Raw genomic sequence first — 225126 nt, forward strand, 5'->3', positions numbered from 1 at the left:
CAGGGAAGGGACAGGGGTTTTCAAGAACTGAACCCCTGCACACTTTTGAAATGGAGCAGGACCTTATGGTCCTTGCCCCCCATGTCCTCTGCCTGTCCTTTGTCTGTTTGAAAACTTTAGCCAAAGAATAAGTTTAATCAGAGAAGTGAGAAACAGAAACAAAGTTAAACAGTCAAAGGAGACCAATTATAATATAGTTATTAAGCATAGTTAAGGACCTTTTAATTTCTTCTCAAGGGCTATAGATAATACTCTGAGCCATATCCTGTGAGCTGTCTTATAGGTACTGAAAACCCCACCAAGTAAAAGAACTCCATAATGACTGGACTGTAGCCATGATGTCAGCTGCACAATTCTGAGAACTGACCTTAAGAAATGGGAACAAACCAACACTGGAACTGAAGATTCAATTCAGTTCAGTTCAGTCACTCAGTTGTGTCCGACTCTTTTCAACCCCATGTATCACAGCACGCCAGGCCTCCCTGTCCATCACCAACTCCCAGAGTTCACTCAAACTCATGTCCATCGAGTCAGTGATGCCATCCAGCCATCTCATCCTCTGTCGTCCCCTTCTCCTCCTGCCCCCAATCCCTCCCAGCATCAGAGTCTTTCCCAATGAGTCAACTCTTCACACGAGGTGGCCAAAGTATCGGAGTTTCAGCTTTAGCATCAGTCTTTCCAAAGAACACCCAGGACTGATCTCCTTTAGAATAGACTGGTTGCATCTCCTTGTAGACAAATTCAGACTTAAATTGAACAAAGTGGAGAAAACCACTAGACCATTCAGTTATGACTTAAATCAAGTCCCTTATGATTATACAGTGGAAGTGAGAAATAGATTTAAGGGATTAGATCTGATAGAGTGCCTGATGAACTATGGATGGAGGTTCATGACATTGTACCCGAGACAGAGATCAAGACCATTCCCATGGAACTGAAGATTAATTCTACCTAAAACAATCAAGATGACACTGGTCAGACCACCAATGACTAATTTCAAGATGACTGTGAGCGCTGACTGTACTGTTTCTACACATAGCCCTCTCTGTCTATAAAAGCTCTTGTCCACTGATTGTCAAGGGAGGGGGAGTCAGCCTTTGGACAGGCACCTACCCTCCCCCAACATACACCCTGGAATCCAAAATAAAGCAAATGTTCCTTCCCACCAACCTGGCCTCTTTATTGGCTTTTGAGTGGTGAGCAGATGGAACCCCACCCCCCGCACTTTTTGGCCGTCTATGGTCAGCCTTGGAACTATCACAGCAGCTGTCATGGTGAGAGGGGAGTGAATTTTAGTGTTACAATGAAGGCGTAGTGAGTTAGAAGTCAGAGACCAGATCATACTCAAAACCATCTCTATTTTAGCTGGTTCAAGCCAGTTTTTGTGGGATCCTGTTTATCTCAATATCTGTGCCCCACTTCCTTCCTTCCTGCCTCACAAGCATAGTACACTGTTTCCATACTAACAAGGCTGTCTTAGCCTGTCATCTGGGAGTCCAGACCTGGTTCTCTGTACGTCCTGATGCCTAGGCCCTTCCTTTTCCCATTTAATCAATTCTCGGTTGTCTTCTTTGAATGAAGGGCACCAAGGACTCCAACCTATTTCAGAGCACCATCATGCCCCAGTCAAGAACAAGTTACCTCATGGGCAAAAAGCAACAAAATAAAATTGATTATATCAATACCTTCCTTTTTTGGATTATTAGGCATAGGGGAGAAATTGGTCTCTTTCTCTTCAAGATTATCTCCATAGGTAACATAGGAAACAGTTATTAAAGGTAAGGTGGGGCCCTTAATATTCTGTGAGACTCAGTTCAGTTCAGTTGCTCAGTCGAGTCCAACTCTTTGCAACCCCATGAATTGCAGCATGCCAGGCCTCCCTGTGCGTCACCACCTCCCGGAGTTCACTCAAACTCCGGAGACTGGGCTGTGATGAAACAGTCACCGACAAAGCCTGTCAGCAATTCCCTGGAAGTACAAGTAGAATTCCGTAATAAAGTATTACCTTTTGTCTCTCCCTTTGTGCTGAGTCAAGTTTCACTTGCTCACAGGGCGCCTCATACAGAAGCCTTGCACCCACCCTACCCTTCAGATGAGACTCCCTGGTGTGAAATGGCTGTGCTGACACCTCAGCTCTGAGGGCCGTGTGCAGAGTCTCTGTGCCCAGCACTGTGATTCAAGATGGCGGCCAGGGGGCCCGTGTGCAGAGATGCTGACCCAGCATTATGACCTGGAGCCACGAGCAGCACAGCTGAGCCTGTCCTGCGAGAACCCACCCATCCCCCAGCTGACAGAAATCACACACAGCAGTCCCAGCAGTGCCTTTAGGGGAAAGCATGTCCTCTAGAGCACATTCTATTGGGATAAGCCACACCTGGTAGAGGGGCTTCCCAGGTGGCTCAGCAATAAAGAACCTGCCTGCCAATGCAGGAGACTCACGTTGATCCCTGGATCAGGCAGATCCCCTGGAGCTGAAAATGGCAACCTGCTCCACTATTCTTGTCTGGGAAATCCCATTACAGAGGGGCCTAGAGGGCTGCAGTCCACGAGGCTGAAAAGAGTCAGACAAGACTGAGTGACTGAGCACACACCTGGCAGAAGGAACCACCTGGCCTTTGGGGTCTGACTGGGGAGGGTCAGTAACAAAATAGGAAGAAATGAAACCATCTTTGGTTTTCCTGGTGGCTCAGATGGTAACAAATCTGCCTGCAATGATGCAGACCGAGGTTTGATCCCTGGGTTGGGAATATTCTCTGGAGAAGGGAATGGCTACCCACTACAGTATTCTTCCCTGGAGAATTCCATGGAATTCTGGTGGGCTGTATAGTTCGTGGAGTCACGAAGAGTCAGACACAACTGAGCGACTTGCACGTGTTCACACTTTCTAACAATGAAAGTACTGCCATTTGGGAAGAAATGAGATCTTTTGCCCCCAACAGTGGTTCTCACTTGGCTGCAGGGTGGAATCACCTGCAGGTTTTTAAAATGTGTTGACTCCTGCCTCCCCTCCCCCGAGATTCTGATTTAACTGAGATGAGCTTCAGCACTGCGCTTTTACAGAGCTTCCCTGAAGCCAAGTTTACAAACCACTGGCCTTTGCCATCGGAGAAGGCAATGGCACTCCACTCCAGTACTCTTGCCTGGAAAATCTCATGGGCAGAGGAGCCTGGTGGGCTATAGTCCATGGGGTCGCTAAGAGTCAGACATGACTGAGTGACTTCCCTTTCACTTTTCACTTTCATGCATTGGAGAAGGAAATGGCAACCCACTCCAGTGTTCTTGCCTGGAGAATCCCAGGGACTGGGGAGCCTGGTGGGCTCCCGTCTATGGGATCGCACAGAGTCAGACACAACTGAAGCGACTTAGCAGCAGCAGCAGCAGGCCTTCGCCATACTGAGGATATAAAGAACTGTACCTGGATGATGAAGCAGAGTAAACAGAGTGATTCTGCAGCAGCAGGAGTGTGCATTTCTGTGTCTAGGGTGTAGATGACGTAGGTGAAGTGAAGGCCTGTGGCCCCTCTTGCCCCCTGTGAGGCCTTCCTGGCCCCCTCTTTCCATGGCCTTTCCACGCTGCTCATCTGGACACCTGGATTCTGCTGCCGCCTGGCGGTGATTTTCAGTATGGCACAGTTGTCCCTGGTGGTTACACGCAAGCGCCATCTTAAATTCAGCACAACCCTCTGAGCAAAACTCCCCCACCTCATCTACACCCTGTACAGAGAAAGGCACACTCCAGCTCCTACAGAATCACTCTATCTCTTTGCTTCCTCATCCAGGTACAGTTCTTTATATCCTCAGTATGTGCTTAGGTCAGCACAACCCTTGAGCTTGCTGGGAGGGAAATCCTGGCAACTGTACAGGATGAGCAGCTCGGCAGTAACTTCAGGAGCTGCTCCTGCACAGGGAAGCTCAGGGAGCTCCAGGCCACTGGCCAAGCACAGGTCTGGCACATGCCTGTGACTGGAGCCTTCCTGTGCCTGGAGTCTGAGGTGTGTGTGTGTGCTCAGTTATGAGGACTTTTTGGAACCCCATGGACAGAGGATGGGATTTCCCAGGCAGGAATACTGGAGTGGGTTGCCATTTCCTCCTCCAGGGGCTCTTCCCATACCTGCATCTCTTAGGTGTTTTGCATTGGCAGGCAGATGGTTTACCACTAGCGCCCCCTGGGGGTTTGAGGAAATTGGTCTTATCTTTCAGTGACAGGTGCTGCCAATGCAGGAGATGTGGGTTCAATCCCTGGGTCTAGAAGACCCCCTGGAGGAGGAAATGGCAACCCACTCCAGTATTCTTGCCTAGGGAATCCCATGGACAGAGGAGCCTGGCGGGCTACAGTCACAAGGTCCCAAAGAGTTGCACATGACTGAGCACAGCCAGTGACAAATGCCTATGATATCAAGCATCCAGAAGTGCAGAGATGTAAGGTAATGAGCATCTTAATAAACAGCAGCCGCTCCTTATTCTGCTCTGTGTGGCAGTGTGTGTTTTTACTTAACTATCACGTTTAATTTTAATGCAAGCTCGGAAGGTATTAGGATTCCCATCTTACAGACAAGGAAAAAACCCGCAGAGCTTAAGGACGTTGATAAATATCATTCTACTCCCGACTGACAGATGCAGCCCCTGTCCCAGCTCCTCCCATGTCCCAGCAGGACCAGGAGGTCTCCCTGCGCAAAGATCTGCTCAGCAGCTTCAGCCTGACTTCTGGGGTGGGTCTGTGAGGTCCCTCCAGGTCTCTCAGCCCTTTTGCTCCTACTGGTCTCTGACTCGGGTCTTTCATTCTGCAGGGCAGCCCCCTAGAGCCCCACAGTTAGCAGAAGGACAACTTTGCCCTCTTCTGGCAGCTTCTCCCTGCAGCCAGCTCCTGGGAGTGGGGTCAGGCCAGGTTGCGAGGAGAATCATGAAAGAAGCAGGAAGGTGTGAGCTTGTGGTCAGCACCTTCCTCTAACCTGGGACCTCCTTCTTTTCTGATGCTTCCCACCACTCGGGTCATACACTCACCATGCCCCCCACCCCCATTACAAGTACTTCTGTAGCTCTGCTGTGGATTAGAGTCACCAGGGGAGGGGTAAGAATGCAGATTCCTAGGCTCCAGCCCTGAAGATTCTGATCCAGTGGGTCACACAAGTGGGGCATGGGAATTTGAATTTTGATCAAACAGCCCAGTGAGATGCAGGAGGTTCTCTGAACACACTTTGAGAAGCATTTAACAGACCTGCCACTCACATCTGTAAGTCCCAGACCAAGAATGAAGCCCATCTGATAGGTTTAAATATTTAAAAGTTATAAATCAAGCTAACACATTGTCAAATACACTTTTGTAACCACCTGGTAGGCTGGGATTCCTGGACCCTGGAGTTTGGAGCCAGAAGGTAGGACAGCAGAGGGAGGGGCTGACCCAGCTCCCAGCCCTCCCCCAGCTCTTCCCATCTCTGGCTCTGACCCTCTTTGTGCCCTGAGGAATCTACTGCTCAAGCAAGAGCACCTCCAGCCTTCAAGTCCAAGCTCAGGCCACACTCTTCACACTTATAAACAGCTGTATCTTGACCACCTGTTGGGCTGCAGGAGGGACCCCAGGAGAGAGGCCTGCACTGGTGCTGGGAGCAGGGGTTCTGGGGTCCAGGTGCTCAGAGCACTGCCTGGAGTGGGAGGGGCTCCCCCTGGTCCTCTCTGGCTGCCTGCACCTGGGGAGGGTGCAACCACAGGATGACCTGAGCAGGACCTCTAAACCAGCGCTTCTCTAACTGTAGCATGAACAGAACTCACCTAGGATCTGGAGATTCTGAGGCAGTTGGTTTGGGATAGACAAAATTCCATGTTCTAACAGCCACCCAGGTGAGCAGATGCTGCTGGTCCACAGGCCTTGCTTAGAAGAGCAGAGCCCCCGGGCAAGGTGAGCAGAGTTTTCCTGTGCTGCTGCTGCTGCTAAGTCGCTTCAGTCGTGTCCGACTCTGTGCGACCCCATAGACGGCAGCCCACTAGGCTCCCCTGTCCCTGGGATTCTCCAGGCAAGAACACTGGAGTGGGTTGCCATTTCCTTCTCCAATGCATGAAAGTGAAAAGTGAAAGTAAGTTGCTCAGTTGTGCCCGACTCTTAGCGACCCCATGGACTGCAGCCTACCAGGCTCCTCCGTCCATGGGATTTTCCAGGCAAGAGTACTGGAGTGGGTTGCCTTTGACTTCTCCGGAGTTTTCCTGTAAAGGGCCAGAAAGTGTATTTTCAGGCTTTGTGGGCCTTATGGTCTCTGCTCAGAAAAACATCTAAAGCCTTTGTGTGAATCACAACAAACTGGAAAACTTAAGGAGATGGGAGTACCAGACACTTTACTTGTCTCCGGAGAAACCTGTATGCAGGTAAATAAGCAACAGTTAGAACTGGACAAGGAACAGCTCCCTGGGTCAAAATTGGGGAAGGAGTATGACAAGTCTGTATATTGTCACCCTGCTGATTTAATTTATATGAAAAATAATTTTGAGTCCATGAACATGCTATGTCTCCCTCAACCTCCAAACATTCACTGTATATTCAGCCAATTATGAAATTTGTCTGAATTATTTAGGACAATGATGGCTGCCATGTGGTACTTTTCTGTCAATTTGTCTACATTCATGAGTTGGCATTCTACTGCCAAAAAAAAAAAAAAAAAAAAAAAACTTTCCCTTCCTCCTATCTATTTTCTGTATTATTAGAATCAATATAAACACATGGATTTTTAAAAATGTTTATTGTTGTGAAAAGTAGGATTTAAAACCCTCAATCCTCTGTTTATCATTACTCATGACATTTCTAATGTGATATAAACTACATCTAAGAGACTCATTCTTTGTCTAAGTAGTCTGCAAAATGTAATCTTAAAAACGTTTTTCACATAATGTTTTCGAGAATTAAATATGATTAGATTTTGGATCAAACATAGGTTTGGAATACCCCAAGCTTCCCTCTATTGGGATGGATACTTGTGAGCATGGTTGCTGAGTGAAAGAGTGAATTTAGTCAGAATTTTGTGTAAAACATTCTTGCTGTTGCTGCTGCTGCTGCTAAGTCGCTTGGGTTGCCATTTCCTTCTCCAATGCACAGAAGTGAAAAGTGAAAGTGAAGCTGCTCAGTCGTGTCCGACTCTTAGCGACCCCAGGGACTGCAGCCCACCAGGCTCCTCCGTCCATGGGATTTTCCAGGCAAGAGTACTGGAGTGGAGTGCCATTGTCTTCTCCGAAAACATTCTTAGTGTGTCTTAACCTTGGTTCTTCTTAAAACACACACACACACACACACACACACACACACAATCCCAGTTTGACTCCTAAGTCAAGTCAGATAGAGGTTTCATACAGATGGAGGTCTGATAGTAATGTGCATGTTATTCCTTCCTGTACTGTTGTTTTTTTAGGTCTCAGTTCAGTCATTCAGTAGTGTCCTACTCTTTGCGACCTCATGAATTGCAGCATGCCAGGCCTCCCTGTCCATCACAAACTCCCGGACTTCACACAGACTCATGTCCATCGAGTCAGTGATGCATCCAGCTAACTCATCCTCTGTCATCCTCTTTTCCTCCTGCCCCCAAACCCTCCCAGCATCAGAGTCTTTTCAATTGAGTCAAATCTTTGCATGAGGTGGCCAAAGTACTGGAGTTTCAGCTTCAACATCATTCCCTCCAAAGAAATCCCAGGGCTGATCTCCTTCAAAATGGACTGGTTGGAACTCCTTGCAGTCCAAGGGACTCTCAAGAGTCTTCTCCAACACCACAGTCCAAAAGCATCAATTTTTCGGCACTCAGCCTTCTTCACAGTCCAACTCTCACATCCATACATGACCACTTGAAAAACTATAGCCTTGACTAGATGGACCTTTGTTGGCAAAGTAATATCTCTGCTTTTCAATATGCTATCTAGGTTGCTCATAACTTTCCTTCCAAGGACTAAACGTCTTTTAATTTCATGGCTGCAGTCACCATCTGCAGTGATTTGGAGCCCCCAAAAATAAAGTCTGACACTGTTTCCACTGTTTTCCCATCTATTTCCCATGAAGTGATAGGACCAAATGCCATGATCTTCGTTTTCTGAATGTTGAGCTTTAAGCCAGCTTTTTCCCTCTCCACTTTCACTTTCATCAAGAGGCTTTTTAGTTCCTCTTCACTTTCTGCCATAAGGGTGGTGTCATCTGCATATCTGAGGTTCTTGATATTTCTCCCGGCAATCTTGATTCCAGCTTGTGTTTCTTCCAGTCCAGTGTTTCTCATGGTATACTCTGCATATTAGTTAAATAAGAAGGGTGACAATATACAGCCTTAACATACTCCTTTTCCTATTTGGAACCAGTCTGTTGTTCCATGTCCAGTTCTAACTGTTGCTTCCTGACCTGCATACAAATTTCTCAAGAGGTAGGTCCGGTGATCTGGTATTCCCATCTCTTTCAGAATTTTCCACAGTTTATTGTGGTCCACATAGTCAAAGGCTTTGGCATACTCAATAGAGCAGAAATAGATGTTTTTCTGGAACTCGCTTGCTTTTTCGATGATCCAGCGGATGTTGGCAATTTGATCTCTGGTTCCTCTGCTTTTTCTAAAACCAGCTTGAACATCAGGAAGTTCACAGTTCACGTATTGCTGAAGCCTGGCTTGGAGAATTCTGAGCATTACTTTGCTAGTGTTTGAGATGAGTGCAACTGTGCAGTAGTTTGAGCATTCTTTGGCATTGTCTTTCTTTGGGATTGAAATGAAAACTGACCTTTTCCAGTCCTGTGGCCACTGCTGAGTTTTCCAAACTTGCTGGCATATTGAGTGCAGCACTTTCATGGCATCATCTTTCAGGATTTGGAATAGCTCTACTGGAATTCCATCACCTCCACTAGCTTTGTTCATAGTGATGTTTTCTAAGGCCCACTTGACTTCACATTCCAGGATGTCTGGCTCTAGATCAGTGATCACACCATCATGATTATCTGTGTTGTGAAGATCTTTTTTGTACAGTTCTTTTGTGTATTCTTGCCACCTCTTCTTAATATCTTCTGTGTCTGTTAGGTCCATACCATTTATGTCCTTTATCAATTCAAATAAATATAAATTTATCCCAGTTTTCAATGCACATTGCTGTATTAGTAAAAAAAAAAAAAATTCCTTAGAACATTGGGTTTAAAAAACAAAAGCTCAGTTAATCCCTATTCTTTCTGTTTTTTAAGGAAAATTAATAGCTCACACATAAATTCTTGTGTTTAGAAAAATACTCTGAAAGGTTTTAAAGTAGCCTGTTGAGTTTCCAGTTACCTTCCTCAACTTTAGGACCATGTTACTGATTCAGGAATAGCATCAGTATAAATACATGCACAGTATTGGCTTTAGACTTGGGAGGGGGGGACTCTAAACTTAAACAGAAATTTAATTATTTATAACATTTTAATGCTATTAAAAATATTGATAATGAATAGTAGGGCCTTTTGAAAGACCATATGGTCTCATTTTAAGAATAACATGATGGTAATTTTTGCTTTATTGACTATGCCAAAGCCTTTGACTCTGTGGATCACAATAAACTGTGGAACATTCTGAAAGAGATGGGAATGGCAGACCATCAGACCTGGCTCTTGAGAAAGCTGTATGCAGGTCAGGAAGCAACAGTTAGAACTGGATATGGAATAACAGACTGGTTCCAAATAGGAAAAAGGTATGTCAAGGCTGTATATCTTAACCCTGCTTATTTAACTTATATGCAGAATATATCATGAGAAATGCTGGGCTGGAAGAAGCACAAGCTGGAATCAAGATTGCTAGGAGAAATATCAATAACCTCTGATAATACAGATGACACCACCCTTATGACAGAAAGTGAAGAAGAACTAAAGAGCCTCTTGATGAAAGCAAAAGAGGAGAGTGAAAATGTTGGCTTAAAGCTCAACATTCAGAAAACTAAGATCATGACATCCAGTCCCATCACTTCATGGCAAATAGATGGGGAAACAGTAGAAACAGTGGCTGATTTTATTTTTGGGGGCTCCAAAATCACTGCAGATGGTGATTGCAGCCATGAAATTAAAAGACGCTTACTCCTTGGAAGGAAAGTTATGACCAACCTAGACAGCTTTTAAAAAGCGGAGACATTACTTTGGCAACAAAGGTCCTTCTAGTCAAGGCTATGGTTTTCCCAGTGGTCATGTATGGATGTGAGAGTTGGACTATAAAGAAAGCTGAGTGCCAAAGAATTGATGCTTTTGAACTGTGGTGTTGGAGAAGACTCTTGAGAGTCCCTTGGACTGCAAGGAGATCCAACCAGTCTATACTAAAGGAGATCAGTCCTGGGTGTTCATTGGAAGGACTGATGTTGAAGTTGAAACTCAAATACTTTGGCCACCTGGTGCAAAGAGCTGACTCATTTGAAAAGATTCTGATGCTGAGAAAGATTGAGGGCAGGAGGAGAAGGGGACAACAGAGGATGAGATGGCTGGTTGGCATCACTGACTCAATGGACACGAGTTTGGGTAGGCTCTGGGAATTGATGATGGACAGGGAGGCCTGGCGTGCTACATTTAATCGGGTCCCAAAGAGTTAGACATGACTAAGCAACTGAACAATTAATAAAGAGGGTAGTGCTGAAGATGGTAGTACTGATTGACAGCTAAACACATATCCAGCATTGTTCAAGGTAGTGTTTCTCACCTGTCTGGGATTAAATATGTTTTATTTAATTTTACATTTTCAGTCCATTATAACCCAGTCACTGACCCACTGTGCACGGCTAGTGTGCAGCTCAGCCCTGTGCCTCTCCCCCTGCAAGTACAACACTCACACTGGTCTCTGGGATATTCAGGATCCCACCCATCCTGAGTGTGGATATCACAGCAATAGCTGATGGCTCTGAGTTTCTAGCTTTCTTGAGTTTCCTGTATGCACTACTAACCTGGTTACAAACAGTTTACTTACTGGCACTAGTGCACAGATCACATTGGGAGTGTCTCTGTCATTATTAATCTTTGCAACAGCCCTCTGAGAATCATACTATCCCCACCTCAACATTCAGACAAAGACACTGAAGCACAGTGGGCTTCCCAACCTTAAAAAAAGCCCAGGATTAGCAGGCAGCTGAACTCATATCTAAACCCAGTTAGTGTCCAGAGCAGCCAGGATTTGTCCCTGGAAGGCTGACTCCAGAGCTTGCGCTCCTCCCCATGTGCTTGTGTCACTTTAAATACATGTGAAGGAGGAACAGTCTGGTTTAGCCCATCAGATGAGGACCTCCTCAAATACACCTTCTAAAGTCCACAAACCTCCTTCATCCATGCCCATCTTGCTCTTCATTCTTGTGATTAAGAATCACCAAGGTCAGTGATTTCACCCTGTGTCTTTGGATGCTCCTGGTCCATCCATCATGCCAACCAAAGCAATGGTTCAAGAGCAGGATCTATATTCATTTTCTAGACAAAGAAGCTGAGATTCAGAGGTTAAGATACTCTCCCAAGCATGAAACTAAGTCTACATGGCTGTAGGGTGTCCAGGGCCCATTTTATCAAGGATGGTGCCAGTTTATTTCCCTGGAATCTTGGCTGGTTATCGGTTTCCTGTCACTCTCAAGTGTCCCACTATGGACAGTACATTCTTTGGACAGCAAGTGTCTGCCTACATTGTGGTAGACTCGGGTTCAATGCCTGGGTCGGGAAGATCTGGAGAAGGAAATGGCAACCCACTCCAGTATTCTTGCTTGGAAAATCCCCTACAGTCCATGGGGTCGCAAAGAGTCAGACACGACTGAGCGACTTCACACACTGCTGGTGAGTAGCAGAAAGCAGAGAAAGACCTGACAGGTAGACCAGTGTAGCTGACTCCAAAACTAGGGTTTTCTGTTATCCCAGGCTACCTCTTAGAATTTCAAAATTATAAAGTTGTAAAGGAAGGTTTGTTCTTTATCATCCTTTATTCATTCAACAAACACTTACTGAGCAGCCCCCCACATGATGGGCACTGTGCTGGAAGATGTAATTAAAAACTGGATAGGGCATAATTCCAAGTCTTATTCTCACTTGATTTAATGAGAAAACAGACCATGTGTGAACACTCACAGTAGGGGCAGGCTACATCATAAAGAAGCAGTGCACAATGGAAAGAACAGACCCCTTGTTTACAAATGAAGTATCTCAGGATGGAGACAACAGGACACTAACCAAGTATGGCTCAGTTTAACAAACGAGAGGCGCTCAGGGTCCTACAGAAATACGAGTTACCTAGGATGATGACTTCCTAGAAGAGGTGACAACTGGGCTGACCCTGGAGAATGAGGATAGCTCCCCCACATGGACCTTCTCCTCTGTTTTTTTAGACCAGAGGGTATTGAGGAGAATCACTAAATCACCGTTTTGACTTACATATCAGTCATCAAGAGTTTCCCCCACAGTACATCCTCATCACCTACCTCTGCAGCTGTGATCATGCTGTGGGGGGAACATGGAGACGTGCGGTCCTGACCTCCCTTCAAGGACTCGGTGTCCAGCTGCTGGAAGTGCTGCCAGTGGGCAGGTTTAAACCAACAGCCCCTCCAGGAGCAGCCTATGTGCACTGCCCATCCAGGGGGAGGTATGGCAGCCTGGCCAGTGGACAAGTCAAGACAACCCTGGAGAGCCATCATCACTCCAGACCCCCGTGTGGTCAGCTAAGGTTATCTGGCTAGTGTTCCTCTGCCCCATCCCATTTTGTCCTTCCTGATTCCACAGTGTTGACCCCAAGGGTGCCCCTGATACATATCCCAGCACTAAACTCCATCCGAGTCTGCATCCTAGAGAACCAGCCTGCGACATATATCAGAAAACATTCCAGTATTCAGGGAGGATTTTTAATTTGAAAATTACTGGTTACATACATGTTTATAACATTATAAAACCCCCAAATAAAATACAAAATGGTAGAAACAAGGACTCTTTGTGTGAATGTGGTTACCTTTGGTTTAAAATCCACAATCTAATGTTGTCTGAACAAAGTGAAATTAAGTTATATATTAATAACAAAAGAAAATGATTGTTTAATATGAAAGTGCCATTTTATAGCCTATAAAAAGATTGCATGTTAGCAGTTCCACATGGTTCAGTCTAATAGAAAAAATCCATTCACATTTGAAATTTCGAAAACATTATACTTATGAATAACCCATAGATAAAAGATATAGTTAATGAATTAAATTAGTAATTAGAAAACACATAATACTTTGACTATTGATTGGTAGTATCAAAACTTGTAGGTTGCAGCTAAAGTGGATCTCAGAAAAAAATGTTAGTTTCATATACTTATATTAGAATAATAATGACATTATTAATGTTTCCAATTTAAGAATTCAGAGAAAAAAATCTCAAAGGAAAAATTGAAGGAAAGAAAAAAACATGTGAATTATTAGAGAAAACAAAAGAGAGCCTCAATAAAACAAAAAGTTGATTCTTTGAAAGTGGGAAAGATTATGCAAGATTATTAATAAAAAAGCAAAAGCTTAAAAAAATTAAAAAGCCAAAAGAACACAGAGATGCTGCAGAGATTAAGCATATAAGATACTATGAATACATTTATGCCAGTCAAGCTCAAAATTCACAGGAAACAGATCCACTTCTAGAAAAATGAAAAGTACCAGAATGATTCTGCAGAAATAACACACTTTACCAAAAGGTAAAATGATTGCACAACCTTGTAAACATAATTAGTGCCACTCAATTGTATGATTAAAAATGGTTATATGGCAAATTTTATGTTATATATGTTTTGCCACATTTTTTTAATATAAAAAAATTTAAATCCTATATCTAGAAGACAGTCTAGCACACGTTTGTCCTTCATGAGCAAATCCCAGGAAGGTTTCCTACTTTGAGAAAGCATATTTTCTCTATTTTTTCTTTTAGAGGGCTTCCCCAGTGGCTCAGTGGTAAAGAATCTGCCTGCAATGCAGGGGACACAGGAGATGAATATAAAATATTGTCCTATATTTTAACCACATTTTTTTTTTGGAGGGCAACACCTCTCTTTCCTATAATGTCACTTAAACTACATGTATTGTATGTTTTTCCTATTAGTTATCCCTAGTACTTTTTTAATTTAAGTTTATTTAATTAGAGGCTAATTACTTTACAATATTGTATTGGTTTTGCCATATATCAACATGAATCCGCCAAGGGTGTACACGTGATCCAAATCCCAAATTCCCCTCTCCCCTCCCTCCCCACACCGTAGTATTTTAACCAGAGATCTTTGAGTGGGAAAATGGATCATAATGTTAAAGGAAATAGTGACACAAAACAGCAACTTCACACTGTCTTCAAGTAAACAGAAGCCCTGACATAATTGAAAAGTAATATGTAATTCTGGAAATAGTAAAAAAAAAAAAAAAAAAAGTGTGGCAACTTTGTCTCAAATCTTAGAAAATGAGTTTGGCTCTGGAGTCTCTCAAGACACAAAACCTGGGAGACAGGTTTATTGGTGGCCTGCACTCTGATTTGGATAAGAAAGAAAATACTGTAATATATAAATAAAGATAATAAATCCTTTTGCAAAAGCTTGAAATCACTGAGTGAAGGTGGAGGAAAAAAATTATAGAAAAAAATAAACATCTTGTGGTATGTAAATATTGGTTGCTAATGCAAAAAAAGTACCATATAATTTATGCAGTGCAAAAATCTATTGAAAAAATGCCTTTGGAATAGACATGAACTCATGGTAGAATCACAGAGTTGACTCAAAAATTGTTAAGGTTGAGGGCTGTCCACTGGACATTCATTACATTGATAAAACCAAACGATCACTGTGAGTGATATCTGGCTATTTCCTTCAAAATGCAACTAGAGGTGGGAAAAGACAAAAACAAAATGTTTAAGAGTTATAAAGTCCTTCTCCTAAGGCAACACATTTCTAGGTCCACTTTTTCATTTGACTTTTTCATTTGACAAAACCTGGGAGACAGGTTTATTGGTGGCCTGCACTCTGATTTGGATAAGAAAGAAAATACTGTAATATATAAATAAAGATAATAAATCCTTTTGCAAAAGCTTGAAATCACTGAGTGAAGGTGGAGGAAAAAAATTATAGAAAAAAATAAACATCTTGTGATATGTAAATATTGGTTGCTAATGCAAAAAAGTACCATATAATTTATGCAGTGCAAAAATATGATATGAATGATGAATGATATGAAATTTCATTTCATATCACTACTGGAGACACAATTTTAAAAAATGGGTATGTTTATTCTATGGAGGAAGTAGCCCCATTAGACCCCTCAGTGGGGCTGAACTTAATGCCAAACAACCTGTAGATCCACTAGAGTTCTGATCATTCTGATTACGTTTTACTAATTCAAAGCCTGGAGATAAATACAGGGTGACAAAGAGGCTGGGAAATCTATTAATACTGTCTGCCCAAAGGTTTCTCATTTGTACACATAATATAAGCACAACAAACTTGGATGTTAATATCAGGTTGTAATCCCCATGTTTTAAAAACTGTGCTTAACAAGTATTGAAAATAAGGAGTAGGAAACGGAGAAAGTGTAACACTATGTAGCCATTAAACGGAATGAGACAACTATATGAATTGATATAATCTGAGATATAATATTAGCTGAAAAAAAGGAAAGAATAGCTATCATCTATTATTAAAACCAGGAAGACCACATGTTCACAAGTTATTCCTGATGCACAGAATTGTCAACAATACAGTCAACAGTGGTGCTGGAGCTCCACCTGGGGAGGAGCTGTGTGATGATAGGAGTGAAGGGTGATTTACTTTCTGTTCATAAATTCTTAAAAAGTATTTTTAAAAGATTTTAAATTTTGTAACAGTATATGTATCCTTTGTTTCAAAGCTTATTATTAAAAATACCTTATAATCATTTGCAGCAGCAGTCCCCAACCTTTTTGGCACTGAGGACCCAGTTATGAACTTGTCTTCCATGAGGAAGACAAGTTGTCAACAGACAACTTGTTTCAAAACTTATTATTAAAAATACCTTATAATCATTTGCAGCAGCAGTCCCCAACCTTTTTGGCACTGAGGACCCAGTTATGAACTTGTCTTCCATGAGGAAGACAAGTTGTCAACAGACAGGACAGGGGTGGGAGGGGAGGAAGTTCAGGTGTAATGTGAGTGATGGGGGGAGCAGCAGATGAAGCTTTGTTCACCAGCCCACCAGCAGATGAAGCTTTGTTCACCAGCCCACCACTCACCTCCTGTTGTGTGGCTCAGTTCCTAACAGCCCATGGAGTGGTACAAGTCTGTGGTCCACTGGTTGGGATCCATGATTTAGAGTCTCTGAAACTACTTAAATAACTATGGGGATATTTGTTTTATTGTTGGGAGGGAAGGCTTCTGACTACAGCCTTTAAAAAAAATCACCCTTTTAATTTTATTTTTTTTTTTAATTGAAGGATAATTGCTTTACAGAATAGTGTTGGTTTCTGCCAAACATCAACATGAATGAGCCTTAGGGATACATATGTTCCCTCCTTCTTGAACCTCCCTCCCACCTCCCTTATCATCCCACACCTCTAGATTGTTACAGAGCCCAGGTTTGAGTTCCCAGAATCATACAGCAAACTCCCACTGTCTATCTATTTTACAATCAGTAATGTAAGTTTCCATGTTACTCTCTCCATACATCCCACCCTCTCCTTCCTCCCCCCATCCCACCAGGTCCATAGGTCTGTTCTCTATGTCTATGTCTCCATTGCTGCCTTGCAAATAATTCCATTAGTACCATCTTTCTAGATTCCATATATACACATTGGTATATGATACTTTTCTCTTTCTGACTTACTTCACTCTGTATAATAGTCTCTAGGTTCATTAGAACTGACTCAAATGTGTTCATTTTTATGGCTGAGTGATATTCCACTGTGTATACATACCACCGCTCCTTTATCCATTCATCTGTCGATGGACATCTAGGTTGCTTCCATGTTCTAGCTATTGCAAATAGTGCTGCTACAACATTAGGGTACATATGTCTTTTTCAATTTTTGTTTCCTCAGAATATATGCCTAGTAGTGGGATTTCTAGGTCATATGGTTGTTTCATTCATAATTTTTAAGTGAATCCCCATACTGTCTTCCATAGTGGCTGCATCAACTTACATTCCCACCAATAGTAAAAGAGGGTTCCCTTTTCTCAATACCCTCTCCAGCATTTAGTGTTTATAGACTTTTTATGATGGCCATTCTGATGAGTGTGAAGTGACATCTCACTGTGGTTTGATTTGCATTTCTCTAAGAATGAGTGATGAAAGGCAATGCCAAAGAATGCTCAAACTACTGCACAGTTGCACTCATCTCACATGCTAGTAAAGTAATGCTCAAAATTCTCCAAGCCAGGCTTCAGCAATACGTGAACCATGACCTTCCAGATGTTCAAGCTGGTTTTAGAAAAAGCAGAGGAACCAGAGATCAAATTTCCAACATCCCTTGAATCGTCAAAAAAGCAAGAGAGTTTCAGAAAAATATCTATTTCTGCTTTATTAACTATGCCAAAGCCTTTGACTGTGTGGATCACAATAAACTGTGGAAAATTCTGAAAGAGAAGGGAATACCAGACCACCTGACCTGCCTCTTGAGAAACCTATATGTAGGTCAGAAAGCAACAGTTAGAACTGGATATGGATCAACAGACTGGTTCCAAATAGGAAAAGGAGTACATCAAGACTGTATACTGTCACCCTGCTTATTTAACTTATATGCAGAGTACATCATGAGAAATGCTGGGCTGGAAGAAGCACAAGCTGGGATCAAGATTGCCGGGAGAAATATCAATAACCTCAGATATGCAGATCAGACCACCCTTATGGCAGAAAGTGAAGAGGAACTAAAAAGCCTCTTGAGGAAAGTGAAAGAGGAGAGTGAAAAAGTTGACTTAAAGCTCAACATTCAGAAAACAAAGATCATGGCATCTGGTCCTATCACTTCATTGGAAATAGATGGGGAAACAGTGGAAGCAGTGTCAGACTTTATTTTTGGGGGCTCCAAAATCACTGCAGATGGTGATTGCAGCCATGAAATTAAAAGACGCTTACTCCTTGGAAGAAAAGTTATGACCAACCTAAATAGCATATTCAAAAGCAGAGATATTACTTTGCCAACAAAGGTCCATCTAGTCAAGGCTATGGTTTTTCCTGTGGTCATGTATGGATGTGAGAATTGGACTGTGAAGAAAGCTGAGCGCCAAAGAATTGATGCTTTTGAACTGTGGTGTTGGAGAAGACTCTTGAGAGTCCCTTGGACTACAAAGAGATCCAACCAGTCCATTCTAAAGGAGATCAGTCCTGGGTGTTCATTGGAAAGACTGATGCTAAAGCTGAAACTCCAATACTTTGGCCACCTCATGCGAAGAGTTGACTCATTGGAAAAGTCTCTGATGCTGGGAGGGATTGGGGACAGGAGGAAAAGGGGATGACAGAGGATGAGATGGCTGGATGGCATCACCAATTTGATGGGCGTGGGTTTGATTGAACTCCGGGAGATGGTGATGGACAGGGAGGCCTGGTGTGCTGCGATTCATGGGGTTTCAAAGAGTTGGACATGACTGAGCGACTGAACTGAACTGAACAATGAGTGATGTTGAGCATCTTTTCCTGTGTTTGTTAACCATCTGTATGTCTTATTTGGATAAATATATGCTTATGTCTTTTCCCCACTTTTTGATTGGGTTGTTTGTTTTTCTGGAACTGATGTGCATGGAAATGTGGTAGTGTTAGCATCTCAGTTGTGTCTGACTCTTTGCAACCCCATGGACTGTAGCCCACTAGGCTCCTCTGTCCAAGGGAGTCTCCAGGCAAGAATACTGAAGTGGGTTGCCATTTCCTACTACAGAAGATCTTCCTGACCCAGAGACTGAACCTGGGTCTTGCACATTGCAGGGTTCTCCCTCATTGCAGGCATATTCTTCACTGATTGAGTCACTAGGGAAACCTTGCATGGGAAGCTTGTATATTTTGGAAATTAATCCTTTGTCAGTTGTTTCATTTGCTATTATTTTTTCCCATTCTTCAGGTTGGAAAAATGATCCCACTTTTATACTGTAAAACACTCTATAGTCCCAAATCATTTAAGCATCTTCTCTCTCATCTGATCCCTGTAATGAGTGTGAAGAAACTGGCAGAGCTGTAATCCCTGCTCTACACACAGGTGAGGACCTGAGGCTCAAAGGCCTCAGGGGACACAAGGCCACATGGATGCTAAATGCCTCCTTCATCGATTTGAACTGGCCCAGGCACCTAGAACTAGGATATTAGGATATTGTAGCTTCTGGGCTGTATTAAATGATTTCATGAATAGACTAAATAACACCTTTGTTACACACCAGGAGCAAAGAAACTTCAAAAAACTTCAACCGGGTCTGCTTCATCACAGAACAGAATGAATGATAGGCATTTATTCTTTGTTTGAGTTGAATTGTGTCCCCTTAAACCTGCCAGTACCTCAGAATGTGACTGCATTTGGAGACAGGCTCTTTAAAGAGGCAAAACATTTCAAATGAAGTCAAACAGGTGGGTCCTGATCTAATAGACTGGAGTTCTTACAAGAAGAGAAGATCAGGACATAGGTACAAACAGAGGGAAGGCCCTGTGATGACACAGAGGGAAGATGGCATCTCCAAGCCAAGGAGAGAGACCTCAGAGGAAACCAATCCTACTGACACCTTGTCCTCAGACGTCCATCCTCCAGGGCTGTGAGAAAATAAATTTCTGTTGTTTAAGTCGTCTACTCTGTGGTACTTTGTATGACAGTCCTAGCAAACTAATGCCCCTTCAGCTTTGTGTTTCTGAAAGGTAATTTCTCTACTATTTCATGGATCATCTAAAGGGTCAATTAGACAGTGATTCAGCTCCCCTGAACTACATATTTTTTAAAAATGTGACTTGGAAGCACCTTTTATCAGCTGTTGAGTTTTCTTTTCAGATGAATGAATTCTGTTCTATCAGAGTGAAAATTTTGTTGACTTAGGCTAATGCTCCTGCTGTTATAGCTCTGAACAAATGCATGGGTATCTGATGTTTGCACATCCAAAAACCTGATAATCTGACAGCTTACCTAAGAGTATGCAGAGTACGCAGAAATAATGTCACGAAGATGTTCAACTGGGATGAGGATCAAGAAATGCATTTTTTTTCCTGTAGAGGTGACCTGACCCAGTGGCAGGACTGCAACTCAAGAGTGAGGTCCTGCCACTCTGTGAACTTGGATGATGGCCCCATCTTGGCTACCACGTGAAAGAAGCAGTGTTCTCAGAATTGACACAGAACACAGTACCTAGGGTGACCCTCAGCCTCCCACAGAAATTACCCCTCTGTGCTCCCTGGACCAGCTTTGTGACCTTAGGTGAGCCCTGGACCCACTGTCCCCATCCATGATATGGATAAAAATGGACCATCATGAGATTACGTGAAATCATACATGTGAGAACAATGTAAAATAAATTGAGAACTACACAAATGTAACTTACCCTGAATATTGTTAGAGTAGCTGCAGGATTACTAGACCAGGAAGCACAAGATTTCTAATTCTATGACCCATGTCTGTTTTTATATGTACGTTACACTTGATTTAAAACATTTACTGAAAGAAAATATTTCTAATTCTGTATCTGCTGCAAACTAACTTAACACCAATTATATACATAGGGCCACCTTCCTTCTAACGGGCCTGTTTCATCACCTGTAAAATGAGGTTGTTGAAACCTATTATCTTATGTTATCTGGGCCTATCAGAAGTTCTGTGATCTACTTCTCATTACTCAATGTCTTGATAATACATAATGATAACACAGTGTTTAAATGAAGACTTTGACATAGGTGGATACATCTCTTTCTGATGTGAAATGCCTAAGGTGGAAAGACCAAAAGATTTTGGCAGATCCCTGGTTGTTTTGTGATTTTGTCACACAGAAAATGACAAATGCTTCTCAAGTCTTCAATGACTGGCAGACACTCAAATTAATGAAAGTGCTCTGTGAATTTCAGGCATTAAAAAAATATATAGGGTGATATATGGCTCAGATGGTAAAGAATTTGTCCTCAGTGTGGGAGACTGGAGTTCGATCCCTGGGTTGGGAAGATTCCCCAGAGAAGGGAATGGCAACCCCCTCCAATGTTCTTGCTTGGAAAATTCCACGGACAGAGGAGACTGGCAAGCTACAGACAATGGTGTTGCAGAGTCAAACATGACTTGACGACTAACACACACACTTTACGCTGCTGCTGCTAAGTTGCTTCAGTCGTGTCCGACTCTGTGCGACCCCATAGACGGCAGCCCACCAAGCTCCACCATCCGTGAGATTCTCCAGGCAAGAATACTGGAGTGGGTTGCCATTTCCTTCTCCAATGCATGAAAGTGAAAAGTGAAAGTGAAATCGCTCAGTCGAGCCCGACTCTTAGCAAAGCCATGGATTGCAGCCTACCAGGCTCCTCCATCCATGGGATTTTCCAGGCAAGAGTTCTTGAGTGGGTTGCCATTGCCTTGTCCGCACACACTCTATACTTGCATACAATATAAGTACTTTGGAAATATTCAGAACACAGACTTCCTTGTCTCTAAACTTAAGTATGAACTCTAACTCTGCCATCTCTTCAGCCAGCTCTGCAACCCAGGAAGTCTCCTACACTATGAGCAGTGGATGGTACTGCTCTGCATTTCCTCATTTCTAAGAAGGGCTGAGACGAGACAGTGATGAACTAAGGCCACATTTTAGATAAATCTTTCATATACTAGTACTTAAGATACTGGGGCATGTTTTCTTTTTTTTTATTTTTTAATTTTATTTTATTTTTAAACTTTACATAATTGTATTAGTTTTGCCAAATATCAAAATGAATCCGCCACAGGTATACATGTGTTCCCCATCCTGAACCCTCCTCCCTCCTCCCTCCCCATACCATCCCTCTGGGTCGTCCCAGTGCACTAGCCCCAAGCATCCAGTATCATGCATTGAACCTGTTTTCTTTAAGACATTTAAAATATTACACTAGTAATCTTATTCTACTTACAAGAGAAAATCTGGGAAATGCACAAAAGTATGAAGAATAGAAAATATACCCATAATTTAATACTCAGAGATAAATTTTCTATGGGGAAGCCTCACCATAGGCAGCTGGAAGCTTCATCCCACCCTAAAGCACACATGTCAAAGGTTAAGAACACCTGGCCTTCCTTCCGTTCATCTTCCCATCAACCCTATTCCCACTCCCACCTTCCAGAAAAACTTACAGATGGCTGAATGACAATGGCTAAGTCTCCTAAACTAGACCTCAGTTACCATCTCACTTTTGTTTGGAAGATGTCACGTGACCTGAATGTTACCCATCGAGCCCCTTCCTCACACCATGCACAGAGCTTAGTGCTTCACACACCTCATCTCTGAGAAAGTGCTCTGTAAACCTTCAAGCACAATTTAGACTACAGTGTGATAGTATTGTGAGTTCTTGATTTTTCCTGATGACAATTTCATTTTCTAGAAGGTAGAGATATCCTGGGGGTGGTGAGTGGCAAATACACCTAAGTCCAAACAACAAAGAATTAGGGAGAAGCTGACAGTTTCATGTAGAAGTTTTCTTCACAGATTAGAAAACAGAAGAGACCTACACCTTTCCCTGGAAGATCTTCCTAGAATCAAAATATTTCAAAAATTATCCCCTGAACTCTCAAATTTCCTGGATACTCCTTGGCAGAACTTGCCTCACAAATATGCTGAGCACCAATCAGAATGAATGTAAAGGGTCTGAAAAATGAGAGTGTTCTGTGCTCTATAAGAATCTGAACCCAGAGTCCCGAAGTGTGGAAGTCCGATCTGAAATCTCTATCACAGGCACATGTGTGTACACACAGAAGGGTGCACATATGGTGGACCCACCCCCACCACTGCTGCAGATTCTCAGCAGACCTGCCCTTAACCCGCCATGTTTTGTTAAGACCTAGTCATGAAGCTTAGTCTCTGGAGGCTTTTTAGGCCACAGAGTGCTTGTTATCAGATCCCATATAGAGATCTTGTGAGAGAACCCAGAGCCAGATTTTAATAACAACTCCCTGTCCTGTTTTTCTCTTTCAGGGAGGACAGCTACTTCGTCCTTGCCCAGTTGTTGCATCATTTTGTAACATAGACTGTTTCTGTTCTGCAGCAAGTCATTTGGCTGACCAGTTTCTTTCAATCTCCCTGAATCCAAAACCTGTAAACAGCAAAAAGAAACCCATTAGTACATAATGTCTCCGAGTAACATATTATAACTCAGACAATATTTCAAAAAGTGGCAGGATAGAGAAACAGAGAGAATCTATTTGGGTGGTAGGGCTGGCTGATGTTTTAATAGTTCGATTAATTTGTTTTACTAGGCAGACAAAGGCCTAATCTGACCTTCTAATATTATAATGTTATAGGAAAGAAAGAAAATATCAGCTTTAGACTATGAATACTAGTACTCAGTCCATTCCATAGGAGATCAGTCCTGGGTGTTCTTTGGAAGGATTGATGCTAAAGCTGAAACTCCACTATTTTGGCCACCTCATGCGAAGAGTTGACTCATTGGAAAAGACTCTGATGCTGGAGGGATTGGGGGCAGGAGGAGAAGGGGACAACAGAGAATGAAATGGATGGATGGCATCACTGACTCTATGGACATGACTTTGAGTGAACTCCAGAAGTTGGTGATGGACAGGGAGGCCTGGCGTGCTGTGATTCATGGGGTCACAAAGAGTCGGACCATTCAGGTATGACCGAAATCAAATCCCTTATGATTATACAGTGGAAGTGAGAAATAGATTTAAAGGCCTAGATCTGATAGAGTGCCTGATGAACTATGGAATGAAGTTCATGACACTGTACAGGAGACAGGGATCAAGACCATTCCCATGGAAAAGAAATGCAAAAAAGCAAAATGGTTGTCTGGGGAGGCCTTACAAATAGCTGTGAAAAGAAGAGAAGCAAAAAGCAAAGGAGAAAAGGAAAGATATACCCATCTGAATGCAGAGTTCCAAAGAATAGCAAGAAGAGATAATAAAGCCTTCTTCAGTGATCAATGCAAAGAAATAGAGGAAAACAACAGAATGGGAAAGATTAGGGATCTCTTCAAGAAAATCAGAGATATCAAGGGAACATTTCATGCAAAGATGGGCTCGATAAAGGACAGAAATGGTATGGACCTAACAGAAGCAGAAGATATTAAGAAGAGGTGGCCAGAATACACAGAAGAACTGTACAAAAAAGATCTTCACAACCCAGATAATCACAATGGTGTCATCACTGACCTAGAGCCAGACATCCTGGAATGTGAAGTCAAGTGGGCCTTAGAAAGCATCACTACGAACAGAGCTAGTGGAGGTGATGGAATTCCAGTACAGCTATTCCAAATCCTGAAAGATGATGCCATGAAAGTGCTACACTCAATATGCCAGCAAATTTGGAAAACTCAGCAGTGGCCACAGGACTGGAAAAGGTCAGTTTTCATTCCAATCCCAAAGAAAGGCAATGCCAAAGAATGCTCAAACTACCGCACAATTGCACTCATCTCACACGCTAGTAAAGTAATGCTCAAAATTCTCCAAGCCAGGCTTCAGCAATATGTGAACCATGAACTTCCTGATGCTCAAGCTGGTTTTAGAAAAAGCAGAGGAACCAGAGATCAAATTGCCAACATCTGCTGGATCATGGAAATAGCAAGAGAGTTCCAGAAAAGCATCTATTTCTGCTTTATTGACTATGCCAAAGCCTTTGACTGTGTGGATCACAATAAACTGTGGAAAATTCTGAAAGAGATGGGAATATCAGACCACCTGATCTGCCTCTTGAGACATTTGTATGCAGGTCAGGAAGCAACAGTTAGAACTGGACATGGAAGAACAGACTGGTTCCAAGTAGGAAAAAGTGTTCGTCAAGGCTGTATATTATCACCCTTCTTATTTAACTTATATGCACAGTACATCATGAGAAAAGCTGGGCTGGAAGAAACACAAGCTGGAATCAAGTTTGCTGGGAGAAATATCAAGAACCGCACATATGCAGATGACACCACCCTTATGGCAGAAAGTGAAGAGGAACTAAAAAGCCTCTTGATGAAAGTGAAAGTGGAGAGGAAAAAAGTTGGCTTAAAGCTCAACATTCAGAAAATGAAGATCATGGCATCCAGTCCCATCACTTCATGGGAAATAGACGGGGAAACAGTGGAAACAGTGTCAAACTTTATTTTTCTGGGTTTCAAATCACTACAGATGGTGACTGCAGCCATGAAATTAAAAGACGTTTAGTCCTTGGAAGGAAAGTTATGACCAACCTAGATAGCATATTCAAAAGCAGAGACATTACTTTGCCAACAAAGGTTCGTCTAGTCAAGGCTATGGTTTTTCAAGTGGTCATGTATGGATGTGAGAGTTGGACTGTGAAGAAGGCTGAGCGCCAAAGAATTGACGCTTTTGAACTGTGGTGTCGGAGAAGACTCTTGAGAGTCCCTTGGACTGCAAGGAGATCCAACCAGTGCATTCTGAAGGAGATCAGCCCTGGGATTTCTTTGGAAGGAATGATGCTAAACCTGAAACTCCAGTATTTTGGCCACCTCACGTGAAGGGTTGACTCATTGGAAAAGACTCTGATGCTGGGAGGCATTGGGGGCAAGAGGAGAAGGGGATGACAGAGGATCAGACGGCTGCTTGGCATCACTGACTCGATGGACGTGAGTCTGAGTGAACTCCAGGGGTTGGTGATGGACAGGGAGGCCTGGCGTGCTGTGATTCATGGGGTCGCAAAGCGTTGGACACGACTGAGTGACTGATCTGATCTGATCTGATCTGAAAGAGTCGGACATGACTGAGCAACTGAACTGAACTAGTACTCTATAGCATCTTATTTTATGTTCAGGGCATTCGGGGTTGTTATCATTAGCACTTTTAGCACTCAGACTTTGAGCTTTGAGGCAATTTATATAGATACACATAGTTGGCAAATATCTTCATTCAAGAAAATTAAACTCCATTTACCTAAAAAGTAGGTTGGTGTCATACAAACCAAAGAGCAGTGCCCTGACAACAAATTAATGTTGGATTTGAGAATCTGAGCAGTATTTGGGGAAAAAAGCAAAGGCTTCCCAGGATTTCTTAAGGATCCTGGATTATGCCAGCTTCTAAGAGGAACAGAATCCTTGTCCAAGGGACTGAGATGCTTCTTGAAGCTGGATGTGGTTGTGGTTTATTCTTCTAAGAGTGAAAAGCTGGCAAAAGGAGCTGGTACATAAGTAGCTTTGGGAAAACTGCTCTGCACAGAAGGAATCTCTAGAAATCCACTTCTCTCTTTGGATAAGACTAAAGAAGCAAGTAAGAAATTGAGCTCCAAATTCCAGTGATCATGGCCTACAGAGCACATGTGGCCAGCCCAACCTGAACTGCCTAGGACCGGAATCTGTTTCTACAAGTTATCTTTCTTTCCTTGTTTCTCTCTCTCTTTTTTTTTTTTTTTTCAGCTGCTTTCCTTTCACCCCTTTTATTGCTAATTAATAAGTCTGCTAAATGCAAACTGAAAGGGAGAGGAAGGGGTCCTTCACTCTGCCTTTCTACTTATTAGTGACTTTGGTTAATGGTTCTGGATGGGGGAAAAGTGTCTGAAACAATTGGCCCAAGTGATACAATTATAAAAACAGTTCTGATGTTCAGTAGTATTTAATTCTTCATTTAGATCATATTAGAAATGAATGCATATTAAGAGAATATGCTGGATGGGCTTCCCTGGTGGCTCAGTGATAAAAGAATCTGCCTACTAATGCAGGAGTCTTGTGTTCCATCCCTGGTCCAGAAACCTAGCACATGTCACAGAGCAACTAAGCCCATGTGCCCGTAATTATAGCACGTGTAATCTACAGCCCAGGAGCCTCAGCTATTGAACCTACATACCTAGAGCCCATGCTTCACAACAAGAGAGCCCATGCAATGAGAAGTCTGCACATGGCAATGAAGAGTAGCCCCTACTCGCTGCAACTAGAGAAAAGTCTGTGTAGCAAAGAAGACCCAGCACAGCCTAAAATAAATAAATAAATAAATGCAACCTAGATGTCCACTGACAGATGAATGGATAAAGAAGTTGTAGTACATAAAATTACTCTGCCATAAAAAGGAATGCATTTGAGTCAGTTCTAATCAGGTGGATGAACCTAGAACCTATTATACAGAGTGAAATGAGTCAGAAAGAGAAAGATAAACACCATATTCTAACACATATATATATGGAATCTAGAAAAATGGTACTGAAGAATTTATTTACAGGGCAACAATGGAGAAACAGACATAGATAATAGACTTATGGACATGGGGAGAGGGGAACAGAGGGTGAAATGTATGGAAAGGGTAACATGGAAACATATTACCACATGTTAAATAAATAGCCAACGGGAATTTGCTGTATGACTCAGGAAACTCAACAGGGACTCTGTACCAACCTAGTGGAGTGGATGGGCAGGGAGTTGGGAGGGAGGTTCAAAAGGAGGGAATATATGTATACCTGTGGCTGATTCATGTTGAGGTTTGACAGAAAACAGCAAAAGTCTGTAAAGCAATTATCCTTCAATAAAAACTAATTTAAAGAAAAAGTTTTTTTTTTGTTTGTTTTTGTTGTTGTGTGTGTGTTTTTTTTTTTTTTTTTTTAAGAACAGAATATGCAGGAACTCTAAGCAACACACAGGTTGTTTTTCAACATATAGGTACTACAGTAAATCTAATCCTTTGCATTTAATTGGAAACATTTATTAGTCTCATAAATGCCATTTTCTTGTTAATCATTTGTTTACTACTGTGAATCACTGCTAAGGGCAGCTTTCTCAAAAGAATCCAAGAATAATCGAATCTGTTTCATCCACTTAATGGGCTTCCAAGGTAACTCAGTGGGTAAAGAATCTGCCTGCAATGAAGGAGACATAAGAGACACAGGCTCTATCCTTGGGTTGGGAGGAACCCCTGGAGAAGGACATGACAATCCATTCTAGTATTCTTGCCTGGAAAATCATATGGACAGTGGAGTCTGGTGGACTACAGTCCATGGGATCTTAAAGAGTCAGATATGACTGAGCAACTTTCACTTTCACATCTGCATAATAATTTAAATATTTGGTGAAAGTTGCTCAGTCATGTCTGACTCTTTATGACCCCATGGGACTATAGTCCACCAGCTCCTCTGTCCATGGAATTCTCCAGGTAAGAATACTGGAGTGGGTAGCCATCTCCTTCTCCAGGGGATCTTCCTGACCCAGGGATTAAACTCAGGTCTCCTGCATTGCAGGTGGAATCTTTACCATCTGAGCCATCAGGGAAGCCCTGTAACTTGGCATGTCAATTTAGATGTCTCAAATGTGCAATTCTACTTAAGCATAGCATAACAGAACGTAACATAACCACTACTTCAACATCACCACGTTGAAGAAGAAAAACTGCAGTTTTAAAACACTGGTGTCCACACATCTATGTCAATTAATCTATGAAACAGTACACAAGAACTGGAGAAAAGACAGTTTCTATGGTAAATAGTACTGGGAAAGCTGAACACCTGAAAATATATGAAATTAGACACTCCCTCACATCATGCACAAAAGTAAAATCAAAATGGCTTCAAGATCTAAAATAAGGCTGGGAACTACAAAACTAAATGAAAATACAGGCAAAAGACTCTTTGACATAAATCACAGCTATATATATATATGTATATATATTAGTCTCCCAAAGCAAAAGAAATAAAAGCAAAAACAAATGGAACCTAATCAAACTTAAAAGCCAAGGCTCACATAGGGGCTACAAGAGCTGAGATGGGACACAGACTGAAGAAAGGCCAGAAATAGAATTTTACCAACTTAGCCTTTACATTTACTGGTTTGGTCAAAGACTTTAGATACTTCAGAACAAATAAACATAAAGCAAATACAAATTCTCATTGTGTACAGGAAAATAGGTATAATTTTGGATTTTTAACATCCCTTATAAGAAAAAGCTCCTACAATCTCCCGTTAGGTCCCCAACTCTTCTCGTAACCCAAGATAAACTATTAACTAAACCATATATTCAAGTTGGTATGATAACAATCCCCAAACCCTAGGATCTTTCCAGGAACCCCAACCCTGAACAGCTTATCAAGCTCTAGTAGGTTAAGTAAAAATACATTATGTCGGATGAGTAAGTCAGTTACATAAGCTCAATGAAGATGTGTTTATGAAGCCTGTTTATGTGCAGATATTCCAGACATTATGTCCTAGACATATTCCATATTATGGAATTCCATAATATGGACATTCCATATTATGTCCTAGACATAAAAATGAAATGGACCCACTGCAAGATAATTTGATCCATTTTCACTGGCAGGATGTCATCAACGATAAAAAAGAATGCAGGGAGAGGTGGGTGAGTGCACCAAGAGGTGGTGGTGCCCAGGAGAGGATGGAGGAGAAGCCTGATAAGAAAGATGCTGGGAAATGATGAAAACAGAGAGAGATCCCATTGCACAACATGTAGAGAGGGGAGGGGAAGGTATGAGTTTCAGATCTGTCTCTGGTTGCCAGGTGATGTCCAACAGCTGTCCAACCCTGGTAAAATGGGTGCCTGTGATTTTCAGTGACTGGACAATGTGGCGAGTATTAACTCAAAATCCTGTCTTAGGTCTTGAAACAATAAATCATTCTTCTCACTGGGGAAGGATAAAGGCTGGATCAGGGAGACCTCTGCAGCTACTCTCCCAAAGCCGCTGCCTTTGCACACAAGTGCCACATCCCCATAAAGTATTTATTCTCCCCAGCTGTACTTTCTACCTCAGTGTTAGTAATATTTCCTCTGAAAACTTGAATGAAATCTCTCAGTGTGTTTTAGAAGGAGCTTTTCTCTTTTCAAATGTTCTAATTAGGAGAAGGCAATGGCACCCCACTCCAGTACTCTTGCCTGGAAAATCCCATGGTCGGAGGAGCCTGGTGGGCTGCAGTCCATGGGGTCGCAAAGAGTCAGACATGACTGAGCGATTTCACTTTCACTTTTCACTTTCATGCCTTGGAGAAGGAAATGGCAACCCACTCCAGTGTGCTTTCCTGGAGAATCCCAGGGACGGGGGAGCCTGGTGGGCTGCCGTCTATGGGGTCACACAGAGTCAGACACTACTGAAGTGACTTAGCAGTAGCAGGTTTATAAAAGAAAAGTTCCACGAAGGTGAAAAGTAGAATCTAAGTAAAACTCTAGTTAGGTATGAGCTGTCTTATGCTTTTCAGGTGGGGATGTTACAACCATTTCTGGTTTTCACTTCTGTGGGAAAAATTCTAAGAAGAAGTTTGAGATGATGAAGAAATAAAAAATATAAAACCGTAAGATGGCCTATAAACAGAAGAGGTGGGATATGAGTTTCTCAGCTCTGCTTTTGTTTCTTCATCATTCATTCCCAGAGAATTTTCTGAGGACAGTGAAAGTGTTGACCACAGACAACAACATTGTTAGAGGAACTGCAGATTATCACATGCTTCCTTTGTTCACACCAACAGGAGGATCCGGGTGATATGAAGGCGGCAGTGTGCAGGGACTGGAGGCAAGAGCTGGGCTGTTGGCTGCAGAGAAAGCAAGTCACAAGCACCCAGCTACTCTAAAAAACTACAGGAAGAACTCTGTACTGTAGAGACAGTGGTGAGTCTTAGGATAAAGAACATTTCTAATTTGTCTGTCTTGCTCCACTGTTTTGTGGCAACAGAGAAAGTAAGGAAGATTATATTAACTGTCATTATGACTCCATAATGTTTAATAAACTTAATATTGAAAGAACTTCTTTGTGAAATAAAATTCTAAGCCTGACATATGAATGGTGCTTAATGAACCAAAGCGGGGTAAATCCCTTTGGAGAGACAACACATAAACAAAGCTATTAATTAGGTTACAATTGTTTCCCAACAAGCCCTTTCTCTTATTTACTTACAGTGAACAAAACCATATCCATCTAATCATTTCAAGATTTTTGATAAAAGTGACAATTTGGAAAATATATAGATGTCTAAGTTTGAGATTAATTATCCTCTATCCCTATGATGAAATTTTAGGCAGCTTTAAGAACTGAGCTGTGGAAAATTAATAAATGACATGGGGAATTTTAAGAATACATAAAAATTTTGGTAATGAAATATTCTGTTTTGCAGAATAAAATAAATTATTAAACTGGCTCTAATGTTATCCAAATGATTTTATAGCACTAAATAACTGCTACTTTCTGGTAGTGGGCATTTTGTAATCTTCCCTTTATGAGATTTTCTTTTATTTTCATATTTTTACCTTGCACATTTATTGCCATTTTATAACAAAAATATATTTTTATGGATTAGATTCAATTAAAAATATAATTAAAAAAACACACTTCTTTGTGCAAAAGTATTCATGTGCAACAAAATGTAATTATTACACTTAATCACTTGCAATGTTAGGACTTTATGGTGACAACACCACTGGTTATGCTCTTCGTCAGCATTTGTCACTTCCCCAGCTACTCCTTGAGGCCAGTCACCTGCCCTCTGGAGCATTAGGCTTTGAAGCAGATTGATTCATCTTTATGTTCACCTTAAAGCTTTCAGAATAGACAGTCACCTGTTTTCCAGAAAGGAAAGAGGTACAGTCATCCCTCAGTGTGGGTGCAGTTCCAGAACACCAGAATGAAGTGAACACGGCAGTAAAGTGAGTCATATGAACGTTCTGATTTCCCAGAACATGCAGAATTTATGTTTACATGACACTGGCCTATCAAGTGTGCAATAGCACTAGGTCTGAGAAAACAATGTACAGACCTTAACCTAAAAACAATGCAATGGTTTAAAAAAAACAACACTAACCAACAGAGAAGACTTCAGCAAGTCATAACAGTAACATTGATGTTACAGATCACCAGAGCAACTATAACGATTGTGAAAAACTTTGACATGTAGTGAGAATTACCAAAACGTGAGACAGAGACATGGAATGATCAAATACTGTTTGAAAAATGGTTCCTATAGACTTGTTCAATGCAGAATTATGATAAGTTCTCAATTTATAAAAATGCAGTATCAGGGAAGTGCAATAAAACACGGTATGTCTATTTCTAAAGCAAGAAATATAAGTTTCAAATTGGGTAAGGAGTACGTCAAGGCTGTATATTGTCACTCTGCTTATTTAACGTATATGCAGAGTACGTCATGCGAAATGTCAGGCTGGATGAAGCTCAATCTGGAATCAAGATTGCCAGTAGAAATATCAATAACGTCAGATGCAGATGACACCACCCTCATGGAAGAAAGCAAAGAGGAACTAAAGAGCCTCTTGAAGGTGAAAGAGGAGAGTGAAAAAGACTGGCTTAAAACTTAACATTCAAAAGATGAAGATCATGACACCTGGTCCCATCACTTCATGACAAACAGATGGGGAAACAATGGAAACAGTGACAGACTTTTGTTTCTTGGTTTCCAAAATCACTGTCGACAGTGACTGCAGCCATGAATTAAAAAGATGCTTGCTCCTTGGAAGAAAAGCTATGACAAACCAAGACAGCATATTAAAAAGCTGAGACATTACTTTGCCGACAAAGGTCAGTCTAGTCAAAGCTATGTGGTTTTTCCAGTAGTCATGTATGGATGTGACAGTTGAACCATAAAGAAGGCTGAATGCCAAAGAATTGATGCTTTCAAACTGTGGTGCTGGAGAAGACTCTTGAGAATCCCTTGGGCTGAAAGAATATCAAACTAGTCAATCATAAAGGAAATCAACCCTGAATATCCACTGGAAGGACTGATGCTAAAGCTGAAGCTTCATTATTTTGGCCACCTGATGTGAAGAGATGACTCACTGGAAAAGATTCTGATGTTGGGAAAGATTGAAGGCAAGAGGATAAGGGAATGACAGGGGATGAGATGGTTGGATGGCATCAGGTACTCAACAGACATGAGTTTGAACAAACTGGGACATAGTTAAGGACAGAGAGGCCTGGTATGCTGAACTCTATGGGGTTGCATATAGTCAGACATGACTGACCAACTAAACAACAAAAATTTTCAGGAAAGAGAGGAGAAACTAAGAGAGAATTACATTACTGGAGGTTCCTATCAAGTTTTACAAGGAAGGATCCGTTGAAAAACTGAACATAAATGAAAACGACTAAAATGGTGAGGGTCTTACCGTTATCCTTTGACAGTTAATGACACTGCTCAAACTGTGTGTGATGGTTAGCACAGTGCAGTGAGCAAATTTCTCACGAATTTTTGTTTGTATTAACTCATCAGTCCTAGAATCAAAGAAATTAGTCATGATATTTTTGAAATGTTTTTAAAAATCAATACCTTAACATATAATCTTGTGCCTAAAAAACTAAGTATAAAAAGTTTATTTAGAAATTTACCATTTTTCATAAAATGATAGAAAACAGTCTTCCCTCAAAATAGATTGAAACTATGAGCTGGATTTAGGAATCTAGCTCTCTTAGTATGCCTTACAACAACATCAACCCCATATAACATGTCATGTTTTTTCCTTTGTTTTCTGGGATTAATATTATCAAGAAATATCCATAAGGCCAAGAGAACACTTAGAAACATTTCTAAGCATCACTAAATGTTTTCCATTTACCACATTTAGATGTCAGATTCAAGGTTTCCTGGGTCTCAGCTCCATACCTTGGATCCACGTTTGATGTGGCTTTGTCCATAATCAATATCTGATTTTTCTTGAGAATAGCCCTGGCAAGGCACACCAGTTGTCTCTGTCCAACACTCAAGTTCAATCCAGATTCTGCTAATTCAGTATTCATTTTACCAGGAAGATTTTTGATGGTGTCTTTAAGTTGTACCTGTGGATACAGAAAGAATGACATTTTCCTAAGCAAACTGTTACTGAAGTAGACAAGCCTCTTACTCATTAGAACTTTGACATCCTCAGGACTTCTTATGTCTGTTACATGTACATCCAGGTGATGGGGAAAGCTCTTTCCAAAGAGTGTTCACTGAGAAAGATAATGGAGTCAAGTCAGGACAGAAAGATCTCAATGTCCCCCATCCCTGCCTCAAGGCATCCTCCAGAAATCCCACATAGGAGTTAGTTAAAGAAGTTTCTCAGAAACTGAAGCTATTTCTCCCAATGTGGTTTAAGCAGAAAAGTAAAAACAATATTCATGGTTGACTCAAGTTTCCCAAAGTTCATTTTGCATAGGAGTTGGTACAATAAAGAAAAACTTCAAAAATTTGTACAGTAAAGTCTTTTTCTCTGAAGATATAATCTTACCAGCATTTTACCATTTGGTGAAGTTTAAAATACACAAATTCAAACAATGCCAAACAGCACCTATACATTAGTAATCCTGGCACCTGCTCTGGTGATGGTTCTTTCCCAAATTTAATTCTACAAATAGTGGACCAATCAAGTGCATTTTCTTCAGTGTCATAAATGTCTTGCAGTGAATGAAAACTTATGAAAAATAAGACGCAACATCTTATTTCCCCCAGAATATGGATATAGGTGATGTTTATATTAATCTATCTTCATAAAGGTGTATGTTGCAGCTGTGAGGAGCTACCCTACGTTCAAGGTAAGGAACAGATGCTGCACTTTGTTGGAGAAGCCGTGAAGAGATAACCACATCCAAGGTAAGAGAAATCTAAGTAAGAAAATAGGTACTGAGAGAAGGCATCAGAGCGCAGACAGATAGAAACCACAATCATAGACAACTAGGCAATCTGATGACATGGACCACAGCCTGTCTAACTCAATGAAACTAAGCTATGCTGTGTGGGGCCACCCAAGATGGACGGATCATGCTGGAGAGGTATGACAGAATGTGGTTCACTGGAGAAGGGAATGGCAAACCACTTCAGTATTCTTGCCTTGAGAACCCCATGAACAGCATGAAAAGGCAAAAAGATAGGACACTGAAAGATGAACTCCCCAGGTCGGTAGGTGCCCAATATGCTAAGGGAGATCACTGGAGAAATAACTAGAGAGAGAATGAAGGGATGCAGCCAAAGCAAAAAAAAAAAAAAAAAAAAAACACCCAGTTGTGGATGGGACTGGTAATAGAAGCAAGATTCGATGTTGTAAAGAGCAATATTGCATAGGAACCTGGAATGTCAGGTCCATGAATCAAGGCAAATTGGAAGTGGTCAAACAGGAGATGGCAAGAGTGAACATTGACATTCTAGTAATCAGCAAACTAAGATGGACGGGAATGGCTGAATTTAACTCAGATGACCATTGTATCTACTACTGTGGGCAGGAATCTCTTAGAAGAAATGGAGTAGCCATCATGGTCAACAAAAGAGTCCAAAATGCAGTACTTGGATGCAATCTCAAAAATGACAGAATGATCTCTGTTCATTTCCAAGGCAAACCATTCAATATCATGGTAATCCACATCTATGCCCCAACCAATAATGCTGAAGAAGCTGAAGTTGAACGGTTCTATGAAGACCTACAAGACCTTCTAGAACTAACACCCCCAAAAGATCTCCTTTTCATTATAGGGGACTGGAATGCAAAAGTAGGAAGTTAAGAAACACCTGGAGTAACAGGCAAATCTGGCCTTGGAGTACAAATGAAGCAGGGCAAAGGCTAATAGAGTTCTGCCAAGAGAATGCAGTGGAAATAGCAAACACCCTCTTCCAATAACACAAGAGAAGACTCTACACATGGACATCACCAGATGATCAACATGGAAATCGGATTGATTATATTCTTTGCAAAAGATGGAGAAGCTCTATACAGTCAGCAAAAACAAGACCGGGGGCTGACTGTGGCTCAGATCGTGAACTCCTTATTGACAAATTCAGACTTAAATTGAAGAAAGTAGAAAAAACCACTAGACCATTGAGGTATGACCTAAATCAAATCCCTTATGACTATACAGTGGAAGTGAGAAATAGATTTAAGGGACTAGATCTGACAGACAGAGTGTCTGAGGAACTATGGACTGAGGTTCATAACATTGTACAGGAGAAAGGAATCAAGACCATCCCCAAGCAAAAAAAATTCAAAAAAGCAAAATGGCTGTCTGGGGAGGCCTTACAAATAGTTGTGAAAAGAAGGGAAGCAAAAAGCAAAGGAGAAAAGGAAAGATATATTCATTTGAATGCAGAGTTCCAAAGAATAGCAAGGAGAGATATGAAAGCCTTCCTCAGTGATCAACGCAAAGACATAGAGGAAAACTATAGAATGGGAAAGACTAGAGATCTCTTAAAGAAAATTAGAGATACCAAGGCAACATTTCATGCAAAGATGGGCTCAATAAAGGACAGAAATGGTAGGGACCTAACAGAAGCAGAAGATGTTAAGAAGAAGTGGCAAGAATACACAGAAGAACTCTACAAAAAGATCTTCATGATCCAGATAATCACAATGGTATGATCACTCACCTAGAGCCAGACATCCTTGAATGTGAAGTCAAGTGGCCCTTAGGAAGAATCACTATAAACAAAGCTAGTGGAGGTGATGGAATCCCAATTGAGCTATTTCAAAACCTAAAAGATGATGCTGTGGAAGTGCTGCACTCAATATACCAGCAAATTTGGAAAACTCAGCAGTGGCCACAAGACTGGAAAAGGTCAGTTTTCATTCTAATCCCAAAGAAAGGCAATGCTAAAAAATGCTCAAACTACTGCACATTTGCACTCATTTCACATGCTAGTAAAGTAATGCTCTAAATTCTCAAAGCCAGGTTTCAGCATTACGTGAACAATGAATTCCAGATGTTCAAGCTGGTTTTAGAAAAGGCACAGGAACCAGAGATAAAATTGCCAACATCTGCTGGATCACAGAAAAAGCAAGAGAGTTCCAGAAAAACATCTATTTCTGCTTTATTGACTATGCCAAAGCCTTTGACTGTGTGGATCACAATAAACTGTGGACAATTCTGAAAGAGATGGAAATACCAGACCATGTGACCTGCCTCTTGAGAAACCTGTATGCAGGTCAGAAATCAACAGTTAGAACTGGATATGGAACAACAGACTGGTTCCAAATAGGAAAAGGAGTACTCAAGGCTGTATACTGTCACCCTGCTTACTTAACTTATATGCAGAGTACATCATGAGAAATGCTGGGCTGGAAGAAGCACAAGCTGGAATCAAGATTGCTGGGAGAAATATCAATAACCTCAGATATGCAGATGACACAACCTTTATGGCAGAAAGTGAAGAGGAACTAAAAAGCCTCTTGATGAAGGTGAAAGAGGAGAGTGAAAAAGTTGGCTTAAAGCTCAACATTCAGAAAACTAAGATCATGGCATCCGGTCCCATCAGTTCATGGCAAATAGATGGGGAAACAGTGGAAACAGTGTCAGATTTTATTTTTCTGGGCTCCAAAATCACTGCAGATGGTGACTGCAGCCATTAAATTAAAAGATACTTACTCCTTGGAAGGAAAGTTATGACCATCCTAGACAGCATATTAAAAAGCTGAAACATTACTTTGTCAACAAAAGTCCATCTAGTCAAGGCTATAGTTTTTCCAGTGGTCATGTATGGATGTGAGAGTTGGTCTATATAGAAATTTGATTGCTGAAGAATTGATGCTTTTGAACTGTGGTGTTGGAGAAGACTCTTGAGAGTTCCTTGGACTGCAAGGAGGTCCAACCAGTGCATGCTAAAGAAGATCAGTCCTGGGTGTTCACTAAAGGACTGATATTGAAGCTGAAACTCCAATACTTTGGCCACCTGTTGTGAAGAGCTGACTCATTTGAAAAGACCCTAATGCTGGAAAAGATTGAGGGTGGGAGGAAAGGCCAAGGATGGGGTGGTTGGACGGCATCATCAACTCAATGTACATGGGTTTGGGCGGACTCTAGGATTTGGTGATGGACAGGGAAGCCTGGCATGCTGCTGTTCATGCTGTTCATGAACATGCTTTTGCATGTTCGCAAAGCATCGGACACAACTGAATGAACTGAACTGAAACTTCAACAAATTGTACTCATAAGATTAGAAAAAAAAATGTTGAATTGCCAAAGATAATCTGAAAGTACATTTGGTGGTTGGGGTCAGTTCAATAAATATTTATTTTGGAAAAATATTATAGAGCAAGAACCAAACTCAGTCTATACCTGAAGAAAAAAGAAGAAATACACTTCAAATTAAGAGACCAACAGATTGATGAGTGATGGCTGATAAGTTATCTGACACATTACAATGTCAGATAACAACACACCAAGGGTGAGTGAGCAGTGTTTTAATTTTTCAGGTATACTAAATGCTGGAGCAAGTCTATAAATGTGAACCTGAATTGTGTTCCTGATGGAGTCCTATCCCATGAAAGGGAAATCCTGAGTTAGGATTAAATATGGAAATTTGGTATTGGTAGGTAATGTTAGCATGAAAAGTACACAGAATATAAAGGGTAAGATTCAGGCTGTGGTGCAAGTGGTTGAACTTGCTTAAAACTGACATCCTTACTCACACTTGCCTCTGACTTGGATTACATTTCATCGCTAATTTGATTTTACACTTTCATTCGAGTTTGTCCATATCTACTTCATGAGGCAAAAAGGAAATGCTTTTCAGAAAATTCTGTTTTCTGAGACTCTGTCTTCCTTTATAAATCAGGTATGGTTATAAGAATATATGAATATGAAGACTTTCTGTAGTATAATTATAAAATAAAATTATAATTAAGTATTAAAATGGGAAAAAAGGAAAATAGAAGCAGTAGAAAATAATAACTAGGAGTTACAACTAGAGAATCTGAAAACATACTAGGTAATAGTATAATATTACATTGAGCTTATTAATTGAGATAACTGTGTTAGGACATATAAGAGAATGTCCTTGTTCTTACAAGATGTACATTTATGTATTTAAAGGTGAAATCCAACTTTTAATAAACATTTCTACAACTTCTAGATGTTAAGATGGGTACCTCTTAACATTGATAAGAGTATAAAATGAATCAGTACGTGTAGAATTTATGACAGATCAATAGATACTGTCCATTATTAATAATGTTGCCAGCTGGTCCACTTCATGTTCTACTTCATTTTCCTCCTTTGCATGTATCAGCACTGAGACCTTGTTGCATATGCATTGGCTTATTTTCCATCTTCTCCAAGAGAATTTAAGCTCCAAAAGGGTAGAGACTTTGTCTTTAAATGACTGTGATAGCCCCAGAGTCTGCAATAATGCCTGTCTAACAAGCTCTCAGTAGACATTTCTTGGCTGTATGAATGAAGGCATAAGTGAATGCCATTGTGTGACATATCTGTTCCTATAAATTAGAAAATAAATCCACATAGATAAATAATTTTTATAAAACAATATTTTCTTATTAAGTGTAAGTATAAAAGGAATATATTCTCTTTTTAATCTCTTATTTTTATTTATTTACTTTAATTGGAGGTTAATTACTTTACAGTATTGTATTGGTTTTGCCATACATCAACATGAATCCACCACAGGAATACACGTGTTCCCCATCCTGAACCCCCTTCCCTTCTCCCTCCCCATACCATCCCTCTGGGTCGTCTCAGTGTACCAGCCCCAAGCATCCAGTATCATGCATACACACCAAGGAAACCAGAACTGAAAGAGACACGTGTACCCCAATGTTCATCACAGCACTGTTAATAATAGCCAGGACATGGAAGCAACCTAGATGTCCAGCAGATGAATGGATAAGAAAGCTGTGGTACATATACACACTGGAGTATTACTCAGTAATTAAAAAGGAATATATTCTTATAACAATTAACTGGCTCCAAGATATCACAGGGCTTCCCTCATAGCTCAGTCAGTAAAGAATCTTCCTGCAATGCAGGAGACCTGGGTTCCTTTCCTGAGTTGGGAAGATCCCCTGGAGAAGGAAATGGCAACCCATACCAGTATTCATGCCTGGAGGATCCCATGGACAGAGGAGCCTGGCAGGCTACAGTCCATGGGGTCGCAAGTCAGACAGGACTTAGCGACTAAACTATACTACTAACATATCACAACATCACACTTTAAAGAGTGGAAAGCACTGAAAAAGTTATGACTTAATATGACTATAATATGAATAATACTATTCAAAATTATACATCTCAGTACAGAATTCTTCAAATTGTTTTTGAGCTTGGGAAAATAATAGAATATAGCAAAATTGAAAAACAATACACTGAAATTGAAGGCACCCTATTTCTATCACCATAAACATTTTCACTGTAACCTACTACATGTACTGTATCTAGCAATCAGGCACCAACACCCCTCATAGGAGGTTAACACAGATGTCATATGGTTTATATATTTTGTGGAGCCTTCTTACTTTTCAAGAAGAAAGGCTGGTATGGGCTGAAAAGAGACGGGAAATGCAATCAACAGATGGGGAAGAGCTTTTACTATAGCAGGACTGGCAGTAAAGGAAGTAAAGGGTGTGTGGGGGGGTGGTGTTCACCTAATACAGGCCTGGAAATGGACATGTGACCTGTCTCCACTGCAAGGACTGAACCATATAGTTCCTGATGCACAGGCTGCTGATGCCCAGGTTTCTGTATCTTAGTTTCCTGTGTGATGAGACACACTTCTGTCCAAACAGAGACACTATCAATATTGAGCATTTGACTGCATGGTTTCTTCCCCATTTTTGACAGGACAGACCATATGCTTAACTTCATAGTCCAGAATCTAAGCTGTTTTATTTTTATTTTTTAACAGAAGCTACACATTGGTGACTCATGTTGAGAGTTTTATCTACTGTGATCTTTCAACCTTTGAGTGATAAAGTGCTTCAGCTTCAGGTACATTCATATTATATGTGTGGCATTGCCTTTGCTTCTTAGTGTCCCAATCAGCACTAATTAACTCATGAACTTTTGTCAATTTATAGTAAGGTGGCTAGTTTTCAGTATATGAAAAATGTATTTTCAGCGTATTTTAAAAATAACCAAGATGAGATGGGCAGCATCCATGGGACTGCCTCCCTTCTGAATGTCCATCTCTCCCAAGGAAGAAGGAGGAAAAAGAACTAGAGGACTTTAAAAGAGGGAAACAGAGAGGTTCTCTCCTACTGACTCTCAGGCCAGGTCTGTGAGTTTGGGTTCACATGTCCAGTTTGACACCGTTTACAAACTAATAACTAGGGTTTTGAGTTCACTTAAAAAGTGACCTCACTGATTCAGTTATACTTGTAAGAGTGGCGGGCTTTCTAGGTGGTACAGTGGTTATGAATCCTCCTGCCAATGCAGGAGATGCAAGAGACATGGGTTCAATTCCTAGTTTGGGAAAATCCCCTGGAGTAGGAAACCGCATGGAGAAGACAACGGCACCCCACTCCAGTACTCCTGCCTGGAAAATCCCATGGATGGAGGAGCCTGGTAGGCTGCAGTCCATGGGGTTGTGAAGAGTCGGACACAACTGAGCAACTTTACCTTCACTTTTCTCTTTTATGCATTGGAGAAGGAAATGGCAACCCACCCCAGTGTTCTTGCCTGGAGAATCCCAGGGATGGGGGAGCCTGGTGGGCTGCCTTCTATGGGGTTGCACAGAGTCGGACACGACTGAAGTTACTTAGCAGCAGCAGGAAACAGCAACCCACTCCAGTATTTCTTGCCTGGAAAACTCCATGAACAGACAAGTCTAGTGGGCTACAGTCCCACAGAAGGACACAAAAAGTCAGACACGACCGAGCATGCACACGCACACACTTAGAGTGATAAATCACCCCATTATTCTATTTCTTTAGGAATTTTTCTTTATCATATCTGTATGTTTTCAATGAAAGATTTTGTAGGTTTTCTTTAAAACAGTCCTAAAGAAGCAGTTCCTAGAGAAACACAATGATGGGATGATTTCTCTAAGTGATATCACCAACGTTAACAGGATCAATTACAGAAGCAACACATGGAAACCACATACTGCACTTCTGAAATAGACTCACGTATATTTCTTTTTATAGAAAGCTCCAAATGTAGTGTAAATAAAGGTAGATCTTAGTATTATCAACCCCTTCTACCATTTCATCATTTTTAGAATTTAGATTAATGTTGCCCCTCTGTCTGTGGCACAAGGCGTTCTAAAATTCTAGAGTAATTTTTCTACCTGAGAATCGGTGAAAAAATATATCAGCTGGGAAACAAATAGAAAAATAATTTACCAGTACCTCCAGTTTTTTTTTTTTTTAAGATGTCATAATTTCACCATTAAATCTGTCCTGTGAATTCAAGATCAGCAGATCACCCTATCTTTTATAACATTTGATGGTTAACTGCTCTCCCCTCTTCTCTTCTAGAGTTTCACTATAGACTCACAAACTTCCATGAAATCAGAGGTGCACTTCTTTTTGGGCAGGAGAAGGTAAAGCAATTGGCCCAATTTAGGAAAACAAATTTCCCACGTTGCTGGAAAGCCGGGTGGGTGTGTAAAGACTGTGTGTTGACATCTTTCAGAAACCAGAATTACTGGCTGGTATTGTAAGACCTCCAAATCTGCTTGTTCACAGTCAAGGCTCATCTACATATTACAGATTTCAGAGCTTCCCTGGAAAGGTAACACTAAATCACAAACACATCAATTCAAAACAACATGAAAAATCACTCAGATTTGCGTAACAAAAAAAAAAATGTAAAGAACTATGCCACACTTCTCTGAAATGAAGAGAGCAATCAAAAAGTTAATAGTTATTTATGTCAAAGAGTGTTTTTCCTGTTTCCTTTATGAGCTTTATGGTGTCTGGTCTTACATTTAGATCTTTAATCCATTTTATTTTTGTATATGGTATTAGGGAGTGTTCTAATTTCATTCTTTTACATGTAGCCGTCCAATTTTCTCAGCACCACTTATTGGAGATGTCTTTTCTACATTCTATATTCTTGCCTCCTTTGTCATAGACTAGGTGACCACAGGTGTGTGAGTTCATCTCTGGCCTTTCTATCCTGTTCCATTGATCTATATTTCTGTTTTTTTTGTGCCAGTACCATACCATCTTGATTACTGTAGCATTGTATTGAATTTGTCAAAAAGTTCATTTGGGTTTTCTGTGACATCTTACATAATAAACTTTTTGGCAAACTTAATAATGTAGTCTGAAATCAAGGAACCTAATCCCCAGCTTCATATTTTCTTTCTTAAGATTGCTTTGGCTATTCGGGATCTTTTGTGTTTCCATACAAATTGTAACATTTTTAGCCCTAATTCTTTGAAAAACACCATTGGTAATTTGACAGGGATTGTATGGAATCTGTAGATTCTTTGGGTAGTATAGTCATTTTCACAATATTGATTCTTCAAATCCAAGAACATGATATATCCTTCAATTTGTTTGTGTCATCTTTGGCTTCCTTTGTCAGTCAGAATCTTATGGTTTTCTGGATACTGGTCATTTGCCTCCTTAGGTAGGTTTATTCTTAGGTATTTTTTGTTGTTGTTGTTGCAGTGGTAATGAAATTGACTCCTAATTTCTCTTTCTGATCTTTCATTGTTAGCGTATAGGAATGCACGTGCTTGCTTTTTAAAAACAAAAAAAACAATTGGCATCGAAACATGTAAAATATCATGTAAGAAACGAGTTGCCCATCCAGGTTCAATGCATGATACTGTATGCTTGGGGCTAGTGCACCAGGATGACCCAGAGGGATGGTATGGGGAGGGAGGAGGGAGGAGGGTTCAGGATGGGGAACACATGTATACCTGTGGAAGATTCATTTTGATATTTGACAAAACTAATACAATTATGTAAAGTTTAAAAATAAAATTAAATTAAATTAAAAAAAAAACAAAAAAAAAAAAAACAAAAAAAAAAAAACAAAAACTAAGCTAGGTCCTATGAGAAATTAGAAGACAGTCTAAGGTTTAGAAGTCTAGAGTTCCTAGACTACTAGTACCCTCAGTAGAATTGATTTGTAAAATGAGGGCAAATACACAAAATAATTTTGCATTAAATATTCAAATCAACAGCAAGTTAATAGTCAAAAATATTTCATGCTAGGGTGAGGGAATTCAAAGAAGTGGGGCAAGAGGAAACATGACACAAATGACAGAAAATTCTCTAGAAATGAACCTCTCCACACAAAAGCTCAGCAAATTCTCCAGGGTTCTGTTACCTGCATTCATGCTGCAGCATTACAATTACATGATCACCAATAAATAATAATTCTCACATTCCACGGCTTCCCTGGTGGCTCACACAATAAGAATTTGCCTGCAATGTGGGAGACTCAAGTTTGATCCCTGGGTTGGGAAGATCCTCTAAACAATGGAATGGCAACCCACTCCAGTATTCTTGCCTGGAGAGTTCCATGGATAGAGGAGCCTGGCAGGCTACAGTCTGTGGATTGCAGAGTCAGACATGACTGCGTGAAGCTCTGTCTTCTGTCTTCTTCTCACATTCCAGCTATATAATATACTTTTATAAACACTTTACTATAAAACTTCCTAATTTTACTGGTTTGATCTCATTCACATCTTTCATTTAATAATGTTGTCTCCACTTAGTAAATGTTCCCTAAGACCAGAGGAATAAAATGAACACTGGAGGGTAATTGGGGTAATTACATCACTAGATCACAGTAGAATTTGATCCCACAGCTTTAACGTCTAACTTAGTGGTCTGCTAAGGACACGATAATATATCTAGTCACTCAGGGTTTTAAGGAAAAAGCTAAAATGGAAACATGACATTATATTGTTGGTTTTCATCATCAATTAACAACATTTTAAGTGTGCACATGTCATCAGTGTTCTTCTAGGAGGTAAACAAAGTCAGTTAAACTGTTAAGTTCCTCTTAATTGCCTGCAATGCTCTAAATGTATACACATGGATACTGATGCTAACAAGTTAATTATATTTCGTATTAATAAATTACCTCTTCTAATGCATTCCACAGTTCCTCATTTGTATGTTCATTTAAAGGATCCAGATTGTTCCTCATTTTTCCAGTGAATAAAACAGGTTCCTAAATACCCCAAAATAAGGAATGTTATTACCTTAACATCTTTTCATTATACCCCAATGTCTACAATACATAATTAAAATATAAAATATCAAAAGTTACTGTAATTATTAATAATAATGTTGAAAATATATGCTTATAAAACATTATCTATAAAATAATTTTCCATGTACAAAGTGTGCTACTAAATATCCTCCAGACTACTGAACATTAATGGAAGAATAAAGTGTTGAAGGTTTTTATCTTAAGAAAAAAACTGAAGAAGAGAAAGGAGGATTTGATTTTTTTTAAATGCCTTCCTGTGAATATCAGCTAAAGCACACACATGCAAACTGATGATAAAATTACTTGAGAGACTTTACATCAAGATCTATATAAATTAGTTGTCAATCCTAGTGTGACTGAGAAATATCAATAGCATGATTACTTGAGAGACTTGAAGCTTGTGCCTCAGGGCAAAACCATTAAATATTTACACACTGGCACTGAAGAACAAACTAGGATCTTTTCTCCACTGGTCAAACAGTCTTCTAGGATATGGAATCTCTCCATTTGTGTGAAAGGAACATCCCCACACGTGCAAAGAGATGTCAGCTCCTGGGGTCTGCAGCACCTCTGTCCATGGAGAGATCTCCTCGGATTCTGCATCAACCTGATCCCCACATTCTCTCCCCTGTGTGTCAGGATGACCTGCCTCACAAAACCTCGTTACCAACTGCAAGGTCAAGATGACTTGAAAACTATTATGATCTGGGTCATAATAAAATTATTAAAATAACTTTTTCCTGTTCTACTTTTGGAGGAGCCACAAGTAAATTAACCTAGAAATATATGTCCTTCCAAGTTTCAAGAGATAATCTTGTACAAAAGCTCATGTAGACAATTTACATTTCTTCTGGAAGGCTCTAGTAAGCCAGGTCACATAATATGAGCAGAGAAGAGTCCAATAGGCTCCTTTTAGTGAAGGGGGCAGAGGCACACATGTGGGAATAAGAGGAGACTTGACTCTTCCACAAGTGCTCAGAACCAGCCTCAAAATCCTGCCTGGCCTTGGAGCTAAAATTTCCTCCTCACTTTACAAAAGCCTGAGAAGAACGATGAAGAAAACAGACATTTCTTTTCCCTAGTCATGAAGAAGAATGAAACTCAGATAGCCTCCTGTACATTCTTTCAAATATTGTTTCTGTTTTAAGTCTGGTGAGAGACAGATGAATGCAGAAGATTCAGGGAGTGCCACCAAAAAATGTGTATCCCTAAACAAAATCCAAAATTAAAAAGACATTATAAAAGAAGCTTTATTTGCACAAAGTTGATTAAGTGGTCAATAGGCCTCCAAAGCACTGAAATCACTGGTCATAGATTTCAAAATGATTACTGAATTAAACTGAAAAATCCTGAGATCCAAATTTAAAGTCTCCTTTAAAACTCTTTTTTTTTTTTTTAATTCAATAACTTTATTTTTTTTAATTTTATTTTATTTTTAAACTTTACATAACTGTATTAGTTTTGCCAAATATCAAAATGAATCCGCCACAGGTATACATGTGTTCCCCATCCTGAACCCTCCTCCCTCCTCCCTCCCCATTCCATCCCTCTGGGTCGTCCCAGTGCACCAGGCCCAAGCATCCAGTATCGTGCATCGAACCTGGACTGGCATCTCGTTTCATACATGATATTTTACATGTTTCAATGCCATTCTCCCAAATCTTCCCACCCTCTCTCTTGAATTTAGGAACAAAGACTAAACAATTTGCAATGGTAAGAGTTCCTTGTTAGAGGAATAACCATCATTCTACTTTAGATTTTCATAAAGCTTTTTTACTCTGTAATTATCAACCCTATGATTCCAACATGCAGGCAATTTCTCAGCCTTCAGTTGTTTCCACGAGGTTAAAACAGATGACATGGCCAGGCAAGGGGAGGCTGCTCCCCAATATTCCTCTTTTCCCCATCTTCACTTCATTTTCCGGATCCTTTCAGATAAGCAGCTGCTCCTGAATATAATCTCAGTCACTGTTCTTTCTGAGAAACATACTTAACTACTTCAGATCCTCAGCACAAAGGATGAACATACATCAGCTCCCTGTTCTGTTCAAGGAAATTACTTAGGAAGAGGTTTCATTTTTGCTTATTCCTGAAATTTTGAATACAAATGGAGGAGTACCATCTTAGAAACAGAGTATTTGTCTTTGAAAGTTCCCCCCAGGACTGACGGTCTACACCCCGACTCCCCTGTCTCTGGTTCCTACCTAGATCCTTGGTGTTATCCCATCTCCCACAATTCTGATCTGTTCATGCAGGGTCAGCAGGACGGTGGTATGAGCCTGGGAGAGACAGAGAGAGGACCCCAGAAGCTCGCTGCTCCCTGTATACACACACACACACACACACACACACACACACACACACACACACATATAAAATTTTATATATAAAAGTGTATATAACTGAACCTCTTTGTTATACAATTGAAACAGTGTGAATCAACTATGCTTCAATTTAAAAAAAAATAATAAACAGACACACAGAAATTGAATCCTGACTCTCTTACTTGATAAGTGGGATAAACACCCCATGCCTCAGGTTTTAAATATGTTAGGTAAGGATAACAAAAGAATTGTGAGGATTAAGCAGGAAATGGTAAGACAAGTGGCTAAGACATATTAGTTATTCCATAAACGTTAGGAATTATCAATACTCGTGTTAACTTGCCAGGGATTTTAACAGACACTAGAGTGACAGACATGAGAAATATAAGCTCTATCCTCAAGGAAAGGAATGAGTGTGGGGCAGACTGAGAAGGCCAGAGGTCTTAGTATATAAGTAAGTAAGAAAGTACCAGTGTGTACAAGATGGGAGCCAGGAAAGAAGCTGGCTGGAGGGGAGCCAGAAATCAAAGTACAAAAAAAATGCTAGTCTGTTTTCTTGCTTTTGGTGGAAAATGTTAGATCCATTTCTCTGTTACACTTTTCCCCAAAACTTCTATTGTGTCTTTTGTTTTTATTTTTGTTTCTTTGCTTTACTATTTATATTTATAAAACAACTTAGTTTATATTGTAACTATAATTATAAAGAAAATCACCAAGGACTGTGAACAAATAAGCAGAAATTAAAGAGTAAAGTCACTCTAGAAGGTGTTACTCTTTTTACTTAAGCAGTAATAATACCCAAAAGCCTGTGCCCTGATCCTTAAGAATAAAAATAGTTCTTATTGGGGGCAGTCCTAAGATGGTGGAAGAATAGGACAGGGAGACCACTTTCTCCCCCAAATTCATAGAAATAACATTTGAACACTTAGCAAATTCCACAAAACAACTTCTGAATGCTGGCAGAGGAGATCATGCGCCTAGAAAGGCAGTTCATTGTCTTTGAAAGGAGGTAGGACAAAATATAAAAGATAAAAAGAGAGACAAAAGAGGTAGGGACGGAGATATGTCCTGGGAAGGGAGTCTTAAAAAAGAGAGAAGTTTTCAAACACAAGGAAACACTCTCACCAGCGGGTCTGTGATGAGCCTTGGAATCTCAAAGGGCAACATAACTGGGAGGAAAAATAAATAAATAATGAAAACCCACAGATTACGTGCCTAACGGCAACTCCCAGTGGAACAGCAGCCAAGACACATCCACCACTAGCAAGCGGGAGCTGGATAGGGAGGCGGGGGCTGCATTGCTTAGGGTAAGGACCAGGCCTGAATGCCCCGAGGGCAATCTGAGGAAACTAACTTGAGATAGCAACCCAGACTGTGGGATAGCTATTCCCTGAAAAGCCCTAGCCTAAGACACGGCCAGGCCCACTCACAGAACAAAGTACTGAGCAGAGCTAGCCGGCTGTGGACTGGCCCATCCCCCACCGTAGACAGGCAGGGGAGGGCAGCCAGAGCCAGAAGAGGGCAATCATGGCCCCAGAGAGGCATCCTCCACCAAACTGCAAGCAGGCTTCATTGCTAACCAAGACGTCTTGGGATTCTGGATGATCAACATCCACTGGGAGGGTCACAGCCAGAGATCTGTTCCCCAAAAGAGACACACAGCACACCTGAGAAGGCGTGCCCGTTGTACACCCAGAAAATTGAGTGGCTGGGACGGGGGAGGTGATAAGACACAGCCTTCAACTGGGGACAACTGTCCTCACCAAGCACCTGGTCACCTGAGGTGCTTGGACCTGGGAAGGGCACAAAACGCAGGCCCAACCAAGTCTGCGCCTTTGTGGAGTACCTGAGAACCTGAACCTCAGTGGCTTAGACCTGGGAAGTGCATGCAACCCAGGGCCCACCTCAGACAGTTCCCGGCAGAGCAACCTAGAGCCTGAGCAGTGTAGACTGAGAAAGCACACATGCTGTAAGTAGGGGCAAACCCAGTGCAGCTGAAACACGGCGAGCACTCCCCACACATGCCAGTGATATTTGTTTGCAGTGTTCCTCCCTCCCCACAGCACGACTGAACAAGTGAGCCTAAAAAAAGTGACCACCACCACTCCCCTTGTGTCAGGGCAGAAATTAGACACTGAAGAGATCAGCAAACAGAAGAAGTTAAAATAAACAGAGGGAACTGCCTTGGAAGTGACAGGTGCAATAGATTAAAACCCTGTAGTTAGCACTGACTACCTAGGAAGGGGCCTATAGACCTTGAGAAGTATAAGCCAAATCAAGGAACTATCTGAAAATGAACAGACCCCATACTGTCCACAACAGCTTCATAGAAAGTCCTAGATATATTTTTAATACTACCATTTTTTAAATTAAAAAATATTTTAAGTCCTCTATTACTCCTTTAATTTTCATAACCTACTATTACCTTGCAAGAAAAAAGGGACCCCGTTTTTAAAGCAAACTTCATATATATATATATATATATATATATATATATAATAATTTTTGTGACTTTTTTTTAATATTGTATTTTTGAGACTCTAACCTCTACTCTAGATTTTTAATCTTTGCTTTTTGGTATTTGCTATCAATTTTATACCTTTAAGAACCCAATCTATACTACTCATTTTTACTTGGGAGAGAGATCACTGGCTTGATTGTTCTCTCCCCCTTTTGACTCTCCTTTTTCTCCACGAGGTCTCCTCTATCTCCTGCCTCCCCCTTCTCTTCTCTACCCAAATCTGGGAATCTCTTTGTGTGTTCTGGGCTGTGGAGAACACTTAGGGAACTGATTACTGGCTGGATCTCTCTCTCCTTTTGATTCCCCCTTTTATCCTCCTGGCCACCTCTGTCTCCTTCCTCCCTCTTCTCTTCTCTGTGTAACTCTGTAAACATCTCTGAGGGATCCAGACTGTGGAGAGCACAAAGAGAAGTGATTACTGGATAGCTTGCTCTCTCACCTTTTGACTCCCCTCTTCTCCTCCTGGTCACCTCTATCTCCCTCCTCCCTCTTCTCTTCTCCATGTAACTCTGTGTACCTCTCTGGGTGTCCCTCACTATAGAGAAAATTTTCTTCATTAACCTATATGTTTTATCATCGGTGCTGTACAGATAGAGAAGTCTTGAGGCTACTGTAAGAATAAGACTGAAAACCAGACGCAGGAGGCTTAAGTCCAAATCCTGAGAACACCAGAGAACTCCTGCCTCTAGGGAACATCAATCGATAGGAGCTCATCAAAAGCTTCCATATCTACACTGAAACCAAGCTCCATCCAAGGGCCAACAAGTTCCAAAGCAAGACACATGATGCAAATTCTCCAGCAACACAGGAACATAGCCCTCAGCTTCAACATACAGGCTGTCCAAAGTCACACCAAACCCACTGACATCTCAAAACTCACCACTGGACACTTTGTTGCACTCCAGAGAGAAGAAATCCAGCTCCACCCACCAGAACACAGACACAAGCTTCCCTAACCAGGAAACCTTGACAAGCCACTCATTCAACCCCATCCAAAGCAAGGAGCCCCCACAATAAAGAGGAACCACAAATTGCCAGAATACAGAAAGGTCACCCCAAACACAGCAATATAAACAAGATGAAAAGGCAGAGAACTACTCAGCAGGTAAAGAAACAGGATAAATGCCCATCAAACCAAACAAAAGAGGAAGAGATAGGGAATCTACCTGATAAAGAATTCCAAATAATGATAGTGAAAATGATCCAAAATCCTGAAGACAAAATGGAGTTACAGATAAATAGCCTGGAGACAAGGATTGAGAAGATGCAAGAAATGTTTAACAAGGACCTAGAAGAAATAAAAGTCAATATATAATGAATAATGCAATAAATGAGATAAAAAACACTCTGGAGGGAACCAATTTTAGAATAACGGGGGCAGAAGATAGGATTAGTGAGGTAGAAGATAGACTGGTAGAAATAAATGAAACAGAGAGGAAAAAATAATTAAAAGAAATGAAGACAAATTCAGAGACTTCTGGGACAATGTTAAATGCCCCAACAGTCAAATCATAGGAGTCCCAGAAGAAGAAGACAAAAAGAAAGACCATGAGAACATACTTGGGGAGATAATAGTTGAAAACTTCCCTAAAATGGGGAAGGAAATAATCACCCAAGTCCAAGAAACCCAGAGAGTCCCAAACAGGATAAACCCAAGGTGAAACATCCCAAGACACATATTAATCAAATTAACAAAGATCAAACACAAAGAACAAATATTAAAAGCAACAAGGGAAAACAACAAATAACACACAGGGGATTCCCATAAGGATAATAGCTTACCTTTCAATAGAAACTCTTCAGGCTAGAAGGGAATGGCAAGACATACTTAAAGTGATGATAGGAAAAAACCCTACAACCCAGATTACTGCACCCAGTAAGCATCTCATTCAAATATGAAGGATAAATCAAAAGCTTTACAGATAGCAAAGGCTGAGAGAATTCAGCACCACCAAACCAGCTCTCCAACAAATGATAAAGGATCTTCTCTAGACAGGAAACACAGAAAGGGTGTATAAACTCGAACCCAAAACAACAAAGTAAATGGCAACAGGATCATACTTATCAATTACCTTAAATGTAATTGGGTTGAATGCCCCAACCAAAAGACAAGGACTGGCTGAATGGATACAAAAACAAGACCTCTACATATGTTGTCTACAAGAGACCCATCTCAAAACAAGGGACACATACAGACTGAAAGTGAAGGGCTGGAAAAAGATATTCCATGCAAATAGAGACCAAAAGAAAGCAGGAGTAGCAATACTCATATCAGATAAAATAGACTTTAAAACAAAGGCTGTGAAAAGAGACAAAGAAGGTCACTACATAATGATCAAAGGATCAATCCAAGAAGATATAACAATTATAAATATATATGCACCCAACATAGGAGCACCACAATATGTAAGACAAATGCTAACAAGTATGAAAGGGGAAATTAACAATAACATGATAATAGTGGGAGACTTTAATACCCCACTCACACCTATGGATAGATCAACTAAACAAAAAATTAATAAGGAAACACAAACTTTAAATGATACAATAGACCAGTTAGACCTAATTGATATCTATAGGACGTTTCATCCCAAAACAATGAATTTCACCTTTTTCTCAAGCACACATGGAACCTTATCCAGGATAGATCACATCCTGGGCCATAAATCTAGCTTTGGTAAACTCAAAAAAATTGAAATCATTCCAAGCATCTTTTCTGACCACAATGCAGTAAGATTAGATCTCAATTACAGGAGAAAAACTATTAAAAATTCCAACACATGGAGGCTGAACAATACGCTGCTGAATAACCAACAAATCACAGAAGAAATCAAAAGATGCATAGAAATTAATGAAAATGAAACAGGAGAACCCCAAACCTGTGGGACACTTTAAAAGCAGTGCTCAGGGGAAGGTTCATAGCAATACAGGCATACCTCAAGAAATAAGAAAAAAGTCAAATAAATAACCTAACTCTACACTGAAAGAAACTAGAAAAGGAAAAAATGAAGAACCCCAGGGTTAGTGGAAGGAAAGAAATCTTAAAAATTAGGGCAGAAAATAATGCAAAAGAAACTGAAGAGACCATAGCAAAAATTAACAAAGCCAAAAGCTGGTTCTTTGAGAAGATAAATAAAATTGACAAACCATTAGCCAGACTCATCAAGAAAGAAATGGAGAAGAATCAAATAAATAAAATTAGAAATGAAAATGGAGAGATCACAACAGACAACACACAAATGCAAAGGATCATAAGAGACTACTATCAGCAACTATATGCCAATAAAATGGACAACTTGGAAGAAATGGACAAATTCCTATAAAAGTACAACTTTCCAAAACTGAACCAGGAAGAAATAGAAAATCTTAATAGACCCATCACAGGCACAGAAATTGAAACTGTGATCAGAAATCTTCCAGCAAACAAAAGCCCAGGACCAGACAGCTTCACAGCTGAATTCTACCAAAAATTCATAGAAGAGCTAAAACTTATCCTACTCAAACTCTTCTAGAAAATTGCAGAGGAAGGTAAACTTCCAAACTCATTCTATGAGGCCACCATCACCCTAATACCAAAACCAGAAAAATATATCACAAAAAAAGAAAACTACAGGCCAATATCACTGATGAACATAGATGCAAAAATCCTTAACAAAATTCTAGTAAACAGAATCCAATAACATATTAAAAAGATCATACATCATGACCAAGAGGGCTTTATCCCAGGCATGCAAGGATTCTTCAATATCTGCAAAACAGTCAATGTAATACACCACATTAACAAATTGAAAGATAAAAACCATATGATTATCTCAATAGATGCAGAGAAAACCTTTTAAAAAATGCGACATCCATTTATGATAAAAGCCCTCCAGGGAGCAGGAATAGAAGGAACATGCCTCAACATAATAAAAGTTATATATGGCAAACCCACAGCAAACATTATCCCCGTAGGTGAAGAATTGAAAGCATTTCCCCTAAAGTCAGGAACAAGACAAGGGTGCCCACTCTCACCACTACTATTCAACATAGTCTTGGAAGTTTTGGCCACAGCAATCAGATCAGAAAAAGAAATAAAAGGAATCCAGATTGGAAAAGAAGAAGTAAAACTCTCACTGTTTGCAGATGACATGATCCTCTACATAGAAAACCCTAAAGACTCCACCAGAAAATTAATAGAGCTAATCAATGAATATAGTAAAGTTGCAGGATATAAAATCAACACACAGAAATCCCTTGCATTCCTACACACTAACAATGAGAAAACAGAAAGAGAAATTAAGGAAACAATTCCAATTCACCATTGAAACAACAATTCCATTCACCCTTGCAACAAAAAGTATAAAATACTTGGAGATATATCTACCTAAAAAAAAAATACTTATATATAGAAAACTATAAAGCACTGGTGAAAGAAATCAAAGAGGACACTAATAGATGGAGACATATACAATGCTCATGGACTGGAAGAATCAATATAGTGAAAATGAGTATACTACAGAAAGTAATCTATAGATTCAATGCAATCCCTATCAAGCTACCAACAGTATTTTTCACAGAACTAGAACAAATAATTTCACAATTTGTATGGAAATACATAAAACCTCGAATAGCCAAAGCAATCTTGAGAAAGAAGAATGGAACTGGAGGAATCAACCTGCCTGACTTCAGGCTCTACTACAAAGCCACAGTCATCAAGACAGTACGGTATTGACACAAAGACAGAAATATAGGTCAACAGAACAAAATAGAAAGCCCAGAGATAAATCCACACACATGTGGACACCTTATCTTAGACAAAGGAGGCAAGAATATACAATGGAGAAAAGAAAATCTCTTTAACAAGTGGTGCTGGGAAAACTGGTCAACCACTTGTAAAAGAATGCAACTAGAACACTTTCTAATGCCATACACAAAAATAAACTCAAAATGGAATAAAGATCTAAATGTAATACCAGAAACTATAAAACTCCTAGAGGAGAACATAGGCAAAATACTCTCCGACATAAATCACAGCAGGATCCTCTATGACCCACCTCCCAGAATATTGGAAATAAAAGCAAAAATAAACAAATGGGACCTAATTAACCTTAAAAGCTTCTGCACAACAAAGGAAACTCTAATCAAGGTGAAAAGACAGCCTTCAGAATGGGAGAAAATAATAGCAAATGAAGCAACTGACAAACAACTAATCTCAAAAATATACAAGCAACTCCTGTAGCTCAGCTCCAGAAAAATAAATGACCCAATCAAAAAATGGTCCAAAGAACTAAACAGACATTTCTCCAAAGAAGATATACAGATGGCTAACAAACACATGAAAAGATGCTCAACATCACTCATTATCAGGGAAATTCAAATCAAAACCACAATGAGGTACCATTTCATGCCAGTCAGAATGGCTGCTATCCAAAAGTCTACAAGCAATAAATGCTGGAGAGGGTGTGGAGAAAAGGGAACCCTCTTCCACTGTTGGTGGGAATGCAAACTAGTACAGCCACTATGGAGAACAGTGTGGAGATTCCTTTAAAAACTGGAAATAGAACTGCCATATGACCCAGAAATCCAACTACTGGGAATACACACCAAGGAAACCAGAATTGAAAGAGACACGTGTAGTCCAATGTTCATTGCAGCACTGTTTATAATAGCCAGAACATGGAAGCAACCTAGATATCCATCAGCAGATGAATGGATAAGAAAACAGTGGTACATATACACAATGGAGTATTACTCAGCCATTAAAAAGAATACATTTGAATCAGTTCTAATGAGGTGAATGAAACTGAAGCCTATTATACAGAGTGAAGTAAGCCAGAAAGAAAAACACCAATATAGTATACTAATGCATATATTTGGAACTTAGAAAGATGGTAACGATAACCCTGTATGTGAGCCAGCAAAAGAGACACAGATGTAAATAACAGTCTTTTGGACTCTGTGGGAGAGGGCGAGGATGGGATGATTTGGGAGAATGGCATTAAAACATGTATATTATCATATGTAAAACAAATCGCTAGTCCAGGTTTGATGCATGAGACAGGGTGCTTGGGGCTGGTGCACTTTGATGACCCAGAGGGATGGGATGGGGAGGGTGGTGGGAGGAGTTTCAGGATGGGGAGCACATGAACAATCGTGGCAGATTCATGTTAATGTTTGGCAAAACCACTGAATATTGTCAAGTAATTAGCCTCCAAGTAAAATAAATAATTAAAAAAATAAAAATAGTTTTTATTGACTGAGCTTTCCTAAGAACCAGACGTAGCACAAACATTTTCTCACACAGTTACATCTTCACAGCAAATCTTTGTGACAATGATTACCAGACCCAGTTTAAAGACAAGGACACTAAAGTTTGGAAGCCAAGTGAAGTCCTTAAGGCCCCACAGTTGTATGAGGCAGAGCAGGAATAAAACTACTGGTCATGTTGACACTTGGTCTACACACTTAAACATTCTACCCTTGTCTGCCTCCTGAATGGTTTCCTGGGACCCTTTACACATTGCAAGTTCTCTCCAGATTCTCTCTCTTTGATCAACCAACATTGCATCTTGGAGACAAAGGCATATAAAGTGGAATCTACATGGATACAAAGCTTAGTACTATTTTGTAAGTATGCTGTCTGGAATGTGTACAAAGAGCATACTCAAAGGAAGGGTGGAAACCAACAGGACAGAACCAAAAAATGTGATGCAAAGGTTTGCTTGGTCTTTGTTCAGATGTGCTTCCAAACATTATTGGCAGAGCCAAGAATAATCTAATGTTATTTATTTAGAGAGTTATTTTATGTACACAAGGATACAAATTTTTCTTATTGAGAAGCATTAAAAATAATGTAGGGCATATTTCTAAAGCCTTGCATCCAAGGACTTTACAGACATGCCCTTTATTTCTGTTAACTAATCTCACTTGGCCATTTCAGAGATGAGTACCATCAAAACAGAAAACTTGGGAATCTAAGCTCATTTATTTTCTACCATAACCACAAGGCATGAATCTAATAGCCAGAAGAAAATTTTAAATATGGGGACTGAATGCGCTAAAAATTTCTTCCCATTTTTCCTTGAATGGGACACCTTCAAATAAAAATTGTTTTAATTGTAGTATAATACACATAAAATTTACTAGCTTAACCACCTTTAAGTGTACAGTTCAGTTTAGTTGCTCAGTCATTTCCAACTCCCTGCGACCCCATGAACTGCAGCATGCCAGGCCTCCCTTACCATCAACAACTCCCGGAGTCCACCCAAACCCATGTCCATCGAGTCAGTGATGTCATCCAACCATCTCATCCTCTGTCGTCCCCTTCTCCTCCTGCCTTCAATCTTTCCCAGCATCAGGGTCTTTTCAAATGAGTGTATAGTTCAGCAGTATTAAATACCTTCACACTGTTTTACAACCATCACCACCTTCCAGCCACAGATCTCCTTTCATTTTGCAGAACTGAAACTCTGTACCCATTAAACAACTCTTGCCTCCCAGCAACTCCTAGCACCCACTAATCTAAATCCTGTATCCATGAATTTAGTACTCTAAGTACCTCCTATTAGTAGAATCATACAGTATTTGTCCTTTGTGACTGGTTTATTCCACTTAATTTAATTTCATCAAAGTTCATCTGTGTTGTAGCATGTATTGGAATTTTCTTCTTTTTAAGGCCAAATAATATTCCACTATATGTATATGCACCACACTTGATTGATTCATCTGTCAATGGACTCTTGGTTGCCTCCACCTTTTTGCTGTTGAGAATAATGGTGTTATAACATGCATGTAAAGGTATCTCTTCAAGACCTTTCTTCCAATTCTTTTGGGCTTATATTCTAAAGTAGAATTGCTAGGTCATATGATAATTCTATCTTTAAATTTTCTGAGCAAACACCAACTTGATTTTCATAGTGGCTGCACTATTTTACATTCCTATAAGCAATGAAAAAGGTTTCTAATTTCTCAACATCTTTGCCAACACTTGTCATTCTCTTTCTCTCTCTCTTCCCTTTGATAGTAGACATCTTAAGGGTTGTTAGGTGGCATTTCACTATAGTCTGAAAATACTATCTTGATTTTTAAAAGTACTTAGAGTAATTCCAGGTATTTTAGAGGCCACAGGTAGGTAGTAACAGCTGTACCTAAGCCCAAGTTCTCCTTCCCTTTGTGTGCCATGTTCTATATACTTCCTAATAAACAAGCATTTCAGGGCACATTACACCCACATTTCAGGAAGCAGAACTACCTGGCTCATTTTGTCTCATCTCCTCTCTGTTTTTCATCTCAAGACAGTATTTTTCTGAGCTTTCATTGATGGGCAAATGATTATTGAGTATATTAAAAAAAATCAAATTATTTTTTTAAAAATCAGTTAAGTCTGTCAAACCAGAGGGCAGGATGGAAGATGAAGACACAGGATCTAGGTTGCCTTTTGCTATATGCCTGGAGGATAGTAATGTCTCAGTAAATATTCCCAGAATTATGTTGAGTGAATGAACCACAAGGAATGACAGGAGTGTCTACTGTGCATATAGTCCAGTCTCCAAAACACTCCCTGAAAATTATACTTCTTTAAGATGCAGAAGAAAAGAAAACAGAATCAGAGTCCAGGAAAAGACTGGCCAATGGCCAACTCAATGGTCTACCATCACAGCAGTCACATCTGGGTCTACATGAAGCATTTCACACTTAGTGACCTATTATGTTTTTTGTGTTTTTTTTTAATTTTATTTTATTTTTAAACTTTACATAATTGTATTATATTTTCACAACAGCTCAAGGGGTTGGTACTGTCAGTTACCTTATAAGACAGAGAAAACTGAGGTACATAGAGACATAATTCTGAGTCCCCTGCTCTACCTCACTATTCTGTACTCCCTCCCTGGTGAAAATTATTCACTAATGGATGAATTGTCAAAGTCTCCCCAAAGTATCTATATACCCTGTAATTCTCAAAGCTCCAGTTTCACAGAAAGTTTCACAGCAAAATTCCATCTGTAAGACACTTAAAAGTCATGTTTCCCTATAGGAACCTCTCCAGCACTAAACAAACCATTTATCCTTTTTTTTTCTCAGAATTATGTGGTTATCAGTGGATAAAATTGTGGCAACTGAGGAAGACCGAGTCCAGAAATCTATCTCAGTAAGTTATTAAATCACATGAACACAAAACTAACAAATGAACAAAGAAAGAAAACATAGTATCCAATGAAAATGTCTGCTGAAAATACCTGATGCCAAAACCGTGCTCTATAGGGAAAAAAATGATCAATCCTTTCATGTAAGTTGAAAAGAAAATCAAATTAAAAGCAATTAAACTCAGATACTTTATAAAAAGAACATGTGAGAATGCTCTGATATGCATACCTGAGGTGCAACTGACATTTTCTTCCTTAAATCATGAAGTCCAATGTTGCTTGTCCTGATCCCATCAATCTTAATGTCACCTTCGGGTTCTGACAATCTAAAAAGGGCAGCGATGAGGGAACTTTTTCCAGCTCCTGTTCTTCCCACAATGCCACGCTATAAAGAGACCCAGGGCAATTAAGAATTAACAGGAGGCAACAAACCTAGGAAAACCCTGATTGTTGAAGATGAATTTTCAAAGATCTATTAAATATAAAGAGTAGCCTATAGCTTCTCAAGCATGGTCTTGGTGACATTTTGGGCCGGATTATTCATTGTCGGGGAGTCAGGAGATTGTCATGTGTATTGTAAGATGTTTAACAGTAGCCATGAACTCTACCCACGAGATACCAGTTGCAACTCCCAAATTGTGGCAACCAAAAATGGCAGATATTCACAAATGTCCCTGATTAAGGCTACAATCAAACCAAGCATATGTAATATAGAGTGATTTTTATGTCTTCTTAAAATGTCATGCAGTTTTATTCAGATTTCCCTGAAGGGATGCTTAATATGCTGAAAATTGTTTTCTGTGATTATCACATAGTATCCATTATGTGGTATGTTAAAAGGGGAGACATGTAAGTGTGTGTGGTGTGTGTATACATGTGTATATATGTGTGTAACTAACATTAGTAAATAAAGCAAGATGATTTAAAAAAAATCTGCTGGCAGTGAAAACCCAGCAGTCTCCTAAATTGTGCATAAGAAGTCAACTTTTAAATTAGCTTTGTTTCTGCTGCCTAGGTAATTTGACCTTGTGAATCACATGGGTAACTTTACAGAGATGTCAATAAGTCAGAAGTGTTATACACAAACAAGTACTCACTTTCTCAGGGATCTGTTATTTAAGAGGAATTATTCTTTGGTAGAAAAATGAAATCACTTCCTGATATCAAATATCTTAATTATATTCTATCTTGAAACATTTTAAAATATAAAAGGCAGAATCTTAAAAGACAGAAGCCAATAGAAAAAAATGCACATAATGAGACCAACAACAACACAAACAAAATTTGCTATTTACATGGGACCTTTTATTGAAGAGTACAAAAGGCATTTTATTAACAAATTAATATTTAAATTTGAACCTTGGGAAAATACATGTCAAGTGTCAGTCTATTAAAACCAAAGCAGAGAGAAATTAAGTGACTAATAATAAGATTAAAGAATTAATACAACACAAGTTAAATGCTGGTAAGAAATAAAACTGCATTCACATATGTATGTATGCAGAAACTGGCCTTTTTTACCAATGAGTTTGAAAGTGAAAAAATATATATATATTAATCATTCAGTCTACTCCGACTCTTTGAGACCCCTTGGAATGTAGCCTGAAAGGCTTCTCTGACAATGGAATTCTCAAGGCAAGAATAGTACAGTGGGTGGCCATTTCCTATTCCAGGGGATCTTCCCGACCCAGGGGTGGAGCCCAGGTCTCCTGCCTTCCAGGCAGATTCTTTACCATCTGAGCCACCAGGGATGCCCAACCACAAATTCCCTGAAGGAAGCTTCAGAAGAGATGATTTCATCTCTATTTAGAATCTGGAATTGATGAGGGTGTAAGACATGCTTTTGATCATTTGTAAATCAGTAAAATTTTAAAACTCATAGCTTTGAAGAGAACAATAAATATTTATATGCAATATAATCAGAATTCTTGGAACTTTTCATTTTTCTGATTTGATTACCTCCATTGGAAGAACTGATGTTGAAGCTGAAACTCTAATACTTTTGCCACCTGATGTGAAGAGCTGACTCATTTGAAAGGACCCTGTTGCTGGGAAAGACTGAAGGTGGAGGAGAAGGGGATGACAGAGGATGAAGTGGTTTGATGGCATCACTGACTCAATGGACATGAATTCGAGTAACCTCCGGGATTTGGTGATGGACAGGAAAGCCTGGCGTGCTGCACTCCATGGGGTCGCAAAGAGTGGGACATGACTGAGCAACTGAACTGAACTAAAAGTTTCACAACTTAGTCAAATCAGTCATGGCATTTCAAAAAAGAATTTATATTTATAGAGATTAAACGTAAGAAAAGTGGGTTTAGCTACTTTTATTATCTTACAAAGACAATACAATGTCTACAGGACATTTTGTTGTTGTTTAGTTGCTCAGTCATGTCCAGCTCTTTGTAACCCCATGGAATATAGCACACCAGGCTACCCTGTCCTTCACCATCTTCTGGAGCTTGCTCAAACTCTTGTCCATTGAGTCAGTGATGCCATCCAACCATCTCTTCCTCTGTTGACCGCTTCTCTTCCTGCCTTCAATCTTTCCCAGCATCAGGGTCTTTCCCAGTGAATTAGGTCTTCCCATGAGGTAACCAAAGTATTGGAGCTTCAGCTTCAGCAAAAGTTTTTTCAATGAATATTCAGAGTTGATTTCCTATTGGACTGACTGGTTTGATCTCCTTTCTGTCAAAGGAACTCTCAAGAGTCTTCCCCAGCACCACAGTTCTAAAGCATCAATTCTTTGGCACTCAGCCTTCTTTATGGTTCAACTCTCACATCCATACATGACTACTGGAAAAACCAGAGCTTTGATTCTGTGGACTTTTGTTGGCAAATTAATGGCTCTGCTTTTTAATATGCTGTCTAGGTTTGTCATAGTTTTTCTTCTAAAGAGCAAGCATCTTTTAGCTGCAGTCACTGACCGGTCTGTTGTTCCATGTTCAGTTCTAACTGTTGCTTCTTGATCTGCATACAGGTTTCTCAGGACATTTTGCACCTTATTTTAAACCCTAATTCATATAATACAGATGGACCATTCTCTGCACACAGGCAGGTTGTAATGTATACTTATGTGACTCATGCGTTCTATGTACAGGCAGTCCTCAAAGATATTTTGGATTTGGTTCCAGACAATCTCTATAATATGACTATCACAAAATAAAGCAAGTTATATGATTTTTTTGTTTCTCTGTTCAAATATTTATGTTTAGTCTATATTGTAGTCTACTAAGTGTACAATAACATTATATATTTAAAAAGATGTACAGACCTTAATTTTCAATACTTTATTGCTGAAAGAATGCTAGCCATTATCTGAGCCTTTCAACATTAAAAAAACACTGATCACAGATCCCCGAATAACAAACATAATGATAATGAAATGGTTTGAAATATTGTGAGAATTACCAAAATGTGACACAGGGACTTGAAGTTAGCAAATGCTGTAGGAAAAATGGTACCAATGTACTTGCTTGACATAGCATTACCATAAATGTACAATTGGTTAAAAAAAAAAAAAAAAAGCATTATCTGTGAAGCACAGTAAAAACAGGTATGCCTGTATTTCTGGGTGTTCTCATACATAAATCAACCCATATCAGGACACAAGTGAGTACTCTATCTGTGAGGATGTATGGATATCCCCATGTTATCAACTCTACTGAAACTGAGAGCATCTTTACAAATGGGAGCATTTGCAGACTTTGAGCAAATGGACTGAGATATATAGGGGCACCAAGGGCTGTTCATGATCTTAGGACTATAAACTTCAAACTCCAGCGAGGAGAATTTAAAAAAGAAAAATGGGGGACTTCCCTGGCAATCTAGTGGTTAAGATTCTGTGCTTCCACTACAGGGAGTGTGGGTTCAATCCCCGGTTGGAGAACTATGATCTCACATGCTTCAAGGCCAAAGGCATCTCAAAAGAAAAAGGTAACTCAAAGAAAACCTGGCTCTGGCTATTCCTACAGTTCAGTCATCAAAACTATAGTCTGAATGACTTTAAGGGTAACCAAATGGTTTTGCCAGTTGCCCAAGGAAAATGTCACCAGTATCAGTAAGCTTACATCCTTCAATTTAAAGACACTTGGGAGGCTTCCCTCGTGGATCAACGGTAAAGAATCTGCCTCTCAGTACAGGAGACACGGGTTCAATCCCTGGTCCAGGAGAATCCCACATGCCACAAAGCAACCAAGCTCATGTGCCACAACTACTGAGCCTGTGCTCTAGAACCTGGGAACCAAAACTACTGAGCCACATGCCACAACTACTGAAGCCCTCACACCCTATAGACTGTGCTCTATAACAAGAGAAGACACCACAATAAGCCCAGGCACCACAACTAGAGTAGTCCCTGTTCACCACAACTAGAGCAAAGGCTGAGCAGCACCAAAGTTCTAGCACAGCCAAAAATAAATAAATTAAAAACAAATTATAAAGACACTTTGAGAAAATCTTATTTTATTTGCTTTGAAATGGCCCCTTTCTGTTTTTCCAACCATGTTTGTCTCTGATGATGACACCAACTTGTTAGACACTTGCACCTGGATTTCTCTGCACACAACAAATCAACACCCAATGCCCCACACAAAACAACCCCTTCCTCCATCTTCCCCACTTTACTCTCACGACTTCTTTCCCAGGCTCAGGGGCTGAACTGTCCACCTTACTTCCCTGAGTCCAGCATGGTGCAAAGCCCTGAAGACTGTACTCTTGCAGTGTTTTATGACTCAGTTCCTCATTTTAAGATCCACAGTCAGCACCAGAGTGCTAGGCTGCATTACCTTTAAAAAAACAAGTTAAAACAACTTTGCTTTATGATTTATTTAAAAAACTATGTTTTATGATTATGATCCTTAATCATAATCAGTGCAACTGAATCTGAAAAATAAATAAATACTAGCTATACTCAGCACTCTGTAAAAAACATTCTCAAGATGATATTTTTACTTTCTAGACTTCTGTATGTGTTCTTAAAGACACAAGTTCACATATATAAACAAAATGGGATTAATATGAACATACAGTTATCTGTTTTCATTTAGTATTTCATAAGGATATTTATTTTAATGGCTACAAAATATTACAGTATATGTGATCAGTTAACAAGCCCCCTACTGCTGGATATTTAAGCAGTTTCCAATAATTTGCTATTACAAATAACTCTGTTAAATATCCTTGAAACTAAAACTTTTTTTTTTCAAACATTCTCAATCATTTCTCAAATATGGAACTGCTGAGAATCAAGTATGAACATTTTCAGAGGAAGCTGTTAGGCTGTTAACCTACTCTCCAAAAATATGATACCATTTTCTATTCCCACTCACTTTCCTGCACATTCACAAACCTGAGTGTTAGAGCTTTGTTTTAATCAACATCAGTTTGATTCCAAAAAGTGCAATCACTTTCCAGGGACATTTTGCTGGAGACACAACAGCTCCAGGCTCCCTACATCCCGCATCTGCCCATTCTGGTCCTCATGCTCTCACTTCTCAGATTAAACTCCCAAAGGCCGGCTCTGTGCCTGGGACATCCCAGGACATCTCTTCTACAAAACTGTTCCCACTGACCTCAGTCATGTTCCCACATGACCTTCTTCATGTCCGCAAGTCACCTTCCTTGGGGTCACGTGAGAGTTGTCAGGGTTGAACATGAAAATGTCTGCTGCACACCTGGTAGCTGACTTTCCTGAATGCTCTGCAGGTGCCTAGTTTTTCATTTATTGGATCAGGGCATCATGCTTTTGTTTATGTTGACTCCACTTCCTAAAGAACTTTCACATGCATTTCTGCTGAATGCATCTCTACCAGCTGAAACCCTAACCATACATCACTAAGTCTGTCTCACATGCCTAAATCCTTGCAAATGCTCTCCCTGTCCCCTCATGTGGGCTTGTCCCAAACCTAACTGATGCTATGTCATTTTTTTGTAAAAACCTCTATAAAAATTATGACCTCTTTCTAGCTTACAAAGCTAATATAGCCATTTTCTTATTTTTTCAGATGAACTCTACATGTTGACAGCAGAATCTGTATTGGATTTGACTGTCTTACTTGTCTTACCTGTGGTGTCCTGAGAAAAAGAAGCTTCCATTGGGAACTGAGATTTTTAACTCAGGCCAGAGAAATTTATGGACAATCTATTACCATATTTATTTAAGTATATGATAAACCAGACAGAGAAAGACACAACAGATGGATCCTACAGCTATAGACACAACTTCAAATGGCAAACACCTCTTTTCTCATAGGACGGACAACTTTTGTGGTATAAGTGATTATGCTCATTTTACACCTGATGAAAATGATGGCCATCTTTATCCAAGCAATTACTCTGATCCCCATGCTGGGTGCTTTACATGTCTTATCTTGTTTAAGCTGTACATCAACCCTACAAGCTATATCCTATTGCTTCTATTTTGCAAAAGAAAAGATTGAGGCTTAGTTAGAAGAATTAGTCTGCCTGAAATATCAGAGCCCATAAATCACAGGATGGGACTCAATCTGTATCCTCGGGCTCTTCTCCATCTGTTGATGGCTTCCTTATCACCTGGATGGCCTGACACCTTATCATGTCCCTCTGTGTAGCTAGAACAGAGAAAGTGGGGAGAAGTGTAGGTGTAGTTAAAGGCACAAGCCTAACATGGCCAGAGAGTTAAAGCATGATGTGGATACAGGCATGTTTGTGTTGAGTGGGAGCAAAGAGTGTGCCTGAGGTCAGGTGGGCTGGCTGTCAGCAGGAAGAACCAGCATCCACAGCTGGGCTGAGAGAAACCTGCAGTTGAGTGGGGCACATGGTACCTGGGGAAGAGGCCAAATAGACCTTGTGCCATGCTTGGGGCATCAAGATTCACATTTGATCTCATCAGGTGGTGAAAGAGCTGCACATGCATTGCTACACTTGGCTCTTTCTGATTCCAAGTCCAGGCAGGGCTGAGCCTGTGGGGAAATCCCTCCAGTCCCCACAGAAGGCTGGTATGAGGAAGTTGGGAGCAGGATGAAAACTGCCCGTGATGAAGACAGACTCCACTGAAAAGATGCAAATAAATGCAGTAAAATCAAACGGAATTAGATTATACTGTAAAGGCCTGATTTACAGAATATAAATGTAAGTTAATGGTAACTTATAAACTTATTATATAAATATATATTATATATAATAATATATATATAATATTAACTTATTATAAAGTTAATAGAAATATAGGTTAAGTGACACAGAGCTTTCTAGAGCCTCCTTCTCAGTCACAACAGGAGTTTGGGTGATTCATGAACTCAGTTTCAAACTGTCAAAGGATATTTAATGGAAAGCACAGACTATCAGTCATCAAAACCTGCCCATGGGAGAGAAAGGACTTTACTAGGAGGTCCTATTTAAACACAATGCCAAGAAAGTGAGCTGAATGGGCCTGAGACTCTGCATTTCTAAGAAGCTCCAGGAGATGCATTTGCTACTGACCCTGGCACTACAGTCTAAATCACAAGGAATTAGGAAGCTGGCAGGGGAAGGGGGACAAGCTGAGAATGAAGGGAGGGGTTTCTAGGAAAATATTATGTTAAAAAGGAGAAAAAGTAGGAAACTAGAATTTTTGCACATTATAGTAAGATCTAGTAAGCATCTGTAAAAATGTATTATCCAAGTAATAGCTGTGAGCAAAAACAAACAAAATCAATCTACCTCAAGAGCTGGAAAATGCTTTAATATGATGCAGGACTCTTTAAAATGATAAAATCAACCACAAAATCATTTAAATGTAAAATGCAGTCCATGTTCAGAATCTAAATATCTCATGATGATTTTTTTTTTAATTTTTTGGCTGTGCTGGGTCATGATTGCTTTATGCAGGCAGTCTCCATTTGTGATGAGTGGAAGCTACTCCTTGTTGCAGTGCACAGGCTTTTCATTGAGGTGTCTTCTTTTGTTGCTGAGCACAAGCTTTAGTAGCTGTGGCACATGGACTCAGCAGTTGTGGCACACAGGCTCAGCTGCTCTGCAGCATGTAGAATCTTTTTGGTTCAGACCAAGGATTGAACCAGTGTCCTCTGCATTGGTAGGCAAATTCCTATCCACTGCACCACCAGGGAAGTCCTGGTTCTTTATTTCCACTTGTTATTTCTTCCATGGATTAAAATCCTGCATAGTACCTACTATACTTTCCTATCGTCTGTAACTTCCAGGAATCGTGACAGCACATGAAATGGGGGAAAGAGAATAAAGCCCCACTTCTGCTGGGCTGGCTCACTCACATGTCCCCTCCCCCACCCACAATAGACTCTCTGAATTAAATCCAATACCAAAGGGTTTTCCTGGAGTGACAGAGCAATAACAGGTGCGCAGGAGAGGAAAACTGTGATGTACACAAGTAGACTGAAATGGATTCATGAACATGCTGCCCAGGTATCATCTCCCCGCACATAAATGAAGCTAATGGAGATACTGTGTCAAATTGCTGGAGTTATTAAAGCAGTCTCCAAATTTAATTTGCCCTGAAACATTCAGAATCTCAATAATCCTATGATTTGCAGGGTTTAAGAAGGGAGAATAAGAGTCAGTTTGTTATGTTCCCAAGTTGTATCAAAAAGTTTCTTGTATAATTAATATTTTATGACTTTGGGGAAAATTTAAGACTAGTGTAGGTTAACAGAATTACATTTACAATGGAAAAGCTGACAGACATATTGTCTAAGAGTAAAGAAACATCACCTTCAGAGCTCTCAGGAACAAAATTGTATCAAGAGCTGTGGTGAATATTTTCCTGACATGGCAGTTCACCTTCTTTCTGACCTACACTGGAACTGGAAATCACTAGGAGCCAGGTTTTGCCCTGTGACTAACTGAAGCTGCTCCCTGGGTAGCATTTGGGGATTAAGTTGAATATTTGTTTTTTCATTTTCAGGTTACAAGGGTATCATTCATTAAATTACAGCTATGTGAAAAGAAGGGAAGCAAAAAGCAAAGGAGAAAAGGAAAGATATACCCAGTTGAATGCATAGTTCCAAAGAATAGCAAGAAGAGATAAGAAAGCCTTCGTCAGCTATCAGTACAAAGAAATAGAGGAAAACAATAGAATGGGAAAGACTAGATATTTTTTCAAGAAAATTAGAGATACCAAAGGAACATTTCATGCAAATATAGGCTCAATAAAGGACAACAATGGTAGGGACCTAAAAGAAGCAGAAGATGTTAAGAAGAGGTAGCAAGAATACACAGAAGAACTGTACAAAAAAGAGCTTCACCACCCAGATCATGATGGTGTGATCACTCACCTAGAGCCAAACATCCTGGAATGTGAAGTTAAGTGGCCCTTAGAAAGCATCACTACGAACAAAGCTAGTGGAGGTGATGGAATTCCAGTTGAGCTATTTCAAATCCTGAAAGATGATGCTGTGAAAGTGCTGCACTCGATATGCCAGCAAGTTTGGAAAACTCAGCAGTGGCCACAGGACTGGAAAAGATCAGTTTTCATTCCAATCCCAAAGAAAGGCAATGCCAAAAGATGCTCACACTACTGCACAATTTCACTCATCTCTAACTCTAGTAAAGTGATGCTTAAAATTCTCCAAGCCAGGCTTCAGCAATACGTGAAATGTGAAATTCCAAATGTTCAAAGTGGTTTTAGAAAAGGCAGAGGAACCAGAGATAAAATTGCCAACATCTGCTGGATCACAGGAAAAGCAAGAGAGTTCCAGAAAAACATCTATTTCTGCTTTATTGACTATGCCAAAGCCTTTGACTGTGTGGATCACAATAAGCTGTGGACAATTCTGAAAGAGATGGGAATACCAGACCACCTGACCTGCCTCTTGAGACATTTGTATGCAGGTCAGGAAGCAACAGTTAGAACTGGACATGGAACAACAGACTGGTTCCAAGTAGGAAAAGGAGCACATCAAGCCTGTATATTGTCACCCTGCTTATTTAACTTTAACATCATGAGAAACACTGGGTTGGAAGAAGCACAAGCTGGAATCAAAATTGCCAGGAGAAATATCAATAACCTCAGATATGCAGATGACACCACCCTTATGGCAGAAAGTGAAGAGGAACTAAAAAGCCTCTTGATGAAAGTGAAAGTGGAGAGTGAAAAAGTTGGCTTAAAGCTCAACATTCAGAAAATGAAGATCATGGCATCCAGTCCCATCACTTCATGGGAAATAGATGGGGAAACATTGGCTGACTTTATTTTTCTAAAATCAAAATCACTCCAAAATCACTGCAGAAGGTGATTGCAGCCATGAAATTAAAAGACTTTACTCCTTGGAAGGAAAGTTATGACCAACCTAGACAGCATATTAAAAAGCAGAGACATTACTTTGTCAACAAAGGTCTGTCTAGTCAAGGCTATGGTTTTTCCAGTGGTCATGTATGGATGTGAGAGTTGGACTGTGAAGAAAGCTGAGTGCAGAAGAATTGATGCTTTTGAACTGTGGTGTTGGAGAAGACTCTTGAGAGTCCCTTGGACTGCAAGGAGGTCCAACCAGTACATGCTAAAGGAGATCAGTCCTGGGTGTTCATTGGAAGGACTGATGTTGAAGCTGAAACTCCAATACTTTGGCCATCTGATGCGAAGAGTTGACTCATTTGAAAAGACCCTGATGCTGGGAAAGATTGAGGGCAAGAGGAGAAGGGGAGGAGAGGATGAGATGGTTGGATGGCATCACTGACTCAATGGACATAGGTTTGGGTAGACTCTGGGAGCTGGTGATGGACAGGGAGGCTGGCATGCTGTGGTTCACGAGGTCCCAAAGAGTCAGACACGACTGAGTGACTGAACTGAACTGAACTGATAGTCTACTAGATGGGTCTGTGGTGGTGAGTTTTAAAGAGCAGTTCTTTCGGTTATTTACAGAGTTGTCTTCTTTGTGTGTGTGTGTTGGTTCCTGGTTGCTCACACCTGTATATTACTCACTCACCGTGTCATCCAGCAATCCCTCAGTACCCTCTCTGTGCCCTGCAAAATGCAACTTTCTGGGGAACAAAGATGAAAATAAGATGCTTCCTGATTTTAAAAAGCTTCAAGGTACTGTGAAATACAGACTCCAAATTACAAAGCATGCCACAGGTGCTATATTTTATTTTAATTATGATAAAATTCACATAACATAAAATTTAACTACTTAGCCATTCTAAGTGGACAGTTTGTTGTTCAGTACATTTACATTATTGTGCAACCAAGATCGAGAATTTATTTTTTTTTCCTCATAAAACTGATATTCTACACCCGTTAGAAAAACAACTCCCCATCTCCTTCCCCCAGTGTCTAGAGACCACCATCCTACTTCCTGTGTTCTTGAATTTGACTGTTCTAGGAAACTCACATAAGTGGAATCAGAGTTTTTATTTCTTTTGTGTCTGGTTTATTTCATTTAGCAAGATATCCTCAAGGTTTATCCAAAGGTCAGATTTTTCTTCCTTTTCAAGACTGAATAATATTTCATTGTAAGGATTTAGTTCCTTCCAACTTTTGCCTGCTATGAACATGGGTGTACTGTAAATGCTATGTTGAAAGAAAATATAAGACACTGAGGAAGAATTGAGAGTCTCAAAGATGCATTAGAATCACCTCAGGAAATGAGGAGACTTTCACCATCCAGATGATGGAGGGGACAGGTCTCTCAGGTTGAGGGACAGAGTTCACACTGGAAGCTGGGAAGACATAGTGCTTTGGGAGCACCTACACACAACCTGAGTGCAGGGGTGTGTGTAAATCAGGAGACATCCTGGCCACAGAGGGAGATGGGGCAAGGGCTTCCCACCACTTTGTCTGTTCTAGTTTAGTCTCTTCTTCAAGAGTCTGACCTGGTCCCAGTTGAGGGTCCCAATCTGAGCAGGAAAGGAACATCACCAGCAGACACGGACACCTGCAGGTCCAGGTTATTAGCCTCTCTGCCATTTCCAATGTGAATCTTCCCTGCTCCCTTCAATTTGCTTTTGACTCTGAGTAAGTCTCTGGGCCCTGTCTCCATCTGGGGCTCTGGTGCCTCACCCGTGACTGAGTCGTGTTTCTGGCTCCTCTCTAGTAGCTACGAGCTCACCCCACAGCCCTTACTGGAGTGGGCTTAGAGCTGCGCTTTGGTTCTAGTAGCAGCTCACCCAGGCCAGTAAAAGTCAGATCTGTGCTTCAGAAAGCAGCAGCCTGCAGAGTGGGGCAGGGCGATGGCAGTTCCGTGTCAGTGAATGGAAGACAAGTCTATGGGAAGGGCCAATGGAGAGAGGAGGTGGCGGCAACCAGAGGGCACCATGGGAGGAGGAGGGGATCTCAGAAATACAAAGAAGAAAAGATGGAAAGGAGGAAGGCGGGGGATATTGGACAGTTAGTGACGGGGAGCCATGGCTGACTTCCCAGACTTAGTATGAAACATCATGTGTCATGTATAGTGTCCTGGGTCAGGTTAAGATTGAGCACTGGAGCCCAGGACCCATTAACCACCATGAGGGAGCTCACTCCACAGGGAAAAAATTGCTGGTGTCCCCATTCCATGGTCAGTTTCGAAGAAAGTTTCACCTATAAAATTCATTAATCTAATCTGCATCCATTAGGTACAAAGAGTCCCCTTGACACACTGACAAGGAAGCCAACAGCAGATGTGGTGCTAAATCTTTAGCTGGATTTTGGTGGCTCAGATGGTAAAGCATCTGTCTACAATGTGAGAGACCTGGGTTCGATCCCTGGGTTGGGAAGATTCCCTGGAGAAGGAAATGGTAACCCACTCCAGTACTCTTGCCTTGAAAATCCCATGGACGGAGGAGCTTGGTGCAGGCTACTATCCATGTGGTCGCAAAGAGTCGGGCACGACTAAGAGACTTCACTTCACTTAACTTTAAAGAGGCAAATGGCTTAAACTAACCTTTTCTGTTGAGCCAATGAATATGTCCAGGTCCTTCAATACCAGAGGCCCATCCAAGCTGTACCTGAAGTTAAGATTACCAATGTAAATCCTTCCACCACAGGGCCAGGATGGTGGTGGACGATGCTCATATTCCCAGGGTGCTTCTTTCTCAAGGTCTGTATATTCAATCCCTCTTTCTACTGAAATCATCTGAAACACACATGACATCACATGAGTTAGTTTCAGAGGGTCTTATTTATGCATGTTTAGAGATTGTAAGTGAAACCTTCTGCTTTTATATCTTCACATTTGCTTTTATATGGTATAGAATATCAGGTCTTAGCACCTGCAAAGGACAGAAGCAATCCCACTCCAGGGCATACACACTGAGGAAACCAGAATTGAAAGAGACACGTGCACCCCAATGTTCATTGTAGCACTGTTTATAATAGCCAGGACATGGAAGAAACCTAGATGTCCATCAGCAGATGAATGGATAAGAAAGCTGTGGTACATATGCACAATGGAGTATTACTCAGCCATTAAAAAGAATACATTTGAATCAGTTCTAATGAGGTGGATGAAACTGAAGCCTATTATACAGAGTGAAGTAAGCCAGAAAGAAAAACACCAATACAGTATATTAACGCATATATATGGGATTTAGAAAGATGGTAACAATGACCCTGTATACGAGACAGCAAAAGAGACTCTGATGTGTAGAATGGTTTTTTGCACTCTGTGGGAGAGGGAGAGGGTGGGATGATTTGGGAGAATGGCATTGAAACATGTATAATATCATATATGAAACAAGTCGCCAGTCCAGGTTTGATGCACGATACTGGATGCTTGGGGCTGGTGCACTGGGATGACCCAGAGGGATGGTATGGGGAGGGAGGAGGGAGGGGGGTTCAGGATGGGGAACACATGTAAACCTGTGGCGGATTCATTTTGATATTTGGCAAATCTAATACAGTTATGTAAAGTTTAAAAATAAAATAAAATTAAAAAAAAAATAAAATAAAATAAAAAGGGGGAAAAAAAGGACAGAAGTAGGAGTCTTATGAGGTCTTGGGTGATTTGCAGATTTGTTCATCATCTCCAACACTTTTAGTTACAACTACTTCCTTCAACTTTATATTAAAGCTAAAAGAATTAGAGAAATGAATGTTTAAGATTTTATTGATCAACCTTTCACATCTGAATTATTTTTTAAAAAAGAATTTTTTCAAAGAAAAGAACACTTATGGACACCAATTAGTAATGTGTGGTTACAGAAGGGCCACGTGTTACAGATGAGCCATCAAACCTCATTTTAATAATTAGTCACGTACTACTCTGTTAGAAGACCAAAATGAAGACTTTGCTTTATTGTTTTTCTTCCTAGAAGGTGCAAATATCAAAAAAAAAAATGTATAATGCACATATTTACTAAGGCCTCTTAAACAACTCCAAGTCCACATCTTTGAGAGCACATTTTGAGAGAAAGCTTATCCTTCCAGAAAGAAGGGCTTCAAGCAATTTCAGGTGTTTAACACATACAAGAATAAATTATAAAATGGGGAGTGGACAAAGGCAGAGGAAACTATTAATTAAATAAACAAACCTCAAAGTACTGCATTCTTTTTTTTAACCAAAAATGAGGAATTATACATTAAGAAACAAAGATAAACAAGCTGCTAAGAAATCAGCTCATATTCTCTCCAGGATTTCATAACCTCCCTTCTGCAGAGATATCTATTATACTTGAGGACAGTTTGTGATGAATTTAAAACCAGCTAACAAGGAATATATAAAACTGAGAAAAAGATGTATATATTTTATTTAACATTAACTTTAATAAGATGGAGGAGAATTAAAAAAAAAAAAAAGAAACCCCTCTGTTAACGATGATGCAAAAAGGATACTTTTACTTTTTTACATTAGAATTGCTTTTATTACATTTAACAGCAAGGAAACTTGAAAAGACTAAGAATGGAAAGATAAACATCACCATATTCTCAGCTTCGGCACTTTGCCTGACACACCACTGAAACATCCCCGTAAGTGTGATGGTTAGAGACAGGACCAGGCCAACGTCCTCAGGATTTAAAGCTAAATGAGAAAGAAGAGGAACAGTTAGTCTCTTTCTCAAACTCATTACCCAGTTTCTTCTGTCATTTTATGAAGAAGACTCCTTTATTTTTATAATTTTTAATGGAGTATAGTTGATTTACAAAGTTGTGTTAATTTCAGGTATACAGTACAGTGATAGCTATCAGATCAGATCAGTCGCTCAGTCGTGTCCGACTCTTTGCGACCCCAAGAATCCCAGCACGCCAGGCCTCCCTGTCCCTCACCAACTCCAGGAGTTCACTGAGACTCATGACCATCGAGTCAGTGATGCCATCCAGCCATCTCATCCTTTGTTGTCCCCTTCTCCTCCTGCCCCCAATCCCTCCCAGCATCAGAGTCTTTTCCAATGAGTCAATTCTTCTCATGAGGTGGCCAAAGTACTAGAGTTTCAGCTTAAGCATCATTCCTTCCAAAGAAATTCCAGGGCTGATCTCCTTCAGAATGGACTGGTTGGATCTCCTTGCAGTCCAAGGGACTCTCAAAAGTGTTCTCCAACACCACAGTTCAAAAGCATCAATTCTTCGGTGCTCAGCCTTCTTCACAGTCCAACTCTCACATCCATACATGACCACTGGAAAAACCATAGCCTTGACTAGACCAACCTTTGTTGGCAAAGTAATGTCTCTGCTTTTCAATATGCTATCTAGGTTGGTCATAACTTTCCTTCCAAGGAGTAAGCGTCTTTTAATTTCATGGCTGCAGTCACCATCCGCAGTGATTTTGGAGCCCAAAAAAAATAAAGTCTGACACTGTTTCCACTGTTTCCCCATCTATTTCCCATGAAGTGGTGGGACTGGATTCCATGATCTTAGTTTTCTGAATGTTGAGCTTTAAGCCAACTTTTTCACTCTCCACTTTCACTTTCATCAAGAGGCTTTTTAGTTCCTCTTCACTTTCTGCCATAAGGGTGGTGTCATCTGCATATATGACGTTATTGATATTTCTCCCGGCAATCTTGATTCCAGCTTGTGTTTCTTCCAGCCCAGCGTTTCTCATGATGTACTCTGCATATAAGTTAAATAAACAGGGTGACAATATACAGCCTTGACGAACTCCTTTTCCTATTTGGAAACAGTCTGTTGTTCCATGTCCAGTTCTAACTGTTGCTTCCTGACATGAATACAAATTTCTCAAGAGGCAGATCAGGTGGTCTGATATTCCCATCTCTTTCAAAATTTTCCACAGTTTATTGTGATCCACACAGTCAAAGCCTTTGGCATAGTCAATAAAGCAGAAATAGATGTTTTTCTGGAACTCTCTTGCTTTTTCTATGATCCAGCAGATGTTGGCAATCTGATCTCTGGTTCCTCTGCCTTTTCTAAAACCAGTTTGACACAGGAAGTTCAAGGTTCATGTATTGCTGTAGCCTGGCTTGGAGAATTTTGAGCATTACTTTACTAGTGTGTGAGATGAGTGCAATTGTGCGGTAGTTTGAGCACTCTTTGGCATTGCCTTTCTTTGGGATTGGAATGAAATCTGATCTTTTCCAGTCCTGTGGCCATTGCTGAGTTTTCCAAATTTGCTGGCATATTGAGTGCAGCACTTTCACAGCATCATCTTTCAGGATTTGAAATAGATCAACTGGAATCCCATCACCTCCACTAGCTTTCTTTATAGTGATGCTTCCTAAGGCCCACTTGACTTCACATTCCAGGATGTCTGGCTCTAGGTCAGTGATCACCCCATCATGATTATCTGGGTTTTGAAGATCTTCCTTGTACAGTTCTTCTGTGTATTCTTGCCATCTTTTCTTAATATCTTCTGCTTCTGTTAGGTCCATACCATTTCTGCCCTTCTTTGCATGGAATGTCCATCTTTGCATGGAATATTCCCTTGGTATCTCTAATTTTCTTGAAGAGATCTCTAGTCTTTCCCATTCTGTTGTTTTCTTTTATTTCTTTGCATTGATAGCTATGGAAGGCTTTCTTATCTCTTCTTACTATTCTTTGGAACTCTGCATTCAGATGCTTATATCTTTCCTTTTCTCCTTTGCTTTTCACTTCTCTTCTTTTTACAGCTATTTGTAAGGCCTCCCCAGACAACCATTTTGCTTTTTTTCCATTTCTTTTCCATGGGGATGGTCTTGATCCCTACCTCCTATGCAATGTTATGAACCTCAGTCCATAGTTCATCAGGCACTCTATCTCTCAGATCTAGTTCCTTAAATCTATTTCTCACTTCCACTGTATAATCATAAGGGATTTGATTTAGGTCATACCTGAATGGTCTAGTGGTTTTCCCTACTTTCTTCAGTTTCAGTCTGAATTTGGCAATAAGGAGTTCATGGTCTGAGCCACAGTCAGCTCCTGGTCTTGTTTTTGCTGACTGTATAGAGCTTCTCCATCTTTTGCAAAGAATATAATCAATCTGATTTCGGTGTTGACCATCTGGTGATGTCCATGTATAGAGTCTTCTCTTGTGTTGTTGGAAGAGGGTGTTTGTTATGACCAGTGCATTTTATTGGCAAAACTCTATTAGTCTTTGCCCCACTTCATTCCATATTCCAAGGCCAAATTTGCCTGTTACTCCAGGTGTTTCTTGACTTCCTACTTTTGCATTCCAGTCCCCTATAATGAAAAGGACATCTTTTTGGGGTGTTAGTTCTAAAAGGTCTTGTAGGCCTTCATAGAACCGTTCGATTTCAGCTTCTTCAGCATTACTGGTTGGAGTATAGACTTGGATTACTGTGATATTGAATGCTTTGCCTTGGAAACGAACAGAGATCATTCTGTCATTTTTGAGATTGCATCCAAGCACTGCATTTTGAACACTTTTGCTGACCATGATGTCTACTCCGTTTTCTGAGGGATTCCTGCCTGCAGTATTAGATATAATGGTCATTTGAGTTAAATTCACCCATTTCAGTCCATTTTAGTTCGCTGATCCTTAGAATGTCGACATTCACTCTTGTCATCTCTTGTTTGACCACTTCCAATTTGCCTTGATTCATGGACCTGACATTCCTGGTTCCTATGAAATATTAGAACTAGGGGTTACTCTCCAATATATCCAAACAGCCCATGCTGTTCAATATCAAAACAAATAACCCAATCAAAAATTGGGCAGAAGATCAAAAATGACATTCTCCAAAGAATGCACACAAATTGCCAAAAAAGCACATGAAAAGATGCTCAACATTTCTAATTATTAGAGAAATGCAAATCAAATCTACAATGAGGTATCGCCTCACACCAGTCAAAATGACCATCATCAAAAAGCCTACAAACCATAAAGACTGGAGAGGATGTGGAGAAAAGGAACCCTCCTACACTGTTAGTGGGAACATTAACTGGTATAACCACTATGGAGGACAATAGGGAGGTTCCCTTAAAAAATAGAAAATAGAGCTACCATATGACCTAGAAATCCCATTTCTGGGCATATATACAGAGAAAAACCATAATTCCTACCAATGTTCATTGCAGCACTATTTAAAATAGCCAGAACATGAAAGTGAAAGTCACTCAGTCAAGTCCAACTCTTTGCGACCCCATGGACTATACGGTCCATGGAATTCTCTAAGCCAGAATACTAGAGTGGGTAGCCTTTCCCTTCTCCAGGGGATCTTCCCAACCCAGGGATCGAACTCAGGTCTCCTGCAGAGAAGCAACCTAAATGTCCACCAACAGAGGAATGGATAAAGACGAGGTAATACATATATACAACGGACTATTACTCAGACATAAAAAGGAAGAAATAATGCCATTTGCAGCAACATGGATGGACCATATTGAGTGAAATAAGTCAGATTCAGAGAAAGACAAATAGCATATGATACTGCCTATATGTAGAATCCAACAAAAGGCTACAAATAAACTTATCTACAAAACAGGAATAGAGTTACAGATGCAGAAAATACTAGGGGTAAGGGATGGGAAGGATAATTTGGAAGATTGATACATACACACTACTATATATATAAAATTGATAACTAATAAGGACCTACTATAAAGTACAGCTGCTGCTGCTAAGTCGCTTCAGTCGTGTCCAACTCTGTGTGACCCCATAGACGGCAGCCCACCAGGCTCCCCCGTCCCTGGGATTCTCCAGGCAAGAACACTGGAGTGGGTTGCCATTTCCTTCTCCAATGCATGAAAGTGAAAAGTGAAAGTGAAGTCGCTCAGTCATATCCGACTTTTAGCGACCCCATGGACTGCAGCCTACCAGGCTCCTCCATCCATGGGATTTTCCAGGCAAGAGTACTCAAGTTGAGTGCCATTGCCTTCTCCATAAAGGACAGGGAACTCTGTAATGACTTATACAGGAAAAGAATCTAAAAAAGATATATGTATAGCAGATTCACTTTTCTGTACACATGAAGTGCTCTACACTAAGACAACAGTGCAAATCAACTATACCCCTAAAAATTTTTAAAAGCAAAAATCAAAGAATGGACCAAGTAAGTCAAAGCAGGCACCGCAGGTCAGCTGGAGCAGACACGTTCATATTTGTTCTTTGTTCCTGAAGATTCCTAAAGCCAAAAAGAAAAATTCTTTCCAATAGGGAAATTTATTTGAAGTATTAATTAAAATGCCAATTACTAAAAAAATGCATGCAGCCCAATGTTCATGAGGTACAAAAAAAGAATCCAAAAAATGGGGATATATGTATAACAGATTTGGGCTTCCCAGGTGGCTGAGTGGTAATGAATCTGCCTGCTAATGCAGAAGACACAGGGTTGATCTCTGGGTCGTGCAGATACCTTGAAGAAGGAAATGGCAACCCACTCCAGCATTCTTGTACAGAAAATCCCGTGGACAGAGGAGCCTAGCAGGCTACAGTCCATGGGGTTTCAAAGAGCTGATATGGCTTAGAGACTGAGCACACAATAACAGATTCACTTGGCTGCACATCTGAAACTAATACAACATGGTAAATCAAATAAACGCCAATGATTTTTTTTAAGAAGGTCTCAACAAGGATCTACTGTAAATAAATAAATGGAAAAAAAGATAAAATTGCTCATCAAGATGCAAATGACTTCACATGGACCACACTGTGGAGTCATATGCTACCAACACTTTAATACAATTCATTAGAACCAAAGAATATATATTCAAGAAGATGGCTCAAAAAAAATTTAATTAATTAAAAAAATAAACTTGACCTCTCCATTGAAAAAATAAATAAATAAACAAGATGGCAAGAGTTTAAATTAATAACTGGAAATGAAGCTATAAACTGTAAGCATGCCATAAATATTCAGATTTTTACTTACCATCTGTCAGAATCAGGGCTCCAAAGGCAACAACCGTGACAAAGATGGCACAGATGACATCTAGATAAACTGCAAGCCATCGGGACGTCATCAAAAGCAGAAACCAAGCCTCTGGATTTATGAACCATAATAAGTATAATGAATAAATATAAAAATCATGTTAGCTTCTTCTAATGCAAGACAGCATTTTGCTTAGTTAAGCATTTACACAGGGTAGGACAGCAAAGTTACACATTCAAGGAAACTGAAGATTCCAGAAACCTAGGTTCTGACAAAGACAACATATAGCACATAAGAATCAGTCCAGTGGCTTTGTGAGAAGCATGCACTGAAAACTTCAACTTGCTGGTTATTAACAGAAGTATATATCACAAGGAAAAAGAGGGAAAAAAGTGTAATCTGCACATTTCCTGCAGTGCTGGACCTCAACGTGAAGATCATACTCGCACACGTTGACTGTTCCCAGCTCTCCCATAGCAGACAGAACAGCTCACACTGTTTTCAGCATCTTCTGCACATATTACATGGTCCTGTATGTGTCTACTTTTAGGAGCCAGTATCTAAAGGATCATCAGTTAACAAGATCAGCATGCAGCTTTTTAAATGCAGTTATTATCTTCAAAACAAATAAAGATTGGAGAGACAGGTCAAAATTTAACAGACTTCATGGAAATTCTGAGATTTCTTCCTAGAAAAAACTTCATTGATACAAAGTATTATCAAGTGGGTGGCAAATCAGGAAATTATTTTCCTCAGTCATGTCTGCCACCCTGCATACTCTGAAAGGAGAATCAATAAACTATAAAGCCTGTGGGTCAAGAACAGCCACCACCTGGTTCTGTAAAGTTTTATTGGAACACAGCCCTGGACATTTGCTGACATATTATCTTTGCCTGTCTTTGTACTACAACAGCAAAGGTGAGTAGCTGCAACAGAGACAGTGTAGTACAAAAAGCCTACAAAATTTTCTATCTGGATCTTTAAAAAAAAAAAAAAAGTCTGTTAATTCTTGCCCTAAAGAGAGAGAAAACCACAGGGCACAGTGATGGAAGGACAACACAAACAAGGCCGGGGAGAAAAGCAGGGGGTGATGGGGAAGAGGGGTGCACAGAGGGATGCCTAGAGGAAGGGGTGGGGGAGGCAGGTGTGCAGAGGGGGATGAGGGGCGGCACAGAGAGACGTGGGAGCAACCAGGCCACCAGAGAAGAAGGTCAGGCCTCAGAAGGCAGCAGATCTCATCCGCTGAAATCATCTCCAGAAACTGACAGACCTGAGTGCAAATCCTGGTGTGCGTCAAACAGTTTCTGAAACTTGTGTTCGGCTTTGTATGCCCGGATGGTCTCAAGTCCCCGGAGAGAAGATGCTAAGTGAGAAAACACCGGGCTCTGTGCTGGGGAAGCAGAGACAGACACACGACAGAGAAAGTCAGGGAGGCTGGACGCAAGGAAACCACTGCCTCCCGGGCTCTGTTCTCACATGTCCCACCAAAGGGCACACCCAGGGCTTCCTGGAGGGCTGCCTGGGGAAGGAAGCTGCCGCTTTTGGAAAGGATCCTCCATGTGACCCTCAAACTCCTATTCATGCCAACCTTCACCTTAACAACCTGGAAATTAAAGATTCTTTTTGAATCCTTCTTTGACTAAATTCAAATTGAAGCTAGATTTAGGTAAACTAACTCATTATTAACTAATTCTTCTCAAATATACCTCCCTCCAAATTCTTCTGGCATCTATCCAGGTGGAAATTGTTCACAATTTTTAAAAAAATATATTGAAGGACAGTTGATTTACAACAATGTGTTAGTTTCAGGTATATAGTACAGTGAGTCACTTATTTTCTTTCTGATTATATTCTATTACAGCTTTTTACAACATACTGAATAAAATCCCCTGTGCTTTACAGTCAATCCTTGTTACTTACCTATTTTAGATAGTAGTATTTATCTGTTAATCCCATATCCCTAATTAGTTCCTCCCTCCTAGTCCCCTTTGGTAACCATAAGTTTGTTTTCTATGTCTCTGAGTCTATTTGTGTTTTGTATATAGTCTTTTATTTTTTAGATTCCAAGTATAAGTGATGATGTATCATATTTGTTTTCCTCTGAATTACTTTACTAAGAATAATATTCTTTCCATCCATGTTGCTGCAATGGCAGTATTTCATTCTGTTTCATCACTGGGTAATTATTCACTAATTTATGAGTCAGTGGCATTCCAAAATTTAATTCATTACAGTCCTCACCACACTGAATTTTGATGAACTCTCTGTGCCATCTCCACCTCAGATAAGTGGCCTAAAGGCTGGGATAGAGTCAGTACATCCCCCACCCTGGACCAGAGCCAGACGTGGGACAGGGAGAGACGAGTAAGGGAGTGATCTGCCGTCACCCCGTCCTGGGCCTCTCCCTGCATCTGTGCCAGGAGCCTCTGTGAGGGTCATGGAGCACCCGGCACAGCACCGCCCTTGTGCCCTCAGGACCCGGCAGACGAGGAACCTTTGAATGGTCTTGACTTCTGCCCCAGGAACCTGATGGGTGTTTTTATAACTGCCATTCTGGATACCTGTCCTGGTGTTTGGAGGTCACTGTGGCATGTGACACTCACATCACCTTTTTAGAATCTGACAGTGGCCTTAGTGTCCATTCTCTTTTGAGTGGCTTCATGTGAGTTTTGGGTCTGGTGTCACATGACTGGTCATTCATTTCCTGCCATCTTCTCTAAGAGCACACTGACCATGAGCACCAGCGTCAAGCTCCTGCCCATCAGGGAACAGGTGGGCTGCAGGGCAGGGAGGACCCCTTATGGTTTTCATTCCCCACCGTGAACAAGGCTGTAACTTGCTGTTGTCAGGGGCAGATTATGAGACTGTGACCTCTGTCTGGGATGAATGATAACTTGTGTTGTATCAGAAGGAAATACTGATATCACCATGTTACCTGTGCATCACCTGAGAAAAGCTGTTAGTAAAACCTGGATGTTTAGAGGAAGTTAAGATCACTTATCTTTCAGGAGGCTATGGAGATTTTATAAAATGATAGGGAAAAAAGTCAAGGGGGAGAAGTCCAAATTATTTTCAGGGCCTGACTCCTTAGCCTAACATCTGAATGTCTTTCTGGATCACAGTGTAGTCAGCAGCAACATGCACATGGGCACTGTGGGGTAGGGGGGCACTGGGATACAAGGGGGCAAAGACACAGAACCTCCTCTTAAGCTTAGTGTCCTCGATTCTACCAGCAAGGAAGGAGCAGGCTTCCTCCTGTGAGACACTGGAACTCAGAGAGGGTGGGAAGCCCTGGCTGGGGGAGGACAGCTTGGGCTGGAGGCCAGTTGACCATCCACTGGACCCTGGGGCTCTCTCTACCTGGGGGTGTCTGACCAGGAGCCATAACTATTAGGGCCCCACCTGTGACACTGACTTAAAGGAAAAACCTTCTCTGAACCCCAACATGATCTAACACTTCCCCTTTGTACTTTGTTCAGGCAAAGAGCTGAAAGTGAGTCCGTGGTGCTTTTGATTATCCAGTCGTGTGCCTGTGTTCTCATTTCAGCATCCACATGGCTCTCTGTCTTCATTAAGTTGAATAACTTTTTATTTTAGCTTCCTATAACTTTGCCCTTATAAGAGCAATACAAACACAGACTGAGCTCAAGCTCCAAATAAGAGGCTGGGAGCCCTGTTCAGGCCTTTTCTGCACCCCGGCAGGTATCCCAGATAAGTGGGATACCACCCCCAGAACTCAGTCTGGACACCAGGTGCTCACAGGGATGACATAGGTGAATTCTGGGGCCATCATCCTATCAGGAGGATGCCAAGGCTCCAGCTCCAGAGAGCACATAAAACTCACTAGAACCAGGCTCCCATTTCCACAGCAAATGTTGTGATGTCAACACTATTTATCACAGACAAGGCTTCTGAGCAGGAAGCAGACGTGGCTGTTTCCCCAGGGAGAGTCCTGGAATGAAGTCTTCAGTGTGGCCTCCCTCACCTGCTTCCCTGTCAGGAGATCAAAGTGCAGCTGATTCTCCCTGAAGGGATGGAGGGCGGGGTCAACTTTAGAAACTAGGTGCCATCTCAGCCTTGAACACCAGGGAACCAAACATCCCAACACCTACCTCACCTCATGCCCAAGAGTTACAGTGGGCCAGACGGAATGCACACCTATGAAAAGCCATCCTGTTTCTTTTAAACCCCACTTAGGGCTGAGGGATGGAGAAGGCAATGATACCCCACTCCAGTACTCTTGCCTGGAAAATCCCATGGATGGAGGAGCCTGGTGGGCTGCAGTCCATGGGGTCGCTAAGAGTCAGACACGACTGAGCGACTTCACTTTCACTTTTCACTTTCATGCACTGGAGAAGGAAATGGCAACCCACTCCAGTGTTCTTGCCTGGAGAATCCCAGGAATGGGGGAGCCTGGTGGGCTGCTGTCTATGGGGTCGCACAGAGTCGGACACGACTGAAGCGACTTAGCAGCAGCAGCAGCAGCATACTTGCTGCTTGTGCTTGTGCATACTTGTGACTACAGGCATTTTTCTCCAGACTTCGTTATTTATGTTCAGAAAACTCCCAGATATAACTCAGCTAATATCCAACAGCCTTTGCCATTACTGTACATCTTATTAAGCACCAGAGATTGAACAAAGTTCCTGGGAATCTGGTATGAAAACCCCTTAAAACAGCAGACTTGAGGATCCATGGTCTCAATACACCTGACAAATATGCTAACTCACCGTTAGCAATGCCTGTGGCAGGTATTGCCAGTTGATCACAGCAGACTTTCAGACAGAATTTGCATATGACTTCATCATTCAGATACTGCTAAATGCAAAAAGTGGCCAAGACCACCAAAAAGAATGAAAAGCAACATGGATTGACCTAGAGAGTGGCATATGAATGAAGTCAGACAAAGAAGGAGAAATATCATATGAAATCCCTTATATGTGGAATCTAATAAGAAATGATACAAGTGAACTTACAAAACAGAAACAGTCTCACACACTTAGAGAATGAACATACGGTCGCTGGATGAAGGATGAGAAGAATAGATAGTTAGAGAGTTTCGGATGGACGTATACACAGTGCTCTATTTAAAATGGATAACCAGTGGTGCTGGGAAAACTGGTCAACCACTTGTAAAAGAATGAAACTAGAGCACACAAAAATAAACTCAAAAAGGATTAAAGATCTAAATGTAATACCAGAAACTATAAAACTCCTAGAGGAGAACATAGGCAAAACACTCTCTGACATACATCACAGCAGGATCCTCTATGACCCACCTCCCAGAATATTGGAAATAAAAGCAAAAATACAGTTATGTAAAGTTTAAAAATAAAATAAAATTAAAAAAAAAAGAAAAAAAAAACAAATGGGACCTAATTAAACTTAAAAGCTTCTGCACATCAAAGGAAACTATAAGCAAGGTGAAAAGACAGCCTTCAGAATGGGAGAAAATAATAGCAAATGAAGCTACTGACAAACAACTAATCTCTAAAATATACAAGCAACTCCTACAGCTCAACTCCAGAAAAATAAATGACCCAATCAAAAAATGGGCCAAAGAATTAAATAGACATTTCTTCAAAGAAGACATAGAGATGGCTAACAAACACATGAAAAGATGCTCAACATCACTCATTATCAGAGAAATGCAAATCAAAACCACTATGAGGTACCATTTCACACCAGTCAGAATGTCTGCGATCCAAAAGTCTACAAGCAATAAATGCTGGAGAAGGTGTGGAGAAAAGGGAACCCTCTTACACTGTTGGTGGGAATGCAAACTAGTACAGCCACTATGGAGAACAGTGTGGAGATTCCTTAAAAAACTGGAAATAGAACTGCCTTATGACCCAGCAATCCCACTGCTGGGCATACACACTGAGGAAACCAGAAGGGAAAGAGACACGTGTACCCCAATGTTCATCGCAGCACTGTTTATAATAGCCAGGACATGGAAGCAACCTAGATGTCCATCAGCAGATGAATGGATAAGAAAGCAGTGGTACATATACACAATGGAGTATTATTCAGCCATTAAAAAGGATACATTTGAATCAGTTCTAATGACGTAGATGAAACTGGAGCCTATTATACAGAGTGAAGTAAGCCAGAAAGAAAAACACCAATACAGTATATTAATGCATATATATGGAATTTAGAAAGACGGTAACAATAACCCTGTATACGAGATAGCAAAAGAGACACTGATGTATAGAACAGTCTTTTGGACTCTGTGGGAGAGGGAAAGGGTGGGATGATTTGGGAGAATGGCATTGAAATACGTATAATATCATATATGGAATGAGTCGCCAGTCCAGGTTCGATGCATGATACTGGATGCTTGGGGCTGGTGCACTGGGATGACCCATAGGGATGGTATGGGGAGAGAGGAGGGAGGAGGGTTCAGGATGGGGAACACATGTATACCTGTGGCGGATTCATTTCGATATTTGGCAAAACCAATACAATAGTGTAAAGTTTAAAAACAAAATAAAAGTGGTTAAGTTGGTATTAATTTGCAATAATTATTCATGATTGAGGTATCTGGTACAAATATCTTCCTTGCTTATCTTTTGGGTACAGTTCTTATAACTTTTTAAAAAAATATATAACAATTCTACTTTTATTTTTTGTTTTAATATTGATGGAATATCTACATTAATAATGAGATAAATTCAATTATTTCATCATCTGTGATTACCTGTAGAATAGAAGGATTAATCATAAAATGTGTCCCCCATTATTCTGTTTTTATTTTTTATTTTTTATTTTTTGGCTGTGCTGTGTGGGATCTTATTACCCAACCAGGGATTGAAGCTGTGACCCCTGCAGTAGAAGCACAGAGTCTTATCCACAGGACCACCAGGGAAGTCCCTGTCCCTCATTATTCTAAAATTGATTGGAGTAATAGATCAAATACCTACTGAACAGATTCTCCACCCTGTGTCCTCCTAGGGGAATATTTTTAACATTATTTATATTAGAAGTTTTGAGAAAGGAGGGATCACAAACAGTGTGGTATCACTCCAAATACTGGTGATGATAAAGAGCAAGCTGAAAATAACAGGATTTATCTTTTCAATACATTCAGATTGGCAGATGCAACTTACTTGGATATGTAAATGAATGCATTTTTTCAAATATGTCACTTCTGACATACATTTCCTTAATGTCTCCTTTTCCTTTCCTAATCTTTTACTATCTTTGTCATTTCTGGTAACTCCAGGAGAAGAATAACTCCTATTTTCCTTCTACATTAGTTCAACATGATGAAATATTTTATTTTTAAGGAAAGTATTTATAGAGTGGATACTCAGTGTTAGGCAGTATGTCATAAACAAGACAGGAATGGTTCCTGTCCTCATGGTGCTCACATTTGTCCTCTTTATGCTAAAAATGCAAAGCTGCAGTTGACCTGCTCCCAGCTCCATTTGCCTTAAGGACCACATCAACTCAACCGTGGCCATCACATTCAATTATATAATGTCAACTTAATGAGAAGTTCCAAAAGATAGACTCTCTGGAATTTCAGGGGTCTGGTTAATTACAGCATAAACGGAAGCCAGCCTGCATTGCCATCCCAACCTGAGAGCCCTGGTACTCACTTGTAGATTCCAGGCGTTTCACATCCAGTGAGGTCCTTAAGAAATACCACCGGAGAACAAAGAAAATGATTCCAAGGGGAATCACAAGTATAGCAATCCAAGGAATCGAAGCCACCATCACACCTACCACGCCAATCACAAGTAGAAACATCTGAAATAGTGAAAATAGATACAGAGGGCTCCTTATGAAGGACACTTTTCAAAGACAAACTTTAATGAGCTCTTTTGTTAGGATGCTGCAATTCATGGGGTCGCAAAGAGTTGGACACGACTGAGCAACTGAACTGAACTGAACTGAACTGAAACTCCTTTCCTTGAAAGACTTGTTAAAACAGGAAGGAATGCTTTCCCATGCTAAGAAATAAAACTATAGGTGGTCCTCATGATGTTTATTGTATGAGCCAAACACTATAATAAGGACTTTCTCAGTATTGTTGTTCAGTCACTAAGTTGAGCCTGAATCTTTGTGACCCCATGGACTGCAGCTCACCAGGCTTCCCTGTCCTTCACCACCTCTCAGAGTTTGCTCAAACTCATGTCCATTGAGTCAGTGATGACATTCAACCATCTCATCCTCTGTCATCCCCTTCTCTTCCTGCCCTCAATCTTTCCCAGCATCAGGGTCTTTTCCAATAAGTTGGCTTTTCACATCAGGTGGCCAAAGTATTAGAGCTTCAGTTTCAGCATCAGCCCTTCCAATGAATATTCAGGGTTGATTTCCTTTAGGATTGACTGATTTGATCTCCTTGCTGTCCAAGGGATTCTCAAGAGTCTTCTCCAAACCACAGTTCAAAAGCTTCAGTTCTTTGGCACTCAGCTTTCTTTATGGTCCAACAGTCATATCCATAAATGACTACTGGAAAAACTATAGCTTTGACTAGATGGACCTCTGTCAGCAAAGTTATGTCTCTGCTTTTTAATTCACTGTCTACGTTTGTCATTGCTTTTCTTCCAAGGAGCAAGCATTTTTTAATTTTATGGCTGCAGTCACCATCTGCAGTGATTTTGGAGCCCAAGAAAATAAAGTCTGTCACTTTTTCCATTGTTTTCCCATCTATTTGCCATGAAGTGATGGGACTAGATGCTATGATCTTTATTTTTTGACAGAGCTCCCACAATTAGGATTCCAAAGGCATCAAGGGGTGAGTTTCTGGATGTCTTCCTCCTCTGGGAGACTGAAGGGGACCCATGAGGGCAGGGCTTCGTGTCTGACTCACACCTGTACCTCAGAACCTCAAATTTATTCAGTTTGTTGAAGAGAATAAGGGAGAAAAGGAAATACCCTCCCCCCCCTCCACCTCACACACACGACTCACAAACTTAAAATCCAAACAACCAGCAACATATCCTCACACCGTACATTCCAGATGGATCTTTCTCTTGCTTCAAACTCCTTTCAAGAGTAGCCTGTCTTCACCTCAACTCCCTCTGCAACTCATGGATTTGCCGCCCTTTGCAGTCCGGCCTCCTCCCATCTGAAGCCTGTTACTCAGGTCACCAGAAGCCTTCTGATCTGAAATCAACCGACAATTTTCCACAGACTCACCTTCCATTAAACAGACTCGTCCTTCCTTGGCTCCCCAGCCTACTTCCTCCTTTCTCCCTTGCTATTCATTGTGTGTCTCCTCTCCTCCCTTTCTTTCTGCTTTCTCTCTGAGTATCGAGTCTTCTCATTCATTTTCACTAGGCAATCATGTCATCTTCACAGATTCAGCTACTACCTGCTCAGTGAAAACTACACAGGCTCCATGCTCATCCCAGGTCTCTCCCTCTGACACCAGACTTTTACTTCCAATGGCCTGCAGGATGCCTCCACCTTCAACTTCAAGATAATTGAACTACAGGGCAGAGCTGGGATTGGAAATTAGTGAGGCTAGAAATTTCTCTCTGTATTACTTAGACTGTATCCTACTGAAATCAGGTAGCATCTATCTCTGACCCTCTATATGTCATGCAAAACTATGTGATGATTCTGATTATGACCACTAACTAACCATGTACTAAGCACACAGAGGAAACCCAATCTTGGCCTAGCTTGTCATTAACAAAGACTTTCACAAAATCTTTTCAATGTAATTCACAATCACTGTTAAAATATAGCACTGTTTTTAGGGAAGAATTGTTTCTGGGGATAAATTATGTAGTTAAAATCATTAGAACACATTTATGAAATAAGTTTTTGGAAGAGGAATACAAAACAAAACAAAACAGACATCTCTGCAGTAAAAGCACTCTGCCTCCAAATCTCAGCTTAATTCACATTGGTAACAGTGGAAGCTGTGCCCAAAGGCCACACTGTTTGCAGTCAGATATTGACTCCTGCAATTCTGTGTTCAGCTCTTGATAATGCATTTCATTTCTAAAATTAACACTTGGAAAGAAAAAGAAAATGCCCCATGTATTTAATCATTAAAAAGTTCAGTTCAGTTCAGTTCAGTCACTCAGTTATGTCCAACTCTTTGCGACCCCATGAATTGCAGCATGCCAGGACTCCCTGTCCATCACCAATTCCTGCAGTTCACTCAAACTCATGTCCATCGAGTCAGTGATGCCATCCAGCCATCTCATCCTCTGTTGTCCCCTTCTCCTCCTGCCCCCAATCCCTCCCAGCATCACAGTCTTTTCCAATGAGTCAGCTCTTCACATGAGGTGGCCAAAGTACTGGAGTTTCAGCTTTCGCATCATTCCTTCCAAAGAACACCCAGGACTGATCTTTAGAATGGACTGGTTGGATCTCCTTGCAATCCAAGGGACTCTCAAAAGTCTTCTCCAACACCACAGTTCAAAAGCATTGATTCTTCAGTGCTCAGGTTTCTTCACAGTCCAACTCTCACATCCATACATGACTACTAGAAAAATCATAGCCTTGACTAGGCAGACCTTTGTTGGCAAAATAATGTCTCTGCTTTTTAATATGCTATCAAGGTTGGTCATAACTTTTCTTCCAAGGAGTAAGCGTCTTTTAATTTCATGCCTGCAATCACCATCTGCAGTGATTTGGGAGCCCCCCAAAATAAAGTCTGACACTGTTTTCACTGTTTCCCCATCTGTTTCCCATGAAGTGGTGGGACCAGATGCCACGATCTTCATTTTCTGAATGTTGAGCTTTAAGCCAACCTTTTCACTCTCCTATTTCACTTTCATCAAGAGGCTTTTTAGTTCCTCTTCACTTTCTGCCATAAGGGTGGTGTCATTTGCATATCTGAGGTTATTGATAGTTCTGTCTACTAAAAAGTAGACAGAATTAAAAAACAGAAAAAAATAGTCCACGTGAGCAACAATACCAAATGAAGAAATGAGAGCTGAGATGACCCAACATCATCTTTAGAACCTCAAGTTCATAGACAAAACAGAGGCTGGATAGAAGGTATTCCTGTAGGTCTCTCTCTCTCTCTCTCTCTCTCTTTTTTAAGACCCCCCTCAAGACAGAGCAATCAACTTGTGAAAAGAAAAACTGCCTACAAAAACAAAAGACATTTTCTGAGATGACCTTGATCCCAGAATTGAATTACTGGCTTAAAGGCTTTGTACCTTCAATAACTGCTCTCTACTGTACTTGGACTTCTCATGTGGCTCAGTGGTAAAGAATCCACCTGCCAATACAGGAGATACAGGTTTGATCCCTGGGTCAGTAAGATCTCCTGGGCAAGGAAATGGCAACCTGCTTGAGTATTCTTGCCTGAGAAATACCATGGATGGAGAAATCTGGAAGGCCACAGTCCATGGGGGTCACAAAATAGTTGGACACAATTTAGTAACTAAACAACAACAACATTGTCCTTGTTAAAGTATAAATTTCACCTTATTTTTATCACTCTTTTCTTTGTAACTAACCACACCTACTGCTGCTGCTGCTACTGCTAAATCACTTCAGTCGTGTCTGACTCTGTGCGACACATAGACGGCAGCCCACCAGGCTCCCCTGTCCCTGGGATTCTCCAGGAAAGCACATCTAGCATTATCCAAATAAAATAGTAAGCAAATATTTGTCCTCTGTGGTAATACAATGCATCTGGCTAGTGCTCAGTCATGTCCAACTCTTTGTGACCCCATGGACTGTAGCCCACCAGCTTCCTCTGTCCATGAAATTCTCCAGGCATGAATACTGGAGTGGGTTGCTATTTCCTCCTCCAGGGGATCTTCCTGTTCCAGGGATCGAACTCATGCCTCTTGCATCTCCTGCACTGGCAGGCAAATTTTTTTCCACTGAGCCACCTGGGAAGCCCAATATGAAGCATAATTTAGTTCATCTAGGTTATCTTTCCACAAGAGGTGATTATTTCTATGTTATGAAATGCACTCACAGTAAAGGGAATCCACATCAGACACCTGGAAGGCAGAGGGAGAACCACTTGCCCAGCATGTTGCTGCTTCAGACCAACTTTGATGTGACTGTGTAGCCACTCCTGCCCCAGATGTCACTCATGTTAACTCAGCCTCCCAATCACAGCCACACCTTTCTCTCACAACCATGACCTTTACTGAAGATAACAGGACATATCACCAGGCTGAAAAGCCCATCATCAGCCCCTCTGAAATGACCTTGAGAAACAGGCACTCTACTGTTCCCTGTGAGAACTCGACAGGATTGATACGTTACCTGGATGAAATCTTGAAATGTCTGGGGCAGCAAGTCATCCATATGCCCAATGTCTTTGGAGAAACGATTTAAAATTCTTCCTGCAAGAACAGGATATGAGAGGTTACTCATTTCCTAAGATAGGAAACAATTCACAAACAAATCAAAACAATAATTTAAAAGCATATGTATTTAGGGACTTCCCTGGTGGTACAGTGTCCTCAGTGCAGAGGATATAGGTTCAATCCCTGGTCCAGGAAGATCCCACATGCCACAGAGCAACTAAGCCTGTGCGGCAGAACTGCTGAATCCCTCTGCCTAGAGCCTGAGCTCCACAGCAAGAGAAGCCACTGCAATGAGAAGCGGGAGCACCACAATGAAGAGCAGCCCTTCTTGCTTTAAGTAGAGAAAGCCTGTGTGCAGCACCAAAGACCCAATCCAACTATAAATAAATAAATACATCTTAAAAAAAAGACATGTATTAAATATTTAATGTATTGGATTTCCCTAGTGGCTCAGGTGTGAAGAATCCACCTGCCAATGCAGGAGACAAAAGAGATGCAAGCTCAATTCCTGGGTCGTCAAGATCCTCTGGAGAAGGAAATGGCAATCGACTCCAGTATTCTTGCCTGGGAAATTCTATGAACAGAGGAGCCTGGTGGACTACACTCCATGGGACCACAAAGAGTCGGACATGATTTAATGATTAAACAGCAAATTTAATATATTACAAATTCAAATGAAATAAGCTGATGTGTGTAAAAAGAAAGAAAAAATAGGTTGATACCAAAGAGAAACCAAACTACCACCAAATGGCAGTGGGTGGGGAGTTGAAAATTAGTCCTGAATTTTAAAAGAACAGGGGAGTCTTGTGGCAGTATCAAGAAGGGTTGGTGAATTTCAGAATGTTCCCTCCCTTTAGATCCATCCCATCTAAGACTCATTCCAAGTACTAAGTTTAAATAAATAGTTGCAAAATACCTAAGTTAATCCTAATGTTACACTAATTTTGCTTTTGTTATCAAGATTAATTTTCCCAAATGATACTCTTTAAATAAACATAATTATAACCTCTCTGCAATTTTTTTTTTCCCTCCAGGTCATTCACAGCACCTCACATTTGGGGAAACTGTGAGTTCTGACATTCCCAAGTTGTGAGTTTACTACTGGGGTAATAAGTCTTTATTTTCAGAGGTATACCAGGTGTGACAAGCACAGATTTATGAATAAGCATCTAAGAAGATCAGAGGGATATAGAAAGGAAAACAAAAAATATTACTAAATGAGTAAGGATCACTTATCATTGCTTTTATTTCCCTTCTCAGAATCCACAACAATAGTATATCCTAAAGGGTGCAGGATTAGAATATGAGAACTAATTTCTATTAAATATCTACTGTGAACTTAAAACACCACCTGCCACATCAGTAAACAAAGGATTCTGCAGCCATGAGGACTTTGAAGCCACCCCTACAAGGGTGATGCACCCTGAGGAGACGCAGGATGAGAAAGAAGAGAGTACTGGCTCCAGATAGAGCAGGTGCATATTAAAGGAAGTGTAATAGAGAGAAGCCAATTTTGACTCAACGTTGGATCTGTTTCTTTGACCATTGCTATTCACTGCTTTTGTCAGGGAACCCTGCCCCTCTACCTCAGGTTAAACTAAAATGGCTTTTTTTTTTTTTTTTTTCAGCTCACAGGGAGACAATCTGACCCTCACCACCTTTGGATAGCTGTAGAAAATAAAAAAAATAACAAATCCCCTCAAATTTTGCAAGGTCAATGGCTTTACTTCCTGGCCTCTTCTCCTTTATGTTCTATAAAAGAACCTGGCATCCAGACCCCTGTAAAATGATTATTTTGAGACATTAGTCTGCCACCTTCTCAGTCTACCAGGTTTCCAAATAAAGTTGCTATTTCTTGCTTTAACACGACATCTGTAAGACTTATTGGCATTGTGAAGGCAAGCAATATGAGCTTGAATTCAGTAAGAAGTAATACCACTATATGTGGTTTTCTCTTCATGTGATCACATACCAAAAACAAATTCCACCATAAATTATCTATTACAAATTCTACTTTTGAAAATAAACACAGGGGAGAGTTCAACTTAGTGTACCACTAAAAGAGTAAATAACTGATGCCCCCAAACCTTTGGGCGTACCTTTGCAGTACTTAATTGGGCTTCTATTTCTTGAAGGAATGAAGCTCGGATAATAGACACAGGATAGGGAGACAAGATATACACTGGTATGCTTGCTGCTCTAGGATTAGTGATCTTGAAGATTTAAATTTGGATCCAAATCCTTGAATAATAAATACATCAGCATCTGGAGAAGCCTACAGTTCATCATCAGCCTGTTGAACTGTGGTCATGAGCACTCAGAGGCTGTGATAACAGAAATTCAGTCCCATTTAATGCTCCCAAATTTATGACTGTAGCTTTCACATTAACAGGCTAAGTAGAGCAAATTCACAGCCATAATAGCACAGACTTCTCCAATCACTTCCTCGCTATGGCTTCATAACATGATGAGATCTGAGTGAGCCTCTGCATCTTACCATCCTGTGCTCCACACAGTGCCTGGACTAAACAACATGTGTTGAATAAATCTCCACAATATGCTGCCCTAAATAGTCTTATTCAATCCTCACAACAGCCTTGTCAAACAGGAAGGACAGCAGTTATTCCCATTTCACAGGATAGGAAGTTTCCAGACATCATGTCATTATCTTCACTAAGGTTCATTAGGTACTGCCTGTGTGCTAAATGCTGTGAACATATTAACCTGTTTAATGCCCACAAAATCAAGGTATTGGTAAGTGTGTGAATAGTATCCTCATTTTATAGGTAAGAAAATTGAGACACAGAGAAATTAAATAATTTGCACATAAATATTAACATAAATGTCACTGGCTATTACTATTGGTAACTAGCACCAGAACTAAACCCAGAAGTTGGCTCCAGAGTCCATACTTACAACCATGACAACATCCTGCCTGGAGATTTGCCTCCAGTAGTATCTACCTACTTTGACCTTGATCACACAGCTAGTTGATGACCAGGCAACTCCTGTCCTCTCTCCAGTCACATCCCTGCCTTGACAGGTCCTGTCAATCATCTGGAAAAATAAAGCCAGTGTGGGCCTCAGCACAAGTCTAACCAACTGAGAGTGGGCATGTACAGCGATGAACTAACTCTTCATAGAAACCCAGGTCACGAGACTACCTTCCAAAGCAAGACAGGTCAAAGGCCTCAGAGTGGAGAAAGAAACCACTGGGAAACCTTCAGGGACACTCTTACTTAGTATTGAAGATCCTCCTGCTATGTACCACAAGGTCTCTTAAACGTAACCAAAAGTCCATTATAAAACTAGAGGGTTGATTTTATTGAAGAAGATGTATACCACTCACTGATCTTGTATTTTAATTAATCTTCCATTACAATTCAGGTAAACCTCAAAATATGAGCACATGCCAGAGCTCTGTGGTCCCAGATATGGATGGACAATGAAAGAAACAAACACCCAGACTGTCTCCTCTAGAGATGTTCCTGGAAGAAGGTCTTTCCTAGTTAACTTGACACTATGTACCATGGCCAGCGTTTCAACACCTAGACAAAAACATTTCAACACATTTGCATTGTATATTGGGTATATATAACAAATGGACTCTTAAATCATCCTGCAAAGTAAACATTCATTTATCTTTACAGACATGAATAAATTGGAATAAAAGCTTATATACTCCTATAATCATATTTTTTCCTACCAATAAAAATTATAAATGAAGTTTTTGGTAGAAAATGAAAAAACACAGACAGTGATTTTCTTCCAAGCATATCTTCCATTTTCAAATATGAAAATGTAATCAGGCACTAAATCTGTTTATAAGACATATTCATTGAGAAACTTCATGTCTGACTTACCTATTGGATTTCTATTGAAGAACAACACCGGAGCTCTCAAAATGCTCTCCAACATTTTGTTGTGCAAAGTTTGTGAAGAATTAGCAAGGACATAGAATATCAACAGAGACCTTGTGATGCCAAAAAGGATGGTAGATACAGTTAACCCTGAAATAAAGAAACATCAATCAGCACAAGATCTCTGTCTTATCCTCAACAATGCTGAGGCATGATAGGCAGTTTATAAAGATACTGTACATTTTATTCTATAGATAAAATTTACATAGAAATTTATATGCATATATGCTAGTAAAGTAATGCTCAAAATTCCCCAAGCCAGGCTTCAGCAATACGTGAATCGTGAACTTCTAGGTGTTCAAGCTGGTTTTAGAAAAGGCAGAGGAGCCAGAGATCAAATTGCCAACATCTGCTGGATCATTGAAAAAGCAAGAGAGTTCCAGAAAAACATCTATTTCTGCTTTATTGACTATTCCAGAGCCTTTGACTGTATGGATCACAATAAACTGTGGAAAATTCTGAAAGAGATGGGAATACCAGACCACCTGACCTGCCTCTTGAGAAACCTATATGCAGGTCAGGAAGCAACAGTTAGAACTGGACATGGAACAACAGACTGGTTCCAGATAGCAAAAGGAGTACGGCAAGGCTGTATATTGTCACCGTACTTATTTAATTTCTATGCGAAGTACATAACGAGAAACACTGGGCTGGAAGAAGCACAAGTTGGAATCAAGATTGCTGGGAGAAATATCAATAACCTCAGATATGCAGATGACACCGCCCTTATGGCAGAAAGTGAAGAGGAACTAAAAAGCCTCTTGATGAAAGTGAAAGTGGAGAGGGAAAAAGTTGGCCTAAAGCTCAACATTCAGAAAACGAAGATCATGGCATCTGGTCCCATCACTTCATGGGAAATAGATGAGGAAACAGTGGAAACAGTGTCAGACTTTATTTTGGGGGGCTCCAAAATCACTGCAGATGGTGATTGCAGCCATGAAATTAAAAGACGCTTACTCCTTGGAAGAAAAGTTATTACCAACCTAGATAGTATATTGAAAAGCTGAGATAGTACTTTTACAACAAAGATCTGTCTAGTCAAGGCTATGGTTTTTCCTGTGGTCACGTATGGATGTGAGAGTTGGACTGTGAAGAAAGCTGAGCGCCAAAGAATTGATGCTTTTGAACTGTGGTGTTGGAGAAGACTCTTGAGAATCCCTTGGACTGCAAGGAGATCCAACCAGTCCATTCTAAAGGAAATCAGCCCTGGGTGTTCTTTGGAAGGAATGATGCGAAAGCTGAAACTCCAATACTTGTACCACCTCATGAGAAGAGTTGACTCATTGGAAAAGACTCTGATGCTGGGAGGTATTGGGGGCAGGAGGAAAAGGGGATGACAGAGGATGAGATGGCTGGATGGCATCACTGACTCGATGGACGTGAGTTTGAGTGAACTCCAGGAGTTGATACTGGACAGGGAGGCCTGGCATGCTGCAATTCATGGGGTCACAAAGAGTCGGACACTACTGAACGACTGAACTGAACTGAACTGAAATGTTTTATAGAACCCCAAAGCATTTGTAAATAAGTACAAAAATTTAATTTATGTTTTACCAATGACATAAATGAATACTACTATGCATATAAAAATTAAAACAGCCCTCTAAACATCTCTTTGGACTTCTCTGGTGTCTGTCTGGCTCAGACAGTTAAGTGTCTGCCTACAATGCGGGAGACCTAGCTTCGATCCCTGGGTCAGGAAGATCCCCTGGAGAAGGAAATGGCAACCCACTCTAGTACTCTTGCCTGGAAAATCCCATGGACAGAGGTGCCTGGTAGGTTACAGTCCATGGGATTGTAAGGAGTCTGAAGTGACTGAGCTACTTCACTTTTACTAAACATCTCTTCAACTCACAATGTTAAACAGAGTTGGGGTGACTTCTGTAATAAATATTCCACCAAGCACTTTTTTCCATTCAGCTCACCAGTGTTATTTAAATTCTGAAAGCTGTTTAAATTCCTGAATTCCATCAACAGGCATTTTGCCTTAGCCCACCATCCTCTAACAATGTGTAAAAGAATCCTTTCATTCTTCTATAAGCTCTCATTGTCCACCAATTCTGAAGCTAAACTGCTGTTAGATTCAAGTTTCTTTTCAAGTAATCAGTAAAATAAATGCCAAATTTCAATGAGTGGATATTTATATAACTCATTCTTTGTTAAAATTTGTACAAGCATTTGTACAAGCAAACTTTGTACAATCATTTTCTGTGAGGATATTTATTTATTTTTTTTTATTAGGGTATGCTGCTGCTGCTGCTAAGTCCCTCCAGTCGTGTCCGACTCTGTGCGACCCCATATATGGAAGCCCACCAGGCTCCGCCATCCCTGGGATTCTCCAGGCAAGAACACTGGAGTGGGTTGCCATTTCCTTCTCCAATGAGTGAAAGTGGAAAGTGAAAGTGAAGTCACTCAGTCGTGTCTGACTCTCATTGATCCCATGAACTGCAGCCTACCAGGCTCCTCCATCCATGGAATTTTCCAGGCAAGAGTACTGGAGTGCGGTGCCATTGCCTTCTCCTTATTAGGGTATAGTTGCTTTAAACTGTTGTGTTAGTTTCTGCTGTACAATGAACTTAACCAGCTATATGTATACATATATCCCCTCCCTCTTAGACCTCCCATCCCCCCATCCCTCCCCTCTAGGTCATCACAGAGCACTGAGCTAAGCTCCCTGTGCTATACCACAGCTTCCCACTAGCTATCTGTTTTACACATGGTAGTGTATGTATGTCAGTCCTAATCTCCCAATTCATCTTCCCTACCTCCCCACCCCTCACCATGTCCACATGTGTGTTCTCTATATCTATGACTCCATTCCTGCACTGTAAATAGGTTCACCTGTATCATTTTTCTAGATTCCATATATATATATATGCATTAATATAAGCATTTTGTTTGCTTTTCTCTTTCTGACTTACTTTACTCTGTATGATAGACTCTAGGTCCATCCACGTCTCTACAAATGACCCAATTTCGTTTCTTTCTATGGATGAGTAGTATTCCAGTGTACATAGGTACCATAAATGAAATGAAAAACAATCCTGAGAACAGGAGAAAATAACTGCAGACTATGCAACTGACAGGGATTAGTCTCCACAATATACAAACAGTTCATGCAGCTCAATATCAGGAAAAAAAAATCAAAAAATAGGCAGAAGACCTAAATAGACATTTCTTCAAAGAAGACATACAGATGGCCTAGAGGCACATGAAAAGATGGTCAACATCACTGTTAGAGAAATGTAGATCAAAACTACAATAAGGTATTACCTCACACCAGTCAGAATGGCCATCACCAAAAAAATACACAAACAATAAATGGTAAAGAGTGTGGAAAAAAGGGAACCCTCCTGCACTGTTGGTAGGAATGTAAATTGATGCAGTCACTATAGGGAACAGTATGAAGGTTCCTTAGAAAACTAAAAATACAACTACTATATGACCCAGATATCTCACAACTGGGAAAACCATAATTCAAAAAGACACATGTACCCCAATATACATAGCAGCAATATTTACAAAAGCCATGGCATGGAAGCAACCTAAATGTCCAACAACAAGTGAATGGATAAAGATATTTAAAATTTTAGGTGAAGATACACTTTAAGAAGTACATAATGCTATATCAAATCTAAACACTCTTGTGAACAGAGAGAGTCATGTTAATATTAGTATGGCAAGCCAAATGTTAAATTAATCACACAGTTGGGAGGAGATAACACTGTGATCTCAAGGTAAGAAAGAGAAAGAATCTAATCCCAGACACTGGATTTCCCCTGCTTAGCTTCTCTAGTACTTAGTGAAGCCCAAGAGATGAGCAGTATCATAAAGCAGAGCTTTGCATACCTGGGAGGGAATAATGCTTTTATATGGGCCCATGCTACTAAAGGATTTCATCCAAGATGAATAAAAGCCAAGGTTTATTCAGACAGAATTGGTACAACCTGACCCACAGGGTGGGGATTCATTTCCCCTTACCCATCCATAAAAAATTTAGCTAAAGCAACCTACTTAAGACAATAGCCATGTATTTCCAGAGGCTGATTTTTTGAATATGCAATCCTCATTTAACTACCAAAATATAGTACAGAGCAAATTAAGAGTTTTCATTGAGCCTCTTTTCTTCTAGTAGATCTTTAAAATAATTATTCTAATTAAATCACAGAGTAAATATGACTAACACAATCTGTTAAGACATTGCTGAATTACTCCGGAAGCCCTAGTTTATCACACAGACCCATAAACACCTTAGACTCTGCTATAATGGAGCAGATGACACAACTTTACCTGAATAAACTCCTAAGAACCAGCTCAGCTCAAACATTACATCTTCAGCTTCTCTTACATATGTCCCAAAATACAGGCCGCTTTGTACTTTCGCCCTATTGAACAGGGAAGAAAAAATATTACACTATAGATTATATATAGACTATACACAAATATTAAAAATATCTCCATTAAGAGAAATGTATTTTATGCTCTAAAGTGTTTCCCAGCTCATAAGACATTGTGTATATCTCCCTTTTAAAAATTTGAATCACGACTTTCAGTTTTCAAAACTGTCTGTAAAGATAGACTTAGAAAATGAACTTATGGTTGATGAGGGAAGGACAGTTAACAGAGTTTGGGATGGTCATGCACACACTGCTATACTTAAAACAAGTAACCAAAAAGGACTTATTGTATAAGCACATGAAACTCTGCTCAATGCTATGTGGCAGCCTGTATGTAAGTGGGGTTTGGGGGAGAATGGATACATGCATATGTATGTCTGAGTTCCTTTCTTTACCTAAAATTATCACAACACTGTTAATCAGCTATACTTCAATGCAATATTAAAAGTTAAAAAAAGAAAAAAAAATTCTCTGAAAAAGCTGTTAAAGGGAGGGACATGGGACAGACCATGGTGGGTCGCACACCACCCGCAGGAACTTTCATTTTTCTTCAGGGAAACTATGTGAGGGTCAGACTCCTGACTCTGTGGGAAAGTGAGGCTTTGTGTAGATTTCATAGCACTTTTGGTCAGATCAGGAATCACTCACCAGTCTGCAAGCCACCAGTCCTGCAGGACATAGGCAACCTAGATCAGGAAACAACAGTCACTCACACACTAACATCACTGAGCCTCACACCCCGCTCACTAGAATTGGGGATCGAAAGGCTCCAGAACATGGAGACGGTCCTTCTGGCTCAAGTCTGTGCCAAGCCCCACACCCCAGATGACCACAGGTCAGAAGAGGGCCTCTTCAAATTTAATATTTTTAAAAGAAATCTGCTTTTCCCTAGAAGACTTTGCTCCCCAAATATAATGTTCAGTTCAGTTGCTCAGTCATGTCTGACTCTTTGCGACCCCATGAATTGCAGCATGCCAGGCCTCCCTGTCCATCACCAACTCCTGGATTTCACTCAAACTCACGTCCATCGAGTCAGTGATGCCATCCAGCCATCTCATCCTCTGTTGTCCCCTTCTCCTCCTGCCCCCAATCCCTCCCAGCATCACAGTCTTTTCCAATGAGTCAACTCTTCGCATGAGGTGGCTAAAGTACTGGAGTTTCAACTTTCGCATCATTCCTTCCAAAGAACACCCAGGACTGATCGATCGCCTTTAGAATAGACTGGTTGGATCTCCTTGCAGTCCAAGGGACTCTCAAAAGTGTTCTCCAACACCACAGTTCAAAAGCATCAATTAATCAGCCCTCAGCTTTCTTCACAGTCCAACTCTCACATCCATACGTGACCACAGGAAAAACCATAGCCTTGACTAGACAGACCTTTGTTGGCAAAGTAATGCCTCTGCTTTTCAATATGCTATCTAGGTTGGTCATAACTTTCCTTCCAAGGAGTAAGCATCTTTTAATTTCATGGCTGCAGTCACCATCTGAAGTGATTTTGGAGCCCAAGAAAGTAAAGTCTGACACTGTTTCCACTGTTTCCCCATCTATTTCCCATGAAGTGATGGGACCAGATGCCATGAATGACCAAATGCCATTCGTTTTCTGAATGTTGAGCTTTAGGCCAACTTTTTCACTCTCCTCTTTCACTTTCATCAAGAGGCTTTTTAGTTCCTCTTCACTTTCTGCCACAAGGGTGGTGTCATTTGCATATCTGAGGTTATTGATATTTCTCCCAGCAATCTTGATTCCAGCTTGTGCTTCTTCCAGCCCAGCGTTTCTCATGATGTACTCTGCACAGAAGTTAAATAAGCAGGGTGACAATATACAGCCTTGCCATACTCCTTTTCCTATTTGGAACCAGTCTGTTGTTCCATGTCCAGTTTTAACTGTTGCTTCCTGATCTGCATACAGTTTCAATGCAAATACAAGTGGACTGCAAAGGCAGTAATAACAGTAAAAATGTTTTGATTTTTCAAAGCAAAAAGCTTGAGAAGTACAGTACTGGTGTTCTATGCGTCACTTGGCTGGGCTGGTCTCCAGTGATTCAACCAAACACTTTTCCAGATGTGGCCATGAAGGTATTTTGTGGATGTGGTTCACATCCATCATGAGAACTTCAGTGGAGCAGAACACTCTCAACACTGTGGTCACCTCATCCAGTCAGTCAAAGGCCATAAGACCAAAACCTGAGGCTTCCTGGAGGAGGAAGAAATTCTGCCTCAAGACAGCAGAGTCAGCTCCTGCCTGAAGTTCCAGCCTGTAGGCCTGCCTTTCTGATTTTACATTCACCCAGCTAGATCTCACAACCTCATGAGCCAATTCATTGGGATAAGTCTCTTAATACACAAAAATAATTATAAAGTACAATATAAATAGTATGTAAATATCAACCTGAGTACACAAATCAAGATAAATGCCCTTACGTACCTGAGCTGCAATGTTTACTAGAATAAGGAAGATGATGACAGACCAGTGAGCACCAGCTGTGAAGTAATTTGCATAGGTCTTAAAATCCACTTTTCCTTCCAGTTGGCCCTCTAGAGGTAGTGTAACCTGTATGTTCTCAGTCTGGAAGGGAAAAATGGCAGTGAGACATGAAATTTTAAATAATGAACCCCAAATTTCAAAAGTTCAACACCCTCCACTGCAAAGCTGTGGGGAAACAGACACATCTCATCTACACCAAGAAGGGTGTAGGAATATCTGGCCAAATCACATATGTGTTTACCCTTTGACCCAGCCATCCTATGCCTAGGATTCTATTAGAAGTAAAAGAACATTTGCACGAGGTTATTCACAGTTGGGTAGCTTTGCTTAAAATAAATCATGACTGTCGGCACACACACAACAAAAATCAATTAATATATAAATGCAGAAGCTAAAATAACACACAAAATGATATGGAGCTAATGTATCCCTCTAGATGACTTGTGTCACTCAATGAAAGAAACAGAAAACATACTTGGGGCTCTAAATACTAGCCAAATACAGTAAACTGAATCACAAAGAGGGCTGGAATAATATGAGTTTGGATAGCATGTTGCAAGCATATGATCTGAATCTATGTGATTCCAAAATTTTAGAGAGTGATTCTTGAGTTTATAAAGTGAATAGCTAATCTGAATACTTATCAGAATCATCCAGGCTCCTGGGTTTGGATATTCAGGGTTTCGATATCAAAGATTATCTGTGTATTTTAAGGGAGATCTAGTGCATTTCCGCACTTCTGTCTGGAGGACTTAGAATGCAGTATAGAGTCATAGGAGTGTAGAATGTCCCAACTCTATCCTGGCCACGGAGATTCAAGGTTGATAAGATGTGGTTCTCGGTCTTGAAGGGTAAGAAAGGAGGACGGGAACTACCAAAGTGTCTACCAGGTGTCAGGTCTTTTGTACACGTTACCTCTGACCTATCACAAACCATCTGACACCGAGGCAAAATAATACCACCAGTCACATGCAGTGCTTGAACATTCCAACGTATAGGAAAAGTAGCTGATTTAATGTGGCAAAAGCAGGACTCAGTCTAAGGGGGTCTTCACATTAATCCTCTGGATGCATAAGGGAAATTAGGAGCCACCAGAGTGAGTAGGATCTAATTATGGTAAACTGAAGAGTTCTCAATCAGTGTGAGCCACACACACCCAGAAATTCATAGCAGTGCACTCACTACTCATCTCCATAAGATTCTCCATCCTACACTCAAAGGGGAACCCCAAGCAGGCTTGCTCCATTCATGCTCTTCTATCAATTCAATGGAATAGACTTTGGGAACTTTAGGGTCTACTTTGGGACAAATGAAGATGTCATTAGAGAAGCAGACTGAAGGTCCTTGAGGCCACCAAGAGCAGACAGACCCAGGCACACTGATAGATAGAAACTCACATCTTGGTCCTCTTGAGCTGCACCTTTCAACAAAGGTCTGGGAGACTGTAGAGGCCGACCCAAAGACTCAGAGATCACAGTGGAAGTTCCTGGAACTGGAGATGGCTCAGATTGCTTATTCCCCTTGTCAAAAAGGGAAGAAATATCTACACTGGATTTTAGGAACTCAGAGTAAGTTCCCCTTTGCACCGTTTTGCCCTAAAATTAAAAAAAAAAAAATGAGAGGAATTAATTTATATTTGATAATAGTAAAACAACCTAAATATTAATCAAGAAAAGTTATATGGCTTTAAATTATGGTTTTTGTAAAAAAAAAAAAAAAAAAAAGATCCCTGAGTCTATCTTGTTGAAAAATCTAGTTCAGTCAACTCAAGTACAGAACTGAGCATTGTGTTTTCTGCCAAACCCTGTGTTGGGTGCTGGGGGATATGAAAGAAACATCTGCTTATATGTTTAAAATGCAGGCCATTGACATTAGTACCCTGGGCACTTGGGGAAGCAAGAAGCACAGAGGTTGGTGGCAGGATCAGCAGTCTCTACAGACAACATGGGAATTGAGAGAAGCCTCCCTGGTGGCTCAGACAGTAAAGAATCCGCCTGCAATACAGGAGACCTGGGTTCGATTCCTGGATCGGGAAGATCCCCTAGAGGAGGGCATGGCAACCCACTCCAGTGTTCTTGCCTGCAAAATCCCATGGACAGAGGAGCCTGGCAGGCTACAGTCCATGGGGTCACAAAGAGTCAGACATGACTGAGTGACTATGCACATACAGCAAATCATGTGAGAAGCAGAATTTTAAAAAACAGTCAATTGGGGAGGATATTCCAGGAAAGAAATTTAAACTTAACCCAGAGGTGGGGACCAGCACATCTGCATATGGGTAAGAGTCTCTCATTAAATTTTCAGTGACCACTGTCACTGTCATACTATCATGTTCCTGGCTGAGATAGCCGAAAACAGCCCTGGATAGAAAACCCATGAGCTCCAGCTCTATTGTCTTTACAAGTGCCCCACACACTCAGGAAGTTCAAACCTGAAAATTCAATATTCCACTGTTAAAGTAATTAAACAAGGAGCCCATGGGTCTGGGGTGGCTCTAAAGCCTTGGCAGCCTGTGCCCACAAACCAAAACCTAAGCCAGAATCAATGCACTCAGATCTGAGAAAAAACTTAAGAACAATCACAAGCAGCCAACAAGGCTTCTCTATATCAGACAACTGCTTAAGCTACAACCAATCTCATCATGTTCTTTGAACACATGTAACACATCACCTCACAGTTACCCTCCCTTACAAAGTCATATAAAATAATGTGCAGATGCTTTCATCATTTTCTGATCCCTAAACAAGACACAGCTGATTCACTCAGTGGCAACCAAAGCACTAGGAAAAAAATCCCAGGATGCAAAACTCATCAAATACGAGCAGCTCTGATTAACACTGGTCAGATAGAAGTTGACTCAGGACACTAGTTGGGACCATTCTCACCTTATCCCCTGAAGTAAGCCACTGGGAGAAACCCAATGAAGGATCTGAGTACCATCTGATACTGCAGAACTAGAATATCATGCAGGATATAGTGTGTCTTGTTCTACTTGGGAGGCAAAATTCACATACCTCTTTAAAGAAATCACCACTCACCACTTCACATCTGTAATATGCACAATGAAATGACTGGTGGCACAAAGGGAGCAATTTCGCTCAGCAGCCAAGCACTGACAATCCCAAGGAGACTAAGGGGGCAGACATCCGCTCTCTGCTATGAGACATGGCCCAGACAAACAGTAAGGATGCACCCCAACTCATCCAAGAGGTGCTCACCAGGGGACAAATAGTTGTTTTGTTCGTAGCAAAATTAGGGGTAGTGTCCTTAAAGGAAGCAATGCTGCTGCTGCTAAGTCACTTCAGTCGTGTCCGACTCTGGGCAACCCCATGGACTTCAGCCTACCAGGCTTCTCCGTCCATGGGATTCTCCAGGCAAGAACACTGGAGTGAGTTGCCATTTCCTTCTCCAATGCATGAAAGTGGAAAGTGAAAGTGAAGTCGCTCAGTCATGTCTGACTCTTAGCGACCCCATGGACTGCAGCCTACCAGGCTCCTCCATCCATGGGATTTTCCGTGCAACAGTACTGGAGTGGGTTGCCATTGCCTTCTACCAAGGAAGCAATAGGGGACCCTAAAATATCCAGGAATTGGTTCAATGGTTTATTCTCCTGCCCACTGATCTGTGCTCCTAACACTGTCAACACTGAGGTTTACACACCAGAATCACCCCCACTGAACATGAAATCAACTGCTCTCAAGCTTGAGAAACCTTAGCCCCTCCATCAATCCATTCCTAGAGGAGTGGAGAGGAGTCAACACATGGAACTGCTTCTAGAGAGACAGAGGTTCTGCATTTTAATAATCCTTCTTAGGTCAGAAATTCATTTCTTAAGTCAGGGATCTGATCGAGGGGCTGTGGAACAGTTCAGGGGTTAATGACAGAGGTTCTGAGGCCCAAAGGTAAACAGGCCAAGGAGTGAAGCATCAAACAACCACCAAGTCTGAAAGCTTCTCGCTAACTTTCAGCCCACCCCCCCAAAATGCTAGGAGTTGTGGTGTGAATGGTGCCCCCTCCTTGAAAAGATAAGTTCAAACATGACACCTGTGAACACGATCTTATTTGGGAGAAGGGTCTTTGCAGATGTAATCAAGTTAAGATGAGGTCACACTGGAGCAGGGTGACCCTAAATTCAATATGACTGATATCCTTATGGGAAGTTAAAAGACTCAGACAGACACGGGGACAATGACCATGTGACATCAGAGGCAGAGACCACAGTGCTGAAGCTGGAAGCCAAGGAACACAAGGAAGGCTGGTGAACACCAGAGGCTGGAAGGAAGGATCCTCCCGTGGAGCCTTCAGGAGAGTACGGCCCTGCCAGCACCTGGATTTGGGACTTGTAGCCTCCAGAACAGGGAGAGGATAAAAACGTTATTTTAAGTCACCCAGTTTGTGATTCTTTAGAATTCTTTACAGCAGCTCTAGAAACTGATACTCTAGCCTGAGCCCACACTTCCGTTTCCTCAACTTTACTAAGACTCCTAACTACTTCTGCTGTCACCCCTCCAGTGAACATCAGAGGAATCTCTCAAATATGATGCCATTCAAGGCTTCCATCCCACTTCTGGGCCCACTGCCCATTGCTCGGAGACCAGCTCCCTCCCGTCCCCCTGCTCACTCTCCTCAGACATGCTGGTCTTCCTGCTGTTCCTCCAACCTGCCAGGTCAGCTCCTTCCTGAGGACCCCCTGCCTCAGACCCACTCCCCCTGGTGACTGTGTGGCCCCCATGGGGTCATTCAGACCCCATGAGGCACCAGCTCCTCAGGGAGGCAGCCAGGATGTCACATTCATCCCCATTAAAATCAGGAGCCCCATGAAGTTAGAACCTTGTCCTCTTGCTGCACAGGCTCCCACATGTTAATGGAAGATGATCTTTAGGCAAGCTATGTATAACAACCACCTGGATGCAAACAGATTTTAGTACCTCTAATTTCTAAGTAATATACTCTGACTTAAGTCATGGAAGAGGAAAATAAAAAGTTCTAAATAAAATTGCATCATTGTCTTTAACAGATTTCATTAGAACAGTGATGATTCAATAACCCTGTGGTTGTACTTAAATACTTTAGGATTTATGTGGCTTAGAGTATAATAGCGATATATCTGGGCTTTCCAGTTGGTGCTAGTGGTAAAGAAACTGCCTGCCAATGAGACAGGGTTTGATCTCTGGGTCGGGAAGATCCCCTGGAGGAGGGCATAACAACCCCCTCCAGTATTCTTGCCAGGAGACTCCCATGGGCAGAGGAACCTGGCAGGCTACAGGTCTTGGATTCATCCTCCAAAGCAGGAACAGCAGCTCTGAGAAGAAGGGGGTAAAAAACTGAGGGAAAAGAGGGTGTTTACCATGAATTCAAGGAGAGTGACCTATGGGGAGGTCTGTCCTTCAAAACACCTGTGTGCTAGCAATTCCACAAACTTCTAAAAATTACTTACATCTTTCAATATCAGAATCTGACTTGTATCTTTTAGGTACTGCAACTGATGAGTCACTAAGATTGTGATCTTCTCCTTCAAGGCCTGACAAACACACCTACAAATGTAAAAGGTACAGAATGCAAAAGCACGTTATGGGGGTGCTCCAAAAAAACTTATATTTTGAAAACAGTAAGACAAAGATCACACAGCAGTCAAAGATCTGTAGTTTAAATACCAAATCAATAATAAAAATTACATACACATAAATCAATTATTCCAACTAGGTTCTTAAATTTATCAGCAGCAAATTTGAATCTAGTGCTACAAAAAATTCTAAAAACCAGTCCAGTGAAGGAGACACTAACAACTAAGTTCTTTTCTCTAAAACTCAGCTTAACAATTATTTACATGTTTTATAAAGAAAAACAACTAAGCAATACTGAGAAATCAAAATTTGACTGAACTAAAACACTATTTTATCATTATGAAGGAATGGTAAAAGAGGGATCTATGTCATATAAAAATGTGTACATTCTTAGACAGTTTTATAGGTGTTTATTTAAAATTAATGGTGTACTTATTTGCAACAAAAGCCTAATAGATTCTTGGTAACCTTTGCCAGAGTGCATTTGCTAGACACTTGTTCCCAAAGAATATTAGACAGAATATGAATGTCAGCATGGCATCCATCAGTCTCTATAACATTCCCCGTTCCATCCAGGAAGCAAGTCTTCTTTCATTAAGACCGAACACTTTCCAAACATGAAAATAAAAGAAGAGAATCCAAAAGGCCCAAAGCAGAGTGGAAATCGCCCAATGGCTCAGTCAAGACACCCCCTCAACTATTCAACCTTAAATATTTTTCACAGTAAAATATTGTTCCTACATTTTAAATACAGACCCTTAGAGACTCAGCCCCAGTCTCATCCCACTGGGTCCACAACCCCTCCAGGGAAGTGAGTGCCTGGTCCAGGGCCCCAGTGACCTCGGGCAGGGCTCCAGGCAGGTACTCTGGGATCCCGAGCCCCTCACAGAGCAAATCTCAGGAACCTGGTCCAGAGCTCAGCCTGTCAGTGAGTCAGAAAAAAAATCTGGGGGCAGCAGACTGCAGCTCAGTCCCTCTCACAAACCTGATGACGTTGGACAAGCGACTGAACCTCAGTTTTCTTCATCTCAAAACAAGGTCAGTGACAACCCATCCACACATCCTGAGAAATCAAACCACAAATCTGCTTGGTAAATGTCAGCCTCTTCCTCCAGTCCTCCCTAACCGTGAGTGGTGATGTGCTTTGGACTCAGGAAGAAAAGTCCTAAGGGACACACTGGACACTGGGTCTGTGATCAGAAGCAATACCCCAGGATGTAGGCACACACACAATTGCTTCATTAAGTCCAAAGGATTCATTTTCACCTTTTGACATGTGTTAGCTCAGCGTTCATACCTAAGTTTATTGACTAACACCTTTTCAGACTTAGTACTAAAGTTTTTAAATGGAATTTTTTCATCTCAATTCATATTTACTTGTCTAAAGGTCCTGAAGGCGAATGTTAATCAAATCTCATGGGCTCTTATGTCCAAGATGGACCAACACAAAAGCTGTAAAATATTTTCTTCCTATAGTTCATCACAGATGAGGTAATACAAACAATGAGGGGAGTCTGATCAGGACAGACCTGCAGACCTGAAGAGGCAGGGGTCTGGTGATGTGGGGCTGAACCATGACAGGATCCATAACTGGACACAGGGGAGACTGCATCAGTTTATCCAAGGCCTCTCATCTTCTGTAGATAACAGAACCCACTTAGTGTTCACAGCAGCAAGTTGTAAAACTCATGAACCTCAGTGACCTTCCTTCATGACTGAAGGAAACTGTTAATGGTAGTAGAAGTGTGATTCATTCACTTCTAATTCAAATCATCCCCATTGTTAAGCTTCCACACAACCACCATCTTTCACAGCATATGTCCCATCAAATTCTCTAACTTGAGAACATTCTCTAGCTGCTGCTGAGTGGCTTCCGTAATAGCTTTCATGCTCTCTGCTTCAAGCACCCTAGAGAGTGTGGTTCTGATTAGCAAACAACAATCTTAAGCTTGCTTCTTTCAAGTACATATCCAAAGTGGTACACCCAAAATATGAGATGATTTTACAAATAATCTCCTGTGTTTGAAAAAGAACTCAGGAGAACTTCTGTGATCAGCACAGTGTACTTGGCACCAAAATGCCTTACTCTCCCTTGTGACACGGATGCAATGACCAGCAGAATCTGTTCCTGCCCTGATGGAGAACTTGTGCAGATGCTCACAAGATGGGGAGACAGACATTTGTAAGTCCAGGGTGAGATGCTTGGAACCAAGAGGCTGAGACACTCAAGATGCCAGAAAGGTGGGGGTGAGGAATCACCGTCACAGCACGAGCTCCTGTCACTGAACTCATGACAAGACACAAGGCACTTCTCTAAGGGAAAACTCATCAAGTCATGAACAGGAGAGGTTAGGAAAGGGGGGAGTCAGATCAGAGAGCTGGAGGCCCTGCAATGTGTCATCTGCCCTGTTCTCTCATGTTCTCAAAGATTCAGTGCTACTATTCAGGTTTTATATGTGTGTTACAATATACCTAACGTGAAATTTACCATTTTAACCATGTAGCCATATAGTGGCATTAAGTACATTCACAATTTTGCACATCCATCACCACCATCCATCTCTGCAACTCTTTCATCACCTCAACACTGAGCATGTTTTATACACAGGCAGGTTCCACCAAAGTCTAACAACCCCCACTCAGTGGATGTGGAATTCCAGCCCCTAGTGTCCAAACCTCAGAGTTCCTTGCACATCTGCTGACCCTATGAAGCCTCTTTTCTTTACTTTCTGGGCTTACTGTAAATTAATCATGTCCTCAAGTTCACATGTTGTCACCTTAGTCATCATTACCTTAGAATTTGGTGTCATGGACTTTAAATAAGTAATGATTACCTTTAGTTATACTGGAACTAATCTAATGTGACTGGTGTGCTTAGATGAAGGGGAGACTAAGACATGGGAACAGAAACACAGACATGTAAATCAATGAAGTTAGAACAAACCACCTCACCATGCACAAAATAAACTCAAAATGGCTTAAAGACTTAATTATAAGACATGACATCATAAAACTTCCTGTAGAGATTATAGGCAAAACATTCTCTGACATAAATTATACCAGTGTTTTCTTAGCTCAATCTCTGAAGGCAATAGAAATATAAACAAAAATATACAAATGGATGCTTCCCTGGTGGCTCACTGGCAAAGAATCCACCTGCCAGTGCAGGAGACATGGAATCCTTTCCTGGTCCAGGAAGATTCCCACATGCACAAAGCAATTAAATCAATGTGTCACAACTAATGAGCCTGTGCCCTGGAGTCCAGGAGCTGAAACTACTAAGCCCACATATCCTAGAGCCCACGTTCTACAACAAGAGAAGCCACCACATTGAGAAGTCCACACACCACAATATAGAGCAGCCCCTGCTCGCTGAAACTAGAGAAAAGCCCTCAAAACAATGAAAACCCAGCACAGTCAATAATAAATAATTTTCAATTAAAAAAAAGCAAATAAGCAGATGGAACTTAATCAAACTTACAAGCTTTTTCACAGCAAAGGAAACCATAAACACGATGAAGAGACAATCTACAGAATGGGAGAAAATATTGCAAATGATGTGACCGACAAGGGCTTAATTTCCAAAATATACAAACAGCTCATACAACTCAACAATAACAACAAAATCCAACTAAAAAAAATGGGCAGAAGAACTAAATAGACATTTCTCCAAAGGACATGTAAAGATGGCTAATAGGCACATGAAAAGAAGCTCCTTTCTGTGAATTATTAGACAAATGAAAATGAAAACCAAAACAAGCTATCACCTCACACCAGTCAAAAAGACCATTAAAATAACAGTGGCTGAGAGGGAGTGGGCTGCTTCAAGGGATTAGATCTGATAGACAGAGTGCATTAAGAACTACAGACAGAGGTCCCCGAACTTGTACAGGAGACAGTGACCAAGACCAACCGCAAGAAAAATAAATGAAAAAGGCCAATGGTTGTCTGAGGAGGTCTTACAAGTAGCTGAGAAAAGAAGAGAAGCTAAAGGCAAAAGAGAAAAGGAAAAATATACCCATTGAAATGCAGAGTTACAAATAATAACAAGGAGAGATAAGAAAGCTTTCCTCAGTGATCAATGCAAAGAAATAGAGGGAAAAAATAGAATGGGAAAGACTAGAGATTTCTTCAAGAAAATTAGAGATACCAAGGGAACATTTCATGCAAATATGGGCTCAATAAAGGAAAGAAATGGTATGGACCTAACAGAAGCAGAAAATATTAAGAAGAGGTGGCAAGAATACACAGAAGAACTATACAAAAAAGATCTTCATGACCCAGATAACCATGATGGTGCGATCACTCACCTAGAGCCAGACATCGTGGAATGTGAAGTCAAATGGGCCTTAGGTGCCATCACTGTGAACAAAACTAGTGGACGTGATAGAATTCCAGTTAAGCTATTTCAAATCCTAAAAGATGATGCTGTAAAAGTGTTGCATTCAATATGCCAGCAAATTTGGAAAACTCAGCAGTGGCCACAGGACTGGAAAAGATAAGTATTATTCCAATCCCAAAAAAGGGCAATGCCAAAGAATGTTCAAACTACCACACAACTGCATTCATCTCACACACTAGCAAAATAATGCTCAAAATTCTCCAAGCCAGGCTTTGACGATAGGTGAACCGTGAACTTCCAGATGTTCAAGCTGGATTTAGAAAAGGCAGAGGAACCAGAGATCAAATTACCCACATCTGTTGGATCATTGAAAAAGCAAGAGAGTTGCAGAAAAATATCTACTTCTGCTTTATTGACTATGCCAAAGCCTTTGACTGTGTGGATCACAACAAACTGCAGAAAAATTTTTTTAAAGATGGGGATCTCAGACCACCTGACCTGCCTCTTGAGAAACCTGTGTACAGGTCAAGAAGCAACAGTTAGAACTGTACATGGAACAACAGACTGGTTCCAAATAGGGAAAGGAGTATGTCAAGGCTGTATGCTGTCACTCTGCTTACTTAACTTATATGCAGAGTACATCATGCAAAATGCCAGGCTGGATGAAGCACAAGATGGAATCAAAATTGCTGGGAGAAATATCAATAACCGAAGACATACAGATAACACCACCCTTATGACAGAAAACCAAGAAGAACTAAAGACCCTCTTGATAAAAGTGAAAGAGAAGAGTGAAAAAAGTGGGCTTAAAACTCAACATTCAGAAAACTAAGATCATGGCATCTGGTCCCATCACTTCATGGCAAATAGATGGGTAAAAAGTGGAAACAGTGACAGATTTTATTTTGTGGTGTCCAAAATCACTGCAGATGGTGACTGCAGCCAGGAAAGTAAAAGATGCTTGCTCCTTGGAAGAAAAGCGATGACAAATGTGGACAGCATATTTAAAAAGCAGAGACGTTACTCTGCCAAGAAAGGTCTGTCTAGTCAAAATTATGATTTTTCCAGTAGTCATGTATGGATGTGAGAGTTGGACTGTAAAGAAAGCTGAGTGCCAAACAATTGATGCTTTTGAACTATGGTGTAGAGAAGATGCTCGAGAGTCCCTTGGACTGCAAGGAGATCCAACCAGTCCATCCTAAAGGGAATCAGTCCTGAATATTCATTGGAAGGACTGATACTGAAGATGAAACTCCAATACTTTGGCCACCTGCTGCAAAGAACTGATTCATTTTAAAAGACTCTGATTCTCAGAAAGATTGAAGGCAAGAGGAGAAAAGGATGATAGAAGATGAGATGGTTGCATGGCATCACCGACTCTATGGACATGAGTTTGAGTAAGCTCCAGGAATTGATGATGAACAGGGAAGCCTGACATGCTGCAGTCCATGGAGCCACAAAGAGTCAGACATGACTGAGCGACTGAACTGAACTGAGAGGCTATGGAGTAAAGGGGACTCTTCTACAGTGCTGGTTGGAATATAAATCACTGCAGCCACTATGGATAACTGTATAGAGTTTCCTCAGAAAACTAAAAGTAGAATTACTTTATAAGCCAATAATCTCACTCCTGGGCATATATCTGGATGAAACTATAAGTCAAAAATATGCATGTACTCCTATGTTTATGGCAACACTATTCACAATAGGCAAAACATGGAAACAACCGAAACGTCCATTGAGAAATGACTGGATAAAGAAGATGTGGTACATATAGATAATGCAGTACTACTCAGCCATGAAAAAAAAAAAAGAAAAGAAAAGAAAAGAAATAATCCATTTGCAGAAACAGATGAACCCGGAGATTGTCATACTAAGTGAAGTAAGTCAGAAAGAGAAAGCCAGATATCATATTAGTCACTTATATGTGGAATCTAAACTATGGCAGAAACGAACCTATTTACAAAACAGAAACAGACTCACAGATACAGTGAACAGACTTGTGGTTGCATGGATGGAGGGAAGTGGTGGGGAGGGATGGACTGGAAATTTGGGGTTAGCAGAAGCAAACTATTATGTGTAGAATGGATAAACAACAAGGTCCTATGGTATAGCACAGGGAGCTGTATTCAATACCCTGAGATAAACCATTATGGAAAAGAATGTATATATGTGTAGAGCTGTGTCACTTTGCTGTACAAAGAAATTAACACAATGTAGTAAATCAACTATATTTCAATAAAAACTTAAAAAAGCAAAAAAGAACAGAGACACAGATTGCATGTAAACAGAGAGAAGACCATGTGAGGACAAGGTGAGGTGGATGCAGTCAGAAGCCAAGGAGAGAGGTCTCAGGAGAAACCTGCCCACACCTTGAACCTGTAGCCTCAAGAACTTTAATTTGAGAAAATTGATTTCTATTCTTTAAGCACCCCATCTATGACAGCATGCTATAGAATAAATGTTCTTGTCCTCAAAAGTCATGCATTGAGACCTACGCCCCACTGTGTTAGTATTAGGAGGTGGGCCCATGGGGAAGGACAAGGGCATGAGGGTGAAGCCTGCATGAAAGGGATTAGTGCCTTCATGAAAGGACCCACGTGGCTCCCTCACCCCTGCCACCATGCGAGGACACAGGAAATGGGCCCTCAACAAACACTGACTCTTTCAGCACCCTGACTTGGATTTTCCCAGCCTCCAGAACCAGGAGAGATAAATTTCCATCATTTCTAAGCTGCCCAGGCTCTGGTCTCTGTGAGAACAGCCTGGATGGACATAGACCTGGCAAACTAACACAGGACCTGACAGCGAGAATTCCCAACAGCTTCTCTCTGCCAAACACCCCGCCTCCTCCAGGTGAGGATATGCCTGCTGTTCTCCTCACAGCCGTGCTTCCTCCTCCCTCCACACCCGAGCTTCTACTCTTCCTACAGCAAAGGACTGGGTCCTCTTCTCAGCCTCCACACACCTGCCCACCTTGCAAGCCCCAGGGCACTGCCCCCCAAGCCCTGGGCACAGGGAGCTTTCCAACTTCACTGAAAGCCTCCAGCTGCTACTTCCACTTCTATTTAGCACTTACTATCCTGTATCAAACCTCTAAACCCTGACTAGGCTGAGGTTTCCTCAGGCATCTATCTTAACAAGTTCTACGTAGAGACAGGTCCCTTAGAGGTAGGAATGAGAGCTGGGTGTCCTAGTCTCCCTTAATTTGCCCAGGGCGGGTCCGTCCCCTCTCCTGGCTCAGTGTCCTTGTAAACTAAGAGGTTTTTGTGAAGTAATGTCTGTAAGGGCATCAATCTCAGTGCACACAGCAGGGTGTTAATAAGTGCACCTGGAAGACTCATTGGCTTTAACAAGGTGAACAACAGCAAGGGAACTAACCATGGGAAAGATGTGGAGGCTGTTTTAGGGAAAAAAAAATAAATTTGTATGGCTTTGAAAAAGGCCAGTCTAGACTCCATAGAGGCCTCAGTCAGTGTGTGTTAGGACACCTTTTACACGGAAAAGCATCAGAGTTGTTCTACTTTAGTCACTGTGGGGCCAACCAAGAGTCACTGAGAAGTTCTAAATTCCAGAAACAGGAATGAGAGTCAAGACTTAAGCCAGGGGAAGCAGTGGTGGCCTGGGAGGTTCCCAGTAAAGATGCTAAAAAAAAGAATGTGGGGGAAGAAAATAATTTAACATTTTTACTGAGTTCATAGGTACCTTCATTGGAAGACTGGATTCAGTTTTGGATCTCATACTTAAGAAAATGTAGAGATTGGACAACATGGTGGAGGAGTAGGTGGACGTGGAGTACATCTCTCTCCACGGATACATCAGGAACACACCTTCAGACACAGAAGTGCATGCAGAACACCAGCTGAGAGTGGACAGGAGTACCTGACCAACAGAAAAGAATATATAGAACCACGCAAAACTTGGTAGAATGAAGGACTAGGTGGAAAAACAGGAGTGTTAGTAGGACTGGACCTGCCCTTGGCAGGTGGGGGAACTGAAGCAGGGTTCTGATCCCCCCATCAGGGCAATTGTCTGAGTCAGAGGAGAAATCAGTGAAATAGCTGATCTGTGGCAGCCTAAATGGAATGAGAATCAGACAGTCCCTGCCGCAGCCATATATACCCCGGACAGGAACGCTGGTCTCCTGGAAGAGGTAGCATCTGGGAGCTGGAGTTTAGGGATTATGGAGCAAGCCCAGGGTGAGGGCTGCTGTTGACTGCAGAGAGATGGATCAGGGCAGATGTGAGGGAGAAGACTGTGATGGGAAATGCCTGTGGAGAAAAGCTAAGCAGCCATGGAAGCAAGGGGATACTGCTGAGTCACACGTAGCGGGTGGAGCCATCACCATAGCCTCTCTCTCCACACTCCAGCATTGGCAGCTGAACAGTAGAGAGGCTGGCCCATCAATCACCTCATGCACTGAACTACAGAGTAGGGCCCCAGGCAGGGGAGCGCCTCTATGTGCTTGATCCTCCAAACAACAGAGAAGGAACCCAGGCAAGGAAACCCTCTAAGTGTCTAAATGGGGGGAGCTATGGAGAAAGACTGGCCAAAGAGGCCTTCCGGTCGCCAGCTACAAGAGACTTGAAAAAAGACTGATAGGGCCATAACTCCTGAGGCAGAAGCAGTCCATGTCCCTGCACATTTGGCGCTGCCAGGGTCCCTGCAAGCCAAGCAGCTGCACCACCTTCATGCTGAACTCTCACTGGGGGCAGAGCTGCCACAGGCAAAAAAATGTCTTGTGTCAATGCACAAGGGTTGCTTGCATTATTCCCAACACTTTGTGACCCTGTAGACTATGGCCTGCCAGGATTCTCTGTCAGGGGGGTTTTCCAGGAAGGAATACTGGAATGTACTGGACAATACTGGTGGCCATACCCTTCTAGAGCACTGTATTTCCTGCTGCCTAGCCATCAACTCCCCTGAATATCTGGTGTTGCCAGAACCCCTGCGACCCAAGCAGCTGTACCACCTCCACATGTGGCCCTCACAGGGGCAAACCCAAGTCCTCCAGGGCAGCCTCAGGAATAAACTCCAGTGGACAACCCACATGCAGAGGTAGAAATAAAACTACAGTTGAAACCCAGGGGCAGTTTGGCTAAGGAAGAAGACTCAGAACTTTCCCACCAGCTGTACAAGCTGCAGATTAAATCCACACGGTCAACTAGGCAGACTGCATCTATGGAATATATAAAAGGACATTGAGAGCTCCCACAAAAGAAAATACACTAGTTCTGATAGCTGTAGACATTGGAGGCAAGAAGTAAGACCAGATTAGAATCTGAGCAGCCCCCCACAGCAGGTCCAGAGATCAGCACAATGTTGGAGAGCATCCTAGGGAGGTGAGGTGGACTGTGACTCTCAGGGAGAGAAAGGACTCTGATAGCAGTGACTCAAGAAAAACATTTATTATTTTTATGGTTTGACTTGTTCTGTCAATTCTTTTGGATTTTTTTTTCCTTTTTTTGCACCCCCCTCTGTTGTAGTTGTTGATTTTATTGGCACTATGAAATCTAATTAAGCTTTTGAACTTTTTTTTTCCCCCCCAATGAATCACCTCTGCCTCTGTGTTGGGCTTTTGCAGTTCTGTGGAGTTTTCTTTTCTTTTTTTAAATTTTCTCTTTTTAAAATTTTTAAAATCTGTTGTTATTATTTTCTAGATTTATTCCTTTGTTTGCTTTTCCTACTGTTCTTTTCCACTTGCAGTTAATCTTTAATGCATATAAATGCATAAAAATCTTCTTTATCTACCTCTATTTAACTTTGTGTATCTATTTTTTCTTTCTTTTCTTTCCTCTTAACATATTTGTTAGTTCTATTTTCACTGCTATATTCCCCAATTGGCACCTTGCTTTATTTTTGTTTTCCAGTTTGTGCTTTAGTTAGTTTTGTTCTTAACTGGTAGATACAATTCTTGGTTTCCTTTGTTCACCAGGGCAATGTATTGTACTTTATTTTTGTTGAACTTTTTTTTTATTTTTCCATGGGTGTGTATATATATGTTTATTATGTTCAGTCGTAATTTTTATTGTTGTTATAAACCTCAGCCTCTACACTGGGCTTTTGCAGTTCTGTGGAGTTTTCCTTTTTCTTCCCCACCCCCGCCCCCCGCCTTTTTTCTTTCTTCTAGGAAGAAGAAATGTATTATATTTTTCTATATTATTCCTTTGTTTACCTTTCCTACTGTACTTTTTCCCTTGTAGTTAATCTTTAATTTATATAAATCTTCTTCACCTACCTCTATTTAACTTTGCATATCTATAATTTCCTTCCTTTCCTCTCAACGTATGTATTAGTTCTATTTCCATCGCTTTATTCCCTACTTGGCACCTTGCTTTCATTTTGTTTTCCTGTTTGTGCTTTAGTTAGTTTTGTTCTTAACTAGTAAATATAATTTTTTATTTCTTTTGTTTGCTGGATCAATCTATTGTACTTTATTTTTGTTGGACTGTTTAGACTTTGCTTATAGATGTATGTGTATATGTGTATATTCCATTATATTAATTATTATTTGCCTGGTTTTGTAATTGCCATTTGTCTGAGGTTCATCTTTGGCTTCTTGTTTTGGGCTATTTGTTTTAATCTCACTTAATGCCACAACAAACCATTTGTGGAATCTTCATTCCTGACCAGGGATCAAGCCCTGAGCCTTTAGAGTGGGAGCTCTAACTCCAAGACCCTAGATGACCAGAGAACTAACCCTAGGAAGTATCAAATAGTGAGAACTCACACAAAGGAAAACACTTGAATACAAAACCCAGCATCAACAACCACCAGTAGCATCCTGTGCAGGACGCCTCACCTAAACAACAAACAAATTCAAAATACAAACTCAATCAACCAGCAAACAGGATTACCACCTCACACAGCCTTACCAATCAGAGGAAAATCAAACAAACAAACAAAAAAAACTCAGAACAAATCTCACCCTAAAGGAAGCTTACACAAACACTGGAACAACCTTCAGAGGGCAGAAACCAAAAGGATGAAAGAATTCAACCTTGAAGCCTGGGAAAATGAGATCTCAGACAAAGTTAAAAAAATAATAATATTGAAAAGGCAGAGAAATACTACACAAATGAAGGAACAAAATAGAAAAACAGAAGTCAAAACAAATGAAGAGGATATAGGAAAACTGTCTGAAAAAGAGTTTAGAATAATGATAGTAAAGATGATCAAAACCCTTGAAAACAATGGAGAAAATGCAAGAATCAGTTAACAAATGCCTAGAAGAATTAAAAAATAAACATACAGAGATAAACAACAAAATTACTGAAATTGAAAATACTCTGGAAGGAATCAACAGCAGAATATCTGAAGCAGAAGAACGAATCCATGAGCTGAAAGATAAAATGGTATAAATAACTTCTGAAGAGCAGAATAAAATAAAAAGAAAAAAGAACTGAGGATAGTCTCAGAGACCTCTGGGATAATACCAAACACACCAACATCCAAATTACAGGGGTCCAAGAAGAAGATGAGAAAAAGAAAGGTATGAGAAAATTTTTGAAGAGATTATAGTTGAAAATTTCCCCAACATGTAAGAGGAAATAGATGATCAAGTCCAAGAGGCACAAAGGGTTTCCCATACAGGATAAACCCAAGGAGAAACATGCCAAGACACATACTAATCAAGGTAGAAAAGACTAAACATAAAGAAAGAATATTAAAAGTAGCAAGGGAGAAACAACAAGTAACATACAAGGGAAACCCCATACACTTAAAGAGCTGATCTTTCAACAGAAACGCTGCAGGCCAGAAGGGAATGGCAGGATATATTTAAAGTACTGAAAGGGAAAAATCTACAACCAATATTACTGTGTCTGGCAAGAATCTCATTCAAAACTGATAGAGAAATAAAAAGCTTTTCAGACAAACAAAAGTTAAGAGAATTCAGTACCACCAAACCAGGTTTACAACAAATGTTAAATGGACTTATACAATCAAGAAATACAAGAGGAAAAAAAAGATCTACAAAATCAACCACAAACAATACAGAAAATGGCAATAGGAACATATATATCAACAATTACTTTAAATGTCGGAGAAGGCAAAGGCAGCCCACTCCAGTATTCTTGCCTAGAGAATCCTGTGGACAGAGGAGCCTGGTGGGCTGCTGTCCATGGGGTCGCACAGAGTTGGACACGACTGAAGCGACTCAGCATGCCTCCATGCATTGGAGAAGAAAATGGCAACCCACTCCAGTATGTTTGCCTAGAGAATCCCAGTGACAGAGGAGTCTGGTGGGCTACCGTCTATGGGGTCGCACAGAGTTGGACAGGACTGAAGTGACTTAGCAGCAGCAGCAGCACTTTAAATGTAAATGGATTTAATGTTCCAACCAAAAGACACAGACTGGCTGAATGGATAAAAAACAAGACCCATATACATGCTGTCTACAAGAACTCACTTCAGACCTCAAGACACATATACACTGAAAGTGAGAGGATGGAAAAATATATTTCATGCAAATGGAAAGCTAAAGAAAGCTGGAGTAGCAATCCTTATATCAGACAAAATAGACCTTAAAATAAAGAATAATACAAGAGTTAAGGAAGGACAATTCCTTCCTTAATGATCAAGGGATCAATCCAAGAGGAAGATAATAACAATTGTAAATATCTATGCACTCAACATAGAAGCACCTCAATACATAAGACAAACACTAACAGACAAAAAAGGAGAAATTGACAGTAACACAACAATAGTAGGATACTTTAACACCCCACTCACACCAATGGACAGATCATCAACACATAAAATTAAGAAGGAAACACAAGTCTTAAATGATACATTAGATGATCTCACTGGTATCTTCAGGACACTCCATCCAAATAGAGAAGAACGTACCTTGTTCTCAAGGGCACATGGAACATTCTCCAGGATAGACCACATCTTGGGCCACAAATCAAACCTCAGTAAATTTAAGAAAATTGAAAGTGTATCAAGCATCTTCTCTGACCACAATGCCATGAGACTAGATATCAATTAAAAGAAAAAAAAAAAAAACTGTGAGAAACATAAACACATGGAGATTAAACAACACATTTCTAATTAACCAACAGGGTACTAAAGAAATCAAAAGGGAAATCAAAAAAATTCTGGAAACAAATGACAATGAAAACATGACAACTTAAAACCTGTGGGATGCAGCAAAAGCAGTTCTAAGAGGGAAGTTTATAGCAATATAATCCTGTTTCAAGAAACAAGAAAAACATCGAATAGACAATCTAAGTTTACACCTAAAACAACTGGAAACAGAAGAAGAACAACAGAAAAAAAAAAAAAAAAACACCAAAATAAGTAGAAGGAAAGAAATAAAGATCTGAGCAGAAATGAAAGAAAAAGAAATGAAAGAAATAATAGTAAAGATTAATAAAACTAAAAGCTGGTTCTTGAGAAGATAAACAGAATTGACAAACCTTTAGCCAGACTCATCAAGAAAAAAGAGAGAAGAATCAAATCAACAAAATTTGAAATGAAAATGAGAGGTTATAACAGACGATGCACAAATACAAATGATTATAAGAGACGATTATGAACAACTATATGCCAATAAAATGGATAACCTGGAAGAAATGGACAGATTCTTAGAAAAGTTCAATCTTCCAAAACTGAACCAGGAAGAAATAGAAATAAGCAACCTAATTACAAGTGCTGAAAGTGAAGCTGTAATAAAAAATCTCCCCAAAAAAGAAAATCCCAGGACCAGGTGGCTTCACAGAATTCTATGAAACATTTAGAGAAGAGCTAATGCCTATACTTCTAAAACATTTTCAAAAAATTGCAGAGGAAAGAACACTTCCAAACTCATTCTATGAGGCTGCCATCACCCTGATACCAAAACAAGACAAAGACAACACAAAACAAGAAAATCACAAGCCAATATCATTGGTGAACATAGATGCAAAAATCCTCAACAAAATTTTAGCAAACAGAATTCAGCAACACATCAAAAAGCTCATACACCATGATCAAATTGGGTTCATTCCAGGGATGCAATGATTCGTCAATATATGCAAATCAATCAATGTGATACACCATATTAACAAACTGAAAGATAAAAACTATATGATGCAGAAAAAGCCTTTGACAAAATTCAGCACCCATTTATGATTAAAACTCTTCAAGAAATGGGCATAGAGGGAACTTACCTCAACATAGTAAAGGCCGTATAGGATACGCCTACAGCAAACATTATTCTCAATGGTGAAAAACTGAAAGCATTCCCTCTAAGATCAGGAACAAGACAAGGGTGGCCACTTTCACCACTATTATTCAACATAGTTATGGAAGTCCTAGGTATAGCAAACAGAGAAGAAAAAGAAATAAAAGGAATCCAGATCAGAAAAGAAGTAGTCAAGCTCTCACTATTTACAGATGACATAATACTGTAATTGAAAACCCTAAAGATAGTATCAGAAAATTACTAGAGCTAACCAGTGAATTCAGCAAGTTTCAGGATACAAAGGCAATACACAGAAATCTCTTGCATTTCAATATAGTAACAATGAAAAATCAGAAAGAGAAATTAAGGAATCAATTCCATTCACCATTGCAACAAAAAGAATTAAATATCTAAGAAAACTTACCTAGGAGACAAAAGAACTGGACACAGAAAATTATAACACTAATGAAAGAAATCAAAGATGACATAAACATATGGAGAGAGATTTCATGTTTCTGGGTAGGAAGAATCAATACTGTGAAAATGACTATAATACCAAATGGAATCTACAGATTCAATGTGATCCCTAGCAAATTACCAATGACATTTTTCACAGAACTAGAACAAAACATTTCATATGGAAACACAAAAGACCCTGAATAGCCAAAGCAGTCTTGAGAAAGAAGAATGGAGCTGGGGGAATCCACCTTCCTGACTTCAGCTTATACTACAAAGCTACAGTCATCAAGACAGTATGGTACTGGAACAAGAACAGAAATATAGACCAATGAAACAAGATAGAAAGCCCAGAAATAAACCCATGCACCTAAGGGTACCTTATTTTTGACAAAGAAGGCAATAATATACAATGGGGCAGAGACAGCCTCTTCAATAAATGGCTGGGAAAATTGGACAGCTAAATGTAAAAGAAAGAACACTTCCTAACACCATACACAAAGATAAACTCAAAATGGATTAAAGACCTAAATGTAAGACCAGAAAGTTTAAAACTCTTAGAGGAAAACATAAGCAGAACACTCAATGACATAAGTAAAAGCAAGATCCCCTATGATCCACCTCCTAGAGTAATGGAAATAAAAACAAAAGTAAACAAGTGGGACCTGATTAAACTAAAAGCTTTTGCACAGCAAAGGAAACTATAAGCAATGTGAAAAGACAACCCTCAGAATAAGATAAAATAATAGCAAATGAAACAACTGACAAAGGATTATTTCCAAAATATACAAAAAGCTCATACAACTCAATACCAGAAAAACAAACAACCCAATAAATAAGTGGGGAAAAGATCTAAACAGACAGTTCTCCAAAGACACAGATGGCTAACAAACACATGAAAAGATGCTCAACATTGCTCATTATTAGAGAAATACAAATCAAAACCACATTGAGATATCACCTAATACCAGTCAGAATGGCCATCATCAAAAAGTGTGCAAACAATAAATGCTGGAGAGAATGTGGAGAAAAGGGAATGCTCTTATAGTGTTGGTAGGAATGTAAATTGATACAGCCACTATGGAAGATGGTATGGAGAGTCCTTTAAAAAAACTAGGAATAAAACTACCATATGACCGAGCAATCCCACTCTTAGGCATACACCCTGAGGAAACCAAAATGTAAAAAGACACACGTATCTCATTGTTCATTGCAGCACTATTTACAGTAGCTAGAACATGGAAGCAACCTATATGTCCATTGACAGATGAATAGACAAAGAATTCATGGTGCATATACACAGTGGAATATTACTCAGCCATAAAAAGGAACACATTTGAGTCAGTTCTAATGAGGTAGATGAACCTAGAACCCATTATACAGAGTGAAGTAAGTCAGAAAGGGAAAGATAAATGTTGTATTCTAGCTCATATATACAGGATCTAGAAAAAATGGTACTGAAGAATTTATTTACAGGGCAGCAAGGGAGAAACAGACATAGAGAATAGACTTATGGACATGGGGAGAGGAGAGGAGAGGGTGAGATCTATGGAAACTTACATTACCATATGTAAAATAGCCAACGGGAATTTGCTGTATGGCTCAAAAAACTCAAACAGGGGCTCTGTATCAACCGAGAGGGGTGTGATGGGGAGGGAGATGGGAGGGAGGTTGTAAAGGGAGGGGATGTATGTATACCTATGACTGATTCATGTTGAGGTTTGACAGAAACAACAAAATTCTGTAAAGCAATTATCCTTCAATAAAAAAAATAAATTAATTTTAAAAAGAATTAAGCCAGATTATAGTTGACCCTACATTGTAGGATTAAGTACTGATTCTAGTAAGCATCCATGAAATAAGTGAAATGATTGAAATGATACTCAGATGTGGAATAAATGTTCTCAAATTCTAGACTTTATTAATTCTAGGTTTAATAATGAATTTATTTTCAAAGTGATAGAATAACAAGTATAAACTAACAAGGTCTTTCAACAGAAGCCCTGTGTCAGACCTGAAAACTTTGTTTCTAATGTGTATTAAACAAATGATGAAGGAAAAGGACTGGCAGCCAAGCAGCAGGATATGGAGGCTCACTCTCTGATTTAAAAACATGTTTTTTAAAACATCATGTTTTTTATTCCTAAAGTCTGGATCCATCCACAGTGTCTGGATCCATCAACTGCAAGTAGCAGGGGGACCTTTGCCATATATCCCTCACTCCCTAAAGCACAGACTCCACTGGCCTCCACACACTATAAGTACCTTCTGTATTTTCCTATCTGGACTTCAACATGATGCAAAATTTCTCTATGATGGATCTTCTGTGGAGGGAAGGGAGGGGAGGGAGGAACACCAGGGCAAAGTGAGCTGAGTCTCCTGAAGCACAAAGGCTTCCCTGAGCTCTCTTCCCTGATCTCTACAGGGTTCTTAGAAAACAGAAATGATAGAAAACAGGAGCAAACTCACTGTTGGAACAAGTGCCTGCTGACTCCTGCATCCACTGTGCTGAGCGGATCATCCAGGAGGTAGATGTCTGCATTCTGATACACGGCTCTAGAAAATGTAGAGAGACGTCAGAAGACACTTCACATGCCCATCTCTAAAAGCATAAGATGTAGTAGAATATATTTTAAATATTTTTCCTATTCCCCTTTCCAATCTCCATATAGGATTTACAGCTTTTGAAGGAAGGAGATCTAAATGGGTCCCATCTCTGAATTATGATGGTGTCCAGCAACTTCATGTTCCTTATACAAGCCCAGGGAAAGGGCCAAGACCCTATTTCACATAGTCCCACCCAGGAATGGGGTCTGCGTGCTCATGTCCAATAGGAGCCAAGGAGGAGGAGGGGCAGGATGGCAACTGAAACCCCATTTACCTGGCGAGGCTGACCCGGGCTTTCTGTCCTTCACTCAGCAGGATTCCTCTGTCTCCTATCTCAGTTAGATCTCCTTCCCTCAAAAGCTGTAAATCCTATATGGAGATAGGAAAGAGGAATAAGAAAAAGATTTAAAATATATTCTACTACCATCTTATTCTTTTAGTATTAATTCTTCATACAAGTAATTGATCAACGTGAATGCATGTCAGCTGCTAAGTCGTGTTTGACTCTTCCTGGCCCCATGGACTATGGCCCGTCAGGCTCCTCTGTCCATGGGATTCTCCAGGCAAGAATACTGGAGTGGGATCGGATCCATGTTTACTGCACCGGCAGGTGGATTCTTTACCACTGAGCTACCAGGGAGGCTACAACAGTGGGTATATGCCAGAGTAACTGTAACCTTGAACACACACACACACACACACACACACCCCTCAGTGTTTTCGATTTGTTTTCATTCTTTAGCTTTTCATACCATCTATGCATTTGGCTGTTTGAACAGATATTTATTGGGGATCAATGAATTCAGTTGTGAAGAAACAAAGCTCCTAGAGTTTCTCTCCATGGTGGGAGAGGGATGATATGGAAAACAACCTGAGTGCCAGTACTGAGGATGAGAATGAAAGGAAGCTGCTCAGGGGGATGGAGAGCGAAGGAGGGAAGTGAGTCCACACTGTTGGGGGAGGGCTCTGCTCAGAGCCATGTGAGCAGATCTGGGGGAGGGGGAGGTGCTCAGGCAGACCTGGAGAGGCTGCTCCTCACAGAGGGAGGGGCGAGTGCAGGGCCACGGGGGAGATGCCCAAGGGGTTCAGAACAAAGAGGCAAGAGAAGGAAGTAAGAATGAGAGGGATGTGGGCCAAGATAGAGCAGGAGTAGCCTGTGTCACTCCAGTGAGAGGGGGAAGGGGAAGACTGATGTGGTCTGAGGTTTTTAAGGAATCACTCCTGTGCTTTGCAGACAACAGTAAGTGGGGAAGGGTTAGGGTGGGTACAAATGAGAAGGCTAATGGAAAAATCTAGGTGACAGATGACCATGGTCAGGATCACAGTGGAACAGCAGGAATGGAGAGACGGGGTCACACTCCAGACACATTTGGAAGGTGGAGTCTGTAAGACCTGCAGGCAGGATGGGTGTGGCTATAAGAGAAGAGGAGACTGTGGTGTTTGGGGTGAGGAAGGGGAAGGACAGGGTCTCCATTTACTGAGTTGGGGGAGATGCTGGATACAGGATTAGGAGACTTTGCTTGCAGGCAAGCTGAGATGACCTCTCGGTGATGTCATGGTGCAGCTGGACATGCAGGTGTGAAGGTCTGTGCTAGAGACACAGGTGTGAGAGCTGGTAGCCCAGGCTGGTGAAGGCATAGGACTTGTCTTATCAGGGAATGAATGTGTCTTCAACTGGACAGTTTGCTAATGTCGGCCTCAGCTTCCCACTTTCAGAGAAGGGATAACACCTGACCCGAGTCCTCACAATGATACTTAAGGCAAGTGACAGAGTGACAGACAAGGTCTGTACAAGAAATGGGAGCAGAAAGAACAGGCAGGGCAGGAAAACCAAAAGGAAAGAAACGGTGTGCTTGAGGGACACACAGCAGATCAGTTGGACTAAGTAGATGCTTGTTCATGGATGAGGAAAAACTCAAAGATAAGAAGGAAATGAAGTTGTAACTTGAGGATCTGGGAATCAATCAAAAGTAGTTATATATGAATATTATTTAAGAAGTAAATGGACAAATCAGCCTATTTTCCCCAGAGCATCATGGGGGAAAAAAGAATAAATCACAAGAACATTCCCAAAATAACAAGATAAAAATCAGGCTTAAGTTACACAGTATTATATTAGAAGTCTTGCACTGCCTATAGTTATCACTTGGCACATTTTGACATAGACGAACGGTTTGTTTGAAGTTTTTATCACTAAACCCCTCAGGCATCAACCTAGGAAGAACAGCAGTACATTTCTGCAGATGAAGCCTTCAGTTCTTCAGTTCCTTTCTGCAGATGAAGCCCTCACAATTTATCGTTATTTCACCTTCTTTCTTTCTTGAGCTCAGGGATTAATACTATCTCTTGCTTTTAGTTTTCATTTTTAAAAAAGAATGAGCTGTGTTCTCAGCCTCACACACACACACAGAATTTCTTGGCCTCGCTTTCACTTTTGACAGTCCTTGTAAACTGTTCCACCTAGTTTTTAAGCTTTGATTTTCTCTTGTTCAAATGGTTTTCTTCTTAAAATAGCACCATAGCAATCTTAACCACATTCTAGAAAAGGCACTTATGGCCTCTCTTTCCAGGACATAAGAAACTATCCCTGAGTCTGGTAGTAATACTTCGAGTGTGTTGTTGACCCTGCAAATTATTTATGAACAAGCCACCATGAGGAAAAACATTTTTGAGGATTTGAAGTAAAACAAATCAAGCTGATTCATCAGTCACCATTTTCTGATTAAAGAGGAAAAGCTTGAGTTGAGAACATATTACAGTTCCTTCCACTGACAGGAAGGTGTTCTTATTCATGTTTGTTATTCTAAGTTCATTTCAGTTCAGTCCCTCAGTCATGTTCTACTGTTTACAACGCCATGGACTGCAGTACATCAGGCCTCCCTGTCCATCACTAACTCCTGGAGTTTACTCAAACTCATGTCAATTGAGTCAGTGATGCCATCCAACCATCTCATCCTCTGTCATTCCCTTCTAAGTTATTTTTATTATTATTTTATCCTAAGTTAAATATAACCAATTCTCACTGAACAGCAGACACAAACACTAGAGGCAAACTAGAAAATGGCAATCCTGGCTTGATGCCATCTGTCCAGAAGCACATCAAGGGCCCTTCAGCAATGGTGGAGACTTACAGTAGTAGCACCACAGAGCAGACTGATGAAGTGGTTGATGTGGGCATGACATGAGGCCCTGGGACAGGAGGGCTGGACTCGAGTCAAGCAGTGGGAAGGACACACCTTCCTTCATAGCTTTTCTTCCATTTGGAATTTCCCCTTCTCTCACAGCCTGTCAATATCCTGCCCATCTTCTAGGCTCAGCCCACACATACTCTCCATGAAACCATCCTGGAGTCACTCTCTTCCTGCTGGGTTCCTAAGGCCCAGTTTACATCTCTCATTTCTCTTGAAGGACCATCTTATTCTGCTCCATCATTTGTACACATGCACACAGCTTCTCTCAGCTCCTGAGAGTAAGATCTGTGCACCAAGCTCTGTGCTGGACCCTGACGATGATTATCTCTAATCCCCACAACAAGCTGCATAGGAAGTACTGGTCCCATTTCACAGATGAGGTAATTGAGACTAAGTGAGGTCACATCACTGGTCTGAGGACGGTAAGCTGTTAAACAGAAGAGCAGGAATCCTAACCAGCTCATGTCAGTTCATAGCCTTCTGCTCTTTCACATCATGCTGCCCAGGTGGTGACTGAAGAGTATATTTGAAATTAAGGCAACACTAAACTAACTCAAGCCTCAAAGTCCTCTATACCTAGACACAGAAGGATCAACACACTTACCATCCTAAGATTGTCAAGGCAATCTGAAAAGAAAATGTCCAAGTAAGTGATCTATGTGGGAAAATATTAAACTAGAATTTATCAGTTTGATATCTTTAAATACATGTTTACTAAATATTTTCAACAGCCTCCCAGTGGTTAAAGATAACATGTAGACAAATGTTACATACTACATTGCTTATATTATGGTAACAGAATATTGTTATTGCTGATTTATATAATGTACTGTGTGTAGAGCACCTATAAAAATATCAAATCAAACAATAGAAGTTAAATACTCAGATACTTTCTTTCTTACATGTCACATTTTATGTTTGCAATTTTACCAAAAACTGGCTTAGCTTATAATTAAGAATTTATTTTAAAAATCATTCTAATACTTATAGAGTGCTTGTTATTTTCCTAGAAGTCAGGTGCTTTAAAATCACAACCACATTTCATCCTCAAAACAACCTCATGAGGTTGATATTTTTATTATCTCCATTTTACAGATGAAGAAACAGGCTTGTAAGGATCAATTAGCCAAACCACACACCTGATTCCCCCTTATGGCAGAAAGTGAAGAGGAACTAAAAAGCCTCTTGATGAAAGTGAAAGAGGAGAGTGAAAAAGTTGGCTTAAAGCTCAAGGTTCAGAAACCGAAGATCATGGCATCCGGTCCCATCACTTCATGGCAAATAGATGGGGAAACAGTGGAAACAGTGTCAGACTTTATTTTTTGGGCTCCAAAATCACTGCAGATGGTGACTGCAGCAATGAAATAAAAAGACGCTTACTCCTTGGAAGGAAAGTTATGACCAACCTAGATAGCATATCAAAAAGCAGACACATTACTTTGCCAACAAAGGTCCGTCTAGTCAAGGCTATGGTTTTTCCTGTGGTCATGTATGGATGTGAGAGTTGGACTGTGAAGAAAGCTAAGCACTGAAGAATTTATGCTTTTCAACAATGGTGTTGGAGAAGACTCTTGAGAGTCCCTTGGACTGCAAGGAGATTCTAGCAGTCCATCCTAAAGGAGATCAGTCCTGGGTGTTCATTAGAAGGACTGATGTTGAAGCTGAAACTCCAATAATTTGGCCACCTCATGTGAAGAGTTGACTCATTGGAAAAGACTCTGATGCTGGGAGGGATTGGGGGCAGGAGGAGATGGGGATGACAGAGGATGAGATGGTTGGATGACATCACTGACTCAATGGACATGAGTTTGAGTAAACTCCGGGAGTTGGTGATGGACAGAGAGGCCTGGCGTGCTGCAATTCATGGGGTCGCAAAGAGTCGGACACCACTGAGCGACTGAACTGAACTAAACACACCTGATCAACAGAGAGACTGGGACTCAATTCCTGAACCTTCTGACTCCTAGACCTTGGAGTTGATGTCATCAGCCTGAATCAACGTTGCCAATGTGATTACTTCATGTCTCCCTATTTTGTTACAGAAACATTTTCAGCTCAATGAACTTAAAGGATTACTTTAATTAGACCTGGTATAATACATCTAGTTGTTATTAACAGATGTAATATAAAAAATGTTTGTTTTTTGTTTTATCCTCCAGGATTTGGAGAAGGTGGGAATAGAAGAAGAGTAAGGAGAAATTTTTACTATATTTGTATGGATGAATGGGTGGATGGACGGATCAAGTCAGGGCCAGGGATCTGCTCTCTGTTACTTTTCTACCCTGACCCTCCCTTCCTGCCTAGGAGGAAATGTGTGCGTGGGGCCCTGACTCCATGTCCCAACTACACAGAGAACAGGAGAGCAGTCCATGTTTATAAATGTCACATTTACAGAGTCATTTCCTAGGCAGGTTGATAAGAAGTTTAGGCATACCCAAGGAGAGAGGGGTCTGGAATTCTCAAGGAGAAAGAAAGGACAAACTTTTTTTCCACTACAGTCCTTAGGATTATATAACAATAATGTATCCTGCTTGAGGACAGTCTCTGGAAAAAACCTTCTGGCTAATCCTGTTATCTTAAGGTGTAAATTATGGGAGTAGGTCTAGTAAGGTCTTTACAACCTCCAGACATTCTTTTGATTCACTGCAATAACTAACTAGAGAGTATATAACTCCATGGCTAACACTAGCAAGGGGGTACTCTTTCTGCCCCCTTCTGATGCCTATGTCAGAAGCTTTCTCTATCTCCTTTATACTTTAATAAAACTTTATTACACAAAGTTCTGAGCAATCAAGCCTCGTCTCTGGCCCCGGACGGAAATCTTCTCCTCCAGAGGCCAAGAATCCCAGCGTCTTTTCTTGTGTCAGCAACAACCTTTCAACATCATGTACAGAAGAATTGCTGCACAGTCCAGTCCAGCAGGGCCCCTTCCCACCAAAGTCTGTGCTGCACAGACGCCTCAGGCTGGGTGAAGCCCCAGACACTGATGAGGTATCTCATCTCTTCAGAACTCAGTTTTACTGACTATAAAATGAAGAAGGGAATATCAAAACACTCTTAAAGAATGAATAACTCAAAAACCTTTGTATGTGTGTGCATGCACGTTTGTGAAAGAGAAAATTGATTTTCACATGAACTATAAATAAATGGGAGCTACTCAACAGTGAGCTACTCACTGTACTCAACAGTGAGAACATTTTTTCTCACTGTTCTACATTTTCTGTCCCTTCTTTATTTATATGGTATCTATACCATTTAATAAATATTCAGCTCATTCCTGCTAATTTGACTAAATTTCTGAAAATGTATGATCACCCATGAACAAGAACTTAGAATAAAGAAATAAGCCCATTAAACAAGCAATTCTGTTTGTCCATATCATTATAAAATGTTGCTTACCTGATTCAGGGTTCCCCAGGCGGTTCTAGTGGTAAAGAACCCACCTGCCAATGCAGGAGATATAAGAGACCCAGGTTCATCCCTGGGTTGGGATGATCCCCTGGAGGAGAGCAAGGCAACCCACTCCAGTATTCTTGCCTGCAAAATCCCATGGACAGAGGAGCTTGGTGGGCTATAGTCCATAGGGCTGCAGAGTTGGACACGACTGAAGTGACTTAGCACACACACAAGCACCTGATAAAACCTATAATGTTCAAGCCATTGTTTGAAGAGAATTACAATTTTCACAGAAAGCAGGTTTGAAGCCTTTAACACCACACCTTTGAAAATCTGTCCCTGTCTTTACTTCACAGTACAAAAGAACAGTCAGATGTCCAGACTGCACTGAACAGACCCCAGGGGGAGACCTTTAACGCTATTATTCACTGACATTTACAACCTGAGAAAGTAACATAGTATTTAACATTATTTAAACTTTTCCTTTCTTTTTGCCAAATTGCAATCTCCTATTAGTTTAGTTCTCATCATTTATTCATTAGTCTTATTTAAATCCCAACCTACAGTTTAAACCTTTCATCTCACCATTTTCTGTGCAGCTCAATGCCATTGCTGAAAATAATCTCTCCTTCAGTGAAATGACACAGTATTAAAAAGAAATTTTAAACCATTCCACTTTCCTTAAATAATAAATTACGAGTAAAAGATGAAGTGGAGAGAGAAACTCACAGACTGAAGGCATCGGTCAGGTGCAGGAGGCAGACTTTATGTGGATTCCAACAATGGTGAAGGAGATTTTTCAGTGAGATGATCAACAACATGCAAACACAGACTAGCAGGTGGATAATACTCAGGAACTTCAGGTATTTTTCAGGTGAAATAAAGTAGTTATTTTTTTTTCCCAAAGCTTTCCTGTCTTTTAGAGAAAACTAATGAAATGTTTACAGATAAACTAATTTGAGGTCTAGGATCTGCTTCACAATACTCTGGGATGAGGGTGGGGCTGGCAGGGGTAGGGATGCAGCAAGACTGGCCACCTGCTATTCTGGCTGAAGTTGGAAGTGGGTATATGAAGGTTCATTATACCATGCTTCCTCTTTTTGTAAATTTTTGTAACTTTCCATTTAAAGAAGTTGAAAGTGAATGAAATGTCACAGAAACAACTCCCCACCCCACCAGACCCTCTACCCCTGCTCCAGAAAAGATATTCTGTGAATGTCATTATCCCATAAGGATTAAAATGGCAACATATGTAAATATGCCTGCATATTTACCCAAAAGACCAGCTTAAATATTAAGCAACATTAAAAAATCCATTTTTAAAAAAGAACTTTTAACAAACCTATAGTTTAAACTACTATCATCATTTGAAATGCAAGTATATGCAACTCAGAAGCCATTGCTCACCTCTTCCAAAGCACAAGCCTTTATTACTTCTTCATATCGTTCTTTTTCATATTTCTTCCCAAATAAAATGTTACTCCTCACAGTTCCTGAGAACACCCAGGGCTGCTGAGAAACATACGCGATCCTCCCGTGCACGCTGACCTTCCCCTGAATCAGGGGCAGCTCCCCCAGCACAGCGCTTAACAATGATGACTGAAACAGAGGACAACACACACGCGTGAACAGGCAGCACTCAGGATGGAACACACCACTGAGCACAGCTGACCACACCCTGGTGCTTGACACAGGATAGAACCCTTTCCTTCAGAACAGGATAAAGTATAGCCCTCACAGTTGAGATAAAAAAAATAAAATAAAAATGAAGATAACACTAATGAAATTTAGGTTTTGAAATGAAAACAACAGCTGATAAAGAATATATTAATAGCATAAACTATCTACTCTGCCTAAGTATCCCCCAAATGAAATTCTACTCGTCAAAAAATAATTAAGAATGTTAACATCCTTCTCTAGCAGAGCAGCCTAGCAGGATATATATTTCTTGCATCTGATGTTTAGTGCAGTTGCTCCTGCATCTGGGTATCCTTTACTTGACAAACAAGTATTTTATTCTTAAAAAACTTTGTTTGAAGAATATATCCAGAGATGATTAATTGAAAGAACTCTGAAGTGAGTTGTGTCTGCAGAGCACAAGTCCATTATAGAGGAAATCAGCACCCTTTCGTGTACATATCCCACATTTTTAAAAATAATTTTATTTATTTATTTATTTTTAGTTATTTTATCTTTTTCATTTATTTTTTACAATGTGGTGTTGGTTTCTGCCATACCGCAATTCTAATTTTATTTACTTTTGCTTGCACCGGGATGTCATTGGAGTGCACTCATCATTGCAGTGCAAGGGGGTTTTCTTGTTGAGGAGCACAGGCTCTAGTGGGCAGGCCTGTGCAGTTGTGGCCCATGGGCTCAGTAGTTGCAGTTCCCAGGCTCTAGAGCAGAGGCCCAACAGCTGTGGTGCACGGGCTTAGTTGTTCCACAGCTGGGAAGTGGGAACTTCCCAGACCAGGGATCAAACCTGTGTCTCCTGCGTTGGCAGGCAGAATCTCTTATCACTGAGCCACCAGGGGACCCCACATCCCACGTTAGATTTCTGTATTTTGTTGTTTCAGATGAAGTGTCTTTGCATATTTCCTTCCAATCTTCAACATCACTCAGATGTGTGTGTGTATCCACACCATCAGAGCTCTCACCACACTGGGCTGAAATAATATGTCTGTGTATCTGTCTTGCCCCAGAACCTGGTTGCCTCTGAAAGGCAGAGAGTCAGGGACTTGCTCACATCTGTACCTGTATCTCCAGCATGCGGCTGCACATTCACTACATGTGTACTGAGAGGATCATGTCAAGTCACAGGAGGAAATGCTCAAAGCTTCCGGTAAGTGTCTTTATGACCTCCAGATTTCCTGGAAGGGCCACTAAGATAAAAAGAAGTCCCCATTGTCTCTATCCATCCTGAACAGCTGTCACATAAATAATCTCCTTCACTGAGATGTTCAAATTCCCCACAAGAAGCTCCCAACTGTGCCATGTGAAGCACCAAAAAGGAAAACACAGTGCTCATTTATCCAGATTTTATTTGAACAAAAAACTTCCTTATAAAATGAATGTTCCATGTAACACACCTAGAGAAATACTTTTCTAGATATACTCAATTCAAAATGTGTCACACATAGCTCTTGGCTCAACTCTGAGAATATAACAGGAGTTGCAGCATTGCATCAAGCTGACAAAAGACATCATTAACTTACCTTTCCTGCTCCCACAGGTCCGACCACAGCTAACAGTTCACCAGGTCTGACAGTAAAGGAAAGACCTTGTAGGGTTGGGGTCACTGATGCCTACAAATTAAAGTTTATAAAAATGTACCTATTTCAATAAAGTAACACAAATTGTTTTACAAAGTGGAAAAGAAAACAATAGTGAACATAATTGATATGCAAAATAAAACCCACATTTTTCTCTTTCCTATTCTAAGATACTGTGTCTTAGAGACCTCTGATCAAATCTTATTTCTTTAGGGATTTGAGGAAGCTTTAACTGACTTTATGAAGGTTCTTTTTTTTTTTTTTTTAACTAGACTCCCATTTGGATACATAAATGTTCCAAGCACTGCACAATTGCACTACTTTCACACGCTAGCAAAGTAATGCTCAAAATCCTTCAAGCTAGGCTTCAGCAGTATGTGAACTGAAAACTTCCAGATGTACAAGCTAGATTTAGAAAAGGCAGAGGAACCAGAGATCAAATTGCCAACATCTGTTGGATCATAGAAAAAAAAAAAAAAGATAATTACATAACAACATCTACTTCTGCTTCATTGACTACACTAAAGCCTTTGACTGTGTGGATCACAACAAGCTGTAGAAAACTCTCAAGGAGATGGGAATACCAGACCACATTACCTGTCACCTGAGAAACCTGTATGCCGGACAAGCAGCAACAGTTAGAAACCAATGTGGAATAACAGACTGGTTCAAAATCGGGAAAGATGAACGTCAAGGCTATATTGTCACCCTACTAACTTAAGTTATATGCAGATTAAGTGATGCAAAATTCCAGGCTAGATGAATCGCAACTGGAATCTAGAATTCTAACAGAACTATCAACAATCTCAGATATGCTGATGATACCACTCTAATAGCAGAAAGTGAAGAGGAACTAAAGAGTTTATTGATAATGATTAAAGAGGAGAGTGAAATAGTTGGCATAAAACTCAACATTCGAAAAACTAAGATCATGTTATCTGGTCCCATCACTTAATGGCAAATAGAAATGGCAAAAGTGGAAACACTGGCAGATTTTTTTTTTCCCTTGAGCTCCAAAATCACTTCAGAAGTGACTGCAGCCATAAAATTCAAAGATGCTTGCTCCTTGGAAGAATACCTATGAAAAGTCTATTAAAAAGCAGAGACATTGCTTTGCCAATAAAAGTCCACATAATCAAAGCCATTGATTTTCCAGTAGTCGTGTATGGATGTGAGAGTTGGACCATAAAGAAGGCTGAGTGCCAGAGTACTGATGTTTTCATATTGTGGTGCTGGAAAAGACTCTTGAGAGACCCTCAACTGCAAGGAGATCAAACCAGTTAATCCTAAAGGAAATCAACCCTGAATATACATTGGAAGGACTGAAGCTCCAACACTTTGGCCACCTGATACGAAGAGTGGACTCATTGGAAAAGACCTGATACTGGCAAAGATAGAGGGCAGGAGGAGAATGGGACAACAGAGGATGAGATGGTTAGATGGCATCACTGACTTGATGGACATGAGTTTGAACAAGCTCTGGGAGATGGTGAAGGACATGGAAGCCTGGCATGCTGCAGTCCATGGGGTCACAAAGAGTTGTTCATGACCTAGGGACTGAACAACAACAACAAAACATGGGGAATGAGGACATTAATTATGGCATCATGGGTCAGAGTGATAAAGCCTCAATTTTACATGTGTTACATGCATGTCTTATCCTGACTAAACAGGGACAACAACAACAAAACACGGAGCTGTGCTGTTTGCTGTGTGTACAATCCAACTCGAGGGAGAAGGACAAACTCTCGGCATGTCAGGTGTAAGTTGGATTACTGCACAATCTGTTAAGTTCTAAGGTAAACAGAGTTAAGTGTGTTTGTGTCTTTACATGTACTAAGTGTAAAGAAAATTCTCAATAACTGTAAGTGTTCAGAAAAAAAACCTATGTGTGATTAGTAAAATGTCTAAAAGATTAAAAGTACAAGTCCATGATAAAATGATACAGAATCCACTGGCACTGTGAGCGACCCAGGTTTGATCCCTGGGTTAGGAAGATCCCCTGGAGAAGGGAATGGCAATCCACTGCAGTATTCTTGCCTGGGGAATCCCATGGACAGAGGAGCCTGGCAGGCAATCCATGGGATCACAAAGCATCAGACACGACTGAAATGACTGACACTTGATGCTTCTGGATAAAAAGGTCTGGAAAATATTCTAAATGAAAAGCTTCTCTGGAAATAACTAAACAGATTATGGAACAGTTACTTACCTAACAACAGTTACTTTGAATCATCAAAAACTTAACCCCATATTTTATAGGAATTATAATATTTCCCAAGGGGAAGCTAGATTTTAATACATGAGAAATATGTTTTAAGCTTCTCTTCTTATCTGACACCTAGGGTTCTTATTTTATTACTTTCCACTCGGTTATGAGAACAAAACAATGATACACACAGATAATAACCCACGCCAGCTCCTGTCACAGCCCTAGTCTGTCGGCGAGTTCACACCTGTTCAGGCTTCAGAGTTGGACACTGCTCCATCATGGCCAGAAGGGGGCAGCACTTGACAGCCCAGGGTTTCTGGGGATCTGCCTCTCTGTTATTCGGGTGCAGGGGATAATGATTTAACAGAGATCAACAGCTGAGCCCCCACTCTAGGCCAGACACAGTTCGAAACCCCTACCCCATCATTTGGAGGCTCCCACATATATTTTAAAGCTTCAAGATTGAGACAAAGTCCCACCATCTCATGAATGAAACCTGGGTCCTTGAGACCTTCCCCCCACCTGCCCACCTACCCACCTGGCTTCCTAGGGGAGCAGGTTACAGAGCTCATGTCTATCTTCTACCTCCCAACCCAACAGGAGCTTCAATCAGACTCAGCTTCTCTCCAAAACTCCCAATGTCTCTGCTCCTCCCCCTCCCAAGAGCTGGCTCGCTTGTTCTTGCGCGCTCGCGCTCTCTCTCTCTCTCACTCACTCATGACCTAAACTGACAGCCCCTAATCACTAATGACCCTGGCAAGGGGCACAGTCCTTCCATAGGCAAGGCCAGGACAACAGAACGGGGTGTTCTGTACTACAATGCAATTTGCACAGAAGTCTGAGAACATGTTACAAAGATTTTGGAAGAAAAAAACAGCTGTTTTTTATAATCTTTCATAGTTTACTACAAAAGAAATTTGGTAACAGATCATTCAAAGTATGGAGTCTGCCATTATAATGAAACTTTAATGGTGATTTTCATATAGGTTTCAAGGTTATTATGAAAAATACCAAGCAGGAGGTAAATCTACTGTATTAAAGTAGGAGATGCTATCACAGTCGGTCAGGCACCCTGTGTAAATTTCCATGTGCAAAAGGCATGGGGATGTGATTTTGTATATTTGGAAACATACTACTGATGTTTTGTTGGTGGGTTATACCAGACCACCTGACCTGCCTCTTGAGAAACCTATATTCAGGTCAGGAAACAACAGTTAGAACTGGACATGGAACAACAGACTGGTTCCAAAAACGAAAAGGAGTACATCAAGGCTGTATATTGTCACTCTGCTTATTTAACTTATATGCAGAGTACATCATGAGAAGCACTGGGCTGGAAGAAGCACAAGCTGGAATCAAGATTGCCAGAAGAAATATCAATAACCTCAGATATGCAGATGACACCACCCTTATGGCAGAAAGTGAAGAGGAACTAAAAAGCCTCTTGATAAAAGTGAAAGTGGAGAGTGAAAAAGTTGGCTTAAAGCTCAACATTCAGAAATCTAAGATCATGGCATCTGGTCCCATCACTTCATGGGAAATAGATGGGGAAACAGTGTCAGACTTTATTTTGGGGGGCTCCAAGATCACTGCAGATGGTGATTGCAGCCATGAAATTAAATGATGCTTACTCCTTGGAAGGAAAGTTATGGCCAACCTAGACAGCATATTAAAAAGCAGAGACATTGAACCTGGACTGGTGATTCATTTCTTATATGATATTATACATGTTTTAATGCAATTTTCCCAAATTATGCCCCCCTCCCTCTCCCATGGAGTCCAAAAGACTGTTCTATACATCTGTGTCTCTTTTGCTGTCTGTCAATGCAGGATATAGGAAGCTTGGGGCTGGTGCACTGGGATGACCCAGAGGGATGGTATGGGGAGGGAGGTGGGAGGGGGGTTCAGGATGCGGAACATGTGTACACCAGTAGCGAATGCATGTTGATGTATGGCAAAACCAATACAATATTGTAAAGTAAAAAAGATAAAAATTAAAAATTAAAAAAAATAAAATAAAAAGCAGAGACATTACTTTGTCAACAAAGGTCCGTCTAGTCAAGGCTATGGTTTTTCCAGTGGTCATGTATGGATGTGAGAGTTGGACTGTGAAGAAAGCTGAGCACCAAAGAATTGATGCTTTTAAATGGTGGTGTTGGAGAAGACTCTTGAGAGTCCCTTGGACTGCAAGGAAATCCAACCAGTCCATCCTAAAGGAGATCAGTCCTGGGTGTTCATTGGAAGGACTGATGCTGAAGCTGAAACTCCAATACTTTGGCTACCTCATGTGAAGATTTGACTCACTGGAAAAGACCCTGATTCTGGGAGGGATTGGGGGCAGGAGGAAAAGGGGATGACAGAGGATGAGATGGCTGGATGGCATCACTGACTCGATGGACATGAGTTTGAGTAAACTACAGGAGTTGGTGATGGACAGGGAAGCCTGACGTGCTGTGATACATGGGGTCGCAAAGAGTCGGACACGAGTGAGCAATTGAACTGATGTGTGCTTAGTCACTTAGTAGTGTCCACCTCTTTGTGGCTACATGCAGCATAGCCAGACAGTATCCTCTGTTTCCCAGGGATTTCCCAGGTAACAATACTGGAGTAGGTTGCCATTTATTTCTCCAGAGGATCTTCCTGACCCAGGGATGGAACCTGGGTCTCCTGCATTGCAAGTGGATTCTTTACCTTCTGACCATCAGAGAAGCCTGATGGTGGGGATGGCAGGTGGTGAATCAGAAGCAGATGAACATGACGCAGATGGCACAACAGAGTCACAGGCACGGAAGACAGGATGAGTCTACAGAGTCTGGCACTTGCCCTGTGGTCCCCACTCTGACAGCCCCAGGGCCAGGAGGCTGCTCTGGATATCAACCTTCTGATGGAGGCAGCTCCTCCCCGAGTCCCTCCAGCCCTGAGGTTGGGAACAGCTTCTTACTATCACTAATCCCTGCATTGCCTCACTTACCACCATTTTACCCTTTTGGCTCTTTCATCTCCTATGTAACTAATTCACTGCATGGAACTCCCTCCCCCATGACGTGGGTTCTGTTTTCCTGACTAATCCACACTGATCCATGAGGATGTGCACAGAGGAAAAGGGAACCAGGGGCGACGTTTCTGTCATTGGTTAAAGGGGTGCAAGGAATGAGATATTTTGAGACTTCTTGAGAGCAGTCTCTGCTGTTTTTCCTATTTGTCTGAACTTCATAAATAAAGCAAGTATTGGGAAATTGCCAATTCTCCCTGTCAGCTCACCACATAGTGCAACACTTCAGCTGGGAATCTCTGGTGCTCATGATCCCCACCTGCTGTCTCCTCTTGCCTCCAGCTGCCACCAAAGTAGCCAGAACCATCCAGAAGCTCAGGATGGGGGAGCCCCCACCCTACCCCACAGCCAAGTTCCAATCATGGCCTAATTCAATGTAAAGTAAGAACATCAGGGCAAAAAATGTACACTGATTCCTCAAAGCCTCTGGTCTGTAGCAACTGGTTATGTATTTGTTAATTAACCCATTCAATACTACAGCATTCTGTCTGTCTACTTCATAACCATAAGTAACCCCAAAGGATATTGCCATGTTTAAAAACAGTTAAACCACTGATTCCCAAAATATTAGATCTGGGTTTTCAAGAAAAGATGTATATATGCTCTGTATCTTTTGTTTAAGGTGATCCTATTATATGGAGCAGGGATTTACATTTAATATTATGTAATAAAATATAATGGAAAATAAACTAAAATTTTAAAAAAGAATGTTATGTACTTTCAATTCAACATGTGCTAATGCTCTGAAAGCTCTCTTGAAAATGAGATAGAGAGCAACATGTCAAATGCCTTATGCTAACTTTATACTTAATCTCCATTCATTGCAAATCTTATTCTGATTCTAAGAATTTTTATAACATATTTTCAGTAAATGAGCAATTCACACTTAACAGTATGTGTAAAATACCAAAATTCTCCAATAAATCTATGTCACAGTTGTCTTTTAGCAGTCACGATCCTGCAATGGAGTGTCTCTTACCTTTTCCCAAAATCCTGTTAAATCTTGCACGTCCACTATCATTTCACCATCTGATGGCAGCTGAGGGTAGCACTGTGAAATCTCATCAAGTGATAGAAAGTTCTATAGAAAAAGGAAAGGCATAGACTGTTTACACTGCAAGAACAAAGCACAAACAAAACAACTGCTTCTCTGGAACTTGCCAAAAAAAAAAAAAAAGTTTTATACCTATTATTTACACCTACCTATCATTTTACAACTGTATTTTATTAAGTCTTGGTTCACATGAGAAACACTATATAATATATAGTACATATTATTATAGAATATGGTATGCATACACATATAATATAGTATAGCATATATATAATATAGTATCAGTTCAGTTCAGTTCAGTTGCTCAGTCGTGTCCGACTCTTTGCAACCCCATGATTCACAGCACGCCAGGCCTCCCTGTCCATCACCAACTCCCGCAGTACACTCAGACTCACGTCCATCGAGTCAGTGATGCCATCCAGCCATCTCATCCTCTGTCGTCCCCTTCTCCTCCTGCCCCCAATCCCTCCCAGCATCACAGTCTTTTACAATGAGTCAACTCTTCACATGAGGTGGCCAAAGTACTGGAGTTTCAGCTTTTGCATCATTCCTTCCAAAGAAATCCCAGGGCTGATCTCCTTCAGAATGGACTGGTTGGATCTCCTTGCAGTCCAAGGGACTCTCAAGAGTCTTCTCCAACACCACAGTTCAAAAGCATCAATTCTCCAGTGCTCAGCCTTCTTCACAGTCCAACTCTCACATCCATACATGACCACAGGAAAAACCATCGTCTTGACTAGACGGACCTTTGTTGGCAAATAATGTCTCTGCTTTTGAATATGCTATCTAGGTTGGTCATAACTTTCCTTCCAAGGAGTAAGCGTCTTTTAATTTCATGGCTGCAGTCACCATCTGCAGTGAATTTTGGAGCCCCAAAAAATAAAGTCTGATACTGTTTCCACTGTTTCCCCATCTATTTCTCATGAAGTGATGGGATTGGATGCCATGATCTTCATTTTCTGAATGTTGAGATTTAAGCCAACTTTTTCACTCTCCACTTTCACTTTCATCAAGAGGCTTTTGAGTTCCTCTTCACTTTCTGCCATAAGGGTGGTGTCATCTGCATATCTGAGGTTATTGATATTTCTCCCGGCAATCTTGATTCCAGCTTGTGTTTCTTCCAGCCCAGCGTTTCTCATGATGTAGTCTGCATATAAGTTAAATAAGCAGGGTAACAATATACAGCCTTGATGTACTCCTTTTCCTATTTGAAACCAGTCTGTTGTTCCATGTCCAGTTCTAACTGTTGCTTCCTGACCTACATATAGTATGTATGTGTGTGTCTGTGTGTGTGTATAAAACAGATAAATAAAGAGTTCCTGGCCATGAGGCTATCTTTGTTACCTTCTCAACAAGTGTACTGGTTCCTCTCTAAGCAGAAAATATGCCTTCAAACTCCAATACATTTAGAACCTGGACAATTCAACTGTTATACTTTTGTGTTACCAACAATAAACAGGTGAGCTGGTAGGAAATTATTTCATTAATAGTAACTGAATCCCACCATGTGCCAAGCAACATGGGACACAGAGAGGAAAACAGAGAGGAAGGGCCTTCCCAGGCCATCAGGAATCAGGTGGCACAGGACAGACTGGGAACACAAGATCAATGACAGAAACTCTGAGTGCAAACCCTGTACACAATGCTTTCCCCTTTGTGTGTGTCAAATCCATATCACTGCTTGATGATAACTATCACTTAAGTCATCATTCTAAAAAGAAAATGCTCTTAAGTTTCTACATCTTAGAAAGCATTTGACAAGCATCTTTTCACAATCACTGCCTCTTCTCCATAGTCAATGCCCTCTCTCCTCCACAGCAGGAATGGCCACACCTCCCATTTCTTGTCATCTTCTACACCACTTAGCAGCTAAATGATGCAAAGTAGCTGAATAAAACAGTCTTATAAGCTGCTACAAAGCTGAAAAACACATACAAGAAAACTCCCTCTTGTCTTGCAAATGCTAGACATAATTCAAAGGGGAAAGCTAGAGTTGTAGAGAAAGTGAACAAACAATTTATACCACTCCCACTCCCCCAAGGTCCCCAAAACTGTGAGCATGAGGCATAGACTGCTGGCTGACCTTGAAACCTGCTCTCTTTCTTCTGAGGTAACAAACCCTGGATTTTAGCTGCATGTAGCAGCCTGGAAGGAGGCCCTCCCTCTGTCTCCAGTCTCTCGAGCAGACAGGAGCAGCTGTGACTAAATCCTGGGCAGGGGGAGTGACAGCAACCAGGACCATCTTCCTTCCCAGACTGGGCCTTGGGGGCTGCCAGCGGGGTCAAGGTCACATGCATTGGGGTAAAAAGAAAGAAAGAACAGAAAGAGAAATTAAGAAAACAATCCCATTCACCATTGTGACAAAAAGAATAAAATACTTAGGAATAAATGTACCTAAAGTAACAAAAGACCTATATATAGAAAACTATAAAACACTAATGAAAGAAATCAAAGGTGACACAAATAGAGAAATGTACCATGTTCATGGATCAGAAGAATCAATATAGTGAAAATGAGTATACTACCCAAAGCAATCCTAGATTCAATGCAATTCCTATCAATGGTATCAAAAGTTATCAATGGTATTTTCCACAGAACTAGAACAAATAATTTCACAATTAGTATGGAAATACAAAATAACCTTGAAGAACCAAAGCAATCTTGAGAAAGAAGAATAGAACTGGAGGAATCAACCTGCCTGACTTCAGACTACACTACAAAGCTACAGTCATCAAGACAGTATGGTACTGGCACAAAGACAGAAATGTAGATCAATGGAACAAAATAGAAAGCCCAGAGATAAATCCACACAGCTATGAACACCTTATCTTTGACAAAGGAGGCAAGAATATACAATGGAAAAAGACAATCTTTTTAACAAGTGGTGCTGGGAAAACTGGTCAACCACCTGTAAAAGAATGAGACTAGAAAACTTTCTAACATTATACAAAAAAATAAATTCAAAATGGATTAAAGATCTAAATGTAAGACCAGAAACTATAAAACCCCTAGAGGAAAACATAGGCAAACACTCTCCGACATACATCACAGCCGGATCCTCTATGACCCACCTCCCAGAGTAATGGAAATAAAAGGAAAAATAAACAAATGGGACTTAATTAAACTTAAAAGCTTTTGCACAATGAAGGAAATTATAAGCAAGGTAAAAAGATAGCCTTCAGAATGGGAAAAAATAATTGCAAATGAAGCAACTGACAAAGAATTAATCTCAAAAACATACAAGCAGCTCATGCACCTCAATTCCAGAAAAATAAATGACCCAATCAAAAAATGGGACAAAGAACTAAATAGACATTTCTCCAAAGAAGACATACAGATGGCTAACAGACACATGAAAAGATGTCAACATCACTCATTATCAGAGAAATGCAAATCAAAACCACAATGAGGTACCATCTCACACCAGTTAGAATGGCTGCTATCAAAAAGTCTACAAACAATAAATGCTGGAGAAGGTGCAGAGAAAACGGAACCCTTTTACACTATTGATAGGAATGCAAACTAGTACGGCCACTATGGAGAACAGTGTGGAGATTCCTTAAAAAACTGGAAATAGAACTGCCATATGACCCAGCAGTCCCACTGTTGGGCGTACACACTGAGGAAATCAGAATTGAAACAGACACATGTACCTCAATGTTCATCACAGCACTGTTTTCAATAAAGAGGACATGGAAGCAACCTAGATGTCCATTGGCAGACAAATGGATAAGAAAGTTGTGGTACATATATATGATGGAATATTCAGTTCAGTTCAGTTCATTCACTCAGTCGTGTCCGACTCTTTGCGACCCCATGAATTGCAGCACACCAGGCCTCCCTGTCCATCACCAACTCCCGGAGTTCACACAGACTCACATCCATCGAGTCAGTGATGCCATCCAGCCATCTCATCCTCTGTTGTCCCCTTCTCCTCCTACCCCAATCCCTCCCAGCATCAGAGTCTTTTCCAATTAGTCAACTCTTCGCATGAGGTGGCCAAAGTACTGGAGTTTCAGCTTTAGCATCATTCCTTCCAAAGAAATCCCAGGGCTGATCTCCTTCAGAATGGACTGGTTGGATCTCCTTGCAGCCCAAGGGATCTCAAGTGTCTTCTACAACACCACAGTTCAAAAACATCAATTCTTCGGCATTCAGCCTTTTTCACAGTCCAACTCTCACATTCATACATGACCACAGGAAAAACCATAGCCTTGACTAAATGAACCTTTGTTGGCAAAGTAATGTCTCTGCTTTTCAATGTGATATCTAGGTTGGTCATAACTTTCCTTCCAAGGACTAAGGGTCTTTTCATTTCATGGCTGCAGTCACCATCTGAAGTGATTTTGGAGCCCAAAAAAATAAAGTCTGACACTGTTTCCCCATCTATTTCCCATGAAGTGATGGGACCGGATGCCATGATCTTCGTTTTCTGAATGTTGAGCTTTAAACGAACTTCTTCACTCTTCACTTTCACTTTCAACAAGAGTTTTTTTAGGTCCTCTTCACTTTCTACCATAAGGGTGGTGTCATCTGCATATCTGAGGTTATTGATATTTCTCCCAGCAATCTTGATTCCAGCTTGTGCTTCTTCCAGCCCAGCGTTTCTCATAATGTACTCTGCATATAAGTTAAATATGCAGGGTGACAACATACAGCCTTGTTGTACTCCTTTTCCTTTCTGGAACCAGTCTGTTGTTCCATGTCCAGTTCTAACTGTTGCTTCCTGACCTGCATACAGATTTCTCACGAGGCAGGTCAAGTGGTCTGGTATTCTCATCTCTTTCAGAATTTTCCACAGTTTACTGTGATCCATACAATCAAAGGCTTTGGCATAGTCAAAAAAGCAGAAATAGATGTTTTTCTGGAACTCTCTTGCTTTTTCCATGGTCCAGAGGATGTTGGCAATTTGATCTCTGGTTCCTCTGCCTTTTCTAAAACCAGCTTGATCATCAGGAAGTTCACGCTTCACGTATTGCTGAAGCCTGGCTTGGAGAATTTTGAGCATTACTTTACTAGTGTGTGAGATGAGTGCAATTGTGTGGTAGTTTGAGAATTCTTTGGCATTGCCTTTCTTTGGGATTGGAATGAAAACTGACCTTTTCCAGTCCTGTGGCCACTGCTGAGTTTTCCAAATTTGCTGACATATTGAGTGCAGCACTTTCACAGCATCATCTTTCAGGACTTGAAATAATTCAACTGGAATTCCATCACCTCTACTAGCTTTGTTCATCGTGATGCTTTCTAAGGCCCACTTGACTTCACATTCCAGGATGTCTGGCTCTAGGTCAGTGATCACATCATCGTGATTATTTGGGTCATGAAGATCTTTTTTGTATAGTTCTTCTGTGTATTCTTGCCACCTCTTCTTAATATCTTCTGCTTCTGTTAGGTCCATACCACTTCTGTCCTTTATTGAGCCCATCTTTGCATGAAATGTTCCCTTGGTATCTCTAATTTTCTTGAAGAGATCTCTAGTCTTTCCCATTCTGTTGTTTTCCTCTATTTCTTTGCATACTCAGCTATTAAAAATGCATTTAAATCAATTCTAATGAGGTGGATGAAATGTAGCCTATAATACAGAGTGCTAAGATGCTCATATTTGTGAACATTTCTCCCCTACACGAGAACATCTCTGAGTCCCTCAACTCCCTATGCTTTGCCTCCAAGGTGCAGTCACTACCAGCCTCATCTCCATCAGGCTTCCTGCTGATAAGGCTTCTCCACCCTGACCCTGCTCTCCTTCAGGCCAGTGTGCAGGTTCATTCAGAAAGGATGTACATTTGACAGGCATTTAACTATTGACTTTTGAGGGGTTTTAATTAAGTTTTTAAAACTAGATAATTGAAAGGTCAAAACTATGTAGTAAGCTGAATACAAGTGAGATTGAGCCACCGCCCCATCCACCTCATTCTCCCCACCTGTCCTAGTAGTCATTTTCATCATTTATCCTTTTACTTCTCCTATCAATGTTTCTTTTTGTAAATACAAGCAATATGCATGGGATTTCCCTCTTTCTTACATAAGACATCTCTTTCCCTCTCTCTCATATATTATACGTTGTTCTACTTTTTTTTTTCTTTTGATTAACAAGAAAGCCTTAAGGAGTGGGTGGTGGCCAGGAGAGTGGGGCGGGGGAGAAAAAAAAAACAGTCCCAGGATGATTCCCCACCAGCACACAGAGATCACCCCATTATTTTTAAATTTGCTTAGGAGTCCACTGTATGGATGCACCAAAGTTTATCCACTAGTTCCCTCTACTGGACACTTGAATTCTTTCCATCTTTTTACTGTTACAAACAAGGCTATGTTGACTAACCTTCTATATATCATTTTATATTTGCTTGTTTACATCTAACTATCCAGAGAGAGGTTCTTTGAAATGGGATTCCTGGATCAAAGACATACAGGTTTTTCAGGCTATTCCAAATGGACAGCGTGAATGCAGGCTCCAGTTCCAACAAGGGTCAGCTGTGCCATGCTATGAATTCTCTAAGACACTTAAGCTCCCTCTACAAGAGTTAAATCAGGAAGTTTCTTGATAGACTGCCTTGGAGGGTAATGTATTCCTCTGGTAACTCATTTTCCTGAGGATAGAGCCTTGCAAACCTTTCTGGCTTTATTCACGGTATCAGATCACAGGTTCTCTTTTGCGCCCTTGTGGCCGTGGAAATAATTAGCCACCTTAGCACCCTGCTATGGTCTTCTGCTTTAATCAGGATTTCCCTTGCTGTCTTACAAGTTCAGTTAAAATTCTACGGACATCATTAATACACAACAACATGAACTCTTTGATATCCTCTAATACCTAGTTGAGAGGGTATGGTGGCTTTCCTGGTGGCTCAGAGAGTAAAGAATCTTCCTGCAATGCAGGAGACCTGGGTTCAATTCCTTGGTTGGGAAGATCCCCCAAAGAAGGAAATGGCAACCCACTCCAGTATTCTTGCCTGGAAAATCCCATGGACAAAGGAGACTGGTGGTCTACAGTCCATGGGTTCACAAAGAGTCAGACACAACTGAGCAACTAACACACACACACATACAGAGTGAAGTAAGTCAGAAAGAGAAACACCAGTACAGTATATTGACACATATATATGGAATTTAGAAAGATGGTAACAATGACCCTAAATGTGAGATCACAAAAGAGACACAGATATAAAGAACAGACTTTTAAACTCTGTGGGAGAAGGCAAGGGTGGGATGATTTGAGAGAATAGCATTGAAACATGTATATTGCCATATGTGAAACAGATGACCAGTCCAAGTTCAATGCATGAAACAGGGCATTCAAAGCCGGTACACTGGGACAACCCAGAGGGATGGGATGAGGAGGGAGATGGGAGGGGGGTTTGGAATGGGGGACATGTGTATACCTGTGGCTGATTGATGTTGATGTATGGCAAAAACCACCACAATATTGTAAAGTTATTAGCTTCCAATTAAAGTATATTAATTAATTTTTTAAAAAAGAAAGAGTCTGGGTCCCTAACACCACAGACGATCACACTAACCATGGAACTTATTATGAAATGAATTGGATCCCCACAAAAAATTATACACTATGGTCCTAGCCCCAGTTACCTCAAAATACGACTTTGGATACTTAGTTGTTGTAAATATAATCAATTAAAGTGAGATCACAGAGGAGTAGGCCCTGAATCCAATATGATTGGTGCCCTTATGAGACATGCAGATACAGATATGCACCCAAAAAACAGTTACCCAATGAGGGAGACAGAGGCTGGAGTGATGGCAGTTACAAGTGACGGAATGCCAAGGATTGCCTAAAACCACTCAAAGCCTACAGAGGCAAGAAAGGATGCTCCCTTATTAGATTCAGAGGGATCCTGACCCTGCTGACACCTTGAATTCAGACTTCTATCCTCCAGGGTTGTGAAATAATGCATTCCTGTGGTTTTAAGCCACCTGGTTTGTGGTACTTTATAACAGCAGTGCCAGGAAACTCATTCAGAGCCTCACAGGATTCTTGCATGAGAGAAAAACAAATGACCTGTATAAGCAGCTTTAACATGGGTACCTCTGGGACCCACAGGCAAACCGAATCCTTACCAATAAGTGGGGAAACTGAAACAAGCATGTGAGGATGTTTGAGGAAGAAAATGACACATAAACAGTAATCTACTACCTTAAACATCTTGACACCCCATCTATCATGCCTCAGAGTCATAAATGTGATTGAAAACTTCTACTTCAAAAGAAGAATGGGTAAAAACTGAATGTGAAAACCATTGTGAAGAAAAAGAAAGACAAGATCTTTGCATTACTCTCAAACACCTGCTGGTGGAAGATGTGATTCATTCATTCCTTCCTCCTCTCATCCAGGCTCACTGAGAACCTAACATGAGGCACAGAGACTCCTATCCTCCCTGAGCCCATGTCCACCAGGAGGCAGGATGGACAGACAGTGGTCTGAGGACACGTTTGCAGACTTTCAACCACCGCAGCCTGAGTTCTATCTCCAAGCCACCTCTCCCATCATCAGCCAGGTACCAGCTCTCACCTGTTCTGACACAATTCACATCTTTCCTAATTCTCTTTTCCTTTTGAAACAATATAATTTCAGAGTCTCATTCACTATGAGTTATTTCAATAATGCAACTTTTCTTTTTCTGGTTCCTTCCCCAGTCCTCCCCAACACCACTGACCCCACCCCAAGACAACTCCCTCCTGATCTCCTTACAGCCCCTCTGAGAGTGTCCACAAGCTTAACACTCCCCCCCCACCACCCACCGCAGTGACCTACCTGCACCTAAGTTCACATTCCCCAGGCAGCCTCTACCTGGACACCCTGAATACTGACCCCACCCACCTTTCTGGGCCCATCTCAAATACTAACCTTACTGAAACAAGTTCAGGATATCCCTAGCTGGCACTGCCCTCCCTACCTCTTATTCCCTAGAGTAATACTAAGTCACACAGAGGGGAGACACTACATCATTTGTGTGCTTTTACAGTCCCAACTACAGCTAAGACTGAGCCTCTCATTCTCAGCCCATTGTGGGTATCAGCTAAAGGAAGAAACATACTGCATGCCTGTTCAAACCATCCAACCACTGACTGCATGGCTACAGTCTTACATAGTCTACACTAATACAGCAACAAGCAACAGGTGATGGGACAGGCTGGAACCTGGGACCCTCTACGGGAGTGCTTGCACCTGGACAAACGTCTCCTTGAGCAACAAAATACAAAGAAATCGTAAGGGACTAAACATAACTGCATGCATGCAAAGGCACAAACAGTAAGATATGAAAACACCACAAGCCAACTGCCATTTCTGAGCTTTTGGGAGCAAAGAAGGGAACTGCATATGATCTTGGCACATGGCACCAACAAGACAGTGGGCAGACGACATAAGTCACCCCTGAGGCTCAAACCACCAAACCTCCCCCACCCTCACCCCACTTAAGGAACTAGCCCACCCTATTGAGTCAACCGGGCGGGGGCACCAGTTTCTTGCTTTTATACTTTGTGCTGCAGCACAAGCCTCAGTAAAGCCTTGCTTGAATTTCTCGCCTGGCCTATTATCAACTTCTATTGATTAAAAAGACCAAGGGCCCTGGAGAGTAATGTATATGTTATATATCTGGTCGAGACAGAATCAAATACAGTTTCAGCTTAAGCATGTAACCAAGACCTCAATACTCAGTCTGTGTATACTAGAATAGAAATTCCTCACTTTCAAACACAAAAGAAAGAAAAGGAAAATTATGCCCTAAGTGAAGAATTAAATTTATTGAGCACTTGTCCACAAATAATACCTCTGAGGTGGACAGATGTCACAGTCTTCCAAGGGTTAGATAAGACCCCATTCAATAGATGATCAGCTCATAAAGGCACCAAAAATGCTGGCTGGATTTTTCTCCAGGACACAGTCTGATGAAAAAGCTGAAATTAAATGGCCATTAGCCAGCAAGTGCAGACCCAGAACAGGTTACGCAGGAAAGTATAAACGTCAGAACTGCAGCCACAAAGACTGACTTCCCAGTGTCTGGTAATGTAAATCCTAAAGCTGCTTTGTGAACAATATCACCTCAGAGAAACATTTGACTGGATATGAAGGTTGCTGAAGGCTTTTAGTGCTTTGAAGTTGAGATCTTTTGCAATGCTATTGGAGTCATTCAGTGCCAAGACCATGGGTCCCCCTTCCTCACTTAGAGAAAAAGAGAGAGACTTTTTGGGCCTAGAGGTTATAATAAATCATTCGTTTTCACAAAGCCCATTTAGTCTTCATTTTAAACAGAAACACTTGAGAACCTCCTGTGTGGCAAGCCCTTGCTTCATGATAAAAATTATTTACCCCTGACTATTTAGGGACAGTTAGTTTAAAAAAGGAGATAATAGGTTTGGTGGGAATCACATGTTTGAAAGGAAAAGGAAAGCTAGAGACAGGCTTACACACTAAGTAAAATAAGAACAAACATACAGAGATCAGAAATCAATGAGAAAACATCTGTGGGGGAAAGAATCCATTTTTAAACACAGAGAACTAAGTGAATCTGAGGCCACTCTTCCTGCCCAGGGAACAGGACTTCTCAGCAAGTTGCTCCCCTTCCGGCACAGAAAGGAATCCTAGTCACCCAAGGACTGTGCACAGCCCCTGCCTAGTCATTCCAGTCAGCACAGCAGATGCATCTGTTCACTTCTGCTTTTAGACATTTCAATCATTCTGCAGCCATCACTACAGATGAAGAGCATGTGTTGCTGCTATTGATACTACTGGCCCTAAGCAAGCATGGACCTTATGATGCTTTTAATGCACTTTACCTAAAAAATACAGACATTTTGGAAAGACTGCCAGCTTGGCACTGAAAGAGTTAAATCTAACCTAACTGGCTCACAGTGACACCACATAAAAGGAGGCATTTTAGGCAAAATCTGCCTATAACTTAAAAGTTATTTTTCACTAAACCTTGATTCTTTGGATGCTGATGATGGCCTCTGACACCTTCTCGATGGCCAAGGGGAAGTAGAGGGTGCTTGAAAACCGCAGAGCTTCGAACAGCATCACCACCATGAACACTTGGCTGCCTGTGATCAGGTTGTCAAGGAGCTCATTGCTGATGAAGGTGACCAAAATTATGCTTTTGCTCACAGCGAAAAATGATGCCAAATTCATGCCCCTAAGCTAGGAACTTTTCAGAATCTTGGAAATTTCCTTCCTGGAAAAGAAAGTAGAACTTAAGTTTTATAAGAACTATCAACATATAAGACATGGATTCAGTGCCCCATGGGAGTGGCCCCTTTCTAGGCAGTAGACACAGATTGAGATTAACCATCCCTCACATCATGGAGACATTACACAGTGCACACCTGGGGTTCTGCCTGGCACCAGGACCACACACTTCATCACCACTTCACTCTTCCAAGTAAAAGGAGGCTTAATGTCACACTTTCAAACATTCTGGGTCCATCAGATGGGGTTTGAACATTCATTCAACAAACATTCATAATAACAAGTCCTGTGCTGGGCTCCTCACAGAAAGACACAGCCTGTCCCCTCCAGGGGCTCATGAACTTGAGAGGGAAGAGAATAAGACATCCCAAAATTGTGAGACACAAAGGCAATAGATAGAGTCAGTCAGCACAGCCCCTGCAGGAGCCCAGAGCAGAGGCGTGTACCCCATAGCAGTGGAGTCAGGGCAAGTCACACACACGTGGACCCTGAGAATATGAGCTGGAGTCAGTCAGGAGGCCAGAGTAGGAGGAAGATGGGAGTATATTCCCAGCAGATGGAGGGACCCCACAAAGGTGCAAAGATGAGGTGACAAGGTAGGGTCAGAGAAATGCTCATCAGACATTTAAATGAAAGATGGAGAAGCATCCTACAAACATGAAGCAAAACAAAAGAAACAGTATTTTCATAGCTCCGTTTGAAATTAATAATAGTGATTCATGAGGTTTCCTGGTAGTAAAGAATGTACCTGCAGTGCAGGAGACATGGTTTAAATCTCTGGGTTAGGAACATCCCTTGGAGGAGGAAAGGGCAACCCACTCCAGTATTCTTGCCTGAGAAATCCCATTGACAGAGGAGCTTGGCAGGCCACAGTGCACGGGGTCACAAAGAGTGGGACATGACTGAGCGACTAAACATGATGATGATGAAGAATAGTGATTCATACAGTTTGGCTCAACACAGGTACACCCAATCTCTATAATCTCCCCATTTGTGCTCCATCAACATAAGTTACAATTTTAGTTTGAATGTCATAGTCTCAAATACTATCTTAAAAGCATTGCTTATTGGAATTTGAGGTATTAAGAAGTATTCAGAATTTCATTTCTATATAAGTAAGAAGCATATATATCTTTTACCTTGTAAAAATCGCTCAATCATGTCCAACTCTTTGCAACCCCATGGACTATACAGTCCATGGATTCTCCAGGTCAGAATACTGGAGAGGGTATCTGTTCCCTTCTCCATGGGATATTCCCAACCCAGGGGTTGAACCCAGGTCTCCCACATTGAAGGTGGATTCTTCACCAGCTGAGCCACCAGGGAAACCCTTTTTTCCTTTGAGAAGATGGTAAATGGAAAAGCCGGTTAAATGACATCTCCACTATTCTACTTAACCCTCCTGCAACATGTAGGGGATGCAGTGAATAGCAAGTATTTAAATACACATTAATGTGAAAGTGAACTTAAATACTTATTTGGTAAGACATCTAAAGCTTTCAGTAGAATGGGAAATAAAGCATGAAAATATGGAGTGATTATATATATATATATATATATATATATATATACACACATATACACTTACCTTCTAAATCTGGTAATAAGGTCTATAAATGACTTTTCCCAAGCATTCATTTTTATTGTTCTGATGCCAGTTATGGCTTCACTCAAGGTCCTGATCCTGTCGTCTGTGAGAATAGCGGTCTTACTCCTAAGGAGACAGACGTGAGAGATGAGCCTTAGTGACCACAGCCCAACTTTCCTCAGCAACAGCAGCAGTAGTGGGCACGGGGGTGTGGCTAGGAATAAAATTATTCTCTACAGCCCTTTTGTACTTAGAAAACAGGCAGGTCCTACTCAAAGTACAAACCGAGAAAATGGTTTCAATTAGAAAGTTAACCATTCAGCCCATTTCAAGAAGTAACTTGGAGAACTTGCAGCATCGGCCAAGGAAGACCTAAAATGAGTCAGATACAAACTGTTTGCTCAATGAGGTCATGGACAGGTAGAGAAGGCAGAAAGGCACCCGAATCTACCAGGAAGACAGTGGCTTTGCTATAATAAAATAGAAGTGAAGTTCTGAGGAGCAGAAAGGATGGGGCTGTTAATTCCAACAGGAAAGGAGAACAAGAAGAGCTTCAGAGACCTGGTAGCACTGGAACAGGGCTGCAAAGGATAAGGAGCATCTCTCCACAGCAAAGACAAGAAAGGGAATTCCAAATAGAGAAAGACGCCAAGCACAGAACCACACCCATATAACACACACAAGAGCTCAGTGAGCTTCAAATAGCACAATATCTCCATCACTTGACAATCACCCACCTCCAACCCTCTGGGACCTGCTTCAGGTCTAACTCATCACCAGAAGGCTCTTCACCACCAGCCACTTCTCTGTCACATGTGCTGCTGTAAATGTGGGGCTTTAAAAAGGCACTTGAAAATCAGCCTGGCCCTTGGGGTGCTTATAACTTAATGGAAACATGAACAGAATACCTGAAAAGGCTCCAACACAAGTATAACAAAAAATACATGCAGTGAGAAATGGGCCTATAAGATTATGACATTTTAACAATATTTAAATAACTTGGACATGGGTAAATTCTGCTGAAGGACACTCTATTTATTCAGATATGGTGCCAAGAGGAGCCAGTGAATGTCTTCCCTGTTCCTGTTTCAAGATCAGCCTTCAGCATAAGGCTGGAGCCTCCAATGGCTAAGCCTGAAGGGTCTACAACCCACACAAAGAAGAGACCAGAGAAGCATTTGTCTTGTTTTTCAACAAAAGCATCAAGCAGACTGTGGATGTTACCAATTACATATTATCAATTTTTAAAAGAAGTGTTTCTCTTACCGGAGTGATGAAAACAACTTCCCGAAGCAGCTTTGCAAAAGCAGAAGAATAATGAGAACTGCCATCCCAGCAAGACACGATATTCCTATTTCCATCCAGAGCAGGGCGGTCACTGCTATAGCCTGCAGTGGCCCCACCCACAGATAGTGCAAGAACATTGTTACCTTAAGAGAAAGAAAAGCCTTCTTGGGATGGTATAAAAACAAAACCACAAGGACACAGTGTAGAGACACTTTGCTCTGAAGGAATAACCAGGAATTTAAATAGAAATTATCTTAGTGGGCTTTAAACCTGTTGAAGCAGAAATCCAAGCGTCCACCCCAGGTGACGCTGTTCCAGGGCAGCATAGGATCAGACTCAGGGATGGTCAGGGAGGACTCTACCAGCAGCACTGAAGGAAGATGTTGATTTTGTCCACACCACAGATGAGCTCAGGACTTCCTCAAATGCTTCTTGTTGCAGAATTTAGTGCCCATTTCCCTGGGGCTCCCCAACACTCCAGAAAACTTATATTATGGTACCCACTACTCTCTCCAGCAAATACTTATGTATTTATCTCCCTGATAGGCTATGGCTTCTATAGGGCAGAAACTAAGCTTTATTCATCCCTGAAACTGAGCATGGGCCTTACTTCATGTTTGATGAATGAATACTTGAAGAGAAGTGTCTAGTGCAACACAGATCTGACCAACAGTTACAATGCTCTGGGTCATGTGATCTATGCCTAAGGTCAGTGGAAAAAAAAGAATGTGGGGAGAGACAACAGAGGGTAGGTTGTGTCTGGTTGGGGACCATCCACTTGGCATATTCCTCGTAGGCTCCTGATGCAGCAGGCACTGAACAGGGTTCAGGGGAAAGAACACTCCCTCTCACCAGGCCTTCATCATCCAGAGGACAAGGAAGACAGTCCAGACACACCAACACCATGTGCCAAGAAGTGCCACTCTAGGATGACCCCTAGGAACAGTAACCAAGCCAAGCAAGAATACTGTTGCCTATTAATTATCAGAAAAACAAAATTGTCATTTACTGAACAATATATATAAGTGCATCTAAACTGCACACAGAAAAATGAAAGTTGGATAAATAGAACTTTTGTCTTACATCCGTGATGGAATCCTGGCCAAAACCAAACCCGGGCATCTGGCATCCCAATAATCTGAACCCAGTGGGAAGGATGGGAAATGGAAGAGGATCCCTCAGGGCCAGCTTACCTGGTCAAACCTGTTCACATCGTTGGACAGCAGGTTGACAATCTGGCCTGTGGTGGTCTTCCCCATGGCCGAGCTACTCAGGCAAAGTGCCTGAAATAAGAAAGGGAGACAGAGAACTGAATGCCTAAGTCATCTTAGAACATAACACAACAGAGCATGTGTTCTGGGTCTTGAGTGGTGTCAGCACCAGCAGGATGACCCCTGACAGCAGGGCTCTAGGGACCCTCGTTCAGCCTCTAACTCCTCAGGGTGGTGGCAGCCCCACCCACAAGGAAGGCAAAGGGAGGAGCAGCAGGAGGTAGAAGCAAAATCACCCCCACCCCCCATTTCAATGAACTTGGACCTGTCTGAAGGGTAAAGGGTGTAGGTTTACACTTAAGAGACAACTAAGTAACTTTGAGCCAAATTAGATGAGAGTGGAGAGGCTGCCTTAGGTAAGAAATTTGGAGACTTGGACTATAAATCTAGACTCAATTATTAATTCTGTGGGTGACAATATTTAAACACTTTGGGTTTAGTATGTTCATTCTGAAATGAGCAAGTATAATGTCCAAAACACTGTTCCTTTGAGGAAGCTGTTTCTTAATGTCAGTCTGCTGACTCTATAAAAAACATAACCCATGCTGCACAATCCCTTTATTTAGTAAGAAAAATGCCCTAGAGATTTGAGGAAACTAAGGAGACACCAGGAGCTGCTACAATAGACCATGAACTGGAGCCACTGATCCAAACAAAATGTCATAGTTTATAAAAACACTTTGTTTACTCCTGAAGTTAAAGAAGAAAATCAGTGATCAAGTGAGAATGTAAAATGATATAACCACAATGGAAGAGAATATGGGCATTTTTCAAAAATTAAACTTAAAATTAGCATACAATACAGCAATTATACTAGTAAGGATATACTCAAAAAAACTAAAAATACAAACTTGAACAGATAATTTGTACACTCATATTCATGGCAGCGATGTTCACAATAGCTAAAAGGTGGACACAACTGTCCATTGACAGATAAGCAAATATACAGAATATTGCATAGACCTGTAACAGAATATTATTCATCCTTAAAAAGGATTTAAATTTTGACACCTGCCACAAATGGATCAACCTTGAAGACATCGTGACACAGAGCATAAGCCTCACACAAAATAACAAACACTGTAGGATTCCACTTACACGAGGCACTAAAATAGTCAAATTCACAGAGAGAAGTAGAATGGTGATGGGTGAGGGGACAGGGGTTGGGGAGTTAATGCTTAATGGGCACAGAGGTTCAGTTTGGGAAAAAGAAAAAGTTCTGGAGATGAATAATGGTGATGGCCACCCACCAATGTGAATGTACCTAATGTCACGAAATGTGCACCTAAAAGGAATGAAAATGGTAAATTTTATGCCATGTATATTTTACTAGAATGAAAAAAAGATCAATGATGAAAAGCCAAAAGTAACTTTACCGAATCTGTGGCAACGTATTAATAAGTAAATGATAGCTCATTTTTATATATGATACTTCCCTCACAATCATACAAAATTCAGCTGCAAAGAGCACAAAATGCTGGATGGGCCATTTTAGGAGTGGTAGACGTGCAGCCTTAGAGATCTTCTGGAGACATGCTCAAACCTGGAATCCATGGAGAGGACAAAATACAGCTACGAGCTTAGCAGCCACTCCATTTCTAACACTTGACCTGATTTCTTTCTAGGACCAGGGATCAGGAGGTGGGGCCTAAGATGAACTACAAATGTTCAGAGGGACCTTTCAGAGCTGCTCTGTAGCACCAGCTTTTGGGCCCTTAGGAATCAACCCACGTGTAACCTGAAAAGAAGTGTCTTGTTTCTGAAACAACAGGACTCTCAATGCAAGGCTGTGCACAAGGAAATTTGTCTTTCCCAGGTTTTTGGAATTTCAGGTTATGTCTGCCGTATAATCTCCACAACTTCAGACTTCATATAGGAACCATCCTTCAAGTATAATTAAGCCAGCAAATGAACATCTTGGAAGATGCTTACGTTCATATAAGCCAATGTACCAGGTAAGATCACATTTCAAAAGAAAAGATTTCAAAGTGTTAGAGGGTAAAGGAAGAAAAGCAGGTGGACAATGGCTCACCTGTGCTGCAAAGAGTGAGCTTTGATTAAACCATCACCTCACATCTAACTTAAGGTTTTCGCAATGCAGTTCTGGTAAAATTTCATAATTTTTATGAGTGTTATGGAGAAGGAAATGCAACCCACTCCAGTATTCTTGCCTGGAGAATTCCATGAACAGAGGATCCTGGCAGGCTAGAGTCCATGGGGTTGCAAAGAGGTGGATACAAGTGACTGATTATCACTCACATGAGATCAGCATGATCTGAAAAGAAAGGCATTTAGCCAATTTGTGGGGACATATGAGTATCCATCTGCTAAATGGTTAAAGATGCAACAGAATAACAAAGACTATGATAAATGACAATGAAAACCCCTGACTGGAGTGTGCGGGCACCACTGCAATTTCCACATCACCCAGAAGGAAAGCAGCCCAGATGTTGTTATCAAGCAAGAAAGGGAGATGCCAGGTCCCCAGGTTCACACAGTCCCGAGATGTACAAGACTCTGCTCACGGAAAGATGAGATGACATCTCATTTTCTGCTGATAGAAGGATTCTGAAGAAATAGAAGCTCTAGATAAGTAACAACTAAGTAAAAGAAGTTATATTTTCAATTTAAGCTGTTCAGTTTAATTTTTCAATGGGGAGTTTATTTATTAATAAAATGTGTATATATATAAGATTACCACATGATACTTTGATATAAATACACATTGGGAAATGATTACTATAGTAATACCACTTCAAGTATCCACTACCTAATATAGTTATCCTATTTTATATATGTGGTGAGAACACTTAAGATCTACTCTTTTGGAAAATTTCAAGGCTACAATACAGTCAAATAAGGATTTATTTTTAAAGCAAACCATCAAAGGCAAAGAGATATTCCAGATCAAGTTTATACAGAGCCCTTCAGCTCTTGACACTGATGTATCTGTGGCAATACCTTTGTAACGATACCTGAAATCCTTATTCTTTTATACTAGTTTAGACCAGGGTAAACTATGGAATAATTTCATGGCATTCCTCAATGCAAAATCACTGAACACATTAAATCAGTCTTATTAAAAGTGCTATGATGCATACTAAAGATAAAAGGAAATATTGTATTAAAATAGTTTAAATGAAGAGTAATAAATTATCTCCAGAATGAATAAAACAGTGTAAAATTTTAAGTTTTCTCTCAAATACCCTACTATTTTATTTAATATACCATTAACAACAATTACATCTATAGAATATAGTGAGTGAGTCTATATTTGGCATGAATTCTCTTTATATTTTTCTCTAACATAATTATATTGAATATAATGAAATGGGTCTTTTAAAATTATAATCATTCCTTTTCTCAAATACATTCTCTGCTTCTAGATATAGTTCTATAGATCCAATCTCTGACGTTCACTTTTAAATAAACATTTGATGTAAATTAAGATGTTAATAAACAACAACAAAAAATTTCCATAAACAGCTCTATGGTATTTCAGCATGAAGACAATGAAAATCACTGATATGTTGATTTATTTTAAATAATTTGATATATTTATTTGATATGTTTGATATATTTATTATCATTTGGTATATTTATCAAAATACATGTATACATGTGGCAGATTCATTTTGATATTTGGCAAAACTAATACAGTTATGTAAAGTTTAAAAATAAAATAAAATTAAAAAAAATACTTATTTTTAAATATTAAATTAATATTTAAAAATATAATTTAATATTCATTCAATACTACAAATTTAGTGGGTATTTTGCAACAGCCTATGGCTTAAAGTTATCAAGGGCAGCCCTCCCTTGATCTCAGAAGAAAACTTTTCATTATTTATTGATCAAGTTTGCTTCAACAACAACAACAAACTTGGCTTGATGCAAATAGCAAGCTTCTCTGGGAAGGTGTAAATGATCACAGTTAGGAAAGTTTTAGTTTATAAAGAACTTTCTCCAAATGTTTCCGATGCCTCAGGGGAGGTACACACCGTGAAACCGAGCGACACTCACCTTGCGGTAGATCATATGGCACACGGCTACTCTCAGCCTCATCCCCAAGCGCTGCATGTGGTAGAAGTACAAGTGGTGCAGAACGGCCCACACGAGCACGCAGGCGCTCAGCCCTGCCGCGTAGCCGTAGGCTTTGTGCAAAGCGGCAGAATCAGTGGGATCGTAGTTTTCAACATAACTAATCATTTTCCCCAAAAATATGGGTTGAACTACTCTGGTACCTTCCTAAAAGAAAAGAAAAAAGTCTTAATTAGAAATGTCAGTTTTTCTTAATACAAGGCTTACTTTTAGCATTAGCATGTTAAAAATACATTTTGACAAAATGCTACATTCATGACTAATTTAAAAGAAAAATATGCAGATCCACTATCTCCTATAAGACAAGTGACAAACAGTTTAACCTTAAGGCAAAATTTTACATTTAAAGATATGAAAGCCTTAGTGCATCATGCTTAGTGCACATGGATGCTCAGTAAATGTCACAACCAGGCTCAATACCAACTGAGCCTTAAGATTAATATGGAAAAAGGTGGCAGAAGAGTAAGAAATCTGCTTCCATATGAACAAGCCTGCTGGCAGCCTGCCCCTGTCCCCTGTACTCTCAATGTCCCAGCCCAAGAGAAAGTCAACCTGGTTCACATATGGGAGACATGCTATTATCACCTTCTTCACCAATCTTTACAAACTGAAACACTGGCACAAACACATCCACTCTTTTCCACCCCAAACTCCACATGTGTATAGATCAAGGGAATGGAAACCAGCTTCGGTTGGAGTACCACAAAGAAACCAGGCTTGGCAGCTCTGCAGGCTCTCAGCTCCCGAGAGCAATGCCTCAATATGCCTCTGCCCCCTAGAAGCTGGAATGTTCCTTGGAGTAAAGAATTAAACATGGTGGAGGCCAAGCTAAAAAAGTATGTCTTCTGTAGTTCTCCATACACCATCCACTACAGTTGGTGGGTTGGAAGAAATGTTCCCAATCCTCTCTTCTCCAAGGCTAAACCAATTGGCTCAGGGTGCACTGAGGCTTCCACCCTGAGTAAGATTTAGAGAAAGCAAGTTTCTTCCCCAAACAAAAAGGCAAAGAAACAGCAACACTGACCCACCCTGCCAAACAGCCACTTCACCCCACAACCTGCTTTCTCTCTCTAGTCACTTCCTGAAGGTCCCCTTCTCCACAGGTCCCCTTCCTTCTCCACCATTAAGGAAAACCAAACACTCAAAGAATCCAAGTCACCAAAAGTAAACACCTTGGCCCTCAACATCATTTCCTTCACAGACTTCTCAAAAGACAACATGCCAAAATTTTGGAAATCTTTCAGGAACAGGGCTTTTCCTTTTTGATAATTCTACCTTACTAACACAGACAGGGTAAGCAACTGACAAGTTTACTTTGATAGCTCTCTTTTATCTGTCTGTAACTGAGGATCCCACAAGAGGGAGGGAAGGAGAATTCATAACACCAAACACCAAAATAATTAAGCATTTTCTGCTCAGCCAGCTAGTGCCTGATCAGGATATTTACCAAAAGATGGCTCAGTTCCTCATATGGGTGTCTCACTAAACCTCAGTATTCCTGTCTTGATCTATACACATGCATGCACACACACACATTCACAGCCTGTACCCACTGCTTCTCCTTCCATGAAGTCATGGAGATTTTCATCTGCTATAGAGGATAAAGGCAACACTAGCTGAAGTATAAGTAAGATGATCAGACCTAACTAAAATGATCAGTTCTCATACATTTCCACCGTTCTCATACATTTCCACCATTCTCATACATTTCCCATCCATCCCAAAAGGCAGAGAGAGCTCATGAAAGAGTCCCTCACACAGTGGACTGTCAACCACACTGTTTATAGTTTCCTGAGATGTAAATGTGGAGGCCCACACAGAGAAGCAAGAACAACAAACTGTACACACAGGCAGTCCCAGCCCAGGCATGGGCAAGGGCAGTCTAGTACTGCAGCCACAAACCACCAGAAGCCCAGCAGTAATATCTGCCATCCCAGACTTTCCCGAAACTTGTGATTATCTTTGGGAATCAGTTTCCTGTTACTCAGCACTCTATTTGAGCTTAACATCCTTGTAATTACAGGAGAAATAAGAGTAATGACACTCACCAAACTAAATATGAATAAATGAAACAAATCCAGCAAAAAAGAGTGTAAATAAAGGCAGGTCACTACTGCCTAAACATATATGGACTTTTTCATGATAAACAGTATTTGATAATCCAGTTGAGGGACTTCCCTGGTGGCCCAGTGGCTGACTCCATACCTCCACACTCCCAACGTAGGGGATCTGGGTCCACTCCCTGGTCAGGGAACTAGATCCCACATGCTGCAACCAAGACTTAGCACAGCTAAATAAATAAATATTAAAACAAACAAACAAAAAAAAAAGTTGAACTAACAGCCTCAATAAGGTATAATGCCAGTTAATGGCCCATATCTTCCATTCATCTGTCAATTCTTTCTTTTTTTTTCTTTTTCTTGATAATGATTATTGTTTATTTGGGACAGAAATTTTCAAAAAGATAAAGGTTTTCAAACATGAACTGTTATTTTGATCTGCTGTAATTTGAGGGGAGAGTCATTTGCTATTCTTAAGCACTATTTTGGGACTTCCTCTGATGGCCCAATGGAAAGGAATTCATCTCAATGCATTAGACACAGGAGACTCAGGTTTGATTCCAGAGTTGGAGAGATCCTCTAGAGTAGAAAATGACAACCCACTCCAGAAGTTTGTTAGGATAATCCTCTGGACAGAGGAAGCTAGTGGGATACAGTCCATGGGGTCGCAAACAATCAGACACAACTGAGTGACTGAGCACACATGCACAACTCTGCCTCCAGCAAGGAGCAGCCACGGCAATTCAGAGAAGTGACGAAAAGTATAACATACAAGGAATTTCCATTCTGGCATAAGTTGCAAGTATTGAAAATAGAAAACTGATATTATAGCCTATATGAAAAATAACAGCAAGTAAAGAAGAATTTCCAGTGATTTCTCTCAAAAAAATAGAAAACAAAATAGTAAATAGCGCAAAACTGTGAAAACAAATTCCCAAAGTACATATAGAGAATAAGAATACACATATTAAATATGATTCTTCAAAGCTTCCAGACACACAGGACAGGAGTTACTGAGACCATCAATGGTAGACTGAGTAAACCCATCCCCTCCACACACAAGGAAAGGTTAGAGATAAAGAGTCATTTAACAGGAGAGCCGGCAGCAGCATTTGAAATCTGTGAGTGTTTCCATTTCTAGCATTTGGTAAAACTGGCTGAGGCAAACCAGGTGAAATATTTTCCAGCTGCCAGAAGATTAGCTCCTGCATATGCTCAATGTTCTGTTCCAAGTTTTAACTCCAAATGAAACAGTGGTGTGAATCCCAAGGAAAGGTCCAATTTCAGAACACTCTGCTTGTCTTGGAGAGTCTCTCAGAGAAGCAAGGAGTGGCTGTGGCTCACCCTGGGGACACAGACACTGGTAGCAGCATTTCCAGGAGCTGCCCCCACCACATGTACACTGGTGTGGGCAGACACCACCAGGGAAATCTCTCATCTCTACACTTCCGATTCTCACCTTCAACTAATAAGAAATAAAGCAACTGAGAAAATATTCATTATCAACCACAAATCTAATGAAACTAAAACTTTATTGATCAGCAAGAATGAGGTCAAACGTTGCCCCCTTAAACCCTTCCTCTTTAACATCAATCTATGACCACCCTATGATTACTCTCTCCACAAACTGAGTATAGTTCTTCCTCTTTCACAAGACTTCTTCACAACTCTGAAATCATAAAGGATCTTTAAAAGAGCCTAATTTAATACTACAATGTTCATTAATCAAGGTTCTTAGAGAGTCTGAGTCTCTGAGGCAGAATTTAGTTTTTTTGGGGGGCCATGCCATGTGGCATGCAGAATCTTAGTTCCCTGACCAGGGATCAAATACTGAGGCATCTGAATTGGTGGCATGGAGTGTTAACCACTGGACTGCCAAGGAAGCTCGAGTTAGACATTTCTTGATAAGAGTCCTTGGTATTCAGCCTTCTGAAAGCACCTGACATTGGGTTCTACCTCTTGCTTCTTAGGGTAACTTCTTGCATGGCTAGGTTAGATGCTAGAACTTCCACAGTGGGTAGAAGTCCTCCTCCATGTTAACGTTTCTTGCCCAACTTCCCCATATCTCATTCATGGAAAACACACACACACACACAAATAGAAACAAGCTATCAAAGAAAAATGCTTCAGTAAAACATTCAAGCAGAAAAGAATGAACTTGTAGGAAAAATGAATAGGCAGTTAATCTTTAAAACTGGGGGAAAGGTGACAAAATGTAGAATTGAGAAAAATTTAGAGATAAGGTAGAAAAACACTGAATCTGGGGGAATCATAGCCATCAGGATTCTAGATCTCCTAGCCTTCACTAGTCTTTTACACAGTGGTCTTCATCCTGACTGCACCTTAGCATACCTGAGAGAGGATAAGTGCCCTCTGATGCCTGAGGCCCAGTCTCCAGAAACTGGTTTAGATTCAACTCATTAGGGTGGAGCCTGAAGATTCCTCACCCTGTAGATGCTGGATGCAGAAACTAACCCCAGGTAAGCATCTGCTAACATCCACGCTTGCACTGTCATGTCATCTGAGCCTGGAATGGCTACAGACCTGCTCTGAAGGAGTTACGAGGGTCACAAAGAGTTTTAACCAGAGTCCCATGGCACATTTCATGCTTCTAGAAAAATCCTTCTAAATTCAAGTCCAGAGATTATAGTGATGAAATTAAAATTTTTCATTTTGTACAGTAGGAAAAACAAAATGTTCAGAAAAGACAGTTTTAAAATATGAATAAAACATGAATTAAAATTAGCCTGAAAAGTTATCTCTAAAAGGAGAAGGAGAATTGGAATAGATCTAACAAGGATATCAGCCTTCTTTAAAAATAGCCTTTTCTTGATTTTGGAATCATGAAAACATTATATAGAATTATAAAGCAGCTAATTTTTTAAAAAGCAATTCCTAAAACTTCAGAGTAAAATTAAACAAAAGTACCTAAATATATACCCAATAGTTCTTTTTTATATGGCTCTGCCAACCAACAGGATGGGTATATATTTCGGCACTTTTGTGGAGAGGGTGAGCTGTATGGAAAGAGTAACATGGAAACTTACATTACCATATGTAAAATAGATAGCCAATGGGGAATTTGCTGTCTGGCTCAGGAAACTCAAGCAGGGGCTCTGTATCAACCTAGAGGGGTGGGATGGGGAGGCAGATGGGAGGGAGATTCAAAAGGGAGGGCATGTATGTATACCTATGGCTGATTCATGTTGAGGTTTGACATAAAACAGCAAAATTCTGTAAAGCAATTATTCTTCAGTTAAAAAATAAATATTTTTTAAATAAGTAATTTCAAAGAAAATAATTTGAAAACACATTCTCTGTGTGATACACCCACCTGAAGACAGTATGAACTGCAAAAAAATAAAATAAAAATCTTAAATTGCTTTCAGATTGCTTCACATTATAAGGTAAAACAAATGAATAATTATGCTGATATCATTGAGAGTTGGGCTTAGACATGGGACTAAGAATAGATGGTGGGAGGAAAGAAATACAGATGTAAGACCAATAAGATGAAGTAAAAATTTCTTACATCTGACTTGGACTGGAAACACCCATATAAACTTATTTCTTTACCTTAAAAAATGTATTCTAACTTTGTTTAATGAAAAAGTCAAGAAACAAAAACCAAGAGCAATAAGCAGTTCTAGCATTCAGACTTTAGTCTTTAAATATCATTTCACACTAAAAGAAGCCAAGACTGCTTAGAGAAATGGATGATTCCAGGGCTGGCTGGAGCAAATGTTGTACAAAATGAGCCAGAAACATCCTCTCACATCAGGAATCAAAATACAAAACAAAAAATCTAGCAAAGACTTCTAGAGTATGTGCAAAAGACTTAGGACCCAAGCTGAATAGACTCCCACTGCCCAAAGATGGCCAAATGTTGGCACAAGCATAATGAATGAAATGGGCTGAAGCAGATCAGAAATGCTTAAATCCATGAGCTCAAACTGACATCCACAAAACCAAACAAACAACAATAAAAACCCACTAGCCCCAGAAGAGAACCAACTCATCGTTTTGAAAATGGGTTTTAAAAAGTGAAAAACATTATTTTCCCCTACTTTTTCTATAAATATTATAGTTCAGGGTTAACCAAAGAGCTTAGAGCATATCCATTTTGTAACCCTTAATGAATTAATGGACCTTGAGCAAGGATCACGAATAGCTCCTAACATCACACACACACACACACACACACAAGATGTTATGTACCTCATAAAGGAGGTATACAACCCTACTCCCTACATAGATGAAAGGGGTGAAGAAAATCCAAATGAGTTACATCAAAACTCTAGATCTAAACACCAACTAAGGTTCCAGAGGAACATTTCAACTGACACAGAGGGAGAAGTGATCAGCCAAATCCAGGCTGTGGGAATCTCTACAGGAGAAACAACCTAGAGGTGTGGGGTGGGGGAATAACGGAAAAGCAATTGTATAACTTGTTTCAGCCAAGTGTACCCTATTTAATACTGCTTCCAACAGCAAGAGGAGAAAAAGACAACTGTGAGCACTGGCTAGATATTGATGACATTAAAGTTAATATTTATGCATAAGAACAATAATGTTTATGCTAAAAATGTTTAGTGGGGGGAAGATTCCACATCTTTCAAAGATATATACTAAAATATTGATGGATAAAAATGATATGATGTCTTGGAACTGATTTAAAATAATCTTGGGAAGTGAGAGTGTGTTTCAGATGAATCAAGACTGCTCATTATGGCAATTATTGAAGCTGGCTTAAAGTGACATGGGGTTCCCTGGCGGCTCAGCAGGTAAAGAATCTGCCTGCAGTGTGGAAGACCTGGGTTCGATCCCTGGATTGGAAAGATCCCCTGGAGAAGAGAAAGGCTACCCACTCCAATATTCTGGCCTGGAGAATTCCACGGACTGTATAGTCAATGTGATTGCAAAGAGTCAGACACGACTGAGCGACATTCACTATGGTGACATAGAGGCCTATTTCCCTTTACCCTTCTGAATTCCTAGCTGAGGATCCCTGTAATAAATGATAGAATAACAAGAGAAAATCAAACAGAAGTTTATTAACATGTATATTTCTGACACGCATGCAAAATATCAAGAAGAGCTGAGTGACTCCCTGAGATGGCCCAAGCCACCACCTTAAATGCCATCTCCAGCTAAAGACAAAGGAAAAGATGAGAGATTAACAGGAAAAGCAGCTTAAACTACATTAGGGTTGGGTGTGTTATGCAGATTTCATGCTTCTTGAAGACGGTCCTTCAACAGGATCCGGCTGTGATTTAGAGCCATCCTTCTTTTTCTGGTTCAGAGAGGCAGACACCTTTACAAAGGGAGGTTTCCTTTATCAGTGTAAATGTCCCTCACAAAAGAGTAACTTCTACTCTGTCTTCAGGGTTTCTCCTGTGTCTATTTCTCAAAAACTGAATCAACTCACAACAATCTTCCTGCCAGAGAGCCCTATTCTGGAGTGACACATTGTGTTACCCTTTCATTCTATTCTATTTTTGAAAATTTCTTAAAAAACTATGGGGGGTGGGGGTGGGAAGCACTTTAGAAAGCAGTTGACAGAGGGGCACAGAGCGGTCGTTAGAAAAGCAGCTCCTCTTGGCTCTGAGCCTCAGTAGAGGCTGTGGGAGGAGAGGACAGAACACAGAGAACACCAGTCTAGCAGTCAGAACACTACGCCTCAGAGACCAGGTTGGCCACCCACGAGTCACATGACCCCAAGCCCATTGTGTGGTCTCCTGGGCCTCGGGGTCTTTATCTGTGAAAATACCTACCTTGGCTCCCTCAGAGGAATCCTGGGACACCTAAATGAGCTACAACAGCTCAGAGTGCTCTGAAACCACTATAAAAACAAGGATTTTTCATCACTTTTATTATTAGAAGTCCTGGTAAGAGAATTACTCTATTCTTAAAGGCAGAGGCTGGTTTTACAAAGGGCTTGGAAAACTCATTATTGCTCACAGGCGATCACAATGGAACAAGAGCTCTTGAGAAAAGTCATGTGTAAAGCCGAATTTTCTAGACTGTAATTAAACTTTTACTTCTAAGCAGATTGCTAAAATTTTTAACCATTATGAATGCAATCTTTTAAAAGGAGTCTTCTATTTACCTGATTACATAAATAAAATGAATTGAAGGGGGTGGAGGAAACAAGTAAAATAGGTGAGGAAACTTAAGAGGTACAACTCCAAATTATAAAATAAGTAAAAGGGGATCGGGGACAAAAAATAAATATATAAAATTTTTAAAAATAAAAAAATCACAGGATTATAATATTCAACATAGGAAATATATTCAATAATACTAGAATAACTATGCATGATGACAGTTGGTAACTAAACTTATCATGTACTGTATAAAATATTACATCACTAATGATGTATATCAGAAACTAATATAACATTGTAAGCTGATCATACTTCAATTTTAAAAATTCTTTTAATTTTACATTAAAAATGTACATATGCTTAGAAAAAGAATATAAGATTGGATATAAAACCCTAATTTATAACTCAAGGTCATCCCTGTGGCCATTACAAACACCTAATAGCTAATACTATTCTCTCAAGAACCAGCAGGGTGCACACAGCAGGTCTGCTTGGCAGGTCCCCTTCTGCTTGGTTCAAGGCCCCCTCCTCCTCTCCCTTGACGTGTGGTCCTCAGTGGTTGCTCTCAGCCCACAGTATCTTTGCCAACAGAAGCCACTCCTCAGCCTCCTGGGTTGAGCAAAGTGAGGGACACATGGAAGAAAAGGTTGGGGAAATAAATGCAAAGACCACTCAGCTCTTGGGGAACCAGCCATGAGTTGAAGCACAAAGCCCACTGTGGGATGCAGAGGATTCTGTTTACTTCCTGTCCATCAGCTGAGCTCCAAAGTGAGGATTTACACACACATGGGCTTCCCACAGCCTCCACCTGGACCATCAGCAAAAGTGGCTTCAGATAAAGGCCAAGTGATCGGACAAGGCTGGGCCACTTCTAAGGGTCCTGGGAAGAGGACATAAATCCTGGCCACACCTCCCCTCTCAGGGGAAAGGACTGGGTGAACCCACTCTGTCTCTCTGAGGTCACCCCACTTACACACCAGCAGTGGAGACCTCACCTCTCAGAGAGAAGTGCTGATGACCTGGGGAGGTGGTCTCTGTGTCTCAGGCCCAGGCAGAGGCTTCAGGCTTCTCCTGTCCACCCTGAGCACCCTGGGTAGGTGGGGACCTGTCCTCCCCACCCACAGTACCCGTGGAGGTGCACACAGGGGCCAGGGGTGCTGGGAGCTCTCAGGCTGTTCTGTTCTAATTAGGGGTGACCTCCAAGGGCTCCACAGCCTGGTACTTGTTTCTCTGAGAGGAAGAGATACTCCTCAGTTCTCACAGGACAGTCCATGGAATTCTCCAGGCCAGAATACTGAAGTGGGTAGCCTCTCCCTTGTCCAGGGGATCTTCCCAACCCCAGGATCAAACCCAGGTCTCCCTCATTGCAGGCAGATTCCTTATCAGCTGAGCTATCAGGGAAGCCCTTCTCATAGGACAGAGGTTTTCATATCTCAAAATCCTAAAACCCTAAAAGCCTCACCCTGGACTGGCATCACCCTGCTTTATCCCACTGGTGTTGCCGGGAGTGCCTGGGAGGCCCTACTCATGCTGTGGGTGGAAAGACCACACTGCTTGGGATCATGGATGATCCACAGGGCATTCTGTGCACCCGAGGGATTAAAAGAGGACTGGAGATCAAAAAGGAAACATGTTTGTGTTTTAGAAAATCCTGGGCTGAGTTTAGATCTTCCACCATCTAAAATATAAAGAACAACAAGCAGTATAGATTGATCACAACACGGGAAGTTGCTTCATAAAATCAATTATTAACTAACTGGCACTGCTGCTAGTGCTAGCAGTACTGCCACACAGATGAGCCCCTAAATTTACGTCCTCTACTCCCCACTTCTCTGCCATGACCACCCAGAGACCAACCTCCTGAAAGGGCCCAGGGCTCTACCAGTTGCACCTTATGCAGCCCCAGGCCTGGCCTTCCTGGATCCCCAGCAGGAAGTATTACTGCAGCTGGACAACTTTGAAATCAACACTCCCAGCACCACAGTGGGGAGGTTTCCATCTCAGGAAGAACCCCAGATCCTGCGGCCTCTCCCTCTATGTCTGATTCTCCCATGAGCTGCCACAGCCAAGACCCAGGACTCATATTAGAATGGGATCCATCCAAGGCTTAGCAACCCCACTCAAGGGGCTAACAGCCCAGGACAGCAAGACAAACCAGCAGCTCAGTTCAAACCCAGCCACATGGGCTATCCTTTGAGACTCACTTGTCTCTAAGACTCTTTAGCATTTGGTACCAAAGAGAAACTAGAGAACCAGGGACAGGAGAGAAAGACCTGCTCCTGATATGATCCAACACTGAACCCTGAGGCCACTCATCCAACCAGGCACCTGGCATGAGCCAGAGACAGACACCGAGGCCCCAGGGTTTCCTGGTAAACAGAATTCATGAGAGCTGTCTGAGGTCAGGAAATCCTGCACAAATAGGACACACCAGCTTGCCACCTGTGTATTTCAAACAAAGACTTATTGTAACTATGTGTAAATACCATTACTGGGACAGCTGCACACGGGACAAAGAAGGGCTGGGACAACCTGATGGGCTCCTTCTTCCTCTCCCACCCCGAGTCCTTCACAAGGCACTGCAGTATCTAAGTGGTCAGTGTCCTCTCAAAGGCGGCACCCTGCCCCACATACCTGTCCCACCCTCTGGCACAATGGCCAATCCTCTTCTGACATCAGTGACAACTCCATCCCCCAGGACTATCCAGTCACCTGGGAGCTGACAGATTCTCTGTCTCTCCAGTTGTGTAGGGTGGACTTCACCTGCACAGCTGCCCACTGCCCGCAGTGCCCTTCAGTTCAGCACAGCCTTTAAACAAGAGCCACGCCACCCACCTGTAAACCACCTGACCCATTACCTCACCCCCAACACAATGGACAGCTCGCACCTTCTCCACATAAAACACCCCTTTCACAGCAACTGCATCTTCCATCCCACCTGCCCTTACACACTCACAGGCCGCCCATGTCCCTAAGGCAGTGCTAAGTGACCACGGAGAGCACGAGCCACCCAGCGGGGTCTGAGGCAGACCCCCAGCAGGCTCAGCCATAACAGGGGGCTGCCAGCACTGTGTCCCCAGGTGGACTGTCCTCTGGGGGATCTTGACCCAGGATCTTCAGGGTCACAGGGGTCACTGATCTCACAGCTTTCTGCCTCTGGTTTGCCCCAAACATTCCCTCCTACACCCTCTGCCAATGCCAGGCTATCAGGACTCCCCCTTCAACCAGGAATCTACTCCCACAATCAGGGAAAGAAAGCAGTGTGGAGGGTACACAGAATTCACGGTGAAGCTGGAGCTCCTCCCCACGGGGACTTTGCTCACAGTGCCAGCCCACAGGGAAGGGGGCAGCCTGGGGCAAAGTGTGCTCTTAGGAGTTCTGGGTGGCTACAGGCCAGATGCAGGGCCCTGGGTTCTGTTCCTCTGGAAGAGGAGAGGCAATGGTATCTTCTTAGAAAAGCATTTATCAGATGTGACCTGATCAATGTAACAATTTTTACCTTGTTAAACTATAAATGAGTGCCATAAAATGTATGTTATTCTGGGCTCGTGTCCAAATTACTTTCCTTTAAATCACAGGGCATATATTGCCTGAGGCTGTTGGAATCTTCTTTTGGTCAAAGATCATTCAGTGTTTATAATGAACACCAGGAACTTTCTACCATACTATAAAATGTCTTTTATTTCAAGGCCATCCTTCCACAACACTCTTTAACCAGTTAAAAGAAGAATAGTAACCCCTGGAGTCCAGTTCTCGCCATTCTAAAGATAAATACAACCTCTGAACTCTATCATGTTTCCATGAGGGTTTATCCTCAGACCTTAGACCACTGGCCTCTCTCCCCACCGGCCCCGTCCACCTCAGTACAGAAACACATACACCAAAAAGCAGCACACAGTATGAAAATCTTTTACCTCCAGAAATGTAAACATTCCGCAAATTAAATAGGATTTCCAGTAACACTTTATGATTGCTTTCACTAAAGAGGGTTCCTGTGCATCCTTCTGGGCTCTCTTAACTTCTTGATCCCAGTACCTGTGATACAAAACAAAGCACAGTAAAGAACAGCACGTCCACCATAGGGAAAATGGGAGAGGGACAGAGTAGAAGATAAGCCTTCACTACAGGGCACTCTGTGGCTGCGCAATAGATGCTGGCTACCTGCTCACAGGGCTCCTGAAAGATGAGCGGTGCAGACTCTGAAGCACCAGAGAAACAGGCCTTGAGGGAAAAGTTCCAGATTCTGGAAACAAGTTCCTGCCAAGATTTGCTGGACTCACAGGTCATGAGCAGCTCAGGAGGGCAGACTCCCTCCTCCAGGGACCCCACCTCCGGGGACAGAGTTCAGCCTCCAGGGCCGTGGCTGTGGGCTCCCTCCACACCCACAGATGCACAGGGAACACAGGCCTCCAAAGTGGGCTAAGCCCGGGGTCAACCTGAATGGCTGAGTGTGCAGTGTCAGGAGAGGAGTCTCAGAAGAACCCAGAGGAAGGCAAAGCCTCCCTCAAACCTTTAGCCCCACGTGGAAATTCTCACTCTTTCTCCCCTTCTCCCTGATGTCTGTGCTCACCCTTGCAGCTCTTCTCCAAGGTGCTGGGAGCGATCTTCTGGAAGCACCGAGTACATGTCATCTGGTTCTAATTTCCGTTTGTGACCAATTTTAAACAAGGGGTTTAGCCACCTGTTAAACATTAAAAGGAAAGTGACATATATCCAAATTATACATCTCTAGTTAGAAACCTACATTCATGGATATTGCTTAAAAAAAAAGTCTACATTTTAATTATATAAAGATATGGGGAAAATTAGATATATGCTTACAAACACACATACATTCTAGGTATAGGAAAGTCATGCTGGCTTATATATTACATAATTAAAGCAGCCTCTTTGTGGCCTACTGAACATACATTGTACATCTGCTTTAATTATTAAGAAAAAAATATGTTTAGAAATCAAAATAAAGTAACAGTGGCTCAGGCATGCAGAATAGAGCTGAATGGCCATTGTGGGTAAGGCTGCAGATATCTTCCTGTATTACTGAGGACTTAAATCTTCTGAAATGTATCAGATTGAAGGATACCTACATGCACTAGTGGTAAAGAATCCGTCTGCCAAAGCAGGAGATGTAAGAGATGCTGATTCGATCCCCAGGTTGGGAAGATTCCCTGGAGAAGGAAATGGCAACCCACTTCAGTGTTCAAACCTGGAAAATCCCACGTACAGGGGAGCCTGGTGGGCTACAGTCCATGGGGTCACAGTCGGACATGACTGAAGTGTCTTAGCACCAGTCATATTCAAAGCAGTTGCAAACTTGAGGTCTCAAGATCTCCTCAGATCAGTTGTCAACACAGAGAAGTTTTTACAGGGAGTTATCTTATGGACACAACACCCTGAGTCTAACAGGCTCTGGACCCTGAACTACTTACAGTCCTGTCAGACTCCCCTCAGCCAGAACACTCATGTGAGCCTCTTTCTGAACCCAACCTTCTGAAGACAACCTCAAGATAAATAATAGCTTCCCAACTAAAATGCAGTTGATTCTTCTTATGGTCCTCCTCGGTATCACTCTCTGGAAAATTCATTTATTTTTAAAAGTAACTTTCAAACATCTAAAAGGGCTGGAATTTTATTGATTGTTGGATCTGTCACCATCAGCCTCAGTCAGGGAACAAATATAGCCCACCAGACTTTCAGGGAACTTCAGCTGACAATATCACCAAACTACAGTTTAATTCCACCATGCCCAGGCTTCTGCCCAGGGACATCAGGGCTGCCCCATTGCCACCACACCCCTGCAATCAGGGTTGCCCCATTGCCACCACACCCCTGCAAAGGCCTATGTGTTAGTCAAATCCCTGTTTTCTGGGGGTCCAACCAACCGTTCACTATGAGTCCTCCACCAACAGGCATGGCTGACTCTAGATAGTTACCATGCTTAAGGGCTCTGGGGACAGGATCATAACAAACATGGAGGGGCCTGGCCATGTGTAAGTACCCTGGATGGAAGGGCGCCACCATGAGCCTAAACAAGACTCAATAAAATACAAAGACCGTGTGTGTGCCCCTGAGATATATTTGTTCCTTGAGGACCCTGTAGCAAGGGCCACCCATGTTGGGCCATCAACTGTCTCCAAGAAAACTACCAGGGGACAGTGGGCTATATATGGTTCACACCCAGATCAAGGTTACATTCAGATTTTAATTACACTCGCACAACCTGTGAATCAAAGGGGGCCATTCATCTAGTCAGGAGGGGAGCTGGACTGGTAATAGCAGGTGTCACTCTTGTAGGCTCCCTGGTGAGCCTAGCATGAGAAAGAATTTATAATAACCTAAGTATAAAAAAAAAGAAGTTTAAAAAAGTCAGAGACTGGCCTAGGTAAGTAGAGAACCCAGTTCTAACCTTAGAATGACAAAATCTTCACTAGACCCATGGCCCACATGACACTTGACCACTGCAAAGCTCTTGACTACCTGCTGGCTGATCAAGGGGCAATTTGTGCCCCAGCAACCATTTCCTATTGTTTTTATGTTAACACTAGTGGTCAGATAAAAGAGAGCACATCCCAATTGCCAGAGAAAACCACTTGCAGACAAAGACAAATATCATATGATATCACTTATACATGGAATCTTAAAAAGCAGTACAAATGAACTTATCTACCAAAGAGAAATAGAGTTACAGATGTAGAAAATGAACTTATGGTTACCAGGGGGGTAGGTAGGAAGGGACAAATTGGGAGACTGGGATTGACATACATAAACTACTATATACGTATCCAACCTCTTTGCAACCCCATGAACTGCAGCCCCCCAGGCTCCTCTGCCTATGGGGATTCTCCAGGCAAACCAATACAATATTGTAAAAAGAAGACAACACAATTAAAAAAAAAAAAAGAATACCTGAGTGGGTTGCCATGCCCTCCTCCAGTGGATCTTCCCAACCCAGGGATCTAACCCAGGTCTCCTGCACTGCAGGTGGATTCTTTACGGTCTGAGCCACCAGGGAAGTATATATAAAATAGATAACTAATAAGAACCTACTGTATAGCAGAGGGAACTCTACTCAATACTATGTAATAGCCTTTATCTTTTTTAAAGAAAAGAACCTTTTAAAAACAGTGGATATATGTCTATTGATTTACTTTGCTGTACTCCTGAAACTAACACAACATTGTAAATCAACTATACTCCAATAAAATTTTTTCTTTAATAGAGAGAAGGTCACTTGGCCAAATACTCAAAACAAGAAGGGCCTGGCTGAACAAATTTGTGACAGGAACAAAAGAAGGTTCCCCAGCTTCCTTGGGCTTCTAAGGTCATTCTTAGAACCCCTTACAGTTACTTTCCTTCTCTTGCCCTTTGGTCCATGATTCCTCAATTGTGTCATTAGTTTTATCTCTTAGAGAACTGAGACAATCAAGTGGCAGATGATCTTTACCTAAGGCTATGAGCAATTGGGACTCTAGCCTGATAACAATCAGATTCATTTTGGTGTAATCAGGAGAAATCTGCTCCTCTAACCCAAAGCGAAAACAACACCCAGTTGTGGATGTGACTGGTGTTGGAAATAAAGTTCAATGCTGTAAAAACAATATTGCGTAGGAACATGGAATGTTAGGTCTATGAATCAAGGTAAATTGAAAGTGGTCAAACAGGCAATGCCAAGAGTAAACATCGATATTTTAGGAATCAATGAACTAAAATGGGGTGAAGTGGGCGAATTTAACTCAGATGACCATTATATCTACCACTGTGGACAAGAGTCCCTTAGAAGAAATGGAATAGCCATCATAGTCAACAAAAGAGTCCAAAATGCAGTACTTGGGTGCAATCTCAAAAACGACAAAATGCTTTCTGTTCATTTCCAAGGCAAACTATTCGATATCATGGTAATCCAAGTCTATGTCCCAACCTGTAATGCCAAAGAAGCTCAAGTTGAATGGTTCTATGAAGACCTAAAAGACCTTCTAGAACCTTAGTTCTAGATAGGATATCACCCCAAAAAAGATATCCTTTTCATCATGGGGACTGACATGCAAAACCAGGAAGTCAAGAGATACATGGAATAACAGGTAAATTTGACCTTGGTGTACAAAATGAAACAGGGCAAAGACTAATAGAGTTTTGCCAAGAGAACGTACTGGTCATAGCAAACACCCTTTTCCAACAAAACAAGAAAAGACTACACATGAACATCATCAGATGGTCAATACCAAAATCAGATTGATTATAGTCTTTGTAGCTGAAGATAGAGACAGTCTATACAGTCAGCAAAAACAAGACTGGGAGCTGACTGTGGTTCAGATCACGAACTCCTTAGTGAAAAATTCAGTCTTAAATTGCAGAAAGTAGGGAAAGCCACTAGACCATTCAGATATGACCTAAATCAAATCCCTTATGATTATAGAGTGGAAGTGACAACAGATTCAAGGGATTATATCTGATAGACAGAGTGCCTAAAGGACTATGGACAGAGATTAGTGACATTGTACAGGAGGCAGTGATCAAGACCATCCCCAAGAAAAAGAAATGCAAAATGGCAAAATGGTTGTCTGAGGAGGCCTTGCAAATAGCTGAGAAAAGAAGACAAGAGAAAGGCAAAGGAGAAAAGCAAAGATATACCCATCTGAATGCAGATTTCCAAAGAATAGCAAGGAGAGATACAAAAGCCTTCCTAGTGATCAAGGCAAAGAAATAGGAGAATATTAGAATGGGAAATACTAGAGATATCTTTGATAAAATTAGTGAAACTAAGGGAAAATTTCATGCTAAGATGGACACAATAAATGACAGAAATGGCATGAACATAACAGAAGCAGAAGATATTAAGAAGAGGTGGCAAGAATACACAGAAGAACCATACAAAAAAAGATCTTCATGACCCAGATAACAATGGTGGTGTGATCACTGGACAATAGCCAGACATCCTGGAATGCAAAGGCAAGTAAGCCCTTGGGAAGCATCACTATGAACAAAGGTAGTGGAGTTGATGGAATTCTAGCTGAGGTATTTCAAATCCTAAAAGATGATGCTTTTATTTTGCTACATTCAATATGCAAGCAACTTTGGAAAACTCAGCAGTGGCCACAGGACTGGAAAAGTTCAGTTTTCATCAATCCCAAAGAAAGGCAATGCCAAAGAATCTTCAAAGTACTGCATTCATGTCACACGCTAGCAAAGTAATGCTCAAAATTATCCAATAGTACGTGAACCATAAACTTCCAGATGTTAAAGCTGGATTTAGAAAAGGCAGAGGAACCAGAATCAAATTGCCAACATCTGCTGGATCACAGAAAAAGCCAGAGAATTACAGAAAAGCATCTACTTCTGATTTATTGACAATTGCTAAGCCTTTGACTGTGTGGATCACAACAAACTGTGGAAAATTCCTCAAGAGACAGGAATACTAAACAAATTGACCTGCCTCCTGAGAAATCTGTATGCAGGTCAAGTAGCAACAGTTAAAACTGGACATGGAAAAAGAGACTGGTTCCAAATTGGGAGAATACAGCAAGGTTGTAGAGTTCCAGAAAAACATCTATTTCTGCTTTATTGACTATACCAAAGACTTTGACTGTGTGGATGACAATAAATTGTGGAAAATTCTTCAAGAGATGGGAATACCAGACCACCTGACCTGCCTCTTGAGAAACCTGTATGCAGTTCAGGAACCAACAGTTAGAACTGGACATGGAACAACAGACTGGTCCCAAATAGGAAAAGGAGTACATCAAGGCTGTATGTTGTCATCCTGCTTATTTAACTTATATGCAGACTGCATCATGAGAAAGGCTGGGCTGGATGAAGCACAAGCTGGAATCAAGTTTGCCGGAAGAAATTTCAATAACCTGAGATATGCAGATGACATCACCCTTGTGGCAGAAAGTGAAGAAGAACTAAAGAGCCTCTTGATTAAAGTGAAGGAGGAGAGTGAAAAAGTTGGCTTAAAGTTCAACATTCAGAAAACTAATATCATGGCATCCAGTCCCAACATTTCATGACAAATAGATGGGGAAACAGTGGAAACAGTGGCTGACTATATATATATATATTTTTTTGGCTCCAAAATCACTTCAGATGGTAATTGCTGCCATGAAGTTATGACCCATCTAGACAGCATATTAAAAAAGCAGAGACATTACTTTGTCAACAAAGGACCATCTAGTCAAGGCTATGATTTTTTCCAATAGTTATGTATGGATGTGAGAGTTGGATTATAAAGAAAGCTGAGTGCAGAAGAATTGATGATTTTGAACTCTGGTGTTGGAGAAGACTCTTGAGAGTCCCTTGGACTGTAAGAAGATCCAACAGGTCCATCCTAAAGGAAATCAGTCCTGGGTGTTCATTGGAAGGACTGATGTGTTAAAGCTGAAACTCCAATATTTTGGTCACCTGATATAAAGAGCTGACTCATCTGAAAAGATCCTGATGTTGGGAAAGATTGAAGGCAGGAGAAGGGGATGACAGAGGATGAGATGGTTAGATGGCATCACCAACTCAATGGACATGAGTTTGGGTAAACTCCGGGAGTTGGTGATGGACAGGGAGGCCTGGTGTGCTGCAGTTCATGGGGTCGCAAAGAGTTGGATACGACTGAGCAACTGAACTGACTGACTGAACTAATGGTAGAAAGCAAAGAAGAGCTAAAGAGCCTCTCAATGAAGGTGAAAGAGGAGAGTGAAAAAAGCTGGCATAAAACTTAACATTCAAAAGATGAAGATCATGCATCTGGTCCCATCACTTCATGGCAAATAAATGCGGAAACATGGAAACAGTGACAGACTTTATTTTGGAGGCTCTAAAATGACTGCAGATGGTGACTGCAGCCATGAATTAAAAGACGCTTGCTCCTTGGAAGAAAAGTTATGGCCATCCTAGACAGCATATTAAAAATCAGAGACATTACTCTGCTGACAAAGGTCTGTCTAGTCAAAGCTATGGCTTTTCCAGTAGTCATGAATGGATGTGAGGTTTGGACTATAAAGAAAACTGAGCACCGAAGAATTGATGCTTTTGAACTGTGCTTTGAAGAAGACTCTTGAGAGTCCCTTGGACTGCAAGGAGATCCTACCAGTCAATCCTAAAGAAAATCTTTCTTGAATATTCATTGGAAGGACTGATGCTGAGATTGAAACTCCAATTCTTTGGCCACCTGATGCGAAGAACTGACTCATTGGATAAGACCCTGGGGAAGATTGAAGGCAGGGGGAGAAGGAGACAACAGAGGATGAGATGGTTAGACGACATCACCAACTCGATGGACATGAGTTTGAGCAAGCTCCAGGAGTTCACGATGGACTAGGAAACCTGGCGTGCTGCAGTCCATGGGATCACAAAGAGTCAGACAATTTGAGTGACTGAACTGAAGTGAACCCAACATGTAACAATGCCTATGCTTAGCAGGTAGCAGGATCAGAAGATGAACCTTTGCCCCTTCAGTGTCCTTCAGTAATAAGGAACAGTAAAAAGGAAAGGCTGATGCCCCAGAAATATATTCCTGCCCCTCCCTCGAATAGAAACCAACTGCTCTTATCTGAGTTTTAGGCTCAATCATAAAAGGAAAGAAAAAAAATGAGAACTGATTAGAACTAGGTAGGACCCAAATGGCAGAAGACTTAACATCTAGTAGACACAGAGCCTCATTATGCACCCACTGTAATATATAAGCATGATAAATGACACACCCACCAGGACCACTACAGTTGACAATGGCTATGACAACAAAGCAAAGAGCTCATACAAGGACTGAAAGGAGTGTTGCCTTAATTTCAGGTCCAAATCATACCGCATTATTGGGTAAGCCATGAATATTCCTCCCTCTCTTAACCTGATTCCCTTCCTTTTACTTCAACCCTCCTGTATACCCAGTTGGGCTGAGAGGTTGACTTGCAAACTAAGTCTGCGCTTTTCCATTCTTTGGTCACTGAGCAAAGCTTGTGCTCTACCAGTGTCACCATCAGTTTACTAATTGGTTGGGGGAATCTGAGTGGAAAAAGAACCTCCCCATCATCATAAGGGGTCTCAATCTGGGCCAGGACCCTGGAACAAGTCCAGGCAGCCAATTCCATGGCAAGCACAGCAGTTACATACACAAGAAACACAGATCCCAGAACCAGACTTCCTGGTTTGAAAGCCCACTCCACCACTTACTAGCTGTTTGATGGTAGGCAACTACTCAACCTCTATGCTTCAGAGTTTTCAAGCATGAAATAAGAGGTAATAGCTCCTTCCTCCCCAGCAGGAAAACTGGAAATGGGTGCCAATGAAAATGGAAGTCTTCACCTTCCATTTCTATACACATACATTTTCAAAGTCAATAAATAAAATGTGCTTTGAGAGTTTCTTGCCCTACTTGACGTTAAGGAGACATTTGTCTACTTTGCTATTATTTATGGTAACCACACACATATTCCTTCTTCTAGGCCCCTCTTTCCTAAAGGGCAACCAAATAGCCAAGGGATGTAGCTACATGCACTGAATACATCACCATGAAAACAAGCATAGGAGCTGCCATCCCCCTGGGGATCCCCTAGGCTGTCCAATAAAAGAAGTATCAGAATTTGTGGAAAAGATAAATGGGTTAGGGTCCAGAAACAAAAGACCTAATAATCACCCAAGTGTGATTAAAATCCAAAGGTTCAGGCCTGCATATCTGTAGTCCCAGCTATTAGATGAAGACTTCAATTAAGAGCTTCAGCTCTTTGCAGTACTTTTCATCTCTGTGTTTCCTCCCAGCTCACGGACCTGTCAGTAGTTTCAGAACCAAAGGACTCCTGGGCAGGACCACCCGCATCAAGACCATGCACTGCTTCTCTGAAGGACAGAGATCTGGATAAGACCCCACAGGTTTCAGGGACCCCATCCCCAGGGTTTGGTTCTCAAAGATAGAAGTGGAGATATTCACAATAGGGCCAGGGCTGTGGTCAAATACACACTCTACTCCTGGCCATGTGTCCCAGGCAAAAGCAACACATGTTCCAGAATAACGTCCCCATTCATTTCATAAAAAAAAAATAGTGTTTTGTACACACATGAAATTGGCCAAAACTAGGTACCAGGACATACAGGACCACACAGGGAGTGAAGGAGGGACAGAAAGAAAGACATGGTCATAGACAGGGGGAAAGAGGGAGCCCAGGGCAGTTGGAACTCAGATGTTCACCTAAGGAACATGGGAAGAGGTGGGCACATTATTGGAAGATGGCAAAGATGCAGGGCACTAAATAGATAAAGAAAATTGTTCACAAGCTGCTTGCTTGGTCAGGGGCCAGGGTGGGGCGGGGGAGGGGAGGGAGTTGCAGCTTATTTCAGAACTGACAGCGAATTCCTGAGTGGTTCTGAGGCCACTGGATAAGGTGGAGAGTGGGGAGCCCAGTCCCTTCTCCTGCTGGGCAGTGACTCTCCCTGAGCAACCTCCTTGCATTCTGCTCCTGCTGCATCAGCTCTCAGGCTCCAGGGCTGGCTGGGCAGAGAGCAGCAAGGCAGGGAGACTCAGTTCCCCTGACACCAGGTCCCTTGGTACCCCTCCCAACCCCACCCCTCCCAACCTCGCAACCCCACCGGCCCCAGGCTCCCAGGCACGCTCCCTCGCTTTGTCCCTTTGTCCCCAACAGAAGCCGACAGTGTTGCACCCGCGGTGGAATGTCAAACCTCAGGGCGCTCACCAGACAAACAGGCGCGAGCAGAAGTTCGCCTTCTGCAGCGGGCTGGTCTTCACCTCTGCAGACACGGGCAGCATCTTGTTGGCCAAGGCGGACACAGACCAGGGTTTCCCTGCTCAGGCGGCAGTGGGGCTCCTGCTGCTCCTGGAGGCGCTGGTGGGGATGCTGGAGACTGGCCGCCTCACACAGGTCCACTGGGCCGGAGCCTGAGAACACCTGTTTCTGAGAGTGGAGCGCCCTTTATGCACCAGGTCTGCCTCCCAAGACTGAGCGGCCTCCAGGGTCCACCTCTGAAGCACCCACTCTGTGCAGGTGCTGCCACAGGCATAGGATGGATGCAGCGTGCCACGTGTGGGGCTGCAGGCCCAAGAGACACCCAGGTAGATGCTTCCAGAAGCCTCACGCAGGTGGGAGGCAAAGTTATCTATCAGCTCTTTGATAAAGGCAGCAGGCTGACTGTGGGGCACAACCAGCCCAGCTCCCAGGAGTGCACCTGGCCACAAACTCTGCGGAAGTTCCTGCTTTGAGCCCAGGCACTCACCCAGAAGGTGGAGACGGGAGGCTCGGGCCCCGCCCATCTCTGCTGCTCAGAGGCTCCCCATGGGCTGCAGAGGAAACCTGGAGAAAGCTAGCAGAAGCAGATAGCAGCCTCCTCTCTGGGCCCTCTGCCCTCATCAAGACCAAATAAGGGCACTGTGGGAAGTTCTCCAACTGTAATGAAGCAGAGCCCAGTGGGGCCTTCCTGGGATAGATCCTACCCCCATCCCATGCCCTCTGCCTGTCTCCTGTTTGTAGAAAATCTTTAGTCTCCCAGGCCTCATCTGAATCACAAAAGGCTGGCTCAAGAATTAATGGCTGGAAAAATGTGAACACGTAATAAAAAAACAAAACAAAACAAAACAAACAAACAAAAAAAAAAACCCTTTATCAATAGACTAGCCATACAGCAGTCACAAAATCTTTAGTTTTTCCCAGAAGGCTACAGATAATTTGTTTGGTGCACATTCCCGAGTTGTTTTGCAGATGCTATAAAGTCCACCAGGTGGAAGAAGTTAACTGCATGATGACCATGATAAACTGGAACCTAAGGATTTATGATGATAACCCCTGTTGCATTACCGTGCTCCTCAACATCAAGCAGAGAAAAGTGCATGAGCTAAATCAAGTACTCTCCACTCTCTCCCCTAGTCTGCCTTTAAAAAACCTCCCCTGAAATCCACTGGGGAGTTCCAGCCTTCTGAGCACGAGCATGCTTATTCCTTGCTTGGCCCTTGCAATAAACCTTTCTCTGCTCAGAATGCCAACATTTCAGTTCATATCACCTCAGTGTACATTGGGCACAAGGGCTTGGTTTGGCCAATACAAACCAGGCACCAAACATTTGACAATGGCCAACAATAGGGTTTAGCACATATTATGTTTGTAGAGCTATAAGACTTAAACAAATGTAACAGAAGATTAGAAGACTTCAAATGATTTCGAAACATGAATTCATGCTGTCATTGGAGATCGCCACAACATGTGAGGGGTCCTACATCTCACAGGTTACATTGTGGGGGGACCTCTGTGAGCTTTTTGTTGCCCTCTTTGAAGAGGAATTTGGGACAGAGAGATTGCCTTGTGATTTCTTTCATCGTGAGCTCAGGGCCTGCCTAGTGGAGTAATAGTGGCAATATGTTACAGAATACAGGTTATGTTCATTTGTGGGAAACTTAATTCACTTTTAACTCCCACAATGCCCTATTCAAGAAGGTATTATCTCTATTTTATAGATGAGAAAGATGAGGCTCAAGGACAGCATTCTCCAAGATCTTTGAATCAGTAAATGATGAATTTTGATTTGGATTCAAGTCCAAGTCCAGCATGACTGTCTCACTGTTGGATGGTCAGTGTGTGAAAAGTGTCTGGACTATGCTATCTGAATGAATCAATGCTGTAGGACTGAGAATAAAATCTTGGGCTCCCACTCATAAGTGATAAGTTATTTGTGTGGCCATCTTACCAGCTCAGCAGTTTCTCTTCCCTTTCATTCTAAATGAAGAAAGATCAAAGTTTGTGGTGCTTATAATAAGATCATCTCATTATTCTTTGATAATTTCCCATGTACCTTGGCTAAAATGCTGTTATTAATAATGACTTTTAGCTTCAGTTATGCAAGATAAATATGTCCTGCAGAACTAGTGTACAGCAATTTGGTTACAGTTGACAGTACAGTACTGTGCCCTTTTCATTTGCTGAGAGAGTAGAGTTTGGGAGTTCTCAACATACAAGAGAGAAAAAATTAAATGATTAAGATGTGAAGTGATAGATATATTGATTGGCTTGGTATGATGAGCATTTCACAATGTATATGTATGTCAACTCATCAAGTTGTACATCTAAATATATACAATTTTTGATCATCAATTAGACCTCAATAAAGCTGAAGGAGAAATTAATTTTAAAGAAACCCTTAATGTATTCAAATAGTTTTTATAACTCAAACATATAAGAATGGCAAACTGTTGATAATTTTCTATTGATGGGCATGCTGATGGTTTATTATACTATTTTCTTGATATTTCATGCATGTTTGAAGTTTTCTATTGAAGAAAAGGAAGACAAAGCTGAAAATTGTCAACTTCCAATTACCTATCTTTCTGGTGTTAACTCTTTCTCAGATAATGCAATCAAACAACCTAAATAATCACTCCTCACTTGATTTCCAGTTCTCTTTGAAATTCTCTACATTTTTCCATCTCTATAAATGTTCAGCTACTAGTTCTACTTCAAAGATCAATAAATTGCTTGCTGAAGTTGGAAGTCTAGTGACTTCTCTTGTCACACTTCCCCAGACTGTTCTCTCTGGTCCCCACAAGTGTCTCAAGACCATAATTAGCGTCTCTAAACTGTCAAATACACTCAGTCCCTACAGCTTCTGCTGTATTTTTTTAATTAATATTTGTTTAAACTTCTTAGCATTCTTTTCTGAACATACACTACTGTGATATTTAAAAGAAATGTTCAAATCCAATGTTACACTGTTCAGAGGACTGGCTCTGGAGCCAAGGGACCAGAGCTCTAGAGGCCTCACTCATCCTGCTTCCAACAGGGTTACTGTCAGCCTCAGAATTTGTGAGAGTATTTTGTAAAAACTAAAACAAATACAAATAAAATTCTGTTTGTTTTGAAATGACTATACTACTAAGTGCAATCAACAGATTCAATGCAATCCCTGTCAAATTACCAATGGCACTTTTCACAGAACTAGAACAAAAAAATTCACAATTCATATGGAGACATAAAAGACCCTGAATATCCAAAACAGTCTTCAGAAAGAAGAATGGACATGGAGGAATCAACCTTCCTGACTTCAGACTAAACTACAAAGCTACAGTAATCAAGACAGTATGGTACTGGCACAAAAATGGGTGAATTTAACTCAGATGACCATTATACCTACTACTGGAGGCAGGAATCCCTTAGAAGAAATGGAGTAGCCATCATGGTCAACAAAAGAGTCTGAAATGCAGTACTTGGATGCAATCTCAAAAACGACAGAATGATCTCTGTTCGTTTCCAAGGCAAACCATTCAATATCACAGTAATCCAAGTCTATGCCCCAACCAGTAACACTGAAGAAGCTGAAGTTAAACAGTTCTATGAAGCCCTACAAGACTTTTTAGAATGAACACCCAAAAAAGATGTCCTTTTCATTATAGGGGACTGGAATGCAAAAGTAGGAAGTCAAGAAACACCTGGAGTAACAGGCAAATTTGGCCTTGGAATATGGAATGAAGCAGGCCAAAGACTAATAGAGTTTTGCCAAGAAAATGCACTGGTCATAACAAACACCCTCTTCCAACAACATAAGAGAAGACTCGATACATGGACATCCCCAGATGGTCAACACTGAAATCAGATTGACTATATTCTTTGCAGCCAAAGATGGAGAACCTCTACACAGTAAGCAAAAACAAGACCAGGAGCTGGCTGTGGCTCAGACCATGAACTCCTTATTGCCAAATTCAGACTTAAATTGAAGAAAGGAGGGAAAACCACTAGACCATTCAGGTATGACCTAAATCAAATCCCTTATGATTATACAGTGGAAGTGAGAAATAGAATCAAGGGCCTAGATCTGATAGAGAGAGTGCCTGATGAACTATGGAATGAGGTTCATGACATTGTACAGGAAACAGGGATCAAGACCATTCCCATAGAAAAGAAATGCAAAAAAGCAAAATGGCTGTCTGAGGAGGCCTTACAAATAGCTGTGAAAAGAAGAGAAGGGAAAAGCAAAGGAGAAAAGGAAAGATATAAACATCTGAATGCAGAGTTCCAAAGAATAGCAAGAAGAGATAAGAAAGCCTTCTTCAGCGATCAATGCAAAGAAATAGAGGAAAACAACAGAATGGGAAAGACTAGGGATCTCTTCTAGAAAATCAGAAATACCAAAGGAACATTTCATGCAAAGATGGGCTCCATAAAGGACAGAAATAGTATGGACCTAACAGAAGCAGAAGATATTAAGAAGATATGGCAAGAATACACAGAAGAACTGTACAAAGAAGATCTTCATGACCCAGATAATCACGATGGTGTGATCACTCACCTAGAGCCAGAATCCTGGAATGTGAAGTCAAGTGGGCCTTAGAAAGCATCACTATGAACAAAACTAGTGGAGGTGATGGAATTCCAGTTGAGCTATTCCAAATCCTGAAAGATGATGCTGTGAAAGTGTGGCACTCAATATGCCAGCAAATTTGGAAAACTCAGCAGTGGCCACAGGACTGGTTAAAGTCAGTTTTAATTCCAATCCCAAAGAAAGGCAATGCCAAAGAGTGCTCAAACTACCGCACAATTGCACTCATCTCACACACTAGTAAAGTAAAGCTCAAAATTCTCCAATCCAGACTTCAGCAACATGTGAACCCTGAACTTCCTGATGTTCAAGCTGGTTTTAGAAAAGGCAGAGGAACCAGAGATCAAATTGCCAACATCTGCTGGATCATGGAAAAAGCAAGAGAGTTCCAGAAAAACATCTATTTCTGCTTTATTGACTATGCCTTTGACTGTGTGGATCACAATAAACTGTGGAAAATTCTGAATGAGATGGGAATACCAGACCACCTGATCTGCTTCTTGCAAAATTTGTATGCAGGTCAGGAAGCAACAGCTAGAACTGGACATGGAACAACAGACTGGTTCCAAATAGGAAAAGGAGTTCGTCAAGGCTGTATATTGTCACCCTGTTTATTTAACTTATATGCAGAGTACATCATGAGAAACGCTGGACTGGGAGAAACACAAGGTGGAATCAGGATTGCTGGGAGATACATCAATAACCTCAGATATACAGATGACACCACCCTTATGGCAGAAAGTGAAGAGGAACTCAAAACCTCTTGATGAAAGTGAAAGTGTAGAGTGAAAAAGTTGGCTTAAAGCTCAACATTCAGAAAATGAAGATCATGCATTCGGTCCCATCACTTTATGATAAATAGATGGGAAAACAGTGGAAACAGGGTCAGACTTTATTTTTCTGGGCTCCAATATCACTACAGATGGTGACTGCAGCCATGAAATTAAAAGACGCTTACTCCTTGGAAGGAAAGTTATGACCAACCTAGATAGCATATTCAAAAGCAGAGATATTGCTTTGCCACAAAGGTTTGTCTAGTCAAGGCTATGGTTTTTCCTGTGGATGTACGGATGTGAGAGTTGGACTGTGAAGAAGGCTGAGCACCGAAGAATTGATGCTTTTGAACTGCGGTGTTGGAGAAGACTCTCGAGAGTCCCTTGGACTGCAAGGAGATCCAACCAGTCCATTCTGAAAGAGATCAGCCCTGGGATTTCTTTGGAAGGAATGCTGCTAAAGCTGAAACTCCAGTACTTTGGCCACCTCATGCGAAGAGTTGACTCATTGGAAAAGACTCTGATGCTAGGAGGGATTGGGGGCAAGAGGAGAAGGGGACGACACAGGATGAGATGGCTGGATGGCATCACTGACTCGATGGACATGAGTCTCAGTGAACTCCGGGTGTTGGTGTTGGACAGGGAGGCCTGGCGTGCTGCAATTCATGGGGTCGCAAAGAGTCGGACACGACTGAGCAACTGATCTGTTCTGATCTTATCTGGAACAAGATAGAGATGAACCCACCCACCTATGGGTACCTAATTTTTGACAAAGGAAGCAAGAATATACAATGGGGCAAAGACAGCCGCTTCAATAAGTGGTGCTGGAAAAACTGAACAGCTACATGCAAAAGAATGAAATTAGAACACTACCTTAAACCATACACAAAGATAAACTCAAAGTGGATTAAATACCTAAATGTAAGACCAGAAATTATTAAACTCTTAGAGGAGAACATAGGCAAAGCATTTGATGACATAAATCAAAGCAAGATCTCCTACCCACCTCCGAGAATAATGGAAATAATAACAAAAGTAAACAAGTGCAGCCTAATTAAATTTAAAAGCTTTTGCACAGCAAAGGAAACTACAAAGTGAAAAAGACAACCCTCAGAATGGGAGAAAATAATAGCAAAGGAAACAATTGATAAAGAATTCATTTCTAAAATATACAAGCAGCTCATACAACTCAATATCAGAAAAGCAAACAACCTAATCAAAAAGTGGGAAAGGGACCTGAAGAGACATTTCTCTAAAGAAGACATACAGATGGGTTACAGGCACACGAAGATGCTCAACATCACTCATTATTGGACAAATGCAAATCAAAAATACAAGAAGTTACCGCCTCACACCAGTCAGACTGGCCATCATGAAAAAGTCTACAAACAATGGATGCTGGAGAGGGTATGGAGAGAGGGGAACATTCTTGTAATATAAACTGATACAGTCACTATGGAAGACAGTACGGAGACTCCTTAAAAAGCTAGGCATAAAACCACCATATGACCCAGCAATCCCACTCCTAGGCATATACCCAGAGGAAATAAAAACTGAAAAATACACACGTACCCAAATGTTCAATGCAGCACTGTTTACAATAGTGAGAACATGGAGTCAACCTGGATGTACATCGACATATAAATGGATAGAGAAGCTGTGGTACATATATATACAATGGACTACTGCTGCTGCTGCTAAGTCGCTTCAGTCGTGTCCAATTCTGTGCAACCCCAGAGACGACAGCCCACCAGGCTTCCCCGTCCCAGGGATTCTCCAAGCAAGAACACTGGAGTGGGTTGCCATTTCCTTCTCCAATACTCAGCCATGAAAAGGAACAGATTTGAATCTGTTCTAATGAGGTGGACGAAACTCTAGCCTATTATGCAGAGTGAAGTAAGTCAGAAAGAGGAATATAAATATTGTATACTGACACATATATATGGAATCTGAAGAGATGGCACTGATGAATTTATTTTCAGTGCAGCAATGGCTAAACACACATAGAGAACAGACCTATGGATAGAATGGGAGGAGAAGAGGGAGAAGGGGAGATGTATGGAGAAAGTAACGTAGAAATTCACAATACCATATGTAAAATAGATAGCCAATGAGAATTTGCTGTATGACTCAGGGACCTCAAACATGGACTCTGCGAAAGGCTGAAGGGTGAGGTGGGGAGGAAGATGGGAGGGAGATCCAGGAGGGAGGGGACATGGGTATGCCTATGGCTGATTCTTGTTGATGTATGACAGAAAACTACAAAATTCTATAAAGCAATTACCTTTCAATTAAAAAACAACAAAAAACTTTTTGTTTTGTACAGGTGTTCAGTGAATGACTTTCAGGCGCAGGACCACTAGGCCAGACACAGAGCTTACAAACATGGGGGAGATGTCATAAGACCTCTATCTGCACTTGTTTACTGAGCTGAAATTGTTCAATACTACAACTAAAAGAACAATAACAAGTGATGGAAAAGATGTACAGAAACTGGAATTCTCATATATTGCTGGTGGGAATGTAAAATGGTACAACCACAAAGTTACCACATAACCCAGAAATTCTGCTCATAGTTATTTATCCAGGATAAATGAAAACATATGTCCACATGAAAACTTAGTTACTAATGGTATAACACAATTGTTCATGAAAAGGTAATAATTAGGGGTGTTAGGGGTGGGAGGAAGCAAATGTACACCACCTAATGAATGGATAAATAAAATCTGGTATTACATGCAATAGGATATTATTTGTAAAGATAGATACATGTATGTATGCTACAACATGGATGAACATTGAATATATTATGCTGAGTTAATGAAGCTGACCATTGACAAAACAACATCTAAGGAGAAATTCAATCTTGTTGGACTTGATGATTCATTTCCAAATAAACCTCATGGATCATGGGGGAAATCTGTATCTGTGCAAACTATAAATTATTATATGGTCTACAGCAGGAGTCCCCAACCCCTGATCTATGGCCTATTAGGATCCAGGCCACAGAGCAAGAGGTGAGCAATGGGTGAGGAAGAGAAGCTTGATGGGTATTTAGAGCCACTTCTCATCACTCACATTGCCATCTGATCTCCACCTCCTGTCAGATTAGCAGCAGCATTAGATTCTCAGAGAAGCATGAACCCTACTGTGAACTGCTCATGTGAGGGATCTAGGTTGAGCACTCCTTATGAGAATCTAATACCTTATGATCTGAGGTGGAGCTGAAGTGATGACGCTAGCACTGGGGAGCACCTACAAGTACCATTATCATTAGCAGAGAGGTTGACGGCAGAGGGTCTGTAATAAGCCAATTGCTTGCAGACTCATATCAAGACCCTTTCAATGAGTGGCAAGTGACAAGCTGCATCTGTTGGCAGGCTGTACAGTAGCACATGAGTTGGTACTTCAATTGCACAGCTGCATCTCATGACAGGTTTTAAGGCAGAATCCTACACCAATTTTAGTGCCCATTACTTCCATCAGTGCCTCTTTCCTGCACTGCATACTGTCACAGTTTTGGTAAGCCCACAAGCTAACTTTAGCCAAAATGAGTAAAAAACAAACAGAGTCGGAGCTTCTTTGATAAGGGGGAGAGACCCAATGATGAGACAGCAAAACAGTCTAAGACTGCGAACAAAAGAAAAGTTCAGTTAAGATAAAATATCAAGAGTTCTACTTCAATTACAGGTTAAGTGCAACACATATATTTGCAACCAGTTATGCAATGAAGCCATGAAACCATCATAACTGTTGTCATATGGAAAATAAGCACCCTACATTGAAAGACAAGCCTTTGGAGTTTTTCAAAAGGAAATATGTGAACACGAAGAACAGAAGCAATTACTGGTGGCCACAACCTCATCAAATGTGTCTGCACTGAGAGCATCATTCTTAGTGGTGAACATCATTGCTAAAGTTAAAAAGTCCTTCACTCTTACTGAAGAGTTAGTCCTGCCTGGTGCTGAGGACAGCTTTCATGAACTTTTAGGAGAGGCTCAGTTCAAAAGGTGGCACCTTTCCCACTTTTGGCTAGATGAATTCATCTAGACCATAGCTAGATTGAGGCACAATTGTAGGAAAGATTAATGAGTCACCGTGGTACGCAATCCAACTGAACAAGTCTACTGATGTTGACAAAAAGGCAACAATGCTTGTTTCCATGAGCTATATTTTCAGGAGGATGTGCATAAGGATATGTTGTGTGCACTTTTGTTGCCAATCAATACCACAGCTACAGAACTATTTAAGTCTTAGAAATTACATATCAGGAAAACTGAATTGGTCATTTTGTGTTGTTCTGTGCACACAGTGGTTGCCATGACTGGATGGCTTTCTTGTTTCACTACTTGGGTCAAAGAAATCACTTTTAAATGTGAGTCGATATACACTGTTATCCATAGAGAAATGCTGGCTAGCTGAAAAGTGTCATCTGAACTTAACAGTGTTTGCAGGATGTGACTAAATGTTCAACTACATTACAGTGCATGCCCTTAGCTCACATCTGTTCTTGCAGTTCTGTGAGGAGATGGATGCAGAGCACACACATTTCTTATGCACAAAAAAGTGAGAAGACTTTCTAAAGGTAGATCACTGGCCAGAGTTTTTGAGGTACAAGAGATGCTCCAGAGATTTCTGGCAGCACCTTTCAGTGACACAGAAGGGATTGCAAACCTTGCTTACCTGTGTGACATACTCAACCTGCTCAATGAACTCAATCTATCTATCACTTTGGGGGAGAAGGACAACTGTGTTTAAGTCAGCAGATAAAGTGGATGCATTGAATGCCAAACTGGAATTATGGAGGTAACAAGTGAACACTGGGGTTTTGACATGTTTCAAATATTAATGGAGATTTTGAAAGAGACTAAGCCAGGGCCTTCTTCATCCTGGCTGGTGTGTGATCACCTATTTCAGCTTTCGAAAGAGTTTGAGCATTACTTCCCAACCACAAAACACTCTTGAAATGGGAAGGAATAGATCTGTGATCCATTTGCAAATAAGCCAGGTGAATCGACTTTATCTGTTGTAAGAGAGGATCACCTTCTTGAGATTGTAAATGATGATGATCTAAAAAGTATGTTTGAAACAATTTCAAATATCTATTTGTTCTAGATTAAAGACAGAATATCCTGAGATTGCCACAAAGCACTGAAAAGTCTGCTTCCATATTCAACAAGCTATCTTTGGGAAGCAGGCTTTTCTGCAGTGACAGCAACCAAAATGTGATTGCAGAGTAGATTGGACATAAACAGCACACTTCAGGTGTCAGTCCCTCCCATCACCCCAAAATGAGACTATCTAGTTGCAGAAAAACAAGCTCAGGGCTCCCACTGATTCTGCAGTATGGTGAGTTGTGTAATTATTTCATTTTATAGTCACAACATAATAATAAAAGGAATAAGTACACAATAAATGTAATGAGCTTGAATCATCTCAAAACCATCCCACCCTCCCTGGTCCATGGAAAAACTGTCTTTCATGAAACTGGTCCCTAGTGCCAAAAAGGTTGGAGACCACTGGTCTATAGGATCTCTGACATATGGTCAAAGCTGTGTTAAATCTGCAGCAGGTTTAACAACAGAACTCGAATGGCTCGGGTGGGATAAGGCTGGTCCTCAAGCATTTTTCTATCAAGATAGACCTGCCTTATGATCCAGCAATCCCACTGCTGGGCATACACACTGAGGAAACCAGAAGGGAAAGAGACACGAGTACCCCAATGTTCATCGCAGCACTGTTTATAATAGCCAGGACATGGAAGCAACCTAGATGTCCATCAGCAGATGAATGGATAAGAAATCTGTGGTACATATACACAATGGAGTATTATTCAGCCATTAAAAAGAATACATTTGAATCAGTTCTAATGAGGTGGATGAAACTGGAGCCTATTATACAGAGTGAAGTAAGCCAGAAAGAAAAACACCAATACAGTATACTAACGCATATATATGGAATTTAGAAAGATGGTAACAATAACCCTGAGTACGAGACAGCAAAAGAGACACTGATGTATAGAACAGTCTTATGGACTCTGTGGGAGAGGGAGAGGGTGGGAAGATTTGGGAGAATGGCATTGAAACATGTAAAATACCATGTATGAAATGAGTTGCCAGTCCAGGTTCGATGCACGATACTGGATGCTTGGGGCTGGTGCACTGGGACGACCCAGAGAGATGGAATGGGGAGGGAGGAGGGAGGAGGGTTCAGGATGGGGAACACATGTATACCTGTGGCGGATTCATTTTGATATTTGGCAAAACTAATACAGTTATGTAAAGTTTAAAAATAAAATAAAATTAAAAAAAAAAAAGACATACATGACAAATGGGATTCACAATTTAAACATAATCCTGTGGGTATCCATAGTTCTGAATATGGTGACAATCTCTGTATCACTCCTCCTTCTAGTAATATATCTACCTCTGTAAACTCAGGGCTGGGCATCCAACTGAAATCTAGCCAATCATAATATGTCATGTCAATAGGCAAAGGGATTAGCCCACAGATAACCTCATGGCTAACCAGACCAACTGGATTTCTTCCTTGAGAATGTTGAGCGAGGGGTAATTTCTGTTTTCTTTTTTGCTGGAGCTAGAAAGAGAAAACCTCTCTTTCCTTTCTGAAGAGGGAGTTTTAAGGACATGACACATGATTGGTAACCATGTGCCCCATTTATTTACATGGAGAGCCTGAAAGAGTAAAGCAGGTACTCAGGGAAAGCCATACAGTCAACAACTATTTATTGAACACCTACTATTCCAGGAACTAGGGATACATAAGTGAACAGGACAATTGGTACAAAGCAGAGTCTCAGTGACATCAAGTCCCTAGGGCTCCTGAGGCTAACAGGATCCCTCCTTGGATGGTGTGACCTGCTGGAGCAGAAGCTGTTACTTTCTAGCTCGTGTCCTCTGACTCTTCTCCAGGACTAAAGAGCTCACTGCTTCTCAGCAACTCTCCACTTAGGGCCTCTTTCTAGCTATGGAACCACACTGGGGCCATATGCAAAGCAAGTAAAAAACCTTGGATTCAGCCCTTAACCAGTGATGGATGGGGAGTGGGTAGATAAATGCCCCAGTGCCCTTGCCTGTCAGCTGGAATAATTCTGTCTCCCAGGGTGACTCTAAGGGAAGGAACCCAGTTACAAAAGCAGTAACTTTCTTGATAACACCCATTTTATGGGTTTCCTTCCCTTTATTGTCTCACTTATCCACTCCATACATGTTTTTTCCTAGGATCACTTCTAAAATAAACCACTTTTATGCAAATGTTTGCCTCACGGTCTGCTACTGGGGGAACCCAAACTATGACACCTATGACGAACATCCTTCCAATTATGAAAACTACATTCACTCCCTTGAACCCAAGAAAATCCTTACTAATATTATAAACCCTGGGTTGTCAAATACAGTAACACTATTCACATAATGATTTTGAGGACTTTAAATGCATCTGGTCCAAATTGAGGTGTGCTCTAACTGTACAATCGGAGAAGGCAATGGCACCCCGCTCCAGTACTCTTGCCTGGAAAATCCCATGGGCGGACGAGCCTGGTAGGCTGCAGTCCATGGGGTCGCTAAGAGTCGGACACGACTGAGCGACTTCCCTTTCACTTTTCACTTTCATGCTTTGGAGAAGGAAATGGCAACCCACTCCAGTGTTCTTGCCTGGAGAATCCCAGGGACAGGGGAGCCTGATGGGCTGCCATCTATGGGGTCACACAGAGTCAGACACGACTGAAGTGACTTAGCAGTTAACTGTACAATACACTACAGATTTCAAAGATAGCATAAAACTATTTTTCGTCTCAATGATTTTTTTCCTGTTTATTACATGCTGATATATTTTTGACACATATCACAGTTCAAAAGCATCAGTTCTTCAGTGCTCACCTTTCTTTATAGTCCAACTCTCACATCCATACATGACTACTGGAAAAACCATAGCCTTTAGTAGATGGACATTTGTTGGCAAACTAATGTCTCTGATTTTTAATGTACTGTCTAAGTTGGTCATAACTTTCCTTCCAAGGAGTAAGTGTCTTTTAATTTCAAGGCTGTAGTCACCATCTGAAGTGATTTTGGAACCCCCCAAAATAAAGTCAGCCACTGTTTCCAGTTTCCCCATCTATTTGCCATGAAGTGATGGGACTGGATGCCATGATCTTCGTTTTCTGAATGTTGAGCTTTAAGCCAACTTTTTCACTCTCCTCTTTCACTTTCATCAAGAGGCTCTTTAGTTCTTCTTCACTTTCTGTCATATGGTCATCTGCATATCTGAAGTTACTGTTATTTCTCCTGGCAATCTTGATTCCAGCTTGTGCTTTATCCAGCCCACCCCATGCTAATTAAAAGTGTGATAGGCACTGTAATCTACAACTGGCAAACTATAAATTAGAATAGTCTTTTCAGATAATAATTTGACAATATTTATTAAAAGCCTTAAATTGTTCACCTTCTTTTACCCAATAAGATTTTTACCTACAAAATGATGAAGGCAAAAAAGTCACTTACAGAAAACTGTTTATGTACAACTTTATATACAAATGTTTCTCAGAGCAATGATTATTATTAAATTATAATAGAATTTAGAAACACCCTAACTTCCAAGTTTAGCAACAGCAACATGATTAAACAAATTATGAATTATTTTTAAACAAGTGCTTTTGAACACCTATCACACATCACATACCCTTCAAATAACTAAGAATCATTGGTTTACAAAACATGTAAGGTTTATCTTCTCACATTGTTTACATTGAATTAGTAGGAGATAGACAGTAAACAAGTTAATGAATGAACAAGATAATATCTGAAGTGCTGACTCATTGGAAAAGACCCTGATGCTGGGAAAGATTGAGGGCAGGGGGAGAAGGGGACAACAGAGGATGAGATGGTTGAATGGCATCACCGACTCAATGGACATGAGTTTGGGTAAACTCCGGAAGTTGGTGATGGACAGGGAGGCCTGGTGTGCTGCGATTCATGGGGTCACAAAGAGTCGGACACGACTGAGTGACTAAACTGAACTGATGAAGAACAAGAAGTGAGAGTAGCTGGAGATGGCTGACAAGCCCTGATTTTAATTGGGTAGTCAAGAAAGCTACTCAGATGAGAAACAGCCAAAACATGAAAACCAAGGAGTCAGTCTTCTATAAACCTGGGAGCAAAAAAAAAAAAAAAAAAAGTAAAAAAATGAAAAACTGTCCTTGGTATTGGATAAGATAACTTAAGTGAGTGTAGATTTAAAAAAGGAAAGGGAGACTTCCTTTTGCATCTGTCAGAGGAGGCAAACTGCCACCCCCAAGACTGGGGAGGCCCACAGGTGAACAGAGGAAATTGAGGCTTCTCAGGGTGAAACCACCATGGGAGCCTGCGCTTGGAGAGGAAACCAGAGCCATAACCGAAAAACTGCTGGAGGCTCAGTGTGAACAATCTGAGAGTAAAAAAACCCCATGGGGACCTAGTAATGAAGGGACTCATAATACTGTGAACCTTACCTCCAGGAGTTTCACTGGGATCCTACAGGAAATACCAGGGAAAGTCTCTTCAGCCTTCCTGCTGGGAGTAGGGGGATGGGGAGGAGTCAATTTGAAATAATCAGAACACTCAGTCTTCTGAAGAAGGCCTTTCCCAGGGGAAAACTAGTACTAGAGTCTAATCCTCTAGAGTATTAACTGAGCCAACTGACCCAGGGAAGGGAATACCCAGCTCCAGCTGGCTTGAGCTATTCTGTCCCATATAAGAGAAGGGGTGGGGGAGGGAAAAATGAGAAACACTTGTGAGGTTTACAGTCCAGAGGAAGAGGGTCACTGAGGGGTTGAGACCTAATCATGGGATCTGCCTGCCCTCACATGTCACCTCCTCATTACTAAAACCCACTTATAGCAGTGCCTTTAATCCAGGACATCATGTCTACATTTCAAGAAAAAGTTACAAGGCACAGCAAAGGCAAAAGAAACAAAAAAAATTTTGAAGAGACAAAGCATCATCGGAACCAGACATAGCAGGGATGTTGGAAACATCAGACCAGAAGTAAGCCAGAAAGAAAAACACCAATACAGCATACTAACGTATATATATGGAATTTAGAAAGATGGTAACAATAACCCTAAAAGCGAGACAGCAAAAGAGACACAGATGTATAGAACAGTCTTTTGGACTCAGTGGGAGAAGGCGAGGGTGGGATAATTTGAGAGAATAGCACTGAAACATGTATATTATCATATGTGAAACAGATCGCCAGTCCAGGTTCAATGCATGAGATAGGATGCTCAGGGCTGGTGCACTGGGATGACCCAGAGGGATGGGATGGGGAGGGAGTTAGGAGGGGGGTTCAGGATGGGGAACACATGTATACCCATGGCTGATTCATGTCAATGTATGTCAAAACAACTACAATATTGTAAAGTAATTAGCCTCCAATTAAAATTAAAAAATAAAAGCAACTCTGGCTTCCCCAGTGACTCAGTGGTAAAGACTCTGCCTGCCAATGCAGGAGACCTGGGTTCAATCCCTGGGTCAGGAAGATCCCCTGGAGAAGAAATTGGCAATCCACTCTAGTATTCTTCCCTGGGAAATCCTATAGACAGAGAAGCCTGGTGGGCTACAGTCCATGGGGTCACAAATGAGTTGAATACGACTGAGTGACTAAACAACAATGACAATAACATGATTAATATACCAAGGGCTCTAAAGGATAAGGTATACAGCATGCAAAAATAGATGGGCAATAGAATCAGAAAGATGTAGATTCGAAGAAGGAACACAGAAGAAATGCTAGAAATAAAAAGCAGTGTAACAGAAAAGAAGAAAAAACCCTATAACTATGCTTATTATTTTCAAATTAAAGAAAAACACTTTGTCTATAAAGGAATAAAAATAAGTATTGTATCCAATTCTACTCAGAAACCATCCAAAACAAGGAGAGAGGAGAGTGAAAAAGTTTTAAATGTTGAGAGAAAACAAAAAACACCAATTTAGAATTCTATAGTTCGCGAAATGATTTTCAAAAGTAAAGGAAAAACGAATACTTCTTCAGACAAACAAAAATTGGGAAAGGAGTATGACAAGGCTGTATAATGTCACTCTGCTTATTTAACTTATATGCAGAGCATCATGCAAGGTGCCAGATTAGATAAAGCACAAACTGGAATCAAGATTGCCAGGAGAAATATCAGTAACTTCAGATATGCAGTTGAAGCCTAGTGGCTGCAGTCCATGGAGTCACAGAGAGTCACACACGACTGAGCAACTGAACTGAACTGATGATGATACCACTCTGGAGGCACTAAGCAAAGAGTAACTAAAGAGTCTCTTGATGAGGGTGAAAGACAAGAGTGAAAAAGCTGGCTTAATGCTCAACAATCAAAAAGCTAAGATCGTGGTATCTGGTCCCATCATTTCATGGCAAATAGATGGGGAAAAAGTAGAAGCAGTGAGATTTTAATTTCTTGGGCTCCAAAATCACTGCAGACAGTGACTGCAGCCATGAAATTAAAAGATGCTTGCAATCTGGAAGGAAAGCTATGACAAACCTAATAAAATCTAAAGGGAAGATGTAGATGTTCTAGAGATGGATTCACAACAATGTGAATATAACTAATGCCATAGAGCAGTACATTTTAAAAAATGGTGGAAATGGTTCATTTTACATTATGTATATTTTATGGTGTAGGGGAGAGGAAAGTTTCTTTTACTCTTCTAGGCTCTCTGGCCGGGGCCTTGGAGATTCAAACGATGTAAGACAGATGAACAAGAGAAATACAGTTTATTAACTTGTATAGCACGCACACTTATGGAAAGATCTTCTATCATTTACAGGTTGTTATTTTTGTACTCAGATAGTATTACAAAGTGCTTCATCTTCAAGAAGATTCATAGGAAGGACTTTTGACAAATACAGGTTTCTGATAAATTTCAGACCTTGCTGCTAAACTTTGTAAGGAATTATATAATTCTAACAGAAAGCCTGATGGGCTCATAAAACTGTTAACAAAAAGGACTAGTTGCTGAGTGAACTTGTGAATATGGTTATAATTTTTTTTATGATTTTTGTCTAAAATATTACTGGTTTTAGCTAGCATTTTCCAGATACAAGGAAACCCTTCCTTTCAAGATAATGATGACTTAAAGGGACCCTCTTACACTGTTGGTGGGAATGCAAACTAGTACAGCCACTATGGAGAACAGTGTGGAGATTCCTTAAAAAACTGGACATAGAACTGCCTTATGACCCATAAATCCCACTTCTGGGCATACACACCGAGGAAACCAGGATTGAAAGAGACATGTGTACCCCAATGTTCACCGCAGCACAGTTTATAATAGCCAGGACATAGAAGCAACCTAGATGTCCATCAACAGATGAATGGATAAGAAAGCTGTGGAACATATACACAATGGAGTATTACTCAGCCATTAAAAAGAATACATTTGAATCAGTTCTAATGAGGTGGATGAAATGGGAGCCTATTATACAGAGTGAAGTAAGCCAGAAAGAAAAACACCAATACAGTATACTAACGCATATAAATGGAATTTAGAAAGATGGTAATGATAACCCTGTATGTGAGACAGCAAAAGAGACACAGATGTATATAACAGTCTTTTGGACTCTGTGGGAGAGGGAGAGGGTGGGATGATTTGGGAGAAAGGCATTGAAACATGTATAATATCATATATGAAATGAATCGCCAGTCCAAGTTCAATGCATGGTAATGGTTGCTTGGGGCTGGTGCACTGAGACAACCCAGAGGGTTGGTATGGGGAGGGAGGAGGGAAGCGGGTTAAGGATGGGGAACACGTGTATACCTGTGGTGGATTCATGTTGATGTATGGCAAAACCAATACAATATTGTAAAGTAATTAACCTCCAATTAAAATAAATTTATTTTAAAAATAACAACAACAACAAAAACAATTTGGAAAATTAGACCTTTGTAAGTATAATTAAAACATGTCTTTTCTTTCTACCTGATTCCTCCAAAAATGAAACTCTTAGGTTCCCAGCAGATTTATCAGATAAATAAGGGAGGCCATCTCCTAACAGGGGCACTCTTCCAAACTCCAGTTGATAATTCTATTCTCTGAATGAAATTTCTCATCTGTAAATTGGGAACTGAAAAGTAATATCAATTTCATGGAGTTATTGTTGATGTGAAAGTGCTTACTGCAGTTCATAGCACAGAAGAGAAAATCAATAAGTAGAAAGAATGACAGCAAACTATTTTACCAGAGTATTAAATTGACTGTCCCTTGCTGTGGTGTGAATGTTTGTGTAAAAGGAATGAACATGGAATTCTTGAGGTTATAGCTAAGGAGCACTGGTGCTGGTATAAAGAGCACAGTTGGCAAGAAAACAGCCAACCAAGATTTCCTCCACAGAAGAGAGATCAAAACCCAAGTCAGAGGTGAACAAAGGTCTGGGAATGAGAGGCAGAGAGCTGGAGAGGCCTGTTCCTGGTGATGACCATCCCCAAAGTTGAAGGGACACAGGATATGATAGAAACCCCTTCAAGTATGGTTCATGCCTTACCTCCTGCTAGAAGCCAGCAGCGTTATCAGCTTTGTAGAGGAGACTCCCATGCCATAAACCTGTGTTATGAGTGAAGTAAAAAACCCCAATTTCCCACTTGGGGTCTAAAACATTCAGAAAGAGGGAGACAGCAGGCTTATGGAGTCTACAGCCAGGGTGAGAGAATGCCATAGAGGAGGATGAAATATGTGTCTTCCAACTAGGGAGCGGATGAGAACCAGCTACATCCTTCCTTCAAATTGAGAAGTTCCATACACTCGGCAAAAACAGGACCAGGAACAGACTGTGGCTCAGATCATGAACTCCTTATTGCCCAATTCAGACATAAATTGAAGAAAGTGGGGAAAACCACTAGATCATTCAGGTATGACCTAGATCAAATCCCTTATGATTATACAGTGGAAGTGAGAAATAGATTTAAGGGACTAGATCTGATAGACAGGATGCCTGACCTAAGAACAGATGTTCATGACATTGTACAGGAGACAGGGATCAAGACTATCACCTAGAAAAACACTCCAATACTGTAGAGTAACTAGCCTCCAAATATAGTTTTTTAAAAAAGGCAAAATGGCTGTCTTGGGACGCCTTACAAATAGCTGTGAAATGAAGAGATGTGAAAAGCAAAGGAGAAAAGGAAAGATATACCCATTTGAATGCCGAGTTCCAAGGAATAGCAAGGAGAGATAAGAAAGCCTCCCTCAGCCATCAATGCAAGGAAATAGAGGAAAACAATAGAATGGGAAAGACTAGGGATCTCTTCAAGAAAATCAGAGATACCAAGGGAATATTTCATGCAAAGATAAGTATAATAAAGGACAGAAATGGTATGGACCTAACAGAAGCAGAAGATATTAAGAAGAGGTGGCAAGAATACATAGAAGAACTGTACAAAAAAGATCTTCACAACCCAGATAATCACAATGGTGTGATCACTGACCTAGAGCCAGACATCCTGGAATGTGAAATCAAGAGAGCCTTAGGAAACATCACTACGAACAAAGCTAGTGGAGGTGATGGAATTCCAGTTGAGCTATTTCAAATCCTAAAAGATGATGCTGTGAAAGTGCTGCACTCAACATGCCAGCAAATTTGGAAAACTCAGCAGTGGCCAGAGGACTGGAAAAGGTCAGTTTTCATTCCAATCTCAAAGAAAGGCAATGATAAAGAATGTTCAAACTACCACACAAATGCATTCATCTCACACACGAGTAAAGTAATGCTCAAAATTCTCCAAGCCAGGCTTCAGCAATACGTGAACCCTGAACTTCCTGATGTTCAAGCTGGTTTTAGAAAAGGCAGAGGAACCAGAGACCAAATTGCCAACATCTGCTGGATCATGGAAAAAGCAAAAGAGTTCCAGAAAAGCATCTATTTCTGCTTTATTGACTATGCCAAAGCCTTTGACTGTGTGGATCACAATAAACTGTGGAAAATTCTGAAAGAGATGGGAATACTAGACCACCTGACCTGCCTCTTGAGAAACCTGTATGCAGGTCAGGAAGCAACAGCTAGAACTGGACATGGACAAACAGACTGGTTCCAAATAGGAAAAGGAGTATGTCAAGGCTGTATATTGTCACCCTGTTTATTTAACTTCTATGCAGAGTACATCATGAGAAACGTTGGGCTGGAAGAAGCACAAGCTGGAATCAAGATTGCGGGGAGAAATATGAATAACCTCAGATATGCATATGACACCACCCTTATGGCAGAAAGTGAAGAGGAACTACAAAGTCTCTTGATGAAAGTGAAAGAGGAGAGTGAAAAAGTTGGCTTAAAGCTCAACATTCAGAAAACGAAGATCATGGCATCTGGTCCCATCACTTCATGGGAAATAGATGGGGAAACAGTGGAAACAGTGTCAGACTTTTTGCCATAGCGCAGGCAGTTGCGACGGGTGCGGCATAGCATGGCCGAGAGGAGCCACCCCACGTCCGAGGTCAGGGGCAGAAGCCAGGAGGACCCCATGCCCGAAGGGCGGCAGCCAAGAGGAGTTACCCCACGTCCGAGGTCAGGGGCAGCAGCCAAGAGCACAAGACTGTGACGGTGCAAGAACGGCCAAGAGGAGCTACCCCGCATCCGAGGTCAGGGAGGGCGGCTGAGAGGAGATACCCAGAGTCAGAGGTCAGGGGTGGCGACGAGAGGAGTTACCCCGTGTCCAAGGTCAGCGGCAGTGGCTGGGAGGAGCTACCCCATGCCCCTAAGCCAGAGGCCAGGGGCAGCGGCCAGGAGGAGCAACCCACGCCCGAGGCCAGGGGCAGCGACGAGAGGAGTTACCCTGCGTCCAAGGTCAGGGGCCACGGTCGGGAGGAGATACCCCATGCCTCAAGCCCAAGGCCAGGGGCCACGGGCAGGAGGAGCTACCACACGCCCCTAAGCCCAAGGCCAAGGGCAGTGGCGGGGAGGAGCAACCGCTCGACTGAGGCCAGGGGCGGAGGCGGGAAGGACCAACCCCACATCCAAGGAGCAGTGGCTGCGTGGGCGCAGAAAGGCCTAGAGGAGCTATCCCACATTGAAGGTCAGGAAGGGCAGCAGTGAGGAGATACTCCTCATCCAAGGTAAGGAGCAATGGCTGCACTTTGCTGGAGCAGCCATAAAGAGATACCCCACGCCCAAGGTAAGAGAAACCCAAGTAAGACGGTAGGTGTTGCAAGAGGGCATCAGAAGGCAAACACACTGAAACCATACTCACAGAAAACTAGTCAATCTAATCACACTAGGACCACAGCCTTGTCTACCTCAATGAAACTAAGCCATGCCCATGGGACAACCCAAGACGGGTGGGTCATGGTGGAGAGATATGGCAGAATGTGGTCCACTGGAGAAGGGAATGGCAAACCACTTCAGTATTCTTGCCTTGAGAACCCCAGGAAGGTATAAAAAGGCAAAATGATAGGATACTGAAAGAGAAACTCCCCAGGTCAGTAGGTGCCCAATATGCTACTGGAGATCAGTGGAGAAATAACTCCAGAAGAATGAAGGGATGGAGACAAAGTAAAAACAATACCCAGCTGGGGATGTGACTGGTGATAGAAGCAAGGTCCAATGCTGTGAAGAGCAATAATGCATAGGAACCTGGAATGTCAGGTCTATGAATCAAGGCAAATGGAAGTGGTCAAACAAGAGATGGCAAGAGTGAATGTCGACATTCTAGGAATCAGCGAACTCAAATGGACTGGAATGGGTGAATTTAACTCAGATGACCATTATATCTACTACTGCGGGCAGGAATCCCTCAGAAGAAATGGAGTGGCCATCATGGTCAACAAAAGAGTCTGAAATGCAGTACTTGGATGCAATCTCAAAAACGACAGAATGCTATCTGTTCGTTTCCAAGGCAAACCATTCAATATCACAGTAATCCAAGTCTATGTCCCAACCAGTAATGCTGAAGAAGCTGAAGTTGAACGGTTCTATGAAGACCTACAAAACCTTTTAGAACTAACACCCAAAAAAGATGTCCTTTTCATTATAGGGGACTGGAATGCAAAAGTAGGAAGTCAAGAAACACCTGGAGTAACAGGCAAATTTGGCCTTGGAATACAGAATGAAGCAGGGCAAAGACTAATAGAGTTTTGCCAAGAAAATGCACTGGTCATAACAAACGCCCTCTTCCAACAACATAAGAGAAGACTCTATAGATGGACATCCCCAGATGGTCAACACCGAAATCAGATTGATTATATTCTTTGCAGCCAAAGATGGAGAAGCTCTATACAGTCAACAAAAACAAGACCGGGAGCTGACTGTGGCTCAGACCATGAACTCCTTATTGCCAAATTCAGACTTAAATTGAAGAAAGTAGGGAAAACCACCAGACCATTCAGGTATGACCTAAATCAAATCCCTTATGATTATACAGTGGAAGTGAGAAATAGAATCAAGGGCCTAGATCTGATAGAGAGAGTGCCTGATGAACTATGGAATGAGGTTCATGACATTGTACAGGAAACAGGGATCAAGACCATTCCCATAGAAAAGAAATGCAAAAAAGCAAAATGGCTGTCTGAGGAGGCCTTACAAATAGCTGTGAAAAGAAGAGAAGGGAAAAGTAAAGGAGAAAAGGAAAGATATAAACATCTGAATGCAGAGTTCCAAAGAATAGCAAGAAGAGATAAGAAAGCCTTCTTCAGCGATCAATGCAAAGAAATAGAGGAAAACAACAGAATGGGAAAGACTAGGGATCTCTTCAAGAAAATCAGAGATACCAAAGGAACATTTCATGCAAACATGGGCTCGATAAAGGACAGAAATGGTATGGACCTAACAGAAGCAGAAGATATTAAGAAGAGGTGGCAAGAATACACAGAAGAACTGTACAAAAAAGATCTTCACAACCCAGATAATCACGATGGTGTGGTCACTGGCCTAGAGTCAGACATCCTGGAATGTGAAGTCAAGTGGGCCTTAGAAAGCATCACTATGGACAAAGCTAGTGGAGGTGATGGAATTCCAGTTGAGCTATTCCAAATCCTGCAAGATGATGTTGTGAAAGTGCTGCACTCAATATGCCAGCAAATTTGGAAAATTCAGCAGTGGCCACAGGACTGGTTAAAGTCAGTTTTCATTCCAATCCCAAAGAAAGGCAATGCCAAAGAATCCTCTAACTACCACAAAATTGTACTCATCTCACATGCTATTAAAGTAAAGCTCAAAATTCTCCAAGCCAGGCTTCAGCAATATGTGAACCGTGAACTTCCTGATGTTCAAGTTGGTTTTAGAAAAGGCAGAGGAACCAGAGATCAAATTGCCAACATCTGCTGGATCATGGAAAAAGCAAGAGACTTCCAGAAAAAAACATCTATTTCTGCTTTATTGACTATGCCAAAGCCTTTGACTGTGTGGATCACAATAAAGTGTGGAAAATTCTGAAAGAGATGGGAATACTAGACCACCTGACCTGCCTCTTGAGAAACCTGTATGCAGGTCAGGAAGCAACAGCTAGAACTGGACATGGACAACCAGACTGGTTCCAAATAGGAAAAGGAGTATGTCAAGGCTGTATATTGTCACCCTGCTTATTTAACTTCCATGCAGGGTACATCATGAGAAACGCTGGGCTGGAAGGAGCAAAAGCTGGAATCAAGATTGCCAGGAGAAACATCAATAACCTCAGATATGCATATGACACCACCCTTATGGCAGAAAGTGAAGAGGAACTACAAAGCCTCTTGATGAAAGTGAAAGAGGAGAGTGAAAAAGTTGGCTTAAAGCTCAACATTCAGAAAACGAAGATCATGGCATCTGGTCCCATCACTTCATGGGAAATAGATGGGGAAACAGTGGAAACAGTATCAGACTTTATTTTGTGGGGGGGGGCTCCAAAATCACTGCAGATGGTGACTGCAGCCATGAAATTAAAAGACACTTACTCCTTGCAAGAAAAGTTATGACCAACCTAGATAGCATATTCAAAAGCAGAGACATAACTTTGCCAACAAGGTCCATCTAGTTAAGGCTATGGTTTTTCCAGGGGTCATGTATGGATGCGAGCGGTGGACTGTGAAGAAGGCTGAGTGCCGAAGAATTGATGCTTTTGAACTGTGGTGTTGGAGAAGACTCTTGAGAGTCCCTTGGACTGCAAGGAGATCCAACAAGTACATTCTGAAGGAGATCAGCCCTGGGATCTTTGGAAGGAATGATGCTAAAGCTGAACCTCCAGTACTTTGGCCACCTCATGCGAAGATGACTCATTGGAAAAGACTGTGATGCTGGGAGGGATTGGGGGCAGAAGTATAAGGGGACAACAGAGGATTAGATGGCTGATGGCATCACTGACTCGATGGACGTGAGTCTGAGTAAACTCCGGGAGTTGATTATGGATAGGGAGCCCTGGCGTGCTGCGATTCATAGGGTCGCAAAAAGTCGGACATGACTGAGTCACTGACCTGAACTTAATTGAACTGATGGATATATATACTCATACTCATTACTATATCTCAAGAACATCTTAAGAAACTGACAGTTGCCTGCCAAAATCGTAATGCTAGTATTTCACTACAGTTTTCTTCAGATCCATCAGCCTTTATAAGCATATGCATTTAATTCAGCATTACAATTCTTTATTTACTGAACCCAAGAGGTTGTACCAATTATGACTGCTTCCTTTTCTAAATTATCACAAGCCATTGGTTTAATACTGCACTTGGGCTTCCCCGGTGGCTCAGTTGGTAAAGTATCCACCTGCAATGCGGGAGACCTGGGTTCAATCCTGGGTTGGGAAGATCCCCTGGAGAAGGGAAAGGCTACCCACTCCAGTCCTCTGGTCTAGAGAATTCAATGGACTATATCCATGGAGTCTCAAAGAGCGGGACATGACTGAGCCACTTTCACTTTCTTTCATTTTTTCTTTGGAATTTTACATGAGGGCAGTTTCTGGAATGATTTATTTCTTCCCTTTGAAACAATGGATAAAGAGCATAAGTCTTATCTTGATACCACTGCTTTTCTTTTGTCATTATTATGCAATAAGCTAATGAGATAATTTTCCACCCAACAAATGGAGTCAGATAATAAATTCGAGTTTGAGGGTTTCCCTGTGTTTCAGATGGTTAAGAATCTGCCTGCAATGTGGGAGACCTGGGTTTCATCCCTGGGATTGGGAAGATCCCTTGGAAAAGGTAATGACTACTCACTCCAGTATTCTTTCCTGGAGAATCCATGGACAGAGAAGCCTGGCAGGCTACAGTCCATGGGGTCACAAAGAATAGGATATGACTGAGTGACTAATACTTTTATTTTCACTTTGAGGAGAGATAAGAACAGACCAAAGACCTGCAGTACATTGGGAGGGGCTGCTGGTGACATGGAGGTCAGGGGCCAACAAAGGTACATTTTCCTCCCTGTCACAGTTGTAGGGGATCTGGTTCTGGTGAAAATGCTGTGATGTTTGCCTTTGCTGTGTGTTAAGTGGCCCACACCCTCGTTTAAAAGTGAGATAAGAAAAAAAAAAAGTAAGATAAGAAACTAATCAACACCTGAGACCCTCCTGCCTTTTCCATACTGCTGGTTCTCCCCTTGTCCTCCTGAGTAAAGTCACTCAACTATCAAGGAATAAGCTTTTAAACAACAAAGAAGATGGTTTAAGAAAGATTTCAGCTCTGAGATAGAACTCTGGGAAACCTTGCTTGAATATGAGAGGAAATCCAAGGGCAAGTCCAAGGGCAGAGGGAATGGAACAGTGGAGGTGCTGAGGGCAGGGCAGGGGGAGCACTGGCTGTGGGACCAGAGGACACTCATTCATCTCACCTCCTCCCCACCTCTCAGTCACGGGCTGACTCAACAGTCAGGGGGCTGGGGATGGAGACACGACAAGCCTTCTCCTACCCTCAGCCCTGCTCTTCTGGGGAAAGGGAGTGAAGAATTCTCAGAGGTTGAAGGGTAGGACTCAGGGATAACCAGTCCTTCCTTCCCTGGGAGTGGATGAGAAATTTGGACACTGTAAAATGTGTGCCATCCCTATTTAAGCAGCTTGTTTGGGGGTGCTAGAGTAGCAACCATTTATACAAAGAGACACAACACTTGTTTCCCTCGAGTTGAGTTTCCATTCACAGCCTTGACCTCAGAGCCTCAGCCTATCAGAGAACCAGCCAGAGTGAGCCCTCAGGGAACACCTCCATGGCACGTTCATCCTGGGAGCCTCTTTCACGTACACAGGACAGGCTTTGTGGAATCACAGCAACTGGCTGTTGGCCATGCTCTTCCTGAACTTCCCGGTTCTTTTCTCCCTTCTCTCACCAACTGTCTTCTATTTAAATAATGCATGTGTCCTTACCCTCCCCCAAACACCTGAAGTTTATTAGCCACTAAGTCCTAAGTCCAAGGGGAAAAGAGAAAGCAAGTGGACACATTTGAGACTTGGAAAGTTGTTCACCTACCGCCTGGGTGCTTTCAAAGTCAGCCACTGAACACTGAGCCCTCCTGTGCCCAGGCTCCCAGACAGGTGCTGGGGTCCCTGGAGGAGACACAGCTGCCACTCTTCCAAGCTGAAGGAGAGGAGAAAGGAGCCAACACAGGGGAGTCAGGAGAAGGGGGGGAAGAGGAGGGTTCATTTCAGGAAGAAAGAGTCCTGCTGGGAAGAGCCATGTCTCACTTGTGACCTGAGAGGAGAGTAAGAGTCAGTCAATAAAAGATGCGGGGCTGGAGGTGGGGGTGGGGGGTTCCTTGGCAGAAAAGGATGAACCCAAAGGTCCAGAGCAAAGGAGAGGTTACTGGATTTGAGAAACTAAAACAGTTAAGACACGTTGGAGCTCAGGCTAGAGTGAGAGAAAGTCTGGAGATGAAGCAGGAGAAGAGGCAGGACTCAGCTGGTGGAGGCCTGTCCCTCTGGACAGACTAGAGTCACTCCCACTTCCTCCTGTGTACACATGGACTGGGTGGACCTCCTTGCAGTCCAAGGGGCTCTCAAGAGTCTTCTCTAACACCACAGTTCAAAAGCATCAATCCTTCAGTGCTCAGCTTTCTTTATAGTTCAACTCTCACATCCACACGTGACTACTGGAAAAACCATAGCTTTGACTAGACGGACCTTTGTTCTGTCCTAAAGGAGTCCTTCCCCAACTCCTTACATGTCCCATTAGGGTTTTTCACTGAGTAATTAAAATCCAACCTTCCTCAGCACCTACTAGGGCAGGCCTGGGACTAGACCTGGAGGAAAAAGTAATAACACTCAGTCCTCCTAATAAGGGGGTCATGTAATTATGTTTTTTGAAACACCAAATATTAACCACAATGAATATACCTAAGACATAGATAAAATTAAAGACTACAATAAATAAATAAAACCCCTCACATAATCAACTCCTTTCAGTTTAGTCACTCAGTCATGTCCGACTCTTTGCGACCCCATGAACTGCAGCACACCAGGCCTCCAAGTCCATCCCCAACTCCCAGAGCTTACTCAAACTCATATCCATAGGGTCGGTGATGCCATCCAGCCATCTCATCCTCTGTTGACCCCTTCTCCTGAGTTTAATCTTTCCCAGCATCAGGGTCTTTTCAATGAGTTGGTGCTTCACATCAGGTGGCCAAAGTATTGGAGTTTCATCTTCCACATCAGTCCTTCCAATGAATATTCTGGACTGATTTCCTTTAGGATGGACTGGGTGGACCTCCTTGCAGTCCAAGGGACTCTCAAGAGTCTTCTCTAACACCACAGTTCAAAAGCATCAATCCTTCAGCGCTCAGCTTTCTTTATAGTTCAACTCTCACATCCACACATGACTACTGGAAAAACCATAGCTTTGACTAGACGGACCTTTGTTGGTAAAGTAATGTCTCTGATTTTTAATATACTATCTAGGCAGGGCATAACTTTTCTTCCAAGGAACAAGTGTCTTTTAATTTCATGGCTGCAGTCACCATCTGCAGTGATTTTGGAGCCCCCCAAAATAAAGTCTGCCACTGTTTCCATTGTTTTCCCATCTATTTGCCATAAAATGATGGGACCAGAAGACACAATCTTAATTTTTTTGAATGCTGATTTTCAAGCCAGTTTTTTCACTCTCCTTTCACTTTCATCAAAAGGCTCTTTGGTTCTTCACTTTCTGCAATAAGCGTGGTACCACCCGCATATCTGAGGTTACTAATATTTCTCCTGACAATCTTAATTCTAGTTTGTGCTTCTTCCAGCCTGGGATTTAGCATGAAGTACTCCACATATAAAATAGCAGGGTGACAATATACAACCTTGATGTACTCCTTTCCCAATTTGGTACAAATCTGTGGTTCCATGTCCAGTTCTAACTGTTGCTTCTGATACAGGTTTCTCAAGAGGCAGGTCAGGTGGTCTGGTATTCCCATCTCTTGAAGAATTCTGTGCAGTTTGTTGTGATTCACACAGCCAAATGCTTTGGCATAGTCAATAAACCCAAAGTAGATGTTTTTTTTTCTGGATCTCTCCTCCTTTTTCTATGATCCAATGGATGTTAGCAATTTGATATCTCATTCCTCTGCCTTTTTTAAAGCCAGCTTGATCATCTGGAAGTTCTCAGTTTATGTACTGATGAAACCTCTCTTGGAGAATTTTGAGCATTACTTTACTAGTGTGTGAGATGAGTGCAAATTGTGTGGTAGTTTGAGTATTCTTTGGCGTTGCCTTTCTTAGGGATTGGAATGAAAACTGACCTTATGAAACGAGTTGCCAGTCCAGGTTCGATGCACGATACTGGATGCTTGGGGCTAGCGCACTGGGATGACCCAGAGGGATGGTATGGGGAGGGAGGAGGGAGGAGGGTTCAGATGGGGAACACATGTATACCTGTGGTGGATTCATTTTGATATTTGGCAAAACTAATACAATTATGTAAAGTTTAAAAATAAAATAAAATTAAAAACAAAAACAAAAACAAAAACAAAACTGACCTTTTCCAGTCCTGTGGCCACTGCTGAGCTTTCCAAATTTGCTGGCATTTGAATGCAGCACTTTCACAGCATCATCCTTAGGATTTGAAATAGAGCAACTAGAATTCTATCACCTTCACTAGTTTTGTTCATAGTGATGCTTCCTAAGGTCCACTTGACATCACATTCCAGGTTGTGTGACTCTAACTGAGTGATCACACCACTGTGGTTATCTAGGTCATTAAGATCTTTTTTGCATAGTTCTGTGTATTCTTGCCCCCTTTTCTTAATATCTTTTGCTTCTGTTAAGTCCATAACTCTTCTGTCCTTTATTGTGTCCCTCTTTGCTTGAAATATTCCCTTGGTATCTCTAGTGTTCTTGAAGAGATCTCTAGTCTTTCCCATTGTATTGTTTTCCTCTATTTCTTTGCATTGATCACTGAGGAAGGCTTTCTTTTTTCTCCTTGCTCTTCTTTGGAACTCTGCATTCAGATGGGTATATCTTTCCTTTTCTCCTTTGCCTTTAGCTCCTCTTCTTTCACAATTATTTGTAAGGCCTCCTCAGACAGCCATTTTGTCTGTTTGCATTTCTTCTTCTTGGGGGTGACTTTGATCATGGCCTTCTGTACAATGTTACGAACTTCCATCCATAGCTCTTCAGGCACTCTATTTATCAGATCTAATCACGTGAATCTGTTTGTTACTTCTACTGTATTTGAATTAGGTCATTGGGATTTGATTTAGGTCATACCTGAATGGTATAGTGGTTTTCCCTACTTTTATGAATTTAAGTCTGAATTTTGCAATAAGGAGTCCATAATCTGAACCACAGTCAGCTCCTGGTCTTGTTTTTACTCACTGTAAAGAGCTTCTTATCTTTGGCTGAAAAGAATATAATCAATCTGATTTCAGTATTGACCATCTGGTGATGTCCATGTGTAGAGTTGTCTCTTGTATTGCTTTGGAAAGGGTGTTTGCTATAATCAGTGTGTTCTCTGGGCAAAACTCTGTTATCCTTTGCCCTGCTTCTTTTTGTACTCCAAGGCCAAATTTGCCTGTTACTCCAGGTATCTCTTGACTTCCTACTTTTGCATTCCAATCCCTTATGATGAAAAGGACATCTTTTTTTGGTGTTAGATCTAGAAGGTCTTCTAGGTCTTCATAGAACCATTTAACTTCAGCTTTAGTGGTTGGGGCATAGACTTGGATTACTGTGATATTGAATGGTTTTCCTTGGAAATGAATGAGATCATCCTGTTGTTTTTGAGATTGTGCCCAAGTACCTGCATTTCAGACTCTTTTGTTGACTATGAGGGCTACTACATTTCTTCTAAGGGATTTTTGACCACAGTAGTAGAAGTAAGGGTTATCTGAATTAAATTCACCCATTCCGGTCTATTTTAGTTCACTGGTATCCCAAAGTGTTGATGTTCACTCTTGCCATCTCCTGTTTGATCACTTCCCATTTACTTTGATTCACGGACCTAACATTCCAGGTTCCTATGCAATATTGTTCTTTAAAACATCAGAGTTTACTTCCATCACCAGTCACATGCACAACTGGGCATTGTTTTCTCTTTGGCTCAGTCTCTTCATTCTTTCTGGAGTTATTTCTCAACTCTTCTCCAGTAGCATATTGGGCACCTACAAACCTGGGGAATTCATCTTTCTGTGTCCTATCTTTCTGCCTTTTCATACTGCTCATGGGGTTCTCTAGGCAAGAATACTGAAGTGGTTTGCCATTCCTTTCTCCAATGGACACCGTTTTGTCAGAAATGTGAATGAAAGCATTTGCCATTTGGGAAGAAATGAGATCTTTTGCCTCCAGCAGTGGTTCTCAGTTGGCTGCAGGGTGGAATCACCTGTGGGGCTTTATTAATAAAGTGTTGACTCCTGCCTCCCCTCCCCGAGATTCTAATTTAGCTGAGATGAGGCCTCAGCACTGGAATTTTATAGAGTTCTCCTGGTGATTCGAATTTGCAGCCAAGTTTACAAACCACCAGCCTTTGCCATAATGAGGATATAAAGGCCTGTACCTGGAGGAGATAACTGAATATACAGGGATCAGGTGATTCTGCAGGAGCAGGAGTGTGTGTTTCTGTGTGTGGAAGGTGGGGTGAGTGAGGGTGAGGCAATGCTAGAGGTCCCACCGCTCCTGCCTGCTGTGAGGCCTTCCTGGCCCTTCATTCCCTGGCCTTTCCACTCTCCTCACCTGGACTCGTGGATTCTGCTGCCCCCTGGTGGTGATTTTCAGTATGGTACCGTTGCCCCTGGAGGTTTCATACAAGCCCAGCCTTGGTTCATCTCAAACCTATGAGCAGGATTCCCAAGATGTGGTTTGCCGGGAAGGAAATCCTGGGAACCATACACAAGGAGCAGCTTGGCAGTAACTTCAGGAGTTGCTCCTGCACAGGGAAGCTCAGGGAGCTCTAGGTCACTGGCCAAGCACAGGTCTGGCACATGCCTATGACTGGAGCCTTCCTGTGCCTGTGGTCTAAGGAAATTGGTCTTATCAGCCAGTGACAAGTGCCTATGATATCAAGCATCAGGAAGTGCAGAGGTGTAAAGTAACAAGCTTCACAGTAAACAGCAACCACCCTGCTGTATATTCACCCTCCTATATAGCAAAGGTGTGTGTTTTTACTTAATGACCATGTTTACCTGTAACACAAGCCTAGAGGATGTTAGGATCCCCATCTCACAGACAAGGAAACAAGCTTAAGGAAATTGCTCAAGGTCATATGACTCGTAACTGATAGATGCAGCCTCTGAGTCCAGGCAGGTGGGACCACACAGTCTGTCCCCGCTCCTCCCGTGTCCTGGCAGGACCCAGAGTTCTCTCCTGTCCAAAGATCTGCCCAGCCCTTCAGCCCGACTCCCCGGGTGGGTCCGGGTGATCCCTCCAGGCTCCCACAGCCCCTTTGCTCCTATTTCCCCTGATTTGGATCACTCCTTCTGCAGGGCAACCCCACCCACCCACCCAAAAGCCCCACGGCCGGCAGGAGGACACCCTTGCTCTGTTCTAGCAGCTTCTCCCTGCAGCCAACTCCTGTGGTTGGAGTCAGGCCAGGTTGTGAGGAGAATCATGAGAGAAGCAGGAAGGTGTGAGCTGGTGGTCAGCGCCTTTCTCTGACCTGGGACCTCCATAACTTGTGGCAGCTCCCCTCTACATCTCCCTCCCCCATTACAAGTGCTCCTGTAGCTCTGCTGTGGCTCAGTCACCAGGGGAGGGATTAGAATGCAGGTTACTGGGCTCCCCAGTAACCTCCCCAGTAACCTGATCCAGGGGGTTACACAAGTGGGGCTTGGGAATTTGAATTTTTAACCAACAACCCAGTCGGTTTTGATCCAGGGGGTCCTCTGAACACATGCTAAGAAATATTTAACAGACCTGTCACTCACATCTGTGAGCCCTGGGTCAAGAGTGCAGATGAAGTCCATACTATATGTTTAAATATTTAAAAGTTATAAATCAATCAAACAAAACTGTCAAGTACACCTACATAACTATTAAAACCTGGCAGACTGGGATTTTGGACACTGAGCTCCAAGCCAGAAGGCAGGACAGCAGAGGGAGAAGCCGACCCCAGCCCCCAGCCCTCCCCCTGCTCTTCCCACCTCTGGCTCTGACCCTCTTTGGGCCCTGAGGAATCTGCTGCTCAAGCAAGAGCGCCCCCAGCCTTCAAGTTCAAGCTTAGGCCACCCTCTTCCCACCCATAAACAGCTGTATCTTGACCACCTGTTGGGCTGGGACATGTGCACTGGGAAGGAGGCTTGCAGTGGCGCTGGGAGCAGGGATGCTAGGGTCCAGGTGCTCAGAGCACGGCCTGGAAGGGTGGGGCTCCAGGTGGCCACACCCCCTTGTCCTCTCTGACTGCCTGCACCTGGTGGCAGGGGTGGGGTGGGGGGGGTGGAGTGCAACCACAGGATGACCAGAGCAGGGCCTCTAAACCAGTGCTTCTCTAACTGTACTGTGACCAGGACTCACCTGAGATCTGGAGATTCTGAGTCAGTGGGTCTGGGGTAGAGACAAGATTCCGTGTTCTAACGGCCCCCCAGGCCAGCCGATGCTGCTGGTCCACAGGCCACATTTAGAACAGCAGGGCTCTGGGGCAGGGTGGGCAGAGTTTTCCTGTAAAGGACCAGGAAGTACATTCCCAGGCTTTGAGGGCCTTATGGTTTCTGCTCAGAAAAGCATCTACTTCTACTTCATTGATTACGCTAAAGCCTTTGACTCTGCAGATCACAACAAACTGGAAAACTTAGAGAGACAGGAATCCCAGACCACCTTACCTGTCTCCTGAGAAACCTGTACGTGGGTGGAGAAGCAACAGCTAGAACTGAACATGGAACAACCGCCTGGGTCAAAATTGGGAATGGAGTATGACCTGCATATTGTCACCCTGCTTATTTAACTTATATGGAAAAAAAAAATGTATGTATATGTACAACTGAATCACTGCTGTACAACAGAAATTAACACAACATTGTAAATCAATGATACTTAATTTTTAAAGAAACAAGAAAAAAAGCCAAGGGTATCAGTAGGTTCACTATTAATAATATTTACTCTGGTTACTTGCTTAGCCAGGTGTTTGCCAGATATTTCTACTTTGAAAATATAATTCTTTCCTAAAGAATTAATCTGAGAAGATACTTGGAGTCCATGAAAATGCTGTCTCCTCCAACCCCCGACATTTCACTGTACATTCCGACAATGATGAATTTTGTCTGAATTATTTATGACAAGAATGGTTGCTACTTTTCTGTCAATCTGTCTACATTTGTTAATTGACCTTCTACTGCAAAAAAGGGCTTTCCCTTCCTAATATCTATTTTATGTCTTATAGAAGTCAGTATAAACTCATGGATTTTTAAAAATTTAGTGTTCTAAAATGTAGGGTTTAAAAGCTATCAGTCCTCTGTTTATCATTATTTACTTATGGCATTTCTAATGTCATAAAAACTCCACCTCAGAGACTCATTTTTTGTCTGGGTAGTCTGCAAAATTTAATTTTAAAAACGTTTTTCATGTAATGTCCTCCAGAATTAAATATGATAAGCTTTTGGATCAGTGTTTTGGAATACCCAAGGCTCCCACCTATTGGGATGGATACGTGTGAGCATGGTTGCTGAGTAAAAGAGTGAATTTAGTCAGAAGCATCCAATGTGAACTTCTTGTAGGACATTCCTATTGTGTCTAAGTCTTAACCTTGGTTCTTCTTAAAAAAAAAAAAAAATCACACAATCCCAGTTTGACTCCTAAGGCAAGTCAGATGCGAAGAAGGCCATGGCACCCCACTCCAGTACTCCTGCCTGGAAAATCCTATGGATGAAGGAGCTTGGTGGGCGGCAGTCCATGGGGTTTCTAAGAGTCAGACACAACTGAGCGACTTCACTTTCACTTTTCCCTTTCATGCATTGGAGAAGGAAATGGCAACCCACTCCAGTGTTCTTGCCTGGAGAATCCCAGGGATGGGGGACCCTGGTGGGCTGCCATCTCTGGGGTCGCACAGAGTCGGACACGACTGAAGCGACTTAGCAGCAGCAGCAAGTCAGATGGACCTGGAGTACAGATGTAGGTCTCACAGGGCTGGGGCATGCTATTCCTACTAGTAGTGTTATTTTTTAGGTCTAAATTCAAATAAATATATATTTCTGCCTGTTTTCAACACACATTGCTGTTTTAGTTTTTTGGGGAAAAAAGAAACACTTTTATTAGAACATGAGGTTTAAAAAACAAAAACAGTTAATTCATATTCTTTCTGCTTTTAAAGGAAAATTATTAGTTTACACTTAAAATCTTGTATTATAAAAATCTCTGAAGGTTTAAAAGTGGTCTGTTCTGCTTCCGGGGACCTTCTTCAACCTTAGCACCGTGCTGTTGATTCAAGAATAGAATTGGTAAAAATACATGCACAGTATTTAGATTTGAAACAAACCCTTTATATTTAAACAGAAGTTTACTTATTTCTCACTTTTTAATGCTATTAAAAATCTGATCACGTGGACCACAGTCTTGTCTAACTCAATGAAATGAAGCCATGCCTTGTGGGGCCACCCAAAAGATGGGTAATGGTGGAGAGGTCTGACAGAATGTGGTCCACTGGAGAAGGGAATGGCAAACAACTTCAGTATTCTTGCCTTGAGAACTCCAGAACAGTATGAAAAGGGAAAAAGATAGGACACTGAAAGATGAACTCCCCAGGTCGGTAGGTGACCAATGTGCTACTGGAAATTAGTGGAGAAATAACTCCAGAAAGAATGAAGGTATGGAGTTAAAGCCAAAGGGGGGAAAAAAAACACCCAGTTGTGGATGGGACTGGTGATAGAAGCAAGGTCTGATGCTGTAAAAAGTAATATTGCATATGAACCTGGAATGTTAGGTCCATGAATCAAGGCAAATTGGAAGTGGTCAAACAGGAGATGGCAAGAGTGAATATCAATATTTGAGGAATCAGCGAACTAAGATGGACTGCAGTGGGTGGATTTAACTCAGATGACCATTATATCTACTACTGTGGGCAGGAACCCCTTAAAAGAAATGGAGTAGCCCCCATAGTCAACAAAACAGTCTGAAATGCAGTATGTGGATGCAATCGCAAAAACAATAGAATGATCTCTGTTCATTTCCAAGGCAAACCATTCAATATCACAGTAATCCAGGTCTATGCCCCAACTAGTAACACTGAAGAAGCTGAAGTTGATCGGTTTTATGAAGACCTACAAGACCTTTTAGAACTAACACCCAAAAAAGATGTCCTCTTCATTACAGGGGACTGGAATGCAAAAGTAGGAAGTCAAGAAACACCTGGAGTAACAGGCAGATTTGGCCTTGGAGTATAGAATGAAGCAGGGCAAAGGCTAATAGAGTTTTGCCAAGAGAATGCACTGGTCATAGCAAACACCCTCTTCCAACAACACAAGAGAAGACTCTACACATGGGCATCACCAGATGGTCAACACAGAAAACAGACTGATTATATTCTTTGCAGCCAAAGATGGAGAAGCTCTATACAGTCAGCAAAATCAAGACTGGGAGCTGACTGTGGTTCAGATCATGAACTCCTTATTGCCAAATTCAGACTTAAATTGAAGAAAGTGGGGGAAACCACTAGATCATTCAGGTATGACCTAAATCAAATCCCTTATGACTATAGAGTGGAAGTGAGAAATAGATTTAAGGGACTAGATCTGATAGACAGAGTGCCTGATAAACTATGGATGGAGGCTCATGACATTGTACAGGAGACAGGAATCAAGATCATCCCCAAGAAAAAGAAATGCAAAAAAGCAAAATGGCTGCCTGAGGAGGCCTTACAAATAGCTGTGAAAAGAAGTGAAGTTAAAAGCAAAGGAGAAAAGGAAAGTTATACCCATTTGAATTCAGAATTCCAAAGAAAAGCAAGGAGAGATAAGATCAACGCAAAGAAATAGAGGAAAACAATAGACTGGGAAAAACTGGAGACCTCTTCAATAAAATTAGAGATACCAAGAGTATCTTTCATGCAAAGATGGGCTCAATAAAGGACAGAAATGGTATGGACCTAACAAAAACAGAAGATATTAAAAAGAGGTGGCAAGAATACACAGAAGAACTGTACAAAAAAGATCTTTACGACCCAGATAATCATGATGGTGTGATCACTCACACTCACCTAGAGCCAGACATCCTGGAATGTGAAGTCAAGTGGGCCTTAGGAAACATCATTACGAGCAAATCTAGTGTAGATGATGGAAATCCACCTGAGCTATTTCAAATCCTAAAGATGACGCTGTAAAAGTGCTGCATTCAACATGTCAGCAAATTTGGAAAACTCAGCAGTGGCCACAGGACTGGAAAAGGTCAGTTTTCATTCCAATCCCAAAGAAAGGCAATGCCAAAGAATGTTCAAACTACCACACAATTGCACTCATCTCACACACTAGTAAAGTAATGCTCAAAATTCTCCAAGCCAGGCTTCAGCAATATGTGAACCGTGAACTTCCTGAAGTTCAAGCTGGTTTTAGAAAAGGCAGAGGAACCAGAGATCAAATTGCCAACATCCGCTGGATCATGGAAAAAGCAAAAGAGTTCCAGAAAAACATCTATTTCTGCTTTATTGACTATGCCAAAGCCTTTGACTGTGTGGATCACAAAAAACTGTGGAAAATTCTGTAAGAGACGGGAATACCAGACCACCTGACCTGCCTCTTGAGAAACCCGTATGCAGGTCAGGAAGCAACAGTTAGAATTGGACATGGAACAACAGACTGGTTCCAAAAAGGAAAAGGAGTACGTCAAGGCTGTATATTGTCACCCTGCTTATTTAACTTATATACAGAGTACATCATGAGAAATGCTGGGCTGGAGGAAGCACAAGCTGGAATCAAGATTGCCGGGAGTAATATCAATAACCTCAGATATGCAGATGACACCACCCTTATGGCAGAAAGTGAAGAAAAGCTAAAGAGCCTCTTGATGAAAGTGAAAGAGGAGGGTGAAAAAGTTGGCTTAAAGCTCAACATTTAGCAAACTAAGATCATTGAATCCGGTCCCATCACTTCATGGCAAATAGATGTGCAAATAGTGGAAACAGTGGCTGACTTTATTTTGGGGGCTCCAAAGTTACTGTAGATGGTGATTGCAGCCATGAAATTAAAAGATGCTTACTCCTTGGAAGAAAAGTTATGACCAACCTAGACAGCATATTAAAAAGCAGAGACATTACTTTGTCAACAACGGTGCATCTAGTCAAAGATATGGTTTTTCCAGTAGTCATGTATGGATGAATGATGTGTATGTATGGATGATGTGCATGTATGGATGATGAAAGTGAAATTGCTCAGTCGTGTCCGACTCTTTGCGAATCCATGGACTGTAGACCACCAGGCTCCTCGTCCATGGGTTTCTCTAGGCAAGAATACTGGAGTGGGTTGCCATTTCCTTCTCCAGGAGATCTTCCTGACCCAGGGATCGAACTCTGGTCTCCCGCATTGCAGGCAGATGCTTTAACCTCTGAGCCACCAGGGAAGACCTATGGATGTGATAGTTGGACTGTAAAGAAAGCTGAGCACCAAAGAATTGATGCTTTTAAACTGTGGTGTTGGAGAAGACTCTTAAGAGTCCCTTGGACTGCCACAAGATCCAACCAGTCCATCCTAAAGGAGATCAGTCCCAGGTGTTCATTGGAAGGACTGATGTTGATGCTGAAACTCCAATACTTTGGCCACCTGATGCGAAGAGATGACTCATTTGAAAAGACCCTGATTCTGGGAAAGATTGAGGGCAGGAGGATAAGGGGACGACAGAGGATGAGATGGTTGGATGGCATCACCCACTCAATGGACATGGGTTTGAGTAAACTCTGGGAGTTGGTGTGGACTGGGAGGCCTGGCATGCTGCAGATCATGGGGTCAGAAAGAATTGGACACGACTGAGTGACTGAACTGAACTGAACTGAAAATATTGATAATGTATAGTAGGGCCTTTTGAAAGCCTGTGTGCTCTAATTTTAAGTTAAATATGATGGTAACAATTAATAGAGGATAGTGCTAGAGAGGATAGTACTGATTGACAGCTAATCACATATACAGCATTGTTCAAAAGCGTTGAACATATCCCGCATTGTTTCTTACCTGTCTGAGATTAAATATCAGTTTTATCTAATTTTATATTTTTGGCCCATTGCAACCTAATCAATGATCCACTGTGCATGGCTAGTGTGCAGTTCAGCCACGTGCCCCTCCCCTACCCCCATAGTGCAACACTCACACTGGTCCCCGGGGTGTTCAGGATCCCACCCGTCCTGAGGGTGGATGTCACAACAATACAGAGGGTTTTGAGTTTCTAGCTTTCTTGAAATTCCTGTATTTACTTCTAACCAGGCCACAAACAGGTCATGGACTGGTAGTAGTGCACAGTCCTCACTGTGAGTATCACTGTCATAGTTAATCTTTGCAGCAGCCTTCTGAGAATCAAGAAGGCTATCCCCACCTCACCTTTCCAACAAAGACCCTGAAGCACAGTGGGCTTCCCAACCTTAACAGCCCACACTCACCAGGTAGCAGAACTTGAATCCAAACCCAGTCAGTGCCCAGAGGAGCCAGTATTTGTCCCTGACTCCAGTTTGTGCTCCTCCCCTTGTGTTTGTGTCATTTTTTTCTTTTTTTTTAAATTCTATTTTATTTTTTAACTTTACAATATTGTATTGGTTTTGCCATATATCAACATGAATCCGCCACAGGTATACATGTGTTTCCAACAGTTTGGTTTAGGCCATCAGATGAGGACCTCCTCAGGTACACCTTCTACATTCCACAAACCTCCTTCATCAACACCCATCCTGTTCTCTCCTGGTGATAAGAATCTCCAAGGTCAATGATTCCATCCTGTGTCTTTGGATGCTCTTGGTCCATCCATCATCCCAACAGAAGCAATGGTTCAAGAGCAGGAACTATTCATTTTCCAGACAAAGAAGCTGAGATTCAGAGGTTGAGGTGCTTACCCGAGCATGTAACTAAGACTGCGTGGCTGTAGGCTGTCCAGAGCCTATTTTGTCAAGGATGGTGCCATTCTAATGTCCTGGCACCTTGGCTGGTTACTGCTTTCCCACACCCACACTGCTAGTGAGTAGTAAAGGACAGATCAGTGTGACTGACTCCAAAACCAGGGCTTTCTGTTATCCCAGGCTACCTCTTAATATCTCAAAGTTATAAAGTTGAGAAGGAAAGCTTGCTATCAGTCATCATTTGGTTCATTCCACAAAGATTTACTGAGCACCCTCTGTGCACAGACACTCTGCTGGAAGCCATAATCAGTGAACAGGGCACAGTTCACAGTTCACTAAGTGAGAAAAAGACCACGTGTGAACACTCACACTCAGGGCAGGCTACATGCACAACAGAAACAGGCCTCTTGTTGAAAAATAAGGTCTCTCAAGATGGTGACACAGGACACTAACCTAGTATGGTTCGTTTAACACGAGCAGTGCTCAGCGTAACACACAAATCCAAGTTACCTAGGATGGTGACTGATGTTAATGTGACTTCCTAGAAGAGGTGATAACTGGGCTGACCCTGGAGAATGAGGTTATCTCCCCTACATGGACCTTCTCCTCTATTTTTTAGACCAGAGGGTATTCAGGAGACTCCCTGAGTCATCATTTTGACTTAAACATCAGTCATCAAGGGTCTCCCCCACAGTACACCCTCATCACCTACCTCTGGAGCTATGATACGTGCCCAGGGGGGACATGGAGATGTGCTGTCCTGACTTCCCTTCAGGGACTCATTGTCCAGCAGCTGGAAGTGCTGCCAGTGGGCAACCTTAAACCACCAGCCCCTCTGGGGGCAGCCTACGTGCAAAGATCCATCCGGGTGGAGGTATAAAGGCCTGGTCATTGGATGTGTCAGGACAACCCTGAGGGGCCATCTTCATTCCAGACCCCCATGGGGTCAGCTCAGGTCATCTGGCCAGTGATCCAGCTTGATCCTTCCCTCTGCCTTACCCTGTTTATTCTCTCCTGATTCCACAGTGTTGACCCCAAGGGCACCCCTGATACACATCCCAGCACTAAACTCCATCCAAGTCTGCATCCCAGAGAACCAGCCTGCAACACGTATCAGAAAATATTCCAGTATTGGGGAGGATTTTTATTGAAAATTACTGGTTACACATGTATTTATAACAGTTTAAATCCCCCCCAATAAAACACAAAATGGTAGAAACAAGAACCTTTTGTGTGAATGTGGTTACCTATGGTTTAAAATTCACAATCTAATGTCTGACCAAATGAAATTAAGTTATATGTTAATAACAAAAGAAAACTATATGTTGAAACATATGAAACTGCCACTTTATCACTTATAAAAAAGACTGAATGTTAGCAGTTCCACATGGCTAAATCTAATAAAAAACATCCATTCAAATCTGAAATTTATTGTTACCATCTTTCTAAATTCCATATATATGCATTAGTATACTGTATTGGTGTTTTTCTTTCTGGCTTACTTCACCCTGTATAAGAGGCTCCAGTTTCGGAGGAGGCTTCAGGATGGGGAACACATGTATACCTGTGGCAGATTCATTTTGATATATGGCAAAACCAATACAATATTGTAAAGTTAAATAAAATAAAATTTTAAAAAAATTGAAATTTAGAGAACATTATACTCATGAATAAATCATGGGTAAAAGATACAGTTAATGAATTAAATTAGGAATTAGAAAATACATAATACTATGGCTATTGATGGTGTTGAGTACCAAAACTTGCAGGTTGCAGCTAAGTGGATCTTAGGGAAAAAGTCAGCTTTATATATTTATATTAGAAAAATAATGATGCTAATAATCTCTTTTCAATTTAAGAATTTAGAGGAAAAACCTCAAAGTTAAGGAAAAGTTGAAGGAAAGAATGATAGGATGAATGGGGGAAAAAAGAGAGCATCAATCAAGCAGAAAGTTAATTCTTTGAAAACAGGAAAAAGTTATGCAAGATTATTTATAAAAAAGAAGGCTAAAAGAAAACTAGAAAGCCAAAAGAACACAGTTAGAGGTGCTACAGATATTAAACATATAAGATATTGTAAATAAATTTATGCCAATCAAGAAAAACTCACAGAAAATAACTTATCAAAAAGACTCTGTGAAATAACACACTGAAGAGGAAAAAACATAATTACCAAAAGTTACCCAGACAATGTGGCTACACAACACTGTGAATGTGATTAATGCCACTGGATTATGTGACTAAAAATGGTTATATGGTAAATTTTATGTTATATATACATTATAATCATTTGTAATGTAAAAAAAAAAAAACTAAAATCCTCTATCTAGAAGACAGTATAGCACATGTCTGTCCTTCATGAGCAAATCCCTTAGAAGGGCTCCTATTTTGAGAAAGCATATTTTCTCTTCCTTCTCTTTTAGAACATATAATATTGTCCTTCAGTATTTAACCGTATATCTATTTTTGTTGTTGTTGTTACTTAAACTAGGCTTAAACCAGGGCTTCCCTGGTGGCTCAGAGGGTAAAGCGTCTGCCTGCGATGCAGGAGACCTGGGTTCAATCCCTGGACCAGGAATATTCCCTGGAGGAGGGCATGGCAACCCACTCCAATATTCCCTGGAGGAGGGCATGGCAACCCACTCCAGTATTCTTGCCTGGAGAATCCCATGGACAGATGAGCTTGGTGGGC

At 41.3% G+C, this 225126-nt stretch overlaps 1 protein-coding gene across 1 annotated transcript; it reads right to left on the reverse strand.

The window, feature by feature from the left end:
• Window positions 1-14674: 14674 nt before the first annotated feature.
• LOC129624671 (ATP-binding cassette sub-family C member 4-like) lies at window positions 14675-183914 on the reverse strand. The gene is given in 31 exon segments (XM_055542835.1): window positions 14675-14792; window positions 23023-23156; window positions 33112-33217; window positions 33606-33778; window positions 44744-44833; window positions 59075-59230; window positions 71697-71888; window positions 73672-73772; window positions 79012-79122; window positions 80282-80401; window positions 86619-86769; window positions 91219-91298; window positions 95126-95272; window positions 99473-99567; window positions 100228-100265; window positions 102007-102147; window positions 103464-103661; window positions 107504-107600; window positions 125066-125152; window positions 125478-125572; window positions 133198-133389; window positions 135006-135095; window positions 141306-141407; window positions 152317-152566; window positions 154169-154294; window positions 155435-155598; window positions 156649-156738; window positions 160750-160974; window positions 172909-173029; window positions 173565-173675; window positions 182665-183914. Coding segments are annotated over 31 exon segments (3975 nt in total). The 5' UTR covers window positions 182739-183914.
• Between the last annotated feature and the right edge of the window lie 41212 nt (window positions 183915-225126).

This window comes from Bubalus kerabau, chromosome 12 (genome assembly GCF_029407905.1).
Source record: "Bubalus kerabau isolate K-KA32 ecotype Philippines breed swamp buffalo chromosome 12, PCC_UOA_SB_1v2, whole genome shotgun sequence".
NCBI lineage: Eukaryota > Metazoa > Chordata > Mammalia > Artiodactyla > Bovidae > Bubalus > Bubalus kerabau.